This window comes from Elephas maximus, chromosome 20 (genome assembly GCF_024166365.1).
Source record: "Elephas maximus indicus isolate mEleMax1 chromosome 20, mEleMax1 primary haplotype, whole genome shotgun sequence".
Classification (NCBI taxonomy): domain Eukaryota; kingdom Metazoa; phylum Chordata; class Mammalia; order Proboscidea; family Elephantidae; genus Elephas; species Elephas maximus.
The window spans coordinates 48461014-48736447 of NC_064838.1; the positions used below are offsets into that span (position 1 = coordinate 48461014).

Here is a 275434-nt window from a genome sequence, read left to right on the forward strand (position 1 = left end):
CTCCTAACCCTTTCTACCTTCTCATCCCGCCTCTGGACAGGAGTTGCCCATTTAGCCTCGTGCATCTACCTGAACTACAAAGCACACTCTTCTTGAGTATTATTTTATGTTTATAGTCCAATCTAATCTTTGTCTGAAGAATTGGCATAAGGAATGGTTTTAGTTCTGGGTTAACAGAGAGTCCAGGGGTCATATCTTCCAGGGTTCCTCTAGTTTCAGTCAGATTATTAAGTCTCGTCTTTTTATGTGAAGTTGCGTTCTACACCACACTTTTCTCCTGCTCTGTCAGGAACTCTCTGTTGTGTTCCTTGTCAAGGTGGTCATTGGTGGTAGCCAGGCACCATCGAGTTCTGATCTCAGGCTGATGGAATCTCTGGTTTATGTGGTCCTTTTGCCTCTTGGGCTAATATTTTCCTTGCATCTTTGGTATTCTTCATTCTCCTTTGCTCCAGGTGGGTTGGGGCCAATTAATACATCTTAGATAGCCACTTACAACCTTTTAAGACCCCAGATGCCACTCACCAAAGTGGGATGCAGAACATTTTCTTAATAAAGTTTGTTATGCCAATTGACCTTGATGTCCCCTGAAACTATGGTCCCCAGACCCTCACCCCTGCTACTCTGTCCCTCGAAGTGTTTGGTATGTTCAGGAAACTTCTTAGCTTTTGGTTTAGTCCAGTTGTGCTGACTTCCCATGTATTGTGTATTGTCCTTCCCTTCACTTAAGATAATCCTTGTCTACTATCTAGTTGGTGAATTCCCCACTCCCTCCCTACCTTGCAACCATGAACAAATGTTTTCTTCTGTATATAAACCTTTTCTTGAGTTCTTGTAATAGTGGTCTCATACAATATTTGTCCTTTCGTGACTAATTTCACTCAGCATAATGCCTTCCAGATTCATGTTGTGAGATGTTCCATGGATTCATCATTGTTCTTTCTTTGTTGTGGAGTATTCCATTGTGTGTATATACCATAATTTGTTTATCCATTCATCTGTTGATGGGCGCCTAGGACGTTTCCATCCTTTTGATATTGTGAACAGTGCTGCAATGAACATGGGTGTGCATATATCTATTCAAGTGACACCTCTTATTTCTCTAGGGTCTATTTCAAGGAGTAGGATTGCTGAATCCTATGGTATTTCTATTTCTAGCTTTTTAAGAAAGCACCAAAATCAATTTCCAAAGTAGTTGTACCATGTTACATTCTCACCAGCAGTGTATAAGTGTTCCAGCCTCTCCACAACCTCTCCAACATTTATTATTTTGTGTTTTTTAGATTAATGCTAGCTTTGTTGGGGTGAGATGGTATCTCATTGTAGTTTTGATTTGAATTCTCTAATGGCTAATGATCGTGAGCATTTCCTCATGTATCTGTTAGCCGCCTAAATGTCTCCTTTGGTGAAGTGCCAGTTCATATCCTTTGCCCATTTTTTAATTGGGTTATTTGTCTTTTCATTGTTGAGGCTTTGCAGTATCTTGTAGATTTTAGAGATTAGAACCTGATCAAATATGTCATAGTCAAAATTTTTTTTCCCAGTCCGTAGGCTGTCTTTTTACTCTTTTGGTGAAATGTTTGATTTTTAGGAGCTCCCAGTTGTCTAGCTTCTCTTCTGGTGTTTGTGCATTGTTAGTAATGTTTTGTATTCTGTTTATGCCATGTATTAGGGCTTCTAGCCTTGTCCCTATTTTTTCTTCCATCATCTTTATCATTTTAGATTTTATATTTAAGTCTTTGACCCATTTTGAGTTAGTTTTTGTACATGGTGTGAGGTATGGGTCTTGTTTCATTTTTTTGCAGATGGATATCCAGTTATGCCAGAACCATTTGTTAAAGAGACTGTCTTTTCCCCATTTAACTGACTTTGGGCATTTGTCAAATATCAGCTGCTTACAGGTGGATGAATTTACATCTCGATTCTCAATTCTGTTCCATTGGTCTATGTATCTGTTGTTGTACCAGTACCAGGCTGTTTTGACTACTGTGGAAGGATAATAGGTTCTAAAATCAGGTAGTGTGAGGCCTCCCGCTTTGTTCTTCTTCAGTAATGCTTTACTTATCCGGGGCCTCTTCCCTTTCCATAATGAAGTTGGTGAATTTTTTCTCCACTTCGTTAAAAAATGTCAGAGGCATTTAGATTGGGATTGCATTGTATCTGTAGAGGGCTCCAGGTAAAATTGACATTTTCACAATGTTGCGTCTTCCTATCTATGAGCGTGGTATGTTTTTTCCACTTATGTAGGTCTCTTTTGGTTTCTTGCAGTAGTGTCTTGTAGTTTTCTTTGTATAGGTCTTTTATGTATCTGGCTAGATTTACTCTTAAGTATTTTATCTTCTTGGGGACTATTGTAAATGGTATTGATTTGGTGATTTCCTCTTCAACATTCTCTTTGTTGGTGTAGAGGAATCCAACTGATTTTTGTATGTTTATCTTATATCCTGATACTTTGCTGAAATCTATTAGTTCCAGTAGTTTTCTTGTGGATTCTTTGGGGTTTTCGGTGTATAAGATCATATCATCTGCAAATAAGGATGCTTTTACTTCTTCCTTACCAATTTGGATGTGCTCTATTTCTTTTTCTTATCTTATTGTTCCGGCTAGGACCTCCAGCACAATGTTGAATTCTTGAAAGAGTTTGTGTAAGATTGGTGCTATTTTTTACTTAAACGTTTGATAGAACTCACCAGTGAAAACATCATGGCCTAGGATTTTATGTGTGGGAAGTTTTTCTTTTTTGTTTTTTCATGATGAATTCAATTTCTTTATCAATTTTCAATTTCATCTTACATGCATTTTGGAAAATTATATTATTCAAGGAATTTGAAGTAATTTGTCTATTCCATCTAATTTAACACATATGTTGCCATAAAATTATTCATAATACTCTTTTTTATCCTTGTAATATTCCTAGGATATGTAAAAATAATCCCTTCTTTCATGCCTGACATTAGTAACTTGTGTTCTCTCTCTCTAGAGCTCTCTCTTTTTTTCCCCCTTGATCTGTCTATTTGGTTGATCTCTTCAAATAACCAATTTTTAGCATTGTTAATTTACTCTACTGTTTGTCAGCTTCTACTTTACTGATTTCTGCTCTTTTAACTTTTAAAACATCACCTAATAAGACCAGACTTAATAGTCTAACTGAGACTGAAGGGACCCCAGAGGACATGGCCCCCAGACTCTCTGTTAGCCCAGAACTAAAACCATTCCTTGACCATTCCTGAAGCCAACTCTTCAGACAAAGATTAGACTGGACTATAAGACATAAAAGGATACTGGTGAGGAGCGTGCTTCTTAGCTTAAGTAGACATGTGAGACTATGTGGCCAGCTCCCGTCTGGAGGCAAGATAAGAAGGCAGGGGGGAACAGGAGCTGGTTGAATGGACAACGGAAATACAGGGTGGAGAGGAGGAGTGTGCTGTCACATTGTAGGGAGAGCAGCTAGGGTGGCATGGCAATGTGTGTATAAGTTTTTGTATGAGAAACTGAATTCTAAACCTTCACTTAGAGCACAATTAAAAAAAAAAAAGCTACCAATATACATTCCTAACAACAGTGTAGAAGAGTGCACAACTCCCCAGTACCTTTTTCATTCAGGATGCTGGTCAACATACAACATTTTAAATAATCATGTGGGTTAAAATGATACTTCATTGTTCTAGTTTTCATTTTCCTAATTATTTTTGAGATCAAGCATTATTTCACATGTTTATTGGCCACTTGTCTTTCCTTTTCTGTGAATTGTGTATTCATATTTTTCCCTTTTTTTATTGAGCTGTGTTGATTGTTCTTTTTATTGGATTTGTAAATTTGTATATATTTTTTACATCAATTCTTTGTTATATATGTCACAAATATTTTTTCAGGTCAATAGCATGCAGTACAATTTTCTTTATAGCATCTTTTATCATACTTTTTTTTTAATGTGGACAATTTCTCAACAGTTTGCATTTTGTGTCTTACTTAGTAATGCTAAATTTACTCCAAAGCTATAAACATTCTAATTCATAGCTCCTTGTTTATCTAATACCAAAAAAAAAAAAAAAAAAACAAAACCTGTTGCCATCCAGTCGATTCTGACTCATAGAGACCCTACGGGACAAAGTAGAACTGCCCCATAGAGTTTTCAAGGAGCACCTGGTGGATTCAAACTACCGACCTTTTGGTTAGCAGCCATAGCACTTAACCACTACACCACCAGGGTTTCCTGTGTATCTAATACTTACTTCTTAATCCATTTGGAATATTTTGGCTGTGACAAAAGATAAAACCTAAGTTTATTTCTTTCCAAATGAAGAGCAAATTATCTTAACCATGTTCACTGAGTAGTCCATGCCTTCTTCAGTGAATTAAATATGCTGCCTTTCTCTTACACAAAATTCATATAACTCCCTTTTCTGTTCCATTAATTTATTCCTGGACCAATACCACACTTTTAATTATTATTAAAGCATTACAGTATCTTTGGTATTCTCAGTGCTTCGTTGACTTTTTTTTTTTTCAAAGATATGTCTGGGCTGGGTTTTATTCCTTGAATATTGTCATTCATCTTACATTCCAGATGAAATTTAGAAACGGCTTGTCAACTTTCAAGGCAAATCCTGTAGGGATTTTGTTTGGGCTTATATGCAATTTACAAACTAATTCATGAAAAACAAACATGTCTTTTATATACTAAGGCTCCCTCTCCAGAAACACAGCATGTCTCTTTATTAATTCATATCTTTTAAAAATATTTCAGTAAAGTTTTATGATCTTCTGCATATACATTTTATACATCTCTTGTTGGATTTATTTTGAGTATTTGATTGTTTATTTTGCTATTGTAACTGGGATAGATCTTTTTCTGGCTCATTTTTAATTTGTTATTCCTGGTACAGTGGAAAACGATTGCTTATGTTTGCTGTTATTCTCTTTGGCAAATTTGCTGGACTGGCTTATTGATTCAAATAAGTTTTGGAAGAAGACAGTTGTTAGTTAAATGACTGAACAATGAACTTTTAGTATACATAAATATAATCTTAGTTGTTTGTGGTAAAAATAGCAAAGTAATCAGTAATTTTATTTCAATTCCTTGGTATCTCTATCAGTGTTCACTAGATTACAGTACAAAGATATACACATTTAGCATCCATATCTGTGGGTTCAACTTTTCTGATCTCATTTATGAATTAAATTTAGGATTAGGAGACTTCAGTTATCAAATCATTTTTGTTCTAACAATGACTCTCTTCTGAATTAACTGAATGATGATGGTGAAATTCCTGAAGATGGAGGGACCAGGTTCTCTTTGGACCTGACTTACTGGTCACTCTGACACACCAGTCTGGAGTGCCTGTGTGCTTCAAGACAGTTCTCTCTTAATTTATTCCAGAGGTGGCCCAGGCATGGCCTCAGTTCTCTGCTCAAAGGGGATATTGGTTGATGCATTTTGGGTAGAAGGCTACAGAAAGTAAACCAGTGCTCACAAAAGAATGCAGGCCTCAGTAGGTTCATCCCTGTCTTGGTGGTGTCTGTAATTCAAACACCCCTCCTCCCTTCTCTTTTTCCTTCTAAAAACCGGTTGTTGTGAAGTCATTTCCAATCCAGGGTGACCCATGTGTATCAGAGTAAAACTGTGCTCCACAGGGTTTTCAAAGTCTGGTTTTTCAGAAGTATAATATTGTCAGGCTTTTCTTCTGCAGTGCCTCTGGGTGGACTCAACCAACTTCTGGTTAGCAGCCAAGTATATTAACCATTTGCTTCACTCAGGGACCCCTTTTTCATTCTGTTGTTGTTTTTAGGTGCTATCGAGTCAGTTTTCAATCATAGCTACCCTATGTAAAACAGAACAAAACTGCCCAGTCTTGCACCATCCTCACAATCCTTGCTATGTTTGAACCCATTGTTGCAGCCGCTGTGTCGATCCATCTCATTGAGGGTCTTCCTCTTTTTTGCAGACCCTCTCTACCTTACTAAGCATGATGACCTTCTCCAGGGACTGAACCCTCCTGATAACACGTCCAAAATCCGTGAGGCAAAGTCTCACCATCCTTGCTTCCAAGGAGTACTTTGGCTGTACTTCTTCACAGATTTGTTCTTTCTTCTGGCAATCCATGGTATATTCAATATTGTTCTACAACATCATAATTCAAAGGTATCAATTCTTCTTCAGTCCTCCTTTTTCATTGCCCAGCTTTCACACGCATATGAGGTGACTGAAAACATCATGGCTCAGGTCAGGCACACCTCAGTCCTCATAGTGTCGTCTTTGCTTTTTTTAACACTTCAATGAGGTCTTTTGCAGAAGATTTGCCCAATGCAATATGTCGTTTGATATCCTAACTGCTGATTCCACAGGCAATGATGGTGAATTCAAACAAAACGAAATCCTTAACCACTTCAATCTTTTCTCCATTTATCGTAATGTTGCTTATTGGTCCAGTTGTAAGGATTTTTGTTTTCTTTATGTTGTGGTATTATCCTTATCGAAGGGTATAGTCTTCGATCGTCATCAGTAAGTGCTTCAAGTTCTCTTCACTTTCAGCAAGCAAGATTCTGTCATCTGCATATCATAGGTTGTTAACGAATCTTCCTCCAATCCTGATGCCCCATTCTTATTCGTATAGTCCAGCTTCTTGGATTATTTGCTCAGCATACCGATTGAATAGGTATGGTGAAAGGATACAACCCTGATGCACACTTTTCCTGATTTTAAACCACGTAGTATCCCCTCGTTCTGTTCAAACAACTGCCTCTTGATCTATGTACAGGTTTCTCATGAGCACAATTAAGTGTTCTGGAATTCTCAATCTTCACAACGTTATCTATAATTTATTGTGATCCACACAGTCGAATGTCTTTGCATAGTCAATAAAACACAGGTAAAATCTTTCTGATATTGACTGCTCTCAGTTGAGATACATCTGACATCAGCAATGACTTCCCTCATTTCATGTCCTCTTCTGAATCCAGCCTTCGCTTCTGGAAGTTCCCTGTTGATGTACTTACTGTTACAACCATTTTTGAATTGTCTTCAGCAAAATTTTACTTGCTTGTGATATTAATGATATTATTTGATAACTTCTACATTCTGTTGGATCACCTTTCTTCGGAATGGGTACAAATATGGATTTCTACCAGTTGGTTGGCTAGGTAGCTGTCTTCCAAATTTCTTGAGCATCTCCAGAGCTACATCCATTTGTTGAAATATCTCAGTTAGCATTCTGCCAATTTTCCTGGAGCCTTGTTTTTCACCAATGCCTTCAGTGCAGCTTGGACTTCTTCCTTCAATACCATCAGTTCTTGATCATATGTTGCCTCCTGAAATGGTTGAATGTTGACCGGTTATTTTTGGTATAGCGACTCTGTGTATTCCTTCCATCTTCTTTTGATGCTTCCTGTGTAATTCAGTGTTTTCCCCATAGAATCCTTCGCTATCGCAACTCAAGTCTTGAATTTTTTCTTCAGTTCTTTCATGTTGTTCCTCTTTCGGTTTTCTAACTCCAGGTCTTTGCACATTTCATTATAATACTTTACTTTGTCTTCTCGAGCCACCATTTGGAATTTCCTGTTCAGCACTTTTACTTCATTTCTTCTGTTCGCTTTAGCTACTCTACATTCAAGAGCAAGTTTTAGTCTCTTCTGACATTGTTCTGGTCTTTTCTTTCTTCCTGTCTTAAACATGACCTTTTTTCTTTCTTCATGTATGATGTCCTTGATGTCACCCCACAACGCATCTGAACTTCAGTCATTAATGTTCAATACACCAAATCTATTCTTGAGATGATCTCCATGTTCAGGTGAGACATACTCAAAATCGTATTTTGGCCCTTGTGGATTTGTTTTAGTTTTCTTCAGCTTCAACTTGAACTTGCATATGAGCAGTTGATGGTTTGTTCCACAGTCTGCTCCTGGCTGTGTTCTGACCAATGATATCGAGCTTTTCCATTGTCTCTTTCCACAGATGTAGTCAGTTTGATTCCTGTGTATTCCATCCGGTGAGGTCCACCTGCATAGTCACCATTTATATTGTTGAAAAAAGGTATATGCTATGAAGAAGTCAGGGCGGTCTCACAAAATTTTATAATGTGATCTCCAGCATGGTTTCTATCACCAAGGTCATATTTTCCAACTACCAATTCATCTTCATTTCCAACTTTTGCATTGCAATGACCAGTAATTATCAGTGCATCTTGATTGTACGTCTGATCAATTTCAGACTACAAAAGTTAGTAAAAATCTTCAATTTCTTCATCTTTGGCATTAGTGGTTGGTATACAAATTTGAAATAATAGTCGTATTAACTGGTCTTCCTTATAGGTGTATGAATATTATCCTATCACTGACAGGATAGACTTTGAAGTGTTCTTTTTGATGATGAATGTGATGCCATTCCTCTTCAATTTGTTACTCCGGGCACAGTAGACCATGCGATCATCTGATTCAAAATGGCCAATTCCAGTCCATTTCAGTTCACTAACGCCTAGGATATTGAGCTTTATGCATTCCGTTTCATTTTTGACCACTTTCAATTTTCCTAGATTCATATTTTGTGCTTTCCATTTTCTGATTATTAATGGATATTTGCAGACATTTCTTCTCATTTTGAGTCGTGCCACATCAGCAAATGAAGGTCTCAAAAGCTCGACTCCATCCACGTCATCAAGGTGGACTCTACTTTGAAGAGGCAGCTCTTCCCCAGTCATATATTGAGTGTCTTCCAACCTGATGGGCGGATCTTCCAGCACTATATCAGACAACTTCCCATTGCTGTTCATTAGGTTTTCACTGGCCAATTTTTTAGAAGTAGACCTCCAGGTCCTTCTTCCTAGCCTGTCTTAGTCTGGAAGCTCCTCTGAAACCTGTCCACCATGAGTGACTCCACTACTATTTGAAATACCAGTGGTATAGCTTGCAGCATCACAGCAACACACACACCACCACAGTACCACAAACTGCCAGACAAGGGGAGGTTTTTCATTCTAAGATTCTATTATTCCAAACAGAAGAATCTCACAGGTAACCTAATGTATTTGTTTTCTATTGCTCAACACCAAATTACCACCAACTTTGTGGCATGAATCAACACAAACTTATCATCTCAGTTTCCGTGGATCTGGAGTCCAGGCCTAGCTTTACTGGGTCCTCTGCTCAGGGCTGTTGTTCCACCTGAGGCTTGCTATTATCTCCCAGGTTTGTTCAGGTTGTTGGCAGAACTCAGTTCCCTGCCGCTGAAGAACTCAAGGCAGCTTCCATCTTCTTTGAGACTACCAGGAAAACATCTGCTGTAGCTTTGAATCTCTGTCTTCTTCCTTCTCTGAATTCTAGACCCAGATTTAAAGGGCTCAATAGAATCTCCCTTTTGATTAACCAAAGTCGACTGATTAGGGACCTTAACTGCACATTTCTTTTACAATGGAACCAAAGCACAGAAGTGAGATGATTTTCATAAGACCTGCTCTCATTCAAGGGGAGAGAAATCATACAACCAGGGGACAAGAATCATATTCACAGTCTCTATTCCTTCTCCTCATTCACTCAGTCTGATTCCCACTCCCTTCCCTTCCAAAGCTTCTCCGCCACAGGAAGGCATCAAGTCAATTCTGACTCATGGTGACATCATGTGACAAAGTAGAACTTCCCCACAGGGTTTTCTTGGCTGATCATCAGGTCTTTCTCCCAAGGAGCCACTGGGAGTGTTTGAACTGCCAACCTTTGGGTTAGTAGCCCAGTGCTTAGCCATTGTGCCCCCAGGACTCCTTAGCATCCGTTTATTGGGAGAGAAATATGGCTTTTGTCTCTGATCTGGGTTGTTGTTGTTTTCCTTGTGTTAGCTTTTTTTTTTTGCCTTGAATTTCACTTTTTTTCTGTTTCTTTTTTGTAAGCTTTGTATTTTGAATCTTTACCGTCAACTTTCCCACATTGTTTTGTTTTAGGTGTGTCTCTTACAAACAATATGTATCTGTTGTTGATTTTTTTTAACCAATTAATCTTTAAATAGCTGAATTTAAGCCATTCAAAATTGTTTTGATTACTGATGTGTTTGGATTCATTTTATCTTATTTTGTTTTGTCTTTACTATACTTTTTTTAATGTTTCCCACTTCTTTTTTTGGCTTGATTGTATTTTCTTTGTTCTGTCTTTTCTAATAGTCTTAAAAATATACTTTGTTTTTCTAGTTATTACTCTTAAATTGTAACACACACATTTAAACTTGTCTTAAATTTTCTCACACCCTTAAACTTGTATTTGTCTAATGATTTTTAGAGAGATTCACTTCCTACATCCTCACCCCAAGAAGCCAAAAATTTTGGCATATTTTCACTTTTTGACCTTCTTCCTCATCTCCTGGTTTACCTCGTCTATTGTTATCACCCGGCGGTCTACCTCCAGATAATTATTATTATTTTTTACAGTCAATAGTTATTTAGACCTAATAATAAATTTTACTAAGGGTTTTAACTCATCATTGCTTTTTGTATCCTACTTGTTTCTTTTAGGTTCATTTTTTTCTCATGTAAGATTACAGTTTTCAGAACTTCTTTTAGAGAGTGCTTGAGGCTGGTAAACTGAGTCCTTGAATCTCTGAAAATTTCAGTAGCACACTTGTTTGAGAGTTTGGCATTCAATGTTTAGAACTTCAAAGACGTTGCTCCACTGTCTTCTTGTGACCCCAGTGGCCAGTGAGAAGTCTGATGTCAATATGATTTTTGTTCCTTTGTAAATAAGACTTCTGGAAGCGTTAGGGTTTTATTTTTCTCTTTAGTGTTCTGAAATTTCATTATAACATGTCTAGGTTTGTGTAACTGTCTGTATTTGTGTGTATATTTCATTAATCCTGCTTCACACTTGATGGGCCCTTTTATTATGTAGGAAGACTCATGTCTTTTTGCAGTTTTGGGCAATTTTTTTTCTTTTATTTCTTTTCGTTTTCTCTTTTTAGAAATTCTATTGAATGAATGTTGAAATTTTTGGATTTACCTTCCCTATCTTATCTGTCCTTTCATACTTTCAATTTCTTAGCTTTGTGTTGTGCTCAGGGAGAATTCCTTGATTTCACCTTTCAACTTAATTTCTGGACTATGTCTATTCTGTTGCTCAGTCTAATACTGTTCATTTTTTAATTTCAACAATTGATGTATTTTTGTTTCCAACATTCTACTTGTTTCTGCTTTATGGATGCAATAACCATTACAGACTTATTCTGTTTATTAATTCTGTTTGTTTGAGCATAAGTTGTTTGATTGGTTAACTTTTAGGGCACCATTTCTTCTTTGATCCTTCTTCACTTGCCTTTTACATTTCGGGGACTCCTTACAGTTTCTGATTCATCAAGAATGCTCCTTCTTATTATCCAGTGCAGTTATGGATTTAATTTTCCCATCAATTTTCTTTCATATATAATTATTCAGGGCAGTAAGAAGAGGATACAATAGGAATTCAGTCCACAGGTCATGCTAAGATGTTAGCATTTTATGCTTCATAAAACCCAGTCCCAGCCTTCCTTCCTATCTCCTATCTTACCTCATCATTTGGTCTCTCTGCACTGGAGCCATGCCAAATTGTTGGAGATTCTCATTTCTTGTATATATTTTCAGGTCTTCATGCCTTTGCACTTCTAGGTCCTCTGCCTTAAAACTCCTCTTTTTCCCTCCGCACACCCCAATTTTCTACTCACCTCTTGAGACCTAGCACAAAGCCTACCTCCTCAAGAAAGCACTCACAGTCTCCCCATCAGGGTAGTTACCCTTTTACCCTCAGACTCCCTATTTTACACCTGTGTCATGACACCTAGTACATTGCATTGCAGGGTAAACATTTAAAATGTAAATATATTAATGTGCTTTTCTTCTTTGCTTGCTAATCTTTGACATAGGGCAGGGGTTGGTAAACTTTTTCTGCAAAGGGCCCAACCTCCCATTGCCGTCAAGTCGATTCCGACTACAATGACCCTATAGGACAGAGTAGAACTGCCCCATAGAGTTTCCAAGTGGTGCCTGGTGGACTTGAGCTGCCGACCTTTTGGTTAGCAGCTGTAGCTCTTAATCACTACGCCACCAGGGTTTCCCTGCAAAAGGGCCAGATAGCAAATATTTTAGGCTTTACTAACCATACAATCTCTGTTGCAACTACTCAACACTAGCATTGTAGTGTGAAAGGAGTCACAAATAACACATAAATGGGTGTGCTGTGTTCCTGTAAAACTTTATTTATAACAATAGGCAGTGAGCTGGATTTGGTTCCTGGGTCATAGTTTGCTGACCCCTGTCCCAGGGGGTCAAAGACATCCACATGACCAGAGAAGAGATTAGAAATGTATAGCAGATGCTCTTAGCGTCTCATTCATATCCCCATACCCTTTTCCTTTCAGTACCTGCCACCCAACTTCTAATGGCCAACGTGGACATTCCTTGGCTGTGGGCTTTCTCTGACCTAGAGCCTATTTTGCCACCCATGCAGCAGACCAGTAAAAAAACAAAACCAACCAGTTGCCTTCCAGTTAATTCTGACTCATGGCCACCCCATGTGTATAGGTCTAGAACTGCACTTCATAGGGTTTTCATTTCTGTGACCTTTTGGAAACAAATCACCAGGCCTTTCTTCTGAGGTGCTTCTGGGTGGGTTCAAATCACCAACCTTTTGGTTGGTAGTAGAGCACTTGACTCTATCACCTAGGGACTCTTATTGTTTCATTAAACACACACATAGACCAGTGAACAGAAAAAGTCATTACCATCAATCAGTTCTGAATCATAGCAACCCCATAGGACAGGGTGGAACTGGTAGATTCGAACTGCCAACGTTTGGTTAGCGGCCAAGCACTTAACTACTGCACTACCAGGGCTCCACACAGAACAGTAGTGCCAGGAGTTAATGACCCTTAGAAGAGGGCCAATGTATAAATCCCGCAACTCACTTTCTCCTTAATGGGACAATTCTGAGGTGTGAGCTCTACACTGGTTCTCACCGTTCCCAGAGGGTTAAGCTCCAATTGCCCACAGTAGTCTCTTCTTGGTCACTGTTGCTGGGTGTCATCGAGTTGATTCCAACTCATAGTGACCCCATGTGACAAAGTAGACCTGCCCCACAGGGTTTTCTAGGCTGTAATTTTTACAGGAGGAGACTGCCACATCTTTCTCCCATGGATCCACTGGTGGGCTTGAACCACCAACCTTTCAGTTAGCAGCTGAGTGCTTAACCACTGCACCACCAAGGTTCCTTGCTTAACCATTACATCCCTTTATTGCCTGCCTTCCTCTCCCCAACACATACTTATGCCCCATTCCTGTGCTGGTGCTTCCTGGGATCACCCCCCAAATAAACTACATACAATTGAGTCCTTATCCCTCAGTCTGTTTCTGAAGGAACCACAGTTCAATACTTGAACTTTGTGTGTTTTGTTTTGTTCTAAGGCTATGGCCTTGAGAGAGTATTTGCCAAATTCCTTTAGTTCCCATTTATGTAATCGTTGTCCCAGGCCTGAGGGTCAATGTTCATAGAGTTCTCTACTATTGTAACAAGATACTTCTGTCAGCCATTAAGGCTTAGGTGGAGCCATAAAGAAGAGGAAGGTGTGAGGGAGGTCCTCCCAGAAAAAGAAAAGGAAAAGCCCACCCCTCTGAGATCACAGTAGACTGTGGGAAGAAGTCTATGAGCCAAGCAGGAAAACGACACAAGAAGGTACCTATCTCTCTCTGTCTCTCTCACACACACACCGGCCACACTTTAACATTATAAGGGAAGGTAGCATCAAGAACAGAGGACCAGCTCTAACAACCTCCTAATCTCTCAGCTCCCTGTTTAGGCCTGTTGGAAGGAATTTTGTTTTAGGCTTGTAGGTCAGTGGTTCCCAAATCTGACTGGGGATTGAAACCCAGATCACTTAGGATGGAAATCACACTGACTTATCAGTTGCTTCTGATGGCAGGGTCTAAGAATCTGTTTTTCTTCCCAGACTGTTCCAGTTTGAAAGCCACCAGCTAGATGTCCTGTGAACCCCCACACAACCGCACCTCACCCACCCACCCCCGAATAAAACCTAAACAGTTTCTGTCCAGTCGATTCTGACTCACAGTGACCCTATGTGTGCAGAAGAGAAGTGTGCTCATAGGGTTGTCAATGGCTGTGATTCTTCCAAGGTGTAGAATCAAACTGCCAACCTTTTGGTTAGAAGCAGAGTATAACAGCTTGTGCCCACCCAGGGGCTCCTCACCTCACCCCCAAGCCAAACCAAACCAGACCAAACCCACTGCCGTCAAGTTGATTTCGACTCATAGTGACCCTATAGTACAGAGTAGAGTTGCCCCATTGGGTCTTCAAGGCTTGCAGATCATTATGGAAGAAGACTGCCACATCTTTCTCCCACGGAGTGGCTGGTGGTTTCAAACAGCCAGCCTTTCAGTTAGCAGCCAAGCACTTTAACCACTGTGCCACCAGGGCTTGTTCACCTTGCCCCAGCTGACTAAAATTCTGCAAGTTCAAAGTTATTGTTACTTTTCGGAAAAGCGTTCACAGTGCCACAGCAGTGTTGATCCCATCAAAGGCTCTGAGTCCTATTGTCTTTCTTTGCTTAGGGAAAAACTTTTCATTCAGGTAGGAGTCATGACCGTTCACAAAGAATACTGACATCCTCCCACCCTTCCTACCTTCCACCTGTACTTTCTCAGGGCTGAAAAGGAAGAGAAGGAGCCATTGTGCAGTCTGTGGGCTCCTATTCATACAGTTGCAAAACTCTATGTGCTCAAGCACCAAGTTTTCACATCAGGCAAATTAGAAGTAATTTTTTTTTTTTATAAAAATTATTTTTTGTTGTACAAAAGGATTCAGTGCAAGTTTCTTTTTAACATCCAAATTCTTCAGTGCATGCAAATTATGAGTCAGTTTCCGACAACTCAGTTGACTTTTCTTTTTTAAGGAATATATCAATTGTGTAAAACCAAGTACACTGGAAAGTTCCTCATTACTGGTTGTTATGCCTTTGAAGATTCTGGATAAAATTCTGTATCAGAGTACCCGGTTATGGTTTCTGGACACGGAATCGCCCGCTGAGTTGTTCAGACATTTAGACATTGTCATTGGAATTTTGCAAAACAATAACTGGTATTTTAACTTGAACTTCTGGAGCCATTTTACTTTCTAAAGGTTTTCAAGTGAGCAATACGATTGTTCCCATCTAACAATCCAGGGCACTGAGGGACTGGAGACTTTAATTGAACTGCCCACGGTGACAGATCTACAAAAACCTACAGCTAACATCTTAATGCTGAAAGACTAAATGTTCTCTCCCTAAGATCGGGAACAAGGCAAGGATGTCTGCTCTCACCACTCTTGTTCAACATAGTACTAGGATTTCTAGCCACTGACAAGAAAAATAAACAAAAGGCATACAAATTAAAAAAGAAAAAATAAATAAAATGGTCCCTATTTGCAGATGACATGATTGTCTAGATTAAAAATACCAACGAAGCTACAAAAAACTCCTAGCACTAATAAGTGAGTTCAGCAAGGCCACAGGATTTAAAATCAACAACAACAAAAAATTAATTGCATTTCTATATATTAATGATCATGTGCAGACAGAAATTAAAAATACAGTATCATTTACAATTACTCCAAACAAAATGAAATGCTTAGGTATAACTCTAACAAACATGTAGAGAATATGCATGCTGAAAATTGTAACATGCAAATAAAAAAAAAAAATCAATGAAGACCTAAATAAATGGAGAGACATACTATGTTCATGGATTTGAACGACTCAATGCAGTAAAGACGGCAACTTTCCCCAAATTGATTTATAGGTTTAATGCAATCAAATCCCAGCAAAGTTTTTTGTAGGCTTATACAAACTTATTCTAACATTCACATGTGACGGTATAAGCCGTAGCATAGCTAAAACAATCTTGAAAAAGAGAATAAACTGACACGAATCACTCTGCCTAATATTAAGGCTTACTGCAGAGCTACAATAATCAAGACAGTGTGGCACTGGTGAAGGAATAGACAAAAGGTCAGTGTAACAGAATAGAGAACACAGAAACAGACTCACACAAATATGACAACTGATTTTTAATGGAGATACAAAAGCAAGTCAATGGAGTAAAGACAGACTTTTCAACAAATGGCTCTGAAACAACTGGACATCCGTAGTCAAAAAAAAATGAATCTCAATGTAAACCTCACACTTTTTATAAAAAGTAACTCAAAATGGATCACAGACTTAATGTAAGAGTATAACACTTTCAGAAAAAATAGGAGAAAATCATCAGAATCTAAGGCTAGGCAAAATTCTCAGACTTGACACCAAAAGCAAGATCCAACAAAAGAAAAGATGAATTAGACCTCATCAAAATTAAAAACCTTTCCTCTGCAAAAGACCCTGTTAAGAAAATGAAAAGAAAAGTTACAGGCTGTGACAAATATTTGCAAACCACACATCTGACAAAGAAGTAGTGTCTAGAATATATACAGAATTCCCAAAACTCAACAGAAAAAAAAATCCAATTAGAAAACAAGTAAAAGACATGAACAGACATTTCACGAAACAGGGCAGACAACAAATAAGTACATGAAAAAATATTCCACATCATTAACCATCAGGGAAATGCAAACTAGAACTATGAGATACTACCATAACTACCAAAATGGCTAAAATAAAAAATAGTGACAACACCAAATGCTGACAAGGATGAGGAGAAACTGGATCACCCATACACTGCTGGAGGGAATGTAAAATCATACAGCCGCTCTGGAAAACAGTTTTGACAGTTCCTTATAAACTAAACATGCAATTACCATAGGACCCAGCAACTGGACTCCTGGGCATTTATCCCAGAGATGTGCAAACTTATGTTCACACAAAAACCTGTACACAAATGTTCGTATCAGCTTTATCTGTAATAGCCCCAAACTGGAAACAACCCAGATGTCCTTTAATGAGTGAACAGTTAAACAAACTGTGGTACATACACACCATGGAATACAACTCATACAACTCAATAATGAACTACTGATAGGCACAACGACTTGGATGAATCTCAAGGGAATGGCGCTGAGTGAATAAAGCCAATCCAAAAAGACTACATTACAGTACAATTCCATCTATATAACATTCTTGAAATGATCAAATCATAGAAGTGAAAGATTAGTGTTGTCAGGGGTTTGTTTAGGTGTGGGAAGGAGGTGGGCATGGTTGTAACAAGGCAACACGAGGGATTCTTGTGATGTGGTGATGGAACTGCTCTGTATCTTGACCGTGGTGGTGGATATGTGGACCTACACGTGATAAAATTGCATAGAACTAAATACACACACACGGAAATGAATACAAGTAGATCTTGGGAAATCTGAGTAAGATCAGTGGATTGTATCAATGCCAACATCCTCGTCGTCATATTGTACTACAGCTTTGGGAATTGTGAACATTGAAGAAATTGGGTAAAGGGTACAATGGCTCTATTATTTCCTACAACTGCATTTGAATGAATATACAATTAACTCAAAATAAACACTTTATTTTTTTTTTTAATGTCTGAATGCTCTTTGGCTATATTAAAAAAAAAAAGTGCAATCCTCTTAACACAATGACCAACGGCAGAAGGCTATTTCTCCAATTTTAAGAAACCACCTAACGCATAAGTGCCACCCCTCATCTTGCTGTCAAGAGACTTGTGCGCTGCACAGTGCTGGAATTAGGAATTCAAGGGGGAGACACTGGCCCTGGCCTCGCAGTGTTCAGGGTGCGTGTGTGTGTGTTTCTGTGTGTGTGTGTGTGTGTGTGTGTGTGTGTGTGTGTGTGTGTGTGTGTGTGTGTGTGTAGGCAGGCGGGCGCTGATGTGAGCGAGAAAGCAGAGGGAGCGAGAACTATACCCTAACCTTCTGTCAAGGAAGGTGGCGACCTGGTAAAGGTGCTGTGCTGAAAGCCGGGAAGGGTCTGAGGGAAAGGAGGGTGCTGGCGCCTCGGGCACTTCCTCCCGCTGCACCCTCCAGGAGGCCGCGGGCTGTGGCTGAGCAGCCCCAGTGCTGCGAGTGAACCTCACTGTCCACAAGAAAAGGTGAGCGCGGGACGAGGACGGGGGTACAGCCTCAGGCAGCGAGCCGCGTGCTCGGCAGCCTGGCTCACAGAACGGTCTCTGGGCTTGATGCTGCAGCAAAGACGCCAAGGAGACTCCAAATGCTGGGAGCTAGGCGCAGTGGCCGGGGAGGGTGGGTCCGCCCGGAAATCCCGGCGGCGCCAGCCGGGTAGCATCTGCAGGCCGGGGGCGCGCACACTAGGGGCACGTGGGTGTGGAGGAACCGGCGCCCCGGGGCCTCCTCCCTGCAGCGCCGCGGCGGCCGGTGCCTGCGCTCGGCCGACCCAGCCCGAGCTGGAGGGACAGCAGGCGGGGTGCCTGCCCCGCTAGCCAGTACGCCCAGCCCCAGCCTGGCACCCAGCTGGCGGGGGCGGGGACAGTGGCGAGGCCCGGCGCCTGGAGGCGCTCTCCGCTTGCGTCTCCTCCCGGGTTCCGGGGCCTCCTTCCCACTCCGGTGTGGGAAGCCAGAGGGCTTTGTCAGGGGTGGCTGGGGATGCAGGCGGGGGACGAAGAGGCTCCCCGACTGGCCGAACGCTGGCACAAGGAAAAGACTGGAATGGACAAAGATCACTGGGTACGCCGTGGCGCCTCGAGGGAGTTACGCCCGCAGCCAAGCCCCGGACGCCGGCGCTGGGGACCCGGTGGGGACGGCGGGTTCCACGTAGGTGGGCCCCGAGCTCGGTGCAGCAGTAGGGTCGCGGGTAGCTGGCGTGTGCACTCCCTCGTGCCAGCACTGGACTCGACTTCCACCCGCCCGGGGAGGAGTAGGCGGCGGGAGCGCGCCGGAAAGAACAGGCGGCCAAGTGTGGGGAGGGGCGGGACAGGGGGTGCTGAAGGTGTGGCCGCAGGAGAGAGGAGAAGGGGGGCGGGGGGGTGCCCGCCAGTCGCACTGCAGTCCCTGCTGGCGTTAACCTGTTATCGGAATGAAAGTAAGAGAGGCCAAGTAAAGGGGCGAGAGCAAGCAAAGACTTCCGCGCGTTCCAACCGGCGCGGAGGGATTTGGCCGCGGGGGCGTGGGAATCGCTGCGCAAGGCTTAGTGTCTTAATGCCGACAGGTGACCGCGAGCGCAGCGGCGCCCCCACTGGAATAGAGTTCCCGAGGGCGCAGAGATTCCTTAAATTGGGCATTTCCAGTAGGTGCTCTAAGCCCAGCTTCAGTTCCATCTCCTTCCTCCCCGACCCCCCCGCTCCACATTCCTCCAAGTTCCTAGCAAAGATTCAGCGTTGATTACTACCAGCTTCATTGTATGTAAAAAACAGTACAAATTCCTCACTTTGTTAACCATCCCGACTTCCAGTCACCGCGGGGGCAGCTTTTCACAGTCCTAAGGCGTGGTCACTCCAAACCCACAGCGAGTTGCTGGTGCCTTCTGCTCCTGCTCCGCAAACCCCGGATGGTGCCACGGCCAGACGCTGAAGGCAAGGGCTCGGTAGCCGCGCCGCGCCGGGAAGCGGTGGGTGGCCTGTCGACTGCTGGGCTGCAGCGCGAGCGGTCCCGGCCCAGCCGAATGTGTCCGCGTCTCGCGCCCCCTCCCTTGGAGGGCGGATGGCCCGGTGCCGACGCTTGGTCAGCGTCTCTCTCCTCCCGGATATAGCGCCTTTTCTTAACAGAGCGTGAACCGGTAGAGAGATGAACTCGGAGTCCGAAGAACCTTCCCGCCCTCCTGTCGCCCCTGTCTCCTGACCCCTCTGCCCTTCACCAGGACCAGAGATATGGGTGCCTCTGCCCGCACTGGAACCTCTGCCCTCAGCTCCTCACTCTCAGAGCAGCTGCGGGAGGGCATTTCCGATTTACCTGTCTCACAACAGCAGCCACACCGCTCTGCTTCCCAAGGACAGAGTCCATAAAAGTCTGAAACCCTGCCCGCCCCACCCCGTGTAGGGCGACCCGCCGTGTGCGTGTGTGTGCGCGCTCGGCACGCATTTAACTGCAACGAGCAATTCCCAGACGAGCAAGACAAAGCGTTTCATGCAAAGATGGTTCAGAGCTCTAGTAAAAAGAACACTTTCCCTAGGCACAGAGTAGGTGCTCGCTGTCTGCCGGCTTCTAGGGCGCCCGCTTCTCGGAAAGGGATCTTAACTTCGGATTCCCGCCAGATCGGCTAGGAAATTACCTCCCCTAACAGTCCCGCAACGAGTGGCCCCCCCGCCCCCGCGGGGGCGCAGGGCGAATCTGCAGTCTCCCGCCCTCCCCGCCCCCCAATTCCTGCCTAGGTAGCCGTCTGTGGTGTGGGGCGGGGGGGGGGGGCTTTATTTTTAAGCGTGAAAATTCTGTCTGCGTCCTGTGCGCGAAGATTCTCTTGTCACAATAAACCCCCAATTTTTATCTGGTGGTCATCATCAAGATTAACACTTGTAAATGAAAAGGTACCCTACCTTGCCTATTGACGAGGTTTTTTTTTTTTAAAACTGAGCTTTGGCATTCTCCCTGCCCCTCCTCCCCCCATGGACTTCCATGTTATTGATGCGATTTCCCCAACCTCTGTGGTTTGGAGAAAAGGAGCGGGCGGGGGGGAGGGGACGGTATCGAGGCGTCCACCTGGAGAAAAAAAAAATGCTCCTTATTAATTTAATTGATTTAGATATGTTACTTCTCCCAGCTCTCCTCCCCTCAATTTACAATTGTTAGTCTCAGCTTCCTGAAGAGTTCCCTGTGTAGCGTTTGTACCAGCTTTCCAAATCTTTCCCTGTAAAACTGGCCGTCGCTTGTCGCACGCCCAGCGACGCCCAGGTACGAATGGGTCAATGTTCCGGTTTCAAGACCAAAGATCATATTCTGGTTGGAAGGGCCCTCAGGGGCGGAAACGTGTTGCCCTGCTGGCCGAGGTGGAGAGTGGAAGCTAGAGCACTCGAAGACCAAGGGTCTTTCTCCCACCCTTCCCGAAGTGCCCGAGACTCAGCTGAGGGCGGTGGCGGCCTCGACTGGAAACCACGTCCCCACCCAAAGGGAGTACAAAACTCCCTTGGACTGAAGTTTGAAAGAATCCAGTGTAAAGACAGACTTCTTCCTCCAATCTGGTTAGAATAAATAATCATACAAACATAACCACCCAAGTGAAGAGCCGACGCCCAGATTCGCCGTCCCCACGTGTTGCTGGAGTTGGCGTGGACGCGTCCGCAGGCACAGCGGCTGACGTGACACCGCATTTTTTCCGGATTCCTGCCTCCTAGGGTGGTGCAGCCTGGAGAGTGGGGTACAGGGAGGTGGGGGAGGCGGCTGCGGAATCCACCGGCTCTGAAGGAGCACTGGGGCTTAGAATAGCACCCTACTCTGGGGGCCCCTCGCAGAAGCCCGTTACCCCCGATAAGAAAAGCAGTGTTCGTTATGGATGTTTAATAGCGGCCTTCCCGCAACCAAGCGGCGCGTTCCTGCAGGCACTACTAGCTTGGTTGTTTTAATCTGACCTTTTTTAGCAACCTGCTCCCAGAAGCTGCGAACTGGATTCGCACCCCGAAGAGCCCCCCCCGCCCCGCGTCCTGGGGAGGACTGGAGACTGCCGCTCCCGCGGCGCCCTCTCCCCCTCCCCCCCGAGGGAGCAAACCGCCGTCCCTCTGCGTCCTGACCCGGGAGCCGTCAGGCATTCCGGGGCGTGGTCGGGGGTCTCCTGGCCCGCGGATCCGGGCGATGTCTGCAATGCACCGCTGTGGGGTTCCTCTCTGGTAAAACGTGCCGGTGTGCAGGCAGTTTTTTTTTTTTTTTTTTCTAAGTAGCGCTGGCATCTACGGAGCGGCGGTGGTCTGCACGGACAGTGCCTGTATCTAGAGGTGTGGGGGGAGGGTACTGCGGCCAGAGGACAGGAGGACAGTGCAGGCCGGCTGGCCTGTGGGAACCGGTTCTCCCCGGATTCAGCGGCCAGGAGCACCCCGCGCTGAGGCTAAAGGGGCTGGTAGGCTCTTCTGCACCCCCGTGTGTTCCCCCATCTCCCTTGTGTCCCCCGGCTTTTCCAGCAGGAATATGGGGTGCCCAGCGGGGGTGGGGCGCTCCGGGCGGCGGGGCCGGACGGTCACGTGTCCCCCTCCCTCGCCTCTGCGGCGGGAGTTCCAATCAGAGCGCGCCAGGGGGCTCCTCCTGGGCAGGAACCACCCGGCTCGGCGGCGGAGGGTGGGCCGCCGTCACCTGACCGCCCGCCCCCGCCCCCCGCAAGTAGGGGCGGTGGTAGCGTCTGCTCGGTTACAAATGGCCCCTCCCGCCCCGCTCTCTCCGGCTCGGCGCGGACCCGCCCGGGCGCGCTCCTCCGGCCGGCTACCGGCGTCCAGCCGCCTTGCCTGTACCGGCCGGTTGTGCCCGCCACCCGTGAGAGCGCTCCCGGCACAGAGCGCGGAGGCTCGCTGGTGGAGGTAGCGACCGGAGGCTGGACAGCCGAGTCTCGTGGGTCGCTTACGGGCAGGTGAGTGTGCAGATCCGGCTTGGGATGCCGCGGAGACAGTGCGGGGTTGGGGCGCAGGTTAAGTTTGCAAAGCGAGCCGGAGGTCTCTCGTCTCCTCGGCCTCCTGCTTGCAGCGTCCGCGGATCGGGGGCTCGGGCAAAAGCCTCGATTTGGGGGGAGGGTTTCGGCAAATTCTGAAAGACACATCGGGTGCGAACGTGTAGCTATAGCTGATGGGGGTTAGACAGGTGCACACGAGTGTGGCTGCGTGTGTGTGGCTCCCGGGTGAGGCTCAGCCCGAGATGGGGCGAAGCCTCTACTGCCGGTCATTCTGTCCCCAAAAGCCACTTAGATGCCAGAGAGAGAAATTGCGCTGCTCTGAGGTGGTCACGGGATGTACCGCAGTAAATCAGCGACCCCAGTATTTCTGATAAGCCCCTGTGGAAGCAGGAGTGCAGTGGCTCAAGAAAGTGTGTGGTATTTTAAGGTATCCAGAAAGTATTCCTTTTACCTTTTAACTTCTTGGTCGAAATTAGTATAAAAAGTGCTGAATCATGCAAAAAAAGACCTGGAAAATAAGGTACTTCATTTTTGGTAAAGTTTTTCAAAGCTAATAATACCTCCATTTTTGGATGAATGCTTGAAATTTAAGGTGTAGACCTTAGTTGTATTTTATTACTGTGCCTTGGCTTTATGACTACGGGTTGCTTTTCTTCTTTCTTAATGGTGAATTGTAGCCATTCATTATCTCTTACCCTCACCGTCCTCTTGCCCCCTTCCCCCAAAAAACCCAAAAATACCAAGAATTTGTGTGTGTGTGTGTGTGTGTGTCCACGATTGTAAAAGGAGCGGAGGAAACAGTCCTTGGAAATAGAAAACATCCTCCTTTGATGAGTGCAATGATGGCCAATTTGATTTGTCACATGCCACTGAAAGGAATGTCAAGCTGATAACATGCAGACTGGAGAGAAAAAAAAAAAAAAAAACAGGAGTTGTCCATTGAAGAAGAAATAAGCCCTAATCCAATTGCACTCAGTAAGACAGCCAAAAGGTACTGCTTCCACATTGGGGGCCTGAGTCCTCTTTGGTGAAGATGGAGGGGTGCAATTTTTTATGCAAGTTTTGAGGTCAGACACCAAGTAGCAAAAATGATTAAAAAAAAAAAAAAAGAAAGAGTCAGAATTAGTGAAATGGGTGTGTCCAAAGACAGCTCCTGCTCGTTTTACCCTGGGTTGCACCGTCTGAACTGTTCAGCGGCCTGCTGACTCATAAAGGAACCAGCATGTAAGCTAAGCAGGGTTGAATTTTACTCGTAGACTCTAAAGAACATTTACCTGTAAAAAAGAGAAAGAAACTTCATCAGAAGCATCCTTAGACAGAGAAGCCTGTCTCCTCCTCACATCTCTTCTTCAGGGGGTGTTTCCCGGTTCCTTGACTTGTCACCTTCATTTCAGTACCTGTCATCCATGCTTGCGCACAGTACATTTGATCGGATGCAAAGATTTTAATCTAAACCTTAACCTTAGAAGCAGCGGCACTCTTAACCACATGGTTATTTCAAAGGTATTTGGGGAGGAAAATGAAAAACTGGAATGTAAACGATTAATCGAGCTTTCTTTGCAGCACAGATTCGCTTAACATTGCTTGCCAGGCCAGGGAGCCCCACCCTGTTTGTGTGCATCTGCATGAAAGACCAGGAAAGGAATTGGACAGTTGCAGTGGTGCAAAGCCAGGCAGTCCCAATGCTTGGGTGTTAGGTTTATTTAAATAATGACTAATCCTAGGTAAGTCTGGAAAAGCAGTTTCACTTGTCAGTTTGTTATAATGCCTGTTTAACTTGGGGAGATTTATTTTGCTGGAAAAAGGATACCAAGTTGGAGTTGCTTCCAAGTTTTAAGATGCTGGGGCTGAAATACACGATTGGATGGACAAATACCAAAGCATCTATAGTGAAGCCAAAAAGAATTCTTTTTGCTCTGTAATCCTTAAGAAAATTTCCTTACATTAAGTAAGTTTTTTTTTTTTTTTTGGTGAGGGGGGGCTCATTTTCAGGCGAGGCATGGAATAAACCAGCTTGTGGGATAGACAGGCACCTGGCCTGTGAGTCAGAACAGAGATGCATAATTGCAGCAGGAAATAGATGAATGAGCTTACCTTTCACTGTCTGGCCCTTCAAATAGAACCCAGCCGTGTCACATCAGATCCCAGGAAGGCCGTTTCTGTAACATGGCGAGGAGCTGTCTAATCTTATTTCGAATCAATGAGAAAGAAAATGTTTTCAGCTGCTCCGAAGAAAAGGGCATTATAGATTCACACTAATTCTTAGTATCATGGCCATGCTTACCTGCATTGTCTGCTGCAAATTGCGGGTCTGACCCTGAGGAAGAGTGATATGAAGGCTTTTGTCTTTCCTTTTTTTTTTTTTAGTTAGAAAAAAGGAGGCCCATTGGATATTACCGTTCCTTTTTTAAAGCAAATAAATCATTTAAAGAAGAAAAAAATGACACTCTTCCTCTGACGGCTAGAGTGAATTAGTGCGTTTCTAAGCCCAGATGTGGTGACCGCTTAGCAGCATCTGAACGTTTATTCCATTCGAAAGTGATGCTCCAGGTGAAAATTGTGTGTTCGGTTCTGAGCTAATGTGAGTTCAAAGCTGTTGAAACCACCTCTTCTTTTGTCCTTCTTCCTTGTATTTCCCCCCTCTTTTAAATCCGCAAACCACACTTACAAATTCTAGAGCACCTAGAAGTCTTTGAGATTTCACCAGGAACACACCATCAGGGAAATTGCCTATGATTGCAGGTCTTTCTAAAATCAAAATAGATTTCAGAATTGGCTTTAAGAATCAAAGTGGTAGGATGTCGCTGGTGCTTCGCGCAGTCACGGGCGCTCTGGCAGCTTGGTTTCAAAGAGGGTCTTTTTCCAAGATTTAGAGTGATTATTTTGTGGAACTTATCTCTGCCTGTTTGCACAGTAATTGCAGTGGGAGAAGGTTCCAGAACGGCACCTCCTTAAGTTCAATTGGTAAATACGCACACAACATTGTGTGAAGAACATTCCAGAACACCCACCTCCCGTGAAGTGAATGTGCTGGCAGAATAACACCTAGGCTTCTTTAACCCACCAGCAAATCTCATTTTTCACCACAGGAGATGATGCTAATGTACGCTGAGCTTTTGGGGGGACACTGGAAAGCCTTGGAGGATGGAGAGGGGCATCTGATGTCTGACCTGTTAGAACTGGGTTGCAAGAATCTTGTCTTTTTCATCTGAGTATGTCAGGTTATGCATGTTTTGCAGAGAAATTGAAGAAGGCACATTTTGCTAAACCATTTAATATAGGGATTTGTAGGGTTAGTAATGGAGCCCTGTTAGTAATGGCGCGATGGTTAAGAACGAGGCCGCTAACCAAAAGGTTGGCATTTCGAATCCACCAGCTGCTCCTTGGAAATGCTCTGGGGCAATTCTACTCTGTCCTGAAACGGTCACTATGAGTTGGAGTTGACAGCAACGGATTTTTTTTTTTTTTTTGGTAGGGTTAGTAATACCAGGTTTCATTGGCTCTGGGTATTTAAAAATTAATACATTCATAGGTTTTTTGGGTGTATGAGCGTTGGGTTGGGGTAGTGGGGAGTGGCCTTTAAAATAACCATTTGGAAGTTGCTGATTGTTTGAAGTTATATGACATTGAACTCTTGCACATACATCTCTGCAAAATCAAAGAATGTGCTTTGGTGTGCACATATTGCCACAGACACGTGTATTTTACACAGATTAGAGCTGTAGTTCAAGATTATTCAACTCTTTATTTTAAGGAGGGTTTTTATTTGTTTCTATTGTGGTAGATATTGAACTCTGGTTCTGCTGTGCTTGGGTATCTTGTGCAGCGACAAAAAATTATTATAATTAAGTACATTTATTTTTGCAGCATGTCTTCATTTGGATTGCTGGGGTAAAAGTAGTTGAGCTCTAGGTTTTAGAACCAGAAATACCATGAGAAATAGCTTCTGTCCAGAGGAAGCTCACGACGCATCTCCTTTGGTTAAATTACTGTAAATCATGGAATTTGGAAACTCTCCAGACTGCTAACAATCAAAATATTTTTGGTCTTACAGGTGCTGTTCCTTTGACACAGTGGATGGTGATTGTGTGCTCCTGCCTGAGAATGGTCCAAAACGTAAGTTCAGCAAAACAAGTAATTAAATATCAATAATGCTGGAGCTGTATGCAGAACAGTACTTCCCATTTTCCTTCCTTCTGCCCAAGATTCTAGCCTCATAAATACAGGTCTAGAGGGAGATGAAGCAGTCCTGGTGGCGCAGTGATTAAGCACTCAGCTGCTAACTGAAAGTTTGGCAGTTCGAACCCACCAGCTGCTTTACAGGAGAAAGATGTGGCAGTCTGTTTCCGTAAAGATTATGAAAAGCCTTGGAAACCCTATGGGATACTTTTACCCTGTCTGTAGGGTTGCTATGAGTCAGAACCCACTCCATAGCAACTGATTTGGTTTTAGAAGGGGGCAATGCCATCTTTTGTGGGGAGAAAGTGCCTTAGACCAACGTTTTTTCATAACACAGCAGTGCAACTTCCAGTGACCACCATCACAGCCATTGATTGGTGTTCTTGTCTATACCACCTCCCCAACGTTACTTATCGTGGGGGTAGACTGTATACCTTTGGTGTCTGGGTAATGTTGACTTGACACTTTCCCAAAAGTCATGTCTTTCTGGGTGGCCCTGCCTGTCCTAATCTTCTCCTGGTTCAAGCAGACAGATTCCAGCACGTAGACATGTGCAGCCTCAGGAGCAGAAATCCTCTGGCTGCTCTAGAGCTACCTTTTCGCCCATGTCCGTTGACTGAAATGCCCCTTTAGGCCAGCTGATGAAGGGCAAGCTCTGTTAGGATCGGGTAACTTTCAGTTATAAAACATAAAGCGTCAACAGTATGCAGGAGGGCCGTTGCTGTGTCAACACAAAGACGTGGATGGGGCGGGGTTTTACAGATTTTCACAGGAAGAGCCCCCGTCTCCATTTTGTGAATATCAAGAACTTCCGGGATGGCTCTTTAAGGAAAGAACTGTCTGTTCTCTGAAAGGGACCCAGTGCTTCTTTCAACCAGTTGCCATCGAGTCGATTCAGACTCACAGGAACCCCATGTGTGTCAGTGTAAAACTGTGCTCCATAGGGTTTTCAATGGCTGATTTTTGGGAAGCAGATTGCCAGGACTCTCTTCCGAGGTGCCTCTGGGTGGACTTGAACTTCTAACCCTTCAGTTAGCAGCTAAGCTCTTTAACTATCTGCACCACCCAGGGCCTCCCCCTGTTCCGTTAGAGATCTCAAGAGGTAATTTAAGACATTTTTTGAAAAATTCCTGGCATTTAATACATTTTATCATTGGACAGACTCTAGAAAGCTGATTTTTATTAAGAAAACCATCTCACACCCCTCGCTTTTTTTCCCCTTCTGTCCACCTACCCGCATCCCCTAAAACATGGATTTCCATGTAATTCCGTTCGCTGACTATCACTCCATTTTTGTTTCTCTGCAGAGTTTATTCCTAGAACTGCTAATAGACCTTCAGCACAAATAGTATATTGATCACTTGAAATCTCGTTTGAGCATGACTGAATATACATAATGGGGTGTCAGTCGGGGAAAAACCTCATAATAAATTGCAGATGGCTTATATTCCTGAGAAAAAATGTCTGGGGCAGCACACAGAATATCATGTTTACTGTAGCATGACCGGCTGATTTCGCTGGTCTCCATCACGTTCATCGGGGTGAAAGTTTAATAGCAAAGGCAAGGGTAGAATACCAAGATCCTGGAGTCTTTCTTTGTTTATATGGAGAAGCAAGTTCTATACAGCAGAAACACCTTGTAGAACCACCGCCAGGGAGAAAGATCTTTTCTACCTGAGGAATTCAAAAACTGCAAACAAATCTGTTTAAGTTGGTGCCTATTTAAAACCAGCTGATTTATGTACTGATTTATGCAGTCCATGTTTTTTAAGTTTTTACCATGTGTGTATCAGCGCATACACTCGGTGTATGCAAATATCATTTGCTGTGTGTATATGGGAAAGTACGGTATATTTAGAGAAAAGCCTTGTACGGTATATTTAGAGAAAAGTCTGCTTTACATAATTTATTTTTAAGAACAACCGAGCAGAGGAGTAGCCATGCGTTAGGAAAGCAAAATCTTTTTTTTTTTTTTCTGTTTTAAATTTTCCATTGAATGATAAGTGAAGGAATCTCACTTTTAAAATTTTACATGGAATTCTTTAAAATCAATTTTCTTGATAGAGCTGTGACTCTGATGGCAGTTATCCCTGGAGAAGTGATTTTTTGGTTTATTGACGTGATCGCTTTCCTGTGTTCCTGGTTGTCTGTGTGGAATTAGGCCACAGAGGGAATGTGGGGTATCATGTAAACTGTAATTCTGCTTCACCTCAGGACGATGTGGGGTCCATTATGCTTTTCCCAGTCCTCTGACTGGGGTATGACCAACTTCCATCTTGAATTCTTTGTCTCTTGTACGTGAATTAAGTCAATGGACTCTTTGCTAATCGGCTTTTAATTTGCCTTTTTATGGCCTCTCCTAGCCCTCCCCCCCCTCCAAAAAAAAGCACACCATGGGCAAACGTCTCCTCCAGTTCCTGTGCCGTATTCAAGATTTTTTTTAAAAATGCATTATGACAGAATTTTCCTTTTTTAGCCTCAAGTCGTATTCGATAACCAGAAGAGTCTTCTTACCACAAAGACTGTGTGAAACAAGCGAGGCTATTATGATACAGAGGACATGACATCAGGCCGTTATCATGGCTATGGCTTTTCCATAGGGTTTCGGGAACTTTTATCTGTTTCCATCTTCGGCACTGAAATGCTTCTGATTCCTTCTGTAAGATTTCTGATTAGCAGTAAGAGTGAATGCAGTTTGCTAAGGATATGAGGTTATCTGAGAACTAGCCAGTTGCAGAGGTTTCACAATGTATGATTATAGTAGAGCTACATACAAAACCCAAGCCAAACCCATTGCTGTGGATTTGGCTTGCAGATTCGAGCTACCAGCCTCTTTGGTTAGCAACCGAGCTCTTAACCACTACGCCACCAGGGCTCCAGAGCTACATAGTAAGATATTTTATAAGCAGAATCTATGAGATGTTTTGTTTGCATAGTCCCTTACAGACACATATAGTTTTGTAGCAGCTGGAAAACCAATTAGTTATTTTGCACAGAAGAAAAGCACCCACATTAGGGATTGGGGAATTGTGCTGTTGAGAATTATGAATTATGCTGTTGAGATTTTAGCAAAAACTAGCTTATACTAGAACTTTAAACTCGGGAATCAGTTGTTTGAGTGAGTTATCTTAACCTGCAGAGAAGCGGATGTCTGCAAATGTTAAAAGTGGGATTTATTGGATGTAACTAATAAAAGAGAAAAATTAAATCCCGGGACAAAGAAAATTGGAAAGAAAAAAATCTCCAGAAGAAAATTGAGCCTGAAACCTGCGTTTATAGGCTTTGTTGTCATATTAAATTTTCAATACTTTTAATTATTTCTTTTAATAAAGGTAGGAAGACTAATACAAACTAAGTAGACGTTACGCAAATTGCTGATTCAAAGATATTCAAGATAATATTTTGGTCAGGCGTATACTACGAATTTGGTAATATAAAGACCCAGTTTTTATAGATTGTTTTCTTACCAGTCTTTAACTAAAATATTACAGCAAGAATACTTAAAGATGGATAGAACAGGTTTGACTACATATCTTTCTAGATCTTGTCAGTGTTACTAAAAACAGTGTTATTAGCACCAGGTTCTTGGTACAGCTTTTAAATTGTTTTTTAAAAATCTTTATTGTACACAGATTTTGAAAACTGGAGTTGAATTAGCACCTGTTTCACAGAAATGGACATTATGAATTTCTCAGGTTTGATTTTTATACATGCAAATTGAGACTAGGAGAAAACTGAAACTGCGGTATTTTTGTATTCTTCCAATTGCTGCATTTTCAGAAACCAGAGTCAGAGGTCTCTCTCGTTAAATGGAAGCGTATTTAAAGTTACATCCATTTCATAGAAGAATAGACGTGGGACAGCTTTTTCCTTCAACAGTGATTTAAATAATAACTACAGGGTCACTATGAGTTGGAAGCGACTTGACAGCAATGGGTTTCGTTTTTTTTTTTTTTTTTAGTTTGATGAAATGGGTTAAAGATAATATGCTTTAAAAAAAATTGTGTTTTTCACTTTAATAAAAAACACATTCAGGCAAAGTAAAGAAAAATTACCTTGTGCTAATTCCATTATCAGCGAAGTAGTAGTTTGGTGTATATTACTTTTAATAAATCTAGCTTTACATTTAATAAAAGGTTTTATTTTCATGTTTAATTGCTCGCACTAAGGGAAAAATCAACAGATAATTTGCTTACAGCATGTAACTCCAAGCGTTCTGTAAGTTTCATAAAGAGAAATACTGTAATGCAGAAGAAATCTTCAGCGCACCCTCTTGTTCTGTGAAGCATCTATATCCTCCATATAAAAAAAAATGTAAGAGGGGAATAATTTGGGGTCACTATCAGGTGGGTGACTGACTGTCTGCATCTGTCCTGCTGGTGACTTTATTAATAGTTAAAGGTACACACCTTTTAAAATGAGCTTCCACCATTCCAGTTTCATTGGAAACCTAACACTAAGAAATTGTGGTTAGGTGCCGTCAAGTCAGCTTCGACTCATAGCAGCCCCACGTAACAGAATAACACTGCCCCCATAGGATTTTCTAAGCTGGGATCTTTATAGGAGCAGATTGCCAGGTGTTTCTCCCACGGAGCCGCTGGGTGGGTTCAAACCGCCAACCTTTCAGTTAGCAGCTGAGCGCTTAACCGTTGCATTGCCAGGGCTCCTGTGTGACCAAACGTCCCAGAACATTGAAGAAAATAATCTTGACTATTTCCCCTGCCTAGTTTTTATTAGAGGTACGCGTGACTCCAAAAATGATTTTCCTATTATGTGAGAATTTGGGGAAAAGGGAATGCATGGTATTTTGGGGATGTTTTGTTTTTGTTTTTTGCTTTTTTTGGGGGGTTAGCTTTACATAAAGGAGTGAGGGTCTCATAAGAAAAACTCAGGTTAAAACAGTTGATAACCACCTTCAGATTGACTGTCTTTCTCATCTTGCTGTGACCTCATCCCCTTCAGACTGTGCTTTGAGTACACTGACAGGCGTGGTTGTAAACACCCAATTCCGATTGACTTGGTTTTGTCGCAGCCATGCAGAGGGGTTGCCCAGCCTATGAATTCGATCCCCAAGGATTTGAAAATTCAGCATCATCGCCAATGTTACTGCCTCCGCAAGGGGGCCACACCCTCTTCTTAATCAATGTTTTCTATTTCTGCAAACCCTTGTACCTTTTCACAAGTTCTTGAAAATCACCTTTCTCCCTTATTGTTAAAAATAAAAGCCTACAGAGTTCAACGTAAGACTTAAAATTTTGAAAAACCTGCTAAGGACCCACATTATCAAGCTCTTCTCTTCTAATATCATCCCTGAATATAATTTTGGGGGCCTGGACGTTAAGCATGGAGGAAGCTCTAGCTACAGGCCTTCCTGAATGTCTTCAGGAGACACAAGTTAGCCCAGTATTTGTGGAGCTGGGTTGCTGGGTTAAAGCAGACAGATCAACAATCACCCTCTAAAGGCAAGGATTAAAATTTACAGTTGGAAAAAAAAAACAGCACAAGGTGAACGTTTATAGAGATGACAACTGCTGCTGTTTGTTTGGAGATGTTAGTAAGTACAAGAAAATCAGCCAAATAGCAGGGTTTCTCTCTTGGTAATAGCTCAGGAGTGCTGCTGCTGGTGGCCATGATGACTAAACATTCTTAATTTTTGTTTTAGATCTAAAAGTGAAGCTAACTGGCTTTGTCTTAGAGCCTGTTCTTTAGAGCAATGCTGTCCAGTGGAACTTTCTGCAGTGATGGAAATTTCTGGATTTGTTCTAATACAGAGCCGCCAGCCACATGTACCTGCTGAGCACTTGACATATGGCTAATACAACTGGAGAAAACAAGATTTTTTTAATTTATTTAATCAAAATTTAAATTTAAAAAGTCACATGTGGCTGGTGGCTACACATTGAACAGCACGTTGTTGTTGTTAGGTGCTGCTGAGCCCTTTCTGACTCCTAGCGACCCAGGTACAACAGAATGAAACACTGCTCAGTCCTACACCATCCTCACAGTCATTGTTATGTTTGAGCTGATTGTTGTAGCCACTGTGTCAGTCCATCTCATTGAGCGTTGTCGTCTTTTTCGCTGGCTCTCTACCTTACCAAGCATAGTGCCCTTCTCCAGGGACTGGTCCCTCCTGATAATATGTCCAAAGTGCATGAGACGAAGTCTCGCCATCCTTGCATCTGATGAACACTCTGGCTGTACTTTTTCCAAGACGTATGTGATTGTTCTTCTGGTAGTCCATGGTCCATGAACACCGTAGCCTTAGAGAGTTGGGGATTTGAGTTAGGTTTGCCATAATGTTGTCTTGGTAGACTATGTCGACTAAGGGCAGTGCCCGCCTCAGAAATTAGAGACTGGGCAATGCTTATGGTGCATTCGCAACGTGGCCAGTGGTAGGCAGCTGCATGGCAAATCATGGTGGTTCTTCTTGGGCTTTTGTTTTTGCGTTTAAAAGTGGAACTGAATCCTAATTGGGGCACGATGTGAGATAATGTTTCTGCTCTGAGACCCAGTCCCCAAGTAGCTAGTCTCGGCTGCCCCCAAGCCCTTCCAGGTCTTGGCTAGCCTAGATTTGCCCTTCCAGGTCCTTCCACCATTGCTTCTTCCTTCTTTTTGTCATTTACCCAGTGTTGCACATGGTTAGACTTCACCATCTGACTTACATTTGGACCCCTGTGTCTGAAAGAATTTTACCTCAAGTGTGCCTCAAAAAATAAGTAATGATAACCTCAGTAGAGACAATACCGACTAAGAAGTTGCAACAACCCGTTCCCCCCACAGACCATAGGTTTCTTTCTAAGACCAGCTAAATCCTTCCACATAAATGTAGGATCTCTCCTGGCTTTGAGTTGACTGTGAAGCTGTCAGAGCCTGTTCAGGGAGAGAAGGTTAGAGAATCCTTGGGTGAGTGAACTTATTCCTGATGGGGCATAATTTCTTCTATCCCACATCCCAAGACTCCAAACAGGTATGTAGAAGGAAAAGCACACCTCCCGTCAGGAACTACACCTTTGTTCCTGCTCCTGTTGATCCCTTGACGTCCAGCATGCACAGGAGGCATCTGTCCTGTGCTGGAGGGCAGGGCACAGCCTATACCCCAGCATGTCTCCCAGGACCCGAGATCATCCAAACTGGCTGTGCCTCAGAATCAGCAAGGAGAACCTTTTAAGAATACTAATAAACAAATTCCTGGACCCCACCCTTCATTCCGTCTTCACCATTAGAATTATCTGGAGCCTTTTCAAGCATGCTGATGCTAGGGTTCCACCCCAGACTGGTTAAATCAGAATCTTTGGGTGTGGTCTGTGGATGCTGGTGATTTTTAAAGCCCCCAGGTACTTCTGGTACAGCTCAGCCGAGTCTGGGGAACACTCTCCATTGGTTTTACCAACAGGAATTTTAGGATGTCCAGTAAGTGTTTTGGCTGTCCACCCTCCTTGTTTTTCGTTGCCATCGAGTTGGCTCCGACTCGTGGTAACCTTATATATGTAATAGACCAAAACATTGCCCAGGCTTGCACATCTTCCTGGTATGTTTGAGTCCCGTGTTGTGACTATTGTGTCACTTCATCTCATTCAGAGTCTTCCTCTTTTTTGCCAACCCTCCACTTTACCAAACATGCTGTCCTTGTCTAGGGATCCATCTTTCCTGATGTCGTGTCCAAAGTAAGCGAGCGAAAGGCTCACCATCCTAGCTTCTAAGGAGCATTCTGGTTGTATGTCTTCTAAGACTCATGTGTTCATTCTTCTGGAAGCCCATGCGTGGCATATTCAGTATTTTTTGCCAGCACCACAGTTCAAACACATCAAATCTTTTGCCTTCTTTTTTCACCCCCCATTGTTTGTATTCCTTAATTCAGCCACTTGCTCAACAAGCATTTGTCAAGCACCTACGGCGAGCGTGTCAGCCCTCCTGGGCATCATGCTGGGTTCAGTGTCCCGGGCTTGTCCCCCTTTTCTGCCTTCTTTGCCGTCTCTTCACTCCTGCTTTGCCCACTGGAAAATGACCCCTAGGTCTGCCCCAGCAGAGGCCTTTCTAGACTCGCCGTCTCCGCTGCTGCTGGATGTCCCCTTCAGCATGGGCGACATGGATCCGGTCCCCTTCTCTGGAAGGGACTGCCCTCTCTGTTTGAGGCATCTCCTTTTCCCTGGGAATCTGGGTGCAAACCTCAGAGTCCTCCTCATCCAGCTTGGTCCCCAAATCCTACCACATCACCCCAGTGGCCCCTCTGCCATGTCCTGTTTCTCAGATCACATTGATATTGACCTTGTTCAGGCCTGAACCCTCTCAAGCCCAGGCTGCTTAAAAATGCCCTGAGGTGGTGTGTGTTTCCTTGGTTTGCTTTCTCTCTGGCCACACCCTTTCCCCCCGACTGCTAAAACGTAGGTCAACTCATAGAACTCATACCACTGAAAGCTCAGAGGGGCTTCTAGGAGGGGCCAGCAAGGAGTCTGGGTCTCTATCATCTTCCCAAACCTTCCTTCTCAGTTGTCCTCTCCCCCTCGTGCTCTGCGATACTTGCTGGCCCCCACCTTGCAGTCCAGGCCTCAGCGCTGGACCCAGACCTCCCTCCCTGTGGAGAACTATTTCTGCCTCGAGGTCTGCTTCACTCCCAGTCACCCTGCAAGCTTTCTCCGATGCCTTTGGCCAGACTCCTCATTCCCAGGGCCCTGTACTTTCTTTGGAGCTCCTCCCTCACCTGCCCTAGCTCATGTGCAGGCGCTTATGGGATTCCACCCCCTCACCCCCAAACTCCACCCTGCAGGCTGGAACCACGGACTCCCCAGCTCCCAGGGCAGGACTTTGCAAAGGTGTGAATGGCATCGCACACTCAGACCTGGCCACCTGAGGGCTGCCTGCAGCTTCGCTTTTAAGTGCAGTTGTCTAGATGCACCAGGCGGGTGGCCGAGGCCTTCTGTTGTCCCCGGAGTGTGGATGAGCTGGGCCTTCATCTTGTATCTGCCAGCCTGCCCTCAGCGCTTCTCACTGCCCTATCCCAGCACAAGGCAACGAACGGCCTCCCCAGACAAACTCTGTGCCTGTCCTGCCTCCTCCCTCGGTATCCTCCATGCGCCCCCTCCCTCTGCCTCCTCCGTCCGCCCCCTCCCTCTGCCCCCTTTCCTTGCCCCCTCAAAGCTGCTCACTTGGACCTGTGCTCTGGGAACAGCCTCCAGTACCTGGGGGTACTTTCGAAATACACTTCCCTCCACCTCATCTTATATGAAGGCAGGAGAATTTTTGAGACCCAGATGGAGAGTATTTGTAGTGGAAGGGGAGAAGGATGCCAGGAACCCTCCCACCCTGGCTTCTCCCTCCCTGTCTCCCCCACATCTGCAGCTTGTCTGCAGCTTAGCCATCCTGTCTGGAGAACCAGTGAAGTGCAGTCCAGCTAGTTCAGCCAGCTTCATCTCAAGCCAGTGCTGCCTGCACCCATGAGTTTCCACCCCGGGTGCTGCTTCGAGGCAGGGCTTCTGGGGATAGCTTCAGGCAGCTGAGCCAAAGCCTGAAAGCCAGCGCTTTTCCTCCCAGGCGGTCCCTCAGGGAAAGTCAGATGGAGCAGGCTCTGCCTGGACCAGCGTGTGGAGATGGAGGGCACTGGTCTGTGGGGAGGAGGGGTGGAATCGTTTCAGTACAGGTAGACATGTTGAAGGGAGTGGAGCCAGCCTGCAGAGGGCCAGAGCTCTATCATGGTGAGAGTAGGAGGACGGCGTTGGAGGCTGAGAGACTTCAGTGTGGACACGCGCAGAGGCCTGAGGGAGGGAGAAAAGGCAGGGCTTAGTTAAAGAACTACAAGTATGCCAAGCATTTGAGTGTAGGGTGGCAATGGAGGCGGGGCAGGCAGAAACCAGAGCCCCCCCTCCTTTGGCCTGCTTTGCCCAGCAGAGACTGAGGCTCTGGAATTCTATCATGAGGGCGGAGGGGGGAGCCCTGATTGTCAGGGCTCCCCAGACCCCCAGGGGCCACTTTCCGTCATCGTCTGGACCTGGGAATGCCGATGCTTCAGGCTGATTGTCTGGGGCACGGCTCCCGTGGGTGTGTTGCACCCTGCACCTGAGCCACGCCGGCCACCACACAGAGACCCCATGCTGAAGTGCCCTTCATCAGGTGAGGGCAGTGCTGAGGCTCGCCCCACAGGGCTGGGGTGGGCACTCTCGCCTTCCGTCGTTGGTATTTGACACACTGACAGGTTTCCCATTTGCCCTCAGCTTCAGGTGGGAAAAGAGAGCTAACCCCTGAAGGGACAGAGCAGCAAAGGCCCCAGGCGCTGTCGCTGTGGAGACATGCAGATAAGCAGGAGCACATTCCAAACTTGTTCCTCAGCCAGGAGGCCCTTGGGCAACTTTTGGAGGGGGGAAAGCATGGGTGGATCTCCCCCTCCTCCCAGGTTTTTCCAGCGCCAGGGGTACACCAGGCTTTGCCTGTGGCACACCACTTTCCCAGGCCTGATGCTTGGCCGGAGCCCTGGTAGTACAGTGGTTAAGAGCTCGGCTGCTAACCAAAAGTTCAGCAGTTGGCATCCACCAGCCACTCCTTGGAAACCCGATGGGGCAGTTCTACTCAGTCCTATAGGGTTGCTATGAGTTGGACTTGACAGCCCCGGGTTTTGGTTTTGGCTTGGACCCTTGGCCACCCCACAACCTAAAAACTCTGGGTTTCCCCGCTGTGTGCCCCGCCCCTTGGGCACGGCCAGTGCCTCTGGGAAGAAGAGCGGTTCGTCTCCGCTTTGCTCTCAGTCCCAAGCTGACAATTAAGCCACTGAGAAGGGACAATTCACAACAGGCCTACACAGAGAAGTCCTTTATGCACAAGAATGGCCGGTCGTCCACATTAGCACCCTTTATGTCTTTATTTATAGGAGGTACTGTACTTGAGAATGATCAAATGGCATTGATCTAGGAAGGGTGTTGGGTCACCCTGATTTAAAGCACACTGAGTGGGTTCATTGTCACCAGGCGGCACAGCAGCCCTGGCCGGCAGCTGAGGTGCAGTTTGCCGAGTAGGCCGGGGCGTGCACACTGGCACGGGCTGCAGGGTCCCTCTGACGGGCAGAGCCTTTGTCATTGAGTCTGGTGTGCTGGGAGTGGGAGGAGCTGCCTCATGGATGCAGGCTTGTGACAGACCCCAAGACCCCAGGCCCAGCCCTGCACAGGATCCTCTCTACAGAATGGTACATGAGCCCACATGGGCAGTGGGGAGCCATCCTTGCCAACCCACGCAAACCTGAGAAGCTCGGGCTTGTTAATGATTTACAGTTACAATATTGAAAACTAGAGCCTCGCATGGAAAGGGCAACAGTTACTTGTAATCCTGGTTGTTAGCACCAGCACTCCCTCAGCTCCATAGAAGGTCACACACCCCCCTGAACTTCTCATGCAGACCCAGTGGCTGAAGGAGTTGTCTTCATGATATGGGTGCGGTGTTAGAAACACGCCAACCTGCGGAAAGATCCACAGAACCCAGAAGGCCTCCCCAGCCTCATCTACCCTCAGCCCCACCTACCACCACCAATCAGCCTACCTCTTCCCAGCCTCCCAGGTCTGAAGCACCTGCTCTGCCGCCAGGGTCCATGGTCAGGGTCTGGGATCCCATTCAGTCCAGGGTCACATCTAGAGACATCATTTGAATTGGGACTGTCCAGGTGTGTGTTCTGCTTCGCTCAGGGCTGGGCCTGAGTTGGCTACCTGATCCCCAAGCATTGTGAGCCAGGCCATAGGGGATTGGTTGGCCCCTTCCTCTTTAGCTGTTATTGTTACTGCTGCTGCTGTTCACGCCCACTTTGTAGTGTTTCCTGAGCTCAGCGCTTGGTGTGGATGTTCTGATTTGATCTTCATACCTCATGCAGTAGGTGCCGTTTTACTAATGAGGAAATAGGCTCAGAGAGGACAGGACAATGGCTCAAGGTCACACAGCCAGAAAGAAGGAGGTCAAGCCACACTGACATGCTGCCTCTTCCCTTGGCTTCGATGCTTAGACTCTGTGCTGCCTCAGCTCAGGGATCCCAGGTCTTCTCACCAACTACCCCAGGTGTTCCTATGTCATAAGCAGTGGAAGAAGAAAAAGGAGGAGCAAGTTGGAGACTGGCGTGTCCTCCAGGGGCCTCATTTGCAGCCTCCTCCTCCTCCCAACTGGGCCCCGGCAGCCTTGGTAATCCACCCAGCTGGCTCCCAGTAGCCCACTCTCCCTTTCACTCACCTTCTTATGTGTCATTTCCTCAACCGTTTTCCTATGGGTTTTATTCCTATCATAAGAAAGTTTCCCTCACAGTGATTCATGTCTGTCTCTGCAGATAATTTTTTAAAGTGTTTCAAGACTTGCAGAATTATTTTTTGTTTGAGTAATAGATTTCTCTGCGCAAACTATATGACCCTATGCTATCAACTTGGGATCTTGGATTTGGTGGAGGATCCACGCAGAGTTTTTCATCCCGGATAATCATCAAGCATTCTGTCTTAGGGAAATGTAAGCTGGGGAAGTGCGGAGAGACTGGGGAAACGAGTTTGTGCTCAGCAGTACACGTTACCTGTCATACCTGAGCGGGTCCTGAGATCCCTGAGTACACACATTAACGAGAGGGGAAACCAAGGCAGAGGGGTATAGGCTTCAGGGAGAGAAGGGGGGCAAATGAGTGGCTGGAAGCCCCCATGCAGGGTTGAGATCACAAGGCTTGTCATTTATGAGTGCAATGGAGGAAGCACAGTGGTTAGGAACTCAGGCCTGACTCAGATAGCCTGGGTTCAAATTCTGGCTATACCACTTGCTTGCTGCTGTGTGTCTTTGGGCAAGTTACTTAACCTCTCTGTGGATCAGTTTCTGAATCTGTAAAATGGTGATACTGCCTCATAGGTTGTTGTGAGGACTGAATGAGGGGGTGTGTGTGTGTGTGTGTGGTGCACTGAAAAACGTGCCTGGTGTATGGTACGTGCTCAGTGTCGTTCATGGCTAGAACAGACTGGGTTCTGGGAAGGGCTATTTGGAATGAATGGCTGGGAATATTCTCCATCCAGCAAATAATAGTAGTAATCACTGTTTTAGGCAGACAGAGACAGTTGACAGCCTCAATGAGGCTCCCACCTAAAATCAGACAGGATTCAGGGAAGTTATGTGATTTATTGTTGATTTGATTTGTTTACACCACACTGGGCTCCATGTAGGCTCTGAGCTGTCTTCGTCAGCTTCCTGTCTGTGTGCCGTTGCTTCTTGATGTGAATGCGATTAGTTCAGGTATTGCCTCAGTTCTGAAAGGGGACTGGCTCTATCAGAGCAACTCCATTCTTTGGATGCTTATTTCCACTTGATGCATTGTTTTTGCCTTTGACTCCCTGCGCCTGGTGGTGGGGGTGTTTGTCTACCTGCCGTATGTACCCATTGCTGTCGAGTTCACTCCATCTCATAGCGACCCTATGGGACAGGGTAGAACTGCACCATAGGGTTTCCAAGGCAGTAATCATTACATCAGAAGACAAACAACAGTGAAACACATGGACTTCACCGGATGGAGTACACAGGAATGAAACTGACTACATCTGTGGAAAGAGACAATGGAGAAGCTCAATATCATCAGTCAGAACAAGACTAGGGGCCAGCTGCAGAACAGACTATCAATTGCTCATATGCAAGTTCAAGTTGAAGCTGAAGAAAATTAAAACAAGTCCAGGAGAGCCAATGTATGACCTTGAATAAATCCCACCTAAATTTAGAAACCATCTTAAGGGTAGATTTGACACATTGAACACTAATAGACCAAAGACCAGACAAGTTGTGGAATGACATCAAGGGCATCGTACATGAAGAAAGCAAAAGATCATTAAAAAGACAGGAGAGAAAGAAAAGACCAAAATGGAAGTCAGAAGAGACTTGGAAACTTGCTGTTGAACATAGAGTAACTAAAGTGAACGAAAGATATGAAGTAAAAGAGCTGAACAGAAGATTTCAAAGGGCAGCTCAGGAAGACAAAGCCAAGAATTATAATGAAATATGCAGAGATCTGGAGTTAGAAAACCAAAAAGGAAGAGCTCACTCATCATTTCTCAAGCTGAAAACTGAAGAAGAAATCTGAGCCTCGAGTTGCAATGTTGAAGGATTCCATGGACAAAGTATGGAATGACACAGGAAGCATCAAAAGAAGATGGAAAGAATTGGTCGATGTCCAACCATTTCAGGAGGTAGCATATGATCAAAAACCAGTGGTGCTGAAAGAAGAGGTCCAAGCTGCACCGAAGGCACTGGTGAAAAACAAGGCTCCAGGAATTGACAAAATACCAGTTGAGACGTTTTAATAAACGGTTGCAACACTAGAAGTGCTCATTTGTCTATGCCAAGAAATTTGGAAGACAGCCACCTGGCCAGCTGACTGGAAGAGATCCATATACATGCCCATTCCAAAGAAACATGATTCAACAGAATACGAAAATTATAAAACAGTATCATCAATATCACATGCAAGCAAAATCTTGCTAAAAATCATTAAAAAACTGTTGTAGCGGTAAATTGACACGGAACTGCCAGAAATTCAAGTCAGATTCAGAAGAAAACATGGAACAAGGGACGTCATTGCTAATGTCAGATGGATCTTGCCTGAAAGCAGAGCATACCAGAAGAATGTTTAACTGTGTTTTATTGGCTATGCAAAGGCATTTGACAATGTGGATCATAATAAATTATGGATAACATTGTGAAGAATGGGAATTCCAGAACACTTAATTGTGCTCATGAGGAACCTGTACATGGACCAGAGGCAGTCATTCAGACACAACAGGGGGATACTGCGTGGTTTATAGTCAGGAAGGGTGTGCATCAAGATTGTATCCCTTCACCATATCTCTTCAGTCTGTGTGCGAAGCAAATAATCTGAGAAGCTGGACTACATGAAGAAGAACGGCATCGGGATCATTAGCAGCCTGTGATATGCAGATGACACAACCTTGTTTGCTGAAAGTCAAGAGGACTTGAAGCACTTGCTGATGAAGATCAAAGAATGAAGCCTTCAGTATGGATTACACCTAAACGTAAAGAAACCAAAAATACAACTGGACCAATAAGCACCATTATGATAAACAGAGAAAAGATTGAATTTGCCAAGGATTTCCTTTTATTTGGATCTTCCAGTCAACGCCCATGTAAGCAGCAATCAAGAAATCAAATGATATATTGCATTGGGCAAATCTGCTACAAAAGACCTCTTCAAAGTGTTAAAAAGCAAAGATGTCACTTTGAGGACTAAAGTCCGCTTGACCAAGTGATGGTTTATTTTTAGTCACCTCATATGCGTGCAAAAGCTGGACAATGAATAAGGAAGATCAGAGAAGAATTGATGTCTCTGAATTATAGTATTGTCAAAGAATATGTAATATACCATGGCCAGAAGAACAAACAAATCTATCTTGGAAGAAGCACAGCCAGAATGTGTCGTAGAAGCGAGAATGGCAAGACATCATCTCACTTACTAGGACCAGTCCCTGGAGAAGAACATCATGCTTGGTAAAGTAGAGGGTCAGCAAAAAAGAGGAAGATCCTTAAGGAGATGGATTGACATAGTGGCTGCAACAGTGGGCTCAAGCATAGCAATGGTTGTGAGGTTGGCCTAGGACCGGCAGTGTTTCATTCTGTTGTGCATGGGGTCACTATGAGTCAGAACTGACTTGACAGCACCTAACAACAACAGCAAGAATCTTTATGAAAGCAGACTGTCTTTCACCTGTAGAGTAGCTGGTGTGTATATCCCTGTATTTTCAAAAGGCACCGGGATAACATGGCTAGTGTGCTTTCAAACCCAGTCTTCATCCAGTAGTGCAGGTCCTTTGAGGCCGGCTGGGTAGGTGGGGAGTGGGTCAAGTTTCTCACAAGCACTTCTGCCACCTCCAAATACTAAAAAGCAGACTTTGGATGGTAGCCAGAGGGGTCACCCTGTATACAACAAGCAGTGTGGTTCAGGGACCTCACCCCAGCTGTTCCCTTATGAGGCACTATTGGCCTCATGACCAGGACGTGTATGCATTTTAGGGGAACGAAAATCTCCCCTGTAGTTGCCAGGTACCAGACACCCTAGCAAAGCCAAATGTGCAAGCTCTAACACTGGTGTCATCCCTAGCACCTTCGTCACTGTCACACCCGCATCCACCCCATCCATGGTTGCCACCCAAGTAAAAGTTACGTCCTCCTTCCTCAGGCCCCACTCTAGCATCCATCTGGTCTGCGTGCATCCAGGGGTCTGTCCCCAGCCACACAGCAGCTAAGGTGGTCTCTAGAAACACAAATCCAATCATGTTAGACCCCCTGTCTCCCCTTCTCTCCATGGGCTCCAGCTTCCTCTGTGCTCCTTTGTAACATTCTCCCACTTCAGTCGTGTACTTGGGTGGGTCTGTTTTGTGCCTGTCTCCCCCATTTAGACTGTAAGGGCTATGAGGGCAGGGCTGTGTCTCCGTCACTCACCTCTGTATCCCTGCACCTAGGTAGGCATTACAGTCATCGCTCATGGCTGGATAGAAGGATAAGCCAAGAGGATATAAAGACAGATAAATGTTTGTGAACCTATCTGCTAAGAAACCAGGAGGACCTGCTGGAGGTAACTGGGCTGGTGCAAGCAGGTGGAGGAAAGAAACCCCCCACCTTTCCCACCTGCCACTTAGGCCTCTGAGAGCCAGCCAGAGGCTCACCAGCCAGGTAGCGGGGCTTCTAGGAGAAGATTCTCCTCTCATCAAGAACAAGATGACGATCTTGCCCAAGGTCATTTGTGTACTAGAGCTGTTGCTCACCCCTGGGTCTCCTGGTGGGTGAGGCACTGAGTGCATTAGAGAAGATTAGGAGTCCCTGGGTGGTGTAAACAGTTACCTTGCTTGGCTATTAGCCAAAAGGTTGGAGTTCTGAACCTTCCAACCAGAAGCACCTCAGAAGGACGATCTGGCAATCTACTTCTGAAAAATCCGCCATTGAAAACACATTTCTATTCTGATACATATGGGGTCACCATGAGTTGGAATTGACTTGATGGCAGCTGGCTTTTTATTTTTTAAGTAGATTAACAAAGATTTGTTGAGTACTTTTGGTGCCAGATTTCACACATATTATCTCAGTTTATCTCTACCAAAACTTTGTGAGGTTGGTTGTATGATTCCCGTTTAACTGATAAGGACAATAAGTCTCAGAGAAGCTAGACACTATCTTCTCCACTCCCAGTCTGTCAGCGAAACCTGAGCCAGACCAACCTACTAGGAAGATGCAAGCTCTCAAGCCCTGTCTGCCTTTCTTAATCTGATCAACCCACTTTATCTCCTGGCTACAGTCAAGTTGGGAACCCACAGTGAGGACTGCTCAAATAAGATGGCGGTCTGTTGAGCCAGTCGGACAGTTCGTACCTCAAGAATTCAGAACTGTCTGGATCTATGCAGAAAGGGCTGCTCAGTTTCGGCAGTGTGTTACTAGGATAAGGTCTGTAGCTCTTGAGATCTGACGAGGTCAGCAATCATCCATCTCCAGGTGGAGTGGTGCACTGGCCGTGTCAGGAGACCAATGGTAGTCAGAGGGGAGGAATAACAGGACCCACTCTCTCCCGACAGGGTATGGCCCCTGCCCGGGTCTACAAGGGCAGCTGAGGGTGTTGAGAAAAGAGTTAACAGCTAATGACAAATGGGGCAGAAAGGGGTAGCTGCAAGAGCCAGGATGTGATAGGTTGTAAATGGTGGTGGAACTCAGAAAACAACAGAATTGATGAGAATATTTGGACATGAGACCAGTGGCGTGATATCTCAATTCTTGCTCCTGGGCAGGCCTCAGTTCGAGATGCTGGTGTTGGTCAGACAGACTTGAGCTCCATTCTCTCCACACAGGTGGAATTCCAGAGGGAAGGTGGTATCACACTGGGGTCACCTTAATCTGCTCTTACGTAAAAAAGTAACTGAGCTCAAACTGCAGCGCCACCTGTGCCAACAGCACCCACCGAGCAGGGAATGGCTGTGGCCTCTAGAGTAAGGGTGGGTGGGGATTAGGGTTGACAGTTGGTGGAGAACCAGGAGGTTCCTTGCTCTCCAGAAGGAACCTCAGAACAGTCCCATCCTGCTATCAGCTGGGCATTCAGAGCCTGAAACGCCTGATGTGAGGAAGAGCTTCTTCAGGCCTCATGGAACATCCTGAGATTAGTAGACATAACCCTGGACAGGGATATTAGCTCTGTCACCTCATCCCTGTCACTTTACTTCTTCTGCAAACTAGAGCTGCCACCCACCGTCCCATGCTGTAGTGCTACAAATGTCAAGTTTGTAGAAATGCAGATCACACTCAGGACTACTGTGTTTTCCTGTAATACTCTGATACTTTAGTGGCTTAGGCCACTGCAACTCTGTAGTCATGGTTTGTATAATTATGACTCATCTTGTGATTCCTCCTGAGAAATTCACAAAGCACTCATGATCCGTCTGGGACAGCCTCCATAATAATGTGAGGATCTCACACAGCCATAATGATTAGCTCCAAAGCCAAAGAAATGGACATCCAAGGGACACTGGACCAGGAGGGAAACGTGGGGCATTGGGCTGTGAGATGAGCTGTCCTGAGTGACCACAACCCTTCCAGGATGCCCCTGGTTGACAGCCATGGGCCTACCCCCGTGCAGTCGATGGCCCTCACCCTCCATCCTTAAGTCCCTGGCCAAGTTGGTCATAGTCAGTTGACTGGCCCTTCTCCATACTGAGGTGATTCTGCCTTAGTCTGTTTGTTTTGGGGCTATGGACCAATGCCCTAATAACTTTGTGTCAGATACTGTTGAGTGGAAAATGAAGAGGGGAGATCTAGCTCCGGGATCATTAGCAAGCCCCAAGATGGGAAGCTGGGCTTTTTCCTGCAATCAGGTGTCTGAGTAGAGCCAGATGCAGTTGAGAGAAGAAGCTCACAATACTTACACAGCTCTAAATCCTGTGAGCAGTGGAAATGTCCCCAACATCCTAAGAGATTTTTGAAAACTCTAATCACGACGATAAACACATATTTCTATAAAAAAAAAATTTTTTTTTTAATATAGGATATAAAAAATGCTAAATTTGAACACTGTGTGATGGCTGCGAGAATGATGGGGTTTTTATTTTCCCTTTAGAAATTTTAAGTGGAATATAAAATTCCATTTTATATTCCACTTAAAATTTTTTTAAATACTGAAGAGGAAATTGTTTATAATTAATATTTGTTCTCCCGTTGCAGATTCACTTAGTATAAATTATTCGATTTGTGCCAATAACACAATTTCTTAGAATGAGATGTGGTGTAGTGAGTTTTTGGTTTTTTTCCCCTTCTGACATGTATTTTTTCATATTTTAAGTAGCATCCACAAGACAGTTTGGGCAGTGGTTTTTATACTGGAAGTAGGCATGACCTCATAGCCCCACCTGGTTAAATTTATACTCTCTGCAAAATTCTAATAATTCTTCTATTAATACTTTATTCTGTGGAATACTTGATGTGCTTCGGTGGTGTCTAATAAGAAGCTCTCTATAGACTTTTAGCAAATTTATACTAGTTACTTTTTAAATAATGAGTTTATTGAGCCCCTTCCCTTGAACATAGAAGCTGTAATATGGATGCACGCGTTTCATGATAGAAATTTGATGAATATCTTAGAAATCCCAGTTAAACATGTTGAACGTTAGGAATAAAATTTCACAGCTTCTCAAGCTCTTAGAATGTCAGTTGCCAAAAAAAAAAAAAAAAAAAACAAACAGGAATTTGAAAAAAGATAAATTAGTTGTTTTTTAAATCTGCAAGCTAACCAACCATAGCAGATTTTTAATTCCAGGCCTGACCAGGAAGCAGGGAAAAGAATCCTCAGACGTCCTATTAAGAGGTGGCTGGATATGTGGAGAATACAAATTAATTTTAATGTTAGAATAAACACAACATAATTTGAAATGCTAACCCCAAATACATCTGTTGTCTCTCTAAACCTATTGCCGTGTTTGTTGGATGAACCTTGTCGTTCATTGTGCCTTCTAAAAAGTGCAGGTAAACGGGGCAGTGATGTGTGTGCCTCGCCCACGCGTTCACTACGGGTGCTCACTGGCGGCCATGTTCGTCGTCTGTGCATGGGGGAAAATATACAGGAATCTCAAGGTGATTCGTCCTGTCGTGGGCTCGGTACATTAAAAATATGCCTGTCTGCGACACTAGTTTTACAGCCCTATGAAAGCAGATAGGAAGGTGGAAAGCATTTAAGTCAAGTGTTGCTTCTAACAAAATAGATGAATATAAACCATATTGATTGATTTAAATTGATTGATTTTCTTTTTAATCTTTATTCTGTGGAGAGAGGGGGCTGATGGCTCTTTTGAGGGACCAGGTGAGCTGGCTGTCAGGAGTACTGGTGGGTTTTCTGTTTTTATAAGTACCCGAGCATACGAGAGCATCAGTGTTGCCAGCACGTTTTCTGTTTTCAGGAGACCTGCAGAAGAAAACAGCACCCGTAAGTGGGAACAATGGAGCAGTCGCCTTTGTCTGCATATAGGGACTTTAAAAGGATGCTCCAGCTATAAAATACCAACAGTCTCAGCATGCCTCCTTGCCTCATTTCATAAAATTAATTTTAAGAAGAATGTCTTCTGGGAGGCTCAATCTTTGTATATTCCCTGCACCGCAGATAGGCTTTTCTTACCTAATGTTCTTAAACTGACTGATACTGTTCCAGGAACAAATAAAGAGAATGGTGTGGCCGTGGGTATTTATTTCAGGACACTGACCGCAAGGGCACACTGGCCTGTAGGCTCCATGCCAGCCACCAGCCCATCATTTCTCCGTGAAAAGAACCTTTCAGCTCGGTTACCTCCTGGAGAGAGCTGATTTTCCAGCAGTCAGGCTTGATCTGGGTAAATAATTAGAGAGCGAGAGAGCGAAGACGATCACCCTGGTGCTGTCTGTGATTCTGTTAATGTAGCCAGACTCTGATTCCATTGCTGCTATAGTCTTGCTGCTGCCTTTCTCTAAAGCTGCAGAGAGGGAGAGGAGGGAGGGAGGGAGAGAGAGAGAAACAACAACAAAGCCAGTTGCTTTCATTTGTTTTGAAAGAATTAATGGCATTTTTTCCATTCTTTTCGTGAAAAGCTCTGTATCTACAGGCAAGAAGGTAACTCTCTCCGAGTGCCTGGCTCTCCCACCACCCTCACCTACCAGGATGCACACGCCCCAATGCAGTTGCTTCGCCATATCGCTTTCTTTTTAAAACTGTACTGCCAAGAGTTTACTGGAATTCACAGGGTTCTGGGTTGTGCAAGCATTTCTCATAGAGCAGACCCCGAAGTATAGATGGTTGTTGAACTTTTGCAGCTGTTCATTAAAAGTCAATTAAAAAAACCAAACAAAACAAAAAGAAAAAAAAAACTGGCTGTTTTAAAGTATATGTGTATCTTTACAAATACCCATTATTCTGAAACTTTATCACGTTTCATCCCATCATTCTGTGTGGTGCTAGATGGAGAAGGGAAGAAGAAGAAGGAATTGGACAAAATATTCTAAGGTTCTAGTGAAATCCCCAGTTTTCTTCTCACTCAGGTTTTCGGTTACAGTATCTATTCTGGTTTCTGTGCTCATCAAGTTGATTTTAACTCCTAGCAACCCTATAGGACAGAGTAGAACTGCCCCATAGAGTCTCCAGGGAGCACCTGGTGGATTTGAACTGCAGACCTTTTGGTTAGGAGACATAGCTCTTAACGACTATGTCACCAGGGTTTCCACAGTATCTATAGTTATGTTCAGTTAATTCTCATTGATAGGGAATCATGGTGAGAAAGCCAAACTGATTTCTGGGAAAATTGTAATTGTACTAAGGGGTTTATATTACTTTTGAGAAAAATACATAGTTATGAATGAATACTAAGAAGAAAAAGGTCAATTAAAATAATTAAAATTCACTACAGGCAAATTTAGCTAAACTACAAAGGTCCCTTAACAGACAATTCCTGGATCAAGAACTGGAAGATACATTTAGAAACAAAGGCCATTAGTTTAGATGCCTTTCCTGACAAGTGTGGAAGACTCCGAGGATGGAGAAAGCTGAAGTCCACTACTCCCTGACCCAGGGCCAGCCTGCACAGATTTATCACTCACAGATTCCAAGATCATCGAGCTCTTAACAGAGCTGCAGTGCATAGTAGCCAGGTCTTACGTAAAGCTGTGGTACATGGGTTGTGTCAGCCACCAACACAGCTGACTTTGAGGATATTTGATGTGTGACAAACCTAGATGGCCTGGGCCCGTCTGGAGGGTTAAATGCATGGCACAGTTATGCTTTGTAGTTCTGCTAAAGTGTATTCACACCAAATCTCCTTCCTCAAGACTTTTTTTTGCCCCACCCATTCAGTAAAACAGTTTGGGGCTAAAAGCAGCATGAATAGTCAGTTGATATTAACCACAGTACCTTGGAATGGACTAAACCTAGCCTTCCTTCCATTCGCCCATCTATCCATCCATCCTTCTCCAAACCAGGGGGCTTTTGAAGGCTGTTCTGGGCCTGGACTGAGAAAGGTCTTTCGGGACTGGCCATCAGCAGGGTAGGTGTGTTGGGAAAGAATGAGGCGTGGGGGCCAGGAGAGGCCAGGCACTTTTGGGTGCTGTACAGGGAGGAGTATTGGGAATGTTTTTTGGAAAGTCATCATATCAAGGGGGGCGGGGGGGCCTGACTTAAGTCAGAACTTAAGTATTTTGGGATGCTATAAAGGAATCCTCCAGAGAAAATGTGTAAGAACTTTTTCTCCTGATGCCACATGCAGGTTAGGGCTTTCAAAGCGGAGCCAGACTCCGGCCCTGCCCGGGTAGGAAGTCTTTGTCTGCCTGCGCGCCCGATCGCTCGCGGCATCAGATTGATTTTAGGCCCCCGCTGCAGGAAGTTGGGGGCTGGCAGGAGCGTGGAGGTGGCGGGGGACGGAGAGGGTACTCACAGCCACTGTACCAGCACTGCTGCTTCGGGATTTTTTTTTTTTTTTAACTTGGGATTTCCATATAACAAAAAGAAAGAGGCTTCTCCTTGATCTAGCGGAGCCATTAGCATCTATTAATAACGCAGACGGGGTAAGTAGCAGAGTCACGCTCCGAAGGGCCCTCCCGCAGCTGCCGGGCTGCCTGGTCCTCCGTCCAGACTCCAGCAGCGGGACGCCCCTGTGCGCTCCCGGACGGGTGCGCACCGGCTGGGCGCAGGGCATGGGGCACACGGTGCGAGAGTGATGGCCCTGCTCGGAGCTGCTGGCTGCCCACCGCTTGCTCTCGCCCTTCCCCAAGGTAAGGGATCTTCCTCACACTCACCAGAGCTTCTGCGGACTGAGCTCGCCCCCTCCCCCGACTTCTTTGCATGACATTTCTTTTGCAGGTAAATTGCATGTCATTTCACACCTGGTGGTTGCCGGGCCACCTTCCTGGGACTGTCCTTTCAGATTTTGTGATCCGGCCCAGTCACAGAGACTCTCCTAGGAGGTGGTGTCCATGCATATTCATTTTGTCTAGTAACCAGCTGTCTGTCTTGCCATTGCAGGCAGATTTATTGATTTATGAATAAAGTGTGTTTCATTTTAGTAATTAGGCAATCCAGAATTCATGGGAGCAGGCTGCACTTCCTAGGCATGTTCATTGCTGGGGATAAAAAACGATGGTCATGTTCTCCTCACCCGTTTCGCTTTCTAGCTAGTGGTCATTGACTTTCATTTTATGGGAAGCTAATGAGGAGTGGCATTTTTTTTTTTCCCAGAGGAATCAATGAATTAAATATTCGTGCTTATAAAACGTGCAGCTATTTAAAAACCAATGTGTGACAAGTAACTACTCCTGGGGTGTGTTGTAAAGATTGGACAGTGTGGTGTGTCTGCTTCAGTTCAGGGATGACTCTAGCATTGATGGTACTTCTGCACACCGGTCACTGGCAAATTCCTATCAAGGTGCCTGAAAATGAATGCTGCCTTTTCATTACAAAGGATACTGCAGAGAATAGGGAAACATGGTTTCAAGTGTATTTTGTCTGCCTTTGTTTTATTCAACTTTGGTTTTCATCTTCCCATGCTCCCCACTCCCCTATGCAACCATCCACAACCCCATCATTTAAAAAAGAAAAAAAAACTGTCCCCACAGAGCCATTTATATTTTTCAGGAACTTTATCATGTCTATAAACTTGACCTGGATCATGTTACTAATTTGGAAGGTTGTTCTGTCCTGCAGGAAATCACAGCCTGTGGGTCGATATTTGCATAAGAACCCCTCAGCCAAATTATCTAAATTGTTTTTAGAAGATATTTTTAGGCCAGTGAACACTGAACAAAACTGTCTTTGCAGATCCTGATAGATCTATTTTTAGGTTCAGTACTTAAAAAGCTTTTTCAACCCAACCCGTTCTAATCGCTGTAAAATGTGCTGCTAAATAGCATTCTTTACAGATGATAGCTGATCTAACAACAGTAGAAATTTCACCATATAAATTATTATGCTGAATTTCAACTTTAGAAATGAGTATACATTTGTTATATTTTTAGGGGGAATAAATGCGTAACTCAAGTACAGCCACATTTGTTTTGGGTTTATATTTTCTGTAAACTTTTTGTGTATTCTATTTGAAATGCCTCTATCGCTTTTTAAAAATGATCCACTGAATTTTTAATATACTGTCATTTTAGATGTGTGTATAAAATAGATGAACATGATCTGCGTAGATACATAGGTGATTTAATTTTTTTTTATACTCCATGGGTAGAAAATGACAGCCATTAGGGTGAGAATTATGTAGCATCTGCCTTTATGAGAAAAAGCAGAGAGAAAACCCGTCCTAGATCAATAACTTGTAAGTAACCAGCATGAAAAGGGACCAAAAAGCTTTTCTTCTGCTTTGATTCTTAAACAAGCTTTTCCTGGGGGGGGCATCACATTTATGTTGGAGTGACCAAGTAAAAACACCAAGACAGAGCATTGACTAGGCAATATGTTGTTTTTATTTTATGTGTTTACTACAAATATTTTTGAAATGCCTATATCATCTGCTAGAAAGTGATCATGGAATTGACCTTCTGAAAATGGTGGGAGGATAGGTTTTAAAAGCAGTAATAGTAGGTCAGAATTGGAAGGTGATTGTTTAAAAAATCTGTTGTGGCGAAGTGGTGTTTGGCGTGTTTTTGTGCCTGTTTTATAGGAGACACATTACCTTTGTCTGCTATCCACAGCACTGTTATAGCCACAGCGCTGATGCAGCCACAGCGCTGATGTATCCACAGTGTTGATGTGTCTACAGCGCTGATGTATCCACAGCACTGATGTACCCACAGCACTGATGTATGTATCCACGGCGTTGATGTATCTACAGCGTTGATGTATCCACAGCGTTGATGTATCCACAGCACTGATGTGTCTACAGCGCTGATGTATCCACAGCGCTGATGTATCCACAGCATTGATGTATCCACAGCGTTGATGTGTCTACAGCGCTGATGTATGGCACACACAAGAAATGTGTAACCAGTTAACACAGCAATAATACATTTAGCATAGTAAGCAGTACATAGATCTTCCTAAGGTCTTGTGGAAAGCAGAAACTTAACCACAGAGAATGGAAAGGAGGAAAGAATTCCAAGTGATCCCTCACTCCCCGCCCCCCACCCCAGCACAGGGATTTTATGCCTTGAAATGTGCATTTTTGAGCCAGGAGACAGTAAAAGCACCCCCCTCCCTTAGTGGCACTGTCTCTATGTGGCCTTTTGTTTACTGTAGAAGGAGTTGGCACTAAATCCCTGGGGAGGGTTATGGTGTATATGGTCTTTTACTGAGAGTCTGAATTCTATTGTGTGCCCACAAAATACACACACACACACACACACACACATTCATTAAATAGTGACCCGTGTGAGTGTGTGTTCATGCGGTCCTCTTTAAATTTATTTGAAAGACTGTGGAGGAATTTTTTAAAACACGACCCCAAACCATGACCCTTCAGATGGCTATTATGATTTTTTTTAACCCCTAAGAAGGATTTTCATTTGTTTGTTTGATCGATTGCTTCAGTTTCTGTCCTGAAAAAGAATAGCAAAGTGGAGTATCCCTCAGTATCAGAAACATTTTAGACAAAAACCCTATTTCATTGGTACAATGATTCACTAAAAACAAAACAAAACAATATTTTCCTCATTTTGATGAATACTTAAAAGGGAACTATTTAATATAAAAGCCCATACCTGGGCAAAGTTATATTGTCTCTTGGTCTGTTGTGGATGAATCAAGCAGGGAAAAGCCCTGTCCACTTTGTAGCTACTATTAATCATCTTTTTTTTTTTTTATCAAGGGTGATGTTGGGGATGAAATTACTAGGGAGGATTAGAAAGTATCTGTGTAGACACTCACCGACATACAAAGCTATTGTTTGCTTTTTTAAATGTGGCTTAAAATAAGATGGTAATCTTTGTGTGGCTTGTGTTGACCTGCTGTGCATTGGAAACAGAGACATGCCAGTTGCCCTGCTGTGATGCCTCGAATTTCCCTGAGAAACCCATGGAATGAAAAGACCTGCCATACAGGTGGACTTGGCCTCAGTAGGTGACCAGCATTTGGCTTCTAGCCACCTTTCAGTCACTAGCTGCCTCTGGGCTTACTTTAAACATGATAGTTTTGGGGTTGGAATGATTTTCCCCCCAAAAGCACTACATTCTCTATGTACTTGAAAAGGACTTGGTTTTGGTGTAGTTCTGCAGAACTCAGTTCCGGGGAGACAGTAGAACACCCTAGTGATTTCATTTTTATATAATTTATATATTTTAAGCACTTGATTTCAGGCCAGTGGCCTATTTTACCACTGTAGCTGATTGACCAATGTTAACGAACCTGCCAGTAGCTTAGAAAGTATAAATTAAGAACAGCTCTCAGGAGCCCCAAAGGCCCTCAGTAGCTAGTTTCTAATAGATTGAACCCGAGAAAGGCTCTCACCCTTTGTCTTCAAATTTTATCCCAAATGCAGTGCTCTACTGGCTGATAATCAATAACCATTCATGTGGGATTTGATTTAGAAGGAAGTTTCATTGTCTCTACCCCTGGTAGGATTGCTCCCAGCCTCCAGGGTGGCTGAGGGGTTAAACAGGCACTTTGCCTCTGTGCTTCACGGATCATGGCATGAAAGCCAAAGTATATAGTAGTGCCGAGGTACTACTTCATTATTAGACAGTTTATGGCTTTTGGAATTAAGAGTGCTAATAGTTGGGGAAGACCCTCAACAAGATGGATTGACACGGTAGCTGCAACAGTCAGTTCAAACGTAACGATTGTGAGGACAGTGCAGGACCAGGCAGTGTTTCGTTCTGTTGTACATAGGGTCACCATGAGTCAGAACTAACTCGAGGGCATCAAACAACAACAGTAATTGAGGAGTTATTACTTAAGTGGTACTGAGTTTCTGTTTGGAGTGATGAAAAACTTTTGGAAATAGCGGTGACAATTGTATAACATGATGAATGTAATTTATGTCTGGTTAAAGTGGCATATCTTTTGTTACATATATTTCACCACGATAAAATTATTTTTTTTTAAAGGGGGAGGGAACAGTAACCCTGGGGAATGTCTAAGATTGTATGGCAAACACTGGGGGCTGGATGTGGTTGCGCAGCCCAAAGATCAACTTTTGTGACATATTTTCACACGAGGTTTAAAGTATAACCTTTATACCATTGTGGAACTGAGCATGTAAGTGAAATGTGTGTGGGTAAAAAAATATGAATTTGTGCTAATCTGGTCTGAGTGCTACATTAGACGTGGCATTTGACCATTTTGCTTAACCACAACGTCCTTAAGACAGGATCTGCCATGATCCAGATGGGGGCTCATTGCTGTATGGAGCAGACGCACTGACCAAACACTGGTGCTCACTTCTTACAAAGACCCCTCTCCTCTGCCCTGAAGATTGTCCCTTCTTCCAAGGGAGCTAGAGGGAGTAGGAGAAATGAGAGCAAGGGAGGAAAACGGCACTGCTGACGCCTCTCCTCCATTGTGTCTGGTAAAGCAGAAAGGCGCGCTGTTGTCAGGGGTGTGGATGGTGGGAATTTGCAGCGTGTTGGCAAAGCATGAGTAATCCAGCGCCTCCCGTCCAGGAAGGTGGTGGAAGGGAAACATTACTGAGATGTCATTTCCTGGGGGGCATAGGGGTCAGTGAGGCACCTCCCACCACGCCTCCATCCAGGGGGCTCGAGTCTTCCTGTAGTTCAGCAATTACTATGTGTGTGTCTCTCTTTGAAGACGCCATAGTGGTTGCAGACACCACAGCCATTATGAAGACATTACTTTTATTCTAAAGTTGCTGGCAGTACAACAGAACAGGAATCTGGTCGAACCATATGAAATTGTCAGTGTTCAACCATTTCTGACCTATAAAAGCAACACTCATCTCCCTATTTCTAATCTTGCTCTACTTCTTTACACAACAGCCAGATCGTGTAATTCCCCTGCCTAAAAATGTTCCACTGGCTTCTCAGTGCACTTAGAATAAAATCCAGTCTCTTTGCCTCGGCCTCCTTGGAAGCCCTTCAGGACCTGGCCCCTGTCTGCCCTGCTTCCCATCTCCCTGCTCTCCTATAGCTCATTCTGCTCCGCCCACACTGGCCTCCCAGCCATTCCTAGGACTCACCAGCTCATTTGTGCCTCCGAATCTTTGCACTTGTCCCGTGCATTCACTGGCTCTTTCTCGTTATGCTAGGCTCAACTCGACTCCACCTTCTCAGAGACCTTCCCTTGTCCTTCTATCTAAAGGAGGTCTTTTCCATAACCCCATTAATCCAAAACCAAACCCGTTGCCATCGAGTCATTTCCAACTCATAGCAGCCCTGTAAGACAGAGTAGAACTGCCCACATAGGGTTTCCAAGGGTGCAAATCTTGACGGAAGCAGATTGTCACATCGTTCTCCCACAGAACGGCTGATAGGTTTGAACCGCCAACCTTTGGGTTTGCAGTGGAGCACTTGGCCACTGCACCATCAGGGCTCCTTATAGCCCCATTAACCTTTTTATCTTCTTCCAAGTGTTTTGTTCCTGTCTATATTTTATACTTACTTCTTAATTGCCATCTCCTTAATAAGAGTGGAAGAGAGAGCAAGGCCCTTGCCTGTCTTGTTCTCTGCTGTTTCCCCACTGCCTGGTGCACGGCAGGTGCTTAGTAAGCACTTGAAAGTGAACATATTGAATACCTCTCAGCCTGCAGCCACTGCGGAGATCTATCACAAGCAGCTTCAGGCAGCTTCCTGCAGGCACCTCCCACTTCTCACTTCCCACCCCGAGCTTGTCATCACTCTAGGGTAGGACCCCCTCACCAGTGGAGGGTAGAAGCTGGTGGAGATCTGCTTCCCCCACTTGTCAGAGGACCACTGTTCTGAGACCCATTTCATGAGATTCTTCAGATTGCTCTTGCAAGACCCCCCCAGCCCTCACCCCAGTCATCTCCAGTGCTTCATCCTGTACTGGTTTGCCCACCCCCTCCCACTCCTGCTAAACCTGCCTGCCTTCAAGCCCCTGTCACAGGCTCCATCCCTGGGGGAACCCAGGCTAATGCATAAGGTAAACACTGTTGTAAAGGCAAAGAAGACGCAGTAGGTTTCATGATCTTTGTCTAAAAACTTTACTTTCAATACGTTGCTGTCCTGCCCAATCAATTTGGTAACAGCTAATAGTTAATAAGAATTTAGGGCTTCAAGCTTTTCCATTTAATCCTCACAGCAACCTTATGCAGTGTCATCCTCATTTAATAGAGGAGAAAACCAAGGCTCAGTGACATTGAGTAACTGGCTGAAGGTCACCAGCAGCCAGTGGCAGAGCTGAGTGCAGGTGAACTGCATCCAGAGCTGGCTGTCCTAACCTCTCTGTGTGGCCATGCTTTCCTGACTCTTCACTGGGCCTTTGCAGACCGCCTGTCCCCGCTCTGAGTCCATCTCACCCTGTTTTTTCCTTTCCCTAAGTCCTTAGATCTTCCAAAGTGTCACAGACACCCAAGGCTGCAAGGAGCCTGTGACCAGGTGCTAATGATAATTTATTTTGTTCTGTTTATTGCTGGTATTAATCTTTGAAGGAACGGGCAGGGACCCACCCAGCTGATTACAGCATTCAGACCAGCTGTGTGGAGATTGTTCTTGTTGTTGTGTACTGTCAAGTCAATTTCAACTCCTAGTGACCCTGTGGGACGGAGTAGAACTGCCCCCATAGGATTTCCAAGGCTATCATCTTTACGAAAGCAGAGTGCCACATCTTTCTCCCCTGGAGCAGCTGGTGGGCTTGAACCACCAACCTTTCAGTTAGCAGCCAAACGCTTTAACCATTGTGCAGCTAGGGCTCTGTGAGTGTTAAGGTTGTGCGTCCTTTTGGCTGGACCATGATTCTCAGTGGTTTGATATTATGTAATAATGGAATCACCTTCATGATGAGATCTGCTGTGAGCAGCCAATCAGTTGAAAAGAAGTTTACTTGGGGGTGTGGCCTGCATCCAATATATATGAACTTTCTGGCAAAGCTCACTGGCTTTTGCTTTGCTGCGGATCCTGAATTTGGCTCATCATCTGACCTCTGGTTCTTGGGTTCTTGGGACTTGAGCCAGCAGCCTGCCGTCAGATGTGCTGATCTTGGGCTCATCAGCCCCTGCAACTACATGAGTCAGAAGAAGCCTCTAGCCTGACTCCTGACCCAACACTTTGGGCTTTCTGGCCTCTACAACTGCATGAGCCATTTCCTTGTTATAAATCTGTCTTTCTCTGTCAGTACGTATACATGTTTCACTGATCTTGCTTCTCTAAAGAACCCAGCCTGAGACAGGTTCCCTGAAGATCCTTTAGTCCTTAGAATTTTGCTGTTGCACTTTAGTGTAGCTGCAAGGACTTTGAGGGGTCCCTTGAACTGCTCTACCCCATCCAGCCCTGGGAGTTGGGACCAGCATCACTATCCCTCTCTCAGCCCCTTTCCTCATCTGTCATCACAGTACACCTCTCTCAGGGATGTTTTAAGGATTATATAAGACATTTGTAAAGTGCTGAGAACAGCTGGCTCCAGTGAGCACTTGGTAGATGTCAGCTGTGATTGTTCCTTTTATAGTTGTTACTATGAGTGAGGACAGGACTTGAGGTTGGACTGATGCAGGGCAGGGCCAGGTCTTTGCACTTTACCTTTGAGTGGAGGAATAGCACCATTCTGGTTTCTTCTCACCTCTCAAAGTCAGAGAAGATGAATGCCCAAGAGGGAAGGAGTTTGGAGGAGCCCTTGTCTTTCCTTTCTTTAGCCTTAACCCCGGCACCCCTCCCCCCAAGAAGTCCTGGTGATCTACTTCTGAACAATCAGCCTTTGAAAACCCTGTGGAGCTCAGTTCTACTCTGACTCACAGGGGATTGCAGTGAGTCAGAATCAACCCTATGGCAACTTTTTTTTTTTATCCCCCCCACCCCGACCACCCACTGCCACACCAAGGCCTACAATGGATTTCCTTTTATTTGGGGTATGAGCCTGTCTCTTCTTACAGGATGGTGGTCCTGACAAGGGGAAGCATGAATGGTATGTATAGTGGGCAGCCATGTGCCTGGTCCCTGGAAGAAGGCCAGGGCGAAGGGGTGCACTGAGCTGGGTGCCACATTCCTCAGTCAGTAAAGGCAGAGTCCAGGGAGCCCTCCAGAGCCTCCATCACTGGGCAGAAGGGAGACGGCAGGGCGTGGCCGGGCTGGACAGCCCTCCCAGAGCATCTCCAGGCCTTCCGACTCCTCTGCAGGGACCTCAACACCCATGGCCAGCAGGCTTCCCAGCCCAAGAGTTAGACCCTCTCCTTCTGCATCTGTAGGGGTGAAAATCAGCACCGAGTGCTGACAAAGCACACTTCAGTGTTTCCCTCCTGGCCCGTGTGTGCACGGGTATGTGTTTTCCGCACGCTTCATAATTAGAGGTGATACGGTATTGGACTGTTTCTTTGGTTTTTCTGCTGAGGGTGTTGTCCACCCGGGGTCATATGAGGAAGCAGAAGGTGCATATTAGCTCCAAGTAGCTTCTCTTGCCCTGGGCACTGTGCGTAGCAGGTGAGCTGATCAGCAGTGGCTCTGAGAGACTGGCACACCTCAGTGTTTCCCTTATGCGGACTGCCAGTTCCTTGCATGCATAGAACCCCAAGCTTGACGGATAATGCTCTTCCTGTCCACACACAGAGCACTGACGTTTCGGTTGGAGAAGTAAAGAGCCTTTCTGATGCAGCTTTAAATCATATGCTGTTCGTGGTATTTACAAAACAAAGGAGTAAGAAACATCAGGCAAAAACAAGTGATGCTGAATATAAAGTATCTTTTCTTGCCAAACCCTTACTATGGAAAAGGTAGAACCTTTCAATAGGCAATGGGTAAAATAGGCCTTGGTATCTCATATTACTTTGGATTTCTAATGCAGAACAAAGTCAGACTTGCAGAAACCGATCTTCCAGTTTTCTTTGTTGAACGTAAGCGACCAGAATGGCCATTTTTCTTTTCTTCTTCTAGGTATACTGTTGTGCCCAGGAAAGAGTAGAATAACATTCTGGTTTTTTATTTGAGCCTCATTAAGTCCTATAGATCTAAATAGCCCGTTACCCAGTATCGTAGAGGAATTTCTTTACTGTGTTCTGAAGTTTTTTTGTTTTTGTTTAATATTATCTTTAAAATCTTTTGTATTATTCCTTTATACTGTCACTCATTAGCACATCAAGTAGGGTTTTCAGATGTGAGGTTTTCTTTTGTTTTCCATCTTCTTCCTGCAAAAGCACGCATGTCAGTGTATGGTGCTGTATGAGTTTCTGCTGACAGCTAGAGGACAAAGGGGTCAACATCTGAGACACAGATCTGCATGTAATCTGAAGATATTTTGTAGATCTGGCCAACTCCTTATCACTCCAAGGCTTTATAAAAACCAAAAAAAAAAAAAAACAAACCCACTGCCATTGAGTCAATTCCGACTCAAAGCAACCCTATAGGACAGAGTAGAACTGCCCAATAGAGTTTCCAAGGAGCACCTGGCGGATTCGAACTGCTGACCTTTTGGGTAGCAGCCATAGCACTTAACCACTACACCACCAGGCTTTATAGTTCCAGTTTATTTGTGACTCCATTCTCCATTTTATGAGAAGAAATGTCCCTGTGTTTTCAGTCCCCAAGGGAGACCTAAATCAAATGTCTTAGATCTTTTGCTTTATTTATTTATTTATTTTTTCTAAAACCATATTTTCATGTTTCTGAAAACCTGGAAGTGAGAAGGAGAAGCAGGAATGTGGAAGAGCGAAACCATGAATTCATCATCAGATTGGAAGTGCAAAATCACTAATAATATAATATGTACGCGTAAATACAGAGAACAATGACTGCCACGCATAGCTTATCAAACGCCTTCTCCTTCATGATGCCTTGTTCACTTTCAGCCGGAGGTGAATTGATTGTACACTGTGGAGAGGCACTTTATACATGGAATGGTTGACTTCCTTGCCTGTCTTCCATTTACTTCTTTGTCTATGCACAGTACCATTCTGGAATCCCTCCGTTCCTCTTGGCCATGTTTTTAGAATTCATATTGATGTCACTGTAATGTGCATGAAATACCTTCCCAGTTTCCATTACCATGGGAAGACACAAAGCAGGCTGGCTCTGTTTGCCTGTTACATATTCTGTGAGTACATCTAGCTGAGTGGGCTTCCAGGGCGGTGGTTTAAACCTGGCCCAGGTAGAGAGTTACCAGATGGAGAAGAGTTTGTGGTCAATCAAGGGACAGGTCATGGGGAGATAAATGGACAAACAAGGAGAGATTTAAACACAAGGAGAGTAGGAGAGGCCTCCCGGCACCCAGGGACCAAGTGGTTCCTACAGGTAGGGGCACTGGGATCACCTGGGGGCAATTATTATAAATTCAGATCCTTAGGCCACCCCTCCCCAAATGGGAGACTCTAATTCAGCAGGTATGAAAGTGGGGCTTGGGATTCTGGCTTTCAACAGCCAGTCTAGTGACTGTGGTAGCAGCCTGGTTTGGATGCTTCTGCTAGCTTCAGTTTCCACATCCCTTAAAAGGGGTAATAACATTTATTTCACAGAGTTGATGGTAGGAACTGAAAGAATGTGTGGGAAAGGGCCCTGGGAACTATGAAGTGAGACAGACTAGGACTTGCTGAATTACTAGGTTTTTAATTCTCAGCATTCTTCTGAAGGAGTTTCTGCCCCTCATCCCAGAGTGGGGGTAGGCCTTACCCGTGGGCCCCAGGAATGCCAAAAAATATTTGGTTCCCAGTAGGATCCCTGAGGAAACCCTGGTGGCATAGTGGTTAAGTGCTATGGCTGCTAACCAAGAGGTCGGCAGTTCAAATCCACCAGGCGCTCCTTGGAAACTCTATGGGGGCGGTTCTACTCTGTCCTGTAGGGTCGCTATGACTCGGAACCGAATCGACAGCAGTGGGTTTTGGGTTTAGTAGGATCCCATTCCCAGTCTTCATCTGCCCACAACAAAATGCCAAGAAAGGCCTTTCAGCCCCCTAACACACACTCCTTTTCCTTCCTCCTTCCTTCCCTCTTTCCCTTCCTTCAACAAATATATATTGAAGGCCCAGTGCTTGGGACACATGAGAGACATGTTTTCCTGTCTTTCTTCATCCAGGTGGGGATGCACTGTGGTTTGGTCCAAGGATAGAATAATGTCTGATTTTTGTCATTTGTCAGGTAATCCTTAGGATAGTATTGGCCAGAAAAGTCTACAGCTGGTTTAGAAAACACTTCATAAGAGATAACGGGTGGCTTGGAGCCCATGTAAGCCAGCAAGTAGCAAGGATGTGCTTTCCCTGACGGCACGGTGTAGCACCTGCTTGTCCTGGCCTCCACATAGGCCAGGAGGCTCCTGCCGTGTGGCACCCACAGCTGAGCTCATGGGTGGAGATCTCGTCCTGCCTCCCTCCTCCAGTCTCCAAAACGCTCACCAAGACCAGCATCAGTCCCTGGTAAAAACATCCCAAATTGTTTTGACTTACTGGAAACTGTACTTAGAATGTTGTTGTTGTTAGTTGCCATCAAGCTGATTCTGATTCATGGCAACCACGTGTGTTGAAGAATAGAACTGCCCCATCGGATTTTCTTGGCTGTAATCTTAGTGGAGGAGCCTTGGTGGCACAACAGCTAAGTGCTCAGCTGCTAACTGAAAGGTTGGCAGTTCGAACCCACCCAGCAACTCCATGGGAGAAAGACCTGGCGATCTGCTCCCGTAAAGATAACAGCCTAGAAAACCCTATGGGGAAGCTTTACTCTTTAACATGGGGTCACTGTAAGTCAAAAATCAACTCAATGGTGCCTAACAATTGTTAACAGAAACAGATTGCCAGTCCTTTTCTTCCACAGTACTGCTAGGTGTGTGTCTTTGTCATCTAGTGCTGCTATAACAGAAATACCACAAGTGGATGGCTATAACAAAGAAAATATTATTTTCTCACAACCTAGTAGGCTAGAAGTCCAAATTCAGGGCGTCAGCTCCAGGGGAAGGTTTTCTCTCTGTCGGCTCTGGAGAAAGGTCATTCTTGTCATTCTTCCCCTGGACTAGAGCTTCTTCATGCAGGAATCCCAGGTCCAAAGGACTAGCTCTGCTCCTGGTGCTTGCCTCTTGGTGGCACAGGGTCCCCACTCTGCTTGTTTTCCTTCCCTTTTACCTCTTGTAATATAAAAGGTGGTGCAGGCCACACCCTAGGGAAACTGCTTTACATTGGATCAGGGATATGACCTTAGTAAGGGTGTTAACATCCCACCCTAATCCTCTTTAACCACGAGCAGAGATTATGATTTATAACACATAGGAAAATCAGGAAATGAAGGACAACCACACAATAATGGGAATCATGGCCTAACCAAGTTGGCACATATTTTGGGGGAACACAATTCAATCTATGACAGTGGGTTTAAACTGCCAACCTTTAGGTTAGCAGTCAAGTGCAAACCATTTGTACCTCCTAGGGACCTTATAACAAGAACAGGATAAGGAAGACTATGAACTAGATACATGCTTTAATGTGGTAACTTCTCTACAATTATGGAAGATGAGAGCGTAATTCCAGTCTAATGATGTGAGAAGTCCTTCCTCAAATACTATTTGGTAGTAATAATATAGCAGTAGATGCTTAGTCAGCAGAAGCAAACATATGCCAAGCCCCTTATATGAATTATCTCGTGGCGTTTGTTGAAAAAGTAATGGAGATAAGTATTGAGAAACCTGAGATATAGAGGTTAAATAGCTTGCCCAGCTGGTAAGTGGTGAAGTTGGAATTTCACCCCTAGTGTGTGTAACCACAAGGCTATTCTGCCTCCCCAGTATGGATGGTGGAGCTTTGTATTAAGCAGATTAGGCCTCAGGCCCCTGAATGGGGTGTATAGTTACTAAAATAACACAGTCTGACCCAGCCTTTCTCAGCCAGTTCTGTGAGAGAACTAAACTCCAGGGCATCTCTCATCTCAGGAACTGACCGTTCTCCAGTGTATGTAGGATGGTACCAGTTATGAACTGTCCCTAGGAAAATTGAGCGAATAGTCTCTTCAGAGTTTCCCGATGCCTTTAAAGTGAAAACCAAAATCCTTCACTGAGCCTTGCACCATCAGCCCCCTGCCCACCTCTCCAGTCACTCTCAGGCTACATCAGCCTTCTTTCATTTCCTTGAGTGAGCCATGCTTCCCCCTACTCAGGGCTGTTGTCTTGAATCCCCTCCCCCCATTCTCATTCTTCAGATCTCAGCTCAAAAGGTACTTTGCAAGGGAGTCTTCTTATGTCATTATTTGAGGTAGTCCAGTGAGGAATACAAAGTTTTGTGAGGTCAAGATGTCATCTATTTGCTGTTGTATACGCAACACCCTTAACAGTGCCTGGCACGTAGTAAGTGCCCAAAATGTGGTGGATGGGTAGATGGATGGATGGATGGGAAGAAGGAAGGGAAAACACAGCCAGGAACCTTAAATAGGTCTCGGGCAACCCTTTTGTGACTTGTCAACAATAATGCATTATTGTTATTATTAAGGAACCTCACCATGTATTGGAAACCCTGGTGGCTTAGTGGTTAAGTGCTATGGCTGCTAACCAAAGGGTCAGCAGTTCGAATCTGCCAGGCGCTCCTTGGAAACTCTATGGGGCAGTTCTACTCTGTCCTATAGGGTCCCTATGAGTCGGAATCAACTCGAGGGCCCTGGGTTTGGTTTTTTTGTGGCACCACATATTTCCCACCTAAGCTTTAGCTTTTCTAATGCTGAACTCATTATCTGCTTCTCAGATCCACTCCCCTTTGCCTCTCCTGCATCTCTGAAAAGCAGTCATCCTGCTGTCTGAGTCACAAATCTTAGCATCATCCGACTCCCTGCACCTGCCCCCCCCCCCCCCCCGCCTGGAACCAATCCTGCTGTCACCTCTCCAGCATCTGTCTCTCAGGCCATCCCCTCATCCCTGCACTGGCTTGGGCCCTTGTCGTCACATTACTGGCCTCAGCTTCCTACCTGTAGACCTTAGGTCCAGTGATCCTCGCTCCTAAGTTGCATCCTTTTAATGCAGCGATTCTCAAATGCAGGGTAAGGGTGGCCTTCTTTAATATTATGCCCTTAGGAATGTAAGACATTTTGAGATAAAAACCAAAAAAAAAAAAAAAAATCACGGATAATATTCTATTTCAGACCTCTTCTAAAAGAGGAAGGGTATGAGCGTCAAAATCCCACACAGTAAAAGGACTCATAACTGCGGGGACTTCTATTCTTTTTCCTTGGAGATAAACTCCAGTTTCCTTTTGTTTTAATTCAGAAATCTAAGGCCACCCACACATTTCATACAATTTATTGTTTTACAAAATAAAATTATGGTAATGATAATAATGAGAGTGAAAACAACAGCAACAAAGCTCAGGCAGTCCCTGAATGATTCAATCCTTGTGGGTCACATAAAAATAATTGTCTAGAAACAAGGTCTTTCTAATTGAGAAACTCTTGTGTGTTTTAAGGACTGAAATTTTAAAGTAAATTCTAAGGGCTTGGCTTTTTTCCCTGTTCCCCCCATTTCTCAATCAGATTGCCAAAGCAATTCCATGGGCTTTTTGTCAGTGATTTTTTTTTTTTTAATTGTTGTTGTTGAAAATATGCACAGCAAAACATACAGCAGTTCAACAATTTCTACATACACAATTCTTTGACATTGATTACATTCTTCAAGTTGTGTAACCACGCTCATTCTCCTTTTCTGAATTGTCCTCCCCGCCGTCAATACAAACTCACTGCCCCCTTTAAGCTCCCTACCTAACTTTTCAAGTTGCTGTTGTCAATTTGGCCCCATATACGTAGTTCCTTAAAAGAGCACAATGCTCAAAGCAGACATTCTTTACTAATTAAGTTAAACTGCTATTTGGTTTAAAGAAGACTTCAGGGGATATTTTTGGTTTAAGCTTTAAACGTGATCTCAGGGCAGTAGTTTCAGGGGTTCATCTAGTCTCCATGGCTCCAGAAAGTCTGGATTCCATGAGAATTTGAAATTGTGTTCTGAATTTTTCCCCTTTTGACCAGGATTCTTCTACAGAATCTTTGATCAAAATATTCAGTAATGGTAGCCAGGCATTTTGATAGTCTTTAAACATGATTTCCAGTTTTTCTGCTTGGGGGTTGGGTTCAAAGGCCCTGCTTTCTCTGGTGATGAGTTGTGAGAAGTTTCCTGTTCTGTAACCCCCACATCATTTTGGGAGTGCCATCCCTAGTGCGTACTTCATTTCCATAATACCACCACTTCTTGTAAGTGTTACACGGCATGCCTTTATTTTTTTACTGTGTGTTTCTCTCTAATTTTAAACCTAATATATGCTCATTTTAGACAATTTGGAAAATACAAGAAGTATTTTTTTATAAAGGAAAAATAAACAACACCCACAGTCACAGACCTCAGAGATACCAACTGATAGCACCTTCATCTCGTTCTTGGTCTGTGCAGCTAGGAGCTTCTAAATTGGAATTCTTTACACACAGCTTCATACCCTGTTTTATCCCTACTTCTCATTTTATTTTGAGCCTAATGTCATGACGTTAAGTGTTCTCTAGAAATATAATTTAACAGCTAAACAATATTCTACTATGTGGAAGCATCTAAATTTATTTATTCACCTAACTGCTAGATGTTTAAGTTGCTTTGGGTTTCCACTGGAATGAGTAGTGGTTCTGTAAATGTCACTGTTAATAAACCTTCGTGTATATTTCAGACCTCTGTTTCTACTCCTGTAACTTTTTTTTTTTCAATTCATTCAGCAGATATTTATTGATCACCTAGAGTGTGCGTTTATTCAGAGTGGTAAAGTACTTGGAAACATATTGAAAAATTTAAAAGCAAGTTATTAAAATTCATATTAAGTTTAAATATTTTGTTTATGCCCAAACCAAATTTTATTGCAACTTTACTTTCCTGGTTTTAATGGAAGCTAACATATCGGTGGAGGCCATGGATGGGGCAGTGCTTAACATACTCAGCTGTTAACCAAAAGGTTGGAGGTTTGAGTCCACCCAGAGGCTCCTCAGAATAAAGGCCTGGCAAACTACTTCTGAAAAGTCAGGCATTGGAAATCCTGCAGTACACAACTCTACTCTGACACTCATGGGGTCACCGCGAGTTGGAATCAACTCGACAGCAACTGGTTTTTTTGTTTGTTATGTTTTTAACTCATCAATAGTATTTTCAAAATTGGCTTCTGAAAAAAATTAACCATTAAAAAATACTCAAAAAGACACACATTGGGGTACACATTTTTCCCTTTGTCCTAATCTCCGTTATGACCTGACACAGCACTATGCAATCCGGGTATTTAAAATTTGGGTATTTTGTTGATTGTGGGTTTTCTTGCATACTCTTGTAACTTTGTAAATTGAGATACATTATACATGCAATAAAACACACAGATCTTTCATAGACTTTTTTACACATGGATACGTCCTTGTGTCCTGTCACGTTTAAAGGCTCCTTTTATATTTCCCAATGAATTAATTTTGCTTTTGGCTGTGGGCAAGTACTCAAACACACATACCCATGACTTTTCGTACATGGTCTCATTGAATGCTTATGGGCACCCTGTGATGGAGATGATGCTATTCTGATTTCCCAGTTGAGAAAATTGAGACTCCAAGCATGTAACGTAGGTTCCCCAAGGGCCCCTAGCAAGTAAGGGTGGAGTCAGAATTGGAATCCAGCTTTGCCTGCATCCAGAGCCTTGGCTGTGTATAGTGTTGTCTCTTACTTAATTAAAAATAAAAGCTGTCAGCATCTTCGATAGAACAGGACACCACTGGATTTTGTTTTGTTTTTCCCTTTAAAACTAACTTTGGGAATCAGTAATTGGCCTCACTCACTCTCCTGGTTATTGCTTACTTTTAAAATCGACAGAGGTCTGTTGCTTCTCTGTGTGTTTGGTTGCATTTTTTGTACATTTTGCTCAGGGCTGGAAAGCTCTGTGCCTGTCATCTGAGTTAAAGCCTTTCCCTTTGCTGACGCCCCTCCCACTGACTTGGGCTTTCTCCAGCCTTTTCCTCAGCACAGGAGCAGTTCTGAGGACAGAAGCTTTGTGACAGCCAGTTAACAAGTTGTCTCGGGTTTGGTTGCCAAGGCGTGGAGAGAGAAACCTCAGTTAAGGTGCACAGTTTAGATTTGAGAAACCAGAGAAACTTCCAGTCCATTTTGTCTAACCTGCCCAGTTTACGAAATGACACTGAGCTCCAAGAGTTGTCCCAGCATGGGGCACATCTCCTCAGGGTCAGTGGACATGTGTGGGGCGGGCGGTGAGGACAAAGATCACTGCTTCCTCTTGAGGACGCAGTCAGATGGAGGGTGACTAGGTTGGGCGGGGGAGGTGTCCCAAGTCCATTCCCACCGTTGGGAAATTTAACAAGATGGAGACATTTGTCTTTTCCAGAACTCCTCACTGTATGTAGTTGGAAGGAATTCTTGGATAAGCCATTTGGGGTAGGATGGGGTGAGGCACCTTCCCACCCCATCAAGGAACAAACTAGAGTTATAATATGTCATTGATGAACTGCCGTCTGAGGTGGTCCAGTTAACTCCAGGACTCTGGCTTACTAAGTGGGCATGTGAGTTTGGGGCCAAGCTGCATGGTCACAGGGCCATGGACTGTACTTTCAGACAGAGCAGCTAGGTGTGAGTCCTGATTCTGCCGGTTGCAGGTACATAATCCTGGGCAAGTTGCTTCACCTTGGGGCCTTGTCTATAATGTAGGAATGATAACAGTACTCACATCCAGGAGTGATAAGTGGGTGAGTGAGAAGTGCTCCTAACGGCACAGTAAGAGTGCTGAGTCCCGTAAGGATCGCTGCTGATACTGATGGCAAGACTGCTGCCGCCTCCTGGGTCCTGGAGCTGATGCTGAGCCCCTCCGCCAACACCCTCCCTAAAATCCCCTCCATGCAGCCAGGAACCTTGCCGCTAAGGTAAAGCTAAGCAGTATGTAAAGCCTCGGTTTAAACATGTAGCAGATCATGAACTTGCCCAGGTCCCCAGCATGCCTGGACATTCCTTTGTGTTTCTCCTTCTGCACCAGCCCTGTCCTTCCGACCTAACGGCCACGTGTGCCCAGGAGGATGTCGCATTCTCAGGGTTCTTTGGTCCTTTCTGGGGCAGTAGAACGGAGAGTTGAGAGGCTGGGCTCTGGCCGGCCACTGAGTCCCTGTGCCTCTTGTCTTCTCTGGGAGCTAATGGGGATGATGATAACGATATGACCTTAGAAGGTGGTGAGAATTAGGAACTTAATGGACCTAAAGCATTTGTAATCATGGTTCCCATCACAATGGATGATAACTATTGCTTTTCTCCCTCTCTTCCTGACCATTGCTGACCCTTCATTTTTCTACAGCCTGCTTTTATTCCTTCTTTCTTTCTCCCTGATACCTTCCACAATATTAGGCTTCTATGCTAATGTTCTTGGCAGAAGACTTAAACCATGTTGCTCTGTGAAATTCATATTGTTTTATCTTATTTAGAAATAAGCTTTCTCCTTTTTCCTCTGTGTTTTTCCATATGCATTTTTCTGTTGTTGTGTGCCATCAAGTTGATTTGGGCTCCTAGTGACCCCATGTGACAAAGTAGAACTGCCCCACAGAGTTTCTTGGCTGTAATCTTTATGGGAGCAGGTCGCCAGGTCTTTTAAGGAGCTACTGGGTGGGTAGATTCAAGCTGCTGACCTCTTGGTTAGCAGCTGAGTGCTTAACCTTTGTGCTACCAGGACAAAATCTGGTTTAAATGTTGGAATCTCTCATTATACTCCTGGAAGGTAGGGGTCACCAGATCCCCAGTGTTTAGCCAAGAGTCTGGCACAGAGCAGGTGCTAGCAAATGTTTGCTGAGTAACAGTTTTCCTTACAAAGAGAATCCTTAGAAAAGGTGATTGTCTTAGTCATCTAGTGCTACTGTAACAGAAATACCACAAGTGGATGGCTTTAACAAAGAGAAGTTTATTTTCTCACACTCTAGTAGGCTACAAGTCCAAATTTAGGGCATCAGCTCCAGGGGATGTCTTTCTCTCTCTGTCAACTCTGGAGGAAGGTCCTTGTCATCAATCTTCCCTTGGTCTGGAAGCATCTCAATACCGGAACCTCTGGTTCAAAGGATGCGCTGTGCTCCTGGCATTGCTGTCTTGGTGGTTTGAGGTCCCCCTGTCTTTCTGCTCATTTCTCTGTTTTATATCTCAAAAGAGATTGGCTCAAGACACAATCCAATCTTGTAGATTGAGCCCTGCCTCGTTCAGGTAACTGCTGCCTATCCCATCTCATTAACATCATAGAGGTAGGATTTACAACACAAAGGAAAATCACATCAGGTGACAAAATAGTGAACAATCACACAATACTGGGAATCATGGCCTAGCCAAATCGATACACGTGTTTTGGCGGGACACAATTCAGTTCCTGACAGTGGTGGATGGACGTTCCTGGGGTAATCCACAAAAACCTACTTGGCCGCATCATGGCTTCACTCCCAGCAGTAGTCTTCTCTCACCTGGATTACATTACCTCTGATGTCCTTTTCTTAGGAGAAGTCATTTTCTTCTGGTGCAGAAGAAAAAAAAAATAACGTTCTTTTACATTTTTCTTCTTCTGGCTCCTCTGTTCATTTGCTGTAAAGGCAAGGAGAGGATGCCAGGAGCAAAACAGTCCCTGAAGGACATCTGTTTTCTTTTTCTGCGTGGGGCTTGGAGGTGGTGAGAAACCAGCCTCGTGGTTTTTCCCCATTTGTTTTGTGGCCTCTCTGAGAAGTGGACAGAACTTCAGCATTTCTTGTTTGTTGAACAGGCTGCTGGAATAAGGGATCTGGGGGTATGGTGGTGTCAATCCGGACTCTGCAGCCACTGAAAAAAGGATGAATCAGGGTTAGCTACAGTCTAATCTAACCTGTGGCTCAGTGGTAGAATCTTTGCCTTCCATATGAGACACCCAGGTTCAATTCCCGGCCAGTGCACCTCGTGCACAGCCACCATTCGTCTGTCGGTGGAGGCTTGTGTGTTGTTGTGATAAACTGAACAGGCTTTAGCTGGAGCTTCCAGACTAACGTGAACCAGGAAGAAAGGTCTGACGATCTACTTCGGAAAATCAGCCAGTGAAAACCCCACGGTTCCCAACTGTCGGATCCTGTTGTGCGTGGAGTCGACATGAGTCGGGGGCCAACTCACTGGCAGCTAACAATAACAATCTAGTCTGTGGTGTGGAGGTACCACAGTGTATTCAGCATGCTGTCTTTGAGGGCGTTCCCTTCATTTCCCATTTTATCACCAAAGCAAACCTTGCGGTGGCAGCCACACATGAGCCCACATATTCTAGAAGTTGCCTTTGTTTCAACAGGCTTGTGCTAGTTAGAATCCTTTCTGCTGCAAGTGAAAGAGAAGATCCAACTCAAACCGGCTTTAAAGTAAGGGCTTCATAAATAGTTAAACAGTGAGATAAAAAATCCTGAATAAAATATAGTTAAAATGAATCCAGCACTGTATTCGTGAAGATTGTGCCATGATGAGGAAATGGAGGGATAGGTAGCCTCGCACTAGAAACTGAGTGGAGCTGACCACCACTACAGATAAAGGAGACAAAGTGCATAATCATCCCAATAAATGGATAAAAAGCTTTTAATAAAAAATGTACATGCATTCTGGGTTTTCTCAAAAATGTGAATAGAGGGCACAATCAAGGGCATCCCCAGCACCTGCAGTAAACATCCATTCTGCCTAATGATAAAACGTGACATGTAGAAATAAAGAAGCCCGGTTCCACCACTTCTCCAACATCGGGTACAGGCAGTCCTAGCCACTGAAGTTACGGGAAGGAAAAGAAATAAAGAGGTATGAGAATTGAAAGAGGAAGAAATTTATCATTTTTTGAAACCCATATGGTAGTCCCCTTAAAAAATCCAAGATAATATGCGCTATTAAACAATTAAGCAATTTCAGAAAGTTTGCTGGATACAAGTTCAATGGCATTCCCAAGCACTTGCAGCTTCTAAGTAGAAAAATGAAATTTTAAAAATTCTATTAACATTAACTGCAGAAACAAAGAAACCCCAAAATAAATCTGATTTTTATACAGCGTGAGATACGTATGGAGGTAATTTTAAAATTTCATTGGAGGAGAAGAAAGAATATCTAAATGGAGAGATAAACCAGTACTCTCAGTTGGCAGATGAATACAATAACTAAGTATAATTTCAATAAAAGCTCTGATAATGTTGTCTACAGAATTTAATAAGCTGATCCTGAAATGCATATGGGAGAGTAAAGGGCCAAGGGATAGAGAAGGTGGCATTTTGCTGTAAGCTTTTTCATAAAGATACAGTCACTAAATTAACAAGGTATTTGCAGAGATCGACATGTTGTATTTGGGTTCTCTCGTCTTCCCTTTGGCCTCCATATATCAGAGTTACGTTGCAGAGGTGATGTTGAAATCTGGAAGGAAAGGGGTCCAAGTCGATATACGGTGCTGGGACGGCTGTTTTTTCATATAAACCAGTTGCCGTTGAGTCAGTCCTGACTCATGACCACCCCATGTGTATAGAACTGTGCTCCATAGGGTTTTCAGTGGCTGATTTTTCAGAAGCAGATCACCAGGCCTTTCTTCTGAGGTGCCTCTGCAGTTAGTAACCAAGCACGGTAACCGTTTGCACCACCCAGGGAGTCTATAGTTGTTAAATGACATGTACAATGATACCATTTATGAAAAAAATTTGTGTACATGTATATAAAAAAAGTATACACACACACAAATGTATATACACATATAAATATTGTATTAGGTAAAACTATACAAAATTACTGTTACAGGTAAAAAGTGGATAATATTGGCCAGTTGGCCAATTTATATGGCTCATTGTAATAGATATATAACAAAAGTATTAAAAGGAGATTGGGAAGGAAAGCTGCCAACTTCAGGGTAGTGATTGCATTTGGAACGAGAGGGAAAGAATGGTAAAAAAAAACCTACAAAGGGAGCTTCAAATGTGTCTGTCAAGTTTGATTTAACACACAGAACTGAAGCATATGGCAAAAGGTTAACATTTGTGAAATCTGACTTGTGGGCACTTGGATGTTTTCTCCCTTAATGTCTGTACTTTTCTCTTTGTTTAAAATACTGCTTGATAAATAACAAAGAAACCCAGCAAAACGGGTTCGTTGGCAAGAAAGGTCAGTGGTAGAGTGGTGTGCAGTGGGGATCAAGCAGGACGCTGCTCTCCATAATTGTGCTTCATTCTCCAACTGAAAGCACGATGGGTACAGAGCTAAGGGGAGAAAGAGGCTCCCAATGTTTCTCATAAGAATGAGGAACTGTCTTTCCCAGAACCTCCTAGAGAACTTTCGCTTCAGTCCCACTGGTCCAGAGTAGGTTCCAGGTCCAGTCCTGGGCCAATCACAGGCAAGGGAAGTGAGATTTTTCTTAGACCAACTAGACCCTTGAAGGGAGCTGTATGAGGGATACCCGAGGAGAACTAGGGTTCCATTAGAAAGAGGAAGGAGCAAGTCAGTGCTGAGGAGGAAGCCAACCCAACAGTGTCTACCAAAGAAAAGATTGCCAAGAGTGAGAATTGAGTGCAAGGAAATGTGTACTCTCAATTGAAGTCTGTATTGTCAGATTGCTTTCTGAAAAGATTGTATTAATTTACATTTCCACCAGTGATGTTGAGCCTGACCCACCAGCAGTAGAATTTCTCACCATCAGATTGGTAAAAATTAAAAAGAGTGATAAGCGATAGCTCATTGTTACTGTGATTTGCGTTTCCCTGGCAACCCCTAAGGTTGGGCATCTTTCCTTGTGTTGATTGGCCATTTGAATGTTCTCTTCTATGAACTGTCTATTCATATCTCTTGCCAAAATAAGAGTTCTTGTCATGAAGCTTTTTGACTGCATAAGATTTGAATCTATTTTAAAGGCAATCTCTGAGCTAGGAGGTGGAAAAAAAAGTGATTATCCTTATCTGGAAGCAGCTTGGTGGGTTGGTAATAAGAAGTACTCAACAAGCAGGACCCCCAAGATTCTTGTCCCTGCTGCTCCTCCCCAGTCGCCTGTTTGTGGTGTCATATTAGGGAAACTGAGCTTCTAAGAAGAAAGGCAGCTTGCTTATCTGTAAAATGAAACAGCTGCATAATTCTTTGTAAGAGGCTTTTCAGTTGTGGTACTTTGTGCTACTGTTGTGGCCAGGACTGGAGAACCATGGTCTGACCTTAACTCACCAGAAGTTCAAGTCTCCCCTTCTCCTCCCTTCTATCTCCCCTCCCACGCCCCTCCTACCCCTCCCTTCTATCCCTGCCTCCTACCTGTTGTTCCTACCTTGTGATCACTGGAGGAGGCCATCTCTGTGACTTGATTCCACCTCTCTGGGGCGCATTTGCTTCACTGCTGAGGATAGTACTGGATCTTTTCTTTCTCCCATCTTGGATTCCCCAGTAGGAGGCAAAACCACTGCCCACTGCAACCCTCCCTCCCTGCTCTGAGTTGCCCCTTATAGGGTACAGACTGGAGCTTCTTGTTCTGGAGGTAGATTAAACTTTATTTCTTTTCAAAGGAGCCCCAAAAGCAAAGCCTAACTTCAGGGCCAGCGTTCTATGTCATTTATCCATATCACAAGCAAAAGTTGAAGAAAGCCGGAAAAGTTGAAGAAAGCCGGAAAAGTTGAAGAAAGCCAGATATGTCAACCAAGAAGGGAAAGAAGCAGGTTGTTCTCAGCCCCGTGACCTCTGCTCATTCAGATCAGCACTGCTTGCTCAAAGGGCACTTTTTATTAATGAACACAATCACAGTAATAACAATGACTGTGTTAGTGATCAAAGACATACAGAGGAAGTAGGGCCTTGTGCAGTTGCAGGTCAGCCCCAGAACCTTTGGTGTGGAGGAGGGCAGGTCCTGAGATGTAGTCAAGAGGGGATGAGGAATTCTGGTGGACTGTGTCCATCCCCACCCTCCCCTGATGGTGCCAGGGGTGCTCCTTTGGTGAACAAAGGCTGTGAGGTATCCCATATGGGGGTGCCATGATTGTTCTCACCTTGTCGAGTTGACTTCACAGCCGTTTGTAGAAAGAGGCACCACACACTCCACAAGTGCTACCACGCGTCTGTCATTTAATGGCATCAGTATAAACTTTGATTCTCCTGACCGAAGGGCTTGGGCAACCCAAAGAGGTTTTGGTTTCATAAACAGAAAAAAGAGTCAACTTGTGACACCTGATATGCCCACCTTGGTTTTCTTTCAGCAACAGACTTTCATCAGTTGGCCTCTCATGGTTTCAGATTCTGGAAGAAACCTCTTGGTGTGTGATGATTATAAAAATCCACGTGGCGTCTTCCTCATTAACGTCTAGACAGGCAACATGCAGGTTATGAAAGTCAGACTTGTGGCATGTTGGGGGTGGTGGGAAGGGAACTTCCCCAGGCTGGGAAGCCAACGCCAATGCTCCTGAGTACCCAGACGGGGGCAATGGAGAGAAGAGCCCAGCTGCCCCCTTCCCTCCTCCTTAGCCTTGTGCCCACAGCACATTAAATGATCTAGGTCAGATGATCTGTGGTTTCTTTGCCAAGGGCAGTCCCTACCTCCTTGCCTCTCTCACATGATGTCCTCCTCTTCAGAGACTAGAGCATGTAGGGAATTCCAGTTAGGCCCCACCTGTGAACCTCACCTGCCCAACAGCCAAAACAAATGTTCTCTCTTGGTGTCACCAAAGCAGATGGCAGTTCATTCCAACTCACAGGCTGAGGCATTTCTGTACCAAACAGACTCTCCTCTGAGGAACTCTGTTGGTTAGGGACAGAAGCAACCAGAGAAGGCATTTTTATGGTATATCATGGAGGTACATGGTTCTCTTTATTATTTTCCTGATTTTAACATTGCAAGACTTGTCCCGTTAATCATGCATCCTTCTTGAGAAATCTCGGTCAATATTCGCATTCATTCGTTTCCACTGATACATTCTGCAGCACACACTTCTAGGCAGCCATAGTTTCTCATGGTGGGGTTCAGTTACAACACTTACAAAAAGCAGAGCCTCTTTAACTTGTTGCTTCTTAAATCTTAAGCTCATTGTGCTCAACCCCATAAACACCAGGAAGTGGGCCTCATGTACCAGTTGCTTGCGCCAAACGGTGCTTTATGGAGCAGACCCCTTTCTAATCAGTCAGAAAGTGACTCTGCCCTCTTATTAAAGACTTGGAATTTGGAATCTTAATCGAGAACTAAGATGATATTTTAACATATCTTAGCTGGTAAATTATTTTTGGGTGTTCCCTATTTTCACATTGTTAGAGTTTTGTTTTTTGTGTTTTTTTTTTTAATCTTAAAAAACATACAGAAGAAGTCTGTGTCCTACTTAAAATCAACTTCTGTTTTCTCGTCACCTGCCTGATAAAGTGAAAATGGCTTGGCCTGCAAGGGGCTTCCCAGGCAGTCAGCCTGCTCCTCCAGGCCAGAGCATTTTTAACTTGTCACTAAGCATTTTGCACTTGTCACCCTTCCCCAGTCACACTCTGCTCTGTGCCTCACAAGCTGCTTCCTGAGCTGCGGTTGCCCCTCCACCACCCTCACTCTCATAAGCTGGCCAACTCCCCCTCACCCATCACCACCGCCCAGGCCCAGTTGAAGGTGGGGCTCCAAACCGGTTCATTCCGGTTCCAGCCCAGATAGACTGAATGAGAATCTGCATTTTAACAAGATCCCCAGGTGATTCTTATGTATAACTTCCTGGGAACTTGTTAGAAAATTCTCAGCAGGGGTTCAAACAGAAACAAACTGATTGGAAGCCCTGGTTGAGGTGCTCCACCTCGACCTCTTGCAGCTAGTTCAGACCCTCATGGGAGCACCCAGAACTGACATTCTTTGCTCCCCTTTCTTCCTCACTGCTCTGCAAGCTCTTTGAGGGCAGGAATCTTTTTTCATCTGTGTCCTTAGCATGTATTTAAAAAAAAAAAACTAGCTCCTGGGCAAAAAGGAAACCAAAGACCCAGAGACTAACAGTCTACACGAACCATGGCCTCATCTACTCAACCCAGCTACCCAGCTACCACTAGCTGCTGTTCTGATTAGGGCCATGATAGATGGATCCTGATAGAAGGAGAGAAAAATGTGGAACAAAGAACCTCAGATTCTTAAGAAGTCCAGGCTACTGGACTGGGTGAGACTAGAGGACTCCCTGAGTCTATTGCTCTGAGTTAAATTACTCCTTAAACCTGGAACCAAAACTACCTCCTGAGGTTACCTGTTAGCCAAATAATAGATGAGCTTACAAAATAAAGAGTAGTGCCCATGAGTAACTATGCACCTTTGAAAATCATCTACATGAGAGCAGATGGCCAACAATTACTCGAAAGCAAAGATGAAAGGATAAGGGGACAGGGAAACCAGATTACTGGAAACAAAGCATCCAGAATGGAATTAATGAGAATGTTGACCCTTTATGAAAAATGTAACCAATGTCACTGAACAATTTGTGTAGTATTTGTTAAACGGGACCATAATTTGCTGCATAAACTTTTCACCGAAAATATAATAAAATAAAATTTTTTAAAAAGCTCCAGGAGCATGCATGCCTATACCTGTACCCCACTGAGGTGCTTCAGGATATCAGGTGATTGTTCATTCATTCATTTGTTTGTTCATTCATTTATTCTTTTTTCCTGCTTTCTGCTAATACTTGGATGGTAGACCAGGTGCTAAGAATCCCAGAGTCTCTGCAGTGCCTCCTCCTCTTCCTGGTGAAGATAGAATTCAGAGTTAACAGACATTTTATGAGACTTGGCTTTTGGTTCACAGTAGTGTATAGTTTGGGGTTGGGTTTTTTTCTGTTTTGTTTTGTTTTAAAGCTTACTCTCCATCCCCTCCAAGGTTTGAATGAGTTCTCCCACATCCCTCAGAACTTGTTTGGAGGAATTGAAAACCACACAGATTCTCCACGTTGCTTACAGACTGTTGTAAAGACAGATTTGGATGCAGCGTTACACCAAGGTGTTTTTTGACTTTCTTTGTTTTCCTAGTTGACATATTTTTATAAAAAGCATTCGGAAATCTACGATATTACTAACCTGACAGCTGTCTATATAACATTTCTAGATTTCTGAGCAGAAGAAGAATCACTAAAGCTCTTCTACTGAATTGTAAGCCATGTGAAAAAATAGGGAAGTGTTTCATTCTGAGGTTCCTTGGGCCTCAGCCAGCTTTGCTGAGGTCTCCAGTCATCTATCCCCGAGCCTAGCTGTGAGGAGGGACTTCCAGTCCAGCGAAGAATGTGTTCCTGCTGGTGATCTGCCAGGTGCAGTGGTTGAGTCCACCCTACTCCTCCAGCAGGGTGCTTGCTGGCTGACAAACTCTCCTGCCCTCATCTTGAGTGGGCTAGTGGCAGGGGTTTCTGGAGCCCCCCCCCAGGTAGCCAATTAATATCAGCTATGTCATGTCATGTTGACCACTTCCCCCTCTCAGCTATTTAAACTTTAACCCATTATAGTGCAGGGAAAATACAGATCATTCCAACACATTAGACTAGAACAGCTCTGTTCTCAGACATTTAATAATGTGCACGTATGTCAGTGTAGCAGTGCATACACCTAACTGATAGGTACCAGTTGCTGTTGGGTTGACCCTGACTCATGGCCACCCCATATGTGTCAGAGTAGAATTGTGCCCCATAGGTTTTCAATGATGATTTTTCAGAAGTAAATCACCAGGCCTTTCTTCCTAGGTGCCTCTGGGTGGATTCAAACAGCCATCGTTTTAGTTAACAGCCAAGCATGTTCATCGTTTGCACTACCCAGAGGCTCATTTATAAATATGCGTATGTTGGTGGTTTGGCCACAGCTTTTCTTTTATTATTGGGATCGTGTGCTCAAAGTTAAAGGCTACTGCCATTAGTCTAGAATAGAGAAGGTCAGTTTTCAGTTGAATGGATGGAAATACTAAGAGACTTCAAAATGAGCATTGATCGTGTAAATCAAGGACGGTAATTTTCATCACTTAGGTTGGTGTAGACTTGATAGCATTTGCTTTAGTTCCTGCAGAAACCTACGGGTGTAGTAGCATTGTGCGTGCGTACATACATACATACATGTGTATAGCTAGTCTCTGTGCAAAATTGAATGAAGAACTTTCTAGAGAAGGCAATATAACACAACCAGTGCTATCATCTTATATAATACAAAAACCGCAGAGGCAGATGGTAAAGGGAATCACCATTAATATTTAGCTGTGTGTTTCTGTAATACTTTCTTCTGTAAATATGTGTATACATTTTTTGGTTTGCCAAATCATGATTATGTTGAACAGTGTTTCATAACCCCAGTTTTTCACTCAGTATATATTTTTCCTTTGTCATAAAGGGGGAGAACAGGATGATGAGGGTAGGTTAGTGATCTTGAAGGCCATTTTTGGTGGTTTGGCTCCTGGTTCTGAGAATCAGGCTTTGGAAAACCTGCTTTTGGTGCTTATACTTTTACTGTAAATCCTAAACCTCGCCCAGTGCTTTGCAGCGAGAAATACAGCCTCCACACGCCATGATTCAGGGAGACCAGGGAGTGCTTTCTCTTCCCAGTACTAAAAACACCTTAGAAAAACCATGGTGAGGTAAGAAGTCTTTGGAAGATGCATAGACTGGACCTGAACCTGGAGCTCCTCCCAGCTAGGTGGGGGCATTAGGCTCCCCAAGCTGAGCTGTTGTCAGCTGCTCCAAGCAGTGACCCACATCTTCCAGTTACAAGTTCTCCATCAAAAGACTTAAAGGTTGACGTTTTATGAGACTTCGCTTCTGACTCCTTCAGAGAGTATTCTCGTCCGTCCACCCCCATCCTAGATACAGGCATTAGGTAATACTGACACGTGAAATCTTCCATGAGTATCCTTAACCAAATGTAACCAACTGCCATCACGTCAACTTCAACTCATGGCCACCCCTTGTATGTCAGAGTAGAACTGTGCTCCATAGAGTTGTCAGTGGCTGATTTTTCTGAAGTAGATCACCAGGTGCCTCTGAGTGGACTCGAACTTCCAACCTTTCAGTTAGCAGCCAAACACATAACCATTTGCACTACCCAGGGACTCCTCGTGGTTACCCTCAGTTTCCAACAAAACTAACAACAACAAAAATCTTTGGCACGGAAGTAAAGCACCAAAGTACTTAGTAATTGCCACCACTATTAGCAGGACAAGATGAGTGAGTACTCACTGAAGACCATGGCATAGACAAAACAGGCTGCCAGCTATGAGCAGTTCCCTGGCAGTCACCAAAAGTACCCTCTTTTCTCCCACTCCAGCAAGCTCGTCAGAATGCAAGGGATGTGAGTATACGGATAGACCTGAAAATACTATATTTAAAAGCATTTTTTTTTTAAGTCTTATTCTTATAATTTAAACACTGTGTCTGACTCTTATTAGTTTTAAGTTACTGCATGATCCGCACCACACGAGAAATTTGGTTGTGGATAATCCCTTCTGGTCACCCGTCTCCACTGCTTATTATCTGAAACCAGGAAACCTGTCCCACCTATATACAGGTAGGAGGGCTTAGGAATCGGATGAACCTTGTTGGATTTTTGCAACGCAATCAGCGTCCAAAATTGTCTTCAGCACCCACATTTCCAATGCACCATTCAGTTCAGAGTATAGGCATGATTGTCAAAAGCCATGTATTCCTATTCCTCCCTTCAGCATCACATTCCTGGGATTAAAGGAGCAGGGGATTAGGCAGTCTGGGTTTGGCCTTTGTTAACCAATAGAGGCTTGTGATGGGTGTTGAGGGGGTGATTTGGCCAACATACAAGTAATTATAGACACCTCTGATTTCAGGCTTCAGCCACATCTAAAGGTAGCACCCTACGTGACTTCTTGGGTTATCTGTGGAATGAAGTTTGACAGGAAGGTTCTGGCTTGCAAATAATTCAAGTTGTATCAGCCCTATCTAGTGGCCAGCCCTCCATTGCTAATCAGCTCAGAGCTACGAAAGAGGCCTTTGGTGAATGGTCATTTCAGCCCTTTGTAAATACTTCTGAATTGGAACAATTCTCTGTGAACAGCCCCGTAAACAAAGGGCTCAGTGTATTGAGTTGAGTTGGTATTTTTACCAAGTTGCGTTGAGCCGGTCGTCTTCATACCAGCCCATTCTTGGAATTCTAACTATGACCGCGGGTAGATATCCGAATGCTACCTTTAAACACAAAGCTTTTGTAATCCATTTCCTTTAGCAGAGGCTCAAGGCTTGTGGTCCAAAAACAATAGATGAAGCAATTGCTTTCTAGGTTTGAACTGGGGAATTTTCCTTGTCACAGTAGGGGGACTTCACTGAGGTGTGCCAAAATGGGTGGCTGCCTGGGTTGGTGTTAGGTGTGAGGTTACATCTGATTGATTAGTAATGTCTGCCATGGGCACAGGCATGGGAGTGATAGCCTACTGTCAATCTGTCACCCCAGAGCCAACCTACCAAGGGTTTCAAGGATTGGTGGGTCTTATCCCACCAATCCTTGAAACCAGCTGTTGGAGGTTTCATGCTTCAGTGAGAGCTCTTGTTAGTGAAGAACTTAAGATCACTTGAAGCCAGCCTCCAAATTCTGAGCAGTGTCTGATCAAAGCATTTTCTTCTTTCCCAAATGAAAGATGAGTTTTCTACTGTGAGTCTTGTTCACCCTGCAATTTCAAGATATTTTCTGTAGTGCAAAGACTGTGGTTTTGTGAAGTACCTTCCAGATACAGGCGTTTGAGTTACTAATTTCTGTTCTGGAGGCAGAGCTGTTGCATTTAATTTAGGCTTCCCCCACAAATCTCTCTCTTTCGGAGATAAGAATTGTTAATGCAGATTGAACCCCACAGCAGCAAACTCCAGGAGACTGTCTAGGTTCTTTACTTATACTAGAACACGATGGCATCAAAATTTTGACTGGGGCTTAGAGATACTAAACACAGATCTTCTGGTAATAGATTTTAGAAGAGGATTTGATTTGGGGATAAAATTATTCATTTATGATTTTGGCTCACTTGTGCCTTTGCACAATTTTTTTAATTTTTTTAAGCTAGAGCTTTGGGGTCCTTTAGTTAACTAAGTAGGTATTTTTATTTTACTTCTTTGCCAAGGGTATTTTTATACCTCATCCTATAAAGACCCTCTTGGCTCATGTAAGAAAGATTTTCCCTCCTTTTAAAGGAATTTTATCTGCAAACTCATTAGATATCATTTTTCAGCCTTCACGTTTTAAGGATGATTTAACTCCCAAGTGTTGGAATGCATAATCCATTTTCAAGAAAATCAACTTTAGTTTCACTCTGAAATCAACATATCGTTACACCAGCGAGATTAACTTGTGAAAATACAAGGGTTGATGATAAAAGGAGGTTGCATGGGTGTACTCTGTGGATGGTGGTAGGCAGACATGACCAGAGCCCCAGGAACTCAGAAGCCCAATATGGAAGAGAAGAGAGCATTTGGGGGAGACGTTGTCACCCTTTGGGGTCCGGTATATTTCTGTGGCAACCACGTCCAGTCACCGTAAGATGGTGCACAACAGGCCATCCTGAGCAGAAAGTAAAAGTATGTCCATTTGTTCCTCAGTAACTCTCAAAGTCCACAGTTCTTCCGACCCAGGAGTGCCCAGAGTTCGACCCACAGGGACAATGGTGTGCAAAGAAGCCCACTGTTCCCTCAGAGTAGCGTGATGCCAGGGCCTCGGCTGACTCAGGCCCTGTTGAGCTGCAGCCCTGACACCACTGACTCTCGTCTGTCCCTTTCTAGGCGCCTTGCACCTGGTGGGACCTCAATACGTTTTTGTTGGGTTGAAATGGGTCCTTCATCCCTGGTCCTTCTATCCCTGCTCCAGGGGATGGGACCATCACAAAGAGCTTTCCATTGAGCCACAGCCGGCTCTGAATCAGTCATTAAGACGTCCTCAGACATCTCCAGTACTGACGGGGCTGCTCCCCCCACTCTCGCCAGTCAGCACATCTGCCCTGTCACTGGCACAAAGGACAATCCCCAGGAGGCCCTAGTCGGAGTCTGATAGAGCTTTCCCCAACAGACCCCCCACTGTCTGAGATGCCGAGGAGCTCACGCATCCTGCAGCTGTAGATGCTGCCTTAGTCCTGAGCTTTAGGTTCACTTCCATACATTTGTGTTAATAAACCTCTGCAGTGTGAGGTCTAAAGTCAGTTTTAAAACTGTATCTTCTAGACTTGCCTGGCAGATCCCTAGCCTTGCTTTACAAAGAAGCCAACAGAAGTGTAATCCAAATTAAAATTAGGGTTTGGTTGGGTTGGATTTAGTTTTTTAGGGTAAAGATCTTGTGTTTTCTGAGTTTCAAAGAAATCGAGAACATGCAAACCGGACACTACTGATAACGCATTTAAAATCCCTCATCAGGTGATTTTTTTTTTTTTTGCTTTGGGGACTAAGGAGGAAGGGGAACCATCAGGTTTGGGGGGTGCCAGGCCATGTTGAGGTTGGGAGAAGTCGAGTGTCTTGGGTTCCCTGCACTAGTACAAGAAGAGGTTGCAGGGATGGAGAGAGGAGGGGCAGGGACTAGAGAAAGCCCGCATGGGGACACACTGGCCTCCCCTTCCCCAGAACCCCGCTGATGGGAACCCTCGGGGTTAATTTATCAGTGAGTTCCTAATGCCCTGGAGAGCAGGGGAAATGGTGACCACAGAACACCCAGGGAGGGAGAAACTGGAGACATCTGTTTATCCTAACGAGTTTAGTCTGTGATTAAATGCTTTTAGGCTAAAACTTTTGCATTTGTGGTTTAGGGTGATTGGGGCCCAGTGAGAGCTCCCAGTTTAGGGTGGGCTCCCAGAAGCCACCCCTCCAGCCTCCATTCCCGCACCCAGAGCAGTGTGTGCCCAGCAAGGAAGGGCTTCTCCATGCCCAAGTGCTCCAGACAGACTACAAAATTGTACAGAGCAACCTCCATGCCAGCCTCGTCCGCCATGGGGAAAACACCCTCCCTCTGCTGCCACCCCTGCCCCGTTTGACCAGGCAGTTTGCAGACTCATCCTGCCTGGTTTGTGCTGATTCTCCGCTCTGATCCCGCCTGTTGCTGGCTCCTCTCCCACGAGGCCAGGACCACCAGCCTCCCCGGCAGTGATGCCACTGCCGCTCAGGGGCCAGCAGGGAGGACAGAGGCTGACTGGTCTAGCTGTTACACAGACCCCATTCCCTGGCACAGTGGAGACCAGCCTGCCACTCTAAAACCCAGGTCAGCGGGGCAGTTTTTTAAAAGAAGTGACTTGTAACTGAGACAGAAAAGTGGACGCTGGATGCAGGTCCAGTGCCTCCACAGGCAGCACCCCAGAGCCCCCCTTCCTAGCACCTGTCCTCCCAAGGGGTCAGGAATGTCTTTCTTCCTCATCTGGAGAGGTGACCAGCCTCTGGAGGGGCAAACCTCCCCCTCCTTAAGACCTACCCTTGGGTCCTCACTTTCTGCACCCAGCTCAGACAGTGGGAAATTGTACTCCTGCCAAGGAAAACCCCATGGTTACCCCAGGGCTGGTCTGGTCCTCTCTCCGTCCCCGGATGGTGCCATCAGCCCACAGCTCCTTGTTGCAGGAAAGACCTTTTAGCACCAGAGCTCTCCCACCAGCCTCACTGACTGTCCCTTCCCAACCCTCCCCTTTTAAGGGTGATTTCTGTCTTGGGGGAGCCCTGGTGGTGCAGTGGTTAAGAGCTTGGCTGGTAACCAAAAGGCCTGCAGTTCGAATCCACCAGCTGCTCCTTGGAAACCCTATGGGGCAGTTCTGCTCTGTTCTGTAGGGTCACTATGAGTCAGAATCAACTCGACAGTGATGGGTTTGGCTTTGGGGGGTTTTCCCTCTTGGGTAGCCAGTATACTTCCTGAGTGTCTAGTAGAACACAGATGTGGGCAGCTTCTGGGACCCAGTCCTCCTGTAAAGGACTACAGCCAGGGCAAGGCTCGGGTCACCATCCTTCCTGGGGCTCTTAGGCTCTTCACCCTCACTCCTGTGGGCAGCTGCTTGACCACAGCCATATACCCCCTCCACACACAGATGCACCCCTGCAGTGGAGCCAGCAACAGTATTATTTCATGTAATCTCTACATTTCTAAAAAGGAAATAAATACAATTTCACTTGTGACACAGAAAGGATCCTAAATTAATAAGAAAAACAGTTGCCATCAAGTCAGTCCAATTCATGGTGACCCCATTGTGTGTCAGATTAGAACTGTAGGGTTATCCATGGCTGGTTTTTCAGAAGTAGATCACCAGGCCTTTCTTCCAAAGCATCTCTAAATGGATTTCAGCCTCAAACCTTTCAGTTAGCTGTGAGCACATTAACCATGTGCACCTCCCAGGGACTCCAAATTATAAAAAGGCAGCGGTTATTATAGGCTTATTTTAATCACATAGATAAAAATATTCCTAATTCCAGCAGCCTTTTCTTTATAAGTATTTATTATGTTCCATAGCCTAGCCTGAGGCTCTTCCTCCTCCTGGCAGCTCTAGAGGTGAGTTTTCTTCTTCCTGCCGTACTGATGAGAAACCCCCTCCAAGAGGTCAAGTCTCTGTTACAGAGAGTGGGAGCAGAAATCAGGATTGATTCCAGGGCATGGATTCCAAAGGCCCTTCTGATTCATAGACCCCTACCACACAGGCAGGCGTGCTTCAGAATGAGGAAACTCTGCCCCGAAGACCTTCTACCAACATCCAACCTCATAGTCACTGAGAAGCTGTAGTGAGCTAGAAAAGAGAAGCCCAGAGCCCAGATGAGCCGGATTTGCAGCCTGCCTCTAGGTTCTACTGCCCTCGGGGGCAAGTTTTTTTTTTTTTTTTTAACATCTTTGAGCCCATTTCCTTATCTGTCAAACGGGGCAGTAGTACCTCTGCCCAGGATCCTGGCAATTAGAATGAATATAAGGCACCTGGCAATGCTTGGCACATACTAGGTATTCAAGAATGGCAGCCACCTCCCCCCAGCCCTGTATTTTAATATCAGGACTTGTACTTATAAGAATACTTCAATTCGTTTTAATCAATAAATCAGTACTGTTCTGTGAGCAAAAACACACATGAAATAAGAAGTCATTACTGAGAGAACCTAGGCCAGAAGTAGGGTGTCTGAAAACCAAGAGGCCCGAACTTGTCTTCGCACAGAAGCCTGCCTCCCCTAACATGCCGGACTGGGGCATTCTAGCCCCACCACCGCCTTCCCCTCTCAACCTCACTTGCAGTAAAACCTCAGAGCCCTGTTCGTTTGTTGTTCACTTTCTTGGACCAAGCTCACGTTTGCTCTGTGATGCTTGTGTGTGCAAAATCCATTATGTTTTTCTAAATTAAACACATGGGTGCTTGTTTATTATTAAATAATATAATAAAGAGGGCCTTTTTTTTTCAATGAGAGGGCCCACAAAAGATCATGAATGGCCAATTAGAAAAACAAAAGTTTCACTTTGTGCCCCTGCGTAGGTCATTGGGGAAGGGTTCCCCCTTGACTGAGTCCTCAGAGTCCTGGAGGGCAGGCCAGACAGTTTCAGGAGGGGCTGGTTATGGTCACTGCTGTGATACATACCATCTTGAGCTGGCAGTCCAAAGATGCACATAGCATCCACCACTGCCGTCCTCTCCCTCCACACCTGGCCAAGTCCCCAGACCAGCCCTGTAGTTCCCATAGAAACAGCCCCTAGAGTTCAGTCGCCACTCCCCAGGGCTCCTCTGTCAGCACTAGGGGACAGAACCCATGCCGCCTCCAGTTACAGAATCCTCCTTCCAGCACCACTTAGCTTGTTCAAGCCTTAGAGTACCTCCCTGTCCCATCTAGCTCTTTCCTTCTTGGTTCTGAAAATGTAAACAATCAAAAAGATCTCCAAACTTTCTCCAGAGGCCAAGGAAGCCTTCACTCTCCACCTTGCCCCCATGAGAGGGAAGGAGGACACCCTCTCATGCTTTTGTGATCAAGGTGGCCAAGTTAATGCTTTAGTTGTGTCGTCTTGCTGCGTGGGCATGCCTCATATGTCCCAGAAGATGATAGACCTCTTGAGGGCAGGGACAGGGTCTTGTTATTATTCATTCGTATTTACTCATCACTCATAAGGGGCCTGACAGCTCCTACATTTTCATCTTCCTCATGCACTGGCAACTTCCATACCTGAGGGAAACAGCCCAGGAAGCTTCAGTCTGTGTCCCTATAAGAATCACTCCCAATTTGCCTGGGGAGGGCTCACCTCCAGCCGAGAAACGGGGATAGAGGCAGCACTGGGGAGTGACTGTTGCCATGGCAACGGCCCAAGGTCTGGATGAGAACCTCTGACACCACCAAATCCTGGAATAAATGAAGAGGGACGAGATGCCAAGGATGGATCAAGCCTGGGGTGCTTTACTCCGAGCTCTAAGGGCAAACTGGAATTTGTGTAGACTGAAGCTATCAGAGGGAGCCAAGGAGACAATCCAGCATCTCACTGTGAAGCACAGCTCCCGGCTGTCGGGACGCTGCCAGACGTGGGATGTGGTGGCCACCTGTGTAAGGTCCCATGTGGAGGGGGGCGTGTGCACCATGCAGAAGCAAAGGATTTCCACAGGAAAGTCGAGAGATTATCAGACACCGTTCCATTTAAACAGGATGAAGTGGAACGCCGAGAAAAAAAAAAAAAATCAGTGCAGGAAGGGAGGGTTTAAAAATAAAAGAGGTGACATTAAAATAAGAGAAATAACCCGACTTTCTTTTTTTCAGTAATGTGTTGCTTTTAAAATCTGGATTTAACACAGAGAAGGTAAATAGATCCTTCTCTGCATAGCAGTAATAAATACATACGTATATATATATTACTGTTGATGGCATGGGCTTGGCATCTGAGATGAAATCTGAGACCTAATCATGCTTCAGCAAGAATCCTGTAATTGATTATTAATGTCTGTCAAGGGCACGGAAAGAGCAGGACTGGCTCAAGTGCCAGGCATTTGCCATCGTTCCTGAGCAATCTCTTCCAAACCCTCTCATCCACCCCCGCCCCGGCCCCAAAAGATGGTCATGAATGTACAAAAGGGAGAGGCATAGCTGTTTCTCCTAACACTGTAGTAAGCGAACTTGGCCGTTGATTGAATCATTTGTTCATTCATTCAGAGAGTGACTGTGCACTGCCTGTAGAAAAGACACCAGGCCGAGGATGTTGGAGAATGTGGAAAAGAGAAAGACTCACTTAATGCAGCAAATCTCTTACCATCTAATTCCAGAGACAGAATGTGAAATAGAATTAACTGCAGCGCAAGAAAACCCTAGTTGTAAACCAGGCAATCTAATGTGAAACCAGAATGGGGTTCAGTTTCTCAGTGTGAACTTGTGCTTAGGACCTGATGAGTACTTTATACATTGGTGAAGTGTTGTTTTTCTGTTTCTATTTTTTTGTTTGGTTCATGGTTTGGTCAAGTTTTGAAACCAGCTAGACTTTTCCCTCAAAATCATAAAAAGTACTGGTAATGTTTTTTGGTAAACAAAAGAAACACAGAGAAGTCCCTGAAGGGTCAACAAAGTTTAAGCTAAATATCTTAACCTTCAACAAAGGCTTCAAATAGACCCATAGAACACGTAATTTCTTTCTTTGAATGACACTTCATTCTCACTTTTGACATATGGGTAATTTTCCTGAAACTGCTAGGCTTTGAAACAACAATATTCGAAGAGCTGTAGCCTTGGGATGGAGTCTCCGCATTCTTTCAGCTAATCATTCCATTTTTTAAAAAACAAGTGGTATTTACCCAGTTACAGTAGCCTAAGATAGAATACCCTATAGTTGTTGTGGAATTGATGAGATGGGCTAAACATTCTTCTTACAAGTACACATTTGTATAAGAAAACCAAGTCTCTTTATATAAAGGGAAATTGTGGCCTGTTATCCCTTTTCCTCGCTGTACTTTCTGGAAAAGAGGACAAGCAGATTGAGTCCACTGACAGCTCAACCAGTGCCAGGAATAGCATATTTGGAATATTTCTTGTGTTTTCCCCTTTTTTAAAGTACGATTTATAACTTGAGGTAAAAAGGTTGATCCCTTTATTTTGTATAGATCACCTACCTTCGTAGCTGTGTGGTTTCTTTCAGGGAGGGTTGTACACCATGGAGCACAGAGCACCCTGTGGAGATTCTGTAGACTCACTTCATGGGGCAAGGCGAGTGGCAGGAAAGACCAGGCCTCGCGGCCCAGGGTCTCTCCGGTGTGACCCTCTGAATCCCCACAGGATTTCTCTGAGCTGCAGCTTTAAAATGGACTCAGGACCGTGTCTGGGAGTTAGCAAGGGGTGGGTAGAGGGGTATACATGGCTGAGGCGAGAGAACAGACGGTGAACATGCCTGATTTCCAAAGTGCCTTTCTTGCTGAGGACCCAGGATATTAATAGCGTCATCATATTAATCTAGAAACAAGGTCGGTAAAGTACTTGCTGCTCCCTGCAGACAGACCCTGCTTTCCTCCCCCTCCCTGCGTCTTCCCGAGGACCCAAGCAGCAGGCAGCAATTCTTCTCCCTGGTGATGAGAAAACCAGTTTCCCCGGACTGCGGGGACAATCCTTCCATCTGGCTGTAAAACACTGGGGCTCTGAGTCAGGAAGCTGACAGGGCTCTTGGCTTTGTTTTGCTTTTAGAATTGCCTTTCTGTGCCCCCATTTCATTTTCAACTCCCACAGATGCCTGTGTTTCAAGCTCACTTTTGGACCATGTTTTTAAGCCCCACAGCGTTGTGAGGATGCTGGATTGTCTGTCATGTGGGACTTTGGCCTCTGTTATCAGATGGGCCCTCACCTCGTCCTGAGGTGTACTGGGCAGGCGCAGAAGCCAGCTGCCATGGGGCCCAGTGGCCCCAGACACGGGAAGACACACTTCTGCACCAGGATGTTTTCTCTGTGCCTCCTGCCCTGGTCCTCTCCCCACAATCCACCACACCATGACCCTTCCCTAACACACACACCTTTGTGCCTCTTTCTTCTCTCCAGTCCCATAGCCTGTGAACTCTGCCCTCAAAATGTCTGTCATTTCTGACCATCCTTTTCTTCCTCACTGGCTTCTCCTAGGAGTCCCTGGGTGGTGCAGATGATTAAGTGTCAGAAAGGTTAGAGGTTCAAGTCTACTAAGAGGCACCTTGGAAGAAAGGGCTGGCAGTCTACTTCCAAGAAATCAGCCATTGAAAACCCTGTGGAGCGCAGTGGGAGTCGGTGTTGACTCAACAGCAGTTGGTGCTGATGTCCTCCCCCCTAGTATCCCTTCTCCTCCAGAGGAAGTCTCAGGAAGGTGTGCCAGCCTCTCCATACTGTGGCCACCACCTCTCTTCCCGACCTGAGGTGACCAGCCCCATTGCACAGGTGATGGTCATCAGATGTGCCCCACACCTGCCAGTCCTAGGCCTCCACTGCAGTTCCAGAGGCCTGGAGGCCCTCCCCAGCACTTGCCCTTCCTTCCACCTCTGCCCAGCCATGCTCTAAGACCCAGGTGCCCCCTCCACCAGGCAGCTCTCCCTGATTCTTCATTCTCATTGTGTTTCCTCAGCATGACCGTCACATCAGTTACCTTATTCTGCAGATTCATATTCTTGCCTCTCTCCCTGCCTTCCCATGGGGAGTAGCCTTTCCTCGCTGGTCTTCGAATATGTGTGGAGTGGAGTAGAGTCTGTCCAGTTGTGTTGGAGGCCACACCTCTGAGCTAGGAAAATGAATAACTGAGATTCTTAGATCAGGGTGACTTCACTGAGGGTTTTATGACTAGAAAATTCAGGAAACAACTTTATGTCATCAGTTGTTATTGTCCAATCACATCATGTTTTTCACTCCCTTTTTCTTCTTGTGCCGCGTTCACCCCGCATGGCCCTGCCACAGGCTTCCCTCCCCCACCGCCCGCCCAGTGCCCAGGGATGGCAGCACTGCCAGGATCTGAGCACATCCAAGCACATTTGTGGTTCCATCCTAATGTCTGTCCACTTGTCCTAGCTTCCTTCCTGCCGCCAGCATGTCTGCCACCAAGGGACTGTTGATCCAGGTACAAGGTTCTGCTTTCCTTTGGGGAAAACAATCCCTGTCTGTGGACAGGCGGTGTGCTGGGAGCTCCAACGTCAGAGGCAGGCTGTTAGTTCCGGGGGCAGTACTTTAAAGCAGGAAGGTGTGTTGTTTTTGTTTGTTTTTGAGTGAGACAAATGTGCTTTTCAAAAGATGGTGTATGTATGTGCTCACACCTCCTGAGTCTGCTTGAACATCTAACACCCACCAGCTCCCTGACAAGAACATTTGTGGCAGATAAAAGGCATTAAAGAGTCCTGGGAGTGAGGCGGCTGAGTCACCGGAGAACGTGCCTGCCGGAGCCTTTGAGAGCAGCGGGCTGCAGAGCTTGGCACCTGGGTCCTCACTAGCTCGCACCTCGGGCCAAGCAGGGGCTCGAGGGGTGGGTGTGATTTTCCTTCCGCAGGTCCCCCGCTGCCCACAGAGACTCCAGCCCACTGCGCCCGCTGGGCTCCTCTGATGCCTGAGGGTTTTATTTGCCGGGTGGGACCGTGTGAACTGTGGGCCGTGAACTGCTGTTTCTCGCCCGCCATATTTATCAGCACAGGCAGGCAGCAGGGGGGGATGGCTCCACAGAGGCTGGAGAGAACAGAAAAATGCCTGCAAAATGCCTGAGAAGATGTACAGTGGAGGATCTGAGGGAAGAGTGGGCCCCAGACGCCAGCCCTGTAGACAGAGCCTGTTCTCATTGCTCCCTACCCAGTGCAGCCCTTCCCTCCCGAATCCAGTTGGCACCTCATTCACCACGCCCTCTTTGGGTTCAGGGCCTGATGTCTGCACCAGGAGGAAGGAGAAGGAGACACAGGCACAGTCCTCTGTGGAGCTGGGGATGAGGACATAATTGTGGCAAAAGCCAGTGGTTTTTGCAGAGCCGGCTGCTTTTTTGAGATCTTTCGGGAATGCTCAGAGCTGATGCAGGAAATATGGTATCCACTAGTGAAGTTGGAAGGAGAAGGGGAGACCATTGTCATGTGGTGGGGGAGGTGCCGAGATATTTGGTGGGAGACTTGTTTGGGGAGTCATGAAAACGTGACTGGCTTGATGAGGAACTGGGAGTGTGAGTGGTTGGGGAGAGCTCTCGGAACTCCCCAGAGGTGCCTGGGAGAGCTGCTGACCAAGCCAGTTGTCTGTGTCTACCCCATCTCTTTATAAACCACCCCCAGTTCAAGAGGATTGACTGAAAGGGGATTCCAGGGCTCTAGGGTGGGCCTCCCATCCCACAGGCCGCAGCCACGTGGACACACCTGTGGCCGTCTAGAGGCTCAAGAAGACATGGTGCTGGCACAGGCAGGACAGAAACTTCACAGACCTTCCATTAAGCATGACCCAGTCATTTTACTGAAGTCCCTGGGGGTACAACGATTAATATACTCAGCTACAACTGAAAGGTTGAACTTTCGAGTCCACCCGGTGGTACCTTGGAAGAAAGCTTGGTGATCTACTTTCTAAATGTCGGCCATTAAAGATCCTATGGAGCACAGTTCTTCTCTGACACACACAGGGGCTCCCTGAGTCGTTATCAGCTCAGCAGCGCCTGGTTTGGTTACTCATTACTTACTTTGAGTTAAGGTGATAGAATGGGTGCTGCCTTGATATAAAACTTCCCTTGGGGTACAGCCTGCCTATGTTCAGCGGCACGTGTGGGGGTACCAGGTATAGCCAATGCCACACATAATATTTTGTATTGAGGTCAATCTTGCCTGTCTGGAGAACCACTAAGTGCCTCTGGAAAGATTTTAGAACACTCAGCAATGGGGAGACTATCGAGCCTCCCGCAGTTACGGGATCTCTAGGGTGGGCCTCCCATGCCTGTCAAGTTGTGTTTTGGAAGTTCAATCAAATATGATAAGCAAGTTCCTGCACCTCTCTGGACCACAGTGCTGACTATTGTAAAGAAATATGCAAATAAAAATGTGTTCTCATTTTTAGTTATGTAGGAGACAGGAAGTTTTAAACCCCATTTTAAAAAGTTATTTTATTGGTAAATATATACACGCCAAAACATACAGCAGTTCATCAATTTCTACTATACAATTCAGTGATACTGATTACATTCTTCAAGTCGTGCAGCTATTCTGTCCTTTTCGAAATTATTCTACTGTCATTAACATAAACTCACTGCCCCCTAAGTTTGCTAGCTAACCTTTCCACTTGCTTTGTCAGTCTGATCACATATAGACAAGTTTTTAAAAGAGCACAGTGCTCAAGGCAGACATTCTTTTCTAATTAAGCTTTTTATTGTTTGGTTTAAAGATGACTTCAGGGATTAGTTTTGGTTTCAGGTTTACAGATTATCTCAGGGCAGATAATTTTGGGGGTTGGGGTGGAGTCATTCAGCCTCAGTGGCTCCAGAAAGTCTGGAGTCCATGAGAATTTGAAATTCTGTTTCTCATTCTTCTTCCCTTTGATCAGGATTCTTCTGTCGAATCTTTGATCAACACATTCACTAATAGCCAGGCACCATCCAGCAATTCTGGTCTCATGGCAAAGGATGCAGTTTTCAACCTCATTTTTAATCAAATGCGAAAAAAAAAAAATGTTACAATTTGAGCAACTAGCTGGCACCCTGCCTCTCTCCTTTTGTTTAGTTTCCCTGTAGGTCTCTTTCTTCATAATTACTAGACTCAGTGACAAAACAGCAATGGACTTAGTCAGTGCATAAAGCTTACATTATTTGTTAGACCACAGTGGCCCTTCTGGAAATTCAGAAAATGGAATTTGTTTTATTAGGAAACCTGGAAGAAGGTATCAAAAAGGGAGGAAAAGAAAGGAAAGCAAAGCAAAGAAACTAGCCACAGATCTGCCTCATAAAACAGCCAATTCGTGTGCCCAGCAGCCTAAAAACAGCACATTCCTGTAGCCAGCTGGCAAGAGGAGGGAAAAGCAAACTCCCCTACCTTGTTGTTCATTTGATGGAAGCCTGGGGAACTGCATTCATCATTTGGTCTTCAATAAGGGATGTCATTAGTGGAAAGGGTTTTACTTTTTAACCACTTTTTCAGGTTTTTTTTTTTACCACTATGCTGCAATTTGCCTAGGAAGTTAATAGCTCTATTCTTTCACATTGACCTTGAGGGTATTTCATATCTGAGAAAAGTGATGTTTGAGTTTTCTAATTTAGGACCACAAAGAAAGTTGAGAGAAAGAGTGTATGTGTGACCCTGATTCACACTTCGGGGAAAGGTACTCAGGTGAAATTATAAACTTGTGGAACTGGGAGCAAAGATAACATTATTAGACTTCTGGATTAAGTATGATTAATGGGATAACATCGATACCCCTTCGTGTGTACAACTATGGCTTGCATTTCGGCCCTGGAAACGTGCAGGCTGGAGGGTGTGAGAACATACCAGGAAAGGTTCGTGTTGACTTAAAACTCTTACTTCCCTGACAGGAACAAGCAGTGCTAGAAACCCTTTGCCTACAGTTTCATAGGATGTGGTTTTAGGGCTGGGGCGCTTTCCCTCAGAAACACACTAGTAGAAATGGCAGCCCTGTGACAGAGGGTCATTGTGAAATGATTTAATGAAAAGAAAAATGCAAAATATCAATCTTTGGCAGCTTGGGGAGACAAGATGTTTAAACTTGCCTGAATCAATCAGCATGTTTTTTTACTTTTTAAAAATTATTTTATTGTGGTAAAAATATAACAGAATATTTGCCAATTTAGTATTTTTTACATGTATGACTCAGTGACATTGGTTTCGTTGGTGTTGTGCAACCGTCAACACTATCCACTTCCAAATTATTCCACCACCTTTAACAGAAACTCAGTGCCCCCAAAGCTAAGACTCCCCATTTTCACCTCCATCCCACCCCTGGTAAATACCAGTGAACTTTGGTCTGTACACATTTGCCTGTTTTAGGTATTTCATTTAAGTGGATCGTACGCTATTTGTCCTTTTGTGATGGACTTAATTTCACTCTGCATAGTGTGTGAAGGTTCATCATGTTGTAGCATGTATCAGGGCTTCATTTCTCTTTGTGGCGTAGTTCTTTGACCATATTTGACCGTTTTAAAGGCTGGTTGGTTTGGTTTTGCATGTGAAGTGAAAGGGTTAGCTCCTATTGGATCCCATTCACCTGAGGGCTGGGGTGACGGCTCCTGAGCTTTGGGCTAGCTTCATCTCTCGATGGGAAGAACCGGAGTTCTTACTCAGCTGACATAGAAAGCCACATTTAAAACACAATCATTTCAGGATGATAATGATGGAGGGGCCAGGGCAAAATATAACTGTCACCTTCTGCTCCTCTGGGGGACATACGATGTCTTAGTCTCAAAGACACAGGTGGACAGCAGCTGGACTTTTCCTGAATGTTAGTGTGGTGGTAGACCAGGCTCCATATACCCTTTAAATTTTCTAGGGGCTTTGCAGCAACATGAAAGCCAAAAACAAGCTTGAAATTTTTTATTTTCCTCCCCATATCAAGATCAGAGTAACTTTTTTTGTGTGTGGTTTTATACACTTGAAATAAAAATTAGAAATGTTAGTTAATTAACCCTATTGGGAAATTGTAATGCTTCCATTTAAAAAAAAAAAAAAAAAAAGCTTTCTTTATCCTTTTCTTTGAAAAGCACCACAAATTACTGTTTCTCTTCAGATTTTCTTCTGGGTTTTAACTTAGCTTCCAACCATTAAAGTATAGGAATATTTTGAATATTCACCCAATTAAAAAAAATTAAATTTACTGGCTTAACCTTCATTTTTTTTTTTTTTTTGTATTATTGTTGTTGTTATTATTGCCAGAATCCATTGCTCATTCACTGTGGTGTGAGAGACAAAACTGACCAAAATTCATTTTTCTCGTCGTATTCAGATCTACCATGTCTGTTTGCCGGTTCCGTCAGCTAAAACACTTTCCATACATCTTGTTTGTGTTGGTTTTAATCCTTTCAAACTGTTGGTTCCTGCCCAGTAACTCCCGAGCTGTCTCTCAGGTACTTGTTTGTCAAAATATGTTGACTGCATCCTTGTGAAAATCATGCGTTAAGAGTTGCCAGGCTCTTCAGTTGGGTTTGGGTCCAGGTGAGCCCAAACCACTAGCTGTGTGGCTCCCAGTCCACATCACGGCCAGTGCAGAGGGGAAATTCATACTGTGTTATGAATTGAATTGTGTCCACCCAGAAAAGTTATGTTGAAGCCTTAAGCCTGTTTGGAAATAGGGGTTTTCTTTTATTATGTTAATGAGCTCATACCAGAGTAGGGTGGGTCCCAAACCTAATCACTTCTGAAAGGTGTCTTATATGAACAGCAGAGTAGATCCAGAGACACATACAGGGAGAAGACAGATGCCATGTGAGAACTTATCTACAAGGATGTGGCAAACACTAGAAACTAGGAAAGAGGCCCACGGAAGGAACCATCAACATGACCAAGACCCTGATTTGGACTTCTAGCCTCCAGAGCTGTGAGAAACTAAATTCCTGTTCTTTAAAGCCACCCACTTGAGCCGTTTGTGTCACAGCAGCACTAGGAAACTAAGGCAGACAGCTGTGGTCTACACTGGGGCTGTCCACTTGGACAAGATGCCCAGCTTTGCTGGGAGGATGAGAACAGAGGCCCAGGACAGGGGAGGTATGCCCAGGAGGCAGTAGAAGAATGAGAAGGAACAGGAATGGAGGTGTGTCTCAGTCATCTAGTGCTGCTGTAACAGAAATACCACAAGTAGATGGCTTTAACAAAGAGAAATTTATTTTCTTACGGTGAAGGCCAAATTCGAGGCATCAGCTCCAGAGGAAGGCTTTCTCTCTCTGTTGGATCTGGAGAAAGGTCCTTGTCATCAATCTTCCCTTGGTCTGGGAGCATCTCAGTGCAGAAACCTCAGGTCCAAAGGATGTGCTCTGCTCCCGGCACTGCTTTCTTGATGGTATGAGGTACCCCCTCTCTGCCTGCTTCCTTTTCCTTTTATCTCTTGAGAGAGAAAGGGTGGTGCAGGCCACACCCCAGGGAAACTCCCTTTACATTGGATCAGGGAGGTGACCTGAGTAGGGGTGTTAAAATCTCACCCTAATCCTCTCAACATAAAATTACGATCACAAAATGGAGGACAACCACAGCATACTGGGAATCGTGGCCTAACCAAGTTAATACACACATTTTCAGGGGGACATAATTCAATCCATGACAAGGTGCATAAGGGGACATGAGCCCCTGACACAGAGGAGGTGAGTGGAAACTGGAAAAAAAAAAAGAGACAACAAGATGGCTCTTAGGATGCTGACCAACAGGAAGGTTTTTAAAGCCCTGTTTTCAAAGAGTGAATGTGGAGGAAACTAAGACAAGTTCTATCCGCAGCCACTGCCGTCTGAGAAGAGAGGGCCAGTTCTGTGAGGCGTAGAAGGCAAGTGGGAAGAAGGGGGCAAAATATTCCACCGAGGATCAGGGTGACAGCCGCAGAAGCCTGCCCATTCACTCAGCCCGGTCTGCTGCTTACCTGGCCCGCAGAGCACCGGCAGCCAGCTCCCGAAGAGACACCTTCGCACTCTCTGTAGCCCACGCTCTCACAGTGCTCTCCCTGCCTCTGGCCCTCCAGAAGCTCACTTGCTTCCAGGGAGACAGAGGGGGAAGGAGGCGGTTCCAGCTCTCCGTGGTGAGTGACGGGGATTCCTGGGGTCTGGAGGAGGAAATCCTGGCCGTGCAGTAGTTAAGAGCTATGGCTGCTAACCAAAAGGTCGGCAGTTCGAATCCACCAGGTGCTCCTTGGAAACCCTATGGGGCAGTTCTCCTCTGTCCTGTAGGGTCGCTATGAGTCAGAATCAACTCAACGGCAGCGGGTTGAGTTTGATTTTATGTGTGGTTTGGAGGAGCACTCAGGGAGAGGCAAAAATTCAGCCTTCCAGGTCAGGGATATCTGCTCAAGACAGGACTCGGGGTGGCGGTGCGGAAGGACTGGATGAAAAGAGGAAGCTGTGGCTGTAAAAACTGGTCAAGACTGAAAGGGGTTACACCAAACCACCTGTGGACCCTCAGAGTCTGAGAGACTTCAGAGGCAGGTAGTGCTGTTGCTGGGTGCCCTCCAGGTGATTCGGACTCAGGGCGACCACATGCAGCAGAGTAGAACTGCCCCGTGGGGTTTTCTCAGCTGTGATCTTTACGGAAGCCGATCACCACATCTTTCTCCTGTGGAGCCACTGAGTAAGTTTGAACCACCAATCTTTTGATTAGCAGCTGAGCGCTTAACCATTGTGCCACCAGGGCTCCATCTTTTCAGAGTGACATAGTCTGGGTGTTTTTTTTTTTTTAACTTTTTTAGCATGTACAATACTGGGCATGTTGTACCTTCCTGGCCCAAAAAGGAGGCAGCCAGACAGAGGCACAAGGAATCATGGAGCCCTTTTAATTCCAGCAACGCCTCACCTGCAAATATCATTTGGCCTCCATTATTACATCAGGCTAGAAGAGCTTGTGGGAAGGGCAGGGGTCTGTGGCTGAGGGCTCCTTTGGGCACCGACTGTGACCCCTCTCACATACATACCACTGGCCTCCCCACGCGACCGCTGCTTTTAACTCTAAAATGGGGGTTATCAAGTCCCAGGTTGTAGTAGGATAAAATGAAAGCACCAAGGAAAGCAGAAGGCACTCTGCCATTCTGAGGGAACAGCCAGCAAATGGTGCCCCCTTGGTACACAGTGCAGAGATGGGTCTCGGCAAACATGAGCTGTGTTATCACTGCTGTTGACACACCCACAGTGACTAAGGGATACTGAGCACCTGTGTGTCGGGCCCTGTCTCATGCTTTACGCAGTGAACTCGCCCCAGCCCCACAATGCAGGTTACTATGGTTGTCCCAGTTTACAGAGGGGGCAACTTGGGTACATGATAAGTCACTTGCCCAAAGTCGTCAAGTAGGGGAACCACAGTGGAGCACAGATGCTCTGGCCTTGGAGCCTGTGCTCCTAACAGCACACAGTTCTGTCTTTGCAGAGCTTACAGTCTCCTCAGGACCTGAGCACAGGGTCTGGCATGAAGGGGGCACCCTAGAAACACTGGATGGAAGCACAGATGGGTAGAGGACTTGGAGGAGGGAAGGAAGCTTGGAAGGAAGAATGCACAGAAGGAGGAGGGAAGGATGTGTTCATCCTGGTCTTGCAGGAAGCACTCAGGATTAAACATGGAAGAAATTCATTAGGAGAAACACTGTGGGAGAAAAGGGAGGGAGCCAGGAGTGGCTGGGAGAGCCATCAGACACGTTTCTGATCCTGAGGGAAGGAAGCAAGGTTGGACAGAAGCGTGGTGGACTGAAGTGCTGTTCTACGGGAAGTTTGGCCGGGCTGTCAGGGAGTCCTCGCCTTAGTATGCCTGCTGTGCCTGGTCACTGGTTGGGAGCAGCCTGTGGGAAGTGTGGCCTCGGGTCCAACACAGAGGTGGTTTAAGAGCGCAGCAGCTGGGGCTGTCAGTCAGTGAGCTCCTGCAGTCGGAGAACTGAGGCGCAGTTTCACAGCCACCAGAAAAGAGGACGCATGGATGGTGTATCAGCTTCCTAGGCCTGCTGTGACAAAATACCACAAACTGGGTGGCTTATAAGATCAGAAACGTATTGTTTTACAGTTCCAGAGGCTGGGAGTCTGAAATCCGGGTGTTGGCTGTGTTGATTCCTTCTGAGGGCGAATCTGTTCCATGCCTCTCTCCTAGCCTCTAGTGATGGCTGATGTTCTTGGGGTTCCTTGGCTGGTAGACGTATCTTCACATGGCTGTCATTTCTCCACCACTGTGTGTCTCCTCTTTTATAAGGGCACCAGTCATCTAGGATTAGGGCCCTCCCTACTCCAGTATGACCTTGTGTTAGCCTTACTGATAACATCTCCAGAGACCCTGTATCCAAACAGGGTCACATTCACACATACAGGGGTTAGGACTTGAACATATCTTTTGGGGAGACACGATTCAATCCATAACAGATGGAAAGAAGGTAGGATGCATGGATGGAAGGACGTATGATGGAAGGAAGGAAGGAAGGAAGAAAATGTTACAGCCACATTCCAACCTCTTCTCGTCAAGCCTTTGCTCTTCCTCCCTGTGAAGAGTGTAGAGAATCAGTAAGACTTCCATTCTTATTCTTTTTTTAATTCACTCACAACTTGTTGACCGCCTGCTACCTCCCTGGTACGTATTTCTACCCGCAAGGAACTCGCTACTGAAAAGGAAAGATGAGACTAGTCTATTAATTACTTGAATGCCCAGCAGGAGTGGTAGAGCCCTATGCAAGGGATGTAGAAAGTAGACCAGAAGTCCCAAGGAAGGCGTAATGCTGCCAGCTGGGGGCCGATCTTAAAAGAATGAGAGGAACTGAGAATGCACAGATGGTCCTCCATTGAAATACCGCCTCTGTGTTTCGGGACGCTGCAAAATGGTTGTTTGGTTTGGGTATAGATTCCATGGAGGTGGAGAGGGAAACAAACTGGGAAAGAAAGTAGAAAACATAGGTTGAGACCTGATTATGAGCAGCCTTAAATATCCATCCAAGAAACAAGGACATTTTTCTGTTAAACGTGGAATAATTGTCTCTGTCTTTTGGAATAATGTGCCATGGTTACCATATGCACCTTGCATGGATTCCCAAGTCCTGTTATTTAATGAAAAATGTGAGTTGCAGAAAAATATGCCCAGTGTGATATCATCAATGGAAAAATAGTATACACAACAATTGTGTGTGTTTTCTGGGGGTGGAAGGACCCCTGCCCTGACCAGACTGCTCACAGCAGTTACCTTTGAGATGAGAAGAAAGATGGAGGGCTTAGGGGTGGAAGTATTGAAGGGTGATGTCAGCATTTTTGGTAATCTTTCAGTTTTGTTTTAACAAGGAAAATGTTATCTTGCCATTAAAATGCAATTTTAAAATTCAAACAATAATGGAATCATTGGCTTATTTCCTAGCTCTAAAATCTTCTATTAGAGCCCAAAAATTCTGAGAACTGGGAAGATAAATTCTCTGAAACCAAACAAAATCCAGAGAGGGGAAGCCACCATTCCCCCAATCCTGCAAAGAGAAGGGACTCTTCAGGCCACACATGGATCGCAGTCCTGCAAGGCCATTGGTGGGCATGTCCATTACCAGTTGCAGGTTGTAAAGGTTGCCTTTGACCTTCTCTGACCTTGTAGAATCATCCACCTTCCTGCCTATGCCTGGGTCCCCCCTGTGGCGGTAGCTGGCTCCGGGCAGCGGGGGTGAGTATGTTTTTCTCTTTCCTGGCACCGGGATCATTTTCTTGGAGAGTCTCTGTGGACGTTGGCAAATAGTTTTGGCCTTCTTCCAAGAGATTGGGTTTATACCAGTCTAAATGAGGCAGGCATTTAATCAGTCACCCGGGGAACAGGCTCAAGGCCCTCTGGTGTCTTCTTTATAATTAATTTTTAACATTTGTTTTCAGTATAAAATTTGGGCCTTTATCCTCTTTGAAATAAAAACATAGCATGCGTATTAGACTGTATTGGCACTCAACTTCACACACCATTCTTTTATTCGCGTCCAACTATTAACTCCTATTAAGCAAGACAGAGGGATAATAAGATCCCCCTGCGCTCCCCTGGCTCGCTGGCTCGTGGCAGTGCCTCATCCTCCGTAATTGCCTCTGGTGGCTGGCTCTTTCCTGTCATCAGTGTGCGGCGGGGCTACTTGTCAGAGACCCAGGCACCTACTGAACCGCCTCTTCTGCCCTGTGCCCCCTTTCCTGCCCTAGCCACTGGGAGGCCCCAGTCAACTGAAGCTCTTGTTAACAAGACACAGCGGGTATTTCTGGGTTTGTAACCTTGGGATTAAACTTAAACTGTTATTATTTCTGGTTTGTTCATTGATTTGTTTGTTTGACCTGCTGTTGGTTCCAGAGAGCACAGACCTGGGCCAAGGAGACTGGGACATCACAGAGGTTCTCCATCCTTGGTGTGTGCAAGCCACACCTGGGATGGTGATTAAAAGTACAGAGGCTGAGGCCTTCGAATCTTAGACCCACTGAATCAGAATCTCCAGGCTGAAGGGAAAACTAACTGGCTTGTTTTGTTTTGTTTTAAGCTGTGCAGTTATTTGCAGGAGTCCCTGGGTGGTGCAGATGCTTAATGTACTCAGCTGCTAACCAAAAGGTTACAGGTTTGAGTCCACCCAGAGGCGCCTTGGAAAAAAGGCTTGGTGATCTACTTCTGAAAAATCAGCCATTGAAAACCCTATGGAGCACAGTTCTACTCTGACACACATGGGGTCTCTCTGAGTCAGTGTTCGTGGCAACTGGTTTTAATTATTTGCAAGTCTCTGAGTTCAGTGATCATTTTTTCACTTTCTCTCAAAGACTTTTCAGCGCAAATATCTGGGCTTGCCCTCAGGGCTGCCATATCCCCCTTTGTGCAAATTAGAAACAGGGACCCTTGTCTCCGGGCACCTACAGGCCACACAGGAGGTAAGGCTTGGCTTGTGGAGCCCAGGATGGGTTTCAGCTCCACGCAACCCCTTGGTGCAGTTAACAACTTACATGCTCACACATGGCAACTTTGTATTTTTACTTATACAGTAATTATCTATAACTCTGACAACAACCCTTAAGGTTTTATGTTGAGGAAACTGAGGCTCAAGGAGTTTGATTTCCTTGAGATAACAAAGCCAGAAGGAGGCTCAGTATCAAGCCAGGCCCTGACATGGCAAGTAGTTGGATTGATAGGAAATTACAGCCGGTGCCTCGCTTCTTCAACAAAGCCATGGGTAATTCCTTGTCCCCCTCCCCTGTGAGGAAACTATTAACTCAGGAGCCTATGGAAGGTCCCCCAGGCCAGAAGTTAGCTGCCTGTCTTTGCTGCCGAGTGAGCAGAAGCCTGGAGCCTCCAAATGGTGAATGAGGAAGTGTTTATGAAGCAAAAGGGACCTGCGCGAAAGGCACGTGACATGGTAAAGCCTTAGATGGTGTGTTTATGAAAGGGTCACTTTTCCAGTCAACCATCGCGATTTGAAGTCCAGATTCTCTTTTCCTTGTGTGTCAGAGTATGAGCAAAGGACTGAAATTCAGAAGAGGAGATCCCAAAATTTTGGAGTCCATGATGATGAGCCTCTACCAAAGTTACTTGTTCTTTCAGTGAGCAGCTGAGTTGTCTCTCTTCTGGAGTGAAGAGTTGCCCTCAACAGAATACCAAGTGGGGCTAATACTAGTTGCCTCATCTCTAACGCTCCTGCACTGGTTAGCGATGGCTGCTATCACCAACCACTCCAGAGCTTGGTGACTTACCTAGTACTTATGTATTGTCTGTACCTACAGGTCTGCAAGGGTTCAGCTGATCAGGCTGGGCTCAGCCGGGTCCCCTGCTTCAGATTGTAGTGCCTGGGTGGCTGTGCTCCTCCAGGCAGGTCTGCAGGTCAGCTGGGTGCTTCTGTTCTATCTCATCCTGTCTCTCTCAGCAAGATAGCCAGACATGCTGTGCTCGTGGTGACGGCCGAGGAGCAAGAGGACAAGCGAAACACATCAGGCCTCTTGAGACCTAGGCTCAGAATTGGCACACCATCATTGTGCCTCATTCCATTGGCCAAAGCAAGTTCGCAGCCAAACCCAAAGTCGCTGGGCAGAGAAGTACACTTCACTCCCCTCTTTAGTGGGAGGAACTGCAAATTCACATGGCAGAGAGCAGGGATGGGAGGTAAGAACTGAGCTAATAATGGCTCCCCTCAGCCCTCCAGCTTTGGTGGCTCATCTGGTGGAACCCCTTCATCACCCTCCCCTCCCTGCAGAAGCCCAGAGCCACCCCTCCTGCAGACAGTGTCCTCCTAGACATGCTGTCACCCAGCACAGAATTCACACAGCAAGCTGTTCACATTTTCAGAGAAAAGCTGTCCCACATCAAATGTTTTTCATTCGATTGTTAAGAGCTCTTAAAAGTTTCTTTTTTTTTTTTTCCCAGACAATTCTCCATCCACACTCTGAGGGCATCACCTCACTTTTGCTTACTCTCTTCGTTTCATAAATTCTGAAATATCCAGACCATCTTTCTTACAGGGCAGTAGCTTATCACTGGCCCTTTCTCAAGTTGAATGCCTTTGGTCTTTTGCAAACAGAGGCAGGGCGGGGTCCCCAGCCAGGCTTGTTAACTGTGAAAAGGGACCCCTGGTTTCACACTCCTTCGATGCTGCCTTATCCACCTGGCCACCAGGTGGCACATGAGCCACGTGGTCTCCGTCCTTGTTTCATGTGGGTGCACCCTCACAGGCTGAAAGGCAATTTGAGAGTTCAGCTAGTCTGTCCCTAAAACTGCCTGGGCATTAGAATCGGCTGGGGCATTGAATACAAGTTTAGATTCCTGGGCTACTGGCGGGGGAGCTGGAGGACAAGCTCCCTGGGGAACCACTGGTCTGAGCCACTTCACCAACCTTCCATCTCCACTTGGAATGCCACTCAGACTGTTGCAGATTCTGATACCTGCTGACCCTCTTACTGTCACCCAGATTCGTAAAACACAGTGGCATTGAAGAGTGTTGTACACGTGTCCTCTCCTTGTGATGAAGGTGGGAAGTTCCCATTCCTGCAGAATCTGAACCCTTCTTGTTGTGTGACCACAGGTAACAGAAGACGACTTCTCTCTTACACTAAGAGCAGTATACTCAATAGTATCAGCTGCCTTTGGTTCCTTCAAGAGCCCCAATTAAAAAAAAAATAAAACTGGTTCAGCATGGTGAAACTAGTTATTCTGAACTCAAACTAACTGCTTCAGACTTTAGATTCTTCATGTTATTTGTTGTTGTTGTTGTTGGGTACCATCAAGTTGATTCCCACTCATAATGACCCCATGTGACAGGGTAGAACTGCCCGCATAGGGTTTTCTTCACTGTAATCTTTATGGGAGCAGATCACCAGGTCTGTCTTCCAAGGAGCTGCTGGGTGGGTTTGAACTGGCAATCTTTCTGTTGGCAGCTGAGTGCTAAGCTTTGTGCAGCCGGGTCTCCTTGCATGTCACTTACTGGAGTTCAAAACTGGGTGACATCTCCATGTAAAATCCTATTCACACCTGACTATGAGGGGCTGGTGAGCCCTTTACCCCTACAGTTTCTTTAGCTATTTATTTTTTGCAAAGGGTACTGGGCCAGGAACCACAGACCCAGATTTTAGACTCTAAACCCGTTTCTGACTCTGACCTAACTTCCCCATCATTTCCCCACTCTGACCTCAGTGTCTTCATCTGAAAATGAAACGGTTGAATTAGGTTTTCTGCAATCCTGTCACTCAAAGTGTGGTCCATGAGCTGGCAGGGCCGACATCACCAGGAGCTTGTCAGAAATGCAGAATTTGAGACTCCACCCCAGACCTGCTGAATCAGAACCTCCATGTGATCCATGTGCACATTAAATTTTGAGAAGCACTATTCTATAAGCTTCCTTCTAGGAGCCTCAAACCCTGTGCCTTTGAAACCGTTGCTATTCTACTGGACCTTCCCTGTCATTGTCTCCCCAGTAGCTTTGGTGAAAGTCTGTCTTAAAGACGTTCTGGTCCCTTTATGGTCAGTATTGCTACTGATTCTTTGGAGTTGCTAGGGTTGCTATGAATTGGAATTGACTCAACGGCAAACAACTCACAGCGACCCCATAGGGTAGAGTAGAGCTGCCCTATAGGGTTTCCTAGGCTGTAATCTTTACAAAAGCAGACTGTCGAGGCTTTTCTCCCACGGAGTGACTAGGGGGTTCAAACTGCTGACCTTTTGGTTAACTGCCGAGTCGTTTACCTCTGTGCCACCAGGGTTCCTGATTCCTGGTGCTGCATTCTAGGGAAAGAGGCCTCACCTTCTTTCCTGCCAAGGATGAGGGCCCAGGGAAACTGGAGAAACTTGTAATCCATGAAAAGTGAAGAAGAGAAATGTAGTTAAAATTCTAAGCAAGCCTCATGCAAGCCTGGGTCACTAGACATGTCAGGATCACAAAATAGATTGAATGCTACCAGAGTAGGGAGGGGCAGAAAGCCAGTTCAAGAACAACAGCAAGGAACATAAAAGCATACCGGAAACCTATTTTCCATTACTGCTTGTCAAAAATAGAGACTGATATATGCCCAGGAAAAAGAGATTATTAAATTTCCCTTGCTCCTTTGCTTCGCTGTTTTGAAGAGGATCTTACCGTGGAGTTGAATCTGTGTTGATTGGCAGTTTGTTTGCGAATCGTTTTCTGAAACTGGGGCTTGTGTTTCTTGGCTCTCTGTGAACTGTCCATGTGGTGGAAATTTCCTTTCTCCCTCAAGTTAAACTCCCCATCCCACCACGCCTTGTCTCCTTGAAAGGATGTGACCATTTAAATAACTGGCCCATAAAGCTAATGGAACAACCCTGGTGGTCCAGTGGTTAAGCGCTCACCTGCCAACCGAAAGGTCCATGGGTTCGAACCCACCTGCACCTCTGTGGAAGAAGACCGAGCCATCTGCTTCCTGAAGAATCAAAAAGAAAATCGTAGGAGGCAGTTATATTGTCACAGAGTCTCTATGAGTCAGAAATGACCCGACAGCACCGAACAACATCAAAGCTAATGGAAGGTGTGCTTTTCCAGTGTTCCCTGGGAGCTTTCTGAGTTTTACCTGTCACTTCATGGCAGCACATCAGCTAGTTCATATTCTTCTATATTATTCCACTAGGAAGCATGATCAGTTTATGTATAAAAACCAAAGGGTCATCTTCCATTCTTATCTCAAGGCCTAGCTCAGGAGCCCAGGACCCTGCGGAATTGAAACGTTGTATTGGAGCACTTCCCAGTCTTTTCTACCAAACTGACATAGTCAAAGTAGAAAGTAAGCCAAATGTCTGCTCTGCCATGAACCATTTTAATAAGCATTTTATTGAACAGGCACTGGGTGGGTTAAGCTTTTGTGTGTTGTTGGTAGCTGCCCTAAAGTTGGCACCTAACTCATGATGACTACATGTGCAGTAGAGCATAACCTTGCCAGGTCCTGCACCATCCACGTGATTGGTTTGGGTGTTCTGACCATTGTGATCCAGGAAGCTTTCATTGGCTGATCTTTGGAAGTAGATTGCCAGGCCTTTCTTCCTAGCCCATCTTAGTCTGGCAGCTCTGCTAAAACCTGTTCAGCATCAGAGCAACATGCAAGCCCTCCACTGACAGATGGGTGGTGGCTGCACATGAGGGGCACTGGCTGGGAATGAACCTGGGTCTCCCATGTGGAAGGGAGAATTCTACCACTGAGCCACTAATACCCCCAAGCTCTTTGTAGCATGGGTTAAATGAGATCATGCTTGCAATCACCATTCTACCGGTGAGAAGACTGAGGTTCTGAGATGAAGTAATTGCTTCATGTCACAGGGCCAACCAGTGGGAGCAAGGGTTCAAATCTAGGCCCTCTAGTTCAGAAGCCCACACCGAGCCCGTCTCAGTCTTTCCAGCTAGGAAATCCCCCTCCCCACGTACCCTTTTCTTTGTATGCTTTCTTTTTTTATTCTTCTGCAAATTCTTCTTACATAGTGTTCAAGACCCAGCTAACAGGCTCCTCTTCTGGGGAGCCTTTCTGACTCCTAGTCCACCCACCATGCTGTTGGTAGGTAGATGGCTCCTCTCACTATGTAATGAGTGCACCTACGACGGACTGAATTCTCTGGTGGGCGTTCTTTCTCCTCAGACTTCGAAGGATCCATGGCAGAGCCCGGGCCTGACTCTCTGTTGTATCCTTCCTCATACCCTGCAGAGTGCCTGGCACGCCGCCCCGTGCCTTTCCTCAGTAAGATCAGGGAGGGGCGGTTCTTTATGTTTAAACAAGCCAATGGAAGGAATGTGTGTGCGTGCAGGCATACACGGATATTTCTGTACATAATGTGCCATATTCTATCATGATCATCACTCTTGAAAATATTTATACCTGAGCAAAGGAGACAGGGCAAAGGTGAGCCCAGTGACTCATGAAAGCAAGATGGCAGGGCCTTGCCAAGGGCTGCCCTCGGTGGCAGGGAAAGCCTCTGTCAAAAATCAGAGCTCTCTGACACCTTGATTAACGTTTCATGAGATGTTTGTGGTTTGTTTCTCTCCATCAAAACCCTGACTTTAACCATTATTCATGCACAACTGCTCTGAACAGGGTTCAGCGGAGCTTGCCATGTTCGGAAAGGTGAGCTGACGTTCATTTCCCTGAGTGGATTCCCCGTGACAGTGAGACAGCTCAGCTCTGAGGCTCGAGAAGGGAGACAATGGATGCCAGGCACAGTGACCATGCGAAAGGCAAAGATGGCCCCTCGGGTGGGCAGCATGGTTTAGAGTGTGAGTGTTGGAGCCTGGCCAGCCTGGTGGAATCTTGGCCTATCATTTGATAGTCTAGTGGCTTTGGGTGAATTGGGGCAGTGGAATTCAGTCGTACTCTCATTCCATAATATGGGGATAATAATAATTCTTTCCTCAAAGGGCTGTTGAGAAGATTAAACAATTTAATACATGTGAGGCATTTAGAGGAGCTGCTGACACGTTGTCAGTGCTTGTGGTTGTCGCTGAGTTTTTTCTGGTCTACCGATTACTAGATTGGAGGCTCCCAGTGGGCAGGTCGCTATCTTTAGCTTCTTTGTGTCTCCACGGCCCCCAGCACAATACCTCAGACAGAGGCTAGGTTTTCAATGAGCATTTGAATAAACGGGTATCACTCCTGGCCTGGGTGGGCAGGTTGGAAGAAGCCGTGAGCTGACAGGTAGAGGTGTGCGTTAGTTTTGTGGAGTTGGTTGTTGTTAGTTGCCGTTGAGTCAGCCCTGACTTGTGGAGACCTCATGTACAACAGAAGGAAACGTTGCCTGGTCCTGTAATCCTCAAAATCTGTGGTATGTTTGAGCCCGTTGTGGCAGCCCATCTCATGGAGGGTTCCCCTTATCTTGCTGACCCTCTGCTTGGCCAACCATGATTTCCTTTTCTATCCATTGGTCTTTCCTGATAATGTGTCCAAAGTAAGCGAGATGAAGTCTTGCCACCCTCACTTGTGGTTGAATTTAGTAGGCTCCATTTTGCCATCAATGGTTCAGTTTCTTAAATAAAACAGACCGCTCGCCCTGTAACCACAGCAGGTCACAGCTGAGCATTTGCGGCCAAATCAGTGCAGAGCAGTCATCCTCTAAACACCAGACCCTGAATCAGGGTGGAGGATAACATGATCCATGACCCCATTAACTGCACAAAATCAGCTTATGCTAGTAATGGCCACTCTGCAGATGGGCGTTAAGGACATTTGCTCTTTTAAAAGTACCGCTGTCTTGCTTATGCTGTTCTGATATTACCAGAGCTAATGTGTGGCGAAGTCATTGACTCTTGTGCAATTTGCAGGGAGGGGTCAGTGGAGCAGAACAAGCCTTGCCATGGAAATAAGAAAGGAAGCCAGCCGGAAGAGGCTGAGGCTCAGCAATGGGAAGTAAGCCAGGGCCCTCTGCACGAGTCCTGTGAGCAGTCACGTCCCTGTGGTGGGCGAGGCAGGTGCCAGCCGGGCCCCGCCAGGTTGGTGTTTGGTCTGGACTGACATACTGCCCTGGTTTGCTTCTCCACCTGGCTGCTTCAGTGTGGGTAGGACAGTGGAGTACCCTTGCGTTTGCACAGAAGGGGCTGATGCGTTTTTAGCATCTGCTTCTGGTACCACAAAAGGAAGGCGGGGAGAGTGTCTCTGCAGGACTCTAATTCCCTCTGCACCTGGATGTCCCTCAGATCTCTGCCAGAGGCCTTGGCCTTGGGACGGTGGTGGCTTCTCATGGGGGTGCAAACACTACTTGGTGGATTTGGTAGGCAAGGCCAGCACTAGCCAGAAGGATGACTTGGTTTGCTTTAGCAGGAACCCACTGTTGCCATCATAAGCCCAGAGTGGTCAGAAAGGGCCAGCTAGCACTTTTTCTAAGAGGATTTTTGCCAGGATCTGCATTCTGCTGCCCTGGAGGGTCCATCCCCACTTTGGGTCAATAATGGGGTTCCCATTCTGCAGAGCCCATGATTTGTGTCCCCATCTCCACCACTGCCCCCACCCACAGTGAGCCTGGTGCTGGCCCTTGTACAGCGCCAGTGTCTATGCTGGCTGGTGGGGGTCTGTGCATGTTTGGTTGGTTGGTTTTTCATGTCTTAGTTTGGACTCCTCCAGAGCAGACACGGAGACAAGGATTCAGGTGCAAGTGGTTTATCTGGGAGGTGGCTTCAGGCAACGCTGGCCAAGGGAGTGGGGGAGGGAGCCAGGTGGCTGGGGGAGGGGTGGGTGAGGAAATAGAAGGGGGTATTCATCCACCAGCTCCCTTTGTTCTTGGCTGGGGGTTGCTCCTGGGGCTGTTTCTGCACCAGCCCTGCCAGCCTGCCCCTTTGTAGGCACCCCCTCGGGCAGAGACTCCAGGCTGGTGACAAGAAGCCATGGGTGGCCCCAGCAAGTGCCAAGGGGTGTGGGGAGGGCAGCAGATGTGCCTGCTACAATTGGTTTGGGAAAGAGTTGTTTGGTCTTTTGAGGCAGGTTAAGATTAAACCCCATTGTACAGGAGAGGAAGCCAAGGCCCAACATCTGATGACTTTATCCAAGGCTACGCAGTGGTTAGTTTCCCCAGTAAGGCCGGGGTCTGCTGCCTCTGCAGACATGGGGGCCCGCACTTGGCCTTGTTATCCCCTCCACAGCCCAGGGTTCCACATCAGGGATAGAGCAAGGCTGTCTTATAGGTCAGATTAATTGAGACAAAATGAAGCTTTTGGGCATGTCAGGGAATAAATCCCTTCAGCAATTCACTTAACTCTGAATTCCATCCTATTACAGTTAAAACTGAGTCCGAAGCCAAATAATAGATTGGCTTATAAAATAAACAGTATCACCAGTGAGTAATATCCTCCCTCCAACAATCAACTAGATGAGACTAAACAGTCAACATTTACCCAGAAGCAAAAATGAGAAGCCAAGGAGGGAAAGGGACACTAGATCAATGGAAAGAGAGCAAACAGAATGGAAATAATGAGAATACTGACAGATTGTGAAAATTGTAACCGATGGCATGGAACAACTTGTATAAAAATGGTTAAACTGAAACCTAATTTGCTGTGTGCAGCTTAACCTAAAACACAAAAAAAAATTAAAAAAGAAAAACTGAATCCAACTCTTTGAGAACCTACTGTGTATGGAAACTACATTGTGCACCAGATGTAGCGTGAAGTCAGACCACAGTCTCAGCCTCTGACTTTATATCTGTGGGCAGGAGGGCATGTAGGCAGGTACTAAGTGATATTAGGGCAGAAACTTGAAGGATAGGGTAAGGAGGCTGCTAGTGGAAGGGGACTGGAAAGGGGTACCGGGAGGCGTGAGCACCCCTGACCAAGGGGACAGCAAGTGGGGTGGCCTGAGAGGAACCAAAAGGGCAGGGTGGTAGAGAATGATATGATGGACTTTGCATTATTTTTTAGCCATTTAGCTGTTTTTTTTTTTTTTTTTTAGCTGCAGTGGGGAGAATGGATTAGACTAGGCGAGGCTATTGGGAAATGACTGTGACTTCCCAGGCAAGATGTGATGGGGTGACTTGCACCTGAGCAGGGGTAATGTCATTGGTCTCACACGAGAATCAGGATATAGAAACTCTTCAGCATCTTTGGAGAAAAACATCTGTAAGTTGTAACCTGTATTTAAATAGAACTTGGAACATATTTAATCAGTTGTCATGAGGCTGGACTTATATATAGAAAACAAGCTAGAAATTGGAAACCTGGTTTTAGATGGTTTGTGGACAACGGGGATTGTCCCTGCACTGTCCCTGTCCTTCTGTGGTTCACAGGGCACTCGGGGACTCCAAAAAGGCCTTTGCCATCTTGTACACATTGATGCCTCTTTTGCAAAATGAAGAGTCATACTCTGTGTTTCTGGTACCTTCTGTTTGTATCCCCACCTGATGCTGGGAGATACAGTGACATAAAAAATAAATAGTTGCAATTCCAGAGAGCTTCGGGTCTGGTTGGGGGCAACTAGGCAGGGGCTGCTAAAGAGTTAAACATGTGACCTCAAGTAGCCGTTAAAGGCAGACAGAGCAGAGAAGTTGCAAAGTAGGACATGATTTGTGTAATGATAAATGGGACAGAAAATAGGGACTAGAAAATAAGAGAAAGGCAGAGCCCCTTAGGGTTTCCTGAGCTGGGTCTGGACTCTAAAAGGAAGCCAGGGATGGGGTGGGGGAAGGGAGGGAAGTGGGGCAAGATTCTCAACTCGTTCAACAGCTGAGACCAAAGCAGGGGTGGCCAAGGGTGTGGTGGGCTGAGAGGCAGCAAGTAGGCAAAAGAGAGGTGCAGGCTGCCACAGGGCTAGAAAGGTGGTGGGTACCAAAACTGCATGCCATGGTAAGGGGCTTGTGTAAACCAGAAGGCCACGAGCAGTTCTGAGCTGATAGGTGATTAAGCATGACTTAGGTGTCACACGCATAGGTGAGGAGACTGAGCAGCAGAGAGGCTAGAATGGAGAAGCCATCAGGGAGGCTTGAGATGGCCATGGGCCGTGGTTGTGGTGAGGAAGGGACAGGCGTGGGCATCCCTGAGCAGCACCATGTCAGGAACAGGACAGGTGGGATGGAAAGAGCATGCACTCTGAAGACCCACCAGGTGACTTTAGACAAGTGACTCACCCAGCTTCAGTGCTGTTGTCAGGTTGGACCAGGAGGCTGAAGGCCTCTCCCAGCTTGGCGATTCTGAGACTCTAACAAGGGGAGGGGTGGCGAGAGATGATGGCAAGGTGGAAGCCTGGGTAGGACAAGTGGTGATACCCTTGGGTGGGGGTGGGGAGACCATGTTAGTTAATGTGTCTGGGCATCCAAGGGGAACTGTCTATCAGATGCAATAAAAAAGAATAAGAGAATAAAGGTGAAAGAAAAGGCTATCTTTTAAAAGACCACTGGGGACCTTCAAGAATGCAAGGCGTGTAGGGTAGAAGAGCTGTGTGTCAGTGCTCAGGGGCCCAGGAGGAAACAGGTGGCCCACTTGAATAAGGTAATTTGAGTTTAATAAAGCAGTCATGCACAAATGTGGTGGCGGACCAAAGGTATGGGCCTCATGTAGGAAGCCACAGAATGGTCTGGTCTGGCAGCAGTGGCACCTGGCCTGGAGAGACCAGAGGAGGGAGCTGTAACCAGACCTGAGACAGAGGACTGTGTAAAGGGGGATGGCAGAGAGTGAACCCAGGAGATCAATAGCCCAACCTCACTTACCTCTCACCAGGAGGGAGGGAGCCATTGACGAAATCCCCACCAAGTGTCAGCCTCCTGGAGCCCAGAGCTGTGTGACAAAAGAGGAGACATGTTGGGGGTGGGGGAACAAGCAAAAGGCACATGCATACCAGCAGCCACCACAGGCTGAGGGACACAGATGCTGCTGCAGATGCAGGGCCAGGTTAGCGGAGATGGTTAGTGACAGCAGCCGGGTGGGCTGTGAACAGCCTGAGCAGGTGATGGTTGGGGGTGAGGAGCACAGCTGGGACACCTGTGGTCCAGGGAGAGGAAGATGGCAGATGGAGGTGAGGACAATGGCTGGAGAGCAACCAAGATGGGAAGGGGTGGATCTGAGCCCAATGACCAGGCACACCGATGTATCACCAGTTAGTCCTCCCTCCAGAAAAAAAGCATAATTAAAGAGAAAAGAAATACACACCTTAGTAGCCCATGAAAACAGTCAGAATAAGGAAGAACATGAAGTGAGCGCCCAGAAGTTTCTGAGCTTTTCTGTCCTAGGACTTGATTTCAAGAAATTAACAGAAACCAGAATTTTCAAACTCCTTACCTTCCTTTTAGTTCTATTTCCTGAAAGCCTGGCCCACCTGGTGCTTGAGAACAATTTTCTCAAAATAAGTAACATGGTAGGAAACCAGTTGCCGTTGGGTTGACTCCAACTTATGGCGCCCCCAGGTGTGTCAGAGTAAAACTGTGCTGCATAGGGTTTTCAGTGGCTGATTTTTTCCAAGTAAATCTCCAGGCCTTTCTTCTGAGGTGCCTCTGGGTAGACTTGAACCTCCAAACAAATGCACCAGGAATTCCAACCTGTATGAAGCAGCCCCTTTCTCACTTCTCTTCAATTAATCAGAATCTGCGTCTTAGCAAGGTTTGCCCCAGAGCAGGGCCCCCGAGGCTTCATGTGCTCCTGATGGACCTGGGGGTCTGGTTCAAGTACAGATTCCAGATCCAGCAAGTCTGGGGTGGAGACAAGGATCTGAATTTTGAATCAACTCCGCAGTGAGGTGCTGTTGGTCTCTGGAGCCACGGTGAGTAGCAAGGTGCTGGGGGTCCTTTTCTAATGATTAGGGGAAAAAACTAGGCCAGATGATCACAGGTATGAGAACCGGATGGTGAACATCTCCATGGAAAGCATAGCACGTAGCCCTGAGCCCGCCTCTGCCCTACCACCGTAAGCCCCGCATGTCCAGATGTTCTCCGCTGGTAGACACAGTGTGGTGAAACACAGATGCTGCTGGAGGCTGACCTTCCGTGCACGCCGTAAATTACCTGTTACTGGCAGTGGCGTGGGAAGCAGATGAGCCTCAGTCATCTGAAGGCACCTCCTGACCTCGCAGCCCTATGGTTTGCTGATTTCCATCTTCCTGAAAGACTTCTCTAGTTCATACCAGATACCCTGCCCCCCTCACCTTCCCCAAACACACACACACAAATGTTTTTCTTCAGCTTCTTAGGGTGCTTTGAGTCCAGGGATGGAGGCAGCTATCTCGTCAGCTCTTGCAAACGTCTCCTCAGCACCACTCACCACAAAGGCTGGCCTCCCTGCACCTCAGACTGTTGCCAGTACATTTTAGGAAAGGCCAGTCTCCGGTGTCCATTTCACTCATTAACTGCAGAGGGCTGTGACAGTGCTACTGGGTTTGAAAAGCACTGGGCATCTGAGGCTGATGAGTTCTCAGTCCCCCACTTCAGGCCTCCTTGGCTAAGGGCAAGCCAGTGGGAGGACGATGAGTTTTCTCTGGCTGGTCAACTCCTGGGGCTTGTAAGCTGGGGCCTCCTTTCACTTGTTACCTTACCTCAGTAGAACTGTGCTCCATAGGGTTTTCAGTGGTGGGTTTTTCAGAAGTAGATCACCAGGCATTTCTTCCAAGGCACGCACCTCTGGGCAGACTTGAACCTCCAACTTTTTGCTTAGCAGCCAATCATGTGAACTGTTCACACCACCCAGGGACTTCCTTTTCACTTGTTACCTATTATTTAACTTCTAACCAGGGTGACAAGCTGAGAGCCAGAGACGTAGTTACTGTCAGGAGACAGTTTATTTTTGAAAATTAAGGTCTATGAGGTGGGAGAATACCGTCTGATCTCTTCCCTCCAGCCCCCCATCCCATTCCCCTACTCCTTCTTAAACTTTCTCTTTTAAAAGCAGGTTGGGGCATTTATTAGCCCACATGGCCTCGATATGCCCAGATCCAGTGTCATTTTCTTCTCTCTTCCCGCATTGTTTTCCTCTCACCCACTCGAACTTACCAAGTTAAATCAGTTCACCAGTAATTTTTTTTACTAGGTTATAGAGACTTGAATTAAATTGGAATCAGAGAAAACTCACCACCCCTCCTCACCCCCTGCAGAGAGCCTGGCGTGAAAGCATCCATAGCAGCATTCTAACCAAAAACCAAGTCCGTTGTCATCGAGTCTGACTCGTGGCAACCCCATTTATTACAGAGTAGAACTGCTGCATAGGGTTTTCTTGGCTGTCATCTTTATGGAAGCAGATGGTTTGGCCTTTCTTCCGTGATGCTGCTGGATGGGTTCAAACTGCCAACCTTTAGTGTACTAGTTCACGCTTAACTGTTTATACCACCAAGGGACCTCATTCTAACAATCATGGGAATCATTGAGCACTCACTGTATGCCAAGGACTGTACCAAACAGACTACATAGCTGTGCCAGCGCCTCTGTGAGGCGGTCACTCTCTGTGTCACAGGAAGGAGACTGGGACACACGCAGATTAATGCAGGTCAGGCCAGCCCCTAAACCTGCAGCCTACGCAATGCAGGAGATGGAGGCGCCTTGCAGAGCTGTACGGGCCCCTACCTGGGGTAGCATGACCCTCAGGGCAGAAGAAGAGCTGCACCGTGGGGAGGGGGCACTAAGAATGTTCCAGCAGCTACAGAGAGGGCAGGCTACCTCTGGCCGGTGACGGCATTGTGGGTTTGGCTCACTTGCTGCAGCCCATGCTTACACCTGGCCACAGGCATGAGTGCGCAGAACCCCACCGCACAGGGAGCCCTGTCCCTTCAACAGCACCCCAAGTGAGGGGAAACAAGGCATACCAAATTAAAACAAAGTCCTGTTGCTTGTGCCTCAGTGAGGCAAGCCATAAATACATAAATACTCGGACATGCTACTCCGATTCCAGCTAATATGTTTAAACAGCGATCGGCAGGCCCTGGAAAGACTCTGGAAAGCAGCTGTGAGGAGCAAAGCAATAACTTGGATTGTAAAAGCACAAGATAGAAAAACGATTGCAGCATTTTTACAATTACCTGCTTTTCCTCAGCTCGCAAAGAGGGCTTTTCTTTGTACTTCTGCAGTGGAAACGTATCCAGGTTAAGTCCATTTCATTATTATATCATCATCACAAGCTAGCATGTGTTGATTGCTCACCGCTCGGGGGGACACACAGCATCATGTCTGGCTTCTCCCCCACCCCCCAGCTCCTCCTCCAGGCAGGCTCTACCTGTGTCTCCTATTTCTAGATGAGTCAGAGGAGGTGCTGAGAGGCCAAGCCGGTCACCATGGGAGCCAGGACCCCATCCCAGGGCATCAGACTCCAGAGCCCACTGCCAAGAGTGAAGGTTTTGCTTTTCTGTCACTTTCTCTGAAGGGAAGGGAAGCAGGTGAATTTTCATTTTTCAAGTTGCATTTTCTTTTCACACCCGAGGGATTCAAAGTGTCTCTGTGCCCCCCAAATTCAAGCCCGCGCTCCCTCCCCCTGGAACAGCCAGGTGCCCCATTGGTACTGGCACCAGCCGTGCAAGCGCTTTGTGTTCAAGCATGTTGCTGTTTCCCTCTTCTCGCTGCGTGTTATTAAGACTTTCACAAAAGTGAACTCAGAGCCATTGTACCAAGTACAAGCCGCTTTCTATTTTTTGCTCATCTCCTTAAATTTGCAAAGACTCTAAAATAGCAGTTACCATTTTTTACCATGTTCTCTGCTGAAATATTTAATTCTTCCTTGGGCGGTTTAACATTGTGTTGCCCGAGGATTAACTCCCATTTTTGAAGAGAGTCTATTAGCCAAGAGAGGTGGAAAATGTCTTTCACCCTGTGGCAGAGCCCGGCCGGCAGGGCAAGCGATTTCCCTTTACGAGGTGGCCTGGCCATCAGCAAAGCCAAGACCAGCTCCCTTTATTAAACACAGGCTGAGTTTTTAAAAAGCAAAGTTTCCTGCAAAGACCAATTTTAAGGGGATTAATGCTCACTGAACAATGCATGGGGGAGGGGGACACAACAGTCATACTTAATTAGAAGAGGAAAAATCCGCTGTGGTGAAGGGTACAAGTCTCTTTCCTGATGCAAAACAAGTTTCAGAGGTCTTCATGGGGCTGAAGCCAGTGGGAACCTGAGGGTAGCTCCCAAGTCACCAGCTTGAATGGGGACAGTGAGGATCGTCACTGCCGCCATTTCTTTAATGGTCTGTTTCTTCACTGCCAGAGAAGAAGGGAGGGAAAAAAGCTGGAGAAAGATGAAAGCTTTGGTTATTTCTGCCTTCTTAAAGGTCCTCATCAATGCTGAATTTCTCCCTTGTAGGTCACTGAGTCAGATCATGTTGGTCTCAGGTGATGCCACAAAGCGCTTGCTAGGGGCTGTCTCTGGCCTCCACCTCCTGCTCCCCTTGGGCCAGTCCTGAAAAGTTTGAGGTTTAGCTCGTCTTGGTTTTCCACTGCTGCTGTAACAGAAATACCACATGTGGGTGACTTTACCACACGCGGGTGGCTTTAATGAACAGAAATTGGTTTTTTCATAGTCAGGAGACTGGAAGTCTGAACTCAGAGCACCAGATGGAGGGGAAGGCTCACGCTGTCTCCCTCTTTTTCTGTCTGCTCTGGGGGAAGATCATTGTCTCTTCAGCAGTCCCCAGTTCCTTGGCCATCTTCATGAGGCACCTCTCTTCCCCCGTTTGTGCTTTCTTGTCTCTATGTCTGTGCTGCTGTTTATAACTCAGAAGTGATTACATTTAGGACACACCCTACACCATTATGGTTTTGTTAACGTGACAAAGAAAACCCATTCCTCCACAGGTATGTTGTTGTTCGGTGCAGTTGAGTTGATTCTGACTCACAGTGACCCCATGTGACAGGTAACTGCCCCACAAGGTTTCCTAGGCTGTAATCTTCACAGGAACAAACTACCAGGTCTTCCTCCCACAGAGCCACTGGGTGAGTTGGAACCTCCAACCTTTCAGTTAGCAGCAGAACATTTAATCTTTGCACCAATCCACAGGTATAGGGGTTAGGATTCTAACATATATTTTTGGGGTACAGAATTTAGTCCATAACATCCACCCTCCAGGGGCAGCTTTTTCCAATAGCCTTTTGTGATAGCTATGACAGTCCCCGGAGAAGGACATCATGTTTGGTAAAGTAGAGGGTCAGCAAAAAAGAGGAAGACCCTCAATGAGATGGATTGACACAGCGGCTGCAACAATGGGCTCAAGCGTAAACAAGGGTTGTAAGGATGGCACAGGACCAGGCAGTGTTTCATTCTGTGGTACATGGGATTGCTATGAGTCGGAACCGACTTGACAGCATCTAACAACAACATGATAGTTTTACTGCCTTCCTCCAAGTCTCTTTGCCTTCTTTCCTGCTCCGTTTAGCAAACTGTGCCTTTTTTGGTTATGAGGTGTGCGATATTTTGCTTCTTTGACCAGCGGGTCAGAATTCATTCACCGTGGTAGCAGGAGAAAGGATGCCTTCCTCCCTTCATCCTGATACCTTGGTTTTTAAAAGAAAGGTTTCTAAGTGGCAATGTTGGAGATGTTTTTGCCAGGTCAACGTGGAAAAATGTCATTCTTGGCTGATGAACCGTAAGACTGATTTGCCCAAATCCAAACGGGGTGATGATGAATTGCTAACCCTAACCCTTAGCGGCAATGATTTCTTTTTTGCTTGAAAAATTAAATCAAAAGAGACCTCTAAAATTTTAAAACAGATAAGAAGGATCCCCCTTTTAGCACCTTCAACACCCCACTGCCGGCCCTGCGAGGGACGGGGTCACCTCCTGTCTTGTGCTGTCCCTCAGGATTATTGATTTATACCCCAGAGATGCAGGAGGCACACCGAACCCCTGGGAGCTGCGAGTGTGCAGAGCCCTTCCCACCCCATACCTTACAAGGGTTTTTACCTGCAAAGCTGGGAGGGCTAGCCCCCCTGCTACCAGGCATTCAAATATCCACAGTCCCCCAGTTGGCAGTAACCTGGAGGCCAGACACAGGGTGGATAGATAGATGTGGAGGGTGGGGCGGCAGGAAGTGGGGAGAGCATCCCCAGTTCTATAGTATCTAGGGCTCAGAGGGCTTCAAACCTTGCTGCCTGTTAGAATCACCTGACGAGCTTTTAAAAACCTTCTTCCCAGGCTCACCCCAAACCACTTACATTAACTCCCTGGCCGTGAGACACAGACATCAGTTGTTTTTTTTTTAAACAACCCACATGGTTGCATTATTAGTTCAGCCAAGTTTGAGAGCCACTGATCCAGAGGCCCTTCCAAGACAGCAGTAGAGGTTTTATTCAGGATAATACCTGCCGGAATCCTAAAAAAAAAAATTAAAAAAAAAAAAAAAAGAATCCTAGTCCCCTTTTATTTCATAGGGTCTCCTGGTCACTGTTTTCATACTTGAACGATAGACTTTTTTTTAAAATACATTTCGTTTTGCAGCTCCGCTGCCCGCCACAGCCATCCAGGCACAATTTTTCGTACAGTCTTGTTTCTGGCCAGGAAGGTGGTTTGAAGTTTGGGGCCGCACTTCAGCTTCTGCTCTTTGTCTGACTTAGTAAATCTGTTGCCTTTTAGAAATGGTAACAAAACTTCACAATTTCATTGTAGTTACTTTGTTGTACTTCACCAGGCATATTTCTAAAAGCAAAGGTATATTTTAGTTTTGCTTTTTTAGAAGATTGTTACAATTTTATTTTTAAAACATAAGGATGACTTCTGCCCTTGGGGCCAGAGGAGTGCTGTATTCTGGAATTCTCCCAGCAGTGTTTCTTTAGAAAGTGTGTTAAGCCCTTTCACAACTAGAATGTTGGGGTCTCTGAATTATTAGGATAGATCTTGAATGTTTTTAAATTTTCTTTTCACAAGTACAACTGTAAAGTTGGCATACTATGTGAAGCAGGAAGAACAAAATGAAATAGCCGTCATTGCCATTAACCACTCCCTTATTGTAAGGTTCAAGTTCACCTAGAGGTGCCTCGGAAGAAAGGCCTGAAGACCTACTTCCAAAAGGTCAGCCATTGACCAGTGTCACAATATGTATATTAATCATTTAATGAGAAACTAATTTGCTCTGTAAACCTTCATGTAAAGCACAAAAAAAAGATTAGCCATTGAAAACCCTTGGAGTGCAGTTCTACTCTGACACACATGGGGTCACACAAATCGGAAGCTACTCCAGGGCAACTGGTTAACTGTAGGACTGTAACAAAATAATGTGTTTATTTTCCCACCCAGTATACTTTGTACAAGGAGCCCTGGTGGTGCAATGGTTAAACACTCGGCTGCTAAGCAAAAGGTTGGTGATTCGAACCCGCCCAGTAGCTCCATGGAAGAAAGATCTGGAGATCTGTTCCCATAGAGACTACAACCAAGAAAACCCTATGGGGCAGTTTCGCTCAGTCACATGGAGTCGCTATGAGTTGAATCAATTCAAGGGCACCCAACAACGACAACAATGTGCCTTGCAGAGTGCATAAGCATGCTGCAGTGGGGGGCAGAAATCTCAGACTCTGACTCATCCACTCTCTAAATGCAAAACCAAAACATTGGGTATAATATTTCATTTCTTTAGATTGTTTTTCTTCTGCCTACCTCACAGGGCTGTTATGTGGTTTCAAAGAGATGTAGGTGAAGGCGTCCTGAAAAGCGAAAAGCACTACGTGATAGAATATAAATTTAAAATGTTATTAATAAAGGTTTTACTGTCTGCTGTGGCCTTTTTGTACATGGTTACAAGGCTGCCCTCAAATAGGCACATTCAAGACATGGTCTACTGGAAGAGCAGAGAGGTTAAAGGGGAAATTAGTAACATTTAACATAAGGTTTCAGCCTTTTTCCCTAGTGGCAAGGAAGATTTACATCACCACCTGCAGAGAGCAGCTAGTTGGTTGAAACATCTCGCTTCATCCAATGCTTTAAAAGCATCCTGCACTGTGACATTGTAAGAGATCAGCAAGGGGCTGGGGAGAGAGAAAGATTCTCAAATAGGTAGATATTATTTCTAGAAGAATAGTGTCTGTTTGAATTTTTTAAGTTATTTTGAAGTTAACTGGACTTGTATTATATGTAAGATGCATTTTCCACCCTGAGGTTGATCATCCCATTTTTTTTTTTTCATAGACAGTCTACAAAGTAGGGAGGTATTAGAGCCGCAGAGTGCTGTGGGGCATCACTGTTCATGTGTTTATGCTACAAGACTCCTCCACTTGTCATCTTTCAGGACAGTAGAAGGAAGATATAGAGGATATTCCTTCATATGCATATATATCTTTTTTTTTTTTAGGATAAGTATGTACTGGAAAAAAAAAAAAATACCCCATTGCCATCCAGTAGATTCCGACTCATAGCCACCCTGTAGGACAGAGTAGAACTGGCCCATAGGGTTTCCAAGGAGCACCTGGTGGATTCCAACTGCTGACCTCTTGGCTAGCAGCCGTAGCGCTTAACCATTGTGCCACCAGGGTTTCCAAAGTATGTACTAGATTTTAAAAATCATTAAGGCAAGAAAGATCATCTTTTGGAATTTTCCTTTGTATTTCTGTATTATTTATAACATCTCCATCTCTTCACCTCCTCCAACTTTGTTTCCTCCTCAACTGTGTCCTATCCCTGGAAGTAACCGTCGTTAACCATGTAGTGTTTGCAGCTGTAGACATTTGCCACTTACAGTCATCTGCCTTTAAGAACAGAAACCAAAAATGGGACTATATGTATGTATTCATCTAATTACCAAATGTTAAAGCACCTACTATGTGCCAGTACTATTTCGGTACTAAGGATCTAACACTGAAGGATAGGCAAGGTTCCTGGTCTCAGATAGCTTGTCTTCCAAAGTTTAGTAACGTCCAAAAAAAAACTTGATTTTGAAATACAGATTCACTCAAAGTTGCAAAGATAGTACAGAGAGGTCCCATGCATCCTTTATGCAGTTACCCCAACCGGTTACATCTTACATGATGACAGTACAATATCAAAACCAGCAAATTGACATTGGTACAATGTAATTTTATCCCACGCATGTAGGTTCCTGTAACCAGAAGTGCAATCAAGATACAGAACTATTCTATCACCACAAAGATCGCCTTCGTGCTACCCCTTTATAGCCACACACCCCGCTTTGTCACCATCCCTAACCCTGGAAACTACTAACTTCTCTGTGTATTGTCATTTATTATCTGTATTTTTTTCGTTTCTAGAATGTTATATCATTGGAATCATACAGTATGTGACCTTTTTTTGTTGTCGAGAAAATAAACAGCAGAATGTACACTAATTAAACAATTTTTACATCAGTTGTGTGATGTTGACTATATTCTCCAAGTTGTGCAACCATTCTCACCCTTCTTTTCTGAATTGTTCCTCCCCCATTAATATAAACTCAGTGCCCCTAAGATTCATATCTAATCTTATGATCTTATGATTGCATATAGATAGTTCTTAAAAGAGCATAATGCTCAAGTCAGACATACTTTTACTAGTTAAGCTGAGCTATTGTTTAGTTTTAAGAAGACTTCAGGGGATATTTTGGGTTTAAGGTTCAAAGATTACCTCAGGACAGTTTTGGGGGTTCATCCAGCCTTGATGACTCCAGAAATTCTGAGTTTCATAAGAATTTGAAATTCTTTTCTTTTCCCCCTTTTGATCAGGGTTCTTTTATAGAAACTTTTATCAAAATATTCAGTAATGGTGGCTGTGCACCATCCAGTTCTTCTGGTCTCATGGCAAAGAAGGCAGTTGTTCATGGAGGCAATTAGCCGTGCATTCCATTTCTTCCTCCTGTTCTTGACTCTCCTTTTATCTCTGTTGCTCCAGGTGAGTAGAGGAGACCAATTGTTGTGCCTTGGATGGCCGCTTGCAAGCTTTTCCTAAGACCTCAGGCACTATGCAACAAATTAGGTAGAACTAAGTACAACATTAGGCCAATTAACTGGGATGTCCCTCGAAACCATGACCCTAAACTGCCAAACCAAAAAACAAATTCCATGAGGTTTTTGGCTGTACATGAGCAGCCTCAGCAGCTCCTCTTCTTGTTGTTGTTACCTTATCTGTTACACAGCTTTTGCCAATTCACCTTTTTACAAGTGTACAACTTACTGACGTCAATTACATTACAGAACATGACCTTTTGCGATTGGCTTTTTTCCCTCACCTTATGCCTTTGAGATATATCCAGATCGCCCTGTGTATCAATAGTCTGTACCTTTTTATTTCTGAGTGGCATTCTGTAGTATGGATGCACTGAGTTTGCTCCGTTCATCTACAGGGGGACATTTTGGTTGTTTCTAGTTTGCTGCTATGCACATTGTGTACAGGTTTTTGTGTGAACCTAAGTTAATTTTTCTGGGACAAATGCCTAGGAGTACAATTTTAAGTTGTAAGAGTACAAATTGTAAGTGTATATTTAGTTTTTGCCAAACTGTCTTCTAGAGTGACTGTACCATTTTACATTCCCACCAGACATGTATAAGAAATGCAGTTTCTCCACATCCTCGCTAGCATTTGGTATTGTCATTTTTTATTTTAGCTACACTAATAGGTGGAGCCCTGGTGGCATAGTTTTTAAGAGCTCGCTGCTAGCCAGAAGGTCAGCAGTTCAAATCTACCAGCTGCTCCTTGGAAGCCCTATGGGGCGGTTCTGCTCTGTCCTGTAGGGTTGCTATGAGTCAGAACTGACTTGATGGCACCTAATAACAACAACATACTAATAGGTGTGTGTTGACATCTCAATTTACCTAGTGGATAATGTTAAACACCTTTTCATGTGCTTATTTACCTTTCGTATGTTCTCTTCAGTAAAGTGTCTGTTCGTGTCTTTTGCCCGTTTTTCTGCTGGGTTGTTATTTTACGGTCAAGGTTTGAGAGTTTTAAGATATAGTCGTTTGTCAGGTATCTAGTTTGCAAATTTGTTCTTCTATTCTGTAGCTTCCGTATTCATCCTTTTAACAGGGTATTTCACAGAAGAAAAGGCTTTATTTTTTTGAAATCCAATTTATCAGTTTTTTTCTTCTATCATGTTATGTCTTATCTAAGAACTCTTTGCCTAGCCCCAGGTTCTCCTGTTTCTAAAAGTTTTATGGTTTTGCATTTTACATTTAAGTCTGTCATCAATTTTGAGTGAATTTTTGTATATGTAGGTTGTGAAGTTTAAGTTAAGGTTCAATTTTGTTTTTGTTTTTAAGCTCTGCTGTTGTTAGATGCTGTCGACTCGGTTCTGACTTACAGCAACCCTGTGTACAACAGAAAGAAACACTGCCCAGTCCTGCACCATCCTAACAGTCATTGCTACATTTGAGCCCATTGTTACAGCTATTGTGTCAATCCATCTCATCGAGGGTCTTCCTCTTTTTCGATGACCCTCTGCCTTACCAAGCATGTTGTCCTTCTCCAGGGACTGGTCTCTCCTGAGAACATGTCCAAAGTACAAGTAAGACAGAATCTCGCCATCCTTGCTTCCAAGGAACATTCTGGTTGTACTTCTTTCAAGACAGATTTGTTTGTTCTTCTGGCGGTCCATGGTATATTCAATATTCTTTGCCAACACCATAATTCAAAGGCATCAATTCTTCAGTCTTCCTTATTCATTTATATGAGGTTATTGAAAATACCATGACTTGGGTCAGGCACACTATAGTCCTCAAAGTGACATCTTTACTTTTTGACACTTTAGAGGTCTTTTGCAGCAGATTTGCCCGATGCAATACATTGTTTGATTTCTTGATTGCTGCTTCCATGTGTGTTGATCGTGGATCCAAGTAAAATGAAATCCTTGACAACTTCAATATTTTCTCCATTTATCATGATGTTGATTGGTCCAGTTGTAAGAATTTTTGTTTTCTTTATGTTGAGGTGTTATCCATTCTGAAGGCTGAAGTCTTTGATATTCATCAGTAAGTGCTTCAAGTCCTCTTCATCTTCAGTGAGCAAGGTTGTGTCATCTACATCACAGATTGTTAATGAGCCTTCCTTTAATCCTTATGCTGCATTCTTCTTCCTGTAGTCCAGCTTCTCAGATTATTTGCTCAGCATACGGGTTGAATAAGTATGGCGAAAGGATCCAACCCTGATGCACACCTTTCTTGATTTTCAACCACGCAGTATCCCCTTGTTCTGTTCAAACAACTGCCTCTTGGCCTATGTATAGGTTCCACCTGAGCACAGGTAAGTATTCTAAGTTTTTTAGTCTGCAGATGTCTCATTGTTCCAGTACCATTTATTAAACAGTCTAACAGTCTGTCCTTCCTACATTGAACTGCTTTTGCATTTTTTTCAAATATCAGTTGGATATATTTTTTAACACCAAAAAAATTTTATTAGACTATTTTTAGGACAATTTTAGGTTTACAGAAAAATTGTACAGAAATACTGAGATTTCCCATATATTCTTCTCCTCCTATCACTGTTGGGCATATTTTTGTGGATTTATTTCTCCATTCTCTATTCTGCCCTGTTGATCTGTGTGTCTGTCCCTTTACCAGTACCACACTGTCTGGATTACTGTAGCTATATCGTAAGCCTCAACATTTGGTAAAATGATTTCTCCCGTTTTATTATTATTTTTCAAAATCGTTTTAGCTATTCTAATTTATTTGCATATAAATTTTAGAATAATCTTGTCTATTTAAAATATCTTATTGAAATTTTAATAAAAATTCCTTTAAACCAGCGGTATATCAATTTGGGGAACGCTGGCGTCTTCACTATGTTGAGCCTTCCAAACCATGAACATGGTATGCTCTATCTATTTAGATCTTTGATTTCTTTCATCAACATTTTATAGTTTTAATCATCCAAGTTCTGTGCAAATTTTGTTAGGTTTACAGCTAAATATTTTTGAGCAACTGTGAATTGTATTATATTTTTAAATTTTATGTCCACATGTTCATTGCTAGCATATAGAAAAATAATTTGATTTTTGTATGTTTAGCTTGTATCCTGCAGTCTTGATGAACTCACCAGTTCTAGGAGTTTTTTGTTTGTTTGTTTGTTGTAGAGTCCTTAAGATTTTCTGCATAGAAAACTATGTCATCTGCAGATAACCCATTGCTTTCAAGTTGATTCCAACTCAGTGGAGACAGGGTGTTTTATTTCTTTCTTTCTGATCTATATCCCTTTTATTTCTTTTTTTTTTTGCCTTATTGCAGTGGCTAGAACTTGTACTATGTCAAGTAAGAGTGGTGAATGCAGACATCCTTCTCTTGTCCCAGTCTTAGGGAGAAGGCATTCAGTCTTTCACCATAAAGCATAATGTTAACTGTAGAACAGTTTCAGATGCTTTTTTCTTTCTTAATCAAATTGAGGAAGTTCTTCCTCTATTATTTTTCTGAATGTATATTATAAATGAGCATTTAATTTTGTCAGACATTTTCTCTGCAGCATGTAGTTTTTCTAATTTAGCCTATTAATATGGTAGGTTACATTGATTTTTTAATACTGAACCTGCCATGCTGCAGTAAAACCTCACTTGGTCATGATGTATAATTCTTTCTATATATTGCCGAATTTTCTTTGTTAACAATTTGGTATGGCTTTTTGTGCTTATTTTCATGAGAGAGATCGGTGTATAGTTTTTTTGGGGGGGAGGAGGAGGGGGTAAAGTCTTTGTCCGTTTTGGGTCTTAGAGTAATGTTGGCTTCATTAAGTAATTGAGAAGTCTTCTACTCACTGAAAGAGAATGTGTAGAATTGGTATTAATTCTTTGGTAGAATTGTAGGAAACTATTTGGTCTGGGAGATTTTTTTTTAGAGTTTTTAAATTAAAAACTCGATTTCCTTAATAGTTATAGGGTTATTCAAATTAACTATGTCATAGTGGGTGAATTGTGGTCATTAGTGCTTTTTGAGGAATTGGTCCATTTAATCTAAGTTGTCAAATTTATATGTGTAGAGTTGTCCATAGTATTCCCTTGTTATGCTTTTAATCTGTAGGGCCTGTGGTGATATTCTCTGTTTAATTCCTGATATTGGTAATTTGTGTCATTTCTCTCTCTCTTTTTTTTCCCCTGTTTGTCTACCTGGCTAGAGAACTGTCAATTTTCTTGATCTTTGTTCAAAGAATCATTTTTTCTTTTATTTGTCTTTCCGTTCTCAATTTTAGTGGTTTCTGCTGTTTATTATTTCCTTCCTCTGCCTGCCTTAGGTTTATTTTGCTCTTGTTTTTCTAGGTTCTTGAGGCGAGAGCTTAGGTTATTGACTTAAGACTTCTTCTCTTTTCTAATGTAAGCATTTAGAGGTATAAATTTCCTTCTTAGCGTTGCTTTGTGTCTCACAAATTTTGATGTATTTTCTTCTGTTTCTGTATATTCTTACTTCCCTTGAGAATTTCTCTTTGACCTGTGGATTACTTAGAGATCCATTGTTTAGTTTCCAAGTCTTTGGAGAATTTTCTATTATGGTTCTGTTATTGATTTCTAGTTTGATTCCACTGTGGCCAAACAACACATTCTGTATGGTTTCAGTTCTTTTCAGTGTGTTGAGATTTATTTTATGGCTCAGGATATTGTCTTTCTTGATCTATGTTCCAAGTGCACTTGTAAGAATGTGTGCTCTACTATTGTTGGTGGAGTGTTCAGTAAATGTCAGTTAGATCTTGTTGATTGATCAGATTGTTGAATTCTTCTATATCTGTGCTGATTTTCTATCTAGTTCTATCAAGTTTTGAGATAGGGGCATTGATGTCTCCAACTGTAATTATGGATTTGTTCTTTCAGTTTTATCAGTTTTGGGGTCATATATTTTTCTAGCTCTTATGTTTGGTGCATACACATTTAGGATCCCTGTGTGTTTATGGTGGATTGACCTTTCTGTTACTGTGTAATGTCCCCACTTTGTCTCTAGTAATGTTCTTTACTATGCAGTCTACTTTATTTAATATCAATAGAACCATCCCTACTATGTTTTGATTAATTGGTTGTATGGTATATCTCTTTTCATTTCTTTACTTTCAATGTACCTTTATAGTTATATTTGATGTGAGTTTCTTTTAGACAGCATACACTTGGGTCATGATTTTTTTATCCACTTGACCAATCTGTCTTTTAATTGATGTAGTTAGACCATTTACATTTAACGTAATTATTGACATGTTAAAGACTAAGTCTGCCATAGGAGTCCCTGAGTAGTACAAATGGTTAATATACTCAATGCTTACAAAAAAAAGTTGGTGGTTCGAGCCTACCGAGAAGCAGCTCAGAAGAAAGACCTGGTGATCTATTTCCAAAAAATCAGCCATTGAAAGCCCTGTGCGGCACTGTTCTATTCTGACTCACATAGGGTGACCGTGAGTCGGAGTCAACTGGACAACAAAAGATCTGTTTTTTTGGCAACTCTGACTTTTTTGTTGTTGTTGTTCTCTGTTCTCTCTCTTTCTCTGTTTCTTTGTTTTCTTTTTTCTACCTTCTTGTGGGTTACTTGAATATAGAATACCATCTGGATTCATCTATAGTGTTTTTGAGTGCATTTCTTTGTATAGATTTTTCTGGGTGGGTTCTCTAGGATATTACATTATATTTATATAACTTATCAGTCTACTGGTATTAACACATTACCAATCTGAGTGAAGTTTAGAAACTTTACCTCCCTTTACTCCATTCATCCTCCCCTGTTTTTAATTGTTGTAAACATTTCCTCTACATGCATTTTGCATTTCGTCAGACAGTGTTATGATTTCTGCTTCAACAAACAGAAATTAGAAAATTCAAGAGGAGATATAAATGTATATACCTATATTTTTACTCTTTCCATTGTTCATTCTTCCTTCCTGACGTTCTATGGTTACTTCTTTATTCATTTCCTTTGTGTAAAGAAATCCTTAGAAATAGGCCTGCTGGCAACAAATTATCTTAGTTTTCCTTCATGCAAGAATGCTTTGATTTTTTTTTTCCTTTATTCCCGAAGAATATGTGCAACGGGTGTAGAATTTTGAATTGACAGTTCTTTTCTTTGAAAAGCACTTGAAAAATGTGACATTTCCTTTTGGCCTCTATTATTTCTGATGAGAAATCCACTGTCATTCTAATTGTTTCTCCCCGCCCAAAAGGTGTTATTTCTCTCTTGCAGCTTTTGAGATTTTTTTATTTGTCTCAAGTTTTCAGAAGTTTGACTGTAATGTGTCTTGGCATGGATTACATTGGGTTTATCATATTTCGGGTTCCCTCAGCCTCTTGAATCTGTGAGTTTAAATCATTCACCAAATTTGAGAAAGTTTTCAGCCATTATTTCTTTAAGTGCTTTTTCATCCCTATCCTCTTTCTCCTCTCCTTCCAGAACTCTGATGACATGAATGTTAGACCTTTTGTTGTAATCCCACAGATCATTAAAGCCATATTAATTTTTTTTCAGTCTGTTTTCTCTCTGTTGTTCATACTGGGTTATGTCTGGTGCTCTGCCTTCAAGTTCATTGATTCTTTCCTCTGTCCCCTCCATTCTGCTGTTGAGCCCATCCACTGAATATTTTATTTCAATTAATTTGTATTTCTGATGTTTACATTTGGTTCCTCTTTATATCTTCTGTTCCTTTGCTGAGATTTTCTATATTTTTTATTTGTTTTAAGCATGTTTAATAGCTTGTTGAAGCATTTTTTTGGTGGCTGCTTTAAAATCTTTGTCAGATAATTCTAACATCTCTATCATCTTGATATTGACATCTGTTGATTGTCTTTATTAATTCAAGGTGAAATTCTTCCTGGTTCTTGGTATGACAAGTGATTTTCATTTGAAACCTGGCATTTTAGGTGTTATATTTTGAGACTCTGAATCTTATTTAATGCATTTGTCTCTTTTGCCTGGCTTCTCTAACACTACCCTGGCAGGGGTTGGGAGTTGGGGTGGGTACCAACTCATCACTGCCAGGTGGCAGAAGAAATTCAGGTTTTCTGCTCAGCTTCTGTTGACACGTGCTATACACCAAACTGGTAACTTCCTTCAGATGGGCATATGCTCTTTGCTCTGCCCTCTGGCCACTCTATTAAATTAATATTAAATTTCCTATTAAATATTTAATTTCTTATTTCTTCCTATTAAATGTCCTCCCTGACTTTTGTAGACATTTTGAGTTGCTTAATTCTAGTTTGATATTTAAGTGCCATCCTATTTTTGGAATCAAGGTTATATTAGCTTTATAAAATGAATTGAGTTTTACATATTTTCTATGTTCTGTAACAGTCTAGCACAGGAATTATATATACTTTAAACTTTAAAGGTTGCTAAAAGTAAAAAAAAAAAGTGGTAAGTAGTGAAACCATCTGGGCCTGGGACCTGGTTGTTTGCAGGGTGTGGGTAGTAAAGCCAGGATCTGTGAATACCTTTGAAATTTTTTTTTTCTTTACAGTTACTGGTCTTTTTAGGTTTTCTGCCTCTTCTTGAGTCATTTTAATTAATTTATATGTTTCTAGAAAGTTATTTTATTTCTTTTTTCAAATTTATTGGTATTTGCATGTATATTCTCTAATAACTTTGAAATTTAACCTGTATCAAAAAAAAAAAGTTTTTTTTTTTTATAATTAGATCCTCTTTATAATTCATAATGTTGTTTTGATTTTTTTTTGTTGATTTTTTTTTTTATCAGACTGGTCTCTTTTATTGGTCTTTTAAACATGTTTTGGTTTTAACTATCAGACTGACTTTTTTGTTGTCATTTTCTATTTCATCAGTTCCTGTTTTTAATCTTTGATTTCCTCCTACTTTTTTTTATTTTTTAAGTTGATTGTTTAGTGGATTTTCAATCATTCTTGTTTTTCAAATGCATTCCAAACTCTGAGTCCCTCTTTGATGCATGCTGCAGGTTTTGAGTTGAGTGCTCTCATTATCATTCATTGCTCTACAGTCCCTAATTTCAGCTTTCATTTTCTTTTATGAATAACTCTTGGGTTAGCGTTTACGAGAGGCCTATACCATTTCTCCTTTGGGGATTTTATTGAGAATTTATATGTGGCCCAATACTTGGTCAGTTTTTATAAGTATTCCATGAACATTTAAATATGTTTGTTTTCTGTTAGTTGGAAGCTGTGTTTAAAGTTCATCTAGCCTGATGACTTTGTGTTCAAAGCATTTATATTCTTAACTTTTTTGTTCTGTCAATTTCTGAGAAAGATGTACCAAAGTTTCCCACCATGATTGTGAATTTATCAGTTTCTCCTTGCACTTCTAACACCTCTTACATAGTTCCATGCTCTGTTGTTCCATGCTTATGAAAAAATTATCTTCTGAATTATATCTTTAATCAATATAAAATATTCCCTTGTTTTGGGCCCGAATTCTATTGTTGCCTGATGTTAATGCTGCATTTTTGCTTTTTGACAACAGTTAAATATGTTTCCATCCATTCTCTTTTGTATCATTATATTTTAAGTCTTTTTACAAATACCAAACCCATTTCCCCTCTGAACATCTTATCTTTCAACAGGAGAATTTAGACCATTTGTATTTATTACAAATACTGATATGTTTGGACTTATCCCTGCCACTCGTTTTCTACTTACCATGTGTCTTGTTGTTTCTCTCCCTGCTCTCTTTTTCTTTACTGCTAGACTCAAAATGTCTTTTCCTTCTTTCTTTCTTTTTTTAATTTCCTTTGGTGCTTTGGAAATTCTGCATCCTATTCTTCTTCTAGTGGTTTAGAGCAGACTATTTAATTCTCATCATTGGTAGGAAAATATAATTTTAATTGGAATCTGTAACCTATCTTCCCCACAGGACAAAGTCTTTAGCACATTTTTGCATGTTTTTCACTTCCAAGGACCCTTTCTTGCCTTCCTACTGCTCCCTTTTCACAAGAGCCTATTCTTGTTTTACCAGTGCAATATCTCCCTGAAGATTGCAATTGTGTGTGTGTCAGTTCTGTTCTCTGCATTGTCTCTTTCCTTGGAATCCAGTTCTGATTCTTTTCATCTTTATTGTGCAAATGATTTCCTCAAATGTCTGATAATTCTTGTTTGTCCATTCATATTTTAAAATACAGAGCTACATAGGTTGGTGTTGGTAACTGTCATGCATTTCCTTAGTTTTCACTAAGTGTCCCTTGGTTTCCACTGCAGATCTTGCCTCTGAATGGGAGAGATGACTAAGAGCCATATGTCAGTTGGTGGGTGGTGTGACAGCAGATTTCCCTTTAGGGTGCCTAGACAAACAGCAGCCAGGCCAGCTGGGGACCCTCATGGTGGCTTCATAGGGAAGCTTGGCCCTGGGGTGGAGCAATTTCCCTTACCTCGCTTGTGGGCATGGCTGTGTTTCTCTTTTCCTCCCCTTTACCCTCAACTCTTTCTGCTGAGGTACTTTGTACTCTCCTCTGACTAGTGTTCTAGACTTAGCATCCAGAAGGGAGCTCTTACCCCATCTTAGAACAATTCCCAGCCATTTTAACAACCACTCTCACGGACCAGGCCAGGAGCACACACTGCATACAGCATCTGCATAGCCGAGGGAAGGGAAGGGTTGGCCCAGGTGTCTATAGACTAATTTCCCTGACAAATGCTACCATGGTCTGCCTTCTGTCCAAATTTGGAGTTTTTCTAGCATACCATCGGAAAGACTCTCTTACCTCCTCTGAACCTACTGCTGGGCTTCTTTTAGAAAGCTGTGTTTCCACTCTAATTATTCTATCAGCTTGGCCCACCTTCTTTCTGTCTTCCAGAAATTCATCAATGTATCTGGTGTACTGATGGTACCCTTTCAATGCTATTAAGGATTTATTTTCTTTCTTGAGGAGGGGAAAAAACATATGTGCTTGGTCTACCATCTTGAACCAGAAATCTAAAAGAAGGTTTAAGATATTACAAAGATGTAGCTTTTTGAGTAAGGAAAACAAACCATGAAAATACTTTCTCTATAAATAATTCCAAAAGAGGCATCTTTTTCCTGTAAGTGTAAGTCAAATAAATACAAGATAATGATGTGAGCAGTGTTGGTCTGCAATTAGAATGGTGTAGTGAGCCCTACTGCCCACCAGAAGCTGAGTGTCAGGGCTATGTTTTCATTGGCAGTGTTGGTCACACACACTAGCTGCCTCTATTGAAATGTAACTATTAGCAAATGAAATTAAATACTTCCGTTGCCTAGTAACTAATCCAATCTGAGAAAGAAGCAAAAATAGAATACGCAAATTTAGAACTTTTAGGCCACATGCCAAGCAAAATATTCTTGCTTACATCCTTTTAATCATCTGCAACGTGAATGGAAGACAGAGTATTTTAAAATGTCAAGTAGGCAACATTGAATGTTGACATTTCTTGTAAAAAGTAAATACTCCTTGATGGATGAACATCTTATGAGAGACAGGCAGGCTTCCCAGGGACCTCCAGCCACCTTAGTTCCCAAATTCACCAAGTGGGGGCAAGAGAGGGAAGAAGCTCTGATTAACTTCTAGGAATTTTTTTCTGATTTAATTAAAAAGCCGAAGGGCATTGTGTAATTTAAGCCACATTATACTGTTGGAAGAAAAGCTTAAACCATCTGTTTTACCCATTTTCATATAAAATTAAAATATTGTTTTTCCACCCAAGCAGCTTTTCAACAAGACACAGAAATTTTTTAAATGTTTAAGATTATAGGGAAAAGATTATATGGTATGTGAAATAATTCCTGGGATCATATAATATTGACATCTTAAGAAATAGCATGATAAATAAATTGACATTAATGTCAGTTAGTTCAAATTACTTTTTTCTCCCTCTTTTAAAAAGAATGGGAGAGGGGGGAGGGTTGCATATATTGATGAATGACGTATTTCCAAATGGAAAGTAAAAAAGAAAAAGAGAATTTATTTAAAATAAAATAATTCTAAATTTATAGAAGAGTTGAAGTAGTACGATGATGTCTCGTGTACTGTTTACTCAGATTGTTTTTAATACTTCTCTCTCCCCCCTACAAACTCACACTGTATTTACCTACTGCTGTGTAACAGATTACCCCCCAAATTACTTTGCGGCTTAAAACAACAAACGTTTGTCATTCCACGGTGTCCGTAGGTCAGGAATCTGGGCATGACTTAGCTGGGTCCTCAGCTCAGGGTCTGTCACAAACTGCAATCAAAGTGTTAGCAGGGCTGTCGTCATCTTAAGGCTCAACTGGGGGAGATCCACTTCTTAACTCACATGACCTCTGGCAGACCTCAAGCACTTGCTTGCTATAGGCTGAAGTCCATCTTCTTTGCCCCATGGACCTCTGCATAGATCAGCTCACAGCATGAATGCTGGCTTCTCTCTGAACAAGACAGCAAGCAAGATGGAAGCCAATCTCTTTGTAACCTAGTCTCAGTAGTGACAGCTTATCAGTTTGCTAGATTCTGCTGGTTAGAGGCAAGTAACTTGATCTAGCCTACACAAGGTCATAAACACCAGGATGTGGGGATCATTAGCAATCATCTTAGTAATCATCTTACCAACAAACCAAACCCGGTGCCATCGAGGTGATTCCAACTCATAGCGACCCTATAGGACAGAGTAGATCTGCCCCGTAGAGTTTCCAAGGAGCGCTTGGTGGATTCGAACTGCTGACCCTTTGGTTAGCAGCCGTAGCAGTTAACCACTACGCCACCAGGGTTTCCTGTAATCATCTTAGAAGCTACCTAATACACACTCGTGTGCATATATATGTATATATATATATATATATAAACCCAGTGCCATCGAGTCGATTCTGACTCATAGTGACCCTACAGGACAGGAATAGAACTGCCCCACAGTTTCCAAGGAGCGCCTGGCAGATTCAAACTGCCGACCCTTTTATATATATAAAATATATATATCTTTTATATATACATGTAGTTAATTGCTATGGAGTCAATTCCAAATCATGGCGACCCCACGTGTACAGAGTAGAACTGTTCCATAGGGTTTTCAAGGCTGTGAATTCTCTGAAGTACATCGACAGGCATGTCTTCCGAGGTGCCTCTGGGTGGGTTCGAACTGCCAACCTTTCAGCTAGTGGTCAAGCACTTAATCGTTTCCACCCCCTAAAAAAAAAACCAAACCCACTGCCGTCGAGTCGATTCCGACTCATAGCGACCCTATAGGACAGAGTAGAACTGCCCCATAGAGTTTCCAAGGAGTGCCTGGTGGACTTGAACTGCTGACCTTTTGGTTAACAGAGACAGCACTTCACCACTAGGCCACCAGGGTTTCCTTCCACCCCCCTAGGGACCACCATATACACACATACATTTTTTTCCCTGAACCATTTGAGAGTTAGCTTACCTGTAAATATTTCAGCATGTATTTCCTAGGAACATAACCAAGTACAATGATGAAATACTGAAAATTTAACATTGATACAATATTAGCGTCTAACAGACAATCCATATCCAGATGTTGCCAGTTGCCTCAATAAGGTCTTTTCACCAGGAGTACACATTGCTTTTGGCCGTCACACCTCTTTGATCTTCTTTAATCTGGAACAGCTCCTCAGCCTTTCTTGTCTTTCATGACATTGATGTTTTTCAAGAAAACCGAGAGTGTCTCTCATTTTGGGTTGTTCTGATGTTTCCTCATGATTGGATGGAAGACACATTTTAGCTCATTCATTGCAGTCTTTGGGATAATCGAAGCCCTTGAGGAGTTCATTGAATAGAAGATGGCTAGCAAACCTCAGAGTACCTTTACCCCCAAAGTGTGGCTGGATCAGACACAGCTCCTGGTTGGGTGTGGCTGGCAGCCCTGCCAGGCCGGGCACCGCATGCCAAGGTCTCAGGCCTCAGCTCACTGGTGTGACTCCATGTGGCATACAGCAGGCATTTTCTAACCCAAGTAGCCAGGGACTCACTCCAAAATAGGAAAGCAATCATTTGAGTCTGAAACCTTTTGTTTTTTTTTTCCCTTTTACAAGTGTTTCAGAGATGTAAAAGCTCATAAAAGAGAAGGCCACATACATCAGCAAAAACACTTTGATTATCTATATGTTCTTCGATTGCTTAATAACAAGCTAGCAAGTTAATTTTTTTATTGACTGATACCAACTTCACCTGCCAATAAAGAGAGATTGGCCAGTACATTGAAGGGTGGATAATTACAAGAAAACTTCACTGGCAATGCAAAGAAGTTAGTGAATGAGATTTGAAGAGAAATCTGTTCAGTGTAGTAAATGAAATATCTAGCCTGCTCAGTTTCAGGTCAGATCTTACCCCAAGGTTTTCAGTTATGGGTTCAGGTAGGGAAGGTTTCTTTGGGAAATGTGTTTGTGTGTGTGTGTGTGTGTGTGTGTGTGTGTGTGTAAGTTTATGTTTGCCCATCTAGCTATTGGATTTAGAAGAAGGAATATCCTAATAAATGTTTCTTGTCCTTAAACTGAGGAGGCTCACGTCTGAGTCTTGCACGGCCACAGGTTTTTTGCTGGCCTGGACCATTTCCATCCCAGCCACAAACATGAGCGCACTATTAATTCTGGACAGCACCACACAGTTCTCCTTCTCAGCCTCTCTGTACAACCTCTTTGCTTAGTGCACAACTTTGCCCTTTAAGTATTAATGAAAGTTTGTCATTCCTTCTCCTCCTCCCCTTCCTATCTTCCTGAAAGTTACTTCCAGTCTTAAAAATGCAAACCAGAAAAATCATAGGAATTGTCTCTGGGCTGTGATACCAGGACCAGGTCCTTGGGGCTTTTTGACCACGATATTCAGTGCATACTTCTGATTTGTAGCTCTGACCTCTGCCGTGATTCTGAGGTTAGGTCTTCACCTGCCTTCCTTCAGCTTCCATGAGAACCTCTGCAACTGCTTCTTCACTCTCTTGCTCTCTGCAAAGCCAGGGACAGTGCACGGTCCAAGGTTGGAGGTGGAGGAGAGTGGGCGGTTCTATGAACCAAAGATATTGCTTCTCATTCATTCATTCGTCAAGCATCTCCTATTTTCCAGGTGCTGTCTTTGTTGCTAGAGATACAGAGGTGAACAGGATAGATACAATTCCCCCACTCATGGAGCTTATGTCCAGCGGGAGCCCTATCATAGACTAGTATGTAAATCCAGGAAGAACGTAACTCTAGGTAGTAATAGTGCTGGCATAAGAAATCAAATAGGCGAACACGAAAGGCAGTGGGTAACGATCAGGGTAGTCACCCTGGCTTCCCCAGTTTCTTGTCTCAGCTAGACACCCTCTCTGACTGGGTTTTGCTTTGGTGCTTCTCTGCCCAGCTGCCTGCCTGGCCCCTCTTTTTCGTGAGCTGGATCCAGGGTAAGTGTGTGGGGAGATGCCAGCAGAGTCCCAGGAGCTAAGTTATTTGGGGCTTCTTGGGGGATAAAACAGGGTTGTTTGCATCTTATGGGCAGAACCTGTGGTCAAAGAACTGAGCAGGATCCATCTGATAACCTGAAAAGTTACTTCCCAAAGAAAAAGACTTCTCGTTTGTTCCTGGGAAAACTCATAGAGTATTATTATTTGCTGGACCTGATTTTCGTGTGGAAAAGAATCAGAACTGCACACAACAAATTTAGAATAAATGTCCTGTAGCACATGCTTTCTAGACATGACGTGACTAGATTTTCTGTGACTCTTAGCAAGTAACTGCCATTCCATTCACACCAGCCCTTATAGCCAGGCGGTAGGCAAGTCTCTCTCACACTGTTTATCTTACAGATCAAAAGATAACAGACTGAAATTATGACTTCAGACAGTGTAGGCAATTTTTTTTTTCACATCTTTTGCAAAGGTCACTTCCTTGGGCTACTATGGGGTGAATGCTTAGAGTGCCTCAGGGTAGCCCTGGATTAGGCATGACAGAAAGGAATAGCTCTCTGTTCAGGGCTTAATTGGGGACAAGCCTCCAACCCACTGAAACAGGTTCTTCTCTTCGATGTCTGTCTGAGTAATTGCCTTATGGATTTAGCTGTGAGCAATTTTATATCTCGTATAATAGAAAATCACACACAAACCAAAAAAATCACACCAATTGCTGTCGAGTCGATTCCAACTCATGGCGACCCCATGCGTGCAGAGTAGAACAGTGCTGCATAGGATTTTCATGGCTGTGACCTTTTGGAAACCCTGGTGGCGTAGTGGTTAAGTGCTATGGCTGCTAACCGAAGGGCTAGCAATTTGAACGCACCAGGCACTCCTTGGAAACCCTATGGGGCAGTGCTACTCTGTACTAGAGGGTTGCTATGAGTCGGAACCGACTTGGCGGCAACGGGTTTGGTTTTTTGTTTTTGACCTTTTGGAAGGAGATCACCAGGCCTTTCTTCTCAGGTACCTCTGGGTGGGTTCAAACAGCCTGCCTTTCAGTTAGTAGCTGAGCACTTAACTGTTCATGCCACCCAGGGACTCCTAAAAAAAAATCACACACACCTCCTCTGAAAAACGTATATGCTTTTACCAAAACTTGACCTAAGGCACTCATCTGAGGGCTGGGGGGAAGGTGGGCCTGATGTCTTTGGTGGGACAGAACCACAGCATCCAGACAGGCCAGGAGCCCACGAGCTTTCTGAGGCTGGTTAGCCTCACTGACTGTGAGGTTTCTCCATCGCTCTGAAGAGGGCTCCTCTGGTCCCTCTTCCCACAAAGCTCGGGATTCCTGTGGCTTCACCCTGTCATAAGAACCATGGGCTTCGTGGGCAACCGCTGCCAGCACCCTCCAGGAATTCCAGTTTGAAGGGTGGAAGAGCCCTCTCTAGATGGGCGCTGGCAGGAGAACTTAGGTGCCTGCACCTTGCTTGGAGGAGGGCATGAAGGCAGCTCTTCTTGTCCTTTCTTCTGCTTTCATTTCCTGATCCCGGAAATGGAAGTGCCAAGTGAGTACCTCTTTTGTATTTCCAGCCCAGGTGACCACCCCCTGGCCCCCGAGAGAGCGTGGTCCACATAAGTCTCACCAAGGCCAAACAGGCAGGGCCAGAGGGTCCAACTTACTGCCTTCAGAGGCTTGTGGTGCTTCCTGACCAAAATCAAACCCGTTACTGTCAAGTCGATTCCGACTCATAGGGACCCTATAGGACAGAGTAGAACTGCCCTTATACGGTTTCCAAGGAGTGCCTGGTGGATTCGAACTGCCAACGTTTTTGGTTAGCAGCTGAACTCTTAACCACTACACCACCAGGGTTTCCTCATGGTGCTTAGAAGGTTGGAACCGGAAAGCTCACCTGGAAGCAGAACCCTTGACAGGCCTAGGTACAGATTAAACCAGCTTCTCTACACGACACACTAGGACGGCGACATCAGACTTCACACGCAGTCTCTGAGCCCAGAAATCGTAGCTCTGACCAAACCTGAGTGCACTTGGGGTGTCCTGCTGCCCTTCAGTAGCTCTCCCTTGACCCCACCCCGCATCCCATAGGTCTACCACTGTTTCTCCTCCTCCTAGATCCCCGTTCCTAAACTTGGCAAGCTCAGTGGACAGTGTGTGGGCCACTGACAGGATGCTTTATCCCAAGAAAGCCAAAACCAAACCAGTTGCTACTGAGTCAACCCTGACTCCATGTGTGTCAGAGTAGAACGTACTCCGTAGGGTGTTTTAATGGCTAATTTTTCAGAAGTAGATCACCACGCCTTTCTTCCTAGGTACCTCTGGGCGAATTCGAACCTCCAACCTTTCAGTTAACAGCCGAGCACGTCAACCTCTTGCACCCCCCCCCAGGAACCCCCAAGAGCAGCCTCCTAATCCTCAAAAAAGAAAAAATAATCTTCCATCTCTGAGAGCCTTGAATTATTTATTTCTGTATTTATTTTTTGGTACCATGAGAAAGTAACCTGAAAGATAAAAGTGGAAATGTTGAGGAATCCAAAGAAGATGAACTGCCTTAGCAAGCACAGGGTGGCACTCACGGCTCTCAGGATCCAGCAGGGAGAATCACGGGCCCCTTGGTAATTATGCGCAACCGTTAGCATGGCATCCATTCTTTGTCAGAAGCCATTGGTGACAGCGTTTCTGGTGACAGTGTTTCTCCAAAGAAGCGGGCAGCTCCTGTGGGCTGCAGTTAGCCGGCCATGGCACATGTCTCCTGAGGGAGATTCCTCCCATAACACCATCATAAAGGCAGTTTGTTGGGTTGGTTTTTTGTTGTGTTTTTTAAATCTCAGACACTGGAGCAGAAGCACGAGATGTTTGTTATAATATCGTAGACCCTGCTGACAAAAGCTTCACTCACCAAGGAAAATTAAATGTTCAGGTTCTGTGGATGATGAGGGTGGGGGTACAGATGGTGAGCTGAAGAAGGTTGGGAAGGTTAGGGGAAGTGTCATTTCCTTTCCTTTAGGAAAGAAAAATACGGGGTAAGCCATAAACATAGCTTTATTCCCAAGCCAGTGATTTTTCCACTTAATGTGTTTTGTCAGGCAAGTCTTCAATACAAATTAAAATGAAATGCCAAGTAATTTCCACCTCTCGGCTGGCCGCTCGTGCCTGAGAACAATAGTGTTTTGATGAATGTCTGTTAAATGGCACCTGCACTCTTAGAGATTCCGTCTTAAGCAGCAACGACTAAGAGACAGCGGTGTGGGAGGCTGTGTGTGTGGGGAGGAGAGGGTGGGGAAGATTGTTCCATCATTCCTTTGTGACTGATTTGGTTCATGATAATCCAAACTGAAAGTGAACCATAAACAAAATCAAGGTGCCAAGACTAAGTGACTCTCTGTTCTTAATTAGAACATCCCTGAGTGGCGGAAACAGTTTGCACTCGTCTACCAACCAAAACGTTGGTGATTCAAATCCACCCAGCAGTGCCACCACAGAAAGGCCTGGCAATCTGCTGCATAAAAGATGACAGCCAGGACAACCCTATGGAGTCCAGTTCTACTCTCTAACCCAGGAGGTCGCCATGAGTTAGAGTCAACTCCACGGCAACAGGTTTGGTTTCGGTTGTTAATTAGGCTCAAAGCATAAAATGTGATTTTCAAAAGCTGAGTCCAATCAGTGGAGGATTTCTTTGAACTTGGGACTCTTTCAGCGGAAGGAAAGGGCAGCTGCCTTGCTGGGGTCTAAACCTCGGCTCTGGGATTTTGCAGCAGATCTCTCAACAGTTGGGCTTTTGAGTCTGTCCCCTTCCCACTGGGTTCCATGCTGACAGAAACCAGACACTGCAAACCCACAGGCAGAGCTGTGTTACCTCATCGCCCTGCACACCACTGTTTTTGCAGTTCTGCATTCTGAACTCCAGAGTGGGGCAATTTTGATGAGTAGGATAAATACAGAAGCACCCGCAGAATTCTGTCACCCAAGGGTTTAAGTCCTCACCTTGTTCATGACTGTTGATGTGCCATGTGCTTACGTCCTTGTCCTGTTCCTCAGCTGGATTAAGAGGGTTTGCTTTTTGCATATTCTCTTACTGTATGGCGCAGGAGCTTTAACTGAAATTGCTGGCTGATTTTATGGTTGTGCAGGTACAGCCAGGAAGCGAGGATGATGAGACTTTGTCTCACTTGCTTTGGACATGTTATCAGGAGGGATCAGTCCCTGGAGAAGGACATCATGCTTGGTAAAGTAGAGGGTCAGGGAAAAAGAGGAAGACCCTCAATGAGATGGACCGACATAGTGGCTGCAACAATGGGCTGAAACATAGCAACGATTGTGAGGATGGCACAGGACCAGGCAGCGTTTTGTTCTGTTGTACATAGGGTTGCTATGCGTCGAAACTGATTCCACCACACCTAAACAACAACAGGTAACTGTTAACACTCTGTCCAGTAATCACTGTAAACCCCGTCGCAGTGTTCAAAGTCCAGGAGGTTACATTGGTCTTCCCTTCACAGTAGTAGGACCAGCCTCTTAGCTTGACATTGGTGCTTACACGTTTTCCATGTGTTCATTCCTTTGCTTGTTTGTTGAATCACTGTTAACAAATTTTATAGACTCTAGCCCAATTTTTGGAGGTGTTGAATCCGAAAGTAACTCTTGCAGGGATTCTTGGAACCTGTGCAAAAACTACCTTCCTGTGATCAGACTGGTAGTCTCCCAAAGTCAAGGGGAATAAAAGTGTTGTTGGGATAAACTGTTCTCAGTGTTAGTTAACATTTGTACTCTATGCTGGTTCCTCCTCCCACTTCATCTTGTTTGAGCTTCACAACAACCCTCAGTGGGAGTCCCCCCACCACCCCCCCAAAAAAAACTGTTGCCGTGGAGCTGATTCTGACTCGTTGCGACCCCGTGTCTGTCAGAGGAGAACTGTGCTCCATAAGGTTTTCAATGGCTGATTTTTCAGAACAAGATCACCAGGCCTTTCTTCTGCGGAACCTCTGGGTGGATTCGAATTCCAAGCTCCTTCCCTTTGATCAGCAGCTGAGCATGTTAGCCGTTTGTACCACCCAGGGACTCCCAGAGGGACTTAACCATCCACCTTTTACTCGTGGAGAGACTGAGGATAAGAGGGCTTGCTCAACAGCCTGTGCAGCTAGGAATGACCCAAAGCCCCATCTCTCTCACTGAACCTTTGTCTTTCTGAAATTTTCCATCTCTAACTCAGGATGGAGCTGACTTGTTAATAAATGGTTGGGGAGAGAAATAGTCCTCATTTTACTTGTATACTGCTGCTGAATTCGTGTTTTAAAACGCTTAACCTCGCACATTCTGGGTCAGTAATTAGGCTCCAAGGTATAAAACACGATTTCCAAGAGCTGCCTCCACTCAGCAAAAGACTGACTCGCATTCAGGAGTCATGCACTTTTTCACGTACATTTCAGAAACGGCAAGATCGTTTATATTCCCAGATCATCTGAAAGGCTCATTTTGCTGCTAATTCCAGGCTTTTCTAAAGTAAGGTTTAAGCAGGTGCTTCCAAAGCAGGAGTAGAGTGGAATGGTTTGAGTTGGGCTGCCTTCTCCATGCAGGGAATTTAGAAACGCAGTAGAGAGTGGGACCCATGAGACAAGGAAGGGTGCCGAGGACTGTGGGGCTTGCTTCCTGACAAGGCTTGGGGGCCTGAGGACTGCAGCCAGAACACAAGCCATAACCCCCTGGGACTAAGCCTGTAGCTCGCCTCCCCTCCCCACTCCACACCCTGCATGACCCTGAGGCTCACTTTGTTGTCTCATTTCTTCTTGTTAGTTGCTGTCCAGTTGGCTCTGACTCATGGCACCCTTACATATAGCAGAAGGAAACATTGCCTAGTCTTGCGCCATCCTCACAATCATTGCAGCCGTTGTATCAATCCATCTCATGAAGGGTTTCCCCACATTTTCACTGACCCTCTACTTTTCCAAACATGATAGTCTAGCAATCGGACTTTCCTGATGACATGTCCAAAGTAAATGAGATGAAGTCTCACCATCCTTGCTTCTAAGGAGCATTCTGGCTATACTTCCTCCAAAAAGGATTTGTGTGGTCTTCTGGAAGTCCATGGTATATTCAGTATTTTTCGCCAACACCACAATTGAAATACATTGGCTCTCCTTCGATCTTGCTTTTTTGTTGTCCAGCATTGGCAGGCATATGAGGTGATTGAAAAGATAGGTTGGGTCAGGGGCACCTTAGTCGTCAAAGTGACATCTTTTTTCATTGTCTGGAGAATGCAAAACCAACATCCTGGGTCTCATCATCACTGGCATTGCGAGCATATGTGGGTGTGGGCAGAGCATGGATGTGAGGCCAAGACTCTGATTCCTATAAAATAGGGGCAAAGGTACCTAACTCATATGTCAACATGTGACATGGAAGGGAGGTGGGTGGACCACCTAGCACACGTGCAGTCAGGATTGGTGAACAAGAATTATATCACAGCCATCAGCTCAACCAGGCATCTCTCTCCCTTTGCAGCAGATCTGACCTCAGTTACCTGTTTTTCCACAGTCTGGCTTTACGTCTGATAACAACTCAAGGTCTTCTGGCCTTTGGACAGACAATAAACATGGGAGTTTAAGGGATCGGGGAGGCGAATATTGCTTGAGAGGCAATTTAAAAAAGCAACATCATCAGGTCAAAGAATCGCGTGTGTTTCCTCCAGCTCATTCCTCTGAGATCCTCTCATGGTCAGATGATTCTTCAATTTCAAAGTTAAAGTAAGATAAATCTCTGGCGAAGCACAAAAATAGAGCTGAGCATCTCTGTAGGCAAATTTGGGTTTCTGAAAGTCTGTCTCCACAGGTAGAAACACCCATGGTCACCAGAGTAGCAGAAAGATTTGGGGCCCAGGGGGAGTCTTGTTGTGGATGGGGCATAAGGCAAGAGTCATCTCTGCTTAGCCTGTGTACAAGATGATGATGTTAGTTGCCATTCAGTCTTGTGACCCTATGAACATAAAGAAAGGTTGTCCAGTCCTGTGTCAACTTCACGATCATTGGCATGTTTGAGCCCATTGTTGCAGCCATTGTGTAGTGTCTTCCAACCTAGAGGCTCATCTTCCAGCATTATATCAGACAGTATTCTGCTGCGATGCATAGGGTTTTCAGCGGACCAGATAGATGTTCATTTATGGGGGAAATCTGGGATGGAGACCACAGTGATGTGCACAGTGGAATAGAACTTTGGAATTGCTCTGATCTTTTGGCACATGGGGAAAATGCTTGGGTAAGACTTCAGACTGAGTCTCAAGGAGACAAATTGATTCAGTAGATTTTTACATGTACAAATACATAGCTTGCATTTCCTCAAACCTAAGAGGCAAGAATTCTTTGTTTCACCTTTTAACTTTTTCAGAATCAGAAGACAACACAGAAATGACTGCTAGCAAGTTTCATTTGGCATTTGTAGTTGGTAACACTCTTTCCACCAGCACCCCAAAAAGGAGGCTATTAACTCATTGAGTTCCTTGGGATAAACTCCTAAGGGTTTGATTATTGGGTCAAAGGATGTGTGACCATTTTTATGTTTCTACATGATGTAGCAACACGATTCCTTCAATTGGATTACCCCAGTTCACTGTTTCCACCATGACTGAAGGTACTGTTTCCCTTAAAATTGTATCAACCTTAGTTTGTTTTCTTTTTTTCCTAGTCAGATAGGAACAAAATGATACCCACTACTGTTTTTGTTTACTTAGCTTACTTAGTAAGGTTGAAATTCCCCCCCCCCACTTTTTTGTAATTCTTATTGCCTTCCTGTCATGAATAATCTGTGTCTTTTACCCAGTTGCACATGAAGCTTTGATGGTGATTTTAACATATTTGTAAACCTTTATGTTTTTATATGTTTTAGTCCTTTGCTGACTCTCTAGGCAGAGGGGGGTCATAGTGAAGAGCACACAGCCTCTGGAGCAGACACATTCAGGTTGAAAGCCTGGCTCCCCACTAACTCACAGTAAAGTCTTAGGCAATCGGCCTTTTAGGATCAGAAGGTCCCTGTCCTTGAAATGGGGATGATTACTGTATTGATCTGCATTCTTAATTGAAGAGCAGAGGATACACTTTAGGGGGTTGAAGGAGTAAACAGACCATAGACTGAGCCTCCAGGAGCAGTTGGCCCTCCCGTGGAGGTGCGTCCACCATGATCAGGAAGCCACCGCTGCAGTCACCATTTCCAGAACCATGCCAGCCCAGTAGAAGCCCCATAACTCAATTCTGAATCAAAGTCTTGCACAGGCCCTTGATGGTGGGACCTAACACATGACCACACCCCAGCAGCAAACCAAATTTATTGTTTAGTAGCTGGCTTGTCGCTAGGTTCTGCCAGTAGAGTAAGCGGTGCTAGGGGAAGACTGGAGGAGAGAGGGGTCTTATTTCTGTTGTCATGATGAATCCAGCAACCACACTTTGCCCCAGCAGCAGCAGTAGGTTCCAGCCTCCACCTTCCTTTAGGTGCTTCTAATACCAGCCTTATCGTGGCCTGAAAGAGCTACCATCACCAGCCAGGTGGTACTCTCTCCCCAGATGTCTAAGCCCCAGCTATTCAAGGTCCCTCCCCTGAGCTTCCAGCTTCTGGAAACCCAGTCTCTTCCCTTTGTTCCCCTAGCCCTAGAAGTGGAAGCTGCTTCCTGCAGTTACTCACTTATTCTGGGCTATCTCGATATAGCCTTTTTACTTTGTCAGCCCACCCAATTTAATTCCTTATGTTAAATTCTTTCTGTTTAAATACCTAATACTTGTTCTTGGTACAAGTTGCCCCAGTAAACAAACCCCCAAAGGTGATATTCTGGGATTAGGTTGGTTATCCTTGGCATTGAACACAGTGCTGAGCTCCTTGCCAATAGGAAACTAGTGACACTAGTAATCCAGGCTATGCAGTGGCATCGTGGTTACTGAAATTATCACCTGTGGCTGGTCATGCAAGACCAGGTGGCTACTGCATATGTTAGTAGTATGCTCAGAAAGAGTGTGTGGTGGAGTGGTACTTGGACTCTCTAGAAGAATTATAGACAGGAAGATGAACTGAGTCTAACCTCCAAGCTTAAGTCACAGTCGGAGAATCAAGGAGCACCTCTTACCTCATTTCTTGTAGCCATAGGGCTAGACTAACTGGAAATCAAACCAAAAATTCATTGTGTAGGTTGCAGGACAGTGCATAGGTTGAATCTGCAGACTCTCCAAGTCTCTTTTGTGGTAGCTGGCACAATGATAAGTGCTATGGCTGTTAACCAAAAGGTCAGCAGTTCAAATCCACCAGCCACTCCTTGGAAACCCTATGGGGCAGTTCTCCTCTATCCTGTAGGGTCGCTATGAGCTGGAATCAACTTGGCAGCAACGGGTTAAGACAATGAAAAGGTGGGATCCTGAGAACTGGAATGGAGACATCTAGGAGGACTAGAAAAAATCTGAAAATATTGAACGCCCAAGTCTCTTTGAGCCTCCCTTAAGAACTCTCCTGGGCCAACCACCCTCAAAGTAGATGCCTATCCATCTTAGACCCTCTCCCACCAGCTCTTCTTACACTGAGACCCATCTCAGCCAGAGTCACATCTCAGCCAGCTCCAGGTAGGCAAGGGCAAGGTCTGATCCAAGAGAAGATGACTCATACTCCAAAAGGATTGCAATGTTTTGTTAGATAAGCAAAATCCTGAGGAATGTGTGTAGGAATGGATTCAGGCTATTACCTTAAAGAGGATGGAACAGAGAAATTCTGAATTTAATGCATTAGCCTGAGTAGCTAGAAGTGGCTTTAAGAGTTTGCTTGGTTGGTGACTGTCATGGATTGAATTGCGTCCCCCAAAAATATCTGTCAACTTGGCTAAGTCATGATTCCCAGTATTGTGTGATTGTTCACCGTTTTCTCATCTGGTGTGATTTTCTTATGTGTTGTAAATTCTACCTCTATGATGTTAATGAGGTGGAATAGGTGGCAGTTGTGTTAATTAAACTCTGTAGGCTGGACAAAGATGCCACCATGGAGGTGGACTCTGATTTCAGAAGGAATGATGGGATCACAGCGTGGCCAGGTGCAAGCATTTAACCACCAAGGAGAAGTTACTTTAATGGCCTTCAGAATCTTTTTATCAGTATTGCCTTCCAGCTTTCCTGCCAATGTTCATTGTATAATATATCCTTTCTCCATTATTTTTCTTTGCTTGTACTGTAAGTGCCTAAACACTGTGTAGCCAGTCTTGGCTATGAATCAACTGGATGCCTCCACTTTGATCCTTTTTTTTTTTTTTCTCTGACTTTTAATATTAGAGAAAACTACTTCTGAAAACATACTGTGTTCCATGAACATGTTATCCTTTGATGTGATGGGCACTGCTCCCAGAGGCATTGTTTAGAATGAAGTTTCCAAATGGACCCTGCTTCTCCAGGGCTCCCCAAGACTGAGAGCTGGAGGAACGCCCCACTTCTGTATTTGGGCTTATTTCTGTGGTGCTAGGATCCCAGCGGGGTAACTGATGATAAGCCTCGCCTTCTGACTCCAGGGCCTCTCCTTGAAGAAGCAAAGTCATAACCTCACATACTTCCATAAGCTGCCCAGGGTCCATTTAACAGGCGACCCAGATTCCAACTGAGAAAGACAACAGCATTTGGGAATGTCTGCCAGGGCTCTGGGTGTTGCTGTGATGCACCTTCTCTCCAAGTCCTCATGGGTGTAGGCGTTCATCTGAACATCCTTGCCTGCTGACCTGAACTCAACTCTGTGAGGAAGCTGTCTCATTCTTCATTATCTCCTCACTGTGCCAATCTGAACTCATGATAGGAATAAAGAAAATAAAAGCATTAGCTATGAAACAATGTTTGCTTCAAAGGAAAGTTAAAGACTTTAACAGGATATGTACGGTCCCTGCCAACCTGTGGTTTTCATAATGGTTAATAAGCTGTCCCCAGCCATGTTTTCTTTAAGCTCCATGGCCTCAGTTTCTCCCCTCTGCAAAATGGAGGCAAAACCATGACCCATTCCCCATCTCCTCAAATCCCATTTTATTGCCTCCTGAGGACAAGGGGAGTCAAGGTCAGGTATATCCTAAGCTGAGAAATCAAGCTTTGCAGAGGGTTTTCTCATTCTACTCTTCCCTATGGCTACCCTTGAAAGTCTTCTCTTCTCCTGGCCCCACCTCCTTCCCTGGTCTACAGCTTGTTGCCTGAGCTTCTGGGGGTGAGGGGACAAAAGGGGTAACATCAGCTAGGTTGTGGGCTCTGTCCTTTGTCTAAAGAGTATTGAATCATCCCTCCCACCCCCACACACCCTGCCCATTGTTTTCTTCCTAGGGCTGTGGGATGGGGTTGGGGAAGAAATAGATGGTGTCATGAACACAAACCATCTGAGAGCACCCCAGCCGTAAAACAGGAAACTCTTCATCTTCTCTCACCACCTACGCCTAAAAGAGCCATAAAAGCATGTCACTAGAAGCATTGCGTCAAGAGCTAAGGGGCATTTACAGGTGCTGTGATAATGTTAGCTGTGGTCTGTCACTTTGTCAAAGAATATGCAAATGCAGGGAAGAATCCAGCCGTGGGTGCCCAGGCTGGCAGTATTCACCACCTCCCATCCCACCCTCCCTGTGACCACCCACCCACACCTATAGTTTTCCATCCAGCCCAGAGTTGAGAGAACAGGTCCATGATAAGGTGGGCCTTCTTTGGGCCAGGATGTCTCCCATAAAATTCAGCTGGGACCTAGGTTGCTATTACTGAGTCTGAAGGACTTCCACTGAAGTCGATATGACAACGAGGGTGACCAATCTCTGGAAATGTCTTGCAGGATGAAGACTGAGGCTGCACTTCCTGTTTTGTGCCCTTGAAGAGGCTCAGCAGAACTGAAAGGTCAGAAGGTATTTTTCTTTCCTATGTCATAGGGCTGTAAGTTGGCTGGTCAACTGTTAGCTGTGAGCAAACCAAACCAAACCCAGTCCCAGCATTTTGTGACCTTGGGCAAGGCCCAAGTTGTCTGATTTTGACACTCAAGGGTGCTGTTATGCCCATTTTAGCGATAAGGAAACTGAGGCACAGAGTGAGGTGGACCTGTGGGCAGCATAATAAATCTGTGGAAGGCTGCAAGTTAGATGGAGCATCCTTCTTGGGTGTTTATATCCACGCTGATCCCTGCCTCTCTCCAAGGTGTCCACATTCTCATGGGGAAAAGGTCTGTAATCTTTTCTATATTGTGGACCCTTCCTCAGAATACTGTTTTTAAATGTTTACATTAAAATACCTAGGATTACAAAAGTGTATTACTTTGAGCAAAAGCTCAGGGATATTTGTCCTAAGCATCTCTCATTCCATTACATCAATAGATAGTGACAGAGTTTTGTTTTTTTTTAATTAATTTTTATTGTGCTTTAAGTGAAAGTTTACAAATCAAGTCAGTCTCTCATACAAAAATTTATACACGGCTTGCTGTACACTCCTAGTTGCTTTCCCCCTAATGAGACAGCACACTCCTTCTCTCCAATCTCTCTCCTCGTGTCCATTCGGGCACCTTCTGGTCCCCTCTGCCCTCTCATCTCCCCTCCAGACAGGAAATGCCAACACAGTCTCATGCGTCTACTTGATCCAAGATGCCCGTTCTTCACAAGTATCATTTTCCATCCCATGTTCCAGTCCGATCCCTGTCTGAAGAGTTGGCCCCAGGAATGGTTCCTGTCTCGGGCTGACAGAAAGTCTGGGGACCATGACCTCCAAGGTCCTTCTAGTCCCAGTCTGACCATTAAGTCTGGTCTTTTTATGAGAATTTGGGGTCTGTATCCCACTGCTTTCCTGCTCCCTCAGGAGCTCTCAATTACAGAGTGTTTTAAATACATGGTGTCACCAGGGAAACCGCATCGACCACTGAGTGCTACCCCCCGCCTTGATCTGCCCACCTTTCTGTTCCTTCCATTCACGCCTCCTGGTAACCCGCCATTCCAGGCATGGGCGCACCTCCGTTTGCAGGAATGCTGCTCCCCACCCCCACTGTACCTCCCAGAACTCTGCAGCACTTTCACTGTGTGGCACACAGGGCCTGGTGTCCACAGGAAACCACTAGCCCCAGCTAACCTGGGTCTCCTTTAGCGGCTATCAATGGTGGATCCTTGAGCTGCTACAATGATAACATTCTAGAAGAGACATGTCAGTGTATGTGCCCAGGTCTGGAGTTTGGGGGAAAGGACCCTCAGGATGTGACTGCTCCCAGCCCCCAAGAAGCTGGCTGATAAACACAGAAAGATTTGGACTCGTGATTTAGCTCTTGACTCTGGTAGTGTTTTCTCTAAGTAATGGCCAGGCACTCCCCTAAGAAGCCATGAAAAGGAGACTGAAGCTAGTGGTTGTGGGCACAGGAACACATGGCTGAGTGTGTGCACCGGTGTCTCCCCAGAGCGGGCGGCGGGGTGTGAAGAGGTGACTCATACATTCTCAGAGCCTGTGCGTTGTTATGTCTCCTGGCTGCTTTGTGTTGTTCTAGAGACACTCATTCTAGTCAGAAGCAGAGCCTCCCTTTGCTACTCTGTTAAACCATGTTCCATTAAAGGGTTTTCTTCCCCCAAGATGACATTCGTTGCTGCATTTTTTAAAAAAGAGCATTTCCTGGGAGAAATGCTAGAGAGAGGAGAATGCAAACCATTTGCAGAGACCAGACAGAGGCCTTAAGAGGCTTGCCCTGGAAATTCCACAGGGCTTTGAGACCAGTAATTATGGGAGGGAGCAGGGCTTTTAAAAAGAAAAATTACGTTGATGCTGATACCAGGAATGCTCAGCCAGGCCTCTGAGGTCTCAGTGCTGGTCACGTTTTTCAAACAACACCTTACCCCCTTCTATGAGAAAAACTGCATGGTCAAGTCCCCTAAACGTACATTTTGTCTGACAAGAAAGCAGTTTGACCTCTGGCAGAGGAAATGCCAAGAGCCAAGGCAAGAGAGGCCTCGTGCCAGGAGGAACAGAGCTCACCAGGTCTGCGCCTCTCCCTCCCCTCTGCATCTGGTCTGGCCAGGGAGTCTCAGGCTGCCCCAGAGAATCCCCCAAAAGGCCCTGGGTGTGCAGCAGGAAGTCAAGGTCAGTAACCCATGGGCATCCCAGCCCCATCAGGGCTTTGTGCTTGAGAGAAAATAAGACAGGCTGTTTTGTTCATTTATTAATGGGCTTTTGTCATACCCCAGGTTAGGAAATAATCCTTCTATTGTCAATATGTCTTAATCCCCATCGTTAATATGTCTTCAGAGGCTTGGGGGGGAGGACGTGTTTTCAGCAGAAATCCCCTCTCAGGCATAAACGCAGATGTGCCTCTCTTTACGCCACAGGCATTCTCCGAGATGGAACGTGTCTCACGTGTGAGATTCAAGGCAGCAAGGAAGCCTTACCTCCTCGTGTAAATCCCTCTCAGAAGTCATCCCTTAGATGGATTTTGTGAAAATATAGGCTTCTGCACATTGAGTTTCCTTAAAGCGAGGTTTCCTGCATTTTGTTTGGTTCCTAAAATAATAACAGGAATGTCAAGAAGCCGACAGCCCTTTTGGAAGCGCCACATGACTTTCAGTCTCTGATGAATGGAGGTGGGATTTTCACTTCCCTGTACTCACCCCCTCCCCCCCAAAAAGCCACAATGAAGGAGGAAAAAAAAGGAGAACGCAGCCACCTTCAAGCATTTTTAAATTCAACGAAGAATTAGAGAAAGCTGAGCCTCTGAAAGTGGAGTCAAAAGCAGGTCTCTTTCAGTTCTGTGAAATTGCCCCCGTTAAATCCTAGGAGTAGGGAAACCCAAACATTCCAGTCTTCTAGCAGGACATGAGGGCTGAGCACATCCCTGGAACCACGAAAGGGATTTAGGATTGAGCCACCTTTGGTTTGGCTAAAAAACAGCAGAAACACCAAAAACAAAACACACAACTAAGGCACCCCATCCACACAGCAGAAAAGAAGAAATCAGAAACTTGCTCCCTGATGCTAAGTAGCATTCACAGCAAAATCAGATTTTCTGACAGTGAATCAACCACTAAAAAAAGCTTCCTGTGGCACATGGCGCAGCCTTCTGGAAACGTCGGTGCTTATTATTCTGCTCCCAGCCTTGATTCTCCACCCCCCTCCCCCCAGAGGGCTGCAGTCAGATCTGCAATCCCTCCAAGGAGCTCCCCCTTTCCAAGACTAATTACGTGCAGGGGCCTGGGATGTGTGACTGATCCTGCAGGAGGAAATGCAGTGGGAAGCTCATGCTGCCTTTTACGCGGTAAGCAAAGTTCAGAGATGTTTACATTCTGCTGGGTAAGCATGGCGCTCTCAAGACATGAGATGGATGGACTGTCCGATCAGCATGAAATCTCGCCAAGGCAACACACTAGGTGTGCCTCAGTGGACTTCGCCTGAGCCTTGGAGGCCAGAGGGTCAGCACTGCTAGTTTTGCAAATTGCTTGATTCTATCATGTTTTACTTAGCACAAAGTATCGCAAACTGAGCCCATTCGAGAAATCAGCAAATAAAAGCTGGATTAAGATCTGTAGAGTGGACTTTGGGATACAGGGTTTTTCTAATCACTGGAGCCTGTTAGGTTAGATGCTGGAAGTTCCTAAGTTTTGCAGAGAAGTCTTGTTTTTGTTTTGTTTTGATTTGTTTTTTGCCATGTGGGAAAAAAATAAGTACAAGATTCATTAAAAATAAAATGAAAAAGGAAATACTGCATTTGGCATAGCTATAACTTGGAGCAAGTAAATGCTGAAGGGAGCTGGTAATTCAGAAGGTCCGTCCTTGACTCAGATGTCCAGCAGAAGAAATGGTACCACACCAAAGACGTGTTGTGTAGCCTAGTGGCCTGGAGAGACAGCAGCTCTGGGCTAAAGCACGACTCTTCAGCCACTCTCTAGCTGCAACTTTGGATAAGCTAATTGTCATTTCCAAGCTTCTGTTTCCCTAAGTGGGAAATGGGTAGTAACAGTGCTGTCTCACCTCAATTCAAATTAGATACCATGCATAAAGTGTCCAACCTGGTAGACTGATACAATGAGGTGTAACATGTGCTCAGCTAGTGATGATGTTGTTGTTAGTTGCTGTCAAGTCAGGTCCAACTCATGACAACCTTGCGTATTGCAGAACAAAACTTTGCCTGGTCCTCTGTCATCGTCATGATTATCGGTATGTTTGAGTCCACCATTGTGGCTCAAGTGTCTGTCCATTTCCTTGAGGGTTTCCCTAATTTTCGCTGACCCTCTACTGTACCAAATATGATGTTCTAATGACAGGACTTCAGTTATTAGAAGATGTAACAGGACCCAGGGAAAGTCGGGGGGCAAGGGTAGGTGTTCAGTGGCTGAGTAGCTCTTGCATGTAACTAACTACTCTTTACAACGAGAACAAAAGATTATGCCCTGACACATCCAACACTAAATATGTTTAATCTTCCACCCTTAAGGTTATCATAAAAATATCTAAGTGCTTCATCAGCTGTGTCCAAACACAAATCCACACGTGCACATTATCATTTAAAGCCACTCACCAGTCTTAACAGGGCTCAGCCTAGAGAAACACAAAAAGGACTCAATGGAGCTGAGGACGCTTTGAGCAAGAAACAAGCCTGGGTGAACTGGGACTTAACAGCGGTAAGAGCAGATTCATCTTTTGTGTTAGAGTCTGTGGTAGAAGCCAGGCCCTGTGCTGTGGGCTCTCGCTACACAATCCCATGTGGCTGTCAATGCCTCCATGAAGGCTGTCGGGAGAGTGAGGAGGCACATGGTTGGAGGGCTGGGGAGCAAAGCCCTGGTGCCTTGCAAGAGCCCCATGGTCAAGACAGCCACAATTTAGGGGCATTCACTGTGTTTCCAAAGGAGCCCTTGTGGTACAATGGTTAAGCACTCGGTTGTTAAGTGAAAGGTCTGCTGTTAGAATCCATCAGCTGCTCTGCGGGGGTGAGGGGGAGAAGAGACCTGGTGATCTGCTCCTATAAAAATTTATAGCTTGGGAAACTCTGTGGAGAAGTTCTGTTCTGTCATATTGGATCACTGTGAGTCAGAATCGACTTGATGGCACATACCAACAATATCAACACTGTGTTCCCAAGGAGTCCCTGAGCAGCACAAACAGCTAAGTGCTCTAACTGAAAGGTTGGCAGCTGCCACTCAGAAGAAAGGCCTGGAGATCTGCTTCCGAAAGGTCACAGCTTTGAAAACTGTACAGAACGCAGTTCTCTCTGCAGCACAGGGGGTCGCCATGAGACGGAATTGACATTGCTGCAGCTGTTTGGTTTTTTGGTCTTGGTCCTGTGTCCCCAGCGGCACGCCGAGCACCATACATGTGCTTTTACATTTCATCTTCACAATAACTGCCATGTAGAACCAGTTCTGCCCTTTCTGACCTGGGGGTTGTCAGAGTCTTAAAGGCTGAGTAACTTGCTCCAAGTCACACAGTAGGAGGCCCGGGACTCAGGGCCCCCCTCCCTTCACCTGGGGGTCTGGTCTTATCTACCCTCTGCACTTATCCACCCTGGAATGCTGCCTTACTCACCAAAGGCGGCCAGAGGTGACACAGAGAGATCAGTGGTAGGGAGACTAGAAAGGGCTGCTCATCTCCAAAAACCAAACCCATTGCCGTCGGGTCAATTCCAACTCATAGTAACCCTATAGGACAGAGTAGAACTGCCCCATAGGGTTTCCAAGGAGCAGCTCATGGATTCGAACTGCCAGCCTTCTGGTTAGCAGCCAAACGCTTAACCACTGCACCACCAGGGCTCCTGCTCATCTGCAGATTTCTGTGATTAGCAAGTGAGATAGTAGAGTTTACATCTGAAGGCCTAAAAGATGTGCCTTATGGAATTTTACCCTGCACTGGAGTCATCTGCAGACAGTAGTGAGTTTTGTGAAATTCTATAATCTATGCTGATATTAGCTTACATTTACCCAGTGCCAGCAGCATTCTGAGTAATTGACATTATCTGCTTGCTGAATTCTCTTAGCCATCCTATGAGGCAGGTGTTATGGTTTTGTCCATTTTACAGATGAGGAGAGTGAGGCCAGAGAGGTGAAGCAACTGGCCCCTGAGATTGTAGAAGTGTAGTAAGTGGCCCAGCCAGGATTCGAACCTGAGCAAGTGTGGCTACAAGGCCCAGGCTCTTAACCCCCCGGGCCATGGAGTGAAGGAACAACTCACTGCAGGGCCTCTAGACGGTTCTCCTCCCTGTGTACCAGCAGACAAAGGTGACTGCAGGAGGGACTGCATCTCTTCTAATAATTCATGCTAATGACTCCACCAAACCAAGAAGAAGATGGCACCAAAGATAATGGGTGACGCAGGAGTCCTCCATTCAGCCTTCTCCAAGCCCTTGAAGTCCAAAGAGCCTTGGAAAAGAGCTGCTTAGATGATTTACCTGTTTTAACCCTTCCCATTAGGCATATTCAGCTGACAGCTGGATGGGACACTGCCGGAAAGAGTCTGGGGGCTGCTGAGTGCCTTGACATTCTTGTCTGGAGGACATTGGCAGATGTCCAAACACTGTGGTCAATTTTTAAAAGGTTTAATTGACACCGTGTTTTTTTGTTTTTTTAAAGAAGGGAGTAGGTGCCAGAATAGGAGAAAGATCTTGGCAAAAACCTTACACACGGTTTTTCCACCATTGGATTGACCAGACAAGGCCACTAAGCTGATACAACAGGATTAGCAAAACCGCATTGTCGGACATAGTCACAGCGTGACATGTGCGACAGCAGAGGAATCTGGCAGGATTAACCTGCCAAGGATAAAGATGTAACAGACAAGAGGCTGAATTAATGGACTGCCATGACCGAAGCGGGAAATCTATTTGCATGCGACATTAACTGTGCGAATAAACCCTGGGCTGGACTTGGCAGGCTGGCAAGCTCTTTTTGAATCAGGAGGTTTTATTTTTAAGCCCACCTAGAAGGCTTCTGCCAAGATGGGCTAAAGCAAGCCGACTCTCGAGATTGCCCTTTGGTGTATTTTCACCATCATCTTAAAGTGGAAAGACTGCCTGAAATGCCTATAACACATGCGTGACTTACGGACCGTGTGGAACAATCCCGATATTTCAGAACCATGGAGCCAAGAGGTTCCCATTTAGAGTGGTGCTGTCTGTGAAAAAGCAACGAAGAAACAGAGTCACAACACGTAATAAGCTCGCACTCTAGAAAATGCCAACTTGGAATAGGTTTTGCCTAATTTGTGTATTCTGGTTCCTGAAAGTCAGGTGGTACTAGGGTGAAGGAAGTGAGACACCTAGGATGCAAAGTCTCAAGAGGCACCCGTGGTCCAGCCTGGGCTCCAGCAGGGGCAGCCCCCGAGAGGCAGTGCCTCCCTCCCTTCACCCTGGTCCTGCCCTGCTGAAAGCTACCCACGTACAGTACACCCATTCAAAAACATGGGTGCACTTAAATACACTTACTGCAGACATTTGACTGAACAGCTGAGTGTGGATACCCCCCAAGCAGACCCTAAGAAAATCAGTTAAGTGTGGGTAGTTTATGTGGAAGGAAGCCTGGTGCACAGTGGTTAAGTGCTTGACTGCTCACCTAAAGGTCAGCGGTTGGAACCCACCAGCAGCCCTACAGGAGAAAAACACCTGGCAATCTGTTCCCAGAAAGATTTACAGCCTTGAAAATCCCATGGGGCAGTTCTGCTCTGCCTTACAGGGCTGCTATGAGTCAGAATTTACAGGAGAGCACGCAACAACAGTTTATTTGGAAGGTATTCCCAGGAAGCAGGGACTGGGGCAGTGAGATGGACAAGCGGGCCAATAAAGAGTATGCTAGTAATTAGGATCCAGCCAGGGGAAAGTGGGGTCCCCTGGGAGCCATTTTAGTACATGTCCCAGGGTTACTTCCCCAGGGGCCAGAGAGCCAGGATATTTGTCCAACTCCCATCCCTCATGGGTTGGGATGCTAACTCCCTGGCACTCCGCCATGCAGGCTGAGCACACTCCTGCTCCTACTCCTGACCAGAGGAAGCCTCCAGGCCGAGAGTCAAACCCTGTGTGTCAGAACCGAGGTGCCAGGTACCAATAGCACCCGCCACATGGGCAAGATTCAATTTCCTTTGGAAGATGTTGAAGCTGTATCAGATTCCCGCTGTGCTGCAGCTCATTCAGGTTTTAACAGAGCCGTAGACTTAAAAGAGCAGTGCCCAAACCTGGTCTATCAGAATCCCGGGAGGGCGGGGCACTTTACTCCCAGACTGACTGACCCAGGCCCTTAGAGTCAAGGTGGAGCCCTGAGTCTGTGCATTCCAGAACCCCACCCCCACCCGCCACTGGGAGGTCCTGAGCCAGCAGATTCCACGTCTGGGATGTCAAACACCAAATGGAGACTGTCTGGACCCATGATGAACTTGGGAGGTGGTGGGTGAGGGAACACACCCTGCGTTTCTGCTGGGAGTCATCTTTTTCCAGAAGTAACAGGCAGAATAATGTTCCTAGATTTGAGAGGCCGGATGTTAGAAGGTTAAGATAAATGTCATGTCCGTGGTATTGCCTCCAATAAGTGATAATTATGTCGTTAAAAAATAAAATCAGAATTAGCTGCCTTGGCCCTGCAGAGCCAGCAGTGAGCAAGGACTAACGTAAGCAGGCCAGCATGGGAAATAAGAGAGAAAGGGCTTTGGTGAAAATGGGTGCAGAATTCTAGAACATCTGCCATCTTGCATTCTCTTGAGATGTCCGTGGGTTGGCTGAGGTCCTTCAGGAGGAAATAGCAGGTGCAAAGGCCCTGAGGTGGGGGGAGCAGGGTGTGTGCAGCAGGTCCCCTCCGCGTGGCTGTACAAGGACATGCTGCCCAGGGCTGATGCAGAAGATTCAGCGGTAAGCTCAGAGTTAGGAGCCGTCACTTACGCTGCGTGATGCTTTGAAGGAAGAGCACAGGATGCCTGGAGAGCATGTTACAGAGGAATCTGATCCTGCCTGGCCTTGGAAACTCGGGGTCCAGGAAGTTACTTTGCTGCTGAGGTCTGAAGGAGGAGTTGGTATTAGACTATACAAAATAGGGAGGGGAAGAAGGGAAAGCATTTCAGGTAGAGGCAGCAGCTTGTGCAAAGGCCCCGCGGTAAGAGTGAACATGGCACGCTTGAGAAGTTTTAAAAGCACAGAGAGCAAGAAGGAGAGAAATGAAGGATAAGAGGGAAGAAAGGGATGGGACCAGGTTTGGCCCTTGTGGGATGCCATCTTCTTGCAAGTATTTAAAGTTAAAACATGAAGGTCATTTGTAACTCTTGAAACAGTCATTTTGTGATCTCTCTTTGACACCCTGGGCCCTGGTGGATTCCAGGGCGAACCAAGGAGCAGAGTTGGCTGCTGATAGGTCTGTTTGTGATCCTGGCTTCTCACCTACTCCTGGGTCTCCTTTTGCCACTTGAATGCAAGCGTACCACCAGTACGTGGGTATGTGGTGTGTCAGCTCCCTTGGATCTGTGCAGGTTTAACCTGACGCCGACACGACCTTCCTGTGTACACAATCTTGGTCGAAAGAACACAGTCACTTTGCTGAAGGCTCCGGCCACTCAGCAGTGCCAGTTCATAGTCCCCCTGCTAAATCTGCTTTCTGGAACTTGCTCATTCTCAAGTTGAGAATCTTCAATTTGTTGGTTCTCAAGGCAGTGGAAAAAAGAATTTTGAGGTCTCTGTCTACCTGATACGTACCCTGGTGGCATAGTGGTTAAGTGCTACGGCTGCTAACCAAAAGGTCAGCAGTTTGAATCCACCAGGCAGGCACTCCTTGGAAACTCTATGGGGCAGTTCTACTCTGTCCTATAGAGTTGCTGTGAGTTGGAATGGACTCGATGGTAGCAGGTTTGGTTTTTTGGTTTTGGTCTACCTGATGCTCAGAAAGCCAGCCGCATTAACTCAGTCATGGTCAGCACTCATCAGGTACTCATATTTCTAAGCATCTGCTGTCGGCCAAGTGTTCTGATATTATTACTCTGTTTTGCAGGTGCTGACCCTGAGACCCAGAGGTTCAATAACTTGACCTAGGAACACAGGTAGGACAGGACTTGGAATGCAAACCCAGTCCCATCTGTTTCCAGAGCCCCCATACTTAACTCCAGTGCCACACACCACCCACTAGTCCAGGTTGCATGTCCAGAGAGCAGGCTGCCAGCCTACTGAGCTGGGAAGAGCCTCAGAGAGTGTCCGCTCAAGGCCCTAGTTCAGTAGGTGAGGAATCTGAATGGCAAGAGGCCCTGGGCTGGGCCCTGTCCACCCAGGGAAGTTGGCAGCCAGCTGGAGCTAAAGCAGGCTCCTCTGCTGCTTCTTGACCTCACACAAGTTCCTTCATCTCTCTGAACTTTCCATTCCTAATTAAGTGACCACAGTGATAGACAGGAGCCTCACGGGTGGGACAGGGATTCGAAGAGTTAAAGCACATGAAGTCTTAGCACAACGCCCAGCAGACATCAGCTAGCCTGTCGCCTTCTCACAGTGAACTGTTCATCTGGCTCCATGCCCGGGGAGTCTAGCGCAGGGCAGTCTGCACTTGGGTAGAAACCCCCAGCTTAGCAATTCTCTGCACCACAGGAGAGGCCCAATGTTGAGATTCTGACCTAACATGCCAGCAGGGATTCTTTTCTTGTAGATGTGGAAATCCAGACAGTTCTTGACTCTGAGGCACAATATTAACCTATGATTAATGAATTACTCAAAGTTTCTGCCTCCCCTGACACCTGCCAGAACCTTGGCAGAACTTCTGTGCCACATCCAGCACTCAGAACTTGCCAAATTTGCATCCTTAAAGCTGGTTCTGAGATAAATGGCAGAAAGAGGAAAATGTGATCTGGTCAGATAGCTGAGAACCACACAGCGGGCTGCAGCCATTTTGGGCCAAAGAACTATTCATTTAAAAGTGTATCAATACCTGGGGCCCCTGGTGGTGCAGCTGTTAAGAGCTTGGCTGCTAACCACAAGGTCAGCAGTTCAGATTCACCAGCCACTCCTTAGAGACCCTATGGGGCAGTTCTACTCTGTCCTGTAGCGTGTCGCTGTGAGTCACAATCAACTCAAAGCCATGAATTTGGTTTTGGTTTGGTTGTCAACACCTGGAAATAAGGATTAAACTCCAAATGCTATTTTCACATAAATTTGCATTACGTGTTTTCCTATTGGTGATAAAATCCAGGCAGATGCCAAGAGGAAATGCCCAAAGTCATTTTACTGCCGGATTTTGTTACTGGAGAGACTCACCTTCCTGGACCATCTGAAGGTCAGGGAGGAAGAGCCAAGGGGGTCCTCTGCCAGTAGGAAGGCAGGGCTCAGTGCTGCTTGTTTTTATGTTGACTGCCTGAGTTCTTCCGGCCAGCTTCCCTTTTGTGGGCTTACATGAGTGGCCCCAGGTCCTCAGCGATTGCCCTTATTTGTGCCCAGGATGTGTTTCCACCCTATAGGGAACTGAGTCAGTGAGATTGTGTTCCATCCCTGGTCACGTTTGAAGTAGCCACATAACCTTCCCTTCCCTTTAAGTGTTAAGGGGATAATAGTGACGGCGGCAGCCTCCTGCCCCTTCAGGCACTTGGTGTGCACACATCATTCCATTTCTCAACCCCATCAAGCACTTTCATTTATGTAAGGGAGTTAATACACATGGCCCCCCTAGGTTACAAAAGGCTCTGGTATTAGTTACGTGCTGGGGTGGGACTTGAACCCAGATTCTGCCTAGCTCCAAGACCACCCTTACCACTCCATGGCTTCCTGCCCTCTTTTTCAAGCTTAAAGTCGTCAAACTGCGATTCTTTGGCCATCAAACCAAACCCATTGCCGTCAAGTCAATTTCAATTCATAGTGACCCTATAGAACAGAATAGAACTGCCCCATAGAGTTTCCAAGGAGCACCTGGTGGATTCGAACTGCTGACCTTTTTGGTTAGCAACCGTAGCACTTAACCACTATGGCACCAGGGTTCTGTGGAGTAGGCATAATTTAAACCTCCCTGTGATGCTTCTTGTAACGATTTGCGATAGAGCGTCATCTGTTTGCAGGTAGATGGGGAGAGTTTATGCTACAAGGACAGCCACAGTGACCCCTTCCCCTGCGCACTGCACAGCATCAGGCATTTGATGCATTCTCAGTGGAGCCCCACTAAGGAGAGTTAAAGGTTTCATGAGTCACATTGTGGCCTGTCTTAGAGTGCGCCAGGCAAGGAAGGCTTTGAGATGGGGTCTTTTTCTCCCCACTTGATGACTGTGTACCTGCTATGTGGGTGGCTGGTAAAGCATTTGGCTTAGGGCTCACCTCCTGCAAGTTTCTTGCCCTGACTGCTCCCTGGAGCACTGCCGGTAGGAGATGGGAACGGAAGCTTATGGTCAAAGGCCATCGCACTTTCTGCTCCAGCCACCTCAGAACCCCCTTCAGAGGCAGAGGGAGTGCTTCGGACAGAGGTGGCAAAACATGGCTTTCAAGTCAGACTTGGGTTCTAGCCCCAGCCTTGCCACTTACTGGCTGTGAGACTAAGACAAGTCACCTAGATCCTAAGTGTCCCTCCCTGAGCATGGTTGCCCCTATTTTATAGACAGGGAAACGGAGGCTGAGGGAGGTTAACTGGGACCAGGCATGGAAAGCACCTGGCACATAGTGACCTGCATTGGTAATGGTGGGGACAGGTGAACCACAAGGAGCCCCCACAGGAAGACGGGACTGCCACTGTGCTCCTGCCCTGCACTGAGCAAAGGGGCACAGCTACTGCCCCCAGCACAGACATTGATCACCACAGTACCTATTTTCTTACCTTCTCCACACCCCACCTCTGACCATGAGCTCCTCTGGGGGGCAACCGCTTCACATGCTGCAGACACAGGAGGGTTGTAATGAGTGAAATGGGTAGGTGAGTGAACAAACTAAACAGGCCAAGAGAGCAGGGTTCCTCCCTCGTTCATGGGGCACCCTCCTTCCCCCAGAATTGCCCCTCTTGAGCTGGAGACTTGAATGTGTTTCTTCAGACAGACAGGGGGAAAGGTGTAGAAATCTAGATAAGGCCTAGGAGCTAGAAGCAATCAGAGTTAACCCCTGGCTGGTTCTCTGCACTTGTCAGGCTGCCACGGTCACAGTCTCAAGCTTGAGTCACTTCTCTTTGCACCAAGAGGAGAGAACCAGAAGAAGAAGAAAAAACATTTTCCACTAAGCTGTCTCTTGGAAATGTCCCTGTCTTTGCTCACAGAGGACCACATGGAACAGGAAGCCAGAGGTGACGCCCCGCACACTCCTTGGCATCGACCACCTGCCAAGGATGGAACTTTTATTCTGTTTGACCCAGAATGTTTTTCTCCAAGAAAAAGATTCCATGTTGACCCTGAGTCATCCTCAGTAGGCATGGGAGCTACTCAGCATGTGGCCTTGGAGGTCTGGGACCCTGGACAGACATAAAAATCAAGAGGGTGGGATCTTGGCGGAGTTATGACTCAGAAAATGAGGTGGGAACAGTCTTCGATTTCTAAGTTCGGCAACGGAGTCCTGGGAATTCCTGTCTTCCTACCAGACAAGTATCAGTAGAAAGAAAGCTAGTGAAAATGGGCCTTCAAAGTATTCACTTACCGCTGCAGCTCCCAGGGCAGAGATGCTTAAGCTTTTGAGGGCTGTGTTTCCCTTTGAGGATTTGTTGAAGGCAGTAGACCCTTTTCCCAGTGGCGTGTCCGCACACAGATGATTTTGTGCCCAGGGGCCAGGGTTCCCTGGAGCCTCCAATGCCTACCCTACACCCTTTGGGTGAGAAGGCTGGTAAAGAACAGAACAAAAAGGGAAACTCTAGCTGCAGCACTATCCGTAATAGCCAAGAGGTGGAAACAACCTGAATGCCCATCAGCAGATGAATGGTTAAACAAAATGTCGTCGTACCTACATACGATGGAATGTTACCCAGCCATAAAGAGAAATGAGGTCCCAGTATGTGTTCCCAGTGTAAGAACCTCAAAGATGTTATGCTGCGTGAAAGAAGTTAGTCACAGAAAGACAAATATTTTATGATCTCACTTATCTGAAGTAACAAGAATAGGCAAATGCCTAGAGATCAGAGTTTGTTAGTGGTTACCAGGAGTGGGAGGGAGGGGGAAGGGGGAATCATCAATTAGGAAGCAGTGAGTTTCTGGTGATGCAAAATTCGTCAGTGATTTTGGGTGATGGCTGCACAATACGATGAAGGTAATTGATGTCACTAAATTGCACGCCTGACCGATAGCAAATTAGCAAATGTTACATGTATTTTTACAACAATTTTAAAAAGGGGTAAACTATTGGTTGGGGTAGGGAGGGAGATGGAATGGCTGAACGGTCTTGCACTCCAGTTCTAACCCTCGCCTGCTCTCTCTCTTCTCTCCACCCTCTCGCTCCCCTAGAAGCAGCAGCCTGCAGAGGTGACCCACGACCTTCCGGCATGGTGCGGTGGGGCAGCTGGTGTTGTGAATCAGGCCGTTGCCAATGAGAGAACGGCTACTTCACAACACCAGGGTCGCACTCCACCACAGGCAGCGCTCCAGGCTCCAGAACCAGCGAGGACACACGCCTGCAAGGCAGCCAACCCTCCGCAGTGGGTCATTGCTGGATACCTCCCACATTTGGCTTTCCAGTTTCTAAGACAGTCCCAGGCTGCTGTTCATTTTCCACTCCTACCCTCAACACAAACAGCTCTAGTTTTAAAGAAAAAGCCACTCCTGAGAACATAAGCTTCCTACTGAGGAAATTGTGTTACTGGCTTTTCACTGGGAAAATGGAGCTGCAGTCCCTCAGATGGGTTCAGTGCCACTAAACTAGACATTTCCTCCTAGGTGCCAGAAACACACAGTGGTGCCCTTTGCTTTGATACTCGGTAATGAATAGGATAAGGTGGAAGGAAAGGGAGTACCTAGTTATAAAGATGGTGGCTTCATGGAGCATTCCCTGAGAAATGAAGGCCCTTTGTAGCAACATATACGGGGAACACGTCAGCCTTAGTTATCTAGTGCTGCTATAACAGAAATACCACAGGTGGATGGCTTTAACAAACAAGTTTATTTTCTCACAGTCTAGGAGGCTAGAAGTCCGAATTCAGGGCGCCAGCTCCCGGGGAAGGCTTTATCTTCTCTGTCCGTTCTGGAGGCAGGTCCTTGTCATCAATCTTCCCCTGGTCTAGAAGCTTCTCAGCAAAGGGACCCCAGGTCCAAAGGACAGGCTCTGCTCGTGGCTCTTTCTTGGTGGTATGAGGTACCTCTCCTCTCTGCTCATTTCTCTCTCAAAAGTGATTGACTCAAAGTACAACCTAATCCTGTAGATCGTGACCTGCCTCATTAACATAACTGCCTCTAATCCTGCCTCTTTAACATCATAGAGGTTAGGATTTACAACACATAGGATAATTCCATCACATTACAAAATGGTGGACCACCACACAATACTGGGAATCATGGCCTAGCCAAGTTGACACACATGTTTCGGGGACATAATTTTCAATCCATAAAAATGTCTATTTCCTAGATGGTCCCACATTGCCTGAAGAGTAAACACCTTTCTTTGGGGGTGCTCGTCAGACATGTGTCCCAGCGATGTGAATGCCGGGTGTGAACCAGACACGAAAAGGTCACTCCTAGGGCATGGATCCTGCAGACACTCCCATTGGGGTAATACCTGCTGGTACCTGTGCTGACAGATGGGCTTTCCTTCCCCAGGTTCTCACAGCCAGGGGCCCAGGAATGTTGCAGAACTAACTGGGGTCTCCAGAGTTCCAGTGTTTTTAATGCCCAACTTAAATCTTACTCATGACACCACCATTTTTCAGAGCCAAGGTAGGAGTTTCCAAAACAGTGGCCAGGATGGCCAGGGTTCTTTCTGAAGCACTAAGAAAAAGGGAGATGTCCATCTCTGACTTTCTATGGGACAGAGACCTAGAGCTGCCCTGATGAATGCAAGCTCTGTCTATATGGCCTGAATCTGATGCAGTGTTTTCACGGGGCTTCTGCTGCTGCCCCACAGAATGCCAGAGAGGCAATCAAATCCAGCCCCATGCAAACAGTGCTCGGAGTCCAGGCTACAGACACAGAGCCTCGGGTGATCAAAGCAGCCCCGGTCTCTGTCACCTTAGAGTTCTAATGCTTTTGTGAAGTTCAGCTTCTCACCCCATCCCCAAATCACTAAGGACATCTCTGAAATATGTTTGGAGACAAGTATCTTCAGAGTAAAGTTTTTTAGAGAGGTCCTCCTACCTTCTTACAAGGTATAAACTGCATATTTCTAAGAACCCATCCGCATACCAACTCCTCTACCACCAGCACAGTTTAAGCTTGGGCCACTCACATGTGGTCCTGTGCGGCAGCGTCAGCATGTTAGAAATTCAGAATGCCAGGCACCGCCGCACACCTGCTGAGTGGCTCTGGTGGGGAGAGGGAGCAAGAGCAGGCCCAGGACCTGTGTTTCAACAGACCTTCCAGGTATTTTTTATAAATCCCAGCCACCCCCTTTCTGGTCTCCCCACATGCTCCCCAGCTTCCGTTCTAACCCTGTCTCTTCTGCGTGTTGCATACAGAATAATCTTTCAAAATGCAAGTCTAAATAGTGTGAATTCCTTCACCCGCCTCCCCTTTACAGCTCCTTAAAGAGTTGGCCTCATCCTAATTGCCATGGGGCACCGCGAGTGTGACCAGCACAGCCTGTGGCATGACCCTCTGGAACTGCAGCCACAAGACCCCTCTCCCAGTTCCTGACGCCCACCAAACTCCCTCCTGCCCCAGGGCTTTTGTAAGTGCTCCCAGCCACCACCTGTCTTCCCTGCTCTTGATGCCTCACTGCTCTCTAGACCAGGTGGAGCGCAGCTTCTGTGAGCAGACTTCTGTCACCGGAAGGCTAGGTCCAGTAACCCTTGTTCAGCACTCCCAGCAAGCTGAAGCCCTCAGAGCACACATCTCATACATATTCACTGGAGTGAGTCTTTGTTGGTTGTGTCTTCTCCACAGGCTGTAAGCTCCTCGAGGGCAGGGACATTGACTTCATTCGCTGCTGCACTCCCAACCCAGCTCAGTGTCTGGCATTGACTGGAAGCTCAATAATACGTTTGCTCAGTAAATGGATGAGCACAGCCTGAGCCATGAGCGTCCTTCAAGGTCAACCTCTTGCTCTCTTGTGCTTCACTGGAGTCTTTGTTTCTTTTAAGTGGCATCATAATATAGCAGGTGTGCCAGGTACTGCACCATGCTCTTTACATTTAACTATTGCTCTGCACCTCAGTTTCCTCATCATGGGAAAATCGTGTAACCACCTTATAGTAGGTACCACGACCATACCACCCATGCTGTTGGTAGTTGGTGACCTCATGATTCAAACACCTGCAGCCTGGCCTCTGAACCCATTCCCTGAGCCACCACTGCTCCCTGCTGCTGGAGAGCCAAGGCAAAGGGGACAAACCTGATCATGGAAGGCCCCCGGGGGTGACTCCCCAGGGTTGACTCCTCAGGGTCAAGCAAGCCCTCTCCCTTCCCAGAGACATCCACTCTGATTTCTTAAACCTGGTAGACCTGGCAGTGTTGGCTTTCTCTTTGCCTTTCTAAAAGGTTGCATTCTGACCTTGTTTAAAGCACTTCGTAATAGAACCTGATTAAAAACTTAATATATAAAATGGGGTCACGTCTAGAGAGAGAGCCAATTTAAGAACCGGTAGCAGCTCCACTTCGTTTTGTTGTGAAGCTGGCGGGTTCGTTTGAGGTTTATGCAGTACCTTCAGAGGTCTAAGTCTGCAGAGGCAGTCGTGCGCCCCTCAGAACTGGTGTTCCCGGAGCTCAGCCCAGGAGAGGGCAACCGGGGCACCTTCCAGCTCCTGAAACCTATTGTCATCAAGTCGATTCCAGTTCATAGCAACCCTATAGGACAGAGTAGAACTGCTCCATAGTGTTTTCAAGACTATGATCTTTACAGAACCAGACTGCCACATCTTTCTCCCACAGACCAGCTGGTGGGTTTGAACCACCAGCCTTTTGGTTAGCAGCCGGGTGCTTAGCCATTGCACCACCAGGGCTCCTTCCCAGCTCCTAGCACGAGCCAAAACCCCACCCACGCACCCCTGCCCTCAGTGTGGCTGCTTCTCCAAAATGTGTCTACCTGAGAACAGCCACCTTTACTCCACAACATTGCATACCCTCCAGTTAGGTAGACTTGATACCACCGGGCTAGAAAGAAACTGGAGTATTCACTGCCACTTCCCCCACCCCCACCCCGCTGCCAATCCTATTCTGAGCCCTTGATTTAGTGACCTGTACACGGAAACCTTGGTGGCCTAGTGGTTAAGTGCTATGGCTGCTAACCAAAGGGTCAGCAGTTCAAATCCACCAGGTGCTCCTTGGAAACTCTATGGGGCAGTTCCACTCTGTCCTATAGGGTCGCTATGAGTCAGAATCGACTCCTGAAAATAACTGGGTTTGGAAAGGAAGTTCCTTGAGTAAATATTTGCCGTCCAATGGAGCAGTTCTCAGAGCGTGGTCCCAGGACCAGCAGCACCATCAGCAGCATCTGGGAATTGTTTAGAGAAGCAAATCCTCCAGCTCCACCAAAATAAAAAGGCGCCGTCAAGTCAATTCCAACTCATGGCAACCCCGTGTGTTACAGAGCAGAACTGTGTTCCTTCGGGCTTCAGTGGTTGAGTTTTCAGAAGCAGATTGCCAGGCCTTTCTACCCAGTGCTTCTGGGTAGATGCAAACCTCAGCCAAGCACATTAACCATTTGCATTACTCAGGGACTCTCCAGCCTCACCCAGTCCTGCTGAATCAGAAACTCTAGGGGTGGGGCTGGGTAATCAGTGTGTTAACAAGCCTTCCAGAGAATTCCAAAGTGCCCTCTAGTTTGAGGATCACTAAAAAGGAGTTCCTGGGTGACCCAAACAGTTAAGTGCTCAACTACTGGCTGAAAGGTGAGTGATCTGAGCCCACCCAGAGACACCTCGGAAGACAGGCCTGGGATCTGCTTCCAAAAGGTCACAGCATTGAAAACCCTATGGAGCAGTTCTCTGCACACACGGGGTCGCCGTGAGTTGGAGTTAACTCAACAGCAACCAACAACAACAACAAAATAAACAGAGGAAAAAAAAACTTCAGTACCAAATGATCAAAGACTGAGGTAGGGGAGTGTCTCTGCTTGCCATCTGCCGCAATGTGAAAAGTTGTGTGCGTTTCCTGTATGTTGAATACCAAATAAGGGGGGGGGGGACTTCTGAGTTGTAAATCTCAAGTGTTCTGAGGCTGTGGGAACCTGACCCTCCCTATCTTCACCTAAATAAACGTGCCCGTGACGTCCTCCTCTTTTTGCTTCACAACAGGACAGAAGGAAAGCTGACGTTATTTCCACCAATTTGAAAGCATAGATACATTTTTTCCACAATTTATTGAATTCTTAACACAGTGTGTGTCACATTTCTTTAATCTGAGCTCACGACAACCCCATTCTAAGATGAGGAATTAGAGCACCTGGCCCCAGGTGTGTGGCGTCTCCTTGCTAAGGCAGAGATTTGAACCCGTGGTGCTCCCAGACCTGGGAACTGCTGCTGGTTTGGTGTCTCTGTAATGAACAATTAGGAGTCCCTGGATGGTACAGAGAAAACCCTGGTGGCATAGTGGCTAGGGTGCTATGGCTGTTAACCAAAGGGTCAGCAGTTCAAATCTACCAGGCACTCCTTGGAAGCTCTATGGGGCAATTCTACTCTGCCCTATAGGGTCACTACGAGTGGGAATCGACTGATGGCAACAGGTTTGGTTTTTTGGTTTGGTTGGGTGGTGCAAATAGTTGACGAGCTCAGCTGCTAACCCAAAGGTTGATGCTTTGAGTCCAACCACCCAGGGGTGCCTCGAAAGAAAGGCCTGGTGATCTACTTCCCAGAAATTGGCTATTGAAAATCTATGGAGCACAGTTCTACTCTGACACATGGGGTCGCCAGGGGTCGGAATCCACCAGCCACTCTGGAAACCCTATGGGGCAGTTCTGTTCTGTCCTATAGGGTCACTGAGTTGGAATCAACTCAATGGCAACAGGTTTGGTTTTCTGGTTTTATAGTAATTTGAGGGTTTCTATTTGTTGTGCTGGAAACCCTGGTGGCATAGTGGTCAAGTGCTACGGCTGATAACCAAAAGGTCAGCAGTTCAAATCTGCCGGGTGCTCCTTGGAAACTCTATGGGGCAGGTCTACTCTGTCCTACAGGGTCGCTATGAGTCTGAACCAACTCAATGGTAATGGGTTTGGGGGTTTTCTCTCTCTCTCTTTTTTTTTTTTTGGTATTGTGCTATAAAACAAGAATTCCCACATGTTGTTGGTAGGTGCCATCAAGTAAATTTCGACTTGGCAACGCCATGTGATAGAGTAGGATGGCCCCTAGGGTTTCCTAAAGTGTAATATTTACAGAGGTAGATCACCACGTCTTTCTCCCCTGGAGCCTCTGAGTTCGAACTGCAAACCTTTTGGCTAGTGGCCAAGTGCTTAACCATTGGGCCACCAGGGCTCCTTTCCCACATACTACATTTTACCAAATGCCGTGAGACGATTAGGAAAGTTGTGATGCCCTCCCCAGGAAACCTGCACAAACACACACACTCACAAAGCCGAAATTTCAGGAAGAGTTTACGGGCGAAGGTGCCAACACCTTACTGTAGATTTTTGATGGACTTTTAAACTTTAAGATGCGGAGGGAGGGGCAGAACAATTATCTGTCCCCCCATCCCATCTGTTCCCTAAGAAAACTCATTTAGAGCCTTACACAGACCAGAGAGTTTAAAATTGCTATTTTAAAGGGCATAGCAGAAAAGAAGAGTTTTCATAGAAAAATGGATCAAAATAAATAGGCAGTAGAACCTCATTTCTTTATCCCGACATCCTTCAGCTGCCTGGCACACTGATTCAGTTTTGGGGACCTGGGCTGCTATTCCTCATTTCCAGCGGGTGGCACAGGGGCCAAAAGCAGGGAAGCCCAAGCTGAGAACAACAAGATGGTACCTGGGAGCGGCCTCAGATCTGAGGAGCCGCACCTTCCTGGCAGAGCAGATCCAGCCGTACAACCCAGGCTGTGCCCCTGCTGGCAGCCCACCAGTCAGGGTCACAGATGATTGCAGTTGGGGCTGAACCCCTGGGGCCAACGAGGGTGCTGCTGTGCGCACCACTCATGCGGCCTGTGGTGAGATGCTTGCTGCTCCATTTTACAGTTGAGGAAGCTGAGGCTCGAGAAGGCTAACTTGCTGTAGGCCACACAGCCTGACCCTTCATTTCCAAAGCCAGAGGTTTTTCTGTTTGAGAACAAAGACAACGACCACACCTACCCCACTGATGCTGGGTGCCAGGCACTTCACCAGTATCAACTCATTTAGGCTCACAGCAGCCTTGAGAGGCGTAGGCAGTGTCATCATTCCCATTTTTCAGATGAAGAAGCTGAGGCCCAGAAAGGTTGAGAGCCTTGCTCAAGGTCTCACAGCTGGTGAGTGGGTTGTCACTTCCAAAGGCATGTGCTGCTCGCCCTGCCCAAAGGGCTCCATCCTCCTCCCTCCATCCTGGGCACTCTGCCCTCCCACCTGCCAACAGGCTGTGCAGGTGTGACTGTCTTCTCGGGGAGACAAAGCACTGGAAGTGAGAAAAAAAGCCAGTGCCCTCCTGGAGGCAGCCCCCAAAGTTGTTCCTTGGGCCTCGCTCCTGACTAGAAAGAGGCTTAAGCATGAGCGGGCCTGTGTGTGCATGTGTGCACGTGTGTGTGTGCGTGTCTATGCGTAATTGACTTTATGACCATGCAAAATGCCTTTAAAACTCTTCTCCCTTTGCTTGTAATCTTTCTTCGTCTTTGCCTGTACATTGCCTAGAGTAATACCCGTCAATGTTTAAAGGCAAAAAAACCAAAAACCCTAACCAAGGACTAAATTTTACAAATAAAAAAGATGACAGGCAGACAGGATAGAAAGTGAAAGCCCCTTATCCTCCTGTCTCCAGAGAGAGCCACTTGTCTTCTTTTATTTGAAGTTTTTTATGATGACAAAATTAATACACATTTAAAGAAACACCAAAACTAAAAGTAAATAAATGCTTGGCAAGTGCAGGACCTGAGGCCACAGCCATCAACGCAACTGGCTGCATGCGTTATCAAGTCCCCCCACCAGTGACCCCTTGATTCTGACTCTGAGAATAAATAGAACAGGGACAGGTGGCCTGTCGTCCTTTTAAAGCACAGGTGGAACCATATTGCTAACCTCCAGTACCCATGGCCCCTGCCCCAACCTCTCTCATCCACTCCCTGCCCCCGATCCCAGTGATCTTCCTACTCTTCCTCAAATGGGCCTGCCCCTAATCCCTTTGCAGAGGTTTCCAGGTCCACCCTGACATCCCTGTTGCATGTGCCCCACACCTCTGCAGCACAAGCCCGTCCTGCCTCCCTTACCCTGCTCTGCGTTTGACCCACAGTGCATATCACCTTCAGACTCCTACTTCATTTCCTTGTGATGGCCCTTCTCCCCTGACTGGACCGTAAGCTCCCGAGGGCAGAGATGAGCGTTTGCTTTGTTCACTGATACATCCCCAGCATAGTGCTTGGCACACAGTAGGTATTCAATAAATGCTTGTTGAATGAACGAACTTGGGACTGGTCTTTGCAAAGGCTGGGAAGTTAACAGTCCCCCCCCACACACACACACAAATGGCCCCAACTTCCAGCCCAGCCTGTGTCTGCACACTACCCCATGGGCAGCTCCTCTTAGCCGCTTTCATGTGTCATTTAAGACCTGGGAAGCTGATAGTGCATGTAGCCCAGTCCCCAGGCTTTACTGATACAGACAATAGAGCTCACTATTGAGGGCTCTGGCCAAAGGAAAGGATATCTTCTATGGGACGTTGTGACACGGAGGCTGTCACAAACAAGCCCGAGAATTGAGGACGCATCGTGCTGAGCTTAAAAACAGAGAAAAGGGCTTCCAGAACACTTCAGGCTCCCCCACTCCACGCTTCTGCAGTACCCCGTGCTTCAAAACACTGCACAGTGAGAATCCAGCAAATACCTAACTATGATTTTGTGATACGATTTTTCGCCACCAAGCAGTAAGCTTCAGGAGCTCAGGATCTACGTCTGTTTAACTCCTTTGTCTCTTCAGCGGCTGGCACACAGTAGGTGTTTTGAGGGACGACTGACCCGCTGTCTCATGCAGTGCCTTCCTCTGCTCTGACACACAGGGATGCTTAACTCTACCCAACCTGTAAGACATGCGCAGTGCCCGCTCCTGCAGAGCACCGCACATTCTGATGTTGTTAGGTGCCATCAAGTCAGTTCCAACTCATAGCGACGCTGTGTACAGCAGAACAAAACCTGCCCTGTCCTTCACCATCCTCACAGTCCTTGTTATGTTTGAGCCTATTGTTGCAGCCACTGTGTCAATCCCTCTCCACCCGGGTCTTCTTTTCACTCAGCCTCTCCTTTACCAAGCATGATGTCCTCTTTGAACTTGTCCCTCCTGATAACATGTCCAAAGTAAGTGAGATAATGCCTCACCATCCTAGCTTCTAGGGAGCATTCCGACTGTACTTCTTCCAAGACAGATTTGTTCATTTTTCTGGTAGTCCACGGTATATTTCATATTCTTTCCCAACATCATAATTCAAAGGCATTAATTCTTCAGTCCTCTTTATTCATTGTCTGGCTTTTGCATGCATATGAGGTGATTGAAAATACTGTGGCCTGGGTCAGGCAGACCTTAGTCCTCAAAGTGACATCTTTGCTTTTTAACACTTTAAAGAGGCCTTTTACCCAGATTTGCCCAACGCAATATGTCGTTTGATTTCTTGACTGCTGCTTCCATGGGCATTGATTGTGGATCCAAGTAAAATGAAATCCTTGACAGCTTCAATATTTTGCCTTATGATGTTGCTTATTGGTCCAGTTGTGAGGATTTTTGTTTTCTTTATGTTAAGGTGTAATTCACACTGAAGGCTGTGGTCTTTGATCTTCATCAGTTAAGTGCTTCAAGTCCTCTTCACTTTCAGCAAGCAAGGTTGTGTCATCTGTGTATCTCAGGTTGTTAATGAGTCTTCCTCCAATCTTGATGCTGCATTCTTCTGCATGTAGTCCAGCTTCTTGGGTTATTTGCTCAGCATACAGATTGAATAAGTATGGAGAATGCACACAGCCCTGATGCATACCTTTCCTGATTTCAAACCACGCAGTATCCCCTTGTTCTGTTCCAACAACTGCCTCTTGATCTATGTACACATTCCACATGAGAACAATTAAACGTTCTGGAATTTCCATTCTTCGCAATGTTATCCATAATTCGTTATGATCCACACAGTCAAATGCCTTAGCATAATCAATAAAATACATGTAAACATCTTTCTGGTATTCTCTGCTTTCAGCCAGGACCCATCTGACATCAGAAATGACAACCCTCATTCAACATCCTCTTCTGAAGCTGGCTTGAATTTCTGGCAGCTCCTTGTCCATGTACTGCTGCAACCACTTTTGAATTGTCTTCAGCAAAATATTCAGATACTGATGCCAAATAGATGGCACCACCCAGTGAGGAAGAGGGTGTCTTGGCAAAGATGCCCCCATTTTTCTGTGTGGAGGCAGTGTGGGGTGATGCAGGTGATCTAGAACCTGGAGAAGAAACCTGAATTCTGTTACATGTAGCCAAAAGCATTCATAACCATTCTAACTAGAACCAATTTATCAGAATTATCACCTGTAACAAGAAGCCTGGAGGGAGCAGGGGGAAAGAGTCCAGGGTTGATGCAATGATTCAGGGATGTTCTTGCACTTTACTGTTTTGCTCCACCACCCTTGTCACCTCTTGGTCACAAGATGGCTGCTGCTCTTCAAGACATCACCTCCACATTCCAGGGAGGGAGAATGGGATAGCAGATGGGCCAATGACATCCTCTCCTTTGATCAGGGGACATAGCTTTCCCACACACCTCCACCCAACAGACACACATCTCCCTGACCAGAACTCCACTGCTTGGCCACCCCAGCTGTCAGGGAAGCCAGAAAAGTGAGGATCCCATTGTGAGAATGGAAAAATGGAAGCAGCAAGGGTGGAGGCGGTCTGTAATAGCTGTAGAGCTAGGCAGCCAGCGCATCTGCCAAAACTGTGTAGATTGTTTTTAATGTAACAACTGTTTGTGGGTTTTCTTATTACCAAAGCGATGAATACACATTGTCACTTTAGAAAATATTTTTTAACAACTACATGATGGTTGCTCTGCAATCAGCCTTTTCACTCGATATTGTGAAAAATCTTTCCAAATCATTAAACGTTCTTTTCAGAATCACTTTTTATGTCTGCGTGTTCCATTAAATAAGGTGATTTGTTTATTCGTTCCCTTGGTGTTGGGCATTTAGTTGTTTTGAAGAGAAAATTGAGAGAAGCCAACACTAGTGACTCTGCTCGCAGCTAAATCTTTGGCCCAGCAGTCCCCCCACTAGGAATTTTCATAAAGGAATAATCTCGGATGGGCACATTTTCGGGGCTTTTGAAAGATTCTACCAAACTGCCTTCCCAGAGGGACTACTGCCATGTACAATCCCTCCGGCAGAAACAAGTGCCTGTTTCCCCCCAAATTTTCACCAACACTGGAAAAAAAGCACAGTCTGGGGGGACTGGAATGGTAGCCCAACCCAGACCCTCACTTCACAGAGGAGGGGGCAGAGAGGGGAGCACTTCCACAAGGCTGCACAAGGTTCACCCTAGAACTCATACCTTGGGACTCAGCCTGGACCCCTCAGCACTGCATCGCGCCACCTCCCGGAGCCCTAACGTGGCAGAGAGAAGCTCCAGGATGCCAGAGAGTCCAGGGGCCCCAGGAAGGCAGGAGCAGGTGCCAGGTGTTCTCAAGGACAGAGGGCCAAGGCCAGGAGACCTTGGGGGCTTGATGCCCAGTAGACCTGCATATAGCCAGTCCCTGGTCTGGGAGTCAGTCACCTGGGCAGACATTTGCTTCTGACTCGCCATACCATGCTGCTACTTGCAAGATCTGTGACCCTAGGCTTCTCACTTCCTGGTCTCTGTGGCCAGTGTCCTCATCTGTAAAACTAGGAAATGAGGCTCAGAGCCAGGCCTTCTTGCCAACCATTCATACCTCAGCAGGTGTAGGGATCCCTGTTGCTTTTCCTGAATCCGGAATTCTGAGCCACAAGTATTAGATACTCTGAGACCAGCCAGGTTCCCTATCACCTTGAGTGGGTAGTGTGGCAATGCTGTGGACCCATCATCTTGCCCACCTCTGACAGTTGAGGCTGAGGTGGACAGTTCCCTGCATGCTGACCGCATCCTGACTGCATCCCATCTCAAGCTCCGCCCTAGCCCAGTCAGTAGCTGTGCAAACTCTATCTGCCACAAAGTGCCAGGGAGCTAATGCCCTAAGGGCTGTGTTCCACCAATGACAGATGGGATTCAGAATTGCCCTGAATTCCACACAGCCCCTCGTAGAGGTCTCCAGCAGGATGGAGCCCTAGTGCCCATGTTGACCGATTCACTGATGCTCTTCATTAACTTGTTCCCTTCCCTTCACTCCTCCGGTCCCACACTCCTGCTTCCTGGGATCTCCTCCCAAATAAACTACTTGTCTAAAGATCTACCTTTAAGGAAGCCTAACCTAAGGCACAGGGGGAAGAAAGCTGTGTTTCTAATCCAAGTCAGCGCCGGGGTGTAGACATACATACTACCCAAATCGACCACATGCTTTGGGGACATTGAGCAGCCACTGGAGCTGCAGAGCCCAAGTCTCTGTCACAGGGATGATGACAACTGAAGCAGTGGCTACTGCCACAGGACATTAAGGCAGCAGCATTTGAGCCAAACAGACTTGGGTTCAAATCCCAGCTCCACTACTCACTGATGGTGAACTCTGTGGACTTATATCACTTGTTAGGTCTCCCCTTCACCAGCTGTGAGAGTGGCACCTGAGTGGCACGAATGGCTTGCACTAGACTACTAACCTAAAGGTTGGTGGTACAAACTCACCCAGTGATGGTGAGGAAGAAAGGCCTGGAGATCTGTTTCCATAAGGACTGTAGCCAAGAAAACCCTATGGAGCAGTTCTACTCTATAGCACATGGGGTCACCATGAGTTGGAATTCACTTGACAGCAACAGGTTTGGTTTTGGGGGTTCTTACAGGATTGGTGAGAGACTTGAACAAGATGAAGTGGAGAAAGCCAAGCTGGCACACGGTGGGGGGGGACTCAGCAGAAGACAGCCCCCCTTTCTTTTTGAGGCAGCAATGGAGCTGTGCTGCTCAGATCTCCCTCCAAGAAATAACTTGCTGATCAGCTGCAAGGAGCACAGAGAGCTGACAGCCTCCAGCTGCAGAGCCTTCAGATCAGCCTGGGCTTTTGAGCCAAGGCCATGTTCTTTCCCGAGAAGCCCCCAGCTAATGACTGAGCACAGTGGAGTGCCAGGTCCTGGCAGCTTCCATCCAATACAGCACGAGCTTTACTCAGGAGCTCCCCGTTGGGCTGGCTGAGGCTTCCTCAGACCCGTAGTGCAGCCTTAGGTTCTCACTGTCCAATCCTGCTTCCTCCCCTTTTTATCTTCACAGGCATCACCCCACTCCCACTCCGCTTCTTTCACTCCTACCTCCCTCTCACTTGGGTCCTCTGAAAAGATGATACTAACACATCTTCCCCTTCCTCCCTTGCTTCTGAACAGATATTCTGCATGGAAGGTTCTATCCTTTGGCAGCAATGTAGAGCTTTTCATGGGGCTTCATTTGAGGGTCTCTAGAATTTAATCCCAAGTGGAAACTCTCTAAAGGAATCAGAATCAGTCAAGACCTTTCCATTGCAAGCAACAGAAAAAGACTGTGCTTAATTTAACAAGAAAATGAACAAGGATTTATTGGAATGCTATGGGATACGCTAGGATACTTAGAACATTTAAAGTAAAGCTCAAGAACCAGGCTGAGAAAGGATTGTTGCTGTTAGCTGCCATCAAGTGGGCTCTGACTCCTGGTGAGCCCATGCCCAACTGAACGACATGCTGCCTGTCCCGCGCTGTCCTCGTGTTCAGTTGGGGATTGAACCATTGTGATCCATAGGGTTTTCATGGGCTGATTTTGGGAAGTGGGTTGCCAAGCCTTTCTTCCTGGTCCAGATTAGCCTGGGCGTGCCAATGAAACTAGGCAGTGGCTGCACATGAGGTGCATTGCCTGGGAATCAAACCCAGGTCTCTCACATGCAAGGCGTGAATTCTACCACTGGACGACCTCTGCCTCACTAGAAAGGATAAACAAAAAAACCAAACCTGTCGCCATCAAGTTGATTCCAAGTCATAGCAAATCTATAGGACAGAGTTGAACTGCCCCATAGGGTTTCCACAAAGAAACCTGGTGGTGCAGTGGTTAAGAGCTATGGCTGCTAACCAAAAGGTCAGCAGTTCAGATCCACCAGCCGCTCCTTGGAAACCCTATGGGACAGTTCTACTCCGTCCTATAGACTCACCACGAGTCAGAATCGACTCAGTGGCAGTGGGTTTGGCTTGGGGGTTTTAATCTTTACAGAAGCAGGCTGCCACATCTTTCTCCCACAGAGCTGCTGACTCAAACTGCTGACCTTTCTGTTCGCAGCCGAATGCTTTAACCACTGCTCCACCAGGGCTCCTTAGTAGAAAGGATAAAAAACAAAACCCAAACCCATTGCTGTCTAGCAGATTCCAAATCATAGCTACCTTATAGGACAGAGTAGAACTACCACACAGAGTTTTCAAGGTGCTGCTGGTGGACTTGAAATACCAGCCTCTTAGTTAGCAGCCAAGTTCTTAACCACTGCCACCAGAGCACCATAGAAAGGATAGAAGCCCACAGTCTCCTGGAATCTGTGAACTCTTTTTTTCAGGGCACCACTGTTGAGACCAATAAGCTCCAGTGAATTTTGGTCCTTGTAGCAGCCCACTCAGGGTTCAAGTTCCAGGCAAGTATCTAATTGGCCCAGGAGGTGGTGGGGCACTTTGGGAAGCAGCTTCTCCTCCACTGAGGGATAAGCCCATCTTTAATCAATTAAGGTTTTTCTCTAGAAAGACTTAGAGAGCAGAAGACCCCTCCACTGCGGGCAGGAAGTCCTGGGGAGGAGGCTACAGGCAGAAGCCCTGGCCAGCGGGGGTAAGAAACCTATGCAAACCGCCCCCTACTCCCGGCCCTGACCCAGGAGCCCAGCCCTGTATACAGAGCAGCAGGTTCTGCCCTCCAGACCTGGGTGGCACCAGGACGAAGCTGCTGGGGACAGAAGGATGCAGCTGCCAACCGCCTTTCACTGCCTATGGGCACATTTCACACTGACATGCTACCGGGGGTGTAAGACTATTTTTATTTAAAACACTGGTTGCCATAGTAACATCCATGTGACCCAATACTTATTCTAAGTCACACGGAAAACCCCCTTGGGGAGGGAGCGAGAGAAGCCCGTGAGAGTGCAGTGCAGGGCTGGGAGTCAATCAGCAAGCGGGCGGCCTGGAAAGAGAGAGAAGGCTGCATCAGCCTGCAGAGTGGCCAAGGCTGCCCTCCAACCCACCCAAATCTCCCAGCGGTCTCACTTCCATTGGTGAAATTAAAAGGTTCAAAGGTGCGTGGGAGGGCTGTGATCGGCCCGGATGGTCTGGGGAGCAGCAGCCTCTCCTGCCAGGCTAGAAATTTCCTTGGGAGTGACCTCAGCCCCAGCCGAAGACGTGGGTGCTGAGAACAACACTGGGCCCTGGCCACCAGGCGGTGAAGTGGCAGGAGGACCTGCTCACAGTGCAGCTTGCTGCAGCACGCTGGAGATGCCAGGAGTTTGCAGAGGCCTGACACCAGCCCACCTCCCCACAGTCCCACAGTGGAGGAACCAGGGCTCGGGAAGGCCAGGTAGGGGCCAAGTCACTAGAGAGCATTCCCCGCCCCCAGGAGATGGGAAAAAACCTAAAAGAAGCAGGCTTTTCAGAACAGAGAAAGATCATTCTTCAGGAGCTCTGCCCAAGTGTGCCCTCCCTGACCCTGGGCCAGATTGAGGTTTGGGCTTACCTTTAGTGGTTTCTTTACTTCCCTATTAGTGTAAAGCTGGGGCTGGCTGCCTTAACTTAAATCAGGCCTTCGGAGACTCTGAGGACGCCTGAGTGTCCCCAGGAGCGTACCTGTGGGGGTTTGGACAGTGGCCATGCAGCTATGTGGCTTAACAAGTTAAATGCAGCTTGGAACCAATCAGCCAGCGATGGGCAGGAGGTGGTGGATAGCTAGCCCAACTTATTTGTTCCTTGAGGGATGATTCTGACCTGTGCTCCATGCATTCTTTCAGAGGGTCTCCATGGGGACGGAGCCCCAGCTGCCCACAATGTAACATGCTCATTAATGTACCCTGTATCCACTATCCTTCCCCTCCCTCACTTCCCCTTACCATCACCAAGCTTCCTGGGATCACCTGCCCAGTAAATACCTGGGGTCTCTGTCTTGGGAATACCTGGGGTCTCTGTCTTGAGAATACCTGAGTCTCTGTCTTGGGGTGTGCTTTTGAGAGAAGCCAACCTAAGACACTACCTCATATGGCTTGGGGAAGACTGAATGAGGATGCACGTCAAGATCTCAATATCTTAATAACATCTAATATTGCTTGCTCTATATAACAATACATTCTTGCAGATGGATGGGAGTTAGCTGCGGGATTACTTTGCATATTTATGGGCTCGTTGGGTATTCTACACTTCCGGAGCCCAGTAGGCCTCTGGCTTAGATCAAATTTGTCTGTGGATAATCCTCCACCAAATTCTTAATCCTCATGGATCACTAGAAAAACTCTACCTTCTAGATTAGTTTTTCCAATGAAGTTTCCCTCTAGCCACCAAGAGAAGTTGCTTGGAAAAGGTAAGTCCTTAGGCAAAAATATGCTGTAGGCACCCTCTTCCCCTCAACTTTCAAGATTACAGTGCCTTCCTAATACCCAAAGAGAGTCCTTCCCCCTGTGCAGGAGAGTCCCTGTACTCCTGTCTAACTTCCCTCAGCTATTAAAAACTATAAAAAAAAAAAAAACTATAGCTTGAACAAATTCATACTAAGGTGTGATTGACTGATAGTTTTCCATTACAGTATGAGACCTTGAATTGAAGAGCGAGCATGTACCTTGGCTATCTAGGGAATAGCTGGAAGGATGTCTTCCCTTCCCCCTCATACTTCTACCAGGCTTAACATCTTCTTTGAGTATTCTATTTCAGCTGAAACGTTCATATGCTTTTTGAATCCTACGCCACGATGTATCCATGTTTTAGAAAAATAGAATTGAGACCACAAACTTATGAACATACTAAATGTGAATCACATTCCCTGACCTCTATTACAAAAAACTCCTTGATTTTATTTTAAGCTGTTGACTTTGTTCTCTAATTCCACAGGGCTGCTTTGTGTGTTTTCAGGGAAAAAAAAAAAAAAAGGGTACATGCAACAGAATATTTGAATCAGAAAATTGAAAAGAAGCTTGCCTCCCCCACCCTTTCCTATTTAGAGCAGAGCTGCTCAAACTTCCGTGTCGATGAGTCATGGAGACTGAAGGGGCTTTTCAAAATGAAACTTCCCAGGTTCCACTCCAGGAGGCTGATTTCATCAGTCTGGGGTAGGATTTGAGATTCTTTTTCAAGCTCGGATGTTGGTCATTCAAACAAAGGTCATGTCTGGATTCTGACCTTGGTCCTTTAAATCAGTGTTTCCAAAGGAGGTGCCCCAAGAACACCCCTCTGCCCGCCTCTGCTGCGGTTCGACTCAACTCCCAGAGACATTCGAGCCGCTCAGAGGATGCGGTTTCTCTCCTCTCAAAGCGGAACAAACAGCTTGAAAACCTTATGCCTCACGAAAAATCATGCACCCTTATTATTAAAAACTCTCATATGAACCAGTCATTTGTATTGCATGAATATAATTTTTTAAATCCATGGTTATTTATAGGTATTCTAGGACCAGGAGCTAGCTATAATGCATGCCTCCCCAGGAGAAAAATTATTCCCTCCATCAAACGGTAACAAGAAACACAACAGGCTGCCCTTAGAGGGGCTTGGCAGGGACAGGGCAGGTATACATTCTGCAGACAGGCTTCCTTGGGTGTTTCCTGACATCAGAAGGGGAACATCTCCACCTCCATACAATTGGTTAATTCTTCTCAGAAATATTCCACCTGCAGACTCCCCAGGCTTCTTTTTGACACACAAGCATCTTCATTTGGATCGAGATTCAGGCAAAAAAAAAAAAAAAACCAGCACCAATAGCTAATTGATCAAAGAAACATTTCAAAAAGATTCACTGGAGCCCTAGTGGCGCAGTGTGTAAGAACTTGGCTGCTAACCAAAAGGTTGGCAGTTCGAATCCACCAGCCTCTCCTTGGAAATCCTATGGGGTAGTTCTACTTTGTCCTATAGGGTCACTATGAGTCGGAATTGACTCGAATGCAATAGGTTTTCAAAAATAATCACTGGGCGGATAGGCTCATGGTGCGCTTAGTGATCCCCTCTCACAATGGCCCACCCAGCACCACCACCCAGAGAATCAGCTCCCAGTGGGCACCTAAGCACAAGCATGCTCCTTTACAGTGGATGGAAGGGGAGATTTTCAGGAACGGTAGCCTCCTGGTCTGGACACATGTTTTAGACTAGTGTTTCAGATTCAGCTAATAGGAGGGGAAGGACCTGGAGTCAGGAAGCCCTGAACTTCAGTTAAAGAGAGAGTTCTCTCTGTCCTCATCAGAACTTCCTTTTGCTCATTTGATTCTGTCACAAAAGTGGAGGGAGCCGTAAGACCCACACACAGGCACGGACAAGAACCTCTTATTAAGTCTCCTTGGTCTCAAAGAAGGGGAAGGTTTGACCCTTTCCAGGAAGAAATCATTCCTAAATTTAAAATATTTGAGCACATGGCATAATACATCACCTTACTTTTCTACCACGTCTCCCATCGGTTCTCGTCAGATGGGTGTCCAGGAGTCTTGTATCACCACATTTCCTACCAGCTTCCTTCCTCCCTCCCTTCAGCTTCCCAGATTCTTATTTTGTTTCTCTTCTTCACTCCCCAGGTCCTGCCTCTAGCTGGAAAGGGAGCATGGCATTGATGGAGGAAGTTCTTTGTATTCAAAAAACTTTCCCTTGGGAATATTCAACTTCCCTCAGAGCAGAGCTTGGACAAGCTACGTCTTAATTTGGGTTCTCTCAGAAGCAGATTCTGAGAGGATTCAAGTGCAAGAAATTTTACTTGGGAAGTAACCCCAGAAAATATTGATAGGAGAGTGGAAACGTGGGACAGGAAAGGGTTTCTTATCAACCTAGTTACCCCTGGGGGCCACTGAAGCTTAATGCCATCATCACAATACTTTGAGAGCTAGTGTAGAGCAAACACTTCAAAGAACTGGGACATTCATTAGTTGAGGGCTGCTCCCAGAGACTGTCCGTTCCCTGGAGCTTCAGACCTGCCCCTAGTTAGCAAAAGTATCTTCTGGTGCTAGAACATGCCCTCCACTCATGAAATGCAGGTGCAGGCAGCTGGAAGTCGATGGCAGAGGGGCCAGGGAAGGGAATGTGGTCAGGGCACCAGAGCACAGAACTAGGAAAATTCTCTGCGTCTTTACTGTCTTATCAAAGACCACTTCCTATTGGTAGTGACAGTAAGGGAGTGAAGACAAAAGAAAATCCACTCTCATCACCATATTTCAAATTGAAGGAAGAGAAAGATAGATCTCCAGGGGAAGTCAACTGGTGTGAAAACATTGTAATGCAATTTTATGGGGGGGGGGGGGCAGAGTGTACTGTTATTTTTAAAATACAGATATACAAAGAAAAATTCAAGGAAATCTCACTGTTTTCCATACACAGAAAGCAGAGCAGTAATTCTCAAACTGGTGAACCCCAAGTAATAGACCCTTGGGACAGGTGGCAATCCGAGGTGTTTGATGGTAGCCTTGGTTTTAAAAGGTTGGGGGACACTGTCAGGGTGGGCGAGGCCAAGGGGCTAAACACTACATGACCAGGGACCCTGTGAACTGAATGAGTTACCTTGTGATTAAACAAGATGAGGCACTTTGAAATAAAGTGTGTTGGGAAACCCAGCCTCCCTTAAGAAAATAATCTAGCACAATCCAAGTTTCACTCTTGAGGGAACCTCAGCCCTGTACCCTGGAGTGTCACCTCCATCTTTGGGTTTTCTTACTTTGAGTATTTTCCACTGACAACGGGGGTGCTCAGCTTTTCAGTTATATTACTCTGAGCCCCTGCAATAGCAGATTCTGAGGTAAGAACTTGTGTGAGGGTATTATTTCTACAGGAATCCCAGGCAGCAGGAGTGAGAGTTGGAAATGGAGACAAGGACAACAAAGGGTGCATTGATGAGCAGGTTACTGCTGTGGGCAACTAGGGCTCAACCCTGCTGGGGACCTTCTGAGGAACCATATGCCTCAGAATTGAACTCTTGGAGGATGGGCAGCTGCACACTCATCTACAGACTCCATCTCCCAGAGGCATGAACTCCCTTGAATCTTCTGGGCTGAGTGTGCATGCAAGCCAAATGGGCCTCCTCAGCTTTGGAGAAAGCTCCAAGGCAGGAAAGCATAGAGAAGCTGTGGCATCTACTCCATGGCAACCATGGAGGTATGCTGCTCAGGTCTCCATCAATAGGATCTTTTGCAGGGAGTCTCCAGCTGCTGCATCCCTGGATCTGCCACAGCACTTCCACCAAGGCTACACTTCTTCCCCTGGCTGCTCCCAGCCAGTGACTCAGGACAACAGGCATACTGGGACCTGGCCATTGCTGCCCAATGCAGGACTCCTCTAAAGGATTTTTGCTCAGGGTCTCCCCATCAGCCTGGCCAAGACTATCTCAGAATTATACTGTGATCCGAGGCTCTTCCTGCCCAATCTTTCCTTTCCCCCCTCTTTCACAAGTTGCAGTGCAGTGAATTGCTTTTATGTGGCCTTTCGAGCCATAGTCTTGTAACTTCCACAAAATGATTGGCCGGGGCTATGCAAATAAGGTGTGTAAAACCCTTGCAGAGATTGGACAGTTTACAGTGACTATGCAAATAAGGTGACCTTGGCCTACCAAGGGGATTGGTTGGTTTTGCCATCATGCTAGACTTAAAAGTGTTAATCCCACAGAGGTTCAGGGGGACCTCACTACTATCAAGAAGAGTCTGGAGCAGATTCATCCTTTCTCCTAAACCCAGAAGAAAGGGCAAACATTGAATACAGCAAGAGACAGCGGCAATGAGCCTGCCTGACCCGTGGAGTGAGGGCTGAGTGCCTTAGGGCAGGAGACTTACTGGCAGGGCTAAAAGAGCTGCAACACTTCCCCATGGAGGGAAGAGGCCTGAGTGTGCCCTGTGCAGGGGTTGCCTCTGAGGATCCTGTGCAGGGGTCTTCCTACAGCAGGGCAAAGCCAGGTGCCTCAGGGCAGGAGGCTTGCCAGTGGAGTTGAAAGAGCAGTGATACTTGTGCAAGGCAAGAGAGGCCTGAGTGTGCCCTGTGAAGGTGTTGCATGCCTCCCCCTGCCCCCTGCCTGGGCAACTGGGGCCTGCGTAATGTGGTGGCAAGAGAGCCCCACAGGCGCATGTAGCGTGGCGGGAGCTGGCAGCAGAGGCTTAGAAGGGCCCAGTGGTAGAGGCCCAGGAGATCCTGTGCAGGGGTCTCCCAGCTGGCAGCATGGCCCAGTGAGGCCCAGTGGCAGAGCAGAAACCTCCGGAGCCGTGCAAGCGCCCAAGCGTATGGTGGTAGCTGGAGGCAGTGATGACCTGAACACAATCTCTGACCTAAACCATGGCATGCCTGCCCAGTGACATAAGAATGTCTGAGGAAAGGTAAGCAGTTCTCCTTTGGAAATATGTTATTGTTTACTGTTTACTTTCTATAACTAATAATAATGGCTTTTACTTTGCCAGCACTGTGTGTCTCGTGTGTCCAGCTTGCTCACAGATAAACAAAGTGCCCACAGAATGATTGATGCCAGTGGGCATATGTGTCTCGTTCCCAGCAGTCTAGTGGCTGCCTGGAAGTTTGAGGCACAGCCTGTCTGCACGTACTATGCAGATAGACAGACATATACTTACAAAATGTCAGGTCTGCACTGGGGTCTGAGGCTTCCCCTGCCTAGCTCTTCTCCCCCCACTTTATTTTTCACAGGTGTTTCACCTAATAAACGTCTGGCTCTCGTCTAATCCCATTTTATCCAGTTTTAGCTTCTTTGTAGGAGGACCTGAACTGACACAAAGCTTGCAGGAAACCACCAGCTGGCTTGGAACTGTCCGCCGCCCTGGTGCTGAAATCAGAAATTGGCCAAAGAGATGTGATACAGGCACAAAATATATCTGTGTTTTCCCTCCATGACTGGGGAATTTATTTAATGGTGCAGCATAATCTTTTGGTTCTCCTTAGTAGGGTAAATACCTATCACTTTGAAAGGACTTGTTTAAATGCCAAAAAAAAACAAACCAAACCCAGTGCCATCAAGTCGATTCTGACTCATAGCAACCCTATAGATAGAACAGAGTAGAACTGCCCCATAGAGTTTCCAAGGAGCACCTGGTAGATTCATACTGCCGACCCTTTGGTTAGCAGCTGTAGCACTTAACCACTACGCCACCAGGGCTTCATGCCAAGGAGAAAAAAAAAAAAATAAAGAGGAAAGAGCCGTAAGACCACAAGGTGTGTAAAGAATGTTTTCAGGGGTGCTGCTCCTGGAAACACAGATGCTATTGAAGTTTGAAAAGCCACCCTTGGTCATTCAGAGCTCTGGAATCAGAAGCCAAGTGGCTTCTCCCACTCCTGCTTTCCAGCCTCTTACAAGTACCCCATATCAGCAAAGCCTGACAAGAACCCAATTGGTAAGATAACTGGAAATGCAGCCTTCACACTTCCATACTTCACAGCAGAAAGCACTGGAGGGTGGGAATGAGCTGGAGATGGACAGACATTTCCTGGGACAGACAGACAGTGCCCGGGACAGAAAGCAGTGTACCCTTTAGTGACATCAGATGATACTGTCTTATGTGGGGTCAGGTGTCTTTGTCCCATGGAGGCAGCGAAGAGAAAAAGGGAGAGAATTGAGCTTGGATCCTGCCAACAGGGCTTGAGTGCTGCTCCTGCCGGGGACTGGCTGTGTGACCTTGGACAAGTAATGTGACCTCTCTGAGCTTCAGCTATCTTATTTATAAAGCAGAGTGGGACTAGATCAGAAATGACCACAGTCCCTTCGGAGGTTACTGAGCAATTTGGGTGGGGGGAGAAGGCCAATTCCAGCTGAATTAGAGTAGCCTTGCCTTTGTTTGATTCACACTTCAGGGTTTTTCAGAGTTTTTTCTGAAGCATAACTCTTGGTTGCCCATGAGTAGGCACACGGCTGGTGCTATGTTGTCTGAAACGTCCACATCAACAGGAAAGCCTCAGAGCAGGAGGCGAGGGGTGTGCTGTGCATAAGAGAGGCCAAGCACTGCTCCCGTGCAGCATAGCCCTGGAAGAGCTGCCTGCCCCGGAAGCCACTGGAACAAGAGATAGGTGAGACCAAGAGAATCTAAAGGTCTGCAAAAGGTGTGTCTGATACTGCAGGAGAAAAAAATAGCTGTCTATACTTTATAAACTGATGTATACTTAATAGGAAAAAAGAAAGCACTCTAGTGTATTTATTAAAAATTTAAATATTCTACTATATTCACCAGACTTTTGTTACACGGCTACATTTTTATACCCTTTGCATTAACTTTTTACTTTTTGATGATCACTAGGAATTCATGGTACAACAGACTAAAGTCGTTACAATTATTTTTTTACTATTATCCTTTTTTAATTCTCAAATAGCCACAACATGGCCAGTGGTGGGGGGGGAGGGGCCTTTAAGCTGATCTCTTCATCTTTGCAGTGCTAGCACAGATTTTTTTTTTAAGGTATTCTTTCTTTTCAACAATAACAAGATGCCCCAGGCTCATACTGACTTTTCCCTAACCAAGGTTCCTTTGGTGGACGCTCCTTTCAGTGGAGACCGGTACTAGAAACCAAACCACGGAGCCCAGGCTCCTTTCAGTGCAGACCAGTACTAGAAACCAAACCAAGGAGCCCAGGCTCCTTTCAGTGGAGACCAGTACTAGAAACCAAACCAGGGGCACATCAGACTGTTCCACATAAATACTGGGGGAAGGTGGAGTGACACTGCTGCCGGGTCACTTTGGCAACAAAGCTAGAAGAACATTTATGTTTTTAACATCATGAGTTTTATGTTGATATTTTTAAGTTACCTCTTAGCCTCACTAAATTATTTATTTTAGACTTTTAACATTTAAATTCATTTGTTTCTGTAAAATCCCTATCTACATTTCAACCCTTATCCAGACTGTAATTGGATAATTCTTTTTGTCTGTTCTGGTTTTGTTTTAACTTTCTTTTGTAATCCTTTTATGTGTCATTACCACCATTCTATAGTCATTTTGACATAAAAAGATAAACCCACCAGGAGAAAAATTGGCAGAGGATATAAACAGGCATTCAACAAAAGAGGAAATACAGAGAGAAAATATAACTAAAAAATTAAATTTTACTATTAGTGAAATATATGTAAATTAACCAATATTTTGATAAGTAATGATGTTGTCAAACTTTCAAAGAAAAAATAGTATCTGAAGTGGAAGATGATTTGGCATCTCTGGCTGTCTCTGGTTTCTGAACCATTTCTTCTATGGCCGGCATCCTTTACTTTCTCATCGTTTTTGCTTCGGCTTTCGCACAGCCTACCATGACCTGTTTGGTTGGTTTAGACATTTGAGCTTCAGTTCCCACTGCTATCTGTCTCATTTTTATCTGAATTTCTTAACCCAGAGTTTCCAGACAAATCTAATTAGCCACACTTGTATTTACATGACAGAATGAGACTAGCTTATTGATTGGCTGGTCCCACCTATCTCTGATCCAATCAGATTTGGCTATGATGTCATGTGGCACAAAACATGGCCACCTACTCCCACCCCTTGAACAATCAGGCATGTGAGAGACCTAGCCTGTCCTATGTACCCTGTGAAGTGAATTATTTTTGTTTATGTCATTTTCCAATTTTTTTTTACAATGACCATAAAATGAACATGATTTAAAAAACAACATAAGGGGGATCAAGGAAATATAATCAAGATTCAGGCTTATCATTGAGATATCCCATCCATAGTTTAATACATATTCAGCAATAGAATCCTCACTTATTTAGCTAAGTCATCCCCAAAATATATCCCTTCCTCCTTTTAATAAGAAGTATAACTGTTACTGAGAGCTTTTCACCCTGCACAAGTGTCACACAATGGGTGAGGACATGCTTGGCTCTGGAGCTAAATGACCTGGATTTGAATCCACTTCTCTATTTACTAGCTTTATGTTTTGGAGAAAGGTACGTATCTTCTTTGCCTCAGTTTAGTCCTCTGGAAAATGAGGATAATAAATGCTTCTATTTCATGGAGTCGTTGTGAGGATTGAATGAGGTAACACAGGTCTATCATCCTTTGTCATTTTAGTGGCAAATATACATGAGGCTGTTTATATTTTTTGATCCCAGTTAATGAGATTTTCATATACTGTCCTGCAGAAATATTACCGTGTGTGATTTCAGGAAGGATGACACAAGCCCCACTGGGAGTGTAACCATGCAATCACTATCATGCATTACATTTCCAAAGCATCTGGCCCCAAGAGATCTGGATAAGGGATTTGTGAACCATCCCTAGCACACAGTTACTCAATAAATGCAAATTATTATTTTTATTTTCTACTCAGATAAACACAAATATAGCGAAAAAAAAAAAAAAAACCCCTAAAAGCTATCAAGGCCAGTGATTTAATACCCTTTGGCAAAATTCTACCCCAACTTAAATTTTTACAAGAAAGTTCCAGGGGAATGTATGGTGAAAAATGGAAGCTAATAAATCTTGTAGAGTATTTATCTTGTTATCTTATTTCCAGAAATATTATGTATTTTGATATATTATAATAAGTCAACAATAAACATTGTCATGGGCTCAAGCACACTTAAGCAGAGATTGCTGAGAGTGTGGGAACAGAGATGGTACTGGGTCCTGGGGTTTGCATATGTTGACAACTCTGGTTGTATATTTAGTTCTCAACTTCCAGAAACTTGCTACCTGGAGAATTTTTTAGATCTTCCTACCAATTTTTAGACAATTCCATTTATGGCTTAATGAGCTCACCAGTTAAGTGTTTACATTCTTGTTTCCCCTTTGTCAGAAGTGTAGATCTGTCTTCAATCAGGTCTTTTGAAGAAACCAAGATTAAAAATGTCAAAGAAGGAAGGAAAATTCACAAGAGTTTGCCCACCTCACAAGCAGAAAAGAAAACAGAACCCTTCAGGGCCAGCCTTTCCACATGCACTCCGGCCCCACCTTAAACCCTTCCTGGAACCAGCTGGGAAATGGATGGATGGACAGACACAGAGGTTATTCCTTCATAGGACCACAGCCTCTGGTTTCCAATCCCCAAACCTAAAAAGCTCTGAAACAGAAAGATGCATTTGTTACAAACCTCACCCTGGACTGATGGGAGGCTATTTTTAGCCTTTTTGCTACTCGCTGTGAATATTCATAGGTTTGGCTGCAGACATATTAATGTTTTTGATTACAGGGTGCTTCCTCAGACACCACTGGTGGTGTTAAATAATATATGATTTATACACTGAATTACTTTCCTAAAATCCAAGAAATTCTGAATTCCAAAACACATCAAGGTTTTTGGATAAGGGATTATAGACTTGCATTACTCGAAATCTCAAGAGATGGGTGTTATCTTCATTTTACAGATAATAAAACAGATTGAGACTGATCTTTTGTTAAGGATGACAGAAAAATGCATAATGGTGCTGGTTGCACGATATAATGAAGACACGTCAACTGTACACGTGAGGAATGTTGAAATGGTAAATGTTTCGTTATATACACATTTGTTGTTGTTAGCTGCTGTTGAGTCAATTCCAACTCATGGCAGCTCCATGTGTTTCAGAGTAGAACTGCTCCGTAGGGTTCCCCACACTGTGACCTTTCAGAAGCAGATCGCCAAGGCATGTCTTCTGAGGCGCCTGTGAGTGGGTTTGAAACGCCAACCTCTCAGCTAGCAGTTGAGCGCTTAACCGTTCGTGCCACCCAGGAACTCCCTACATATTTACCACAGTTGAAAAAAACAAAACAGATTTAAGGATGTGAAGTAACTTGCCTGAGTATACACAATAAGCAGCAAAATATTATACATTTTGGTAGGACAAGTATGTTGATAGCGAATTCCAATGGACAAGACTTCACAGGGCAGAGTCAGGAAGCTGATACCTGAAGGTGGGCTGGTACTTTGTAATAGACTGAAAATTATGAAGAGAGATTTTGCCACTGGCAAACTTATGCTGGTAAGATTTCAGGCCAGCTCCCAGACAGGTCTTCCCATCTCCAATTTCAAGGAAACTGTGCCCTGACTTTAAGAGGATACATTTCTTCTCATCCCTTAAAAGCAGAGGAATTCGATAAAGAAGTTGCCTGGCAAAGAAAAAAAAGCCCACTAGACCAAAATCAAAACAAATCATTCTTTGCATATTAATCGGGCTCCTGATTGAAAATGTGCTAGCTGCTTAGAGAGAGGAATATTAAAAGTAAGGCACTGCTAATTTAAGCACAACTAATTTTTAAAAATGTACCTAGAAACAGCCACATGGGAGAATCACTTTAGCTGCATCAGCCACCCGCTTCGTCTGACGGGATGTGCCTGGGTTAGGAGCCCCAGTGTCATGACTTTTGCTTCATCCCTGTGGGCAGAGAATGAAGTCAGTCATTCTCTGTAACCTACAGGGGTTCAGGTTTTTACGGATGCATCCTGATTTATACCTGCCTCGCAAGTGAGCTACTACCTGTCTGTCAGTTTATCATACTGTGTGGTTTGTGTATTGCTATGATGCTGTAAGCAATGCCACCAGTATGAGGAATATCAGCAGGGTCACCCATGGTGGACAGGTTTCAGCAAAGCTGCCAGACTAAGACTGACTAGGCCACTATGAGTCAGAACTGTCTTGATGGCAACTGACACCACCAACAACCCAAGTGAGCAAGAGGAGACGCCAAGAGGGAAGACCCTGACCGTTCAGGACCGTCTGAGGAACTGCCACAAAGCTGGAGCCCCACTTCCACAGGAGCTGCCTTCCAAGAATGCAGTTCCATAAAAGCAGATGCTGGGGCTCACTGGTAAACCTCATCTGTAACATATACTGTTAGGCTCTTCCCAGACCCTCTCAGATCCAACACCCCCCCCCCTTTTTTTTATTAACGGAAAGATTGTTGAAGAATTGGAGACAATACTGCAATCTCCCACAGTCTTCCCTCTTGGATACAATTACTTCTTTCCCACTCCAAAATAGACTCATAACCGGCATCTCATGATCTACAATAGACCCAGCAGATCCTCTTGATTTAGGGTCCTATGAATTAAAAAGACAGATTATCTGCCCTTCACACATCTAACAGGAAGAGAATAATTACATTAAATGCTCCTGTTTAAAAAGAGAGAAAAGGAAGTCACGTAGCAATCCCTGTTCCATGGCAATTTTCAAAATCCCACTGGGCAACTGTTCCTGGATTAGACCTCCATTCTGGTTGTCTTAGAAACCCTGGTGGCGTAGTGGTTAAGAGCCATGGCTGCTCATCAAAAGATCGGCAGTTCGAATTCACCAGGAGCTCCTTGGAAACCATATGGGGTGGTTCTACTCTGTCCTATAAGGTCGCTATGAGTCAGAATCGACTCGATGGCAATGGATTTGGTTTTTTTTTTTTTTTTTGGTCTAGTTGTGTCTGGGTACTTCCATCCCAGTCCATTTTTCTCCATGGCCACATTCTCCTCGTCTATATCAGTACATTAAAGAACATGCCGCCTCTTTGACAGCTGAGGATCAGCCTACTTACTGACCATAGAAAGTTGGGGATCCAAAGATATTTTACATCTCTAGAATCACCATTTCTTCTAATCCAGCCTGGCAGAACTTTTGACAAAACAGAACTCTCAAAAACTTGATTGGTTTTCTAGGGATTTGGTTACAATCAGTAATATGCATCCAAATCCACACTCAAAATTGATTTTGAGACATGCCCTTATATCTCTAGATTTAAAAACAGATATTTGAGTACATAAGGCTTCCATGGAATTGTGTTCTTCAGAGTTCTTTTGCTAGATCCCTCTTACCAGTTTTATGCAACCCACCTCGAGCTTCTCAAGGCCTGTACCCACAGCTCTCGGAAGGATGGCACTGGGGCTACTGGCACAGTTTTGCCTGCTGGCACAGGTAGTTTGTCCCCTGAGGCAGCCCTTAGCCAGTGCTTGCTGTGCAACAGTAAGGAAGCCCAGCTACCCTGCCTCTAGTCTAATTTATGCCCCTGAGCCCCTCTGTGGGATCAGATTGAGGCTGTGACTGCCTGGAATTTTCCCCTTTCTGAGCCTCTTCCTCTTCTCTGTCCTGCTTTCCCCACTCCCTCTCTGGTTTCTCCTGGGAGCCTGTCCTTAAAAACATCACTGTTTCTGTTTACCCTACCTGACACCATCATATCCAAGCTTCCTGCCCAACCATCAAGGCTGTTTACAAGGTCTGAGATCTCGTTATAGAAGGTACATTGTCACACGGATTGAATTGTGTCCCCCCCAAAATGTGTGTCAACTTGGCTAGTCCATGATTCCCAGTACTGTGTGATTGTCCACCATTTTGTCACCTGATATGATTTTCCTATGTGTTGTAAAGCCTTCCTCTGTGATGTTAATGAGGTGGGAATAGAGGCAGTTACATTAATGAGGCAGGACTCAAACTACAAGATTAGGTTGTGTGTTAAATCAACCTCTTTTGAGATATAAAAAAGAGAAGTTAGCAGAGAGACAGGGGGACCTCATACCACCAAGAAAGCAGTGCCAGGAGCAGAGAAGCTCCTAGACCAGGGAAAGATTGATGACAAGGACCTTCCCCCAGAGCTGACAGAGAGAGAAAGACTTCCAATGGTGCTGATGCCCTAAATTCAGACTTCTAGCTTCCTAGACTGTGAGAATAAATTTCTCTATATCAAAACCATTCACTTGTGGTACTCCTGTTATAGCAGCACTAGATAACTAAGATAGTACATGGTATACTTTGAGGGGAATAATGAACCTCAACTAAATACTCTAGACTGGTAGGAAGAACCTACTTACTTGCATATCACCTATTCCACTGGTGAGCTCATCATTTGTCACCTGGGCTTGCAGGGGGACAGGGCAAAAGAGAATAAGCTATAATCAGAGCAGATAAAATGACCCAGGAATGGCCTGCCTTTCTCTCTCCAGAGCTACAGATAACACACAAGTATACCTGCGGCAGAGGCTATAAGCTCCCCCAAGATCTGTTTTCCTTTCTCTCTCACAGCCGTAGAGCCCCCAGTTATAAATGGGATACTTGTCCACCCAGCTAGCCTTCGCTCCAGGTAGATGTGGCCATAAAGCTGAGTTCTAGCCAATGGTACATAAGTGATGTGCTCATCTTCTGAGTCATGCCTCCCCTTCCCTACTGCCCTGAGTGGACATGGTGGGATCATAGACCATGTGGATGAGGGCCATGCCTGAGGAATGGAGGAAAACACAATATAGAAGGATCTGGGTCCTCAACATTATGGAGTTGGCCAGACCATTTCATGAGACAGAAAGAAACATCTATTTATGTAGGCCAAGTTATTTGGGGTTTCTGTTAGAGCAGTCAAACCAATATTCTAAATCATATAATTCCTTAGAGTGCAGCAAGATTATAAATTTTGTAGTTGTGTCATGGATAAAAGGAAAAGAGGCTGTCTCAGGTTAGATTTTCTGTAAAAGATTCTGAGATGAAGGTCCATGTGATTTGTGGTATATAAGAAAACATTCCCAGGAAAAACTGGTAGTAGAGTGGGAAAGTAGGAGGGAAGGAGAGTAACTGGGGCTCAATTCCTCAGGAGAGTTCTGGGGACAGTGCAGGCCACACCACAGACTGTCCCCATCACTGGGAGGGAGCTGGAGAATTTACACTCCTGCACCATTAGTCATTAGTCTCATGCTGCTCCAGGAGGACATAAACCCCCTGACACTTCCAGCTAGGTGGGGTGCAGGTGAAGCAGGGCCTAGAAGCCCACGGGCAAGCCTACAACAGAGAGGCACAGGGACTGGCTCTTAGGTGGGAAGCACAACAATGCTAAGCGGGTCCAAGGGGATGTGGCAGGAGTGCTGACAGTGTCTGCTCACAAAGGCCCTTCCCAAAGTTTTTGCTTGAAAGTCCCAAGTGATGGCTCCTCGTGCCACTGATTCCTATGCTCCTTTGCATGGGAAGCAACTTTGTCTCTCACCTTCACCTAGACATTTCTCTTGGATACATCGTATCTTCAAGGGCCTAAAATGGCATTCTCATGGCTGCCATAGTGATAGACAAAGTTATGATTCAGAGGTCTCTGCAAGTCCTAAGAGAAAGACTAACAATATTACCAAGAGTGCCTGCTAGTGCCAGTCACAGCTCAAAACATCCAGCAGAAACCATCTCCCCGATTCCTGAATATGGAATGACACTGTTATTACCAAATTTATTAAAAGCAAGCATAGGCAATTTGTAACATAAAAAGGCACTTGATCATACGGCTTGAGATGGATACATGCAACTCAAAAACAAAAACAAAAAAACCAAGGGCTGAAGATTCTTGCTACACACACATTTTCTTTTTAAAAGATTCCCCTTACATTTTCACCTATCAAATTGGAAAAGACAATAAAAAATGATAAAGCCCAGTAATGGTGAGTACGGATGCAGGAGACTAGGCACTGTCAGGTACTGCTGAAGGGAAAATAAATTAGAACCTTTATCTTTTTTTAATTTGCCATATATTCTTTTAATGAGGATTATAAAAGATTGTCTTTTTTAAACAAATGAGTTGCTTTTAATTACAAATCTTGTGTAAGACTATGCCTTCTTTTGCAAAACTGATAAATACAAGAACAAATTTTAGACATGTGATTCATCCAAGAGATTTGAAAAAGATTTTTTTTTATATTTTTTAAAATATCAGAGTTTATTCTCTAACCTTTCAAAGAAACCTTTCAAAGAATGTAGTTTGAAGGTATGACTCAAACGGAAAAACAAGAGAGGCTGAACCACTTTATAGCTTCTTTAAATAGCTTTTGATAATTCTTCCAATGTTACCTTTCCTTTCTGGGATCATTATCTTCACAAAATAGCCGAATTTCAAATATTTCTAAAGAATTGATTAATGGGGGAAGAGAAAATACCAAAAACGTGTATAAACTTCCCCATAAATAACTACTTATATCAAGAAAGTCACATTTATTTATGTAATGAAAAACTAGCATTAATAAAAATTAGCAAACACACACACAAAATACACAGCAGCTCTATGCAGTGACTCACAAAGGGTGCAGAAAGCAGCAGTCAAGGACTACTCCACGTGGCTTGTCAGTTAAAGGGGGAGAAAAAAACAAACACGCATGTGCACACACAAAAACAAAACAAAAATCCCCAATATTTTTCTCTCCACAACATATACAAATTCAGAAATATTTTGCAATGTTTCCTGCAAAATCAATTTTCTTTTTCTTTTTTTTTTTTTTTTGGCTGTTATTCAATTTTTATTTTTTTTTTTTATTTATTAACTTTTATTAAGCTTCAAGTGAACGTTTACAAATCCAATCAGTCTGTCACATATAAGTTTACATACATCTTACTCCGTACTCCCACTTGCTCTCCTCCTATTGAGTCAGCCCTTTCAGTCTCTCCTTTCTTGACAATTTTGCCAGCTTCCCTCTCTCTCTATCCTCCCATCCCCCCTCCAGACAAGAGTTGCCAACGCACTCTCAAGTGTCCACCTGATTTAATTAGCTCACTCTTCATCAGCATCTCTCTCCCACCCGCTGACCTGTCCCTTTCATGTCTGATGAGTTGTCTTCGGGAATGGTTCCCGTCCTGTGCCAGCAGAAGGTCTGGGGAGCATGGCCGCCGGAATTCCTCTAGTCTCAGTCAGACCATTAACTATGGTCTTTTTATGAGAATTTGGGGTCTGCATCCCACTGATCCCCTGTTCCCTCAGGAGTTCTCTGTTGTGCTCCCTGACAGGGCAGTCATCGGTTGTGGCCGGGCACCAACTAGTTCTTCTGGTCTCAGGATGATGTAGGTCTCTGGTTCATGTGGCCCTTTCTGTCTCTTGGGCTCTTAGTTGTCGTATGACCTTGGTGTTCTTCATTTTCCTTTGCTCCAGGTGGGTTGAGACCAATTGATGCATCTTAGATGGCCGCTTGTTAGCATTTAAGACCCCAGACGCCACATTTCAAAGTGGGATGCAGAATGTTTTCATACTAGAATTATTTTGCCAATTGACTTAGAAGTCCCCTCAAAACATGGTCCCCAGACCCCCGCCCTTGCTCCGCTGACCTCTGAAGCATTCATTTTATCCCAGAAACTTCTTTGCTTTTGGTCCAGTCCAATTGAGCTGACCTTCCATGTGTTGAGTGTTGTCCTTCTCTTCACCTAAAGCAGTTCTCATCTACTGATTAATCAATAAAAAACCCTCTCCCACCCTCCCTCCCTCCCCCCCTCGTAACCACAAAAGTATGTGTTCTTCTCAGTTTTTACTATTTCTCAAGATCTTATAATAGTGGTCTTATACAATATTTGTCCTTTTGCCTCTGACTAATTTCACTCAGCATAATGCCTTCCAGGTTCCTCCATGTTATGAAATGTTTCACAGATTCGTCACTGTACTTTATCGATGCGTAGTATTCCATTGTGTGAATATACCACAATTTATTTACCCATTCATCCGTTGATGGACGCCTTGGTTGCTTCCAGCTTTTTGCTATTGTAAACAGAGCTGCAATAAACAGGGGTGTGCATATATCTGTTTGTGTAAAGGCTCTTGTTTCTCTAGGGTATATTCCGAGGAGTGGGATTTCTGGGTTGTATGGTAGTTCTAACTGTTTAAGATAACGCCAGATAGATTTCCAAAGTGGTTGTACCATTTTACATTCCCACCAGCAGTGTATAAGAGTTCCAATCTCTCCGCAGCCTCTCCAACATTTATTATTTTGTGTTTTTTGGATTAATGCCAGCCTTGTTGGTGTGAGATGGAATCTCATCGTAGTTTTAATTTGCATTTCTCTAACGACTAATGATCGGGAGCATTTTCTCATGTATCTGTTGGCTGCCTGAATATCTTCTTTAGTGAAATGTGTGTTCATATCCTTTGCCCACTTCTTGATTGGCTTGTTTGTCTTTTTGTGGTTGAGTTTTGACAGAATCGTGTAAATTTTAGAGATCAGGCGCTGGTCGGAGATGTCATAGCTGAAAATTCTTTCCCAGTCTGTAGGTGGTCTTTTTACTCTTTTGGTGAAGTCTTTAGATGAGCATAGGTGTTTGATTTTTAGGAGCTCCCAGTTATCGGGTTTCTCTTCGTCATTTTTGGTAATGTTTTGTATTCTGTTTATGCCTTGTATTAGGGCTCCTAGGGTTGTCCCAATTTTTTCTTCCATGATCTTTATCGTTTTAGTCTTTATGTTTAGGTCTTTGATCCACTTGAAGTTAGTTTTTGTGCATGGTGTGAGGTGTGGGTCCTGTTTCATTTTTTTGCAAATGGATATCCAGTTATGCCAGCACCATTTGTTAAAAAGACTATCTTTTCCCCAATTAACTGACACTGGTCCTTTGCCAAATATCAGCTGCTCATACGTGGATGGATTTATATCTGGATTCTCAATTCTGTTCCATTGGTCTATGTGCCTGTTGTTGTACCAGTACCAGGCTGTTTTGACTACTGTGGCTGTATAATAGCTTCTGAAATCAGGTAGGGTGAGGCCTCCCACTTTCTTCTTCTTTTCCAGTAATGCTTTGCTTATCTGGGGCTTCTTTCCTTTCCATATGAAATTGGTGATTCGTTTTTCTATCCCCTTAAAATATGACACTGGAATTTGGATCGGAAGTGCGTTATATGTATAGATGGCTTTTGGTAGAATAGACATTTTTACTATGTTAAGTCTTCCTATCCATGAGCAAGGTATGTTTTTCCACTTAAGTATGTCCTTTTGAATTTCTTGTAGTAGAGCTTTGTAGTTTTCTTTGTATAGGTCTTTTACATCCTTGGTAAGATTTATTCCGAAGTATTTTATCTTCTTGGGGGCTACTGTGAATGGTACTGATTTGGTTATTTCCTCTTCGGTGTTCTTTTTGTTGATGTAGAGGAATCCAAGTGATTTTTGTATGTTTATTTTATAACCTGAGACTCTGCCAAACTCTTCTATTAGTTTCAGTAGTTTTCTGGAGGATTCCTTAGGGTTTTCTGTGTATAAGATCATGTCATCTGCAAATAGTGATAGCTTTCCTTCCTCCTTGCCAATCCGGATACCTTTTATTTCTTTGTCTAGCCTAATTGCCCTGGCTAGGACTTCAAGTACGATGTTGAATAAGAGCGGTGATAAAGGGCATCCTTGTCTGGTTCCCGTTCTCAAGGGAAATGCTTTCAGGTTCTCTCCATTTAGAGTGATACTGGCTGTTGGCTTTGCATAGATGCCCTTTATTATGTTGAGGAATTTTCCTTCAATTCCTATTTTGGTAAGAGTTTTTATCATAAATGGGTGTTGGACTTTGTCAAATGCCTTTTCTGCATCAATTGATAAGATCATGTGGTTTTTGTCTTTTGTTTTATTTATGTGATGGATTACATTAATGGTTTTTCTGATATTAAACCAGCCTTGCATACCTGATATAAATCCCACTTGATCATGGTGAATTATTTTTTTGATGTGTTGTTGGATTCTATTGGCTAGAATTTTGTTGAGGATTTTTTGCATCTATGTTCATGAGGGATATAGGTCTATAATTTTCTTTTTTTGTAATGTCTTTACCTGGTTTTGGTATCAGGGAGATGGTGGCTCCATAGAATGAGTTGGGTAGTATTCCGTCATTTTCTATGCTTTGAAATACCTTCAGTAGTAGCGGTGTTAACTCTTCTCTGAAAGTTTGGTAGAACTCTGCAGTGAAGCCGTCCAGGCCAGGGCTTTTTTTTGTTGGGAGTTTTTTGATTACCGTTTCAATCTCTTTTTTTGTTATGGGTCTATTTAGTTGTTCTACTTCTGAATGTGTTACTTTATGTAGGTAGTGTTTTTCCAGGAATTCATCCATTTCTTCTAGGTTTGCAAATTTGTTAGAGTACAATTTTTCATAATAATCTGAAATGATTCTTTTAATTTCATTTGGTTCTGTTGTGATGTGGTCCTTCTCGTTTCTTATTCGGGTTATTTGTTTCCTTTCCTGTATTTCTTTAGTCAGTCTAGCCAATGGTTTATCAATTTTGTTAATTTTTTCAAAGAACCAGCTTTTGGCTTTGTTAATTCTTTCAATTGTTTTTCTGTTCCCTAATTCATTTAGTTCAGCTCTAATTTTTATGATTTGTTTTCTTCTGGTGCCTGATGGATTCTTTTGTTGCTCACTTTCTATTTGTTCAAGTTGTAGGGACAGTTCTCTGATTTTGGCTCTTTCTTCTTTTTGTATGTGTGCATTTATCGATATAAATTGGCCTCTGAGCACTGCTTTTGCTGTGTCCCAGAGGTTTTGATAGGAAGTATTTTCATTTTCGTTGCATTCTATGAATTTCCTTATTCCCTCCTTGATGTCTTCTATAACCCAGTCTTTTTTCAGGAGGGTACTGTTCATTTTCCAAGTATTTGATTTCTTTTCCCTAGTTTTTCTGTTATTGATTTCTAGTTTTATTGCCCTGTGGTCTGAGAAGATGCTTTGTAATATTTCAGTGTTTTGGACTCTGCAAAGGTTTGTTTTATGACCTAATATGTGGTCTATTCTAGAGAATGTTCCATGTGCGCTAGAAAAAAAAGTATACTTTGCAGCAGTTGGGTGGAGAGTTCTGTATAAGTCAATGAGGTCAAGTTGGTTGATTGTTGTAATTAGGTCTTCCGTGTCTCTATTGAGCTTCTTACTGGATGTCCTGTCCTTCTCTGAAAGTGGTGTGTTGAAGTCTCCTACTATAATTGTGGAGGTGTCTATCTCACTTTTCAATTCTGTTAAAATTTGATTTATGTATCTTGCAGCCCTGTCACTGGGTGCATAAATATTTAATATGGTTATGTCTTCCTGATCAATTGTCCCTTTTATCATTATATAGTGTCCTTCTTTATCCTTTGTGGTGGATTTAAGTCTAAAGTCTATTTTGTCAGAAATTAATATTGCTACTCCTCTTCTTTTTTGCTTATTGTTTGCTTGATATATTTTTTTCCATCCTTTGAGTTTTAGTTTGTTTGTGTCTCTAAGTCTAAGGTGTGTCTCTTGTAGGCAGCATGTAGATGGATCGTGTTTCTTTACCCAGTCCGTGACTCTCTGTCTCTTTATTGGTGCATTTAGTCCATTTACATTCAGCGTAATTATAGATAAATAAGTTTTTAGTGCTGTCATTTTGATGCCTTTTCGTGTGTGTTGTTGGCAATTTCGTTTTTCCACATACTTTTTTGTGCTGAGACGTTTTTCTTAGTGAATTGTGAGATCCTCATTTTCATAGTGGTTGACTTTATGTTAGTTGAGTCGTTACGTTTTTCTTGGCTTTTATCTTGAGTTATGGAGTTGTTATACCTTTTTGTGGTGACCTTATTATTTACCCCTATTTTTCTAAGTAAAAACCTAACTTGTATCGTTCTATATCGCCTTGTATCACTCTCCATCTGACAGTTCAATGCCTCCTGTATTTAGTCCTTCTTTTTGATTATTGTGATCTTTTACCTATTGACTTCCATGATTCCCTGTTATGTGTATTTTTTTTTTAATTAATCTTAATTTGTTTGTTTTTGTGATTTCCCTATTTGAGTTGATATCAGGACGTTCTGTTTTGTGACCTTGTGTTGTGCTGGTATCTGATATTATTGGTTTTCTGACCAAACAATATCCTTTAGTATTTCTTGTAGCTTTGGTTTGGTTTTTGCAAATTCTCTAAACTTGTGTTTATCTGTAAATATCTTAATTTCGCCTTCATATTTCAGAGAGAGTTTTGCTGGATATATGATCCTTGGCTGGCAGTTTTTCTCCTTCAGTGTTCTGTATATGTCGTCCCATTCCCTTCTTGCCTGCATGGTTTCTGCTGAGTAGTCTGAACTTATTCTTATTGATTCTCCCTTGAAGGAAACCTTTCTTTTCTCCCTGGCTGCTTTTAAAATTTTCTCTTTATCTTTGGTTTTGGCAAGTTTGATGATAATATGTCTTGGTGTTTTTCTTTTTGGATCAATCTTAAATGGGGTTCGATGAGCATCTTGGATAGATATCCTTTCGTCTTTCATGATGTCAGGGAAGTTTTGTGTCAGGAGTTCTTCAACTATTTTCTCTGTGTTTTCTGTCCCCCCTCCCTGTTCTGGGACTCCAATCACCCGCAAGCTATCCTTCTTGATAGAGTCCCACATGATTCTCAGGGTTTCTTCATTTTTTTAAATTCTTTTATCTGATTTTTTTTCAGCTATGTTGGTGTTGATTCCCTGGTCCTCCAGATGTCCCAGTCTGCATTCTAATTGCTCGAGTCTGCTCCTCTGACTTCCTATTGTGTTGTCTAATTCTGTAATTTTATTGTTAATCTTTTGGATTTCTACATGCTGTCTCTCTATGGATTCTTGCAACTTATTAATTTTTCCACTATGTTCTTGAATAATCTTTTTGAGTTCTTCAACAGTTTTATCGGTGTGTTCCTTGGCTTTTTCTGCAGTTTGCCTTATTTCGTTTGTGATGTCTTGAAGCATTCTGTAAATTAGTTTTTTATATTCTGTATCTGATAATTCCAGGATCGTATCTTCATTTGGGAAAGATTTTGATTCTTTTGTTTGGGGGGTTGGAGAAGCTGTCATGGTCTGCTTCTTTAAGTGGTTTGATATGGACTGCTGTCTCCGAGCCATCACTGGGAAACAAGTTTTTCCAGAAAATCCGCTAAAAAAAAAATGCAGTCAGATCCCTATCAGAGTTCTCCCTCTGGCTCAGGCTATTCAGATGTCAATGAAGCCGCCTGGGGAGGGTTGGGGAGGAATCAGAGAAATAGGAGAGTAGCACCTCAGAATATAGCCAGAGTTGCTTGTCTTGCTTGGAATGACTATTATATCTGAGATTCCCGCGGGGTGCGTCGCCTGTGTGTGCTGGCTGTGTGGAGATTGCCCCTGGGGGGTCTGGCCCAATGAAGTCACGGTCAGATCCTCCGCTGCCAGCCCCACGCCCAACGTCAAAGTTCCCCTGCTGGGACGGTGCACTCTCGACTCCAAAATCAGTCGCTGCCTCCCGGGGACTTCTCGTCCCGCCAGCGGCGTCGCCGTGCCTCCTCCGCGAACCGGCTGGGCCCCCTCCTGGGGTTAGTTCAGGTGAGTGGAGCAGCTCCCCGTGCTTGTGCCGTGACAGCGTGTCCCAGCTGGGACGCTGCTCTCCCTGCTCCAAGACCAGTCGCTGCCTCCCGGGGACTTCTCCTACCGGCTGCGTCGCCATGCCGCCCGCGCGAACTGGCTGGGCCCCCTCCCGGGGTTAGTTCAGGGGGATGGAGCAGCTCTCCGTGCTTATGCTGTGCCTGCGCCCAGTCAAAATTCCGGCGGGACGGTTCCCCAGCTGGGATGCTGCTCTCCCCGCTCCAAGACCCGTCGCTGCCTCCCAGGGACTTCTCCCACCGGCTGCATCGCCATGCCACCCGCATGAATGGGCTGGGCCCCCTCCCAGGGTTATTTCAGGGGAGTGGAGCAGCTCTCCGTGCTTATGCTGTGCCTGCGCTCAGCCAAAATCCCCGCGGGACGGTTCCCCGGCTGGGACGCTGCTCTCCCCGCTCCAAGATCAGTCACTGCCTCCCGGGGACTTCTCCCACTGGCTGCGTCGCCACGCCACCTGCGCGAACCACCTGGGCCCCCTCCCGGGGTGAGTTCAGGGGCTAGGGCTGGGCCCCTTGTTTGTGCTGTCTGCTCTCCTGGGCTCTGTCCTAAGTCGGGCGCCAAAGGTTACCTGACTGGTACACTGGCTCCAGGCTCTGAAAACAATCGCTGCTTCCCCGTATTTGTTCGTTCTCCGTCTCTAAATCTGTGTTTGTTGTTCAGGGTTCGTAGATTGTTATGTATGTGATCGATTCACTTGTTTTTCTGAGTCTTTGTTGCAAGAGGGATCCGAGGTAGTGTCTACCTAGTCCGCCATCTTAGCCCCGCCCCTCAATTTTCTTAATACAAAGATGCCCATCTTGTGAGTATATTTCCCCTCCCAGTGGTTTACTGTTGACTTATTTTTGAATATATTAATGTGACTACATGCAACTGTTTCCTGTATTAACAGCTTTTCTTTTATTTACCTTCATGAATCTAGCTTCCACCTACCAGAACAGTTTCAGGTTGCGGGCTGATGGGTGCCTTATTCGCTGTGAAATTGAATGCAGTGGTTTTAAACACTGGCCAGAAAATGTTTGATTGCCATTTCAAAACATGGAAATAGTTACACTGATGCCTGAACTGCCATTTTCTGCAAAAAGCTGTGCAATTCTGGTGTCAAAGACTAGGCAGCCACTATTCATAATAGCTGTTGCAATTCCCTCATAAATAGATCGAGGAGTCCTTTCCCAAGTCAGTGGCTGCCTATGACCATTTAGCTCAAGTCGATGAGCAAAATTTTCAGTTTCCTTGTGTGTTCCTAACAGCTGTACATTGCGAAGAACTGCTGGTGGCCATCATATTTTTCCTGCTTCTCTAAGACTAACATGAAGTGAAGACCAAAACAGGACTGCATCATCACCCAGTCAACAGCACCAGGAAGATTAACGTCTGTAGCAAGGAAAACTATATCCTCTCCCTGTAGGGTTGCAATGGACTTACGCTGATGCATCAGATGGGGCATTACAGCACCCAAGGCACCTTGCCATTTACAGGAAGCAGCAGGGCATGGACAGGAATAAGGCCTAAACTCACAGAGCTTTTTCTGTGTGTGGCAGAGTTATTTCACATTCTGAAGAGGCATATTTACAAGGGAAAAGTACTGATGAACTGGCCACTTTCTCCAAAGCCAAGTTGCGAATGGATCCCAACAGGCCCCAGCAACTTGGACAATGTGTGAGCTAAAGAGCATTGTAACACTTGTTCAAGTAGGGCAGAGACCAGGCCAAGGCATATGGAAATATGTTTCAAAAGGCTTAAATATATCCACATACTTTAGCCAAAAAAATCCATGTTTAGAAAATTTGGGGAGTGATCCATATGGAAGGCTGTAATCCTTGATCTTTATCAGGAAGTGCTTCGAGTCCTCTTCACTTTCAGCAAGCAAGGTTGTGTCATCTGCATAATGCAGGTTGTTAATGAGTCTTCCTCCAATCCTGATGCCCTGTTCTTCTTCACACAGTCCAGCTTCTGGGATTATTTGCTTAGCATACAGATTGAATAGGTGAAAGAATGCAACCCTGACACACAACTTTCCTGACTTTAAACCACTCAGTGTCCCCTTGTTCTGTTTGAGTGACTGCCTCTTGATCTATGTACCAGTTCCTCATGAGCACAGTTAAGTGTTCTGGAATTCCCATTCTTCTCAATGTTATCCATAATTTGTTACAATCCACACAGTCGAATGCCACAGTCATTCCACGTCCTCTTCTGAATCCAAATTGAATTCCTGACAGTTCCCTGTTGATGTACTGCTGCAACTGTTTTTGAATGCTCTTCAGCAGAATTTTACTTGCATGTGATATTAATGATATTGTTAGATAATTTCCACATTTGGTTGGATCACCTTTCTTGGGAATAGGCATAAAAATGGATCTCTTCCAGTCACTTGGCCAGGTAGCTGTCTTCCAAGTTTCTTGGCATAGAAAAGTGAGCACCTACAGTACTGCATCCTTTAGTTGAAACATCTCAGTTGGTATTCCATCAATTCCTGGAGCCTTGTTTTTCACCGATGCCTTCAGTACAGCTTGGACTTCTTCCCTCAGAATCATCGGTTCTTGATGGTATGCTGCCTCTTGAAATGACTGAATGTGAACCAACTATTTTTGGTACTGTGACTCTGTGTATTCTTTCCATTTTCTTTTGATGCTTCCCACATCATTCAGTATTTTGCCCAAAGAATCCTTTAATATTGTAACTCAAGGATTAAATATTTTCTTCAGTTCTTTCGGCTTGAGAAGTGCCGAGTGTGTTCTTCCATTTTGGTTTCTAACTCCAGGTTGTTGCACATGTCTCTATAATGGCCCACTTTGTCTTCTCGAGCCACCCTTTGAAATCTTCTGTTCAGCTCTTTTACTTCATCATTTTTCTTCCATTCACTTTAGCTACTCTATGGTCAAGGGCAACTTTCAGAGTCTCTTCTGACATCCATTCATGTATGATGTCCTTGATGTCATTCTATAACTCGTCTGATCTTCTTCAGTCATTAGTGTTCGACATGTCAAATCTATTCTTGAGATGGTCTCTAAATTCAGGTGGGATATATTCATGGTCGTACTTTGGTTCTTGTGGGCTTGTTCTAATTTTCTTCAGCTTCAACTCGAACTTGCATATGAGCAATTGATGGTCTGTTCCACAGTCTGCCCCTCTGTTTTTCAGACTGAATGACTTCTATTGCTCTACCTTAAAGTTCACTGATGTTTTCCTCTGATATCTGTATTCTGCTATTAAACCCATTTAGTGAGTTTGTTTTTGTTTTTTTAATTTTGGCTGTTGTATTTTTCAATTCTAATACATCCACTTGAATTATTACATTTTCTTTTTTTTTTATGAGATTTCTAGCTTTAGCGTTTGTTTCAAGAGTTCATAATTACTTATTTGGGCATTTTTATAATGGCTCCTTAAAAGTCTTTGTCAAATAATTCCATCATCTGCATTATCTCTATGTTGGCATCTGTTGATTGTCTTTTTCCATGCAAGTTGAAATTTTCATGCCTCTTTATACATTAGATAATTTTGGATTGTACTCTGAACATTTTTAATTTTACATTATAAGAATCAGGGTCCTTGATTCGGTCCTAGGGAGAATGTTGATATTTTTGTTTTAGTAGGCAATGGGCCTGATTAGGTTCAGGCTGCAAGTTTCAACCTGGGGGCTATGTTTCCAATGAAGTTTAGTTTTCAAAATCTTTCCAATTCTCTTCAGGTGTGTCCTGGATGTGTACCACCCAGCCTGGAATCACAGAGATACTCTACCCATTACTTCAGTTCTCAAAATCTCTAGTATGCCAATTGCAGTCAAATCCAAAACATGCATGGTTTAGGGGTAAGCTCTGGAGTTCACAAACAACTGTTCATAACAGACTTGTTCATAAAGAGGGTCACTTCCCCGAGACCTTCCCTCTCCACAATCTCTGTAGTACTTCCTGGGTTATTGAGGCTCTTTTTTGGTCTTCTGGACAGAAACCAGGAGCTATAGTTATTCTACTCTACCACATACTTCCATGATTGAGCCTGATTTGGGCCCAGTGATGCAAAGACAACAGCGGTTGATCCCAACCTCTTGGGATCACAGATCCACCACTGCCCCATGCCACAGGATTAACTGGGGTATAAGAGAACAAAGAAAAGTGAAGAATAAATTTGAGAGAATTTCCACACTGGCGCTGTGTGTTAGGATTCCCTGTCCAAGTCCTTAAGCCAGAACTAGGGGGATTCTCCCAGTGCTCCTCTGTGCCTCTGTGCTCACTTCCAAGTTTCTGGCTGCAGCAAGTTCAGGTTGGGAGATACTGGAGGAAAAATGGTAAACTCTCCGTCAGGTTGGTGGTACTTCGATTTCTGGTGTTCTACAATCTGCCTGCTGCTCTTTACTTTTCAAAGTCCTCAAATAAGCTACCCTATGCATTCTGTCCAGACTTTATAATCATGTTCAGTAGGAGTGATGGGTGAAGTGTGCTTATTCCATTTTACTCAGGACCTGAAAGCCAGGTTTAGGAATTTATCCTAGCGAAATAATAAAAAATGTGTGCAGAAAATGTGTATTCAAGATTGTCATCACAATATTGCTTATAATAGCTATATTAAAAAAAAAAAAAAACCCGGTGCCATCGACTTGATTCCGACTCATAGCAACCCTATAGCCTGTGCTATTCCTTACAAGCAACAAAATCTGGTAGTTTTAAATTCAACCTGGCTGATTTAAGCAGAAAATACATTTTTTAAGGGAATTTAGCAGCTTACAGGATGCTCAGAAGGGTGGGAAACTAGCCTGGGAGATTATGTAGCCCAAAACAACGTCCAAATTCATGTCACAGGTGTGATTTCCTGCCTACCTTGTAGCACTACTGTTCAGCTTTGGACACTATGAATTGCACTGGAGTAAAAAAAAAAAAATGGAAACCCTGCTGGTGTAGTGGTTAAGTGCTATGGCTGCTAACCAAAAGGTCAGCAGTTTGAATCCACCAGGTGCTTCTTGGAAACTCTATGGGGCAGTTCTACTCTGTCCTATTGGGTCTCTATGATTCAGAATTGACTCAGTGGCAACAGGTTGATAGGTGGTACAAACAGTTAACACATTCACTGTTAAACAAAAGGTTGGAAGTTGGAGTCCACCCAGAGGCTCGTCAGAAGAAAAGCTTAAATGAGACTAAAGGGGCACACTAGCCCTGTGGCAAGGTCTAGAAGGCAGGAGGGGACAGGAAAGCTGGTAACAGGGAACCCAAGGTTGAGAAGGGGAAGTGTTGACATGTCGTAGGTTTGTTAACCAGTGTCATAAAAGAATATGTGTACTAATTGTTTAATGAGAAGCTAATTCTGTAAACCTGCATCTAAAATACAATTTAAAAAAAAGAAGAAGAAAAGCCTAACCATCTACTTCCGAAAAATTAGCTATTGAAAACCCTGTGGAGCACAGTTCTACTCTGACACACATAGAGTTGCCATGAGTCAGACTCAACGGTAACCGGAAAAAAAAAAAAGATGGTCACCATTAATAAGACTGTTGCCATTGCTGACCTCAGAAAATGATTCCTTCTGCCTTTGCCACCATGATCAAGAAAAATTCTCTGTTCTTCCCACATAGCCCTCTGATCCATTCACAGTATCTCTTCTCTATAACACTCCTACTAGGCAATTGAATTTTTTTTTGTTTTGAATTTCTTTTTACTAACACGAGAGATCAACTTTAAGCACTAAATTATGCACCAAAGGTGGAAAAGTCAGTAGAATTTTAGAGGAGAGAAATGCCACTGAGAATATTAGTCGTAAGAGGAGGGTGTTTGCAGAGTGAGAGCAGAGCTGAGTCTTGAAGTATGATCTCAGGAGGAGGCTGCCTCAGCCAGCCATTGCTGTATAACCAATAGCTGTAACAAGCCATCCTAAAACAATATTTTTCACTCATGGATTTGGGGCTAACTGGGGCAGCTCTGCTTCTGATTTTAATTTTTGCCCTTCTCATAGTCTCTGTCCCCCACAAGTCTGTCAGTTTGTCATACTGTGAGGGCTTTCGTGCTGCTATGATGGTGGAAGCTATGCTACTGGTATTCAGATACCAGAAGGGTCACCCGTGGTGGACATGTTTCAGCTGAGCTTCCAGACTAAGACAGACTAGGAAGAAGGACCCAGCAATAAACTTCTGAAAAGAATTAGCCAGTGAAAGCCTTATGAATCACAGCAGAACACTGTCTGATTTAGTACCAGAAGACGAGTCCCCCCAGCTTGGAAGGCACTCAAAAGATGACTGGGGAAGAGCTGCCTCCTCAAAGTAGAGTTGACCTTAATGACATGGATGGAGTCAAGCTTTCAGGACCTTCATTTGCTGATGTGGCATGACTCAAAATGAGAAAAAAACAGCTGCAAACATCCATTAATAATCGGAACCTGGAAAATTGGAAATTGTCAGAAATGAAATGGAATGCATAAACGTCGATATCCTAGGCAGTAGTGAGCTGAAATGGACTGGTATTGGCCATTTTGAATCAGACAGTCATGTGGTCTACTATGCCAGAAATGACAACTTGAAGAGGAATGGCAATGCATTCATTGTCAAAAAGAACATTTTGAGATCTACCTTGAAGTATAATACTGTCAGTAATAGGATAATATCCATACACCTACAAGTAAGACCAGTTACTATGACTATTATTCAAATTTACACACCAATCACTAAGGCGAAAGATGAAGAAACTGAAGATTTTTACCAGCTTCTTCGATTTGAAATTGATTGAACATGCAATCAAGATGCATTGATAATTACTGGTGATTGGAATGTGAAAGTTGGAAACAAAGAAGAAGGATCCGTAGTTAGAAAATATGGCCTTAGTGACAGAAATGATGCCGGAGATCGCATGATAGAATTTTGCAAGACCGACAAATTCTTCATTGCAAATGCATTTTTCACCAACATAAATGGCGACTATACACATGGGCCTCACCAGATGGAATACACAGGGATCAAATCAACTACATTTGTGGGAGGAGATGACAGAAAAGCTCAATATTAAAAAAAAAAAAAATGTTAGCAGTCAGAAAAACACCAGGGGCCAACTGTGGAACAGACCATCAATTGCTCATATGCAAGTTCAAGTTGAAACCGAGGAAAATTAGAACAAGTCAATGACAGCCAAAGTACAACCTTGAGTATACCCCACCTGAATTTAGAGACCACCTCAAGAATAGACTTGATGCATTGAACAACAATGACTGAAGACATCAAGGACATCCTACATGAAGAAAGCAAGAGGTTATTAAAAGGACAGAAAAGAAAAGACCAAAATGGATGTCAGAAGAGACTGCTCTTGAATGTCAATCAGCTAAAGCAAAAGGAAAAAATGATGAAGTAAAGGAACTGAACCGAAGATATCAAAGGGCGGCTCGAGAAGACAAAGTAAAGTATTATAATGACATGTGCAAAGAGCTGGAGCTAGAAAACCAAAACGGAAGAACATGCTTGACATTTCTCAAGCTGAAAGAACTGAAGAAAAAAATCAAGCCTCGAGTTGCAATAGTGAAAGATTCTACTGTGAAAATATTAAATGACACAGAAGTATCAAAAGAAGTTGGAAGGAACACACAGAGTCATTATACCAAAAAGAATTGATTGATGTTCAATCATTTCAAGAGGTAATATATGGTCAGGAACTGATGGTACTGAAGGAAGAAGTCCAAGCTGCTCTGAAGGCATTGGCGAAAAACAAGGTTCTGGGAATTGATGGGATATTAACTGAGATGTTTCAACAAATAGATGCAGCTCTGGAAGTGCTCCCTCATCTATGCCAAGAAATATGGAAGACAGCTTCCAGGCCAACCGACTGGAAGAGATCCATATTTATGCCTATTCCCGAGAAAGGTGATCCAATCAAATGCAGCAATTATCAAAAAACATCACTAATATCACACAGAAGCAAAATTTTGTGAAGATCATTCAAAAGCAGCTGCAGCAGTATACCAACAGGGGACTGCCAGAAATTCAGGCCAGATTCAGAAGAGGACATGGAACCAGGGGTATCATTGCTGATGTCAGATGGATCCTGGCTGAAAGCAGAAAATACCAGAAAGATGCTTACCAGTGTTTTGTTGACTATGCAAAGGCATTTGACTATGTGCTTCATAACAAATTATGGGTAACATTGACAAGAATGGGAATTCCAGAACACTTAGTTGCACTCATGAGGAGCCTGCAACATAGATCAAGAGGCAGTTGCTCAGACAGAACAATGGGATACTGCGTGGTTTAAAGTCAGGAAAGGTGTGCGTCAGGGATGTATCCTTTCACCATACCTATTCAATCTGTATGCTAAGCAAATAATACGAGAAGCTGGACTATATGAAGAAGAACAGGGCATCAGAATTGGAGGAAGACTCGTTAACAACCTGTGTTATGCAGATGACACAACCTTGCTTGCTGAAAGTGAAGAGGACTTGAAGTTCTTACTGATGAAGATCAAAGACCACAGCCTTCAGTGTGGATTACACCTCAACATAAAGAAAACAAAAATCCTCACAACTGGACCAATAAGCAACATCATGATAAACAGAGAAAAGACTGAAGTTGTCAAGGATTTCATTTTACTTGGATCCACAATCAACACTCATGGAAGCAGCAATCAAGAAATCAAAAGACATAATGCATTGGGCAAATCTGCTGTAAAGGACCTCGTTAAAGTGTTGAAAAACAAAGATGCGCCTGACCCAACCCATGATATTTTCAATTGCATCATATGCATGTGAAAGCTGGACAATGAATAAGGAAGACCAAAGAAGAACTGACGCCTTTGAATTGTGATGCGGGCGACGAACATTGAATATACTATGGACTACCAAAAGAATGAACAAATCTGTCTTGGAAGAAGTACAACCAGAATCCTCCTTGGAAGCAAGGATGGCTAGACTGCATCTTAAATACTTGGGACGTGTTGTCAGGAGGGATCAGTCACTGGAGAAGGGCATCATGCTTGATAAAGTACAGGGTCAGTGGAAAAGAGGAAGACCCTCAACGAGGTGGACTGACATGGTGGCTGCAACAAGGGGCTCAAGCATAACAACAATTGTGAGCATAGCACAGGACCAAGCACTATTTCGTTCTGTGGTACACAGGGCCGCTATGAGTCGGAACAGGCTCCATGGCACCTAACACAACAACAACAACATAGTCTCTGTGAGTTCCTGTAGTTCACATCTTCTTATTTCTCATAGATTTCAGCCTGACAACACAAATTTTCTCAGGTTCGTCCTGTATTATGGATTGATTTTGTACCCCTAAAATATGTGTCAGGTTGCTGATCCCTATACCTGTGGATGTATTTGGAAATAGGATTTTCTTTGTTATGTTAATGATACCATATCAGTGTAGGTAGGGTGTGTTCTCAATCGAATCTCTTCTGAGTGAAATAAAGAGTAAAAAAAAAAAAAAATTTTTTTTTTTTTTTTTTATAGACAAAGAGTAGGAAGCATGAATGGGAGAAAGATAGGTGCCAGTTGGAAATCGCCAAGGAACCAAGGAATGCCAGGATTCTAGAACCTGAGACAAGAATTTTTCCCCAAAGTAGACATACAGAGCCTTCTCCTAGAGCTGGTGCCCTGAATTTGGACTTCTAGCCTCCTAAACTATGAGAAAATAAATTTCTGTTCTTTAAAACCACCCACTTGTAGTATTTCTGTTACAGTAAAAAAAACAACCCAGTAGCACAAGAAAACTAAGATACCTGTATCAACCTGGCTTCACCAGTTTCCACAAAAAACTACTCACATCAAGTATTTTGTGACTTGGCTACAATTCACCTATGACTTAAGAGATTATGCGAAAGGGCTGTATCTTGGGTGACATGACCTTCAGCCATCTTGCTGGCTATTCGCCTCCCTCTCTCTTCCTCTTCCTTTCATCTCCACCTCCTCATTTCCTCAATCCTAAATCAACCCACAAACCTCTTCTCCTGTCTTTCACAAAACATTCCATTTTCACCCAGGATCTTATTTGCTACCTAATGGCTTAACAAAGGATTTCTTTCAAACACATCCAGTGTTCGCCCCAAGAGAGTATTTTATAAATAACACACTCTCTTAAAGTGACCACAGTTACTTGGTTTTCTTCTTGTGCCTCCAGTTTTTCAAGAATAACTGGACAAGCAACAAGCAAATGATCTGTGGAAGTTTTAGCTTACTTAAAAGGGGAAAAAAATGAGATGTGCCTACCGGTGTATTAGCCCTTGAAGAATCTTATAAAAGTGCAGCCCCAGTAGCCAAGTGCTTTGAGGAGAACCCCATTGGGGAGAACAATGGCTAAAAATAGTACCTGACCTTGGATATCCAAAAGGAAAATGATGAAAAATGTTGACCAAAGAGTTTAAAGTGTCTTTGAAGAAAAAAGAAAAATAAAAGCACACCCACTTTTTTTTAACTGCATAGAAGTCACCTTCTGCACTTTCTGGAAAGGACAGGTATTCAGCCAAGGTGTGGGCTTTCAGACATGACCTTCGAGACAGACAAGGGACAGCCACTCCACACACCAAGCAAGGCAGGTAAAGGAGAGTGACAGATGCCCCAAAACATTGCAGAAATCACAAAGTAAATGGCAGATCATAAGCAGAGCCACCATCATGGAATCAAGACTAACAAGGATTGCTTTTACTGTCAGCAAAAAGACAGATGGCCAGATGGGTTACAGACCAGGTTCTGGAATGGATGGTTTTCATGGGAACTGAAGGCAGCTGTCAATGTTTTAACCTGATGAGGAAAAAGGTAGAAGGGGCTATGGAAGGTGTGTTGCAGTAAGAGATAGGAGACCAGGATGCTAATTTATTCATTCATGTGCCAGGCAGAGTACAACATTGGACATTGACATTGGAGTACAACAGAGAACAAGACACAGAAGGTTCCTGCTCTGGTGGAGCTTACAGTCTAGTTGAAGAACAGATAGAAAATCAGTAAGTAAAAAACATAAATAACCCAAATAGTAAAAAGCACAATGAATGACACTAACATGGTGCCATGAGAGAGAATAGCCAGGGAAGGCCTCTCTGAGCAGGTAATATTTGAGTTGAAATCTGAAAAAAGAAGACAACCATGTGAAAAATGCATGCATAGGGGTCAGGAAATGCAAGGTCCTATTGCTGGAAAGAACTTCTTGGCAGGTCTAGGATTTGATGACTCCTTCTTTTTTTTTTTTTTCCTTGTGACAGGAGAACAGTCCACAAGGCAGAGAACTAGGCTGGGACCAGATCTTACAGGCCTTGTAATTTCTGGTGAGAAATTGATCTTGAGAGCAATGGAAAAACACCAAAGTGTTATAAACAGAAGAGTGATATGATCCTGTCTGTATTTTTTATGGAGTCTCTTGGTGCAAATGATTAGTGTGCTTGGCTGCTAACCAAAAGGTTGAAGGTTGGAGACCACTTTGAGATGCCTCAGAAGAAAGGCCTGATGACCTACTTTTGAAAAAAATAGCCATTGAAAACCCTGTGGAGCACAGTTCTACTCTGACACCCATGGGGTCGCCATGAGTCAGAGTTGACTCCACACCAACCAGTTATTTTGTATTTCTCATTGTTGTTTTTAACTTTTTGTTTAGAAATAATTACAGATTTGCAGGAAGTTGCAAGATTATGTACAGGGAAGTCCTATGTAGTCTTCACCCAGTTTTCCCAATGAAAACATCTTACATAACTATAATGTAACTATAATAACCTGTCAAAACCAGGAAATTGACATTGGCACAATGCACAGAGCTTATTTAGATTCCATCAGTTTTACATATACTTATGGGAAACCCTGTGGCGTAGTGGTTAAGTGCTACAGCTGCTAACCAAAGGGTGGGCAGTTCGAATCTGCCAGGCGCTCCTTGGAAACTCTATGGGGCAGTTCTACTCTGTCCTATAGGGTCGCTATGAGTTGGAATCCACTCGACAGCACTGGGTTTGGTTTTGGTTTAAGGGTGTGTGTGTGTGTGTGTGTGTATGCACTGTGTGTGCAGAATTCTATGCAATTTTATCACACATGTAGATTCATGTAACCACCACCACAATCAAGATACAGACCTGTGCCACCACCACATAGCCCCCTTGTGCTGCCTTTTATGGCCTTATGCACTCCCATTTCCCACCTAACCTTTGGCAACCAATAATCTATTTCCATTCCTATAATATTATTACAAAAATGCTGGCTAAAGAATCCAATTCTTTTATATTGACTCTTTTCACTCAGCATAATCCCCTTGAGAGCCATCCAAGTTTTTGCATGTTTCAATAGTTTGCTCCTTTTTATTTCTAAATACACTTACTCGTCACTTATCAACTATCTCATCATCTGACATTTTGCATGTATGACCAATAGGAAAAAATTTACTGTTCGACTATTTTGCACATTAACAACATATGTCTAGCAGTAATGAATGCTGAGGTGCAAGGTGAAAGTAACGCTGGCTGTGATGGTTAAGGATGTTATGTGTCAACTTAGCTGGGCTATGATTCTCAGTGGTTTGGCAGTTATGTAATGATGTAATTTGGCAGCTATGTAATGATGTAGTCATTCCCCATTTTGTGATCTGATGTGATCATCCTCCATTTTTGCATAATGCCAATTTTCACATAATGACCTGGTCTTTGAAGCCTAACATGTTGGTAAGTGAGGACTGGGTGTAGAATTGCATGATATGGATGCACACGGTGTATTTAACTATTCACCTTTGAAAGACATTTGGTTGTTTCGAGTTTTGGGTTATTATTAATAAAGCTGCTGTGAACCCTCACGTATAAGCTTTTATGTGAACAAAAGTTTTCATTGCTCTGGGTTAAATGCCCAGGAGTACGATTCCTGGATCCTATGGTAGCTGTATGTTTAGTTTTTTAAGAAGCTGCCAAACGTTTTCCAGAGGAGTGGTACCATCTTACATTCCCACCAGAAATGTATGAGTGATTCAGTTTCACTACATCTTCTCCAGCATTTGGTGTTATCACTATTTTTTATTTTAACTATTCTGATAGTTGTATACTGATATCTCATTGTGGATTTAACTTGCATTTCCCATGCCGCTGATGATATTGAATATATTTTCATGTGCTTATTTGCCATTTGCAGATCCTTTTTGGTGAAATATCTGTTCCTGTCTTTTGCCCATTATCTAATTGAATTGTTTGTTTTCTTACTGCTGAGTTTTGAGGGTGTTTTCTATAGTCCAGATAGTAGTCTTCTATTGGATATGCGACTTGAAAAAATTTTCTTCCAGTTCGTAACTTGTCTTTTCATCCTCTTAACAATGTCTTTCACAGAGCAAACAATCCCTCTCCTTTTCACCCTATTTTAAATTAGAAACCCCCCACCTCTCTGTCACTTCCATCTCCCTGCCCTGCTCTAATTTTTTTTTTTTTTTCCCCATAGCACTTACCATCTTTTAATGTAAGAAATAGGTAAATCTGATAATGTTTACTGTTTGTGTCCAATTAGAATGTCAACTCTTCCTCAGAGAGTCCCAAAAACCTAGATGAGTAGCTAGCACATAGTAGGTACTCCAATATTTTAATGAATAAATTTATTGGCACATTTTGAAATAATGCAAATCACCTCAAAATTTTAAGGGTTTTGAGGACTGCGGTCCAAAGCTGGTGGGTTGAGTTTCAGTGGTGTTTGCTATTGATACAAGGAATATTTCTGTTTATGAAAAAATAGCCCTGAATTATGCAAAACTTGAATTATGCAAGATTGTCAGGAATGTATCTCTCATGTACAATATAATCAGCTTATAATTTATTACATATTCATGCAATAAACTAATGTACAATCATTAAAAGAAAATTTTAAAAATATAATTATGCATGGAAATGGTTAGGTTACAGTTTTAAGGTCAAATAAAGGTACATAAAACTACATGTACAGTATAATGATTGCACTTTTGAAAGGGGAAAAATAAATCAGAAACACACACACAAACAGCATACATACCAAAATAGTTACCTGAATGCTAGGATTAAATTTTTTTTTTTTTGCATTCTCTTTGTTGTTCTCTACTATTAACATGGGAAACTTGCACAATCAGAAAAGACAAAACACCAACGGAGAGTGCTTGGAAGACAATTTCCTCTGAGAGCCAAAGGCACTTTTAGGACCATCGGAGGAAGCGGCTGCTGAACTCAACCTGAGAGGGCCCAACCAGTACCAGTTGCCAGTAAGTTGATTCTAACTCATGACAACCATATGTGTCAGAGTAGAACTGTGCTCTGTAGGTTTTTAATGGCTGATTTTTTGCCAGGACTTCCTTCCAAGACGTTTCTGGGTGAACTCGAACCTCCACCCTTTCAGTTAGCAACCAAGTGCATTAACCGTTTGTCCCACCCAGGGACTCCAAGAAGGCCCAAGGCCATGGAATGAGGGAGGAACCAACCACCACGGAAATCCACTAGTTTTGTCTGGGAGCATTTCTCACCTGGATTACTCCCTCCGCATTTTAAAGCTTTGAGATTGCCCCAAGGCCCTTCCAAAACACCAGAGATTTGCCCTCACCGTCCCACCCAGGTAGAACACCTAAAGCTGTAGGTAACTAAAAACCAACTTAACAGGCTTCAATTACATAGAAATTATCTCACATAAAAGAAGTCCAACAAGAGCTGGGCAGCTTCCAGTAGGCTCACAGATGATGGGACCACGGTCTGTCCACCTTTTCAATCAGCTCTAACTTGTTCAATCCAACACTCTAAATCTCTTGCTGCAGATGCTATGGCCATTTCAGGCATTATATGTAGGCCAATGGCCAGAGGCAGAAGGGATTCTGCCTCTTTCTTGTGACTGAAGCATGAGGACACCTTTCAAGGAGCCCAGCAGCCACTTTCTCACATTCATTGTATCTTGTGCCCTTGACTAATCCATTCACAAGTAGGGAAACATGGGTTCCCTGGTTACACCGATCAAACTCACCCCTGGGGCAGAGTGGGTCAGGGTCTCCTGAAACCCAAGATGTGTGAACATCAGGAGATTATTGAGGACACAGGAAGAGTATGGGGGATGGGAGGGGTGAATGTCAGGCAGGGCAGCCAACAGCAACTGCTGTAGCTATGGGATCTCTCTACCAGCCAACGTGCTTTTTTATTCTCAATTAGAGAAAGCCACATGCAGATTCTCCTTGGGTCAGCCTTGTCTCAAAACATGAAGCGTCCCACAGAGCTGTTAGCAGCCGGGTGCTTAACCACTGCACCACCAGGGTTCCTGCCTTGGGAGAAGGACAGCCAGAATGCTCCTCAGAAGCAAGGATGCCAACACTTCCTCTCACTTACTTCAGGCATGTTATCAGGAGGGACCAATGCCTAGAGAAGGACATCAATCATGCCTGGTAAAGTAGAGGGTTGGCAAAAAAGAGGAAGGCTCTCAATGAGATGGACTGACACAGTGGCTGCAATAATGGGCTCAAACATAGCAACAATTGTAAGGATGGCACAGGACTGGGCAACGTCTTGTTCTGTTGTGCATGGCGCAGCTATGAGTCAGAACTGACTTGACAGCACCTAATTTAACAACAACATTGTTTATAGGATGTGCAGTAGATACTAAATACTGTGGATAAGTTTTGCATGCATTATATCATTGCTTGTTCCAACAGTCCTGTGAGTTATTGTTACCCCCATTTTAGAAGTGGTAAAGCTGTGGGGTAAAGAGGTTGGGTGTTGTACTCATGAGTCAGCCCGCAGAACGATATTATGGCTGCATGTGAGGCAATCAAGGAGTGCCTTGTGAGCAGTTCTCCACTTAACGGACAGGCCTGTATCAGCTCTGTGGGCAGCTTTCTGAACACATAGGCCAGACTTCTAGCTGCCAGCACCTGAAAATCTTGGCCTGAGAGCTCCTCTAACCTTATGTGCAGCAGGCTGGAAGTGCTGGGAAATTAATGCCCACCAGGAGCAGCCCTCTACCAATGACTGACTGGGATAACTCTGAGGTGTGCAGTATGCATTGTCTCCCGGAGTTCCCCAGCAGGATTAAGCTCTAGGTACCCACAGTGGTAACTGGCTTGATGACACATCCTGGACTGACTTCCTCCCTTCTCTGCCTCACTTGCCTACCCCTGGAGTGGCGCTTCCTGGCCTCAACTCCCAGATAAACTACTCGCAGTCAAATTCTGGTCATGAGGTCTGATTCAGGGGGAACCCAAACTAAAACAAGATTCTTAGTACCTGGCCTGGAGTGCTCTTGGAAGACAGAAATGGACCAGACATGAAACCTGCCCCAAGGAGCTCAGCAGCATGAAGGAGACAGATGGGACCAAACCATCACAATCTGAGGACAATGTGCTATGCTTAAGAACCTGCCCTGATGAGAAAGTGAACAGCTTTGTTGGGTGGGTCAGGGAAGGCTTCACAGAGGAGGTGGAGTTGGAAGGGTTATTGTCATTCCCTGGTGTGGGGGCTAGGTAAAGGTCTGAAAGGCAGGAAGGATCATTCAACCAAAAGAAATGGCCCATGCAGAGACCCAGAAGCACAAAAGAACTTGCTGCCTTCTAGAAACTCCTAAAAGTGAGCAAATTCTCCTGGCTCTGTGGAAGATGGTGTGGAGGGAAGCAAGGCTAGGGGTGGGAGGTGAGCTGGGAAGCTCTTATCCCAGCCTAGAGGAGAAGCAGTGAGGACCTGAGCTAAGGTGGGAAAGCCAGAGGAGGAAAGTCCACAAAAGGCTGCAGTGGAGAAACACTTATGGAAAAACCTACAATTTCTACAGCTGCAATAGGAGTAAAAATTTGTATTTTCCAATGCTTCAGACCCAGGCTGGGAGTTGCAGTGTGGTGTATCATTAGAGAGCCATGCTGTCTGGGAGAGAACGGGACTTGTTTGCCCAGAAGGCCAAGCTCTAATGGGGCCAAACCCTTGGAACATCCCCACTGTTCCCCAGGAGAAGGCTGAGCTGGAGGTCTGCCTGTCTTAGTCCAGGCTCCCAATGAACGGGAAGTAACCTAGATGAACTGACTGACAAAAACAAACACAAGCAAGAACCAAACCCATCAGGTCAATTCCGAATCATGAAGAGGAACCCAAATCCAAAGTTAGGGAGCCTCGCCAATCCTATTCTTTTAGAAGATTTCTCACTAGCTACATGGCCTACTGGACTAACCCCTTTTTAGGAACCCCGTAGTAGGTGTTTGGTCCTTAGCCAAGAGCTGCAGACACTAAAGCTCTTTGTTCTCAGTACGCTATGCATATTAATTAATACTATATTGTTCAATGCCCATTTGTTCTCAAGTCAATCCCCACTTTGCCCCTGCCCTGCTCTATATCGGAAACCCTGATGGCGTAGTGGTTAAATGCTACAGCTGCTAACCAAAGGGTCGGCAGTTTGAATCCACCAGGTGCTCCTTGGAAACTCTATGGGGCAGTTCTACTCTGTCTTATAGGGTCGCTATGAGTAAGAATCGACTCCACGGCACTGGGTTTGGTTTTGTTTTTGGTTTGCTCTTTTATACCACAGAGAACTACATTTCCCAGATTCCTTTGCCCTATGGCTTCTGGGGGTTTCAGTTAATGGGAGGCACTGTCAGAAGATTGGAGGATGGGAATAAGGGAAAGACTGGAGTACTTCTCCTCTCTCTGCTTCCTGTGGTACCACCACCACATCTCTGTTTCCTCCCCATTCTCTCTCCCTCCATATATCCCTTTCCTCTGTAGCCCAATACCCTCCAGGCTGCTTCCACAGAACTGCTAGCCCCATCCAATGGTCTCAGACACTAGGCTCTGGTGAAACTCTCTCTTCCATCTACCCCTTTGGCCCTAAAAGTGAAAGCAGCTTCCTGCTATTGATAACTTTGTGTGCCTTCTCATCCCTTTTGGCCTCCCCACTCCTTTAACACTTGAATTAATCCTGTGTATAAAATCCTCTCCATTTAAAAATTCTAGGGTGGTTTTGATTTTCTTGGCTGTACTTTGATTGATACCTGACTATATAATTTACTTAGTGACTACACTTACAGTTTGTCTGTCTACTCTGATTGTATGTCAGCTCCATGAGGGCAGGGATATTTGTTTCTTTTGTTTACTAATATATGGTAAGTAACTAGAATGATGCCTGGCACATAATAGGTGCTGAATAAATATCTACTTTCCCTGGTGGATACTGGGATATGGCCCTTAGGTTCCCCCTCAGGACTTAAGAGTTAATTCCCCCCAACAACTGGGAGTTCTATTGACAAGGCACATCATAGCTTTCAGCCTTCTCCAGAAATTGCCCTCAGCTAGAGAGAAGCCTCATCCCTTTCCTGGAGGCATCCTATACGGAATGACTTGTCCAAGTGAGATTATAAAGACCCAACCCATCATCAAAATGTGAGGCAACTCTGAGAGGCCATCCCCTTATGGTCAGCTGAGGCCTTAGCTAGTGCCCCACAGTGGTCCAACATTTCCCTTTGCCTAATCCTGCTTCTGTCCCTTCCCCCACAGGCACTGATCCCTAATAAAATTTCCATATGCTAATCTCCATGTGAGTCTGCTTCCTAGTGAAAGTTTCCAACTTGAGTCTGCTTCCAACCTGAAAGTTTTATCAGGTATAAGGCTCTAAGTCAAAAGTTCCTTTCCTTTAGCACTTTGAAGCAACAGTTCTATTGTCTTATTTCTAGAGATACTGCTGAGAATCTTAATTAGATCTAATTCTAGCTCTTTCACAGGTATGACAGACATTCAGCTGCCTCCCCCTTTTCCTTGCTGATACAATCAAAGTGCTGTTCAGATTTCTGATGGCCAGTGTTCCATAGTTTTCTCTCTAGCCCCAGGGGGGTGAATGTGAATTTCGGTATGAATACCAAAGCCCACATAGGCTATGCTTCTTTTATAAAAACCAAGCCCACTGCTGTTGAGTTGATTCTTATATAGCATTTTTTAAATGCTTCCATTTATCCTGAGCAGTTGCTGGCCTGGGAGACCCCAGGCATCGCAGGGCCCACCCAGGTTTCCCCTAGGATCAACAGGATCAAAGTCTCAAAGCTCTCATCCATTTGCAGCACTGGCCCGCTAGCTAAGATTCTCTGGTCCAAGTCAGTTATTCAGTCATGGTAACTCCATTCCCTTCGCCATGATGGCTACAATTGTAGAAGAAAGAGTTGCCTTTTCTAACCTTTAGTCATTGTAGTGGAAATAAGCGATGCTTGTACTTGATGTAGACACCTTGCAACCATGAGATAATAAGCCTAGGAACAAAAAGCAAATCTTCTATGGGAGGGAAAGCTAAAAAATGGAAACACACTGCAGATCTGATGACATTGAGCCACTGAATTAATCCTGGAACCATCCTATAGGACTTAGGTATAAAAAATGTTCCTCATTTTTAATCTCCTTTTAGTAGGGCCTTGTGTTGTTTGGACCAAAAAGCATCCTATCTGATACAGTAGGTAATCTTGTTTATTTCCAGAAGCTTTTTGGATGGGATGTAAATAGAAGTCATTGATGAGGGCTTCAGGCAAACCCTTTTGCCATGTTCTTCCTGAGGCCAAGATGTATGCCTTGACTGAGGCTCTAGAGGCCATTTGTAACCATAAGGGAAGGGCCTAGAGAATGCAGAGACCCTATTCGTGAATCACAGCCAGGAGCCTCCTCCCTTGGGATCTATTGCAAAAGCTAACAAACTCTCAAGTCTTTAAACTACTACAAGCATGTCTCTGTTACCAGTAGTCAGACACAATCCCTAACTGATGCAATATCCTTGCCTGTTTGTCTAGTGAGGTGTCGATTTCTTGTCAAATTTTAAGAGCTCTTTATAAATTATAGCTTTACCCTTACCTGCACTACAGATGGTTTTCTAACATGTCTCATCTGTCAATTTTATAGTAGTTTGCTATGCAAATATTTTATATTTGCATAAAGTCAAATATGTTTGCTTGTTTGTTTTATAGCTTCTGAGATTCTCCTGTTGGTTATCAGGGTGGTTTTAAGGACGTGTCCACAAATTCTTTTGATACTCCTCCCCTTCAGGGGGTGGGGCCTAATTCCACTCCCCTTGAGTGGGGGCTGAACTTAATGACTGGTTTTCTAATGAACAGAATACGATGGAAGCGATGAGATTTCATTTCTAAGATTAGGTTAGAAAAACACTGCAGCTTCCTTCTTGGGAGCATTTGTTCTTTCGCTCTCTCTCTCTTGCTTTCTAGCTCTCTCTCTTTTTCCTATCTTTGGGGGAAGCAAGCTGCCATGATGTGAGCAATCCTAGAGAGAGAAAAACTCTGTGAGATAATGTTTGCCATTTTAAACGGCTAAATTTGGGTTACAGCTTATATTGTACAGGGAAAAATGTGATAGCATGCAAAATAAACAAAGGTAATAAGATGGAGATCCCTGGTTTATAGGGTGGAGGGTACCCATGGGGAGGGCAACATTAGATACAGTAGTCCAGGCAGACCCCTGAAGAGGTGACAATTGAGCTGGGATTAAATTAATAACTTCTGTTACTTTGTAGAGTTTCATAACCTATGTTCAATGCTTCAAGTGCTTTTGGATGGTCTTGATTAGTGACAAAAAGAAGTCAATATCAGACGTCTAGAATTCTCGTATTTTGAGATAAAATCAACCGGCTTCTTTTTAGAACCTTCACGATTTTTTTCTAAAATGACAAACTTAGAAAGTTTTAGGCTGCTATTTGCAATCATTTCTCTACAAATAACACATTACAGATGTGGGTAGTCTTTATTCTCAATAAATAGAAAATGAATTTGGATATAATTTTCAATATAACTCTCTTTAACTCTGGTTGCTTAATTAAGACAGAAATGCTGATCTGCTATATAAAAATCTTGACCAGATAAACGCAACTTACAGATCTGGGAAGAGCATCTTGAAGCGAATTTGAGGAATTATCATTTATCTTCCTTAACATATATTTCAGCACTAACGTTCATCATGTTTCTTACCTTCCACCAACTGTCCATTATGGCTATAAATTGAACACTAGGACTAAGAATAAAACTATTTAAAATATATAATGCTAAAGGCAGTTGCAATATCCACTTTGTTCTACTAGCCACAGTGAACCTGAATTCAGGTAGACAAACCTGTGAGACACAATGGGCTTCACCCAGCATCAAGTTTAAGCAGCTTTACTAAAAGATACAGAGTAGGGAATATCTTAGCAAGCAGAGCAATGGCATAGCCGAGGTCCTGTGACTCCAGGGCACGGCTTCTAATGTCCCAGTCATTCTGAACTCGGGACATGTGTGGTCATAAGAGAGAAGACCGAGTGAGTGCTATAACACAAATACCACAAGTGGATGGTTTTAACAAACAGAAGTTTAATCTCTCACAGTCTAGGAGGCTAGAAGTCCGGATTCAGGGTGCCAGCTCCAGGGGAAGACTTTCTTCCCCTGTCGGCTCTGGGGGAAGGTCCTTGTCATCAATCTTTCCCTGGTCTGGGAGCTTCTCAGCGCAGAGACTTCGGGTCCAAAGGACACACTATTCTCCTAGCTCTTGTTTCTTGGTGGTATGAGGTCCCCATGTCTCTCTGCTTACCTCTCTCTTTTATATCTCAAAAGAGAGTGACTTGAGATACAACCTAATCTTGCAGAATGAGTCCTGCTTTATTAATATAACTGCCACTAATTCTACCTCATTAACACCATAAAGGTAGAATTTACAGCACACAGAAAAATCACATCAGATGACAAAATGGTGGACAATCACATAGTACTGACAATCATGGACTAGCAAAATTGGCATACCTTTTTGGGTGGGACACAATTCAATCCCTAACAGAAGCCATCAGTTCTGGGCCCCCTTCAGCATTTATACCAGTTGGCCACATAGCCCCTCAGGCTATGTGATTTGCCTGATTCTTCAGAGCAGCTGCATCTCATCAATGTCAATTACTTACTACCCTTCAACAAACGTGGACAGTGTAGCATGTACACAGGCTAACCACCTGTACATCATCTTTGGCCAGATTCTGTTTCATCAATAGTATATCATCCTAACAATTCCTTGCATTAATGTCACAAAGAGAAAAGACAGTTAAGAGTGGGGGCACTGTTTTAGATAGAGCGATCCATGATGGCCTCCCTAAGGAGGTGATATTTGAGTTTAGAGCTGAGGGATGAGAATAAGGCAGACGTAAGAGATAGGAGACAGAAGGAACCGCGAATACCAAACCTTGAGGTAGGAAAGGAGTTGGCATGTTTATGAATAGAAAGAATACATGTGCGTCTGGAGCCCAGTGGTCATGGGGAGAAATGGCAAGAAGCAAGAGTCAAATTTGCATGGCCTGAGGATCCTGGTAAGACATTTTTTAATTTGGGAGCTATGGAGATCTTCAAATTAGGTAGTGCCATAATCTGAAGGAGATCATTCAGGCTGCGATGTGGAGAAAAGAGAGGAGATGGTCAAGAAAGAAAGCTTTAGTCCAAATGACAGGTGAAGATGGCTTGATTAGGAAGGAATAGAGAGATGGAAAAGAGTCCTGGTGCAATGATTAAGCGCTCAGCTGCTAACCAAAAGGTTGGTGGCTCTAATCCACCCTGTGGCTCCAAAGGAAAAAGACCTGGTGACCTGCTTCCATAAAGATTACAGCCTAGAAAACCCTATGAGGCAGTTTTACTCTGTCACATGTGGTCACCATGAGTTGAAAATCAACTTGACAGCTGCCAACAACAGAAAAATGGAAAAATGCAGATAGTCTCAGGATAATGTGGAGCGGGAATCAACAAGTCTTGCAGATGGATTGGTGGGAAGAGGCTCTGTGCTGGATATAAAGGGAGAATCAAGGGTGATGTCTAGGTTTTTGGCCTGAAGAAAAAACAAAGAAACCAGAGGTGGACAGATAGAAAACAAGGTTTGAGCAGCCAGGGGGGCATCACAAGAGCACTTTTAGAACAAAAGAAATCTAAATTGTATATACACTTTGGAGTAATAGTATTTGGGGTATATCTAAAGTCATGGGACTGGACAAGATGATCCAGTGAATGAGAGAAAAGACCTGACCAAGACCACCAGTATGTGCAACAATTCTACCCCAAGAGTGAACATCACGATGCTTACCATAAGAGAACAAAACTGAGGGGGAAGTGCAGAGCAGAATTTCAAATTCTCATGGACTCCAGACTTTCTGGAGCCATGGAGGCTGGATGAACCCCATAAAACTACTGCCCTGAGATAATCTTTAAACTTTTAAGCAAAAATATCCCCTGAGTGACTGGGGAACTCCTAAGACTGTGGCCCCCCAGACACCCTACTAACTCAGAACTGAAGCCGCTCCCGAAGCTCACCATTCAGCCAAAGATTAGACAGGCCTATAAAACAAATAATAACACACATGAGGAACATACTTCTTATAATTCAATCAAGTATGCTAGACCACCCAAAAGCAAAGAGAGAAGGCAGAAAGGGGCAGGAAAACTGGATGAACGTACATAATCATCACCTGGGTCTCTATAAGAATCACCTGGAAATGATCCCGAACCGGTTCCAAGCCCTGAAAAAAACTAAAAAGATGGAAAAGAGAACATAACAGTACTCTAAAATCAGTAGGATCAGCAGGAGACTGATCAAACAATACTACGCCATCAATTAAAGTATCATTCTATGGTGCATTGCTCACATGGAAACAAGTTCACGATATTAAGAGGAAAGAGTTACTTGGTTACATATGGTGTGATCTCATGTTTATTCAAGGGGCATTCTGTACGTGCATAAAAATGAGAATAAAAGAAGTACACATAAAATATTATTTGTGGTTCTGAGTGGTTACCACCAAAAGAAAAAACGAACCAGACCTGTTGCCGTCAGGTCGATTCAGACTCATAGTGACCCTATGGGACACAGTAGAACTGCCCCACAGGGTTTCCAAAGAGCAGCGGGCAGATTCATCCTGCTGACCTTTTGGTTAGCAGCCAAATGTTTAACCACTGTGCAACCAGGGCTCCTCTGAGTGATTTGAGGGTGGATTTTTTCTTCTGACTCTGTATTTTCTAAATCTTCTTTAATGAACATGTAACATTTGTTTAACAGAAAAGCTTAAAAAAAAAAATTATTCCCTACAACTCATCTTTAGGACTAAATCCTGCTTCTAGGGACTCACGTGCGGTATTAAGCTAACCCCAGTTGATCAGGCCAGTCCAAATCTGTCTTATTTGTTAACATCATCTGTGTAGGTTCTCAACTTGGCTGCACATTAGAATCAGCTGGGGAACTTACATTTCCATGCCAGGGTCCTACCCTAGAGCCTGGGATTTCAGTGGTGTGGTAAGTACCCAGGCATAGCTGTTTTTGTGCCCCAGGTGATTCTGATGGGCAGGTAGGGCTGGTAGACCCTGTACTGCTCTCCAAAACTCAGGTTCTAAAAACTTAGATCATTGAATAGGGTAGGAAGGAAGTGAGGGAAGGAGGAACTGTGGAAGAAAGAAGGCTTAGAAACAAGGCATTAAAGAGGAATTAATCAGGCCTCCAAATGCAAAGAGGAAAAGGTTGAGAACTCCGCCCACCTCAAAATAGCTTTTATTTCACACCAGGCGCTAGTTAGCTGCAAAAATCTGATCCCTGCACAGAAGCTGATAATAAGAGTCCGTTCCCAAAGCTGCTGGAGCAGGTGTTTCCTCCCGAAAGGGGGTGGGCCAGAACTGCAAATCTCATTTTGGAAGTTGCGAGCCCTGGGGATACTATTCTGTGGCACTGCCACTCTCGCCGCCATCTGTACTGAAGCTCGGCTCCGTTTCTGGGACAGCCCTCAATCCAACTGGCAAGCCTCAAGGTTTGCATTCTTGCACAGGATGTCAATGCAGGGGGAGCGCCTTTGGCAAGGCAGCCCTCAGGTCTCCTTCCCTCAAAAGATCCGCCAGTGATCCTTGCCCTGCTGGCTTCCTCTTTAATTGGCCCACGCAGTGGGGGGCAATTGAGATTAAATGGCCACTTGCTGGGTGACTTCGAGGAAAGGCCCTCAATGCTAGGCATACATGGCCCTGTTTGGCCATTGGTTGTATCCCAGGATTGAATGAAGCAACTGCTGCTGCAGAAGCTCATGGGGTGTTCCTTTAAGCCACGGCAAAGCAGGCTCTTAATTTGAGTTTGCAAAACAGCCTCCAAGTCAAACCTTCTCTGTACTGGGGCCCTTCAAGACAGAGCGATGTCGGAAGCAGAAGCCAGGAGGCACTGAGAGGACTGGGCAGAAGGAAATTTAGGGCTATAAATCAAGAAAAATGGGTTATTGCACAATTGCCAGGTTGTTCTGAATAGCCCACCAAGGGAATGGGAAAAGAGCCCTCTCGCCACAGATAACTCCTAGAGGTCCCCTGCATTTTTCTAACAACGCTGGGCAGTTTCTGGGACAAAGTTCATCCCAGGAGAGTCCAGGAATTCTGCATGTTGGATGGTAAAGCCTAGGTCCAGGCACTGATGACTGTGACCTTGGGCATATTGCTCAACTTCCTGAGGCCTCAGATCACAGGCTCTGCAAGAGAGTGACAGGAAAGCACAGGAAATCAAAGGCCTGTGTATATCTTCCCCAGTGATTGTCCTCAAAGGCGAGCTGCAGGAACCCCACACAGCCCCAGGAGTGCAGAATGGGTTGGGGTCTTAGACTGAGCTGACACAAACATCAATCCCTTGGCAAATCCAGAATCTGACCACTTGCTATCTTCTGCCCCACCACATCCCAGCCCCTAATGAGCTCTCAGCCTTATCTACTACCTTCCCACACACACACTCTTGCCCCAGGACCTTTGCACTTGCTTCCCCAAATCAGATCTGTATTGGAGACTAAATTGAACTCTAACAGAAAGAACAATCACTTCCATCCAATAAGGACCTCTTCAGGGGGCCTGGTGGTTCAGTGGTTACTCACTCAGCTGCTGCTGAAAGGTCAGCCATTTGAACCCACCGGCCACTCCAGGGAAGAAAGATGTGGCAGCCTGCTTCCATAAAGATTACAGTTTGGGGAACCCAGTGGGGCAGTTCTAATCTGTCCTAAAGGTTCGCCATGAATTGGAATTAACAGCAGTGGGTTCGGTTTGGGTTTAAGGATCTCTCCAACCCCTACAGCAAACGAATTGTTAATGGCATATATCAGGACAGATGAACAAGGGAAACTGCTGCTTGGGACCAAGCTGATTATACACTGGCAGGCGCCGACTAAACAAAGGCTTTTCTTACTCAGCTCTTGAACTCTGGCTGAAATTAGCCGGCAGGGCCAATTGTTGATTAAGTCCCTTCCTAATTTTTAATATGTAGAAGACAAGGTTTTAACTTTCTTCTCCTTGTATCCAGTCCGGCCCAATGTGCAGGGCCATCCTTAAGTTAAACAGAGCATCTGGGACAATTAGCCTGTGAGAGGCAAGGTAAATATGCCAGGGACTAGAGAAGAGCCACAAACGCAGATGCCACCAGGGGTCTAGCAGGTGATGAAGGGGACTAAAGCAGACAGGTGCAGACTGAGGCAAGCTGGGGAGAGCAGGTTCGGACTAAGGGGGCAGCTGCTGCTCAGTGCCAGCCAACGAACGTGAGTCTGGAGTTACCTGATATGATTTTTCAGTGCAAGCCAGAAACTCAAACTTATATGAAATCCTCAGTTTTTAAACGTTGGTGACTAAGTCAAGTTAAATACAAAAAGTCACGTTGGGTCAAACTACATCTGGGGGCCAGATTTCACAAACAGGCTGCCAATTCGTGACCTCTGAATGAACACAGGGCAGGTTACAGAGAACAGGAATGAGACAAGGCAGCGCTATAAAATGCCAAGGAGGGGTAATGACCTCCCGAGCATGCAGTCAGGAAAGGGGTCAGAAAGGACACAAGTCGTACCACAACAGTGTGACTTAGGTAAAGTTGCAGGTAGGTGTGTATAACCTGCCAAAGCTGGGGACAGCACCAGCACAGGCATGCCAAGTCCAGCCAACTGATGTACAGGGAGTGTGCTAGTGTGGCAGGACATTTTAATCTTCCTTTTCCTTCCTTTGTTTTCACCTCTCAAGATGTAGGCAGCCCTGTGCTCACTGCTCAGGGCAGAAGTCACAAGGAGCCTGGGACTCTACAGGGCTTGTTTCCAAAAGTCTAAACCCCCCTAAGGGTAACTCTCAGGAAAGGTATTTTGGTCCAAAAAGGAAGGGAGTAGGCTAGAAAAAGCTTTCTCTGGGCTGTGGAAGTAAGGACACACAGAGAGGCCTGGGGGTCCTGCGGTCCCTCACGAAGAACCACCGAGGAAGCAGTTAAATCCCAGGAATATCCAGGCAGGTGAGATCCCACACAGCTACCCACATACCTGGAAGCAGCAGAGATCCCCCAGGACAATGGATATCACAATAGGAATGTGTTTGACAGAATCTACTTCATAACTGAGTAGATCCCTTCCAATTCCATGGCTCCCTCAAGAAGACTGAAGTTAAAATGTCCCAAAACCCAGTAGTATGGAAGTCAAAATAAAAGTTGCTTTATTTTTCGTACACCTCGGTTTGCAGACTGAGATTCAAACAGGCTAGGGAGGAGCTAAAGGTAAAGGTAGACGGGTCAAAAGCAGTGTCTGAACCTGACTCTAAGCTCCTCTTCCAATGGTCACAGTGGTAGGCAGTCTCAAGATGGTTCCCAAAGACCCCCACCTCCTGTATTCACACCCTTGTGTAGTCACCTCCCACATTGTACCAGGTTTGTCCTGTGTGGCCAATAGCATACAGCAGAAGTGATATTATGTCACTTTCAGGATTAGGTTATAAAAAAGACTGTGCCTTCTGTCTTCACTTTCTCTCCCTCTCTCTCCCTCCCTCCTCTCTCTCAAATCATTTGCTCTGGGAGAAGCAGGCTGCCATGTTGTGAACAGCTTTAGTGGAAGCCCACATGGCAGAGAACTGAAGCCTCTAGAAAACAGCCTTCAAGCAACTGAGGCCTGCCAACAACCACATGAGCAAGATTGCACACAGATTCTCCATCCTCTTTCAAGCCTTAATATACCTGCGGCCCCAGCTGACCACTTGACTGCAACCTCATGAGAAAACCTGAGCTAGAGCCATCTGGTTAAGCCACTCCCAGATTCCTGACCCTCAGAAAGTCTATGAGATAACAAGCATTTGTTGTTTTAAGAGGCTAGGTCTTGGGGGTCATTTGTTATACCAGTTGCCCTCCAGTTGATTCCAGCTCCTGGTGACCTCACGCGTGTCAGGGCAGAGCTGTCCTCCATCGGGTCTTCAGTGGGTGATTTTTCAGAAGCAGATCACCAGGACTTTTGTCTGAGACACCTCTGGGTAGACTCGAACTACCAACCTTTTGGATGCAGCCAATCACAATGATAATTAATACACCCCCACCGCAACATGACCGCAACATGAAGTGGATGCTAAACCTAGCACATTAGGAATTAGACGACTGGCCAGCAGCAAAGTGCAGAAGCATCGCTCTTTGTCTCCTGAGATGATACAACCAACCGTAGGCCGGAGGAGTGGATTCAGGGAAAGAAGTGGACAGGCTGGATAATTGGAGATGGATTATGACCTTGAGCTGATCCAAGAGAGAGGAGTCAGGCAGACGGTCATATATGGATGCCGAGCCACACACTGCACTGAGCACTTCTGGGCAGAGGCAGATTATGTGATAGGCAAGGTAAGCACAGTGCTTACCTTGCTTACCAGATCATCTGCAGTGAAAAATTTCGCATTTTGTCACCACATCAAAGATTCTGCTTCTAGGTATGGCTGACATCTGTCTCTCTCTCAACCCCACCCAGCACCTTTCTACAGAATCAAAGCCTCCTTTTCAAGTTTACAATCCCTGACAGGGACCAATGACCCAACAAGCAAGGTATGCACGGGCTTACTTGTGCTTACTAATCTGTAGTGAACGATCTCACATAGGTTTTACCATGTGAAGTTAGTTATCCACCCCTGCTTCTGGGCATTACAGAACAAACCTCGCACAGAAAACATGTGCCAGTGGGGAGAAGTTTGCTGTGATGGCTTACACCAGTTGTGAAGCTTAGTTCCCAGGTGTGCCGGCAGCTCCAAGCCAAAACCCCCAGCTCCAAGGCCAAGCCGGGCAGCACAGGAACTTGAGTTGGGTGATTTAAGGTAAAGACTAATTTCCAAGAGCAGCGAATCTTTGCAAGTCACTTCTTTTTCCTCCCACTCGTTTTTTTACATAGAAGGGGAACATTTGCTGTTTTTTTAGTGCCTAGAGCCTTAGCATCTGCCCCCTTGTCATTTGAGAATTGAGTTTTATGGCACTTGCTGATTTTCAAAGTAGCCATTAATCACTTGATGACAAGCCAGAAAGGGTTATAAACTGGAGCACTGAGGGCTTAACCCAATACGTTTTCATCTACACGCGCCTTGTTCTCCGTGGTCTACGAAGCTAGTAGGTGCAACCTGGAGACCCTAGAACCCAGGGGAAAAGCTGGGGTTAGACAGCTTGAAATGCAGCCCTGGCTGGAAAGATTTCTCAGGGTCTTTTCTCCAGCACCCAACTCTTTGCCCACGCTTACCCTTCTGTCTTGGGAGACATCCCGTAGGAGGCTGCTGTTGGAACTACTGTACTTTGTGTTCAAGGACCTCCCAGGAAAGGTGTAACTGAACCAAGGCATGACACAGGGTCTCTTGCCACCGTGATGTCAGAGTGCCTACCTTCACCCATGACATTTACGTGGACAAGGGCATGAAGGGTCCATTTATTCCATTGATAACCTGAAGTTCTTCTTTATGTTTCAGCTTCTTTCAATTACAGGAACTATTTGTCTTAAGTTATTTCCAAATAGATCTGAAAACTCTCTCCTCCCCCTCTCCTGGGGACTGCCCTTTATCAAAATTGCCAGCATGTTAAGCAGTAGCTAAAAGGCTAGGGAAAAATTTGGACTATATTTATGGAAAAGTATCTCTAGATACGCTATCATTGATAAAGCATGGAAGTAATTATGAATGAAGTAGAGTTTGGGGTCCATTTATTTCTCTTCTTGTTAACTTACATTTATATAAATTTCATCCTTCATTTCCAGTGATACTGTAATATCAACTCTTACAGGCACTACATATTTCTCATCAGCATCATAAATAATTTCGCTGCAAGTCTGAAATAACCTTACTCAGTTAATCAATTTCTTGGTTTCAAGTCCATTAAGCGAAGGTGAGCTACTGCCTGTTGTAATTTTTTCTACAAGGACAAGGATAGTGATTCAAATAGCATTAATGGGTCTGAAGACATTAAAGATGGTAGCTATTAAAGTATAATATCCATATCATATACCTATTACACGGCAAAAGTTATAAGGAGGTCACAATATAGACTAAACTGTCATTCGCGAATAGTGACACAAGTTTAGGGAAGAGGAGTTACTGAATGGTCCCAACGGTTAACGTTTTCGCTGCTAACTAAAAGGTTAGAGATTTGAGTTTACCCAGAAGCACCTCAGAAGAAAGGCCTAGTGATCTAATTCTAGTGGGAAAAATCAGCCATTGAAAACCCTATGGAGTATGTCAGTTCTACTCTGACACACATGGGGTCATTATGAGTCAGAACTGACTAGACAACAACTGTTTTGGTTTAATTTAGGGAGGAGGCAGTCCAGCGCAATGCTAACATCAGAAACTACTCATTGTGGTTACCCTGAAATTCAGCCCAAGTACTGTCTTCCCTTCCTGTTGCTCTTTTGCCCAGAGAGAGTCCTCCAAGGAGCCACACTACAGCACACTAAAGCATCTTGCATTCAACCTTAGCGTTGATGTGAGCGTTAGAAAACACCCAAGATCACATCTGTGCCAGGATTGTTGGGGTTTTCAAGGTTTATAACCTTGATTTCATAGAGATTAAAATTTAGTTGGGGGAAACAAGACTTTCCCATATCAAAATTTAAAGGACACAATCATACTTGGTATAATGGCCCAAACCTGTGATGTTAAAGAGTACTCTGGGAGGTATAGACAGGCCAGTGGGAGTGGCAGTTGTCAGGGAAGGAATAGTGGGTATGTACTGATATTTTGTCAAAACAAGTTGTAACCTTGTCTTTTCCATTCCTTTTGGAGAACTGTTCCCCTATTCCACCCTGCTCCAGCCATAGAGTTCTGGTCAGCCTGCCAATCACAGGCTGAGCTCATTCACTGTTTATCACATCACATGCCCTTGCCCCAGTCAAAGCAAGGCCAATCTGAGCCTCTCCCTAGGACTGTTCTCACTGAAGTTGTCAAGGAAATGCTCTTTCCCCGTCTAATCATGAGACTTTCACAGGGTAAGTTTTTACAATGTAAGTCCAGAGCTGCCTCAAATTTTGGTTCCACTTTCTTCTGTACAGGGGTCCTGGGAAAACAAAGTCAGTGTGCACAGAGAGGCAGAGACCAAGGCTAAGGAGTACCGATGACATCTAGGTTCCTCAGTGTAGTCACCCCTGAGACCAGCTCTGTCTGCATGCTTTCTTGACCAAAGGCTGGAATTTGTAACTGACAGAGTGTTAACACAGAATGCTTCATAAACGGAGGTGCAAGTCGGGTCTCGAAGGCACGTAAGGCCTTGGATGCATGTTGCAGAAAAGGAGCATAGAGTTCAGGGAGAAGAGCAATCTGGGTGCAATGATCAGACTGGAGGGGCAAATGTGCTGTCCAGGAATGGGAGAGATGACTGATCAGAAAGGAGGACAGAATTGTGTCCTGTAGGGTGTTATTGCTGTTGTTGGAAAAAATAAATACATTTTAAATTGATTCAAATTTCTAAAATAAATGTTGAAAAGTTTCCCTTCCATGACTGTCTTAGAATCACTCAATTCCATCCCTGAAAGAAATCAATGTTATCAGTCTCTTCTGTATCCTTTAGGTGATTTTTTTTTTTTTTATAAACATACATAGGCAATACAGATAGCGGTTTCAGAAAGCTTTGAGTGTCAAGATAAGGTATTTGGTCTGTATTTAGTACTCATTAGGGAACCACCACAGTTTTTTTTCCACCTTGAGGTCTAATTTACATACAATAAAATGAATACTGTAGATTCTTAAATAACAGAATAATGACAGTAATGTTTTAGGAAGATTTGGCAATCAGAATGGTTCAAAATATTTACTGGGTGGACCTAACAGTAGATTTCAGATGAGAGAAAAAAAGTGACCTGTGGGAAAACATTAAAAGGCCTAACATAGGTGTAATTGAAATCTGAGAGAGAAGGCAGAGACAAGGCACAAAATATTTGAAGAAATAATAGTCCAAATTTTCCAAATTTGGTGAAAACTGTAAATTTGCAGATTGAAGAAGTTTAGTGAGTCCCAAGCAGGATAAATACAAATGAACCACGGCTAGACACATCATATTCAACTGCTGAAAACAAAAGATAAAGAGAAAATCTTGAAATCAGCCAGACAAAAAGCATACTTTTGACACAGGGAAGCAAAAATAGAAATGATGGTTGGCTTCTCATTAAAAACAATGGAAGTCAAAAGTCAGTGGAATGACATCTTCCAACTATCAACCCAGAATTCTATATCCAATGGAAATATCCCTCAAGGATGAAGGCAAAATAAAGACATTTTCAGATAAACATTTAAGTTTCTGCTCCTGGGCGATCTTCATTTGGCTTGGCATGTGTCTTCCCAGTCTCTGCTTTCCTAACTTGCTCCTTTTATTCCTTGTAAAAGGCTAACTCAAGACACACTTTACACTAGTCCTGCCTCATTAACATAGCAGAAAAATCATTCCCAAATGGGATTATAAGCACAGGCATAGAGTTTAGAATTTACAACACATATTTTTGGGGGACACAATTCAATCCATAACACCAGCTAGCTGAAATTAAACAACACATTTCCGAATAACCAGTAAACAAAGAAATCAAAGGAAATTAGACAATATTTTGAACTTATAATAATGAAAATAAAACATATAAAAATGTGTGGGATGCACCTAAAATAGGGCTTAAAGGCTTACAAGAAAAGTATATAGCTATAAATGTTTATTTTAGAAAAGAAGAAAGGTCATAAATCAATGATATTAAGGGTCCATGTTAAGTAGTTAGGAAAAAAAACAAATAAACCCAAGTAAGTATAGAGGAAGAAATATGAATGAGACTAAATAGATGAAATAGAGAAAATAATAAAGAACAACATAGACAAATAATAGAGAAAGTAGAAAAACCATAGAGAAGATCAAGAAAACGAAAAACCGGTTCCAAAAGAAGATGAAAAAACTGATAAACCCCAGCTCTACCAATAAAGAAAATAAAAAGAGAGAATACAAATTATTAATATCAGGAATAAAAGACACTAAAAGTATAAGGGAACATTATCAACAACTTTATGACAATAAATTAAATAATTTAGATAAAATGGACAAGTTCCATGAAAAAATGTAATACATTAAAGTTGATAAAAGAAGAAATAAGATACCTATAGCTATCAAATACGTGTATCTATTAAATAAACGGACTTTTATCAAAATCTTCCCACAAAGAAGACTCTAGGCCCAGATGGTTATATTAGCATAGTCTGTGAGAAATTTAAGAAATAAATAACACCTATATAAAAAAAAACAAAAACCTGTCTCACATAAACTCTTTCAGAAAGTAGATGAGGTGGGATCGCTTCCCAACTCATTTTATAAGGCCAGTATTCTAATACCAATGCTAGACAAAGACAATACAAAAAAAGAATACAGATCTATACCTCTCATGACCACCCATGTAAAAATCCTTTAACAAAATAGTAATAAATCAAATTCAGCATTATATAGAAAGGGTAACACGCTATGAAGAAAAGGGGTTTATGCCGAGTGCAAAGTTGGTTTAAGATTTGAAAAAAGAAAAAAAAAAAAACCAATTATTTCAAAAGATATAGAAAAAGCATTTGACAAAATTCAACACCTATTCATGATTAAAAACTCTCAACATATTAGTAATAGAAAGGAATTTCCTCAACCTGACAAAAAATCAAACCAAAAATCAGCAAAAGGCCTACAGCTAATGTCATACTCGGTAAGGAAATGCTGAATGCTTTCTCCCTACAGGCAATGACAAAGCAAGGATGTCCATTCTCACCACTTCTATTCAATATTGTACTAGAAATCAAAGACACTGCAATGAGGCAAGAAAAAGAAAAGCATAAAAATCAGAAAGGAAGAAGTCAAATTTTCTCTATTCACAGACCCATAATTGTCTATGTAAAAAATTTAAGGAATTTATAAAACTACTACTAGAACTAACAAGTTAATTTAGTAAGGTCATAGGATATGAGGTCAACATGTAAAAATCAATTGTATATAGCAATCGAAAAACTGAATTTAAAAAGCAATATCATTTACAATAACTTTCCAGCTTCCCTGGCATTAGCTGTGGCCTATAACCAAGCTTTGATAAGCATGCACCCCTGCAGGCGTGGCCCAGAGGGTCCTCCCAGGTGCAATCCGCAGTGCTTTCTGCCCATCCTGATCATTACAGACAGGCTTGGTAGCCTCAGAAACTTTGATAGAAGCAGGGCTTCTAACCAGTTCTGCCTGGTTCAGTCCTCACCAACAAAGTAAAACCCGAACAGTCTTGAATTTTTAAAATGTGGGTGAAGCAGAACGATAATTGGAACAGGAAAAATTACAGGTTGAAGCCCTGCTAGAAACTTAATTTCCCTCTAGGAAACACGCGCAGTGTGCACTTTGCATAGCAACCAAATACCTTGACCGGCAGAGTTGGAAACAGTGGCGCCCTGCTCAAAGATGGCAGCCAACCAAGCGTTTTGAATGTGTTTTGCTAACCACAGTCCTGGCAACAATCCAATCTCCACCATCAGGCTCCTGAAAGGGCTCACTATGCCACTTCTGAGTCTCCCATTCCAGGGTTTTGACCAGTAATTTCTCCTGTTCCAGTTACCGTTCACCCAAATTTTTAAAAAAATTTTTAAAAATTCAGGTCTGTTCCAATTTTACTTCTTCGGCCATGACTGAACTAATTTGAGGCTCTGGCTTGAAGATAGCAGAGCTACAAGATAGGTGCCGGGATCCCTAGAGTACTGCTTTGGAAGGGAGATGCCTACTATCAACAACTATTCTGATACTTCTAACAGTAAACTTCAAGTCCTCTTCATTTTCAACAAGCAAGGTCGTATCATTTACGTAGCACAGATTGTTAATGAGTCTTCTTCCAATCCTGACACCACAATCTTCATACAGCCCAGTTTCTCAGATTATTTGTTCAGCATACAGATTGAATAAGTATGGTGAGGGGATACAACCCTGCCACATACCTTTTCCGATTTTAAATCATTCAGTATCCCTTGTAATATTCAAATGACTGCCTCTTGATACATGTATAGGTTCTACATGAGTACAATTAAGTGTTTCAGGATATCCATTCTTCGTAATGTTATTCATAATTTGTTATGATCCACATAGTCGAATGCCTTTGTGTAGTCAATAAAACACAAGTAAACATCAGCAGCAATGCATTCCTCATTTCATGTCCTCTCCTGAATCTGGCCTGAATTTCTGGCAGTTACCTGTCAATATATGGTTGCAGCCGTTTTTGAACTACCTTCAGCAAAATTTTGATTGAATGATCTTGTTCAATAATTTCTGCATTCCGTTTGATCACTTTTCTTTGGAATGGCCACAAATACGGATCTCTTCCAGTTGGCTGGCCAGGTAGCTGTCTTCCAAATTTCTTGACATACATGAATAAGTGCTTGCAGTATTGCTCTGTTTGTAAAAGCATCTCAATTGGTATCCCATCAATTCCTGGAGCCTTGTTTTTCGCCAGTTGAAGTTGTCAAGGATTTTATTCTACTTGGATCAACAATCAATGCCCATGGAAGCAGCAATCAAGAAATCAAATGACATATTACATTGGGAAAATCTGCTGCAAAAGCTTTCTTTAAAGTGTCAAAAAGCAAAGATGTCACTTTAATGACTAAGGTGTGCCTGACATAAGCCATGGTATTTTCAATCGTCTTATATGCATGTGAAAACTGGACATGAAAAAGGAAGACTGAAGAACTGACACATTTGAATTGGTGGTGGCGAAGAATACTGAATATACCATAGACTGCCAGAACAAACAAATCCGTCTGGGAGGAAGTACTGCTGGAATGCTTCTTAGAAGCGGAGATGGTGAGACTTCATCTTGCTTACTTTGGACGTGTTATCAGAAAAGACTAATGGCTAGAAAAGAAGAGTATGGCTGGTAAAGTAGAGGGTCAGCGAAAACAAGGGAAATCCTCCATGAGATGGATTGACGGGGTGGCTTAACAACAGGCTCAAACATACCAAAGACCTTGAGGAATGGTGCAGAAGCGGACAATGTTTCATCCTGTTGTACATAAGGTCGCTGTGAGTTGGAGCCAACTTGACAGCAACTAACAACAACAACAATAATAAACTTACTATGCTTGTGCCATCAGCTAACGTTGCCTTAACTGATCCAGTGATGGTCACTAGGGGGTCAGATACAGGAAGGGTGGTGGATGCATACTCTGGAACACCTTGCTGCAATTAAATGCCGTGAATAAGACACAACCACGCGGCTGTGTATACATCTTAAACAAGCATTGAGTAGAGGGCAAGAATGAGATCCATAATATGGAACCATTTACATAAATGGAAATACATAATAGTATGTCTAAGGACGTATTATTAAATGCGTTAGCATGGCTGCCAGTGGGGTGAAATGAGAGTGGATTTTAGGCACAAGGGGGAAAAACAAAAGAAACTGCTGTGACCATGAAATTATACTCAACTCAGCAACTACAAGGAGACAACACAAAGAAACAACATGCTGGAAGATGGGGAGTCTGAAAGTAGATGCTGTTAGGGGAACAGGTGTGAACAGCATACAATGACAATTTTAAGGATTCTGTATGAGTTGGGATCAACGGCGACAGGCTTGGGTTTTTTTGTTTGCTTGTTTTGTTTTTTTATGTACGTTGTGTAATAGGAAGTCCAACAGCACAGTTTGCTCCACAGAAATAGTGAATAAAAGTATACTTAGTTAAGAAAAGCACTTTGATATTCATTATCCTACTAACAAAATGGGATAGTGCATGTTTTCTAGTAGATGCAAAAATACCCTAAGTCATAATAGTGCTTATCTATGTGCTCCAAAGGAAAGGCTGTGGAAACAGAGCAATCTGATAATACAGGTGCTATTAATGGGAGGAGTCCCTGGGTGGCACCAATGGTTAATAAGCTTGGCTGCTAACCGTAAAGTTGGGGGTTTGAGTTCATCCAGAGGCACCTTAAAAGAAAGTCCTGGCTATCTACTTCCAAAAAATCAACCACTGAAATCCCTGTGGAGCACAGTTCTACTCTTACACACATGGGGTCACCATGAGTCAGGGTCGACTCAATGGCAACTGGTTGGTTATTAATGGGAGCCTCAAAACAGGATCCTACAGATTATTTAGAACTGAGACTGTACTCCATATAACCAAAAACTCTTTGCTATGGGTCTGTAGAGGAATTTCAAAGAGCCCTGAACATATGTCACCTGCAATGGCTCATACCTGGCAGTTAATTCTCTCCTGGGAACAAACAACTCAAAACTGTAGAATGTTTTCATCAGGCACGTACAAGAAGGAAGAGGATCCAACCATTCAATAATCCCATTATGTTTTAAACTCCTATGTAAGAGAGAAGAGGGACCATTCCAGTTTACCCGTTTAGTACGTGAATTATATAAGATTTTAGATGAGGCTCTTTAGAGCAAAGAAAGACTCGTCTCGGTGTCTAACTGCTGGAAAGGGTGCAATAAAAATACACTTAAGGCCCCGCGGCAATAGCAACAGCCATTAAAGTTGTACAACTGATTAAAGAAAAACTAATAATTGAATGAGATTACTTTGGCCTCACTGTAGTGCTCACGTATGGCTGCTAAAGGGCCGGTTCCTAGGGATATAAAACACATTGTGATTGTTTGCCTGCATTTGAGGAGGTGTCTGAAAGCTATCGATAATAGCAGGGAATACTCAAGCAGAATTTATTTTAAAAGGATAAAGTATATGATAGGGGAAAATATATCAGCTTCTGAAAACCCTATAGAGCACAGTTCCACTCTAATACACACGGGGCGGCCATAAGTCAGAATCTCAGAATGGACTGGAGGCCAACTGGTGGTTTTAGGGAAAGATATAACAGATCATAATATTCTTGACTCATTACCGATTTCAGCAATTAAATAAAATGTTTCAACACATGCTTGTAGGCTCTGCACGACTGCATTAGAATCTGTGGGCCCTAAGAAGACGCTGTAAAGACTTTTGTCAGGATGAAATGCCTTTCCATCACTGTGGTACTTGTGACATGCCGAGGATGCAGTAATCACATCCGTACAAGCGTTCTGCAGATGAAAACCCCAAATTAGGCCAGGGAACAGAGGTAGGCAGACAGTGTTACAAGATGAATTATTTAGCCAAAATATGAAACATTCCGTCTGAATTGTGCTGGAGCGAGGTGGCATGTGGGAAGGAAGGTTAGAGAAGGTTCCAAGTTCACTTCTAGGACTCTTCTTTCTAAAACTAGGCAAATTTTTACACCCCAGAGCAAACCTTATGGGCATTCCACACCCGTTAGCATCCTGGTGGAAAATAGCCTTTGGCACACCGCCATCTAGTGGCACACAAGGAGAATTCAACAAGCTTTTTTTTTCTTTTTTCTTTAAACCCATCGGAGCAAAGGTGAGAACCGCTCATGTTGTGTTTTGTTTTGTTTTGCATTTTAGGCCCTCTCTGAAGACAGGAACCTCTACCGGACTGTAATATTGGCAGTGCAGACTGCCTCACATCTTAGGTGAGGACAACAATATCTGTCCCATAAGGTTGTTGTGTCAATAAAAACAGCTCATGTACAGTGCTCACCAGCATAGCTGATGCATAGCAAACCCTCAAAACAGATTTTCACCAACAACCAGTGTAAGAGCCAATGACATTCCTACATTTAGAAACTCAACTCACCACTTCCTAGAGTTCAGCCAACTCAACGAGGCTTGTCAAGGTACCCCAATCTAATGACCTGTATATGTGGGTGGCCCAAAGCAGCGGATGGAGGTGATAGGACTGCCACTGGGTGGGTGCAGAAGGTAGATGAAGAAAAAGACAACTCTTTCCCCTGTTTTTAGGGCCATTATTCTTTCTGATTCCCAAAGGGAATTGTGATTTCACCATTTTGGTTTCACAAACACCTCTGGGAATCCGGGAAAACATAGGGACTCACCAGAAAAATGCGCCAAAATTTTGCATATGATTTTGGATGGTTCACTGACCCCCAAAGCTTATTCCCATAGACCCCAAGGTTATCCCTTAATTAAAGACTGCAGGGTCATCTGGAAACAGGTGAGTGGGACTGTCCCTCCAGTCCCTCTTTTAAGCCCCTTATTTCCAGCACCAGGAAACATACATTGGTGAGTACAGGGCCTAGGGACTCTCTGGGTGGTACACATGATGAGTGTGCTTGGCTGCTAACTGAAAGGTTAGCAGTTCAAGTTCACCCAGAAGCACCTGGGAAGAAAGGCCTGGCCACCTACTTCAAAAAATCAGTCACTGAAAACCTTATGGAACACAGTTTTGCTCTGAAACACATGGGGTCGCCATGAGCTGAAGTCGACTTGATGGCATCTGGTTGACTGGATTCAGGGGCTGATCCTATGCACATTCTGTTCTTTGCCCTATGGCAGACGAAGAAGGGTCTGCCACTATTTTCATTCGAAATAATTCAGCATAGGAGCAGCCACCAAGAAGTGTTTCTTCCAAAGAGGATCAGAGAAAGGAGCCCCAAATTCAGGCCATTTTGTTTTGCTGCATATGAAAGTCCCAGATTCCTAATAAGGAAATCCAGTGTGCCTGCATTGTCATGGATTTTGTTCACCTCTCCACCTCCACATGGGTCTGCTTAGTCAAAAATCATTGCTCGTCTCATAGCATGCACAACTGATTGCAATTTGCACTGAGACTCGCGATCTGCAAGGCTGACAGAGCCCTTCAAGGCTGTACTAGCCATTTAGGTGACTGCTCAACTTTACTGCCTCCTCCCTCCAAACCAGGAAAAGGTGCTTGGGGGCCGCCCTTGGGCAGTATGACAGCTAGAAGCCAAAGATGAAAGGCCTGTGAAATACGCTGATATTAGATGATCTATGCCATCTATCAGGCAATTTGGGCTTTTAAACAATAAAAAGAACTGTTGTCCAGGGATGCCAGCAGGCCCGGCCATCCATATAAACCCACACATTCCATTAAAGAAATGGCATATTAGGGGAGGTGACCTAAGCTGTCATTGCTCACTGGAAACAGCAGAACTTTCCCCACTCCTGTCACCAATCCTTCGTGTACTGTGTTGGACCACAGCACATATTCTCCAAATTCAGGAGTTGTGCATGGGTCATTGTGATTTTAGGCATACCATTTAATATAGTTTTATACAGTTGTATACTTTTAGGGTGACATTATGTGGTCTAGATAGGCAATATGCATGAAGAAGCATTCTCTTCTTGCAAGATCAAATATATCACACATCCAGGTGGATGGGAGGATGAAGCAGGAAGAAGAGAGTTGGCTTTATTGGAGGTCGCAGGTGGCGCCCCATGGCCTTATCATCCACAGAGGCATTGTTTGATCTGCATAGAACTTAGAAAAGTTGAAACCAAAATTATATAATGGAATTTTAGCTTCTCTCAGGGAAAAAAAAAAAAGACCTGGCAACGCTAAGGCTGGCCACTTCTCTTTAATGAGCCATAGTCCCCACCTTTCTCTTTTGTCTCTCAGACATTGAATCTTTCATAGCTTACATTTTCTTTTATGCTTTCTCTTTATACTTTTCTGTTTCCTTCATCTAGTCTTTCAGCTGTATCTATTTCTGTTTATCCTCCATATATACATTCTTTGTGCTTTTCTCATCTATTTCTACTTGGTTCTTAGATTTCTTGCTCTTGCTTTATGCTGCCAACATCATTCCTTATCTCAAATTTATCATCCGTATTTAAGTCTTTGATCCATCTGTTCCAATAGCTCAGTTTCAAAGGGTTGTTCAGTTTGTGGTCTTTTATGTAATGGAATTCTTTGAGTGCCTAGTTATTTAGCCCATGAGCTATTTCCTTGGGCTACTTTGGTTGACAATGGGTACTGTGAGGGCTGAGAGTCAGGTTCTTTTCTGTAATCAGTCCTGGTGAGCCAAAGGGATGAAAGCGAGATGAGCCCCGGTCACCACAGAACCACAGTTGATCTCTCCAGTAGGCAAATCCTGGAGGTTTATTGTGGTACCAAAGAAATCGTGTGAGTGCTATGGTCATGCCAGGTCTGTGGCAAAAAAAAAGAGGAAAAAGGGGAAAGAACGAAGGAAGAGGAGAGGTGAATATGTAGCCTGCTTCCGGGTGTGCTTGGTTACAGATCCATCTTCAATCAAGCTATAAGCATCTTGGGGCCAAGGTGGTCTTATTTTTTTCACTCCAGGTTCTGCCACAAAATATGTGCTCAATAAATGCTTGAATAAAGGAGGCAACCAAGTGTGCAATGAATTGTATCAGTAACTTGACTGCTTGCTACAGACCCTAGTGGCTTCCACTTCCTAGATGGCTGATTCTAGTTTTGACCAGTTGACAAGCCTCAAAGTTTAAAACCAAAAACCAAACCTGCTGCCGTCGAGTCGATTCCGACTCATAGTGACCCTACAGGGCAGAGTAGAACTGCCCCATAGATTTTCCAAGGAGTGCCTGGTGGATTCCAACTGCTGACCTTTTGGGTAGCAGCTGTAGGACTTAACCACTACGTCACCAGGGTTTCCCCTCAAAGTTTACTCAACTTAAAATCTTGACCTTAATGGAACATGTTGTTCTTAGCTGTCATCAAGGTGGCTCTGACTCATGGTGACCCCATATACAACAGAATGAAACACTGCTGGTCCTGGGCCATCTTCACAATCATTAATATGCTTGAATCCATTGTGTATTTGTGCCTTCCAAACTAGGGGCTCATCTTCCAGCTCTTTATAGGACAATATTCTGTTGTGATCCATAGGGTTTTCATTGGCTAATTTTCAGATGTAGATCACCAGGCCCTTCTTCCTAGTCTGTCTTGGTTTGGAAGCTCTACTGAATAAAACCTGTCCCCCACTGGCGACCCTGCTGTATTCAAAATACTAGTGGCATAGCTTTCAGTATTATAGCAATAGACAAGCCGCCACAGTATGACGAATTGACAGACAGGGTGGTGGAACATAGAACCCCTGATAATGCAGTTCGGGACCAGTGTAGCCACTGCCAAAGACTTTTAATCCACTTCTTGGTGGACAGATCTTCAGTAAGCTCAACTTTTAAACCAACAGCCCCAATAGTGTACCTCTTGAGTAAAGAAAGGAAATAAATGGAAAATTTGGTTTCTATTCTATTTGCCATGGTAATAATCTAAAATCTTCCCATGGTCAATTTTAGAAATGCAGTATATATGTATACAAAAATAAATAAATAAGTAAATAACACTCATTATTTAAAAAAAAAAACACTGTTCCCAGAGGGATGCAATGACAAGAATGTGACCCTGAGTGATTCAAACCTCCGTGAGCCTTAACTGAAAAGACACTTCAGGCAGGGTGGTAAGGACTAAAGAAAACGTGTCTACCGCCATCCTGGCGGAGAGTAGATGCTAAATGAAGAGTTCCCTTCCACAACCTGCCCCAGATAGTCTTCTTACTCCCGCCAACTCAGAATGGCCGTCAGCCATCTGGAAAAAAAATACCCCAAGGAGTTCAAGTAATACTAAAGGTGTGGGTAAGGACTCTGTGATTGGTAGTTCCATATTATAGAAAATTAGATGGGAAAAAACTGTGTATCTCACACATAATGTCACCATCTTTATGAATGTATAATTCATAAGGTTATAATTACAAGGTGATGGAGGTGGATTAAAGCTCCCCATAGAGACGCCAATCAAAGTTCTGGCTTTAAGCAAGCAGCCATCTAAGATGCATTAATTTGTCTCAGCCCACCTGGAGCAAAGAAGCATGAAGAACAACAAAGACACAAGGTAATTATGAGCCCAAGAAACAGAAAGGGCCACAGAAATCAGAGACTACATCAGCCTGAGACCAGAAGAACTAGATGGTACCTGGCTACAACCGAAGACTGCCCTGACAGGGAATACAACAGAGAATCCCTGATGGAGCAGGTGAGCTGTGAGATGCAGATCCCAAATCCTCATAAAAAGACCAGATGTAATGGTCTGACAGAGACTAGAAGGACCCTGGAGGTCATGGTCCCTGGACCTTCTGTTAGCCTGAGACTGAAACCACTCCCAAAGCCAACTCTTCAGACAGGGATTGGAATGGACTATAAGACAGAAAATGATACTGGTGAGGAATGAGCTTCTTGGCTCAAGTAGACACATGAGACTATGTGGGCAACTCCTGTCTGGGGAGATGAGAAGGCAGAGGGGGACAGAAGCTGGCTGAATGGACACAGGAAATACAGGGTGGAAAAGAGGAGTATGCCATCTCATTAGGGGGAGAGCAACTCAGAGTACACAACAAGGTGTATACAAGTTTTTGTATGAGAGACTGACTTGATTTGTAAACTTTCACTTAAAGCACAATTTAAGAAAAAAAAAGGAAACTAATTCTGGCTTTAAGTATGCCAAGTGGCTCTTGGGGACCAATGCCAAGAAAATGATTGAACAATTTATGCCAAAAGCAATGATAATTTAATCAACATGGAAGGGCAGACCCATGACCCATGCTAGGCTCTTCCACCAACACAGCCTTTGGGATCATCAAAGTATCTTTTAGGGTTTTCTGAACCTATTCCAAGTGGACCCAAGAAATATGGATGGAGCCACAGCTGGAGACATGTTGTTGGAAGTAGCCAGAAAGGAAGGGCTAACTCTGAAAGAGGAGAGGCTAACTGTGGAAAAAGAAACCGGACATTTGGGCCCATATCAGATATACCTGTATATGAAACATCTGATTGTTAAAGAGTATAAAAGCACATGTACTAAGAATTAGAAATAAAATCTAAGAGAACCACTGTTCCTACACTCCAGGCTAGCAACCTTCTGAAGGCAGATGTGAAGTCAATAAGCTGAACTATTCCATGAACTCACCACACCTGTCTCTGACATCTGAAGAGCAGACACAATACAGGTGTGGAGAGGACAATGAGATCTGTCTCAGACTAGTCCCCCAATGCCAGCCTGATGTTAACTAATTATGAAAAATTCTAACACCTTTGAGTTTCCATTGTTGGGTCTATAAAAAGAAAGAGTTAACTCTAGCCATTTTGTGAAAGAAAAAGGATGTCAGGGTAGACTACATTATCACTAAGCTCCTTTCAGCTCGATTTCTCTCTATTGTCTCTTATACCTGGTTGGTGCTCAACATACGTTTTAGATGTTTTTCCCCAATAAAGGATTCTTAGGCATATTTTAATTTCCTTTCAACTAGGATCATGTATCGTCTACACATTTGCTATGTTGTTTTGTGCTGTCAAGTCAGTTCCAACTCATAACGACCCTATCTCACAGAGTAGAACTGACTCATAGGATTTTCTAGGCTGCAATCTTTACAGAAGCAGATTGCCATGTCTTTCTCCCATGAAGCTACTGGATGGGCTCGAACCACCCACCTTTGGTTTGCAGCTGAGCTCTTAACCACTGCACCACCAAGGCTCCTACATATTTGCTAAAGTACTTATCATAGATTAGGGTCCCCTCACAAGCATACCTTGGAATTCTATGAAGATCTTCAAATGCCAGATGACCTGCATTTTACTTCTAACCAACGATTACTGAGTACCTACTTCACATTAGGCATTGAGTTAACTCGTTGTGAGACACGGGGACGTATGAGCCATTCCCCACTGCCAATGTATCTGGTCATCTGACGGGGAAGATTCACAGTGGAGGGAATTACTGTAGTTCAAAAACTAGTGCAAATTATCCTCTTTAATAAATTCAGCATTAAAGACCTTTGATCTATATCCCAAGCAAAGACGGGAGAAACCAAGTTTTTTGGCTACTTCATTTTCACCCACCCTTCCCTGAGTTAGGTGAAGCCTCATACATCAGCCCAATACTGGGAAGGAAAGTCAAGGATATCTGGTTTAAAGTCAAGGGGGCTCTCTCCCTGAACATTTTCTTCAAAGCAGCAGTAGCCTACCATGAAAGGGTACCAGGAGAAACAACAAGTGAAGTCTTGATATGTAGACAAAAATTCTAGGAGGACCTAGACTAGGCACAGTGCCATTTTGTTTTTGGTGCTTTGGTGGGTGCACCAATGGGCCAAGCTGGGTAAGCCAAGGACAAAGTGCTCTAAGCTAAAGCTAACAAACCAGAGCAGATGCCCAAGGAAGCACTACCCTTTGTTTAGTAATGCTCACGTTTGATGGGACTCAATCCTGGCTTGTTCCCAGATAAGTTGCAGCCATGAAACTGAATTGGGACCCAACACCTCAACTGAACTGAAAGCAGAAACCCAGGAGATTATAATCAACTAAAACAGCAGCCATCTGGCCTCTTTGCAGGCCATGACCAAAATTAAAATGATTGGGTGGTGTTTCACGGTGACTCGGTTATTATCATTGCAGACTGGCCTGTCCCTTGGTTAGGGCACAGAAGCAGTCCCTGTGGACCTCACATGGTCCTGCACTTCACTCCTTTTTTCTGATCACTACAACTCAATTTCAAACTTCTGTTTCTAACCAAAGCCTCAAGGAAGTATGCCAACAGTCCAGTCTCCTTTCAAGTACCATTATCCTAGTCAGGCTTCACAGATTGAATTGGTCCAGGCCCTACACCCTTCTAGGGATGGCCCTAATGTTAGATGTGAGATTCATCCCTACTTAGGAATTAAAAACAAAGCTAAAATACAACCCAAGAGTAATTTTAGAAAAGCTTGAAAGCTTTGACTTGCACATTAAAAGGCATACCACAAATATTTGTAGATCTCATTTGATAGTCCATTCCAGTTGTCAACAAATGAACTCTGACTCATGGCAACCCCATGTGTGTCAGAGTAGGACTATTCTCTATAGGGTATTTAATGGCTGATTTTTTTTTTAAGTAGATTGCCAGACCTTTCTTCCAAAGCACCTCTGGGTGGTCTAGAACCTCCAATCTTTCAGTTAGCAGCTGAATGCGTTAACAATTTGCACTACCTCCTAAATCAGTGCTACCAAATAGGGTTGTACAGGGTGTACACTGCACAGAGATACCACCACTGCAGCCATCATGGATGGAGTGTTTGTCACCAATATGTTCCAAGCAGAGATAAAGCTATTTGTTCTAACAAAATTAGAAAATTAAGACAATTTTCTGAGATGGAGGCAAAGAGTCCCGAGGAGGAGCACCTCTCTCTAATTCATGCAAACATGCTCTGTAAACTGGCAGCAGCTCTTCACTAAATACTTCTTATATTTATGCTGAACAGCAAAAGGACCTAAAGATAAAACCTCACTGCATGTAATGTACTGTAATACAATATATCACGAATGCTGTTTTGACCCAGTTTTCAGGCCCTGGCTAGAGGCCAGTCAATTCCCTGTCTTGAGCAGCTGATTAAGTCCACGTTCCAGCCTCCTTCCTTATCAGGTTCTCACACTCCCGGGGCCACTATGCACCCACTCTAAATGCCTAGGGCCTGGTACCCAACAACTAGAGACAGCCCCTATACCCCAGAGTCTGCAGGATTATTTAAATCATGTATCTGATACAGGACTTGTCTAGAATATGTAAGAATTACTACAACTCAATAATAAAAAGACAAATAACCCCATGTTAAAATGAGCAAAGGATCTGAATAGATATTTCTCCAGAGAAGATGCACAAATGGCCAATAAGCAACTAAAAAGGTTCTCAACATCATTAACCATCAGGGAAATGCAAATCAAAACCACAATGAGATACCTCTTCATGGCACTGTTAGGTACCATGGAGTCGGTTCCAACTCATAGTGATCCTACGTACAACAGAATGAAACACTGCCAGGCACTGTGCCATCCTCACAATCGTTGTTATGCTTGAGCCCATTGTTGTAGCCACTGTGTCAATCCATCTTATTGAGGTTCTTCCCCTTTTTCCATGATGCTCTACTTTACCAAGCATGATGTCCTTCTCCAGGGACTGGTCCCTCCTGATAACATGTCCAAAGTATGTGAGACAAAGTCTTGCCATCCTTGCTTCTAATAAGCATTCTGGCTATACTTCTTCCAAGATGGATTTCTTTGTTCTTCTGGCAGTCCATGGCATATTTAATATTCTTCACCAACACCATAATTCAAAGGCATTTAGTTCTTCATCGGTCTTCCTTATTCATTGTCCAGCTTTCACATGCATGAGAGTATTGAAAACACCATGTCTTGGGTTAGGCACACCTTAGTCCTTAAAGTGACATCTTTGCTTTTTAACAATGTACAGAGATCTTTTGCAGCAGATTTCCCCAGTGAAATGTGTCATTTGATTTCTTGACTGCTGCTTCCATGGGCATTGATTATGGATCCATGTAAAATGAAATCTTTGACAACTTCAATCTTTTCTCCATTTATCATGATCTTGCTTATTGGTTCAGTTGTGAGGATTTTTGTTTTCTTTATGTTGAGGTATAGTCCATACTGAAGGCTATAGTTGTTGATCCTCATTAGTAAGTGCTTCAAGTCCTCTTCACTTTCAGCAAGCAAGATTGTGTCATCTGCATATCACAGGTTGTTAATGAGTCTTCCTCCAGTCCTGATGCCATCTTCTTCTACATATAGTCCAGCTTCTCAGATTATTTGTTCAGCACACAGATTGAATAAGTATGGCGAAAGGATATAACCCTGACACATGCCTTGCCTGACTTTAAACCATGCAGTACCCCCTTGTTCTTTTCGAATGACTGCCTCCTGGTCCAAGTACCACTAGTATATAATCAAAAGGACAGATAATAACAAGTATCGCAAGGATGTGGAGAAATTAAAACCTTTATACACTGATGGTGGGAACGTAAATGTAAAAGCAACCGCTTTGAAAAACAGTCTGGCAGTTCCTCAAAAGGTTAAACATAGAGTCAGGGACAGATTACCCAATAAACAAGGTAAGCACAGGCTTACTTGTGCTTACTTACTAATCTGCAGTGAACAATTTCACATGCGTACCTTGCTTACCGTAAACCCATGCATACCTTGTTTACTGGTTAATCAGCCGCTGCACAGAGCTATCACCTGATTCAACAGTTCTACTCCTAGGTATATACATAGCAGAAATGAAAACATACGTCCACACAAAAACTTGTCCACAAATGATCATAGCAGCATTATTCATAACGGCCAAAAAGTCGAAACAACCCAAATGTACATCAACTGATGAGTGAATAAATAAAATGTGGTATATTGATACAATGGAACATTATTCAGCAATAAAAAGAAACGAAGTCAGTCCTGATACACGCGCTACACGTGGATGAAGCTTGGAAACGTTATGTTAAGTAAAAGAAGTCAGTCTCAAAATACCACAATATGCGAAATGTCCATTTATATGAAATGTTCAGAATAGACAAATCCAGAGACAGAAAGTAGACTGGTGGTTGCTAGGGCTAGGGAGGTGGGGTTAGGGAGAAATGAGGAGTTATTACAAATGGGTATGGGGTTTCTTTTTAGACTGACAAAATTTTCTAAAATTGACTGTGATGATGGTTGCTCAGCTCTATGAATACAGTCAGCCCTCCATATTCGTGGGTTCTGCCTATGCAGATTCAACCAACCACAGATGGAAAACATTCAGGGGGGAAAAAGGTTCCAAAAAGCAAAACTTGAATTTGCTCCACGCCAAACACTACACTGAATCTATGCAAGTGAAGTGATATGTAGGCATCCTCTGCTGTGTACCAAACCAAAAAACTAAGCCCGTTGCAGTCCAGGCAATTCCCACTCACAGCTACCCTATAGGACAGAGTAGAACTGCCTCACAGGGCAAGCGTCTGATGGATTTGAACTTCCAACCTTTTGGTTAGCAGCCAGCCCCTAACTACTGCACCACCAGGGCTCCTCCCCTGCTATAGCCTCCACTTTTTCACAGATCCTCAGCTTCTCTCCAGTGCTCTTTGTTTGAGCCTTGTTTGCCTCATGTCTTCGTCATTATTCTGTAAACAATACAGTATTGTATAACAACCATTTACATAACATTTACGCTGTATTAGGTATTGTAAGTAAACTAAAGATGATTTAAAGTATATGGGAGGACGACTGTAGGCTATATGCATATATTACGCCATTTTATATGAGATTTGAGCAACTCAAGATTATGGTATCTGAAGAGGGTGGAGGCCTGGGGGAGGGAGTAGGGGATGGGGATGGGGGTTCTGGAACCAATCCCAGTGGATACCGAGGACGACTACATGCTATAAGCCACTGAATAGTAAATTGTGTGGCATGTAAATTACATCTCAAGAATGTTGCTATTTAGTTAGCCCAAAACTAAAACACTCCTGAAGCCAACTCTTCAGACAAAGATTAGACTGGACTATAACACATAAAATGATACTGGTGAAGAGTGTGCTTCTTACATGAGACTAAATGGGCAGCTCCTGTCTGGAGGTGAAATGAGAAGGCAGAAAGGGACAGGAGCTGGTTGAATGGACAAGGGGAACACAGGGTGGAGAGAAGGAGTGTGCTGTCACATTATAGGGAGAGCAACTAGGGTCACATAACAATCTGCGTAAAAGTTTTTGTATGAGAAACTGACTTGAATTGTAAACTTTCACTTAAAGCACAATTAAAAAAAAAAGAATATTGCTATTTAAAAAAAAACGAAAAACACTGCAATACAGCTAAGAAGAAAAAGCCCAAGGGAACAAAGTTGCTTTATATTTTGAAAGTCTTTTTTGGTGGATTTGTATACAGTTGGAGCTATTCAATAAGTAATTCTGCCAACTGCACTTTATAAAAGCAAGTCCATTGTATACAGCTGAACAGGTTGTACACTCAAAAACTTACTCATTGGTACACAGCAGCCCTGCCCAAGGGGAACTCCACTGCAGACTGTGTTGTTTTCTAGCCTAGGAAAGTAGAGCTAAACTGTGCCCTTGACCCTTCCTAGGGACAGTGATCAAACAGTGGTTATTTTTTCACCTCCATTCATCCCTCCCCATCTGAAACAGCCCAGCTTACTTAAACTGCCAAACAATTCCTTTGAAATGCGTAACACACTAAAGCAAGAGCCAAGAGCAGGATGGGTAGCCATGGATGTGGAACTCCAGCCTTCCTCCCTGTTGGGTTTGAAGCATTTCTATTTACTTCCTGCATCAGTACTGACCATCTAGGGGTTCCATCTCTCCCTCCTAGGCCCTACAACCTTGGGTTGTGATTCCTGCAAATAACTGATTGCCATGATTCCATTTCAGCAAAACAATTTGGAATTTTACCTCAAATGCTAAAGTACTTGTAGTTATCTCCTAATGGCCTAAAATAGAAAACACACCTTAACTGCTAAAGAATTTTGAACATTGACTTAATAGCTTGGTGAACTCTTATCTTAAGAATAAAATGAGAAGACATGTGAGGGAAAACCTTGAATGTTTATAGAGAAGTAGTATGATGGCTGGAAGTAATTAGGGAGAAGGTAGTAAAGCACTTTTCAGGTATGTGTCCTGGGTCTAATTGCTTTGCCTCTCTGGGTCTCAGTTATCCAGCTGTAAAGTGGAGATAAGGCTAGTACCTTTTTCATAAACTTGTTCTGAGAATTAAATGAGTTAATATATACAAAGAGCTTCAGAATAGTGACTAGTTCATATTTGTTATTATTATTAACATTTCATAATACATTACAGATTTTAATTTGAACAAATTTTGGAGGGATCCGCTCCACGGTGCTGGCCACCAGCTGATGGGTTTTCTCTTATCCTGATAAAAGTCATACTCTAATTTTTCTAATTAAATGAAAATTGAACAGCATAATTTAGTGGTTAAGAGCCTGATTCCGGAAGCAATCATTTGCATTTTAGGCCCATTGTATCATCTACCCTGAAATCTCTCTGACCCTATTTTACTATCTGTTAAATGGGAATAATATCCATACTGACCATGTAGGGTTGTTGTGAGGATTAAATGAGTTACTAAATGTAAAGACATAAAACAGAGCCTGGTACATAGTAAGACTACATAAGCGTTTGCTGCTATTATTAAGTTATATTCAGAATATGAAAATATCATTGCTGGTTTTGTGATCGGAATTCCTTGCTATTCTGGTTGCTGCTGAGGCTAAAAAAAAAAAAAAAAGAGCTCCAACGGAGGGTGATCATCAGGGACAAGCCAGGCCCATGCTCTAACATCAAGGAAGACCTTACTATGGGAAAATTCTAGGGTATGTATCCTGAAGTCAAAGCCAGGAATTTGCATCAGATTAAACATTTAAACAAATTCAGCACAAATAAAAACAAATAACAGGACCTATTCCAGGTGGTTACTTCTTCATTCAAATTTAGAACTCATTAACACACAAACAAACCAATCATTCAAAGGAACAGAGAACACCGTTTGCACCCTCTGCAGTATGGCAATAAGTTTGCACAGAATACATAGGGAGGCTACCAAAACCAAAAACCAAACCCGCTGCCATGGAGTCAATTCCGAATCATGGCAACCCCATGCGTTGTGTAGAGTAGAACTGCTCTATAGGCCTTTCTTGCCTGTAATCTTTATTGAAGCAGATTGCCAGGCCTTCCTTCTACGGTACTGCTGCGTGGGTATATACTGCCAGCTTTTAGGTTAGTTGTTGTTAGGTGCCATTCAGTCAATTTTTGACTCATGGTGACCCCATGTGACAGAGCAGAACTGCCCCATAGGGTTTTCTTGGCTGAAATCTTTACAGAAGCAGATGGCTAGGTCTTTCTCCCTTGGAGCTGCTAGGTGGGTTCGAACTGCCAACCTTTCAGTTAGTAGCCAAGCGCTTAACCACTGCACCAGCAGGGCTCCTCTTTTAGGTTAGCAGTTGAGCACAAACCCAGGGAAGCTAGAGTTGATGAGAAAACAATGAATCACACATTTAGAACAGCTCAAATTTTCCCACTAGCACTTTCCAAGGACCTGTAAATACTGGTTAAGATGATCACTAAAATGGAAGACTATAAGGTCCAGAGCTGTGAGTTCAAGTACAATCGGGCTATTTTCTACCTAGAGAGGCACTAGGAAAAGAGCTGAAAGACTACACTTGAAAACAAGATTAGTTTTTAAAACTTCTGTCTGGTCCTGGGAATAATGATTTCTGACTGCAATAAAACAATGACAACAGTCCATGCTGACGCCCAAGGCAGTGCCCGACCCCCAGTACTACTAGAGTATCATCACGAATTCTATACTTTGGATCCTAAAAATAGGCAATATGCCATTATAAATATTGATTAGTTTGGCTAAGGGAGGTTGAAGGACAAGAGAGAATAAAAAGAGATAGGTTACGTTTAAAGAATTCTTACTGATTCACACAGAAATTATCTAACCATCCGAAAAATTCAGCAAATCACATAATCATGGGGTAAATGCCAGCGTCAGTCAATGATGGAAAAGTACATACAAATATCAAAAACATTAATCCTGACATGCTATGATGTGTCTGTCGCATGCATATGAGTATATGAACTTCCAAATTAAAATATTTGGGAAGATTCGTCACCACCCAATTTAAGGGTTTTTAATATAATAAAGGAAAACTACAAGGCAACCTCACCCATGAACACAGGCACAAAAATATCAAACAAAATATAAGCAAAATAAAGAATGTAGGAAAACTATATTATATTATGACCAAGTTGAGTTCAGCATAGGAATGCAAGTATGTTTTAATACTTCAACATCAATGAACTCTTCACATCAACAGATTAAAAGAGAAAAAGGATGTGATTATCATAGTTAACTAGTGCTGCTATAACAGAAATACCACAAATCTATGGCTTTAACAAACAAGAATTTATTCTCTCACAGTTTAGGAGGTTAGAAATCCTAATTCAGGATGCATTATCCAGGAGAAGGCTTTCTCTCTCTGCCGGCTCTGGGGGAAGGTCCTTGCCATCAATCTTTCCCTGGTCTATAAGCTTTTCAGCACAGGGACCCAGGGTCCAAAGGACATGCTCCTCTCCTGCCCTTCTTTCTTGGTGGTAAAAGGTCCCTCTCCTCTCTGCTTGATTCTCTCTTTTATATCTCAAAAGAGACTGACTCAAGATACAACCTAATTCTGTAGATTGTGTCCTGCCTCATTAACATAACTCCCTGTAATCCTCCCTCATTAACATCATAGAGGGTAGGATTTACAACACATAATAATTACATCCGATCACAAAATGGAGGACAACCACACAATACTGGGAATCATGGCCTAGCCAAGTTGACACATATTTGGGGGGAACACAATCCAATCAATAGATATTAAGTATTTGATAAGCTGATCTTATAAGATATATGAAAAATATAAAGGCCAAGAAGATCCAAAGCCGACTTGAAGCAAAAGCATATGATGAGAGGACTCGCTCTACCAGGTACCCATTCTTTTTGCAAAGCTGTAGTAGTGAAGAAAGTGGTATTGATACAGGACTAGACAAATGAACCAATGGAACAGAACAGAGAGCCCAGAAATACAGTCTCAAATATCTAAGCACTATTTATAATCAAGATACATTGCAGAGTATTGGGGAAAGGATGATTTTTGCAATAAATGGTACTGAAACAACCAACGATCCATATGAAAAAAAAAAATTATGCTGAACCTGTATATCATGAACTTAAATGTGAAAGGCAAACCTAAACTTTCAGAAGATAATGTAGAATATTGTCCTGAGCTTCAGGTAAGTGATATTTCTTAAACAATAAAACCCACCCACTGTCGTTGAGTCGATTCCAACTCATAGTGACCCCACAGAGTTTCCAAGGCTGTAAATCTCTATGAAAGCAGACTGCCACATCTTCCTTCCTCAGAACCGCTGGTGGTTTTGAACCACCGACCTTTTGGTTAGCAGTAGATCACTTTAATCACTGCACTACCAGGGCTCCTTAAACAATGGAAAGTACAGTGATATTTAAGGAAAAGCTAGATTCATTTCATTACATCAAATTTAACAACTCTTTATCAAAAGAAACCACTAACAGAGGGAAAAGGCAAGTCATAAAACTCAAATTCAGAATATATAAATAATTACAAATCAGTAAGATAAAAATGGCCAAAAGACTTGAACAAGCATAGTACAAAAGGGGATATCCAAATAGCCAATAATTATAAAACTTGTCTAACCAAATGTACAAAGGCCAAAGTTTATTAGTGGTTACCGGGGGGCGGGAGGAAGGAGGAAAGGGAGAGTCATTGTTTAGGAGGCTTCCCGTTTCTGTTTACGGTAATGGTAAATTTGTCAATGGATGTTGTTGATGGTTGTACAACATGATTAATATAATTGATTTCACTGAATTGTATGCCTGACAAACACTTTTATTTTTTTTAATTACGCCTAACTTCGTTAGTAATCATTGCAGAGCCACAAGATTTGCAAAAAGTGGCAAGTCTCACCATCTTAAATGTCGTTGAGCGTTTGTTATGATGGAAACTCTCACGCTTTTCAGGTGGGAGTGTAAATTAGCACAAACACTTTATTGTGTTCACAACCACTGAAAGCTTGGCTTTATCTAATGTTGTAGAAGATACAAATACCCTAAATTTGTAGACAAATACGCCAGGTGACACACGAAAAAGTGTTCATGGCAACGTTATTTATAATAACCCAAAACTAGATACAAATTAAATGTTTAGCAACAATAAAAATGGATAAACTGGGGTACATTCATACAATTAAATATTATACAGCAATGAAAATGATTAAACTTGACCAACAAAATGATGTATATTGACAACATAATATGGGAGAGAAGGAGGGAGGAAGACAAAAAAAAAAAATCATACTGTGCGATCCATGTAAATAAAGTTAAAAAGAGCCAAAATGTTACTACAGTGTTTAGGGACACATGCACAGGTGGTAAAAATACAAAAGAAAGCAAGAAAATGCTTATCACAGAGGCAGGAAAGGATGGGAGGGAAGGAGGAGCGTCTCATAATCTAGAATGTTCCATTTCTTGGCCCCAGGTGGTGGTCACACTGGTGTTTGCTTTACAGTTATGTATTAAACTATTCATTTTATCTATGAATGCTGTATTTCACAATCAAAAACATAATTTTAATGTATGTTTTTTTAAAAAAACAGCTTTGATTCTCCTTTGTGTTCTCAAGTATTTGACTAAATTTACTTTTAGATGTTTACTTGAAATGGTTCATAACAAATGAAAATCAATCCTCCGGCCCTTTTGAAAATCTCAGCATTAAACTATGGGGTGCAATTCAATTTTATGGGCGTCAACACTGACGGAAGGAGAAGGGAGAAGAAAGATGAGCTCAGAATTCACCCAGCACCAGATAATTAACAGGCTCCATGTTTCCACCCACTCAGCGGAACTGATTCGGTTAACAAGCTGGAAGACAACATGAGAGGAAGGGTGAGCTAGTCCCCCAGAGTCTTGAGGTTTTTCGGTGTACGTGGATGGAGCTGCCAAGAAGTATTGTTTTTGGAAGAGATTCATGTAGAGAGGTCAGACCAGGGGACGGGCATGAAGCTTGAGCTCGGGACTAAGGAGACTCCTCAGTATAGAAACTGTGGAAAACAAAACCGTGTGGGGGAGGGGAGGCGCTACTGTACATATACAGGAAAAAGGCTGCTGGGTCACAAAGGGCTTTTGATGTGATGTACGAAGCAAAACCTAGGTCTAAGACAAGGCTCTTTGTGTGCTAGGGGATTAGGTACAGAGTTCACTTTCAATTCTTAGTCACAACAGTCAAAGCTCCTGATGCCCACTTTATTGGTTGGACCACTATAGTATCAATGAGACATTTTTTCTTTAATGAGCTTTGCTCTTTGTGAGGTTTGGGCATAGATGGGTAACTAAAGGGTCCCATTTTTACCCCACTGTGCTTACTTCCTTCATGCCATATTCTCACAGGAGTAGAAGAGAGGTAATTCTCAAAAGTGGCCTTTCTTCCTCTGGGTAGATTTGAACCACTAACTTTTCGATTAGTTTGTGCCACCTGGGGACTCCTTGTAGGATAAAGGGGGAAATAAAAGTAACTTAAGAAAAACCACTTGGGAGTTACAGGAGATAGGAAGAAAAGTGCACATTTTATGACAACCTTTGGAGTTATTTCCCCACTGGGTGTGCTACCCACTTGAAGGGGCCTAGAAGAGAATGCATTTCAATGAATGGGGCTTGAAAAGCAATGAGACCAGTTGCTCTCTGTTGGTTCCCCATTACACTGGCCTCTCTGGCTGTGATAAAGTGGGCTCAGTGTTCCCCCAAACTTGGAACACTCCTTGTCTCGATACTTGAAACTAGAGGCTTAGGCATGCTATGCTGGGGCAGGTCGGGGCTTTTGGGGCAACTACACTGGGGACAAAGAATCATTGAGGGGTGTGACCGTGGCTCAGTTGCTGTGGGAACGCAGGGTCACCTAGTTTATGAGGGGCCCTCTACCTGTGTGGGTAAGCCACGCAAAAGGGAGCAACCGCTAGGTGATTCGGGGTTGGTTTTTGCCTACGGTCTTACCTCCAGCTGACTTCAAGGTGAATCAAAGGGCAGCAGTGGCTGGAGTCCAAGCCAATCCCAGGAAAAAACACAGACCCACAAAGTGTGAATGTAGCTCATCCCAGTGAAGGAGATAAAAATCTCTCTCTGGATTCTGCTCCAAGTCTCTGGGTGGCACAGCTTGTGCTTGACTACTACTGAAAGGTTGGCATTTTGAACTCAAACAGCTGTGCCAGGGAAGAACGTTCTGGTGATCTGCTTCGGTAAAGATTGTTGTTGTGTGCCACTGAGTTAATTCCCACTCACACAGATCCCACAGGACAGAGTAGAACTGCCCAAAGGGTTTCCAAGGCTGTAATCGTCACAGAAGCAGATAACCAGGGTGTCTGCCTCTGGGTGAAATTGAACAACCAATGTTTCAGTTAGCAGCAGAAGAAAAGCCTGGCCATCAACTTCCAAAAAATCAGCTATTGAAAACCCTACGGAGCCCAGTTCTACTCTGATACACAGGTATTGCCATGAGTCGCAATCAACTCAACAGCAACTGGTTGCTTATTTATTTATTTTTTAGGAAGGGCTGTAATTGAGTAGAGGTTTCTTACCAAATTTTATTATCTATTTTTTATGAAGATCACTACATTGCCTGAATCCACTGCTTCCTAGACTTCAGTTTTGAAAAGACCTAGTTCTCTGAGGTAAACTGTTGTGTTCCCCCTGTGAATGTATCAAATGAAAGTTTTGGCTGTGTTTGCCTGAAGTTAGAAGTTTTTTTTTTAACCTCCAACTGGAATTGCTAAGCTTTTAGGTAAATGGTTGTTCGGGAAAGTCAGAGCAGGCACCAAAGACACCATAAAAAAACCTCGTTGCTGTGGAGTTGATTCCAACTCGTAGCGACCCTACAGGACAGAGTAGAACTGCCACATAGAGTTTCTAAGGAGAACCTGGTGAATTTGAACTGCTGACCTTTTGGTTAGCAGCCTAGCTCTTAACCACTACACCACCAGGGTTTCCCAAAGACACTACAGCAAGTGTTTAAAACACGAGAACCACTGAGCAAGGGTTTGCTTTTTCTAACCGACATGTTAATGATATGAGTGAAGTACCTGTGTCAGCACCGCAGAGCTGAACTCATCTTAGGTTAGACAAAGGATGTTGCATGATTAATTGATCTCATTTCCTGAACCTGATTACCTGTTTGCCTGCCACTTACACCTGCATAATTGAGTGTATTATAGTGCGAAAATTGCTGTTTTGCTTTTTTTACAGGTAGAATTTGCATTCGATGACCACATTGTACAACTTACAATAAATTAGTGACATCCTGACAGCTTTGATTTATAGAAGGTACTACCGTATTTATCAAGACATCCGAGTTGCATTTCCAAGATTCTAAGTATAGCTCGTTTGTATCTTCTCTTTATCTAAAGTGATTTTGAAAATGTTGACGTTCTGGTGGAAGTTCTGATAAAAAAGTAACAAAATCAGAACTGAAGTTTTAATTGACAATATGAAATTCCAACTTTAGAAGTTCCTCTGGGGAATATGAGTTTTGAGTAATTTATTTAGGCAGGTTTTTTTAAACATGTTTCTATATTGATGGAATTTTAACAAACGGCATATCTTTTTTTCCCCAAAAAGGACAGATACTAACTTTGAAAACATAAGAGCTTTGTATACTTCCGCCAAGAATTGTCGTTCCTTTTGTAAGCCTCCAAACCCTGGGTGCTATCTGTGTGTCTGGTATTTCAGTGCTTAAGAACCTGGAGACGTGGCCACGGCTATTAACTTACTTGCCCATTCTTTATGCTAACACATCATCTAGTGAGATGACTAGAATTAAGTGCATAACCCAGGGTATTCATTAAAGGAGAGAAAAAGTGGACACGTCCACAAAGATGAAATTTAGTATACAATGTAACCTTGCTTGAGTGGACTTCCCTTTTGTTTAATCTGGAATCTGCTCTTTTGAATATGTAAGGATGCTCTGCAAAGTCCTTGTACACAGGAGGTGCTGAAGTGTCAGTTTTAGTTTAAAAATGCCTTATAATCGGAAACCCTGGTGGCGTAGTGGTTAAGAACTACAGCTGCTAATCAAAAGGTCGGCAGTTCCAACCCACCAGGTGCTCCCTGGAAACTCTATGGGGCAGTTCTACTCTGTCCTATAGGGTCGCTATGAGCCAGAATTGACTCGATGGCAATGGGTTTGATTTGGTTTTTGGTTTGGTGGCGTTGTGGTTAACTGCTCGGTTGCTAAGCGGAAGGTCAGAGGTTGGAGCCCACTAGCCACTCCATGGGTAAAAGATGTGGCAGTCTGCTTCTGTAAAGATTACAGCCTTGGAAACCCTACAGGACAGTTCTATTATGTCCTTATAGGGTTGCTGTGAGTTAGGAACCTGTGCCAGTATGAGTTTGGTTTTGTTTGGTTTTTATCAGGGCTTCGAACAGGTTCATTCCTGTTCAAACCTCTGCTGAGAATTTGCATTTCCACCCAGATATACTGAATCAGAATCTACAGTTTAACAAGATCCCCGTGTGATTCTTATGTATAATAAATTTTGAGAACCACTGCTCTACTAGTGGTTCTTAGAATTGGTACCTAGTCAGCACCATTAGCATCGCCTGGGAACTTGTTTTGTTGTTGTTGTTGTTAGGTGCTGTCAAGTCAGTTCTGACTCATAGTGACCCTATGCACAACAGAACGAAACACTGCCTGGGCCTGCGCCACCCTTACAATCGTTGTTATGCTTGAGCTCATTGTTGCAGCCACTATGTCAATCCACTTCATTGAGGGTCTTCCTCTTTTCCGCTGACCTTGTACTTTGCCAAGCATGATGTCCTTCTCCAGGGACTGATCCCTCCTGGCAACATGTCCAAAGTATGTAAGATACAGCCTCGCCATCCTTGCTTCTAAGGAGGATTCTGGTTGTACTTCTCCTAAGACAGACTTGTTCATTCTTTTGGCAGTCCATGGTATATTCAATATTCTTCGCCAACACCACAATTTAAAGGCGTCAATTCTTCTTCGGTCTTTTTTATTCATTGTCCAGCTTTCACATGCATATGTTGCAATTGAAAATACCATGGCTTGGGTCAGGCACACCTTAGTCTTCCAGGTGACATCTTTGCTTTTCAACACTTCAAAGAGGTCCTTTGCAGCAGATTTAACCAATGCAATGCATCTTTTGATTTCTTGACTCCTGCTTCCATGACTGTTGATCGTGGATCCAAGTAAAATGAAATCCTTGACGACTTCAATCTTTTCTCCGTTTATCACGATGTTGCTCATTGGTCCAGTTGTGAGGATTTTTGTTTTCTTTATGTTGAGGTGCAATCCATACTGACGGCTGTGGTCTTTGATCTTCATTAGTAAGTGCTTCAAGTCCTTTTCACTTTCAGCAACCAAGGTTGTGTCATCTGCATAATCCAGGTTGTTAATGAGTCTTCCTCCAATCCTGATGCCCCGTTCTTCTTCATATAGTCCAGCTTCTTGGATTATTTGCTCAGCACACAGATTGAATAGGTATTGAATAGTGACCCTATACACAGTAAAACTGCCCCATAGGGTTTTCAAGAAGCGGCTGGTGGATTTGAACTGCTGACCTTTTGGTTAGCAGCTGAGCTCTTAACCACTGTGCCATGTTTGAAATGCAAATTCTCAGCAAGAGTTTAAACTGGTTCGGAGCCCTGGTTTTTACACTCTGACTGGTGCAAATGGTTTGCGCTCGAGTACTAATCTAAAAGACAACAGTTTGAACCTACACAGCAGCACCATGGGAGAAAGGCCTGGCTATCTGCTTCTGTAAAGATTACAGCCAAGAAAACCCTATGGGGCTCAGTTCTACTCTGTAACACATGGGGTTGCCATGAGTCAGAATCAACTCGATGGCAACTATTTATTTTTTTTTTAAATGTTGAATTTTACCTGAACCCTGTGAAACTGGAAAAGGTTGATGGTTGAAGAAATCCCCCCACCCTTTGTGTTTAGGAAAATGGCTTACCGCAAATAACCACCCTTCCCATATGACTTAGATAAGACTCCTGGATGCCCCTTTGTTTACCTATGACAAGGCCAGGCACTGACACCCACGTTCCCATTCCCTCCCTCATAAATGAGTAACCAAATTGCCTCCACTGATCAATTAGAAACAAAACGTTTGTTAACCAAACTTTGGTTAAGCTTCTCTCTTTCCCCCAAGGGCCTGACCTTTGGCCCACCCTTAGCCTGAGCCAACATACTGCCCCTCTTTACAGGCCCCTCCAGAAGAACAGGCTGGCTTCCGTGTAAAACGTCCTGTCTCACTATCCAGTGATGTTACCCTTTCATCCCAACACCCCACATCTGAGTTTTTTCGAGCCTTGTTTGTTCTGAGTCTCTATAAAGAGAACGCTTTTCCCCTAGCTCTTTCAGACATTTGCAGATCTAAAGCTTAGACGTGTTCTCCCCACTGTGCTAGTCCCCCTCATCCACTATTGCAATGGTCCCGTTCCCCCCTTTTCTTTCCGAGTAAAGCTTCTCCCTATCAAAGTCTGGATTTTTTTTTTTTTTTTTTGACAAGGGAGAGAACATAATATGTAAAAGCTATTCACTCTGACAATGTAGATACAGCAAACCATTTTAAAAAGGCACGGATATTCTAATTCTATCATCCCCTGTGTCCTTGAGAACCAGGGTTCTCTATGTGGAAGGAAGGAGATATCAGAGATAAGATGAAAGAAATTAAGTGAAGAGCCTGCACTCGATAATTTGAAATGGAAGTATCAGTATGAACTGTGGACTCATTAGAGCAGTAGCTCTTTCCAAAGACAACCTTTCACCAAGATCTTCATCAAAATCTCCCCTTTCCCAGCCCACTTCTTTCAAGATCTTTGATCTCATTGAGGGCCGCTAGAGTCATGGAACAGGTCCTTCAACCCATGCCCCTTTATAAATTCATGTGACGAAGAGGCAGTCTCTCAATTACTTGGGGTTCAATCATGTAGGTACTTCAATTGAAAACGAGGGAGGAAGAATCCTATTCTAACATCTTACTGCAAATGTGTTCATTAATGCCAGCGCTCTAGTCATCTTGCAATGGAAGCCTTCTTCAGGAAGAGGAAATGGAAGACCCTGAAAGGGGTGGACCCCTTGATTCTCACATTCCCCAACCACCGTCTTGCTCTGATTTTTCCCAGGTGTTATTCCTACTCTTCCAATATATTTAAGGGCTCACCGCTTGCTAGGAACTGCAAAGAGCTGAGAAATGAGCAAAATCCTCACTATCAGATACGTTACAACCCAGTAAAGGAAACAGGCTAATGAAATATGTGTCAAAGGGAACCTATAATTGTGCCCCTTAGAAAGGAAGAGGAAGACTTTGGCTCACAGCAGAGGATTCATGCAAGAAGTGGCTTTAAGCAAAGTCTTGAAGAACTTACTGAATTTATCAGGTGGAGCTCAGCTGAAAAGAATGGCTTTCAAGTGGGTAAAGGTAAGGGTTTTTGCCGTGTATTCAACATGGATGTTTTCCATGGGTTATTTTATTTACACTTGTTTCAGCAATTTATTGTGTGCTACTAGATGCCAGACTCTGGTGATTCAACTATGAACAAAGGAGTCACTTTCCTCATAGAAGTTAGAGTCTCATGGTGTGGTAGGCAGAATAATGGCCTCCCAAAGATGACCATGTCCTAGCCCACAGAACCTGTGAATATGTTATGTTACGTGGCAAAGGGGAATTCCTGAAATCCTACCTTTAAGGAATAGAATTAGGCCGTTAACCAGTTGACCTTAAAATAGGGATATTACTCTGCACCAATTTAATCACAAGCGTTCTTTAATAAAGAAGGTGGCAGAAGAGTGAGTATTAGAGTGACGTGATGTGAAAAAGACTTGGCCTGCCATTGCTGACTTTGAAGATGGAAGGGGACCCTGGGCCAAGGAATGTGACGCTAGAGCAAGGCTTTGATTAGAAGTTGGAAGCTAGAAATGGCAAGAAAACAGATTCTCTTCTAGAGCTTCCAGAAAAGAACACAGCCCTGCAACACCTTGATGTTAGCCCACTGACACCCATTTTGGATCTCTGACCTTCAGAATTGTAAGATAATAAATCTACATTGTTTTAAGCCACTAAGTCTGGGTTAATTTTTTACAGCAGACATAGGAAAGTAATACAAATGGGGAATGGAGACAAAACCTGGAAATTACAACATAAACATCAGTGCCAGGGGCAGATAAACATGTGGCCTCTGGAGGTACTTTACAGTAATATGTTCAAAAAACAATTGGCATAGCAGCATTTATGAAAATACCTTGCCAGGGGAGGGAGTGGTTGGCAAACAAATGTAGAAGACGCGAATTATTTGCGTAGAAACACGGTACACACAATGAAATACTACTCAGCCACAAAGGTAAATGAAATCTTGATACATGCCACAACATAGGTGAACCTTGAAAACATTATGCTAAGGAAAATAAATAAGTCAGAAAAGGGCAAATATGTATGATCTCATTTATGTGAAATAAGAAATATATGTGTATGTATACTGTGAAACCAAAAATTATTAGTGGTTACCAGAGGTGGGAGGGAGAGGTAAAAAGGGAGTTTTTTCTTAGGAGATGTCTTAGTTATCCAGTGCTGCTATGATAGAAATACTACAAGTGGGTGGCTTTAACAAACAGAAATCTATTTTCTCACAGTTTAGGAGGCTTGAAGTCGGAATTCAAGGCACTGGCTCTAGGGGAAGGTTTTCTCTTGCTGTTGGGTCTGGAGGAAGGTCCTTTTCCCTTTTCAGTTTGTTCTTGGTTCCTTGGAGATCTCATGTGGCATAACATGTATCTTCCCCATCTATGCTTTTTCGTTGCTTGCTTAATCTACTCTTTTAGATCTCAAAAGAGAGTGACTTAAGACACACCCTATACTAATACTGCCTCATTTACATAACAAAGAAAGCCCTATCTCCAAATTGGATTATAACCACAGGTATAGTAGGATTTACAACACATATTTTTTCTGGATACAATTCAATCCATAACAGGGGGTACTGAGTTTATGTTAACGTGGTAGAAAAGGATAGTGAAAATGGTTACACAACTCAAAGAATGTAATCAAGGTCACAAAATGGTACATGTAGAAATTATTGAGATGGCTTATCCTTTGTTATATATATTTTCACCACAATAAAATTAAAAAATAATAATTTTTTAAAAAAAGAATCACAAACAAAACAAAAAAAAAATGGTACCATCCAAAAAAAAAGGAAAACGTCTTGGCCTTAATGTCCACTCTGTCCAGCCCAACTAAAACTAAGGAAGGAAACAAGGCTCTGGCTGGAGATAAGGTAGGGAACTTGTAGAATGAGGGGATGTTTCAAGAAGAAGGGGGTCATTGGTGCCCAAGGAAGACAAGCAGGAGAAAGCCATTGGAATTTGCTACCAGAAGAAGGATGCTCTTCTTTGAAATTCAATTTTATTAGAATATCTGGGAAGCAAACCAGATTCCAGGGAACTAAGGAACAAGAGTATGAGTAGGTGGACTCAGACGCATCTTTCAGATAAAAAGAAGGAAGATTTGGGAGGGGGTGGCAAGCAAGGCTGCCTGATGTTGAGATCAGCAGTGTAAGGATCAGCCTTACGAAAATTGAGGAAAGCTCATTCTCTGAAGCAGGAGGAAAGGAGAGAGGACAGATAAAGGCAGAGATTAGTGGTGTATAAGAAACAATAGTGTCATGGATTGAACTGTGTCCCCTAAAAGTATCTGTCTACTTGGCTAGGCCATGATTCCCAGCATTGTGTGATTGTCCACCATTTTGTCATCTGATGGGATTTATGTGTTGTAAACCCTATCTCTATGATGTTAATGAGTTGGGATTAGCAGCAGTTATGTTGATGAGGCTCAATCTACAAGATTAGGTTGTGTTTTGAGCCAATCTCTTCTGAGATATAAAAGAGAGAAGAGAGCAGAGACACTGGGGGACCTCATACCACCAATAAGGCAACATCGGGAGCACTGTGAGTTCTTTGGACCCAAGTTACTGTGCTGAGAAGCTCCTAGTCCAGGGGAAGATTGTTGACAAGGACCTTCCTCCAGAGCCAACAGAGAAAGAAAGCCTTCTCCTGGAGCTGATGCCCTGAATATGGACTTCTAGCCTACTAGACTGGGAGAGAATAAACTTCTGTTTGTTCAAGCCATCCACTTGTGGTATTTCTGTTATAGTGGCCCTATAACTAAGACAAAATAGCAATCTCAAAATGACCAAGATCACCCCAGAAAAGGAGGTGGATGCACCTGTAAACCCAAGACCATAGAGCTGGAGGCTTGAAAAAACAGAGACAGTTCTGAAGAAATGAGAATGGAGTAAGGAATTAATAACAGGAGAGGGATATGATGGGATGATTTCTGAGCAGCACAGGAACTGGGGTTACAAATCTCTGGTCTGAAATGTCTTACCCTAGAGGTGGAGTCAAACTTTGAGGCTGACAGGGGCCAGGCAGGAAGCAGAAGCAAGTGGAAGTCTTCTCTGGAGGAAGATAATATCATCCTATGTACCACATCATTTTATAAATAATTTCTTCAAGTATAATGTTCAGTACACAATCAAATATAACCAGGCACACAGGAACTAATATGATCAAGAACCAAAACAGATACAGTGAAACCTGTGAAAACTGAGACTCAACGGACTGCCTTGTTTTTCCAGGTCTCACAAATTTTCTGCCTTTGACAGGGTGCAGACTTATCACATTTCTATCACTCACTTTAGTGGAAAATATCTGAGTTTTCCTTCTCTGACAGGTTTCCATCTCACACAGGTTCTGGCTTTTGCAGCTTTTACCGTAATAGAAAGGGACCCACAAGTACTACAGATAGTGAAATTACCAGATAAATGCATAACACAACTATGCTCATGGAGATAAAAGCCAAACTTAAATTTTGGCGAGGTTCCTGAAACAAAAAGTGACTTTTTTAAATCTACAAAGAAGCAGCTACAACTCCTAGAACTGAAAAGATTAGAGGTCATGTATGTGTGTATGATTCAGGTAGAAGGGCATTGTTTTATTTTACTTTGACAGGTTTAAATCAGTATACTGAAAGGGACTTAGTTGACTTCTATCTTATGAATAGATTACACATCAGAGGCACAAATTCCAACTTTTGTCTAGGATGTAAAAGGTTACAAGAAGTCATTGCTTTTATCATAACAATCAGAAAAATATATATATTTCTAAGGTAATGCATAAGAATTCGAGTGAAAATAAATTCCAGAGAGGGAAAAACCCTTCCGAGACTCAAGAAGCTCAGTAAACCCTAACCGATGAATATAAAGAAAACCACAACTCTTTTAACTGCAGAACACTTAATTGTCCTCGTGAGGAACCTGTACATAGACCAAGAGGCAGTTGTTCACAAAGAACAAGGGGATACTGTGTGGTTTAAAGTCAGGAAAGGTGTGGGTCAGGGTTCTATACTTTCCCCATACTTATTCAATCTATATGCTGAGCAAATAACTCAAGAAGCTGAACCGTATGAAGAAGCTGACTATATGAAGAAGAAAGCAGCATCAGGATTGGAGGAAGACTCATTAACAAGCAGATGACACAATGCTGCTTGCTGAAAGTGAAGAGGACTTGAAGCACTTACTGATGAAGTTTAAAGACTATAGCCTTCGATATGGATTATACCTCAACATAAAGAAAATAAAAGTCCTCACAACTGGACCAATAAGCAACATCATAATAAATGGAGAAAAGATTGAAGTTGTCAAGTATTTCATTTTACTTGGATCCACAATCAATGCCCATGGAAACGGCAGTCAGAAAATCAAATGACATATTGCATTGGGCAAATCTGCTGCAGAAAGCTTCTTTAAAGTGTTAGAAAAGCAAAGATGTCACTTAAAAGACTAAGGTGCACCTGACCCAAGCCATGGTATTTTCAATCACCTCATATGCATGTGAAAGCTGGACAATGAATAAGGAAGACTGAAGAAGAATTGACATCTTTGAATTATGGTGTTGGCGAAGAATGCTGAATATACCGTGGGCTGCCAGAAGAAAGAACAAGTCTGTCTTGGAAGAATTACAGCCAGAATGCTCCTTAAAATGGCGAGACTTCATCTCATCATCTCACGTACTTTAGATACGTTATCAGGAGAAATCAATTCTGGAGAAGGACATCACGCTTGGTAAAGTAGAAGGTCAGCAAAAAAGTGGAAGACCTTCAACAAGATGGATTGATACCGTGGTTGCAACAATGGGCTTAAGCCTGGCAATGATCGTGAGGATGGCACAGGACTGGGCAGTGTTTCATTCTATTGTACATAAGGTCGCTAGGAGTTAGAATTGATTCGACGGCATCTAACAACAAGTAACAAGTGAAACTGCTAAAAACCAAAAATTACGAGAAAATCTTAAAACTGCCAGAGAAAAGACATATTACATTTGAGGCAAAAGCTGGACCAAAAAAAAAACCAAAAGCCAGAAGCCAATGGAACGCTATCTATAAAATGCTCAAAAGGAGGGGAAAATGCCAGCCTATAACTCTGTAAGAAGTGTTGGTGGCACAATGGTTAGGTGCTCTGCTGCTAACCGAAAGGTTGGTGGTTAGAATCCACTCAGTAGCTCTTCCAGAGAAAGGCCTGGCGATCTGCTCCCATAAAGACTGCAGGCAACAAAACCCTATGGATCAGTTCTACTCTGTAACATGGGGCTACTATGAGTCAGAATCAACTCAGTGGTGCCTAGCAACAACAGCAAGTACTCAAAAGAGATTAAAAGAGATTGTCAAACTAGATTAAGAAAACAAGGAGACCCACATACAGGTTGAAAGTAAAAGGATAGAAAAAGACATGCTAAAAGATATACCATGCCAACACTAACCATAAAACTTGTAGGGTGGCTGTATGAGAACCTATGTAGAGAGGAAGTCAAGGAGTATTACCAGAAATAAAGAGCATTTAATAAAAATCTTCAGGAAAATATAGCAATAAATTCCACAGAGTTTAAAGGAGAAATAGATAAATACCAGGTAGCCCTGGTGGCACAACAGTTAAGCACTTCGCTAAGTGAAAGGTGGGCCCTTGGAACAAACCCGCCGCCACTCAGAGAAAGATCTGGCAATCGGCCTCGGTAGAGGTTACAGCCTAGAAAACCCTATGGAGCGGTTCTAGTCTGTCACGTGGGGTCAAGGTGATGGCACCCAACAATGACAGATAAATACCAGAAACTCATTCAGGGTGAATTCAAACTTAATCCTATTTTAATTTCATTTTTAACTTTTAATTAGTAGTCCCTGCTATGGGAAAAAATAGTAAAACTGCTGTACCTTCCTCGCAAAGATGTCAAGAGTGGGCGTACGCGCCGTCCTCGTTCCTAGGCAAGTGCACAGCCGCGTGCGGAGGCAGCAGCATGAAGCTCGTGCTCGCTTCGGTCTCTGTCTGAGGCTTGTCTCCTCAGCCAGCAAAGCAGCGACCACAAGGAGACCCTCAGGAAATGACTGATTCACAGCCCCTTTAAATCACCTAGCTTCTCTAGCCTCTCGGTGGTAAAACGAAGACGTTAGACGATCATTTTGTAAGGTCCTGGTCTGCTCACAAATTCCTATTGTGTTCTTATTCCACTGGATAACTGAGTTCTTCCAACTCAATGACACCATCACACAATTAAAGAGCATGGAGTTCCTAGAGCCTGAAGAAAGAGTGGTGTGAGTTCTATTGCGTTGTTGGCTGCTTTGAATCTGGAGCCCTCTAGTGGTTAGGAAGTTAATTGAGATTCCCAAGTCTGAACTAAAAGATTTGAGACAAGTGGTAGGCAGGCTTTTTGAAAGCTTGGATTCTTTTTCTAGAAGTAAAATAAAATCATTGATTTTTTAACACTTGAGGGATACCAGTATGTTATTCTTTGCTGAACATTGGACTGGAAGATATACCTGAGCAGAAGATTTAGACTATAAAATTGAATAAGAAGCTAAACCTGGAGAAAATGCTGGAAATCTTTAGGAAAAAGATAAGCAACTATGTTTGGAAGGAACACCAAATTTGATCTTGTAATATTTAGATGTTCATTGCAAGGTGGTGAAAGAACATTCCCTAACACTGGGACAAAACAGAAATCTTTCCTTTCATCCCCTTTGTCCCTTCCTTCCACACCCTTACTTGCAGGGTGTCTTATCAGAAAAAAAAAAAAAAAAAACCTTTAAATATTTAAACAGGAGTGTGTAATCCTGGGAGTGGGATGGAGGAACTGAGAAAAGAAAGAGTTGAGTGAAGCACTCAGAGATTAATAAGAGCAGAAAGCCACTACCACCCCTCAGGTGGAGGGGCAAAGGGACCTCAGCCCAGTGGGCACAAGCTGCACCACAGTGAGCATATCCAGCAAGAGACGAAGCCCCAGACAAATACAACTGCTGTCTGATAGGCAGCCCATAGGAGAGAGAGAGATCTGCGGGATGTCCTACTTCTCCCATCTCCCTTCTCCCTTCTCCTAGTAGTGCCTTGCACTGGCCAGATAACCCTCAAAGCTACCTGATCCAGGAGCTTGGGAAACACAGACTGCAGGGGCTGACCCCCGTGGTTCAGAAAACCTCAGAGGAAGGGTATGGAATTGTTCCGAGTGCAAACTGGGAAGGACTGGCGTAGTAAAGACTAGAAGTTATGATGTGAGATTGATAAATATTAGCAACAGAGAGAGGTTTTGTTTTTCTTGTGTATATTTGTAGTACAGCATGAATCTTCATGGGCATGCGGTCACCCAGGGCCCTGGATGTGCCCTAATGCTCTGCTGTCACTGTCGTGAAATTCTTAATAACCTTTGAACAAGGGACCCCACATTTTTCATTTTGTACTGGGGCCCACAAATTATGTAGCCAGTCTTAGGGGTCAATCATCTATAACCTATAGGTGTGGAATGTGGAGAATGTGGCTCTGTTGCCATCCTTCCAGGACAGAGCTAGGACCCACCACCCACAAGGGACATTGGAGCGGGAGTAACCCTGTAGTTGACTTCAAGAGCTGGGCAGTAGTGTCAGACAGGATCCAGGGCAAAGGGAAGAGGGGTTGAAAAGAAAAAGGGAGGGGACTAGAAAGAAAGGACTCCCAAGCACCTGTATAAGGCAGACTCTGTGTGAACTGAGATGAAACCTAGTAAGTATGGGTAAATAAATATGCTGTACCATCTTCTAGACTCCTAAGTGTGTGATATCTTTCGCTGTAAGACTGAGCCTTTTCTGTTCTTTCTAGTCAGTGTTCCTTTCAGACATTGCTGAGTTCTACAGTAGGAACTTTGGTGGCACAGCAATTAAGCGCTCAGCTTCTAACCAAAAGGTTGGAAGTTTGAACCCACCCAGAGACTCCATGGGAGAAAAGACCTAATGATTTGCTCCCATAAAGGTTACAGCCTAGGAAACTCTATGGGGCAGTTCTACTCTGTCACATTGGGTCACTATAACTTGGAATCGACTTGATGGCACCTAACAACATAGTACCCAAATTTGATAATCAGTTCACAGAAGACAGCATGAAACCCTGGAAAGCTTTTACAAACACACCTCATCTCCTCTCAAGATTTCCATGAAAGCAGTTTCGTATAAGGAATTTACAAGCTTTAATACAGATTATAAATTTTCTTATGCAGAACACTCATGTGTTTAATTTTACAATTTCCTATGCTTCCGAGCTCTTCTGATTTCTATTGTATGCATTGCTCAAGAGCTATGGGTCAGAAGTTTTTAAATTCATAGGCTTAGAGCCTACCTTAAATTATCTGTTCTCATTCACGCCAAAGAAGCTGAACTCTTGAATTTTTATCTTTCTTTTACTAAGACCTTAGTAGCAATGTTTATTTTGAAGGAAATAAACGTTAGAAAGTATAGAAAAGAGTTCCTGGGTAGCGCAGACAGTTAAGCGCTCAACTACTAGCTGAAAGTTTGGCAGTTTGAACGCACCCAGAGGTGCCTCAGAAGACAGGCCTGGCAATCTGTTTCTGAAAGATCACAGCCTTGAAAACCCTATGGAGAAGTTCTACTCTGCACACATGGGATCTCCATGAGTCAGAATTGACTCAACGGTAACTAACAACAACACCTGTCAATATGTATTGAGTTTTTTATTTAATTCTTCTATTTAGTGTTTATGATCCACTAGGAATTGTTCTAAGTGCTTTATGCATAGTGACTCATTTAATTCTCATAAAAACTCCAAGGAGGTACTATTATTATCTCATTTTACAGATGAGGAAACTGAGGCACAAAGTGAACTTGGAATGTTCTTAAAGGAAGTCCCTAAAATAACTTTTATAAATCTTCTTTTCTTAAACTATTTTCTCTTTTACTGGGGATGTTTACAAATAGGAAGAAACAAGGAAGGTTTCTGGATCTTTTACACCTCCTTTACCTAAATTCTGTTTTTTAAAAGCTCCCAAGAATGCTCTGCTTAAGCTGCTTCTCAAAACTGCCAGAGTACTCACTCACTATACATTGTTTCCACGGTTTTTTAATACATAACATGCATTGTGTTCAAATTTACCAGGTCTGTCCTTAAACACACAGAACACAAATTAACAGAAGGTGTTTGCCCTCAGGGAGACACACAAGTAAACAGAATGAAAAGAATATGTTAGCAGGCAGGAGGAACACCTGACCCTTGCAAGTGTAAGCATCCTTGAGGGGTGGTCCTTCCACTGAATCTTGAAGGGAACTATATAGTTCACTAAGGAGCCCTGGTGGCACAATGGTTAAGCACTTGCCTGCTAACCAAACGGTCGGCCGTTTGGAGGAAAAGGAGAAAAGACATGGCAATCTCCTCCCATAAAGATTACAGCCTAGGAAACCCAATGGGGCAACTCTACTCTGTCCTATAGAGTCGTTATGAAATGGAATCAATTCAACAGCACCCAACAACAACATATAGTTCACTGGGCAGACAAGCAAAGGAAGGATTTCCAGTACTATCATGTAGAGAGGCAAAGGCATGACAGAGCATATGAAATCTGAGGAACTCCAATGGCAGACTATGTGTGGTGAGACAAATGTGTGGAACAAACAAATCAGTCATAGAAGATGCACAACCAGAATGTTCCTTAGAAGTGAGTACGGCAAGACTTTGACTCACTTACTTTGAACATGTCATCAGGAAAATTCAGTCCTTACAAAAGGATATCATGTTTGGTAAAGTAAAAAACAAAAAACTAAACCAATTGCCATCAGTCGATTCTGAATCATGACAGCCTCATGTTGTCAGAGTAGAACTGCTCCACAGAGTTTTCATGGCTGTGGTCTTTCAGAGGCTCCTCTGGGTGGGTTCAAACCACCAACTTTCAGTTAGTAGTGAAGCACTTAACTGTTTGTGCCACCCAGGATTCCTTGGTAAAGCAGAGGACCAACAAAAATGAGGGAAAGCCTCAATGAGATGGATTGACACAATAGCAGGACCCAGCAATGTTTCATTCTGTCATACATAAGGTCACCTGAGTCAGAGCTGACCCAAAAGCAACTAACAACATGTTGTGTGCTATCGAGCTGATTCCAACTCATAACTCACAGCAACCCTATATGAGAGAGTAGAACTGCCCCATAGGGTTTCCTAGGCTGTAATCTTTATGGGAGCAGATAGCCAGGTATTCTCTCCTGCATAGCAGCTGGTGGGTTTGAACAACCAACCTTTCAGTTAGCAGCTGAGTGCTTAACCATCGTACCACCAGGGCTCCTTAACAACATACCCAACCCAATGCCGACGAGTCGATTTCGACTCATAGCAACCTATAGGACAGAGTATATGAGATGTTAAAAGATACTTTTCAAAAAAAAAATTATGATCTGGTAGGCATTATTCTATGCTCAAAATTATGACTCTTGTATAGACATAAAAATGAACAAGTGTTAAAGTTCTTATCTCCTTCACCAAGCACATTTATATTATTTATATTACTTATGTTATTTTTGGAAACCCTGGTGGCCTAGTGGTTAAGTGCTATGGCTGCCAACCAAAAGGTTGGCAGTTCAAATCTGCCAGGCGCTCCTTGGAAACTCTATGGGGCAGTTCTACTCTGTCCTATAGGGTCGCTGTGAGTCGGAATCGACTCAACGGCCCTAGCTTTGGTTTTGTTTTGGTATGTTATTTTTATATCATAACCAGTTCAACAGACAAGTCCAAAGACCAGGCACATTTGTAGATCGGGAATATTGAAATGAATGTGCAAATGGAGGCTAAAATGGCTTCTTTCACAGTGGGAGTGGGAAGTCAATTGAACTTCTATTGGACAAAATTTGCATGTCCATATACAACTATATTGCACTGCTGTCAATTATCTATCATTTAGAGTTGTAAAGTAACTTCCATAGAATTTGAATCAGAGAATGACAGTGACTTCTATGCAGTTTTCCATTGAAGCACAAATTCTTCCTTACAGTGGTAAGAGACAAAATTGGTTAAATAATTCAGGGCCATGTCAGAAAGGGCCTCAAATACCACACTAAGGAGTTGTAGTTTTTCCCATTGCTTTTAGTCTGTGACCAAAGGAGGTTGATGAAGGTTCAAGCTGGGGAGTGCCTGGATCACCTATTGTTGTAGGAACATTACTTGGCAGCAGAGGAAAGTCTGAATGAAGTGGTACAAGGATGGAAGCATGAATAAAATTTAGGAAGCTGATGCAACTTAAGTCAGTAAGGAAAATTAGAGGGCCACAGCAATGGCAAAGAGTGGCTGACAAACACTAGAAAGTAGCATCAAGTAGATTTAGTGAATGTTTATGTAACAGATGAAGAGTAGAGAAGTGGTCTTCAGTGGTTTTTAAGTTTCTGGCTTAAACAACTGGGTGGATGGTGGCACACCCAACACGAGGTGCACGCGTGTAAGGAAAAGTAAGCTCAGCTTTGCACAGCCTGAGCTTGCGATGCCTGCAGGATATCCGGCACCTCTGGGTGGTGAAAACACTTGAAAAATTCCAGGTTCAGGTCCACCAGAGGCAGAAGAAAAGCCTGGCAACCTACTTCTGAAAAAAATCATTCACTGAAAACCCTATGGAGCACAGTTCCACTCTGACATACATCTGAATGGACTGGAGGGCAACTGGTTCACCGGTATGATAGCCTAATGAATGATTTATCAGGGAGGTGGCTGGACAGGGATC

The 275434-nt window shown here is 44.2% G+C and overlaps 1 long non-coding RNA gene and 1 pseudogene across 2 annotated transcripts; one reads left to right on the top strand and one right to left on the bottom strand.

Moving 5' to 3' along the window:
- The first annotated feature begins 22008 nt into the window (after window positions 1–22008).
- On the top strand, window positions 22009–162980 carry LOC126063585 (uncharacterized). 2 transcript variants are annotated; one of them, XR_007514394.1, is made up of 6 exons: window positions 22009–22444; window positions 26538–26599; window positions 148419–148488; window positions 158545–158593; window positions 161632–161784; window positions 162929–162980. It is a non-coding gene; the product is annotated as an uncharacterized LOC126063585 (long non-coding RNA). The 2 variants fall into 2 exon arrangements; XR_007514393.1 differs by having other exon boundaries at window positions 148419–148480.
- A 40017-nt stretch (window positions 162981–202997) lies between these two features.
- LOC126063616 (E3 ubiquitin-protein ligase SIAH1A-like) lies at window positions 202998–244399 on the bottom strand (annotated as a pseudogene).
- Window positions 244400–275434: the final 31035 nt, after the last annotated feature.